This window comes from Cololabis saira, chromosome 19 (assembly GCF_033807715.1).
Source record: "Cololabis saira isolate AMF1-May2022 chromosome 19, fColSai1.1, whole genome shotgun sequence".
In the NCBI taxonomy this organism is placed as follows: Eukaryota; Metazoa; Chordata; class Actinopteri; order Beloniformes; family Belonidae; genus Cololabis; species Cololabis saira.
This window is the reverse complement of record NC_084605.1, coordinates 10,895,049-11,137,345: the sequence shown is the minus strand read 5'-3', so window position 1 is coordinate 11,137,345 and position 242,297 is coordinate 10,895,049. Positions and strand designations below refer to the sequence as shown.

The window sequence follows — 242,297 nt, the reverse complement described above, 5'->3', positions numbered from 1 at the left end:
TTGAATTGAAATCGATTTTTAACACACAATGCTGAATTTGTAACAGGTATAATAATATACTACTAAAAATGTGAAAGTATCTCTACCTGTAGAGGTCCCTCAAACTCTGGAACAGAACAATATCATGGTTTATTTGGGCAGGTAAAAAACCTAGAATTAGGATTGAAACTCTCCAGCTGCCAAAAGAAAGAGGGGGAATGGGTCTACCAAGGCGGAAGGAATACTACTTTGCAGCCCAGCTGAGATACTTACTATGTTGGTGTAAACCAGACTACACAGCAAAGTGGAAAGAAATGGAAAAAGAATTTGGAGGATACCCAATTCAGAATGTGATAGGAGATAAGGAAACATACAATAAAAAATAAAATTGACTCAATTACACTATTCACTCTGGAATTATGGTACAGAATAATTAAATGATATGGGACAGACAAGGATATTCACCTGTTAAAGTGGGTTGCATCTGAAAGGTAATAACAGTGGGAAATTAAGGGAATTGCAGCCTGGTGCACTCTAGAGAAAGATGGGGATTTGGAGAGTTTTCAGAACATGAGAATCAAATATGATCTGGATGTACACGAATTCTACAGATACTTACAGCTAAGAGATTATTACAGGTAGGAAATCAAGACGGATCCCTCTAGGGAAGTGAATGGTGTGATACAAGCAGTGATTAGTATTTACAAGGGCACCAAATTTAGAATTATATCAACACTACCAAAAACTGACAAACAAGAATACGACTGATTATGTAAAAGAAAAGTGGGAGTCTGAGTTTAATATAAAAAATTCCGATGAAGATTGGCTAAATATGTGGAAAATACATCAAACATCCACCAATTAATTGATTTGGAGGGAGTTCTCTTGGAAAAACTTGATCAGATTCTTTATAACGCCCAAGGTCAAGAGTAAATATTTGAACATGAATCTTCCCTGATGGAGAGAGTGCGGAGCAGTAAGCCCAGATCATGCTCATGTATTTTGGAAATGTGATAAGGTACAACTGTTTTGGAAGATGGTACATAACACTGCAAGAGGTGTTAAGATATGAGATCCCTATGTGCTGCGAGGTACTCTATTTGTGTAATTTTACAGAGGAAAATGTGCATGTAGGGGATAGATACCTGGTAAAAATATTATTAAAAGCGCGTAAAAAAGCTATCACAAGGAAATGGGGTAGAGTGGAGTCTCTGAATCTGGAACAATGGATGGAGATAATAGAAGAAATCCATATAATGGAAAAATGGACACATCGTTTAAGACTGCAAGAAGTGCAGCTGGACGACAAATGGGCTGAAATTGACATTTTTCCAAGACCTGGAACAGCGACAAAGACTGTTGAAGGATTATTAGATACAGAGGACGAAACAGAGAACTAACAAATGACCAAGAAGGAATGCAACTCCCAACAGGACTTTAATTTGTTTGTGGGGTTTTTTTTTTTTTTTTTTTTTCCAGTGTGGCTGTTTGGTTTTTGTATTGTGAAGTGATGTTTGCAAAATGTGAAAAATCAATAAAAAACAAAGTTAAAAAAAAATGTGAAAGCATCAAGAAGGTTTCTGGTTTGACTCCCAGCAGGGTCTTTCTGTGTGGGGTGTGCATGTTCTCCCTGTGCATGCGTGGGTTCCCTCCTGGTTGTCCTGCGTCCCTCCACAGTTCCAATACGTATGTCGGGTTGATTGGTGAATCTATATTACCCATAGGAGTTGCTGTGTGGGGTCGCTTGCCTGTGTGTTGACCTATGCGAGGTATTTCATTCATTCATTCATTCATATTTTATTTCGAGCAATACAACATAACATAAGTGACCTGCGTGCAACATAAAATTAACCAAATACCTTTATCAGGTTTATCAGGTGCAGGTTCAAAATACAAATTAACTTGTTAACACTCGAAAGGGAGTGGGAAGAAGAAAACTTATTTAATCCCACCCCTGTTTCTCATTAACAACTTGATAGATTTTTTTTTTCTTTTTTTTTTTAAGGCTTCCTCCTGTCTCAACATTTGAACCAAAACAATGAACAAAAGATCTATATCAAATTATAATAAAATTTATTCTACAGTTCACCTCACCTAAATTTACACACATTGTGGTTGTGAAATGCAGATGCATTTCACAACCACAATGCGCGCACAATGCGAGGTACACCCCTCCCTTTCAGCTGAGGAGAGCATGGATAAGCTCCAGCAGACCTTTGTGACCCTAACTTACAATAAACAGGTATAGATAATAGATGGATGGGAAATTACTTTAGTAAACCATGTTCCTCTCTAACCCAGATGGAGAGGGAGAGAGGACCCAGCTCTGTTTTGTTGAAGCTTTATTTAAAATATCAGCAGATGTAATATCCAGAAATGGCTCACCCCTATTCCCTGCAATAACTGCCAAATTCTTCACCGACAAAATCCAAAATATTAAACAAGCAGTTGGTACATCAGCAGCAGGTTCAGGGTATGTACTGTATGTGTCCCCTGAAAACCGGGTCAAACACCATGACAGTTCCATCCCATTAAAGGCAAAGACCTGGGGGGCATCTTAGGTCAACTGAGCTCCTCCTCTCACAGTTTACTTTAGACATCCTGCCAACGTGTTTTTTCAAAAAGGTATCAAAGATTTTGGAGTCAGACCTGTTACTGATTGTGAATTTGTTTCTCAGAGCCACTAAAAACATGTGTAATTAAGCTTCTGCTCACAAATGAACTACAGGCTGATCACAAATCTTCCATTTTTAAGTAAGATCAATTAAAAAGCGGTTTTCAACTGCTTCCAGTCAGGTTTTAGATATATATATATATATATATATATATATATATATATATATATATATATATATATATATATATATATCTATAAAACTTGAGTTGCAAAACCTTATCCCATTTTAACTACTGTTTTTATCAATTGTTCTTTTTGTTTTACATTTTAAATCCCGATTTTTATTTTTCTTATTTTCTTCTGTCTGGTGATGTTTGAATGTCTCTGTAAAGCCCTTTGAATCACCTTGCAGTTGAATTGTGCTATACAAATAAACTTACCTTGCCTTACCCTACCTTTAGAGCTCTGTACGCCAAAACCTCCAGACTCAGAGACAGTTTCTTCCCCCAAGCTGTTGCTCTGATGAACTCTCATCACTCAGAGTCTCAGAGTAATCGATCACTGTGCAATAATAATAATAATAATAATAATAATAATAACCACAATCATATGCTGTAACAATGCTCCTTTCAATAACCATGTATACCTCATATTGCTGCACCTTTCAATTTTTTTTAAAATTGTATATATGTTAATAAAAGCCATTTGTCTATCTACTCAGAATCAGAATCAGAATCAGAAAAGGGTTTATTGCCAAGTTTGTTAACACACACAAGGAATTTGTTGTGGTGATTGGTGCAATACAATAAAAATAAAAATATAAAAACAAACAAATATATAAGAGATAAAATAAGAGATAGAATAAAATAAAATGTATAAACAGAAATGTACAATATGAGGTTTTAAAGTGCCGGATATGAATCTTTACGAAAAGTGACGTAGGATGACTTAGGACAGATAAAATAAAATGTATAAACAGAAATGTACAATATGGGGTTTTTAAAGTTTTTACTGTTTAGTGAGCGAAACAACCGGAGTCAAATTCCCTGCCTGGCATGTTCAAACTTGGCCAATAAAGCTTATTCTGATTCTGATTACCTGTCAAGGTAGCAGAAGGAACAGAAGAAACTTTTGTTATTATATTGATCACCGTGCAATAATAATAATAAAAATAATAATAATAATAATAAAAACCACAATCACATGCTATAACAATGCACCTTTCAATAACCATATCTACCTCATACTGCTGCACCTTTTTTTAAATTGTATGTTAATAAGAGGTGCCCTTTGTCTAATTACTGTACAGTGAGCGAAAATAACCGGAGTCAAATTCCCTGTCTTGGCCAAACCTGATTCTGATTTAAGAAAAGAAGTTTCAAAAAAATAATAATTACAAAAAATTACAAAAACGCAATAAAACATGAAAAATACTGTATTTTCTTCTTAAGGATCTTGCAGCTGCCCCAACTCCCCATATTTCCTGTTTGCAATAAATAAGAAAGGATAATGGAGACCTCTTTAAAATGACGTGGCGGTTTTTATTGTTTGCAGACATATGGGCTGCTGACGGGTTTTCTAATCTGTTTTTGTGTACGTGTGTGTGTCCTGAGCTGCCATTCGTGCGCGCTGTAACTGACTCTGGGATCATTATTATGGGCTGACGGGGAGGATCTGTGCGCACTGCCCTTTAACGGCTGATTCATGGTTCCGCGTTACATCAACGCAGAGCCTACGGCGTAGGGTACCGCGGCGACGCACACCGTACGTAGCGCGTCACCGCGTAACCCTACCCCGTAACCCTACGGCGTAGGCTCTGCGTCGATTTAACGCGGAACCATAATTTAGGCTTATGCCGCGTTCCATTTGTCCTCGGAAGTGGAGATTTCCCAGTTCCCAGTTGGATTTTTCAACTGGAACGCCCCTTGAAGTGGGATTTCCCACTGGGAAAGTGGGAGAGTCTTCACCACTCCCGAGTTCACATTCCAAGATGGCTGCCCCGGTTGTAAACAGTAGAAGAGAGCTTCGTAGCACTTCATTCTAGTTTTGGTCACACTAAATCAGTCGTGTACAAGTATTGTTCGGCATATATATGCTGCTATAGTGTAATTTACAATTTTCATGTGGTATATGCGAACTACAAACTGGTTTACCTACTTTGTAACTGGAACGCTGATAACTCGGCTGTGACGTCATTCCCAGTTCCGCGTTCCGACTTCCGAGGTAAATGGAACGCAGCATTAAAATGCGTCTGTCATCTCTCCCGTTAATGGAGAGTCATAGTAGCTGCTTACCGCGGTGCAAATCTGCTCAGCGTTTTTTCTTCGACTAGTAGGGAAGGAGCCAAAGAAGAAGAGAGGAAAAAATAAAAAAAAACCACTGGAGTGTATTTTGTGTCGGCCGAATCCCCCAGAAGGGAAGGGGAAACAACAAGCTCCGCCAGACAGACGGAAACGAGGGGGGGTGTCCACATCCCTTTAAGAGCGAGTGGGACATAGCGGTGCGAGAAAAGGAGAGGAGGGGGAGAAGAAAGAGGAATTAAAAAAGAAAAGGAAGAAAGAGACAGGGAGGGAGGAGGGAGAGCGGGCGATAAAAAAAGAAAGATGACATCCTCGCAGCTGAAGGGCCGAGGTGGAGCGAGAGGCTGCGGCCGGGCGGGAGCGCCGCTCGCCGGGGTCACGGCTTGAATCTACACCGAGGCTTCGACTCACACCCGACCGGCCTGGCGGGACTGACCGGGAAAAATAGATTCATAAATTAAAAACAAAGCAGAACCTGCTTTGCTGCCAGATTCGTGTGTTATAACTCATACTTGTTCTCTCGCTTGAAAAAAAAAAATGCATTTATTTCACGTAGGTGGATTTGTGTATTGTTATAGTGTTACACAGTGAGATGCGATATATTTTTAGTTTTTTTTTTGTTTTTTTTTTTAAGTAGTTTTTTTTTTTTTTTTCCTGTGTGATACTGCGTTTTGGTGAGAATAATTAAAGTTAAAACCAAAGTGAAAGAGAAGCGGGTGTTTTCGGGGCCTGCTGCATCACTGCCCGACAGCTGCGAGCATTTTTAATTGACTCCACTCGGCTACCTCAATGACAAAAACACACTCTCGCTGGCGGCTTTATTCACGTTTTTCCGACAGAATCCGAGAGCCAGTCGTCCCTGCTGCAGGACAGGTCCCTGTCCTGCCTCTCAATCCCCGCCGGGCCGGTCCAAACCATGCCAAGGCTGCTCCCCGCGGTCTCAACCAGCAGCTGACTTCATAATCTCCACCGCCGCGCCGCAAAATGGATGCTGCTTGGAGCAATTTCCTCTTCCAGGTAGGCACTGCAAGCAAGGCCTCCCTTGTTTTTCTGCTCTCACTTTACAAAACGCGCATTGTTCTCTCACACAGGCCTTGTCATTGTGCAATATCCAGCCTTTTTCCCACAGCCCTCACCGTCTTGTGTCACTACCTTCAACGAGATAATGCTGTGACTTGTGTTTACATTTGGTGATGGCCTTCTCCTTTGCTTCTCCAGAGTACTCCCACCCAAAACCAAGTGGAGGGGAGCCTCCAATCAGAGCTCATGCAAGTGCATACGAGTTCTCCCCAGACCCCACCCACAGAGCACATAGCACAGCCTCCTTCAACTGTGGACACCACTGCTCTCAGCGAGGAACCCCTGCCCGGTGAGGGACACTGCTCTCTGCACACCTGTCTGTCCGGGAACGTATTACTGAGCTGGATCATCCAGTGAGCGATCTAGAGTCAGCCAGGTGGCTTTTAAAAGCCCCGTAAAGACGAGGGAAGAGACGGGGGTGCAGTGATGCCCCGAAGTGTCCAAACTGGAGGGAAATCATGAGATAGTAGGGATGGGCGGTATGGACTAAAAAATGTATCACGATAATTTCTGGCATTTATCCCGATAATGATAAAAATGACGATAAAAAAAATACCAATTCAAGTCCACCTTTTTAAATATAAATCTATCACCACATTCAGTCTTTGGAGCCAAAACACTGCTCTAAAAGAATAGTAAATGCTACTAAACTACACCTGTACTGCAAAACTGTAATGACTCAGATCCGCCATGTTTGTTACACAAACTTTCTTTCTTTCTTTCTTTCTTTCTTTCTTTCTTTCTTTCTTTCTTTCTTTCTTTCTTTCTTTCTTTTTTTCTTTCTTTCTTTCTTTCAGGCTCATTTCTTTCTTTCTTTCAGGCTCATTTCTCTTTCTTTCTGGCTCATTTCCTTCCTTCCTTTCCTTCCTTCCTTCCTTCCTTCCTTCACGTTGTGCGTGGATTTAACACAGAACCATAAATCAGCTTTACACAAAAACGTCATCAACAGGAATTTATCGTTTTTACCGTGAGATGACAAATTCTTACCGTGGGGAATTTTTTTGACGGTATATCGTGAACGGTAAAATATCGCCCATTCCTATGAGATAGTTTAGTTTAGTTTAGTTTATTGTTTTGCACAGTTTTTTAAAACATATACAGGACCTATCAATGATAAACACTATAGCTGCAGGAAGAGGCAAAAAACCCAATGGGCTTATTTGAAGCCTCCACCGAAGATATTCAAATTTCATGTCAAGATTAACATACAAAAAAACAGAAAGTAAAACTACACAAAAGTGATGGCAAACTAATAATGCAATATATAAATAATAAAGAATAAAGACAAATAATAAGTGTGTGTGAGTGTGCATGGGATATTGTTTTTACAACTTATATTATATTGACTCCTGAGCAAATAAGACTGTACATGTCACTATGAGTAAAACACAAAAAAAAAAACAAAAAGAACATGGATACATAAACAACAATACATTGGGAAAACAGTTACAAAACAGCAGTCAAGTGGTCCTTCAAACGTCTTTTGTAATATTTCAGAGAGGACGAGCTCTTTGCCAAGTGGGAAAAATCATTCCACAATTTAGTCCCTAAATCTCACCGAAAATTGACGTCTGCAAGTGAGAAATTTAGGAGGATGAAGATCTGAGGATTGTCGAGTTGAATAAGAATGAATCTCTGAGTTTAATTTAGAGTAAGTCTTGAACTGTCCAGGAATATTACCTTCACTTGAATTTAGCTTATAAATAAAAACGCATATCTGAAAAATATTGATATCATAAATAGTAAGAATCTGGAGTTTTTGAAATAAAGGAGTAGATGAAGCGAGTGACTCTGATCGAGTTGCAATCCTAACAAAACGTTTCTGTAGGACCAGAATTTTGATGAAGATGAAATCTTCATGTAGTGACTATCTTTAGACTTTAGACTCTTTCTTCTTTTGACCAAACATCTTACTCACTTCATGAATGGTAATGACGACAGGAGATTTTTTACGCGCAGAACCGTCAACAGAACGGTAAAACGCTGTGTTGCTCCACCCTAAACGTCACTCGTTTATTCTTTTAACTGACATAAAACACACAGTCCCCAACTTCCTCCCGCTACGGAAGCCCCACTGGCCCAAACTACCGAAACTGTTAAGGCAAGTAGTGAAATTTAGGTCTTAATCACTAAAGTATAAAATAATAACTCTCAAAACTTAAACTGAAATATATTCCTTCTCTGTAAACAACAAGGCATATTATGCAATAAAAGAGTTAACTAGTCTATAAAGTAAACTTTAAGCTACACATGGCGCTTACACTTCACATGTCAAGCGGTTGCCTGCTTCGTCTGAAATTCTCTGCCATGAAAACATCATCTGCTGATTAACTGATTTAAAAATGTCTTCAATACTTTCAGCTTTTCAAAAAGAAAAGAAAAAATATAATATGTTTAATCTTTTTTTGTTATCAAGAGTTATTCAAAGTAAAAGTGGCCATTCTTATCAAGACCCTAACATCAGTTTTTCTTCAGAGTCAGAAAGAAGTTTATTGCCAAGTAGTTTAACACACACACACAAGGAATTTCTTGTGGTGATTGGTGTAATACAAAAGAGCAAATAATATTAAAGGAAAAAATGTACAACAAGTTGGTTCTAAAGTGCCGGAGTAATGAGTCTGTAGGGAAAAAAATGTACATGAGGGGATGTGGGATGTGCGCTAATGTGACGCATAAGGTCAGAAGTGGAGTCTTTACGTTAATGTAACGTAGAGTCTTTGGTACCATTTTTAAAGGGGACCTTTAAAGCATTCATTCAAGTTAAGATGTGATACATTTCCTGAATCCTTATGCTCCTATGAGTATTTCAATTTTTGTATTTTGTGTCTCTGTTGTTCCTAGATGACACAGGGATAAAATATACTATATAATTTAGGCGAAAATTGTGTAAAAATGAGCTGCAGTGACCTCTATGTTGGTCAGAAAGATTCACATCTTAGCTTGAATGAATGCTTAAAATGATACCAAAGACAATATTGTGAAACATTGACAGATATCCTGTACATGAGTCTAAACCAGGATATGCAGCAGCATCTAAAATGTAATTTTCTGAACTTAATGAGCTGATAACTATGATCCAGCTGTCACTCAGGAAGGGTTATCATACCAAAATATCATCTACAGACATGGATATTTTCAAAAATCACAAGTAAGTTTGGTCACCTTGAGTGGTACTGATATCTGATCTGGCCCATGGACTATTACTCGAGTCACCAGTTACCCAAAGTCCTGTCAGTTTTCAGCATTTACCCGAATATTGTAGCTGTTTGATCATTGGTTGTGCTTTTTGTGTTACTGTTTGGCTGTTAAGGGTGAAAGGTTCAGGTAAATTACTGAGTACAAAACGTGACAGTCTTTAAAAATCAACACCCTCCTTTCTTCTTTCTCTTCTGTCCCGGCTCTCTCGGCTCCAGTGAAACCAGTGTCTCGGCCAGCCCGGGTGCAACACATCTGTGCCATCTGTAACAAGCAGTTCAAGAACAACTACAACCTGCGGCGGCACCAGTCAGTCCACACTGGGGTACGCATGAAGGACAGGGCCAGAGAGCAGGCGGAGGGAGCAAAGGAGGGAGCAGCTGGCCAGGTGGTGGTGGCGGCAGCGGTCCCGCCGGCGATGGCGGTTGGGGCCGGAGGGAGGGCGGAGAGGCCCACTGTTCCCCTCTCCCTGCTGCACCTCTCCGTGCCTCCCCCTCTCGCCCCTCCCGGTGTGCTGGCGGGTGCCCACCAGCCTCCCCTGGGTGTTCAGGATGGTGAAGGGGTTGCCATGCCAAACATAATGGCTAGCGTTAACCCTCATGCTCCGCCTCCTGCTGCTGTCGTCATGGCCACAGGGGCGACAGTACAGGTGGGTCAGGGCCTTGTGGAGACGGCTGTCGTCAACTCCAGACCTTCAAGCATGTTGTTTCTTAAGCTGCCTGACCACCAGGACGGCCAAACCCCCGTCAACTGCTTGACTAAAATTCTCCTGTTTGTTAAATTTCACGAGAAGACAAAAAAGCTCTTATCAGTTCAGGGACCAGTGAACTCCATCCTGCTGTGTGGTACTGGTCCCCAGTTTAAGAAACACTTTGCTAGAAGCCCCCCCATGCTCCCCTGCATGTTCTCTGTAACACCAGCTGTGTGAAGACTTAAAGCCTGGCAGGAATTAATTCATCTAACATGAGTTGTTAGGAAGGTTGCTCAAGTCATGCGTTGCAGCTTTGGTCATCTAAATCAGATATAATTGGCAAACTGTATATATGTATTTGCATGGTTTCAAAAAGACAATACGTATTAGGGATGGGTGATATTTTACCGTTCACGATAAACCGTCAATAAAATTCCCCACGGTAAGAATTTGCCATCTCACGGTAAAAACGATAAATTGAGGAAATAAGAAAGAAAGAAAGAAAGAAACGACTATCGTTATTGGGATAAATGCCAAGAAAGAAAGAAAGAAAGAAAGAAAGAAAGAAAGAAAGAAAGAAAGAAAGAAAGAAAGAAAGAAAGAAAGAAAGAAAGAAAGAAAGAAAGAAAGAAAGAAAGAAAGAAAGAAAGAAAGAAACGACTATTGTTATTGGGATAAATGCCCGAAAGAAAGGAAGAAAAGAAAGAAAGAAAGAAACGACTATCGTTATTGGGATAAATGCCAAAAAGAAAGAAAGAAAGAAAGAAACGACTATCGTTATTGGGATAAATGCCAAAAAGAAAGAAAGAAAGAAAGAAAGAAACGACTATCGTTATTTGGATAAATGCCAGAAAGAAAGAAAGAAAGAAAGAAAGAAAGAAAGAAAGAAAGAAAGAAAGAAACGACTATCGTTATTTGGATAAATGCCAGAAAGAAAGAAAGATTCCCGTTGATGACACTTTTTGTATTGGTATTTTTTTTATCGTTATTGGGATAAATGCCAGAAATTATAATAATTATTTTTTTGTCCATACCGCCCATCCCTAATACGTATGTTAAAGTCGTTGGCGGAGAATATCTCTAATAGCGAGATGAACATTAATTCTGCACAGGAGATACTTCAGATCTAAACTCTGTAGCGTGTTTATATGCTCGTTTGTTTCGCCTCAGCGGCCCTCAAACCCTAACCCAAACCCCGTGAGGAAGAACCACGCCTGCGAGACATGTGGGAAGGCCTTCCGAGATGTTTACCATCTCAACCGCCACCGCCTGTCCCACTCGGACGAGAAGCCTTTCTCCTGTCCCATCTGCCAGCAGCGCTTCAAGAGGAAGGACCGCATGAGCCACCACGTGCGCTCGCATCAGGGTGGTGTGGAGAAACCCTACATCTGCCCTCACTGTGGCAAGGCCTTCTCCAGGTGACTCTGGAACACTCACACAATGTATGGATGTGTAATTAAGGCAAACGTGTTGCTTCTATTCTAATGTGTCCTCCTGTCTGTTTTTTTTCCAAAGGCCCGACCACCTCAACAGTCATGTCAGACAGGTCCACTCCTCAGAGCGACCTTTTAAATGCCCTGTACGTCACATCTGCTTGTTGTGTTATCAACAATAATAATACTTGTATACTGATAGAGTAGAGCTGGGCGATATGGACCAAAAGTCATATCTCGATATTTTCTAGCTGAATGGCGATACTCGATATATATCGATATTTTTTCTGTGCCATAATTGGGGTTTCCCCCAAAGCATTATAGCATAGCATCTCTGTTAGCTTCATTTTTTTCTGAGGCAAACCCTTAAAAAAACAGTCAGTTTTAATACAAAGCCTCGTGCCAAATGTCACACAGGTTCCTTTATTAACAGAGGTCTGCACAATATCAAAATGTATAAAACAAATGAAATAAAAATAAACTGCCTGCATATATAGAATAAAAATGCTTCTTGAATAAAATAAAACAAATATCCCTTTCCTGCATAACAATTAAATTAAAATACGCTGTGCAATTAATACAATGTAGACAGTAACAGGCAGACTTTTCCACTGAGGTTGACAGTTGTGCAAATAACAAAACATTTGTGCAAATCTCAAATAAAACATTCAAGTCAATTTGTCACAAAATAAGCTATATAAAAATAAAAAAAAAAATGTAAAAAAAAAAATTCATTTTTTTTTTTTAAATCGATATAAACGATATTGTCTCGTACCATATCGCGTTTGAAAATATATCGATATATATTAAAATCTCGATATATCGCCCAGCCCTATGATAAAGTAAAGGATGTGATCGATGCTAAATGTTTGAATCAGATGAGCCGACTGTCCTTGAGTTCTGGTTGACTGATTGCTCCTGCATCGTTGCTCCGTTTTGCATCTGTCTTCAGACTTGTGAGTCCAGCTTTGCCACGAAGGATCGTTTGCGTGCGCATATGATTCGTCACGAGGAGAAGGTGCCGTGCCACATCTGTGGGAAGCTCCTGTCGGCCGCTTACATCACAGATCACATGAGGGTGCACAACCAGTCGCAGCACCACGCCTGCCATCTCTGTAACCGCAGTAAGTGCTTGGATTGTTTTACAGTCAGTACATGTATATGAAGTAAGTGGTTAAAGATGTTTGGGGAGGCATTGTGTCTTAAGATTTGGGATTATTCACCAATACCTAACCCTAAAACCCTTTAAAATTCACAGGTGACCTGGTTGGTTGTTGCTGTTTCTTGGCTGAGTGTCGTGTGTTCTTATTGTCAAAGCTTCTTCCAGCTTGATAGCAATAAATCCGACTCAATTCATGTGGAAGCATCATTTATTTATTTAAGACTTCAGTGTATGCTTTGGTTGGATCTGTGGCTGCATACTAGGGGTGTAACAATATATCGTGCCAAGAAATTTCGCGATACAAAAACGTCACGAAAACGTGTCGTGGAGGTGACAAACATGTATCGCGATATTGGGTTATTAATATTAATCTATTGTGTTTACTAGCAACGCGCATCCGACCGCGCCTCGACCCGCGGACTAAAATCTTACTCCGCTCAGAAGAAACTAGTTCCGTTTTGCGGTCCTGTTTTGAGCTCTGAACTTTTACTTATGTAAGTCTGATGTAGAGTTAAGCCTTGCCTTATTAAATTAAACCTTTTTGGGGTCGTGAGTAGGATAAACACGGGGACAACTTCTGCTGAGTTCGAGTGTACTTTAATGTCCCTCAACTGTGTAGGATTTTAGAACATCAACACAGCACCTAGTGCCGTACTGTGGCGTATCACTCCGCCCAATCTAAAACAGACTAATCACTACAGATAAACTGACTAGTGTCATTATAGTCCCTGATTTACATCAGAATATAAAGAATATATTTATAAAATAATGAACCCTGAATTACCAAAATAACCTTCTTAACAAAAATAAATCTCCTCTTACACTTATATGGTTAGCATGAATCAATCTTTTTTATGATGTAAAATTGTATGTATGTATGTATTTACTTTTATTTATTTAATTTTAGTTGTTAAATTTCTGGAAAACTATTCAGTTTGTGGCAAAATATTTTTACTTGTATGAAACTGAAGATGCATAATGCAAACCTGACATTTACTTTTAGTTCAGTTTGTGGAAAATGGTTGGCCTGGCTTTCTCTTTAAAACTTAAACAGTTATAAAACATTACAAACTGTAACAATAGGGCAAACGCACAGTATTGTTTTGTATTTTGTGTCTTTCAAATAAAAGACCATTTTTTCCAGTCATATGTTCCTCATTCAAGGTTGTTAAAAAAATACTGCTATAATATCGTATCGTTATCGTGACCTCAATATCGTGTATCGTTACACCCCTACTGCCTACATATTATTTAAAAATAAAGTAAAACAGGAGTGAGATAAGAAATGAATGAACCGTCATCAACTGCACTGAAATTTTGAGATTTGATTATTCCACTTCGATAAGTTGTTGGTTCTGTTTTTCATCAATCGAATCAGTTGCATTGGTTCTCACTTATTGATCATACTTTCTGTTTGAGCGCTGATTTAACTCGTGGCTCTCCTGTCATCCATCAGGCTTCACCACGCTGACATACCTTCGTGTCCACGCCCAGAAGCACCACGGCCAGGAGTGGAAGGAGAGTCCAGGGGGCTTTGGTGGAACGGCATCCGGTGGCGTCCTCGTCTGCCACTTGTGTGGCGTCCACTGCAAGACGCCCACCCAGCTCCAGGGCCACATGGGCACCCACAGCAACAGCCAAGTTGCCCCGAGCCCCATCACCTCTAACGTGGCTGCCAGCAGCTCTGTCTCCCTTAGCAACATGGTGTCAACACCCACCGTTTATGTCACCGGCAACACGGTCGTGGACCTGCTTGTTACAGACTGCTCGAGCATCGCAGTTCCACAGTCCCAGAGTTAGCGGCGGACCGCTAACCTGAATCTCTGAGCGGAGGGTAAGGTTAGAGAAGGCCGAAGTTAATTGTAGATGCTGATCTAGTTTCAGTTTTTTCTCATCCCCACTTATAGGTAGGTTTAAGTGTGGGGAAGACTACCACCTGTCCACATCCAAGGGCAGTTTCACCTCAGAGCTCCAGAGAAAAGAATATAAGCAGAGCTTCATTAATGGACCGAAGTAATGACGAGCACGACCTTTGTGGCTGCGGCAGGTTCACTAACACTAACGACAAATGTGGATGTGATGTCCAGATATTTCTGAATGCTCCTTCGCATTTAAAACTCCAATGAAAGTGTGGTTTTGTGAGCATCTACTGTATTACTCTCCCCTCTCTGTCCTCTCCCTCTCTCTCTCTGTCTGTCCTCCCCTCAACCTTCCTAGCATTGGCTGCTCTCTGCAAGTGCACCAAGTACTGTATATCTCACACCAGCTCTGATCTTACCTCCATTTTTGCAGCTCACTTATTAAAAATACAAATGGCTTGCGTTAAAAAGTTTGCAGGGGGAGAGTAGCTCTCGAAAAGAAAAGAAAAAGAGGGAGGAAAAAAGACAAGCATTTGAAGGGAAGTTGTGTGTTTGGGTGTTCGCAAGTCTGGACTCCTTGTGCATGTTTTTTTTTTTTTTCTTCTTTCTTTCCTTGTTTATTTTTTTTCTCAAAACAGAACATTTGATTTAAAGATGTAAGGCTAGTTTCCCAAGTCTTTGCTTGCGGGGTGTCACTTGATCAGGACAGACAACCACACCGACGTGTCAGAGATGGTATGGAACTGTGGGATGTACGTGTTTGTTTCCTAAAGGTACAGAAATAAAAGCAGAGTTGTGTTCAGGAGCGTCAAGCACCTTAAACTGTAGTTGGATTCAGTAGGGATTAAGGTTTGAGTTTTCTGGGAATGTCTTCCTCTCTGGGTCTGACCTTTTTAAAAAAAATAAATAAATAAATAAATAAATAAAATAAAACAACAAAAAAAGAAAGGAAAAAAAAAAATAAAAGGAACAACTGCTAATCAACACTTTCAGCTTCTGACATGGCAATTCTTGCACCTGAGTACTTCCTTCTGCATGAAAACAAGCTAGCTCGGTCATGCTTATTGTTAGGGGACTGTCATGACAAAAGAAAAATTTAGCAGTTCCACTAAGTTAGTTAGCTGTAAACAATAATATTTATGAAGGTGTTGATTTTATTCAGAAATTTTTCAAAATTTCTTGTCATTTATTTGACTGTAACTGTCATTGCCATAGTCCTTTCCCCCCCTCTACATACCAGTCCAATGAGTGAAACTTATGCATTAGATTTAGTCATTTTAACTCTGTACAGCACGTTTCAGCATCGTCGTTCCACGTCAATACATCAATCATGTAACAAACAGTCACTTGTCCATTGGACATTTTAGTTGCTTTGAGTTATATTGTGAGTGCTGTGTGTTTCATTGAAAGGGCTTAAAAAGTCACAAGTCAGGTAAAGAAGTTTTGAAAGAGTTGGCAATGCCACTTAGTATGCTGTAAACAAAACCTGGTTTTGTACTGGAGTGCTTTTTCAGTTTTGTGTTGATATGTTTCCTTGAAATTTGTAGAGTTGTTTCTTTCTTCCTTCTCTTTCTTTGGAAATGTGTTCTTCATGTTGAAAAAAATTGTGATTTATTACAAGTTAATTTTAGTTGTATTTTTCTTAGGTTTTCTATACATGACACTAAAAAGATAATAATACCTCTACTCTAGGATTCTGTACAGCTCTTATGATACATCTTAATGCCTTATCGTACTCAACTGCATTTTAATTCTTTTATGACAAAATATTTCAAATCTTAGTCTTGGATTCATTAAGAATATTAATGGGATGTATTTATATTTATATTTTTATATTTCTCAGCAGTATGCATGTCTAAAATGTTGTTAGGGCAAAAAAAAAATCAATGATGCTTACTACAGTCATATGTTTTTTTCTTTTTTTTTTAGATGAAGTAGAAATCATGTTATTATTTTGTAATTTGGAAAATTTAAAGTAAAAAGCATAAACAGGAAGTGTTTTGTGTGCTGATCCTTTTATCACCTTTCATAGCTCAACAATAAGGGGTGCCAAAACAAATCCACTATGAGAATATTGAAACACAAAAAAAAAACACAATGTTACATTGGCACGTTTGATTTTAGTTAAGTTTTTTTGTTGTTTTTTTTTGCTGCCAAAGTCACGGCCCCATGCCTACGCCTGAAATCACCACCTCCTCCCTATATAGTTCATTACATACAGTACTGTCCAAACATGTAGCGAGAATTATTACCCCCTATATAGTGCACTCAGTGTATCCCACAATGCATCATGGAAACTAATAAGTCTGCAGCAATCGTTTAGGTTTTACTGGTGCGACAGCAATTACCCCCAAATGTTTGACAATTTTTTGCTGTTAAGTTTGCTTCATAGCTCCCTTCACAGTGAACGTGGAGTAGCCGCTTCTCTACACGCAGCACATGTGATTGGCTTGGGCATCTGCTCACACTCGGGTATTGCTTCTGGTCTAGCTTTGTTCAGACTGCTTTATCTGCAGTCTACAGAGCCAGTCTTGGTTTCATGGAAGCCACATTGATATCTGAGGATCTAAGTTATTGCTAAAATGATATAAGGATATGCTATGAACACTTACTGCATAAGAGATTAGATAATATATGTGGTGATTAGTGATGACATATTAATCTACACATTGCTTAATTTAAACTAATGATGTTTTGTGCCTAGTCAAAAAAGGAAAGTTACCAAAATGTATGAAATCTAAAAGAAATTGAATCAGTGAGAGAACTCAGCAACAATTAATCAGAAAAATATGAGCATTTTCAAATACACAATGTAGAGGGAACTCAAACTACTCAGAGTACACACCTGTATCACCTTAGAAAATAAAAGAAGTCCCTCTCAGCGAGGATAATAGGAGAAAAAAAGGCTTAAATTTATAAAGGCTGGACTCTGGAGCAAAGGAAAAACATGTTGTGGTCTGACAAGGATCCACTGAGCCAAGATTCAACAGGATCAAAGTGTGATCGACTGTCTGAGGGATCATAAAACGTGATTGTCACTCCCGTATTAGCTACCACAGAGTCCAGACTTTAATCCCACAACAACATAATACAAGATGTTGGTTTAAAATTAAATAATTTATATTCTAACGCCTCATTAACCCATCAAAAAGATGGCATGGCAAAAGTGATGTAAGCTAAAGGTGGTCCGACAAAATATTAGTGTTTGACCTTAATTTATCTATTTATTTACTTACGGCCAGGCAATGCCTATGCAACTATAATAGTTGGAATTCAAACCTGCAAGTGTTTGAACAACTCTCAGATAGCATAAAATAAACTCTTCCATGAAATGTGAAGTTACATGTAATGAACAGTTAATTCCAATGATAACTGTTGATATACGTTGTATTAAGCATACCTGTTCACCACCGCAACTTTTTTGATTTTAGTGCACCATACTTTTATTTGCCACTATGTTGCCACACCCTAGTTTGTCTGATGAATAAACTAATACTGCCAGGACAGACACCAATAGTTAGATGTCGTATTTAAGCATATCAGGTAAGTGTATTTGTGTAAAAAAGGGAGGGTGTGTCCTAAGCAGCTCAACACCCCATATGAAGGTGCACATAATTATTAGATATCTGCTTCTGTTCCTCAGGAAAACTGTGCTAAAAAAAGAGATTTAACTGACCGAAAAGTCAAAAATTGTAGGAAGTTGTGCCCATAAATACTCCTAAGAAAGCCAAAACCTCTCTTTTACTTTGATATCCAGGTTTGAGGTTTATTAACATTTTGGTTTGGCCCTAGACTAGAGCACTGTAGCTGTTCAATGATCAAATGAATCCTCAATATAATTTGCCTTATTTTGCACACAGTGTACAGCATATAAGTTTACTTTAAAATTCAAAGAGATTAAATAATCCAACATTTATTTGATTGCTTATTTTTTTATCAAATGTAAACAAATACTTTTTTTTTCTCTACTGAAATAAGTCTTTGCACAAATTTATTGCAACATATTAGCATTTGTTTCAGTTAAACCAATATGGTAGTTGTAGCCTGGATTGTCCAGGCTGAGCATATTAAGAATTGAAAATATTTGAGGACCCCTAATGTGATATTATTTCAGGCCGCAAGTGTGCAGCTGACTCGTCTGTTGCACAAGCTGAAGGTATGGTGAAGCTCCGTGACATTATTGGAACACCATGCACAGGAAGACAGGGTCTCGGAACTTCCCACGTCCAGCAATGGGGGAAGGCAGGAACCAAGGACCGAAGGGCCATGATCCAGGTGGAAGTAAGAAGCCTGGAGGAGGAAGGTCGGAGGGCAAAAGCAGTGGAGCTAGCATCCCAGGGAGCATGGACCAAATGGGACCTACCCAAAAGAAAGATCACATGGGGAGATCTGTGGAGATTGGAGCCTTTCCGCATCTCTTTCCTGCTAAGATCAGTATATGACACACTGCCAACACCAACAAACTTGCACAAGTAGGGCTTGAGGGAGGACCCATTGTGCAAGCTGTGCGGGGAGAGGGGTACCACGGCGTACATCCTGTCGGGCTGTAAGACGGCACTCGCCCAAGGGAGATACAGGTGGCGCCACGACAAGGTGCTCATGACGCTCGCTAACACTCTGGAGCAGGAGAGATGTAAAAAACGACAACCACAGGGGAAAACAATACCATCTATTAAGTTTGTTCGGGAGGGACAAAAGCCACCAACCACAGTAACATCAAGAAGCAATCTGCTACAAAAGGCGCCATCATGGGAAATGAAGGTAGACCTGGGGGGAAGACTGCAATTCCCCCCGGTTGTCCAGACAACCCTGAGGCCAGATGTGGTAATGTGGTCTGAAGATAGGGTTGCCACCTTTCAGAAATAGAAATAAGGGACGCCCCGATTTCAGCAGCACAGGCGCCAAAAAAAAGCCCCAAAACTTCTAAACTGCATAAAAATCTGTTTATTTTATATGAAAAAACAAAACGCTTTGATTTAAAGTTTAAAGTGCTTTAATAGCATTGAACTTGCATGACTGTATAGACAGACAACCTTACTAGTAACTGAAATATCCTCCTATGCTGTGTATGTCCACATCAGCCCAGATGTATAATATAGCTACAGGTGAAGAATATGGTGTAAAAGTTAATTTAGTTCAATAATTCAACAAGAATATGGTGTAAAAGTTAATTTAGTTCAATAATTCAACTAGAATATGGTGTAAAAGTTAATTTAGTTCAATAATTCAACTAGAATATGGTGTAAAAGTTAATTTATTTCAATAATTCAACTAGAATATGGTGTAAAAGTTAACTTATTTCAATAATTCAACTAGAATATGGTGTATAAGTTAATTTAGTTCAATAATTCAACTAGAATATGGTGTAAAAGTTAATTTATTTCAGTAATTCAACTTGAAAATGGTGTAAAAGTTCATTTATTTCAATAATTCAACTAGAATATGGTGTAAAAGTTCATTTATTTCAATAATTATACTAGAATATGGTGTATAAGTTAATTTATTTCAATAATTCAACTAAAATATGGTGTAAAAGTTCATTTACACAATCAAAGATTTTGCTGGCCTTAATGTTTTCTGTGTTTTATTTTGTTCATTATTGTTAAATTTAGTATTGATGTGTTCGTGACAGACGTGTGTAGCCTATACGCGTTAATGAAAATACGGGACAAATCTTTTTTCTCAAATAAAGGACAATTCCGTATTTTACGGGACGGGTGGCAACCCTATCTGAAGATGCAAAGAAGATCATCCTCCTAGAACTAACAGTCCCATGGGAAGAAGGTTGTGAGCAGGCGTTTGAGAGGAAGAGCGCCAAATACCAGGATCTCTTGCATGACTGCAGGGGGAAAGGATGGCAGGCATGGCTGTTCCCAGTCGAGGTCGGCTGTAGAGGATTCCCTGCCCAGTCGGTGTGGAGGATGCTCACAGCCATTGGAATGACAGGGAGAGAGAGAAAGACAGCAGCTCGCAGGATGGGGGAGGCAGCAGAGAGAGCCTCTTGTTGGTTATGGAGCAGGAGAGAGGAGCTTAGCTGGAAGCCAGGAGGAGGAGATGGGCAGTGATTTGGCCACCACTGCCGGCCCGCCAATGGGAGGGTGTTGTGGTCGAGGGTCGAAACATCCGATGAACTTGGTTACCACTTGATGACATCAAGTCCTCCCGGCCAAGGCTACACTCACTAAAAGTGAGTGAAGGAGAAGCATCTCGGGATGTAATAATAATCATTCTTATTGTGTATTTATTTTATGTCTGAATTTATTTTATTTACTTATTTATGTTGATTATAATTCTCAATATTATGTTTATCTTCTATGTGCCTTGTGTAATTAAGTTCATTGTAATGGTTTCTTAGATTGTCCTTTATTCCTCCCTCAATGGGGAAATTCTCTTTGTGCAGCAGCAGTACACTCAACACACACAGGGAAGGGTAAAAAAAAAGGAAAACATATATAATTACAAAATATAAACAGTATATACATTGGAATGAAAATAAAAAAAAATAAAATTCTATGCCTTATTGTATGTAAATGATACATTTTCAATAATAAAAAAAAAAGTTGTAGCCTAGCCATCATATTTTGAGAATGGAGAGTTTAAATGGCACTGGGCAGCTCATCCTATACATTTAGAAAGAATTTGGTACATTTTACTTCTATAATGGGGGTGACCTGTGCCAGATCAGGCTTAGAATAGAATAGAATACTGTATTGTCAATGTACCTGGGTACAGTGAGATTGAAAGCAGCATCACCTCTCCAGTGCAAGACAAATAAGAAACAATAGTGCAAACAATAAGAAATATAAGAATATAAGAAATATAAATAATATAAAAAATATAAAAAAGGTTAAGGTGCATTTGAATAGTGAAGACCTGAGATTATATTTACAGATGATAGTATTTAGTTACACATGTAGTGGAATATTGCACAGATAGAAGTATTGCACGGTAAAAAACAGTAATGAAGACATTCACATGTTGTTCAGGGCGATTATGGCTTTGGGGAAAAAGCTGTTTTTAAGTCTGTTAGTTTTTGACCTGATGACTCTGTAGTGGTGTCTGTGTATACGCAGAGGTGGGTAGTAACGAGTTACATTTACTCCGTTACATTTACTTGAGTAAGTTTTGGGAAATGTTTTACTTTTAGGAGTAGTTTTGAATCACTATACTTTTTACTTTTACTTGAGTAGATTTGTGAAGAAGAAACTGTTTCTCTTACTCTGCTACATTAGGCTACGTTGAGCTGTTATTTTTCTTTTATCCCTTTTATCCGCCTACGCGTCAATTTCATGACATCACTGGGTGATTCTTTGGGAAAAATGTTTGTTTTTGCATGTTTTGTCACATTTACACAGACTCAAACACAGAGTTCATGGGCTTGTTCTAGTTCTGCAAGTACAAGGCTTGACATTGTGTGCTACTTGTGCTTAATTTATTTTTTTATTCTGTTATTTTATTTATTTATTAAAGTACTTGAATTTAGTTTAAGATTATTTTAATTTAAGCTATTTTTTTTATTTTTTATTCATTTTAATTTATTTTATTATTTTATTGATTTAATTTGTCTGAAGATTTGAATTGTGTTAAAAAAATAAATCAGACGTTACTCAACAGTTACTCAGTACTTGAGTAGTTTTTTCACCAAGTACTTTTTTACTTTTACTCAAGTCATTATTTGGATGACTACTTTTTACTTCTACTTGAGTCATATTATTCTGAAGTAACAGTACTTTTACTTGAGTACAATTTTTATGCTCCTCTACCCACCTCTGTGTGTTTCAGAGGATAAATTGAATGATGCATAGGCCAAATACAACTGCAATAAACCTTGGATCTGTTCAGAATTTTCCTTCATGTAAAAAATGAAAGAGATTTAAAAAAAAAAAAAAAAGTGTAGCGCTGTGACTGGTGCATGTGTCGTCATGAGGCTGCAGCTCGGACCTGTAAAGGCTGATTTATGGTCCCGCGTTACACCAACGCAGAGCCTACGGCGTCGGGTACGCCGTAACCCTACGCCGTAGGCTCTGCGTCAATTTAACGGGGAACCATAATTCAGGCTTTTAACCTGCAGCTGGCGCAGCAGCCGTTCAGTCAACGTTGCATCTGCAAAGCTGAAGCGGCGGCAGATCACCATCATCCAAACCATAGATTGACATCCAGAGCGGAGGATTGCGTCCTTGTCTCCTCGTCAGTTTGAGTGATTCCAGTGATTTCCGCTGCTCGTTACTGCCCGGGTTCGGCTCGCTGCTGCTGCTGCTGCCCTGGCCACATAAACATGCGGATCATCGAGGCCGAGACCCCCGGGATATCTCTACACGCTTCCTGCAGGACCCGGCTCTCCACCGCCCGCTGACTGGACCCGCAGAGCCCGCAGAGCCGCCGCTGTAAATGCTGCTTTTCTCTCTCAGGACATGTGCGACCCCGACCTGCTAGCCGCTAACGCTAAGTGCTACAAATACAAATACAAATGACAAGCAGCAACGAGGCAGATTCACTTAAAAATGTGGTCTTAGTACCAAAAAACATTGGGGTGTATGTCTTTCTTTTTTGGGTGTCATCAAACCCTTTAATCTGCAGTCATGAGCGTTTATTCTTAACAAAACTAGAAGCTAAGTAAGCCGGGCGATGCTAATGCCGCGTTCCATTTGTCCTCGGAAGTGGGGATTTCCCAGTTCCCAGTTGAATTTTTCAACTGGAACGCCCCTCGAAGTGGGGATTTCCCAGTTCCCAGTTGGATTTTTCAACTGGAACGCCCCTCGAAGTGGGATTTCCCACTGGGAAAGTGGGAGAGTCTTCACCACCCCCGAGTTCACATTCCGAGATGGCTGCCCCGGTTGTAAACAGTAGAAGAGAGCTTCGTAGCACTTCATTCTAGTTTTGGTCACACTAAATCAGTCGTATACAAGTATTGTTCGGCATATACATGCTGCTATAGTGTAATTTACATTTTTCATGTGGTATATGCGAACTACAAACTGGTTTACCTACTTTGTAACTGGAACGCTGATAACTCTACTGTGACGTCATTCCCAGTTCCTAGTTCCGACGAGGTAAATGGAACGCAGCATTAGCTCAACTAGCAGGTGTATTTGGTAGAAAATCCTCCCGTATATCATAAATTGGCGCTAAGTCGTGACCAAATGTGATTGATATGTGTATTTGGAGTGCAGTAGACTAAAGTTGCTCAGGCTAACGTTAATATTAAGGCTGATTTAGTGTCAATCATGCAGTGATCTCCTCAGTGACCCGCAGCTGCACAAAGATGCCTTTCATTGAAACAGGTGAATTTGGTTGGTGGAGCCAACAAGAACCTCCAGCTCTTGCTGCCCGTGCAATGTCGATATTTTCACGTTCAAGATTTTAAAATAGCGCATTGCGTCTTTCGCCAATGGACTTGGAACTTGTGAATGAGTCAGCTAGTCTAATGTAAAGCAAACTGCAAAATCGCATGGCAGCGCCACATGGTTGCCCTCGGAGAAGACATGGATAAAGCCTGATTTATGGTTCCGCGTTAAATCGACGCAGAGCCGACGGCGTAAGGTACGCGGCGACGCGCACCCTACGCCGTAGGCTCTGCGTTGGTGTAACGCGGAACCATAAATCAGCCTTAAGGCGTCATAACATGTTGTCATCAGTTGAATGGAGCAGCAGGATCATGGACAAAGCACCGTCTTATATGATGGTTTACTTTGATTTGATTTTGATTTATTTTATTTTTGTACATGTAAAAAAAAAAAAAAAAAAAAGAAACACTTCATGAGAAGTTTAAGAACAAAACAAAACAAGGAATTTCATCCTTTAAAACTTGCTAACTTGATTTACATGTGCCAAAAAAGGAGTAGGAAGAAGTGTAAACGTATTTAGTCCTACCCCCATTCACTGATCATTTAACCTGTATTCATAAATATTCACACATTGTACTCACACTAGGGATGGGCGGTATGGACTAAAAAATTGATCACAATAATTTCTGACATTTATCCCGATAATGATAAAAATGACGATAAAAAAATACCAATTCAACTCCACCTTTGTAACTATAAATAAATTACACCACTTACATTGAATTAATAAAAACCAATTAAATGAGTCCACCTGTACTGCAAAACTGGAATGACTCAGATACAAACACGTCATCAACAGGAATTCTTTCTTTCTTTCTTTCTTTCTTTCTTTCTGGCTCATATCTTTCCTTCCTTCACATACGCTTTACACAAAAACGTCATCAACGGGAATTTATCGTTTTTACCGCGAGATGACAAATTCTTACCGTGGGGAATTTTTTTGACGGTTTATCGTGAATGGTAAAATATCACCCATTCCTAACTCACACTAAGTAACAGTATTGTTGTTATTATTATTATTACTATGATATACTGTAATTATACTCACACATACTTATACATACACATAGTTGAATTTTTCTATATATTTGTACACATATGCCCATATAGATATTTATATAAATATACTTATTTACACTATGTGTGTGTGTGTATATGTATGTATATATATATATATATATATATATATATACATACATACACATATATAATTTGCTGCCCATTTCTGTACACAAATATACACAGATCTACCCATTCACCCAATAGTTTTAATACTTTTACCCCAGTTCAAAACGAATACTGTGCATTTGGAAAGTTATCAAACCCTTTAAACATTTTTCTTTATACTTAAGAGATAATTATTTTTTTACGTTTGTTTTTTTGTAAACGGATTACACAATATGTCATGACCTTTTGAGAGTTATGTGCATGTTTCAAAGTAAAAGGATAAAAAGTCATATAAGCACAAATTCAGGGTTGGGCATTCCTGGTCCTTGGGGGGCCGGTTTCCTGCATGTTCTAAGATAAGATATCCTTTATTTTCTCCCTCAGTGGGGAAACTTATTTTTGTTGTCAGCAGTACACTTAGCACACACATGCAGGGGAGGGGTAAAAAGACTGAAAAGTCAGAAATAAAAAATATATAAAAAATACAAAAAATTTATACAAAATATGTATAATCACAGAATATGAACAGTATATACAGTTGGATCAGGGGTTTTCAATTCCGGTCCTCGGGCCTCCCTGCCCTTTGTGTTTTAGATGTTGCCTTGCATCAACACACCTGATTCTAATTAATGGTCCTCATTAGCTTGTCATCAAGCTCTGTTGATGACGCAGCTCATTGTATCACGGTGTGCTGAAGCAGCGTAGCGTCTCAAACATGCAGGACAGGGGGGCCTGAAGACTGGAATTGAAAACCCCTGTTTTAGATGTTTCCCACACCTGATTCTAATTAATCATCGTCATCAAGGTTTGCACAATTCTGTTAACGACACAGTCACTTGTATCATGGTGCAATGAAGCAGGGAAACATCTAAAACCTGTAGGACACCGGCCCTCCAGGACCAGGAGTAGTACCGCTTGAATTGTGCTGCTGGGACTTTTCTATTACTTGCTGTAAAGCATTTTGGCACACCAAAAGGCTGTTGTAAAGTTCTATATAAATAAAGTACATTACATTTACATTACTTTAGATATTTCATCAACTTGAGGTTTGTTTAGCTCTTCCGAACTGAATTAATTGGAAATTTCTATGAGCGAGACAAGATATGAGAATGAGAGAATTCTCTGCTGAGCAGCAAGACAGGATTACGTCTCAGCACAGATCTGGGATGGATAAGAGAAGACTTTGACAGTATTTAAAGTGCTAGAGTTTTATAGACTCATCATTTTCAAGTGAAGTTTAAAACCAACAATATTCCTAGATCTGGCTCAGGAAAGAAGGGCCTTTGCCAGATGAGCGTGACCGTGAGGTAGATGCGTGTTCCTTTCTGACTTTGGAGAACGACAACCATCATTGCAGCATAAATCAGTCTCAAGGCCTTTATGGCAAATGTGCAAGACACAAAGAGACACTGACTGAATTTGGTAAACAGCAGTTGAAAGGCTCTTTTATCACAATGGGGGGAAAAACATAAGATTATGCCGTTGGACTGCAGTCTCCACCAGCATATTTAACCACTTGATCAAAATACTTAGGTATTTTCGCACAAAACCAGACAATGAGGCATTGACCTCACCCCTTCCTTGCTGTCAAACATGGTGATGGCGAGGATATTTTCTATAAAAAGGGCTATGAGACTAGTTATGAATAGGGAGATGCGTGGATTTAAGAAAGTATAGTAGTTCTGACTGAGTGAAAGCAGATTTGATTGAATGTTTACTTTTAACAGCAATTTAACAACTCCAAGATAATACCAAGAAAACTGAGGATTGGCTTCAAAAAATGAGGACTTGAACCTAGACCAGAGCCTCTGGGGAGACCTCTAAATGGCTGTGCTCTGATCCGCACCATCCCATCCGTTTGAGCTTGAATGTTTTTGGCAACAAGAATGAGGTAAAACTTCCAATGGAAAAGTGTGAGAAACTTGTAGAACAATAAGTGTTGAGGTTGTCATTACTACCAAGGTGTTTTCACCAAGCACCAAGATTTCTGATTACCGGTAATTGTATAATGTATAAATTTGATATTTTGGTATTTTTATTTTCAGTAAAGTTACAAAACACTCAACAAAAAACTTTCTGCCTCATAGCCTTTGATAATTATGTAAAAGTTAATAAAAACCAAAAAAAAGTTAATCTGTCAAATGTCCTTTGCACAAGTCAGAAACACGTATGCAGGCTTCATGTTTCAATCTAGCAAACAATTCTCTTTCATTTCAGAATCAGAATCAGAATCAGAAAGGGGGTTTATTGCCAAGTTTGTTAACACGCACAAGGAATTTGTTCTGGTGATTGGTGCAATACAATAAAAGTAAAAATATAAAAACAAACACATATATAGAGATAAAATAAGAGATAGAATAAAATGTATAAACAGAAATGTTCAATATGAGGTTTTAAAGTGCCGGATAAGAGTCTTTACAAAAAGTGACGTAGGATGACAGATGACAGATAAAATGTATAAACAGAAATGTACAATATGGGGTTTTTAAAGTGAATATGGGGTTTTTAAAGTGTAAATTTAGATTTAAACTCATTTTTTACATGTGCCTGAAAGTGAGTTCAGGAATTATTCTTTTCAGACATTATTCATTCTTCATTCTATTCTAGCTTGGCATCACGAATGACACCAGAGTAGTATACAGCCGTGTATGTTGGATGCTGATAGTGTGCTTTTTTTGGTTATCTTCGTGAGCACAGCTGAAAGCATACAGGGGGGAGTTGCCAGTGGTGAGATGAATGTGAGCTCTTGTTCACTCTGTGATGGTTTGTGTTTTTCAGAGAGGACAGAGAGGGACTCATCTCAAAGACCTGATTGCCTGCTGAACTTTTTTGCCTCCCAGTCAGTTCGCCAGGGACCATGCTGACCATCTTGGCTGCTGGGTCTGTATTCTTCCCAGGCCTTTTCCTTCTGTCCAAACAATGCCTGAAGTCCTTCCCATCACTGAGATGGAGCGAAGGAGATGCAGTCATTGTATCAGCCAGGTCAGCCCCCCTGAAAGCTTTTTACTTCATGTTGTGCAGGTTCTTGACACAAATGCAGTTGTTTGCTCGATTATTTAATTTGGTAGATCGTTCTGGCTACAGTTGTGTTATTTTAGGCAATTATTTGTAACTTGTGTGTGTGTGTGTTGATGCATAGGATTTGTGCTTTATTTTTGATCCCACTCTTAGGTTGGTTTCATCAGTTCAGGCAGTCATGGCTTCTTCAGCTGGCTATATCATTGCTTCTTCCTGCAAGGACATCATCGAGGATCAGTAAGTCATTCTGTTTCCTTTGGCAAGCTTTCAGTTTTAGTGGCAAACAAGTGAGCAGATATGAATTGTAATGTGCAGGTTTTAAAGAGGATCATGTAAAAGCCTCACTAATAAACTTCAAAATGAAACTTATGACCTTGTCTTTTAACAACTAGCATCCTTTTCTTTCTACACAGGCACTGGCTTACGAGTACATACATCATGTTTGCTGTACCCTACTTTGTGTATGACATCTACGCAATGTTCATGTGCTATTGGTACAAGCTGCGGGTCAAAGGGCACGAGGAGGCCTCGGCGGCACCCAAGCACATGAGCTCAGCGATGACCAGCTATTTGCGCCGCGAGTTCCTCATGGTGCTGCACCACGTTGTCATGGTCACCGTCTGCTTCCCTGTCTCTGTGGTAACTGTCACATGTTGCTCTTTTTGTTTAGTCAAAATTGTAGCACTGAAATGTGCATTAATATGTACTGTACATCTCTTAGTTTAAAAATTACAACCATACTAAAAAGGCCAAAAAGGAACAATGTAGGGCTGGGCGATATATCGAGATTTTAATATATATCGATATATTTTCAAACGCGATATGGTACGAGACAATATCGTTTATATCGATATAGCTTTTTTTTTTTTTTGATTTTGATCTAGCTTATTTTGTGACAAATTGACTTGAATGTTTTATTTGAGATTTGCACAAATGTTTTGTTATTTGCACAACTGTCAACCTCAGTGGAAAAGTCTGCCTGTTACTGTCTACATTGTATTAATTGCACAGTGTATTTTAATTTAATTGTTATGCAGGAAAGGGATATTTGTTTTATTTTATTCAAGAAGCATTTTTATTCTATATATATTTTTATTTCATTTGTTTTATACATTTTGATATTGTGCAGACCTCTGTTAACAAAGGTACCTGTGTGACATTTGGCACGAGGCTTTGTATTAAAACTGACTGTTTTTTTAAGGGTTTGCCTCAGAAAAAAATGAAGCTAACAGAGATGCTATGCTATAATGCTTTGGGGGAAACCCCAATTATGGCACAGAAAAAATATCGAGATATATATCGAGTATCGCCATTCAGCTAGAAAATATCGAGATATGACTTTTGGTCCATATCGCCCAGCCCTAGCTCAGGTTTAAGTGAGTCAAAATTGTAGCACTGAAATGTGCATCAATATGTACTGTACATCTCTTAGTTTAAAAATTACAACCATACTAAAAAGGAACAAAGCCATAATTGAAGTCATTGGTATTAAACCTCTTTTTTTTTTTTGTCTCTCTCCCTCTCTCTCTCACTTTCCAGTTTTGGCGACAAGGAAAAGGAGATTATTTCCAGGGTATAATGTTCATGGCTGAGCTCAGCACTCCATCAGTCTGTTTAGGAAAAATACTCATCCAGGTAAGTTTCTCAGTTCAGCCTCAGAGAACATGTCAGTGGATTATTGCATGCCCATGCTGCTTACTAAAGTTCTTCTGCACTCTCCACTTTTCTTTTCACTTTTAATACACTGGAGTGCGTGTTTCCGGTCATCCCCAGCAGGCAGCTCGTTCATGTCCACGGGTTCCTGTCATTTGTGTTTTACATGAACATCAGTGTCAAACATCACTCTTTAAGTGGTAACACAGTTTGCTTGAATACACATTGTAGGAAATGCACCCCCCGTATTTGTTTTAGGTTTGTGTAGATCAGGGGTCGGCAACCCGCGGCTCTAGAGCCGCATGCGGCTCTTTAGCGCCGCCCTAGTGGCTCCTGGAGCTTTTTCAAAAATGTTTGACCTTTTTTTTCCTTTTTTTCTTCTTTTTTTTCCTTTTTTTTCTTTTTTTCTTCCTTTTTCCCTTCTTTTTTAATCTCGACATTTCAACTTTTTTCTTGAAATTGTACTTCAACATTAATCTCGACATTTGGACTTTTTTCTCGACATTTCAACATTAATCTCGACATTTCGACTTTTTTCTCAACATTTCGACTTTTTTTCTCGATATTTTTACTTTTTTCTCAACATTTAAACTTTTTTCTCAATATTTCAACTTTTTTCTCGAGATTGTACTTCAACATTATTCTCGACATTTCGACTTTTTTCTTGAAATTTTGACTTTTTTCTCAACATTTCGACTTTTTTCTCAAGGTTGTACTCCAACATTAATCTCAACATTTCGACTTTTTTCTCGACATTTTGACTTTTTTCTCGACATTTCGACTTTTTTCTCAACATTGCGACTTTTTTCTCGAAGTGCATAATGAAAAAAAAAATCTTCCCCCAGTTCTAACTAATATAGATACATGCAGCATGTGTTGCCTTCATTCTAAGGCTTATACAAGACTTTTCATTTTTTGCGGCTCCAGACATATTTGTTTTTTGTGTTTTTGGTCCAATATGACTCTTTCAACATTTTGGGTTGCCGACCCCTGGTCTAGATGTATGTGCAATGTTTCCGTACCTGGGTAAAAGTCGCCCTTCATTGCTTTCTTGTGCTTCAACTGGTGCAGCTGTTTCTCTTTGAGTGCAGTCCCCAGTATTAAGATAATATTCAGCAGATAAAATATCAGCTTGTTCTTCTTCCCTGTATCAGTTAGCACCCTGCCCTTCCTCAGCAGCGCGTTTGATAAACAGCAGACGCTGTAGCCTCACCGAGCTCCCTTATAGAATGAAAAGCCACTAACATGAGACAAAAAGAGTATTATTGCTATAATATAATATGTGTTTGCATGTGCTTAGTGTTATGTCACTGTTGCAAGTTGACTTTTCAAGATGCTTATGACTGAAACAAATGAGAATGTATTAAAAGTAAAAGGCTGCTGCAGTGACACTGTCCTGCTGCCTCATTCAGAAATCCTCCAGGGTCCCAGCAGCAATATGTTTCTCTGTGTTCCCCTGTTCAGTCCGTGCAGACAGTATTAACACATGTAGCAGTTCTAAAATTAACTATTTGACATTAGTAAAGAAGATTAACATTCTTGGCTTTCACCAAACTGTTCCACTTGCTTTTCTTTGTGCTTCTTGTCTGTTTTTCCCCCACTCTTAGTACAAACAGCAACACACTCTGCTGCACAAAGTGAATGGGGCTCTTATGCTGATCACTTTTTTCATCTTTCGAGTCCTACTCTTCCCTTACCTCTACTACGAGTATGGAAGGTATGTCTTTCTTTTCCATCTTTGTTCTTCTGTCTGGCTGAGCTGGGGTCAGTTGATGATGATTATAGATGCAGAGCACAAAAAATGCATTTTAAGTTATTTTATCCCTTTTGACTTCAGGTACGCATCCATCCCCTTCCATATGGTTCCCCTGTCAGTGCCCTGGCACTGTAATCTGGGTGCTGCTCTGCTCATGGCACCGCAGCTCTACTGGTTCTCCCTAATATGCAGGGGCGCCCTGCGGCTATTCAAGGGCACCTTCCGCTCTCAGAGACCACGCTCGCCCACAGCCCCCGCCAAGGAACTCCAGACGGATGGCAGCACGCTGCCACAGCCCGCTAACGGCTACAACACGCGCTCCGCCGAGCCCGAGCTGACCACTCACTGAGGGGGGTGGAGGGGGAGGGTGGGGGCGGGGGGAGGAAAGAAAGAAGGAGAATGTACCAATGAGTTTGTAAATTGAAGGGAAGCAATGAGTGAAAAAGCAAGACTTGAAGCAAGTCGAGATGATGGCCACAAATCATGCTGAAGTGTTTTTGCAGCCAGAAAACAGTTAGATGAGTTTGTGGCTGGCCTCAAATACTCCAGCTTCTTAGTTTTTAGGAAACAGGAGGATTCTTTGGGCACTCAGTATTCAAGATGTCATCAGGCACTGTGACAGATAGTAACATGCACTGACCTGAGAGGAATTTGCCTGGATGTATAGCAAGCATAGGTGGATATTTCCCTCATGTAGATCAATTACAGTCCTCTCTGCCTCACGGTATAGGGAGAGGAGGAACATAGGAATGTATTATATTGTATGTTAGTATGTTTGCTGTAGATGAAAGGTCTATTCAGTTTATTAATGGAGAAGACCTTCAAAAAAAAAAATCCCTGGCTAAGCAGTATTTTGACTTGTTAGTGTTTATTATCTGTATCCTCAATGTAGTCACTGTCACTCTAACAAAATGTAACCAACCTGCAGACTGACTTATCTTTAGAAGGGAGACAATGTCGTTATGCTGTATTCTGCTGCCTTACCCCCCCCTCCCCCTTCGTTGTAGTTTCTTTACGTTTTTATTTGTTTTTATCCTAAAAGAAGGACAAGACTTTCCTCAGACAGGAAAATGTGAAGGATGTACATAGATGTTCAGTTGTCCTATCCATGTCAGTATTATGTCATAACTTCATTTGGTTTTGATCAACTTTGTATAAGGGCCATTGTAGATTTTTTTTTTTAAATGGAAGCGAGTGTCAGAAAATATTTAAAAGTTATACATTTAATATGCCAAAAAAAAAAAACAATTTGACTAATCTCTGAGAAAAATTGATGCATTTGTGTCAAATTGTTATTAGTAGATGCATGGAGTTATAAGTCACTCATTTAAGAGGACATTTATATCATTCTTTTTAAATCCCACATTGCTAATCTTGGTGAGGTTGCATTATCCAACAACGCTGGAAAACATTAAATCCAAACTAAAATAAGAAAAGTGGTGGAACAATAACATTTGTTGTATCATACGCAGCTGTACTACAAATCCCATCATCATTGCTCAACCCAGTGGTATTATAGTCCATTTTATCTTAAAACTACTGGTTCTGTGGTGTAATAAGGACAGTCCAGTCTTGCAAAATAAAGTAGTCTCCCCGTATCCTCCAAAGAGAAATCTCAGAAATGTTTTCTGGCTCTTAGCTGAGAATTTTTTTTTTTTTATTACCTCACAAATTCACGTCATTTAATTTCTTTAAACTCAGACATTCTTCTAAGCTTTATCATATTACACCTCCCCCATCCAGCAGAGGTTAAGTAATGCTCTCTTCCTTTTTTTTTTTTTTAAAGCTGCAATGGGCCTAATACGCTGTCATTCATGTCATCTGATGATAATCCAGACATTCTGAACAATAACAGTTGAACATTGAGAGGAAAAAACAAGTCCCAGTTTTACAGTCAAGTTTATGCAAAACATCTCCAAAGGCTATGGCGGTGGTTTCTTTGTAGATGCAACTTTATTCCCTTCACCGTTATCACTCCTTCCATTTTACATACAAGGAAGTGCTGCACCGAGGCACTCGCTTCAACTTAACTCTTCTTGTGTTTAGCTTGGTGCTGATGTAAAATTTCAGAATATCCATTTGCTTGATGAGAACATTTGACAAAGGGATCTGATATTTGAGTATTTTAGCTTTGCTAAGGGACCTGTGACGTGGATGTCTGTAGGGAAGCAAAGTGGAAAAATGTCTTGCAGAGAAGAAATTCCCTTCTGACTGACAAGCAGCACATTTGTTCAACGTATTTTGTTTTCTTTGTTGTTTTACTTTCTAATTGTGGAGTCCATGAGTTTAGCTTCGTAGTATTGTATGAAATCCCCCCCCAATCATTGAGCTGTTTATTTGAGCCTCTGGTTCCATGAACCTACAAACAGACAGGCTCATGTTATCATTTTATGTTTGTTTGATGCAGTTACAGTTTCCTGAAAACATTAGGTCAAGGAAGAAAAAAAAAACAAAAAAAAAAACAAAACCGGACACAGAAACAGGGTAGCAAGGGCCGAAGCATCTGGCAAACCGTGGGCATGTTGACAGAATATTCATTCCCCTGGTTCATGAACTCACAAGGTACCGCTTCTTGACAATACTGAAACATTCTAACTGATGTACTGTATATTCCACAAAATGCTTGTTATTTATTTGTAAGTATTTATTTATTTATTTATTTGGTTTGTGGTTTTGAAGGCATATTTATGCATACATATTATACTCTATGCTTCTGAGCCTTATGTGAAGGCTGTATTGTTACTCAAACTTAGCTAAAATATACTTCTCTGTCCTCAGTCTGTCTTACTACTTATTTTTATTTTTGCATATGTCCTGCTTTATCATTATGGGCTTTGAGATCGTGGTTTCTCAGCCATCTGCTAGTCAAACTGCATCGAGTCGAACACCAAGCGGCCACTAGAGGGCGCTGGAGTCCACGATTTAAACTATTGATTGACACAATCTGAACTTTGGGTTTCTGATGATAGAAGTTTCACGTGTACAGTATTAAGAATATGTGCTGTAGATGGAAACAAAGTACTATATTAAGCTTCTTCACCTCCAAATTTGAAGAAAGTCTCTCCAGTGGCGTCAATTCAGTGGAAGCTAAGGTATGGCAAGGTTACGAGTCACAGAACTTAACTTAGAGTATCAATCAACACGTCCAGCAAATACTCGTCACAGAAGTCTATGTAGCTTATCTGTAAATGCAGTCTCGCCCACTGCAAAAACTAAAAAAAAAAAAGGAATATTTGTCTTATTTCTAGTTAAAATGTCAAATTTTTAGTCAAAAAATCTCATTACACTTAAAACAAGAGTCATCACCAGAAAAATAACTTGTTATTTTACCATGTTCACCTGTTTCAAGTAAATTTTCACTTGAAATAAGTAGAAAAATCTGCCAGTGGGACAAGATTTATCTTCTCGTTACAAGCAAAGCAATCTTGTTCTACTGGCAGATTTTTCCACTTATTTTAAGTGAAAATCTACTTGAAACAGGTGAAAATGGTTGTTTTTGAGTCTTGTCTTAAATGTAATGAGATTTTTTTTGACTAAAAATTAGACATTTTAACTAGAAATAAGATAAATATTCTTGTTAAGATTTTCAGTTTTTGCAGTGTATAATAACTAGTGAAATCGATCATGTTGTTCTGATTTGCATTTGTAGTTATTCTATATGTATTAAGTAATAGAATAATCAATACAAATAGACACAGAGTAATTCCATAAATGTATTAAAAAAACAAACATTTACATTTTCCCTTGAAGCCAAGGTTTAGTTTAGTTTAGTTTAGTTTAGTTTATTTAGGATCCCCATTAGCTGTTACACTTGGCAACAGCTATTCTTCCTGGGGTCCTCAAAATATCATACAAAATACATACAAAAACATTGAATTAAAAAATAAAAATACAAATATTACAAGAGAGAACAATTCATTACAGCATAAAAAAGTTAAAAGTTAAATTACAATATTTTCATTGTGTATAAGAAAGTCCTTCAGTCGCTTCTTAAACTGCCTTTTATGGTTAGATTCTGTAATACATGCTGGCAAAGAGTTCCAGAAAGTCATTGCCCTGTACATGACTGTGTTCCTCATTGCCTCAGTTCTCGGCTTAGGCATTGTGAATCGACCCATTGCAACATGTCTAGTGTTATGTCTGTGTCTATCACTAGTGTAATTAATATTTCTGTATAAGCATTCTGGCTTTTTATTTGAACAAATGTTCCTAAAAAATCCAGCCAAACTAGAAGCTAATCTCTGCTCCACAAACAGCCATGACAGCTTCCGGTGATTTAACAGTGTATTAGATCTAGTAGTGGATTTAAGAGCAAGGCGAGCTGCTTTATTCTGGACTATTTGCAATTTACGCAAGTCCTTTTTAGCTGCACTGGACCACACAGCTGGACAGTAGTCAAGGTGGGATATCACTAGTGCCTGTATGACCTGGACAGCTGATGCTGGAGTTAAAAATTCAGCACATCTCCTAATCATCGATAATCCCCCTCCCATTTTCTTAGTTATGTTTTCAATATGAGTAGACCATGTTAATTGACTGTCTAGTGTGACCCCAAGTAATTTTGTTTCATCTACCTGCTCAATTTCCAGGTACGGCAGGTGTGGCGGCTGCCGTACCTTGCCATACCCAATTGACGCCCCTGAGTCTCTCGCCCTACAGGTAGATAATATGTATAATTATTTTTTCCAGTGAACAGATAATTTTGTATTTATTTATTTTTGTCAGTTAATGAGGATAAAAATCTGGATTTGATTCCAAGTGCAGCTTTGATGTTTGAAAAGTCAACATTAGAGGACTGGATTACACAGACGACAACAGTGGTAGGTGGTAATGAAGGAAAACAACTGATCACAGCCATCCAGCTGATGTTCAGTCAGAGGAAGCTATGTAGTCCAAGAGAAGAATTGAGATATTTAAAATGCTGTATAAAACATGAGAAACACTGTGAGGTGATAGAATGACATTTGTGCTTCTCAGTGGCACTGGCTGGTGTATTTATTAATAATGGCTGGTGTATATTAATGATGCAACAGGAGACAGAATCTACCAGATTCATTTTGAAGTCTGTGAAGATATAGTAGCTGTGGACATTCAAGATTATATGGAGCTTTCGCTGAAATGCACTGCAGAAACCTTTCTGAAGGTAAAAACGAGGAATATTATACCAAGTTATTGTGAAATCCCAACTGGATTGAGCTGAAACAGTAGAGAAGTAGCAGCTAAAGAAGGCTGCAGGCTGCTGAAGGCTTGATAAAGAGGGAAGCCTATACTTTATTAATGTCTACATGTCCCAGATTTCTGGTAGATATTACATTAAAAGATTCTCCACATATGGATTAAGCTCCTGTTAATGTTTATGTAAATATGCCTTTTCTATCAGTAATTTTCTGATGGTCATATGAGCCATCCTTGCTTGGAAAGACCAAAACCATTTTCCACAGGAGGCTGATTTTAAAAGGGGGATAACGGGATTTCTAAATGTTAATATATATTAAGCACCAGGTAGGTGGTGGTCACTGAAGACCCTTTTATATTACTTTGTAACTATTAAGGAAAAGTTAAAATGCACAAACAAATCAAAGCGAGAAGCCTGCACCTTAAACCTATGTTGATTATATAAGTTTAACTTCAATATGGAAACATAATTATCATCAAAATATTGCAAATAATGAGGAGATGCGTCTTAACGTGCTTGTTATTACATACTTATGCCAAACGTAGCCATCACCACCCAGCCTCACCACATACTGATCACAATAAATCAGTTTTCTTTTCTTTAGTATTAACATGCTTTTTCTGGAGGGGATGAGAGGGAGAAGATGGAGGAAAAGTTTGCTCTGTTGCATGTAGAAATCTTGCTGTTCGAAGAGCTGTAACTTCAAACACAAAACTAATAAACACATAGAAAAAAAAAATCAGTTAACATTTCACCAAGGTTAAAATTTTTATTGCCGTTATACAAAAAACACATAAAACATACAAAACTAGTTACATTAAAAAAATTCAAGTTTTGTGAAAGCTTTAAGAAGCTCTCTGCCTCATTTGCCTGCGGGCAAGTCCTCGTCTCTAAATACTTTAGTATCTCCTCTGCCTTGGGGAGAAGATGGTGTTCGGATTACTGTCTCTTTCCCTCTCCTTCTCCCGCTCCTTCTGGCTGTTTGGGGAAAGGGCCTCCTCCACCTTCTTCTCAGTCTTGAAGAGATCTCGCCCTGTGCGCATTATCTGCTCCTCAATTTTTCGATGGCGCTTCATGTCAGACAATACTTTGTCCAGACGTGCTTCTCTTTTCACAGAAGAGCGAGCAGAAGATCCTGTCAGACAAAGAAATTAGATTAGATTAGATACTTTATTAATCCTTTGCAGGAAATTAAGGTGTCACAGCAGCATCAGTGCATTTTTCATACTTGCATTCAACACACTTAATTAACAGCAACTAAAATAAAAACAGATCCAATAAAAAACAGATCACTTAAAATTAAATTTAACTGATGATTGAAATGGTTCACTCCGGTCAACAAGTCGACAGCCAAGAGATAACAGTGGAACAACATTAACTGCTTTGTGTTATCGGTCTCACCTGGTGTTCTGCGTCTGTTGATGAAGGCATTTTTTGGAGTGGATTGCATTTGCTCCTCATCAAAGTCAAACTCAGTCGGACTTAGAGGCCTGAAAAATAAACATGACTCATTATTTTTTCCCCAGCAAGCATAAATAACTCACATAAAAAGCTCAAGAGGAGGATCAATACTGACTTGCGATCTTTATCCTGCCTTTCTCTTTCCTTCACAGCATCTTCCTCTTCGTCTCTCTCTGGCGAAGGGGTGCGTTCAGGTGTGGGGGGTCTTCTTGGGAGGGGAACAAAGTTCAATTGCAACATCTCTCCTTTAGCCAGGAGCTCATAGAGTCTTTTGATCTCAGAAGTAGGAGGCATCCAGTTTTTGGGTTCTTCTATTTCCTCGTCGCTGTATGGAAGCTCCCATTCACCGTCTGCTTCTGCAGTCTGCTTCCCCGCTTCAGCACCAGCTCCTGTGTCTGCCTGAGGTTTATCCGCTTGTCTATTTCCTTCCACTTCATCCATGTTTCCATCTGAGAAGGAGAAGAAAGAACAAGTGAATATCGTCTGTTTTGATTGCAATAAAGAACCCCCCCCCCAGTTTCTGAAACTTCAACTGCAGGTAAGATTATATCACCTAAGTCACCACTTAAGTAGAAATTTTGGTTATCTATACTTCACTGGAGTAATTATTTTTCCGACGAGTTTTTACTTTTACTCCTTACATTTTCACGCAATTATCTGTACTTTTTACTCCTTACATTTTAAAAACAGCCTCGTTACTCTATTTCATTTCGGCCTTTTAAAAAAAACTATCCAGTTAAATTGCTCCATCCGGATAGAGTGAATTTGGTTGTGGTTGTTTCAGATGTTCTTGTCCAGTTTTGTTCTTACATCCGTTCCCTCAGATTCCTGCAACTAAACTTGGATGTACATTCCAATAAAGGTTAGGATAAATGATAACATGCCCCTGAAGTTTGACTTTTTGCACCATTACAATACTTATAAGCAACTAGTCATCAAATCCTCCTTGAAGAACCAGTCCTCCTTGAAATGTATTTGATCTGTGTGTTGTGATTTCTATGCCTTGTAATTGTTGTAATTTTTTGTTGTGTGACTTGTGTGTCTGCAATTGTAATTTCTTTTATGATGCTGTCTTGGCCAGGCTTCCCTTGAAAAAGAGGTCATTGTGTCTCAACGGGACCGACCTGGTTAAATGAAGGCAAAATAAAAAAAATAAAGAAATATCTTCTCTCTGAAAAACATGTTAATGCTCAATAGTACACATCTATGGTTCTTTAATATATTTGCATTATACTAAGATGCATTCATTTTCAATGGCTTTTGTCCTTAATGGCTTTTTTCCCCCTTACATTATTTTTACTTTTATACTTTAAATAGTTTTGAAACCAGTACTTTTATACTTTTACTTGAGTAAAAAACTTGAGTTGATACTTCAACTTCTACAGGAGTATTTTTAAACTCTAGTATCTATACTTCTACCTGAGTAATGAATGTGAATACTTCTGACACCTCTGATCACCTGTTTCATCTTTAGCTGCAGTGTCGCGCTCCTCTGCCGTAGCTGTGCCCTCAGTGTCCCGTTGCTTCGAGATGAACTGTTCCTCTTTGTCTGCTGCAGCTTTCTCTGAGTCCTGCACGTCCAGAGCCTCCAAGCCCTCTCTCAGTGAAGAGTCCGAGGCTTCAGCCTGCATCCTTCTGGCTCCTGGTGGACCGTACTGCCACAGATCTACTAAACAGACGTACATGTTATTATGACAATAGTTATTTCAGTGGGACCAAACCTAAATGGAGATAAGAGACAAAGGGGAGCATTGTAGGATTGCCATGAATAACGTTTGGTGAATAACAGACAGTAGGGGTGTCAATTGGGTATGGCAAGGTACGGCAGCCGCCACACCTCGGCTTCAAGGGAAAATGTAAATGTTTGTTTTTTTAATACATTTATGGAATTACTCTGTGTCTATTTGTATTGATTATTCTATTACTTCAATTCATATTTATTTCGAGCAATAAACATAACATAAATGACCTGTGTGCAACATAAAATTAAACAAATACCTTTTATCAGGTTTATCAGGTGCAGGTTCAAAATACAAATTAATTTGTCAACACTCGAAAGGGAGTGGGAAGAAGAAAACTTATTTAATCCCACCCCTGTTTCTCATTAACAACTTGATGGATTTTTTTTTTTTAAGGCTTCCTCCTGTCTCAACATTTGAACCAAAAAAATGAAAAAAAAGACCTATATCAAATTATAATAAAACATTTTTTCTACAGTTCACCTCACCTAAATTCACACACATTGTGGCTGCGAAATGCAGAATACTATACTTAATACATATAGAATAACTACAAATGCAAATCAGAACAACATGATCGATTTCACTAGTTATTATACACTGCAAAAACTCAAAATCTTAACAACAATATTTATCTTATTTCTAGTGAAAATGTCTAATTTTTAGTCAAAAAAAATCTCATTACATTTAAGACAAGACTCAAAAACAACCATTTTCACCTGTTTCAAGTAGATTTTCACTTAAAATAAGTGGAAGAATCTGCCAGTGGAACAAGATTTTTTTTACTTGTAATGAGAAGATAAATCTTGTCCCACTGGCAGATTTTTCTACTTATTTCAAGTGAAAATGTACTTGAAACAGGTGAACATGGTCAAATAACAAGTTATTTTTCTGGTGATGACTCTTGTTTTAAGTGTAATGAGATTTTTTTGACTAAAAATTAGACATTTTACTAGAAATAAGACAAATATTCCTTTTTTTTTTAGTTTTTGTAGTGAGCGAGACTGCATAAGCTACATAGCAGACTTCTGTGATGAGTATTTGCTGGACGTGTTGATTGATACTGACTCGTAACCTTGCCATACCTTAGCTTTGACTGAATTGACGCCACTGACAGACAGCCTCACTTCAGCTCCTAAATCTATAGAAAACAGTTTTGTCCTAGACTTTCCAAGCTAGCTAAGGTCAGGCCCAACCGCCAAATATCGTGGAAAACACCAGTTAGTTAATAAATGAACGATCTTTAAAATGCATTTACCTGTTTTTCGCGAATGCTTACTGCTGTGGTCAAATGTTCGGCAAAATTATCTCCCAAGCTTTGTAATCACGGAAACATAATACACGATTATGCAGGGACGTAAACATAGCGCCATTTTGGCTGCAGGGACACTTGTGACGACCTGCCGCTTGATCCGCGGAACTCCGCTGTCCCGCTGATTAAAATAACATACGGATGAGCGACCCACTACAGGTTTATCCATAAACTTGTCAAGGTGGATGTTATTGAGATCTACGCTTAAGCGCAGCACTTCCCGTGTTGTGCGCAGGCGCGCAGCGGGCGCGGGTAATATTGCTGCGTTCCATTTGTCCTCGGAAGTCGGAATTTCCTAGTTCCTAGTCGTAATTTTCAACTGGAACGCCCCTCTAAGTGGGATTTCCTACTGGGAAAGTGGGAGAAGCTTCACCACCCCCGAGTTACCATTCCAAGATGGCTGCTATTCCCAGTTCCCACTTCCGAATAGGGTGGCATTGTTTTCTTTTTTTTTTACGCAGATTTAACCTTTTTAACTCCACTATACGTCTTTATAACACAATCTTACAAAATAAAAAATAAATTAGAGAATATTTTATGAAATCAATAAACAATTCCATCATCAAAATTATAACAAATAAAGGTTTAACATATCTTGCTTTGCATGTAATAAGACTAGGTAATATATTACTTTTCACCTTTTAAGTTGAAATATTGAAATAAATTAACTTTTACACCATATTCTAGTTGAATTATTGAAATAAATTAACTTTTACACGATATTCTAGTTGAATTATTGAAATAAGTTAACTTTTACACCATATTCTAGTTGAATTATTGAAATAAATTAACTTTTACACCTTATTCTAGTTGAATTATTGAAATAAATTAACTTTTACACCTTATTCTAGTTGAATTATTGAAATAAATTAACTTTTACACCATATTCTAATTTTCCGACCTTCACCTGTGGTTAATAAAATAGGGTGGCATTGTTTTCTTGTTTTTACTCAGATTTAACCTTTTTAACTCCACTATACGTCTTTATAACACAATCTTACAACTATATTTATTGCATAAATAATTCTTATAAATATTGCACATGACGTCATTCTGGCGCCAGCCTGTGATTGGTTAACGGTCGTTTCCGGTCGTTTTCAAACTTTTCCGTTGAGAAAGTTGAGCTCTCGACCGCCATTGTTAAAAGGAGACCGCTGCAATGTTGTTAAAAGCTGTGTTTCGGTCATAAAAAAAGGCTTATCTCAAGACCTTCGTACCTTATATAAGTAAGTAACTAACAAACGTAGATATTGGTCTGATTAAAAGATTAATGCTAAAGTTCTTCTGATGTTTTAGCTTTAGTCTTGACGGGTTATTATGTGATATTAGAGTGTGTACGGTTTTAGTCAAGTTGGGTATTGTTAATACAGAGTACACTATGGATACTTTAGTCGACCTTTTCTAAACGTGTGCCTAACATACTGGGCTAATTTGGCCGACTTGTTGTGTACAGTTGTCGGTGAAAGCTCCAACATGGCTCAGCGTGTGGCGTCAGATGGAAACAAGAAGACGTCCAGGATCCGAGTGGCGGTCCGTATGAGACCGTACACGGACAAGGAGGACGAGAAGGGCGAGGGGCCGTGTGTGCGAGGCTTGGACTCGCAGAACCTGGAGATAATCAACTGGAGAAATGCAATGGAAAGTGTCAAATACCGGTCAGTAACATCACCCTGTAACCCTGTCACCATGTTGCTAAAATGCATGACAGTCTCTGTTGGCTAGACGTAAGAAATAGATTTTTGTACTTGTTGATGGTGTTTAAGAAATGTTATTATTACAAAAATGCCAAGACTTTTGTATGGAAAATTAACCTTCAGTTCAGAAACACATAACTATTCAACAAGACATAAGATAAGATATCATATCCTTTATTTTCTCCCTCAGTGGGGAAACTTATTTTGTTGTCAGCAGTACACTTAGCACACACATGCAGGGGAGGGGTAAAAAGACTGAAAAAGTCAGAAATAAAAAAAAAATACAAAAAGATACGTATAAAATATGTATAACCACAGAATATGAACAGTATATACAGTTGGTTGAAAGAAGAAACAGTGCAGAAAAAGCAGGTGGAGTGTTGTGAGGCAGATTGGCAGATATTGCACATCTTATATTATTGCACATATTATATTATTGCACATATTATTGTCCACTGGCTACTGAGAGCAGGCCTGGTTATACAGTCAGGTGGAACCATCCTGGTGTGGGGGATACTCTGCGGTTTTAGGATAATAAGTTGAATAGCCTACTCCTGAAGATAAAATTAATTTTATGAATTTAGACTTATATTTTCCTCAATTATTATGAAATATTTATTTTTAAAGGATTTTTGCATGGATGCTACTTTTTAAATATATGTATATTTTAAAATCTCACGTACCCCCTGAAGTGCCTTCACGTACCCCCAGGGGTACGCGTACCCCCATTTGAGAGCCACTGTTTTAGATGTTTCCCTGCTTCAGCACACCGTGATAAAAGTACATGCGTCATCAACAGAGTTGTGCAGACCTTGGTGACAAGCTAATTAGGACCATTAATTAGAATCAGGTGTGTTGGTGCAGGGAAACATCTAAAACATGCAGGATAGGGGGGGCTCGAGGACCAAGGTTGGGGAAAGACTGGGCTAGACGTAAGAAATAGATTTTTGTACTTGTTGATGGTCCTATAAGAAATGTTGTTATTATAACAAAAATGCCAAGCCTTTTGTATAGAAAATTAACCTTCAGTTCAGAAGCGCATAACTATTCAACAAGACATGCTGCTAGAGGTTGCTTTACCTTACCAAAATCTAACACATCTGCTGGCACAGTGATACACAGAGCAATGAAGGAGTGGAACTCACTTCCTCATTATGTAACGCAACAGAAAAATGTGCTAAGTTTTAAAAGGAAACTAAAAGATTATTATTCAACACAAAATTTTAAGGATTAATATTTCATAATTAATTAATTTAATATTTAACTCATATTGTTGAGTCATGGCATCTTTGCAATGTAACAAAAGTATTTGTGATGATTCAATGTAGGAGCTTGTGTTGTATGTTTTGTTGTTTATATGTTTTGTATGTGTGAATTTTTGTGTTTCTGTATATATTTGTGAATGAGTATTTTTTCTCTTTGGTTTGTATTGTGTGTACATTGTATTGTCACTTATGAGAATATGAAGACCCCAGGAAGAATAGCTGCTGCTTTGCAAAAGCTAATGGGGTACTAAAGCTGCTTTGGTGATGTTTCAGCTTTGACGTCTACCACGGAGAGCAAACGACCCAGCAAGAGGTTTTCCTCTCATCCGTGAAGCCCGTTCTCCCTCATATACTGATCGGACAAAATGCCAGTGTGTTTGCTTATGGGCCGACAGGGGCTGGTATGTTGAGGCATCGTCTCTATTATCTTAATATCTTATTGTATCACTGCACTTACTGTAGGATTTTTAATGTGTATGGGAGGTGAAAACTATTAATCAGAATAAGAAATGTTTTTTCAAGAAGATGTTTTGGTTAAAAACAAGACTTTGCTACACATGCAACGAAATGGTAAAAAAAGTAAAAAATATATATAATTACAAAATATCAACAGTATATACAGTGGAATGTAGGCCTGTGTTGAAAAAAATCGATTTTCCGATTCTAAATCGATTCTCATATTAATTCCTAAAAATTGATTCTTATGTCTAAAGGTCGATTTTTATTTTATTTTTTTCTTTCTTTCTTCTCTCTCTTCCTATCATTACAACTTTTGGTAATTTATTTTGTTTATGCCCAAAAAAGGAATGTTTTGTTGGACACAAGAATATCTAGTGCCATGTTTTTGCCTTTTTAAATATGTTTAAAGGTATGAAAACATTAACGTTTTCAGTTATAATTGTATAAATTGTCTATATTTCATTACTATATATACTGTCTTGGTGTTACATTTGCATAAAATGCTAAAAACCGAAATAGGCCGAAAATGGAAAAAATTAAAACGGAATGTGGGAGAAAATAAAACCGATTTCATACGGCCTCTGTTTGCTGCCCTGGATCTGTTTGGTAATTCTGCCCCACAATGTTTCTGAAAGCAGTTCTATCAGCATTCTGGGAGGTGATTGGTCCTTACAGCATCATTAGCTGCCAATACTTGCTGTTGAATCTCAATATAATACTAGTATTAATATGTTGCATAACTACACAGTCATATAATTCATGCAACAGCTCACAAACGGTTTTCCTTAACTTTGTAACTTCTTTCCTAGGTAAGACCCACACGATGTTGGGCACCTCAGAACAGCCAGGTGTGATCCCCCGAGCTGTTCGTGAGGTCTTCAATCTGGTTCATGCCAAGGAGGAGGATGAGGATGAAGGATGGGACTACGGCATTAGCATGTCGTATTTGGAAATTTACAATGAGAAGGTATTTATGGTTTAACCTGCATTCAGAGCCATATTCTACTTCTTTTTTTCCCCCTTCACAAATTGAAACCATTTGACATGGTCTTGATGTCGGCTGAATTCTTTGGTTGAAATATCACAGGGATACATTGCATCTATTCATTGCCTGAACTCCATTTCACTGCTCATGCCGTGTGCCTCCTGAAGCTAGTTTGTAAGTTTGCACAAAGGTGGTTTTTAGTGCAAACTCCACCCAGTAAACCTTAAAGCATGCTGGTAGTATCATCAGAAAATGAGTCTCTCGCTATCGGACATTAATTTGACTGATGAATTCTTCTATGGCATCTTCATTCTCAAATGTTTTTTCCAAGGGCGTAGGTTTGGTCTCAACATTGGTAGGAACGATATAACAGCATAACCTGCATGTACACTTTTTGCTGGGGACGGGACATTAATAAGACCAAACAGATTGGGTGAACGGGGGTCAGGGCTACATTTGTCACAAATATGAACCTAATTTATTGATAGGCTAAATGAGCAATGCAAAATAAATCTGTATTGACTTATACTAACTTTCATGTGTATTGGTTCACCTGATACACGGTTCGATTCAAACCTTTGTTTTCAAAAACTAGAAACATTTTGAAAACTTCCAGAATATTCCAGGATTTTATTAGCAATTTGAATTGCAATATTTGAACATAACTTAAATTATATTAACATACACAATAAATGTATTAATTGTACTTATTAATAATCTCAACTATCCAGAATGCAAAAAATAAACATTTGTCTAAGACCATCAGCCAATCAAACGTGCGTTTGAGGGAAAAAACATTTCCAATTCAGCAAGTGAAAAGGGGTAAATATAAGTCTGAACATAATGAAAATAATTCACTTAATAATGGTAGGGTCAATTCTATCCTTACTACATTTGGGAAGACAATCTCAATTACCTTTTATATCTGAACTCATTATATAATGCAAATAAGGTTGCTTAAAAGTTGGTGGGGACAATTTGAGCCCCCTGAAAAGTTGGTAATGTTATGTCCCTACCGTCCCTATGCAAACCTACGCCCTTGGTTTTTTCTTTATCTGTAGTTTGGGCACTGGCAGTTGGTACTGCAAGTCATGTCTTGTATTGGTTCAGTTTGGTGCTGAAGAAACATAATAGTTGAGGGTTCTGTACTGAGTTGTTTTTTTGCACCATGACACTGTGTATTTATACACATGGTGACGATGCCTTTTTTTTCCCTCCTCGGTCCCAGTGTCATCCTCTTTTGGAAAAATGGCACCTTATAACAACAATGGTGCCAACGGTGTGAACCCAAGTCAAATTCCCTGTTTGATATGTTCAATCTTTGTCATTAAAGCTGATTCTGTTGAGGGTAGATGGTCAATAGATCATAATGTCTTCAATTGCATATAGGTTAGATTGAACTCTAGGCTTCACTGTTGATCCCTATTTTATTTTTAGAGGTTATTGTGACGTGTTACGAGTGATTACGATTCAGGTATGTTGCCTTTGCATGATGTCCCTGCTCTTTTGGGTGAAAACAAGGAGACATCCACTTTGATTGTTGGTCAAAAAAACTGTTTTAGTTTGCAGTGTAGCTGGTTTGTGCTCTGTTAATGCCTGTAGGGTTAAAAAAAAAAAAAACTGGACGTTGTTGTTGCCAAGCTACGCTCACCACCTTTGTAGAGAAAAATAACTAACCCATTTTAAGGATTATTATATATGTATTTATTTAACAGTATCAATAACCATTTTAAATAAAATTTCTGCCAGGTTTAAATTGTATTTATTTTTTTTACTTTGTACACAAGACCATAGATGTGACACAAAACTTGATAGCTGAATGAGCTGGCTTTTAATTTGGTAATTCAAATCTATTTACATCACTCTGATTTCATTAGATTATTGTAGTTGCATATTTTTGAAATGCCTTAAAATCTAAGTTGGCGGTTTACCTTGGAGTTGATTGTTTGTGGGCCGCAAATAGCTGTTGCACCTTAGATGTCACCCATCAATCAGCCGCCAGTTACAACAATGAAAAACATATATATTTTTTTTTTTTTAAGTAAAAAGAGTTATACCGTATTTTCACGACCATACGGCGCAGTCTCAGTTATGTGTGTCATTACTGTATTTAACACACACACACGGCGCACCGTACGAAAAGGCGCCGTCTACACGCACAAATGGCGCACCGCCTTACAACAACACACACACAAGCATACAAGTGTGCGTATTTAAAAATAGAGCGGGAGCAAAACTGAGTTTGATTGTGCTTTATTTAAGTCTTTATTACAAAGTACTAACATTTTTTAAATCACCAATGAATAATCAAAAATTAAAACAAGCGTCATTAATCAAACCCATCGAAATTCCTCATCCTCCGTTTCTGAATTAAACAGCTGCGCTAAATCAAATATGCAACAGTTGTCAGGACTCAGCCCGCCGGGCTTCATTCGGAGCCCGATCGCGCTGAGACCGGGAGAACTGCTCAGCGCTGCGACGGGCCCGAGCCGGGCGCGCAGCTCTCTGGACACGCTGAGCATTTCTCCCGGTCTCAGCGCGATCGGGCTGCGGATGAAGCCCGACGGGCTGAGTCCTGACAACAGTTCCACTTTCTTCGCTGTCAGTCACTTTCCGTGCCGTGCGGCCCCTCGAAAATGATGCCGGCTTTTACGAAAGCTCGAACAACAGTCCCAGCAGACACGTTAGCCCACGCATCTACAATCCATCCGCAAACTGGCGTAACTTGCCCGGCGCTGCCTTCCACTCTTGGTGAAACTGTGGTCTCCATCGGTCATCCATCGCTCCCACGCCACTCGCAGGCAGTTTCTGTCCATTAGCGTGGCAGCCAAGCACAACAGTAAACGACGGAGCCCGCTGCCGGGCAGGCCGACCTCCCCGCCCGTGGGGACGCGTCTGCTGCCGCTCGGGCGGCGTTTCCTCCGGGAATGCACGGTGTTTCTCAAAGCGCTCCCGCGAGGGAGCCGCGGTGAGACCCCCCGACAACACACATTCGGCACACTGCGCTTTTGGGCGCGCCGCACATTTAGGAAAAAAATATAAGGCGTTTATATGTGCCTTTATGGTCGTGAAAATACGGTATACTTAGTTTATAATTGGATGATGTACCAAAATGGGAGTTTTGTTAAAGGGAAATGCACAAGAAGACAGGGAAGACAAGGAAGACATCAAGGCGTCGCAACAAAAACTCAAACAATATGCCTTGAAAATTTGATGCTCACTGTAAGACATTATTGCTGGTGTATGTGATTCTGTGACTTATTTCAAAATGAAACTGTGAGGGTCTATCAGGCGCCATATTTCACAACTGCAGACTGAGAACTGGAAATACCAGTCATTTCTGAAGTCCTTTGGCCTGGGACAGAATACATACCGGTACTCTAGCCAGATGTATAAGGAAACTTCATTCCTTAAATTTACTCTCCCCCCCCCTGTGTTTTCTAAACCTTATAAACTAGCTTGTTTTTTTTTGTAAAAAAAATGTATATATAATAATCATTGTTGTATGATGGTATTTTGTAAACCAACCTACCACAACTTCTCTTTCAGGTTCTCGATCTTCTGTCACCGAACTCCCAGGATTTGCCCATCAGAGAGAACAGGGACAAGAACATTTTCATCCCAGGCCTCACCCAAACCACCATCTCCTCCTTCTCAGATTTTGACAAACACTTTGTCCCTGCCACTCTCAATCGAACCACAGCTTCTACAAAACTAAACCAGCGTTCCAGTCGTAGCCATGCTATTCTGCTCATCAAGGTTTGAAAAATGAGACTAACATTCTGTTTAATTCATGAAGCTGCTCCCTTTAAAAAACAAAAACAAGTTGACAGTCAGAAAGCATCTTAAACAGATCGTGGTCGCCAATCTGTAGACCAGGATTTGGTAGCTGGTGCCAAATCAATTCTCTCTTGCAACACTCCCACTGGCAAACTCTGGGCCTTCTGGGACTACTATAAGAGAGATACACTGTACGCTGTCCTTTCTAGTTTGATTTGTACCTCTTAATACACAGTGTACACTTTTATTGTCACCATTTCCTTATCCAACTTGCATTTTTACTTCCATTTGTATCATCTCACCTGGGTAATTTTTCAAATCTTTGCTTTTTCAAAATGATACAGGTTGTACGGACTCAGCGTTCATTACCACACCGACAACAGACCGGCAAACTGTATCTGGTGGACTTGGCTGGATCCGAGGACAATCGGCGCACCGGGAACCAGGGCATTCGTCTGAAGGAGAGCGGCGCCATCAACCTGTCTCTCTTCACACTCAGCAAAGTGGTGGACTCTCTCAATTCTGGCACGGCTGTCCGTGTGCCGTACAGAGACAGTAAACTGACACGGCTGCTTCAGGATTCGCTCGGTGGATCTGCTCACTCTGTCATGATCACCAACATTGCACCAGAGTACAAATATTATTTTGACACCTTCAGTGCACTGAACTTTGCAGCGAAATCCAAGCTCATCGTGAACAAGCCCTTTACACGTGAGATTGTGACTGTGCCCGTGCTGCCAGGTGAGTGACCCTGAGTGAACAAAACAATTGCTTTGCTTGCAAGTCCATGTGAAATTGAACAGAGGATTCTCTGATGTAATTTGAATGCAAAAACCGTTTTTGGGCATCCATGTTACGTCCCAAGGTATAATAACAGACTCTGAGGTACATGCATGTAGATCTAAGATTTTTTACACTGTTTTCTCATATCTACATTTCTTTCTTCTTACTGCTCTGTTTTGGAAACATTTTACTGTCCCTCTCTTGCCTTCATTCAGGCACTGCTGCATTGACTGATGCCGTTATCTTCTTCCAAGTTGCTTCCTGCCAGAGAATCCCACAGACACTTACAGCTACAGTGCACTGAATCCTAAACTGTTGTTTAAAAAAAAAAAAATGTATTTATTTTCTTCTTCTCCATCTGCTTTCATCTCCAGTGAAGCGGGGCAGAGAGGAGCACGAGGCAGGGGGATCTGGCACAGAGCCACACAAGAAGAAGCAGAAAGAGGAGAAGAAACCCGAACAGGATGGTTCCTCACCTTCAGCACATTATCACAGGTTAGACTACACGGATGCAGACTTATTGATCGTTTGTCAGAGCAGTGACTGCTGAACGGAAATATAATGCCTTTGTCCAATGTTTGCACGTCAAATAAAATTTCTTATGCTGCATCTCATCCAGTCAGTAGCAGATAAAACAGGCTATGGCCTCGCTGCAGAGCAAGCCAATATTTTATTGGTCATGATGATGGCTAATTCTCACGGTGTTCCCACTGGCTACAGTTGCTGTGGGTACTGGTGGAGAAGAGCGCTGCTGTCTTTACAATGTGTTAACAGGTGTCCAAGCCTGTTCGAGCTGGATACATAACCTTTGGAGTTAATTGTTTTAAAACCTGTGCCCAGGCTGTCTCTTCACTTTTACCTGCCTTCAATCTGCCTGGACTTCTCTTTCAGTTTTTCTGAACCATCAGTGATGGAGAGACTAATCGCTTTGGAGAAGATGATGATGAGCTGCCAGGAAAAAGATAGACAGACAGTACTGAAAGATGTGGCCCAGTCTCGCAAAGAGATCCAGGTGATGACACGACCACGTCAGAACTATAGTTTCTTCACCTGAGCAGCTAATTATAGCACCATGTTGTTTTGCATGACGGAGGTTTTTGAAAATTAATCTGGTCACTTATCTGTTATAACTCTGGTTTGTATACAAAATACTAGGGGTGTAACAATATATCGTGGCACGAAATTTCGCGATACAAAAACGTCACAATACGTGTCGTGGAGGTGACAAACTGTATCGCGATATTGGATTATTAATATTAATCTAACGCGCATCTGACCGCGTGTGCTGACCGCGCCTCGACCCGCGCACCAAAATCTTACTCCGCTCAGAAGAAACTAGTCCCGTTTTGAGCTCTGAACTTTTACTTATGTAAGGCTGGTGTAGAGTTAAGCCTTACCTTATTAAATTAAACTTTTTTCGGGTCGTGAGTAGGATAAACACGGGGACAACTTCTGCTGAGTTCCAGTGTACTTTAATGTTCTCAACAGTGTAGGATTTTAGAACATCAACACAGCACCTAGTGCCGTACTGTGGCGTATCACTCCGCCCAATCTAAAACAGACTAATCACTACAGATAAGCTGACTAGTGTAATTATAGTCCCTGATTTACATCAGAATATAAAGAATATATTTATAAAATAATGAACCCTGAATTAACAAAAATAAATCTCCTCTTACACTTATAAGGTGAGCATGAATCAATCTTTTTTATGATGTAAAATTGTATGTATTTATTTACTTTTATTTATTTATTTGATTTTAGTTGTTAAATTTCTGGACAAGTCAAATCCTACATGAGAGAAACTATTCAAATAAAATATAATAAATTTGTACTTGTATGAAACTGAAGATGCATAATGCAAACCTGACATTTACTTTTAGTTCAGTTTGTGGAAAATGGTTGGCCTGGCTTTCTCTTTAAAACTTAAACAGTTATAAAGCATTACAAACTGTAACAATAGGGCAAACGCACAGTATTGTTTTGTATTTTGTGTCTTTCAAATAAAAGACCATTTTTTCCAGTCATATATGTTCCTCATTCAAGGTTGTTAAAAAAATACTGCTATAATATCGTATCGTGTACCGTATCGTGAGATTAGTGTATCGTTACACCCCTACAAAATAGTAGATGGTGATGTTTAGTCTGTTTGTGTATATTTAATAACAGGAGCTCAAAGAGAAGCAGAGGGAGTTTGAAAGCAAGGCCATGCTTCTGAGTCGGATGGGAGGAGAGAAATCCAACTCAAAAGAACCGGCATTCAGGAACCGCCCAGCCCCCCTTCAGAGAAAACAACCGACTTCCACAAAATCCACGAAGCAGCATGCTGTGGTTCAACCCTTGCAAGGTCAGCCAGAAATCATAGATGCTGCTGTAAATAATTGATCTTTCTTATTTTATCAGGAAGTACAGGAATGTTTGAATGGAAAATAAAGCAAAAATGTACCACATCAATACTATTCATGTGTAATATACTTAGGTCCTTCAATTGAACAAGATTAATTAAGAAAATGACATTGAGGGTTTTCTCGAGTCATGTTTGTCTACTCTTTAAGCTTTCTTAAAGAATTGTAACAACATTTCTGTTTTGTCGAATCACGAGAGGTATTGATGAAATGCAATTTGATAAGAGCTCAAGCTGCAGCACTGGTTCCAGCAAATGTATCAAAGGTCGATGACGGAGAATTATTTTTACACCTCTCAGCAACATACTTTAAGCCATATAACTCAATTTTCCAACTTATACTTTTGACTTTGAAAAGATGGTTATTTCAACCCTTTTTTTTTTCTTTTTAAATCATTCTGAACAAAAAATGAATAGGTTAATAGACGATATGTAACAATAAACGATTGATAATTGCCCATGTTGTTTTCTCCCCCTCAGTGTCCCAGCTCCAGCCTCTTCAGCATCTTGCCATCACAAAAAAGCAGTCTGTCTGTGTCAAGAAGAAAGAGAAGCTCGCAGACCTGGTTGAGGTCAGCATCCGAGCCTTGACTGCACTTTGCTTAGCTTGACACTTCTGCAGAGTTGCAAGCATCACATACAGGCTGACGCAGGGTAGTTTTTTGTTTTGTTAGGCTTTTTTTTGACCTAGCAGAGACTTAAATTTACGTCAGAACTTTGACTTAACCTTTCTTGGATGATAAAGACTAATTCATGTTGACAGTTAAAACTGGATTGTCCATGTTGGACTTGATCTAATTGTTGAAAGTACTTTTCTGTTTGTTTGTTTGTTAGCCCCCAGATGGCAAAGAGAACATCAAGGAGAACTCCTGGGAGTCACAACTTGACACATCTGTGCTGGAACAGTCCAGGCACAAAATCTTGCAGATTCTTAATACTGGCTCTCTGAAAGAGTTGAAAGGTCTGCAGCAGATCGGTGACAAGAAGTCAAAGCTTATTCTGGGATGGAGGGAGATCAATGGCCATTTCACAAAGGTTTGTTTATAAAAAAGATCTGGCATATGTCGTTATAAATTACTTAACACGAAAGTGATATTAATTGTTTCATGTGCAATTGCTATTTTACAGTTGGAAGATCTGATAAAAGTTGAGGGTATGACGGAAAAGAGGTTTTCTTCTTTCATGAAGGTAAGGCACATTTTTTTTCTCTTTTGTATTTGTTTTGTTTACCCCCTTGGGTGTATTTTTACGACGCAACCATCGTATGCATGTCTTAGTAACTCCTGAAACCTAGAGTTTTGCATTTAGCTGAAAGCTTTTTGAAATTTGCAGCCAGAAATGATGTGTGAAAACTGGACTGCGAGAGCACAACGCATGTCTGTTGTTTCACATGTCACTCAAAAGGACCACTTGCATATGTCGGATTTAATTCAAATAGAAGGTATTTAAGAAGAATTGCCTTTTATGGCTTCATTATTAGATGGCAAGGAGTGCAAACTTGGAATATATACCATTTTCAAGTTAGGAATATGTTTGCAGCAAAATATCAATGTCAACACAGGGAGGCAACTGAGCTCCATCAAAATAAATGACTGTTCTCAGCCTCTGACAGGCCTGAAAAGGTCCCTCCACTTCAGCGATAGTGTGTTTAAGGTCCCTACAGACAAACCCAGGTATTTTTAACTTGGTATGTGTACAAAAGTGACCTGTTTGTCTCAGTGCAATCACCTCACTCGTGGTTTAACCGTTTAAAGGGCAGTCAATAAAATACTTGAAACTTCAAAATGTCAACTCTAGGGAGTCATTGGAGATGATTAATTTTCAAAGTATGCAAGTCTGCTGAAGTTGCCAGATATGACCAAATAACTACTGTCAACAGACACAGAAAGGGGTGTTTCCTGCCCTCAATTTCCACACAACCGAGTCAGTAAACACTGAAGATATGTGAGAAAATGGGTAAGTGTTGGAAGCAGAGGGCATAAACTCCTGCTTTTGTATTTGACAGCAGTCAGTTTTCGGCTTGTACAGAGTTATGACGAGATGGCACCCACCATCCTTTTTTATACAGGTTTTGCACTCACACAAAGTTAAATTACTGCATTTTGTCTGTAGGGACTGTGTAGGCACGTTTCCACTGAGCGACTCGGTAGAGTTTAGAATGGTCCAGTCAATTAAGGTGAGCGTTTCCACTAGGCCCGTGTTGAAAAAATCGATTTCCCAATTCTAAATTGATTCTCATATTAATTCCTAAAAATGTATTCATATGTCTAAAGATCGATTTTTTTTTTTTTATATATATATTTTTTTTTTACAACTTTTACATTACAACTTTTGGTTATTTTTTTGTTTATCCCCAAAAAAGGAATGTTTTGTTGGACACGAGAATAACTGGTGCCATGTTTTTGCCTTTAAATATGTTTAAAGGTATGAAAACATTAAAGTGTTAGGTTATAATTGCATAAATGGTCTATATTGCATTAATTTATATACTGTTTTGGGGTTACATTTGCAAAAAATACTAAAAACCAAAATAGACAAAATGGAACAAATAAAAACGGAATGTGGGAAAAAATAAAACCGATTTCATCCATCTCTGTTTGCTGCCCTGGATCTGTTTGGTAATTCTGACCCACATGTTTCTGAAAGCAGTTCTATCAGCATTCTGGGAGCAGATTGGTCCTTACAGCATCATTAGCTGCCAATACTTGCTGTTGAATCTCAATATAATACTAGTAGTAATATTTTGCATAACTACAGTCATATAATTCATGCAACAGCTCAAAACACAGTTTTAATAACACTAACTCAAATCAATATTGGAATCGAATCAAATCTTGATAAGCGATTCTGAATCTTAAGAATCGGAATCGAATCGATTCTTGACATTTGAATCGATCCCCAGCCCTAGTTTCCACTGCTAATTCGACTGCCATGGCGCATGCGAGGTGTAGACAGCAAAGATGGAGGTCATCCAGCAGCTCGCTTTTCTTATGCTTAATTTTTGGTACTTCATCTGTACAATCCATGTCACGTTGTTTGAGAGAAGATCGCAAACAGTGAAGATTGTTTACAAACTCTCATGCTGGTTTCCCCATTGCTTTTGTTGTGTGTAGTGGCATTTTCTGCTTGCTAATCAACGGATTGTATCGTGTGATGCTAGTAACTCTGCCCGTACCGTGCCTTTTTTTTTTTTTTTTTTTTTTTTTATGGACCTACAAACAACGGGGCCCAAAAATTGTATGGTTTGGTTTAATGGGACCATTTTATAATGGAAATACAAAAAAATACCATACCTAACCTCTCAGTGGAAACTGGCCATATGTGCAAAGTCATTAAAGTAGAATGACTTTTTTTTTCTTAGTCTAGTCTCTGGCAATTTCCCTGCAAACATGCATGCTTAGACTAGACGCTATAGATTAGACGCTATATAAATAAAATTGAATTGAAATTGAAATGCTGCTCAACTCCTGACTAATGTGATGCATGTTGTGTTGCTGCCTAATGAAAGTTTACACTCTAAGACACTCGGGGTTGGTTTAATATCGTCATGTTCCATTTAAAAACACCTGCAGTTGTTTTTCTGTTTTTAATACTGTACATCTAAGAAAAACACACACACACACACCCAAGAGAGAGATTCCTGTGGACTTCATATGTGTTTTTAATTTTATTTTCGTTTTTTGTAAAGTTAAATGATGAATCGAACCTGCTCACACACTAAACGTTTATTTTGTTAAATGTCTGCAGCTCAGTGTATCTGCAGATTTATCTGTACTGTGTTGGAAATGTACAGTCTAGTTTTGTTCTGCTTTGGTTTTACTTGTTTTTTTTCTCTCTTGCAGACAAACCTCCTGAGTGCCATGGGAAAGTGATTTTTTTTTTCCTTTTTATATCAATTTTTATCCCAAATGTACATATCTTTCAGTCGTTTTTGTGCTTTTTGTTTTTGTAATGACAGCTTTTTGCCGCTGGTGGCACACTTGTGCTCTTAAATAAACCCCACATGCATTGAATGTTTGTATGTGTGTATTTATTGAACGTCAATAAACCTAATCGTCACTTTTGCACCTGGCTTCAATGTTCCCTGAACGGTGACCATTCATCCCATAAAGTAGTTTGATGCTTTAGTCTGATGATCTTATTGAGCTGCAGCGAAGTGTGAACTGATGCAGCGTCGGTGTAAATGTGGATGGTCGTGAGAAGGATGGGGGCGGATGAGAGGATGAGAGGACGGTGTTCAGGTCCAGCCCCTTTCCTCCCCGAGCACGTAGCCTGGATTTCACTTTTCATTTACACACTCCTCCTCCCTGATCCACCCTGCCGTCCAGGGGACTCCGACCATCCATCCATCCATCCCTCCATCCCAACACTGCGCCTCAGGATACACCCGCAGTTTCCATGCAATACTAATTGTGTTTGGAAGTAGGCGGGGATTTGCAAAGGAGCTCTTCAGCCGCATGTAATCTATTATTATTATTTCATGTTATTTTTTTTTTTTTTTACTTCTACGCCCGACTATTGCATTCCCACGATGCCAAAACCGGTGGAAACCCTGCTGTGAAAAAAGAGACGTTGCAATAATAAAATAAAAAGGTCAGTATGATTTATCTCGAGTCTTGTTTATGCATTCTGGTGAACGTGCACGAGATCTGCATGTGTTTCCTTTGCTTTTCGCAGTAATTTCGCAGCCGCTCACACTGAATACAAATGTATTGGCAGCCCCCCTCCCTGCTCCATCTCCATCCATGCCACTATTATTCCTTTGTTCCGTCCTTGCTGCTGTCCTGCTGCTTTTGTGAGCGGCTCCATATGGCACTTCATAGCTGAATACACACGATGAAATAAATCTGTATGTACACACCTGCATTCCCTCCATCTGCCGAGCCTTTGTACTCCCTGTCATTGTGACCTGCTTTCCCCACCCCGTATTAGATGGCTAGTTTGCTGCTTGCCTTTTCTTTTTCTTTTTTTTTTTTTTTTTTTTGTTTAATGAAGCCTAAGCAAATTTGAAATGTGAAGCGAGTCACGATCATATTCTAATCTGTTTACAATTCGGCACGATAAGTGATTAAAAATTAGGATTTATGTCGTCTGATGTCAAAGGGGATTATAATGACACTGAGCTTGCATCAAAGGTTAAAATATCCCACAACAGAATGTATTCATGGACTTTAAGAGAGAGACTAAAAGACTGTTTCAACAAGATGGGGAGGGGGAGAGCTGATGGTGGAGAAAGTGTTGTTTTTCTTGCACTGAGGAAATGCAACACCACTAGTCCTAGTGCTGGGAAGCCCCCCATCATCTGTAGCCAGGACTGGACCAAGTTCCTCTGTTATGTACCTGAAACTGCACCATTTAAGTTGTTTTTTTTTTATGCACATGGCTGGTAACCAAGAGCTGCCAAGGCTGACACATTTTTATTAAACCTTGCTTAGACCACCAGCTCACACCAGTCCCCTTTTCCTAGATCAGATTAAAAACAAATGAAGACAGGGTCTGAAAGTGACTGCAGTCTGGTTTCTCCAGATGTGTGTGCCCTTTGTGTCACTTTCACCCTGACCCAGAATGACAATATGAATGCAGGGTGACGGCAGTGCTGAGTGGAATCAATCCTAATACTAGCGGAGGGCAAAAGGACTTGGGTAGATGCCAAAATTAATTGTTTGTGGCCTGGGGTGAGGCCAAGTGAAGCCTGGAAGATATCTGCTGTTGACAAGGCATGTCATGTCATCTGCCCACGTAGTAGCTCAGCTTGACCTCGCCATCAGTCAACCCTTTGTAATGTTTGGAGTCTGCTGAAAGATAAGTGCTTTAGAGTGTCAGATCACATAAAAAATCTGCTGACCACAACGCCACACAGAAAAATTGCCACGTAAAGGTGTTTCTTGTTATTTTCAGTCTAAGAGCATCTGGCTCAGCTTCACTGTATATGGGTACAACTTAAAAAAATAAATAAAAGAAGGTGAATTTATTCCAGTCACCTAAATAAGAACATTGACGTACGTCACCATGAACCACTTAAGTCTTACATTTTTGCAGTTTGGTGTCTCCGTTTTGCAAGTTCATGTTGACATTTTTCTATTTTTCTCTTGCAAATTTCTGAGTTTACGAATGCAGAATTTCAGTTTTTTTTTTTTCATGCAAATTTTTTTGTTTATAGAGTCTACTGTAAATATGACATTGAACTTTAGATTCACAAATGTATCCTGTTTTGTCCTTAAAGTGCATCAGGTGAATGCACCAGCATCCTAAACCCATACTGTGATACTGCTGAGCTGTTGCCTGGTGTGGGCATGCTAAAGAGGGAGCAAGTCAATATGGTGATCTGCAGTCGCAGCAGTGCAGCCCTTAATCCCAGTTGTCTCTGGAGAAATTCTTGACTACCAGGTGAAAAATGGGGTGCGTGTTGGCAGTGATCCTCCGCTCTTTTTCCCTCTAACCCTCTAACCTCCACAAAGTGATGCTGGCTCTTCACAAAACGAATCCACGATGTATGATGACTGTAACTACATGCACACACTGTCCCCTAAAGTTTTAGTTTTGTTTAGTTAACAACCACCAAGGAAGATTGGTAATTGCCTCTGAACTCCACCAAGCATAAAACCGACCCTCTTAGCTGGTTTGTTCTGGACATCTGCCCTGTAGCATTTCAGCTTCAGCCTTCACCACATTAGTCCAGCTCTGGTTCATATTGTCATTCCTGTAGAGTTTAATTTAGCAGTGCACTAAATGATAGGATGGACTTCTTGGTCAGTAAACATATGCACATTCCCCGAGCTCTTTTTTTTTTGTTTGTTTTTTCTTTCTGGTAAGGTGGGAAGGGTAGAGGCCATAAATGATCATTTTTTAGTTAAGATCAGAAACAAATCTGGAGTTTTTAAATGGTACTTTTTTTCATGCAATTATACTACATTTCCTTCATTTTTTTTCTCCATCTTTCAATAATTCAGTAGTGTTTTTCTTTTTCATGTTAAATTGTCTTTTTCTGTCTTATATTATCTATTTCTATATTGTGTTTTTGCTTTTGCTGCTGTTATTGTTGTTTATGATTGTTTTATAAAGGGGAGGCATTTTCATAAGCCTTTTTGGCTTCCACCTCTCCTGCACAATGCTTCATTTGACCTTTGTTTTTTACTGTTATGTTTTATGTGCAAATTAAACTAAACTAAAAAAAAAAATGCATCACTTTAGAAGCCTAACTACTGAGAAAAAAATGATTAAAACTTGCAAATAAAATAGCATTTTGTACATCTCCTTAAGTAGATGGCCTGACTTCTACAAGGTCTCGCATCCTTGAAAGATGCATTTCTGTTAGCAGTTAGTCATTTGTCTAGTTTGAGGCTACTGCATTATATCGTATAACATACAGGCTCATGTTTGGCATGTTTCCATGCAGATCTCAGATGCTTCTTTTTTTGACACTCTGACTTTGAGATTGGATTTTTCTACAGTCTGAAAATAGCCCTTGTTTTAATCTCCTATGAGCAGGATGGTAGAGCCACACAGGGAAGGCAGGCTCCACCGAGGCCAGTTTCTCATTTCTCAAATTTAAAGAAACCAGTTTTGTAAGAGATATAAATCTTTGTTTATTCTAATTCATGTATTTGCATGACAGACCTTGATGACAGAGAAGCTACATTGACTGAAGATGCCTTGAATTAGCAGAGGATTCAACTGTGATTTAAAAAAAACCCATTGCAGTACCAACGAGCAGTCTGTGTTTCTTTAACTGCAACTCCGTTCTCACCCCCCAGGTGTAACCGGAGGCAGCACTAAGAGAACCGGACCAGAAAAAGCGGCGTAATTCTGCCGTCAGCATGGCTGCCAACATGATGCAATCCCCCAGCATTTGGCCGGGGGAAGAGCAACCCTCACTTCTGGACCAGGAAGGCTCTCTGTCGGGTCAAGCCTCCGTCTCCGTCTCCCTGCCGTGCCCACCAGTCGTGGGCGAGGAAATTCACAACAGCAGCCCGGTTTGTACGAGGCCCCCGCGCAGCAGATCCAAAGGGGAACTGGTCATAGTCATCAACGAGAACCTGAAGAACAGTAAGAGCAGAGTTTGACCTCACGTAGATGCAGTGGGAGGTGTGGGCTGGGTCATGCAGCTGCTTAGTCAGCTCGTTCAGGGGAAAGTCAAATCCCACTGCATGGATGAACTCCAGGGGGAGAAGCTCACACGCACACACACACTTACATTTTGCCCGTCCTTCACGTGCAGGTAACGGGATCCACCCGGCGCCTGCAGAGAGCACCTCTCCCGTCATCTCCTCCCCTCCCAGAAGACAGCACTCCCTCTCCTACCCTCATCACGCCAAAACCAGAAAGGGGAGCAGGGCGAGCTCCATCGGTTACACCGCCTTCTCTCCCAGGCCGTCCATCTCTCGCCACTCCAGCATCGCCACCGAGCCACCCTTGGACCGCACCAAGGTCAAGGACTACCTCCTCCTGTCAGTGCTGGCCTGCTTCTGTCCCGTCTGGCCCATCAACATCGTCGGATTCGTCTACTCCATCATGGTAAGAACAGGATTTAATTTTTTTTTTTGTAATTTACTTTTTATTCATTTTTCTTTTGAAACAAAACAACATACATGCGCCAACTGGGCACAACACATATAACATGGGTGAGATCTGGGTGTTAATAAGACATCAGAATCAGCATAAATACAGTATACACACACATAGACACATGTACCCACACCCTTACTTATCTTGACAGCTCAGTCAGTTTCCACATCTTACTCGCATATAGACACATATTCACATAGATACACACCATACCCACTCCTACTTGAACAGCATGTGTCTTTATATACCACATCTTTGTTTATGCATGGGCACCAACATCCAAACTTAAAAAAACATAAAGATTATGCACTTGGGAAGCGGGGAAAAAAAAAAAAAAACGTCTAAATTTGGAAGATATGACCTTACTAATGGTTTGCCGATTATACAAAATCAGGTCTTAAACTTGACACATAACAGAGCCACTTTGACCAATTTCCTTCAAAAATCTCAATTTGTTGTCTCAGCCTAAATGTGATCCTCTCCATCACGTATATATTATATATTATATCAATCCATTCATTTATTATTGGACAGGATTTAATTTTAATGTCATTTTCTAGCGGTGCATCCGTCGTAAGCCGAAGCTGACCATTTTTTTTGAAACTCTCCTTCAGGCCAGGAACAGTCTGGAGCAGGGAAACCTGGATGGCGCCGTGCGTCTGGGACGTGTGGCTAAGATGCTCGCCATAGTGTCACTAGTAGGAGGGATGGTCATTATCATCGCCTGCGTTGTCAACCTGGCCAGTGAGTGTCCCAAATCTGACCTTTAACCCCTAGCCCCATCTGTTTGTGTAACTAAACACACCTGATCTTCCCCTCTGAACTCACCTCTCCTGTGATCCTCCTGGCTCAAAAATACGTTTTCCCCTTTTTTAGATTCTAGTATGAAGCACCGTTAGCACTATTTGACCAAAATCAGTGTTCTTCCTTTCATCCGTGGTTGCTTATTATCGCTCCAGCCTCAGTTCCTGCACGAGGCTTAATACACTGCGGCACTTTAGCCCTTACAGGCAGATCAGAAGCGTATTAAGCCCTTCTGCATTTTTATGGACATATTTGCAGCTGTAGTCGACTGCATGTCTCGGATTGCCTGCCGAGTGATTTAATGTGTACTCCACTGTCTGTTTGACGCCTTGCCCTGTTTACGTGTACCAAATGTGAAGTCTTGTTCCTGTACCACATGTATACGCTGTATGTCACTGTGTGAGTTGTTGACAGGCTCACGAGCTGAATAAATGTGCACTTATTGTTCAAATAAAGGGATTCTGATAAAAGATCAGTGATTATTTCAGTGACTTGCATAGCAGGGATTAGTATTTGTCTTGAAAAGTATTTAAACGTAAGGTCTAACAGATATTTGCACGTAGCTCTGACTGCACACATTTGCAGCCTGTTGGGTCTCATTAAGTCAAGAGATGCTCTAATTAGCTCAGTGATTGGAAGAGCAACTGCAGACGCAACTTGAGTTTGAGAGCTGTGGGACTCGACAGCCCTTGTTTTTCTCATTATGTAACTGTCCTGTGTGATCTGTGAAAGTTTATACATCCATATTAAGTTGCAGAATATATAGCTCTAACTAATACGCTTCCTCTTCTTTTTTTAGTAAATGTGAAAACCTGAGTTTCATCCCAGGATGAAACTGGATAAGGCAACTGACCACCTGGCCCACACCTGCACCACCATCTTTACCGCCTAGTCATTACCTGGATGTGTGACAAATGTGCACCTGAAATGCAGTGCTTATACTTATATTTCTGTAATATATCTATATATACACCCCCTTTTGCTAATGGATAAATCTTAAATATGCAAATGCTGTCAGTGTAGGGTGGAGAGGGACTGGTGTGTCTGATGTTTAATGGAGAGGGGAGCTGACAGACTCATCAGTCCCTTTCAATCCCGACCAGCACACCTTCACAACAGTTTTTACCAATGACACAACCCCCTTTGAGAACACCAAGCAGAAGCAGAAGGCCAGTGGTGATGGTTTCAGCCTCCCAGCTTCATCTCTACACCCAAGACCACCCTTCACCGCACCAACAACAGGACGTACCGACTTGCTGTTACATCCCTTCACACACGAGGCTGCAGGATCTGTGTTGCGCTGGAGTCAAACAGCGGAAATTCATCCATGTTCCCCCTCGCAGCGAAGAAACGCTGTGAACCACTCTCTAGTTTAAAACTGTCCTCTGTGACTTTCACGACTCCGAGAAGCCCCACATCTTGTGCTGTAGAGCGAGTGCACGGGTGGCAGAAGAGGATGAAAGAGAGGCTTACCAAGGACTAGCTATTGGTGCTAAACTGGAAGGGATTATGGAAAGTCTCGCGCAGACGGCACAGTCATCACTGCAAGCTAAAATATGTGCCAAACAGAAGAATCTGGAGGGAAAGTTTATTCCTCTGTTAACTCTCGTTAGAGGAACATGAAATGTACTTTTGCTGTCCTCAAATGTTACTGTATATCTGCTCTGCACCACTGACCACTGTGACCTGGGAAAGGGTTGACTGACGAAAACCAACCGTAGCAAAAACACATCGACTTTACAGCAGAAACCAGTTTAGCTGTATCCGCTATAACCTGTCTTTTGATAATGTTTGTAACAAATCCTTTTAAAACAGAGTTTTTTTCCTCACGCAATGTTCTTGAAGGTAGAATTGTGTGCAGTGTGTGTGCGCGCGTGTGTGTGCGTGTGCATGTGCGTATGCGTGCGTGTAGGGAGGCATCACTATTTGCTTAACAAATTCAATAGCTTGTTATTGCCACCAGAGAAGTGTATATATCCTCCGTTTCCATCCACAGGTGCTTTCAAACCAGACTTATTGGGGCGTTCTTGCCCCTTGAAGAAGCCCATGATCAATGGTTTTTCTCCTGGTTGTGAAAGCACCTTTAAATTTGCTCATTTTTCTGTGAAAATGAGGAGATCTGTGGGGAGGATAATTAAGTAACAGTATGGCAGCAATAGTTTGGAGAAGTCCGTTTGTTATTCCTGTTATGGTATCTGCTGTGTATCCCTAAGTAACCTCTAATCTTTATCTACCTGTGTTTTTCACTGTGATCTGAAACGACTGGGTTTCGTCGAGACCAGATGAAAAGCTTCTTATTTACTGTGTCCTCGATTTTCAATCATCTAAAGACAATTTTGACATTTGTTTTTCTTTCTAACAAGGTAAATGTAATTGTAATCAACAAATTGTATGTATTCTGCAAATAGAAATCTCAATATTGTGATATTTCTCTAGTTGACATGAGTTATGTAGTGATTATCTAATGTAGGCACAGAAACTGTCCCCTAGCTTCCTGAAAGCCTTTATATTCCCAGCGGGTTTCTATAATCTTTGTTTATTGGCATGCTGTGGATTTTTATTTATGTATGATGGTAGTAAACTGCAAAGATAAAGTGGCACATGGAATATTATACTTCTGTGGCGCATTCATAATAAAGACACAATGCATGTAACGTGTTTTTCGGTGTTGTTTTGATGAGCGAAAGAGCAGCAGCCACAAGTCAGAGACAGGAGTGTTAAAAGGGAGAGCTGTCCAGAGAGCTCAACCGGCCTAGCAGAGCTTGTGTTTTGCAATTAAGTACATGAAAGAAAATAAAAGGAGGAGGAGGGGGGTTATTAGTGGGTGCATTTCTCAGCACTGTGACAGGGTTTTAAGCTGCAGTGATGCAAAGCGCCTGCTGTTGGCAGGTGATGGAGCAGAGACTGCAGGAGGAGGAAGAAGCTGAAAGCAGCTCCGAGCTGAACACAGGGAATACTCTGATGGGCTGTAATAAAAGCTTCAGCCACAAATTAAAATCATAGGAAAATAGCCTTCATTATTTTCTCTGATGTTTTGTGTTAGTGTGTTTTTTTTGTTTGTTTTTTTGTTTTGTTTTTATGAAAAAACCCTCAAAGAAGCCATTACTGGAAGTTTCTTGAATTTAAAAGAAAATTGTTTTATAATTATAACATTTAGACCACAGAAGAGCAGCACTTTTAATCTAGCTTTAACAACTTTTAAAAAATAAGCTGGGATAGGCTCCAGCAGACCCCTGTGACCCTGTACAGGATTAGGACGGTATAGAAAATGGATGGATGGATGGATGGAGGCAGGTCAGTCTGGAGAAACGTAATCCAGTGTGCAGCTAGGACTGCAAATGCTAAATTTAAATTTGCTGTTGTAACCATTAGCTGCTTTTCCTTGAGTTGTTTTAGTGCAGGGACACCGAGCCTGGTTGGATCACAACATGCGTTTATACATCATTAATATCCAGGCCATTAAAGGGCACTGCCACAAGATTTTTAATCTAAAATGACTCTTCTTGACTAGACCAAGCCAGATCATTCACTTTATCAGGGAACAACTTTTTTCAATCTTCTTTGTGTCTGAAATGAAAAAGCATATTCTTCTACTAATACACGTAGACTAAGTAATATCATAAATCATTCGAATATCAATAATCTGGAAACTACAATTATATCTCTAGATGCAGAAAAAGCATTTGATCGGGTAAACTGCAAATTTCTATTGGCAACTTTGCATAAATTTGGATTCGGCAAATCTTTTATTGATTGGATAAAGATATTATATAGCTCTCCCAAGGCATGTGTAAGGACAAACGATCAAATTTCAACAAGCTTTAACTTGCAAAGAGGTACCAGACAGGGTTGTCCTCTTTCTCCTTCACTATTTGCAATACTTATTGAGCCTTTAGCAGATAATATTAGGCAAAACCAAAATATTAAAGGCATACAATGTAAAACTTTAGATCGCAAGATAAGTCTTTATGCTGATGATGTATTACTCTTCCTCCAGAACTCACGATCCTCACTGTCACAGACAATTGCACTCATAGATGGATTTTCATCTCTATCTGACTATTCAACTGGTCCAAATCCACAGTTTTGTGCATCAACTGCAATTTCCAGAATGCAGCCACTACTAAATTACAATCAGGAAACATCTAGGCTGTCAGGGCTAACAAAACTAAATTATGTTCCGCTCTTAAACAAAATAGAGGATGATCTTACCCGATGGAACTCTTTTCCCATTTCACCCAGCCATCAAAATGATGGTTTTACCAAAAATAAATGATCTTTTTTATGATCTTTTATTTTTCTCTTGGTTTAAGTCACTGGGCTCATACGTATAAAAATGTATATGGAAAAATAAAACACCACGTATTAGCTTAAAAACATTACAAAAAAACAGACTGTGGGGGTTTAGACTTACCCAACTTCCAGTACTATTTCTTAGTTAATAAGTTACAGTATATCTTAAAATGGTGCAAAAATCTCTCACTAGTCAATGGCTGGATTCAGAAAGTGTTTTGCAATGATATGGAAATCTCAGATTTACCATTTATCAGTCAAACCATCAAGCATCATAAATGCTTTAAAAGTATTAATATTAGCTCCTCTCTTACAGCCTGGTGGGACCTTCTGAAAATGACCAAAGTATCCGAAATGAAAAAGCACCCCCCTGCTTTCTGGTGTTGTCATAAATACGGATGTGCAAAACATTTCATGTGCTATTGATAAAGATTTAAATGAGCTTTATTTTCAAATTCATTATACACTTCTAACTCTTCAGTCTAGAAAGGTGTCCCAGTGTTGGTGGGGTTGGTCAACACACACGTACCAATGTGTAATATGTTTTAAATTCATGATGCATTATTGTTCTATATATCTTTATTATCACTGAATGTGAATTTGCATTTGGAAACCTCCCTAATCTTTTTCTCTTCTTTCTTTTATTTTTTCAAAGACTCCGTGTAGCACCCTATAATATAATAATTTCCTGAAAATGTAATAACGCCTGAAAATGTAATAAAATTTGCACTTACTCATTCGAAAATGTAATAAAATCCAATAAGGTAATAACTTCACAAATAATGTAATAAAATATCCTGACTGATATTGTAATAACATTTTTACCAATAATGAAATACCTTATTACATTATTGGAAATGTATTACATTTTTAGGTAGGTTTTTTAAAAAAAAATTTATAATGTAATACTTGACAGATAATGTAACATGTTCATTTTCAGTCCAGAGTTCTACATTTTGTGTTTTAAGTATCTAAGAATGTTATTTACACTGGATTTGAAACACCAGAATGACTGTTGGGTTAAATTTCAGACTTTGAGTACCATGTAATAAATTCCCAATAATGTAATAAGGTATTACATTATCGGTAAAAATGTTATTACAATGTCAGTATATTTTACTACATTATTGGCGAAGTTATTACATTATTGTGTTTTATTACATTTTCGATTGAGTTAAGTGCACATTTTATTACATTTTCAGGCATTATTACATTTTCAGGAAATTATTACATTATAGGATGCTACACTCCAGCTGAGATGGGGGTAGAGGCAGCGAGACAGGTGAAGAACCTGGAGAGTAGTCATGTTAGGAGAACAGCACAGGACTTTTAAATAATTTTGAATATCCTCAGCCAGGGTGAGATTCATGGTTAGAGGTCCTGACTGGCTCATTCTTAAAACTCTTTTCTTTTAATAAGAAAGCCAGAGACCATGAGCATTGCCTGAGCAGCAGCAGCCTTCAACTGCAATAATGTTGGCGCCTCCTCTAGGTGTGTAGAAGCAGTGATGATGAGGTGCAGGTTTCTTCCATGATCTGAATCTGGATCATGGATGAGACAGGTGTCACCACTGTGCAGACGCCACGCAGGGCTCCTGCCGGGTGGAGACATAAGCGGGTCGGCTCAGTGATCTCTACTGAGCAGGGATCTCTCGTCCCCCTTGCTTGTGTTGTCTTAGTCACAGGGAACAGACTTCCTCAAGCATTTTGTGGAAAACATAAAATATGTTAGAGCGCCTGCCTCCTTGTACTGGATAATCAGGACTCTCACCTTGCAGTCTTAAGGTAAAATATTCAAAATAAAACGGCAGTATTATCTTTTCCACCACACTGGTCACACATGTTGCAACCTGTTGATGGTTCAGCGTTTGGACGTTTAAAAAAATACAAGCAAACATCGCTTAGTCTGTGATGACTAGATGCTAAACAACCCAAGTAAAGTGATGTATATTTATGACATGATGACACTGCTTCTGCACATCCCTTGGCAGCAACTCTGTCGAACATCCAGTCTGGATTTGGTTCAACTGGAATTTGTCCCTTTAACAGAGGTCTGTTTGATGATTTTTAAGGCCCAAAACAGCCAGTCATTGGTTCCTATTCCACTGCAAGTCCTTTTGCAGGTCTTTGTTTGATGCTAGTCTGGTTGTCAAATGATTTTTTCTTTGATTGGTTGTATGTTTGTCCAATTATGTCCAGAGGCAGTTTCTTCTGAGTCCAAAATCAGAATTGCCTTTGCAATTGCAAATACGAGGAACATAAAATAAATCAAGTTGGAAGGAAAGTTGGTGTGAACATGGTCAGAAAGATAAGCAGGGGTAACCCTATAAAAACTATTTAAAAAGATAATAGTATGTACAAGAACATGAGGAATAAGAATAAAATCAGTAAGGGATTCTTTTTTTTTTTTTAAAGGCACAAAGATAAGATAAGGTTTTCTGGAGAAACATGGTGGATACCAATGCTGATGTAATGCAGGAGCAGCAAGGTTTTATTTTATTAGCATGAGGCCCAACATGGTGCCTGTGGTGGGACTTGACCTTATTGAGGAGGGAAAATGCTGATGTGGTAGTTTGAGGTCTTGGTCCTGATGGACTGCAACCTCCTGCCAGAGGGGAGGATTCAGGATACTGTGGCCAGGTTGGGAAGAAGTGGTCTTGGCTGCATGCTTCCTGGTCTTGGAGAGGTGCGTTCCCAGAGGAATGAGGCTAATACTTTGTATTGATGAGGAAAAGGCTTAGGAAGGCTGGCCAGGCTCCAAACAACCAGGGGAAAAAACAAAACAAACAAAAAACAGATTACCAAGACCAAAAACAATCGAGAGGGGATGCTAAAAAGGATCATATACTAAATGACCAAATGGAACTCATAAGCCCCGGAAAGATTAGTTCATAAAGCAATCAAAATCAGGCACAAAATAACCTGGTCATGCAAAAGCATGACCATCGGGAGGAAAGCGGGAGGAGCTCGGAGTCGAGCCGCTGCTCCTTCACATTGAGAGGAGTCAGCTGAGGTGACTTGGGCATCTGTACCGGATCCTCCTGGACGCCTCCCTAGGGAGGTGTTCCAGGCATGTCCCTCCTAACTAGGGAGGTGTTCCAGGCATGTCCCTCCTCCCTAGGGAGGTGTTCCAGGCATGTCCCTCCTCCCTAGGGAGGTGTTCCAGGTAGGGTTGCCACCTTTCAGAAATAGAAATAAGGGATGCCCTGATTTCAGCAGCGCAGGAGCCAAAAAAAAGCCCCAAAACTTCTAAACTGAATAAAAATGTGTTTAATTTATATGAAAAAACAAAATGCTTTGATTTAAAGTTTAAAGTGCTTTAATAGCATTGAACTTGCATGACTGTACAGACAGCCAACCATATAGCAGCTGAAATAGCCTCCTATGCTACGTATGTCCACATCAGCCCAGATGTAATATAGCCTACAGGTGAAGAATATGGTGTAAAAGTTAATTTATTTCAATAATTCAACTAGAATATGGTGTAAAAGTTAATTTATTTCAATAATTCAACTAGAATATGGTGTAAAGGTTAATTTATTTCAATAATTCAACTAGAATATGGTGTAAAAGTTAATTTATTTCAATAATTCAACTAGAATGTGGTGTAAAGGTTAATTTATTTCAATAATTCAACTAGAATATGGTGTAAAAGTTAATTTATTTCAATAATTCAACTAGAATATGGTGTAAAAGTTAATTTATTTCAATAATTCAACTAGAATTTGGTGTAAAAGTTAATTTATTTCAATAATTCAACTAGAATATGGTGTAAAGGTTAATTTATTTCAAGAATTCAACTAGAATATGGTGTAAAGGTTAATTTATTTCAATAATTCAACTAGAATATGGTGTAAAAGTTAATGAAAATACGGTACAAATCGTGTCCCGTATTAGTTCAATACGGGACGCAACATTTTTTTCTCAAATAAAGGACAATTCCGTATTTTACGGGACGGGTGGCAGCCCTAGTTCCAGGCATGTCCCACCTCCCTAGGGAGGTGTTCCAGGCATGTCCCTCCTCCCTAGGGAAGAGTTCCAGGCATGTCCCTCCTCCCTAGGGAGGTGTTCCAGGCATGTCCCTCCGGGAGGAGACCCTGGGGAAGACCCAGGACACGCTGGAGAGACTATGTCTCTCGGCTGGCCTGGGAACGTCTCGGAACGTCTCGGACTCCCCTCGGAAGAGCTGGATGAAGAGCTGGAGGAAGAGATGGAGGAAAAGATGGAGGAAGTGTCTGGGGTGAAGGAAGTCTGGGCATCTCTGTTGATGCTGCTGCCCCTGCGACCCGGGAACGGATAAGCGGAAGAAAATGGATGGATAGATGGATGGGTCATGCAAAAGCGACCAAAACTGAGATATGTGACATGATGAGGATATTTAAAATGATCACAATGAAAAATGACATTTTACAATATTATCATTCATGAAACACAAAACAATAACAACAACAACAGAGTAAAAATCCCAGACAGTGACTGCAAAGAAATGTGACAAAGGAGAGAGAAACTAAAATCAGATGGAAATAGAACACAAAAGCAAAACAGCAATAACTTGTCGGCATATAGACTACAAAGAACTCAAAGTCACACTCAGAATGATCAAATGTTATAAAATTAAAAGATTCAAGATAAACAGATTAAAAAAAAGGAAAAGTGACTTAAATGACACCTAAAACGTGACAAATGAATACAGTTAAAGTTAAAGAATTAAAAGTAGGCCACAGTAGGCCACAAAGAAATCCAAATAGAAGACAAATTAAGGGAAATGGGATATAAGAATAACCACAGAGATGCAAAATGATGCAAAGCGTCAGCAACATAAAAGGTCTGGGAAACAAACCACCGGTCCTCACTTGTGCATGATTTGTGGTCGTGTCTCTTGCAGAGCGAGTTCAGTGTGCAGATCTCATTAGTCTAAACGCCAGATGTCTCATAACACAAGAACATGGTACTGTAACAGCTCCAGTAAAATATGATCAACACATCTGATGATATTTCATTAATCCTGGATAACAAGTTGTGGAAGTTTGGTGTTATAATGAACCCAAAAAGAAACATTATTTTCAGTTTGCTTATGAAGAAAATAGGAAACCTGTGCTCACAAAAAGGACAAAAATTCAACAGCGCTGACAAAAATATAGCAGCAACCCTGACATCAGCAAATCCCCCGTCACCAGTGTTAACATTTTGACAGCTAGAGGCATTTTTTCTTTGTGCTCAGCTAATTTAACGGTATGTATACAGTACAGCGCTGCTCACTAAACCCGACGCACACACATCCAGATGCAGTAATTGGGTCAGAGATTATCCAGCTGGGTCACGTAAACATGGAGTCAGTGAGTCCGTTTGGATGCATCGCCATGATCAGTGGTGGACAGTAATGGAGTAAATTTACTTGAGTACTGTACTTAAGTATATATCCAGAGGATTTGTACTTTACTTGAGTATTAGATTTCTTTGGTACTTATTACTCTTACTTGAATACGTTTCCTAGACAAATATTTTTACTTTTACTCGAGTAAATTTCTAGGAAGGCTGAAAAGTACTCGTTACTTTCAGGTCTGCTCTTTTTTCTTCTTCCCTAAAATCCTATTGGACACAAGCTGTTTTTGTCAAAGGAGGAGACCTATCACAGTGCACGCTCTCCACTGGGATGTACGTAAAGCGGAAATACGTCAAGCCTCCTCAAAACGATACCGCCAAAGTAGCCTGCGTTTGTCAAGACAGAGCCGCAACAAGTCAAGACATAGCTGCAACAAGTCAAGACAGAGCTGCAACAAGTCAAGACAGAGCTGCAACAAGTCAAGACAGAGCTGCAACAAGTGGCCGTATCTTAACTCAATGTTTGAGTTCGACCGAGTAAAAAACGAGGGCACAGACAAACCACAGACATTTATTTTCAAATGTTTATTGTGTCTGCTGAAGCAGAACTACCTCTCTGCATTCAACAACTCAACATCGAATTCTCAGAAAAAAGAGTTAAAAGATCCTTAAATTAATTTAGAAAAAATATAGTAATTTACTGATGTGGAAAATAAGAAATTTACTCTTACTCTTACTTTTACTTAAAGTACATTTAAAAGCATTTACTTTTGGATACTTAAGTACCTTTAAAAGCAAGTACTTTTCTACTCTTACTCGAGTAATATTTTGACTGAGCTACTTTTACTTGTAACGGAGTAAATTTTGACCAGTAGTATTTGTACTCTTACTCAAGTACTGGGGTCGAGTACTCTGTCCACCTCTGGCCATGATCCTGTTTGCTCTTCTTAGGTTTCATTATTACTACAGGTTGAATCTTTGCTTAGGTAGATTTGTAATAGATGCTTTGGTAGGTTTCCTTCAGGTACAAATGGGGAAGAAGAAGTAGGTATAATTAGAAGTAACAAACTTTATTCATAATACATTTAGGCAGCCAGTTTCAACCCTGTAGGGCAGGGATATTCAACTTGAGCCCGCGGGCCACTTGCGGCCCGCCAGGAGCTTTTATGTGGCCCCTGGTCGTATTTTAAAAAAGGGGGGGGGGAAGTAGTGTCGTCCTGATCGATCAGCCGCCCGATCGCCGGAAGTGACTAACATGGTTTACATATCGCATTTTGTTAATTAATAAAAGTTTAAGATGCTTGGTAGCCTTTTCAGTTGGTTAATTATTCATTGGACAGTGTTTATGTTAATCTCTGCTAGAGATGTTTTTTACTACTTTGGATTTTTTGCCAGTGTTGCACAGTGATAATGTTTGTCACATTATTTGTTAATAACCTCCGTTGTATAGAGTACTTGTTTACATCATTAGGCTTCTAGGATTGGCCTGAAATGTTTTTCATTTGAATCTCTAAATGAGGACTTTGTATTTCAGATGGAATTCTAAGCCTCCTATAATTTCATGCGATTGTTTTGTTTTGCTGATATAATGCACAGATGTGTCATAAATAAAGGAGCTTATGGTTAATATTTTGGTTCCTTATTTATAACATCAAACTGGCTACTATGGACTGAAATTCTTGTGCTCAACGCTTAATATAATATTCAAATAAGGAAATCTTGGTGGAAAGTGGTGCTTTGTCATTATGGCGTGTTTTATTAAAAGTATTAAGTTTGCACAATGCATGGTTTCAAAATAAACTTGCATTTAAAATAAAATTTCTTTATCTAAATATTATATTTAACATTCACAATGACTAAATCTGGAGACAATTAATACATAATTAATATGTAAACTAGACAGATATATTCTCCTGCTCATTCCTGAGCACAAATGTATTATATATACATAAATGTTCATCTTTGAGTGCAAAATACATTTTGAAAACCCCCAAATTTTTCGTCTGCACGCTTTGTGTGCGAAGGCAGTTTGGCCCTCTGAATAATCTAGTTGAAGACCCCTGCTGTAGGGGCTTGAGACCGGTCTCAAGCCCACTTTTTTGTGGTCTTGGTCTTGTCACGGCCTTGGGTCTCTCGGCCTCGCCATGTCTGGGACTCGGATAGTTGAGATGCCGTTGCACACCACGGTGACAGAATCTGGTGACCACCAGTTCTTCCTCTTGTTAATGTACAGTTTTGTAAACTATTTGTATTTTACATTTGATTTAATGTTTTGGTGCATCTGCATGTGTGTCTGTATTTAATTACAGTATTGTGTTTATAACAGCCTTGTTTGAATAAATATATGGCATCATTGGCCTTTGAATAATATTTGCGTATCGTTGTGATTGATTAAGCATTAGGTCTATGCCCTTTCAGTGATGCTGATATACAGTGTCATTTGGCTACTATAATGGTAAATAATGCAATTTCAACTGGATAATTGTGTGTATCTTTAATATTTAAAATTCACGTTTCATCTACAAATTACAGTAACTACAATTTAAATCAGTAACATTTACTATTCATTAGACTTTTCTGAGGTGGAGGGTGCTAGTTAGTAGTCGAGTCAATCCTCAAATAGTGTAGAAATAGCGGTAGTGCAATCACCACATATATTTGACCTCAGCTAATTGATGAAAACATAGTTCACACATAAGACATCCACTGTCTGTTTTCTTGTGCCTGCAGTTGAATACAACTTCAAACTAAGCAGCTGAACCAGGATGGTGCTGATGTTCTACAACTCACACAAGATGACAAAATAACTAGGTTTTTTTGGTCCCGGTCTTGAGCTGAACTAGTCTTGGTCTTGTCTTGGTCTTGTCTTGGTCTTGTCTTGGTCTTGATACTCTCTGGTCTTGGTAGTGTCTTGGTCTTGGTTTTGGCGATCTTGACTACAAGTCTACGGCAAGCTCTGACACTGCAGGCTAGGACAATCCCCACGACCCCAGGTGTCACTATTGGTGCTTTGCCACTAGTACCTACTCAGCGCGCCTCTACTCGCCACGCCCCCGTTTTGTGCTTTTACACTACGGGTCAAGGCGGGTGGAGGCTGGCCGAGTAGATACTTTTTCTGTATCTATTCTGCCGAGGTCATCACACGTCACCGATTGGTCGGGGGGCCGTCAGACGTTTGAATCAGGAAGTGGGAGTCAGCGCGAGAGCAGCTCGCGGCTTCCTCATTTTATCCGACAGGCAATGGCAGCGCAAAAGTCTGTTTTGTGATTCAACTCTGAGGTGCAGATATTCCTAAACCTGGTGGCTGAGGAGAGAATTAAAAAGGGATCTAAACGGGCGATAAGGAACGACCAGATCTACCAGGAGCTCTGTCACTTCATAGCTGCTCACAGCTCCAGCTGACTTTTCAGCAGCACCGAGACAAACTAAATTAATAAAAAGCGTCGCCGCTTGAAGCTTGTTTCACTCTCATTTTCTAACTTGATATCGAACACAAGTCACAAACCAAGCAGCACATATACATCATCTCCTCCAGGTTCTACATCTTTAGTGTTGTTGTTTTCTCCGTTTTAATCAACAATCAAATGCGTCACAGCAGCTTCGCTCCAACCCTCCTACTTCTCATCTGGGTGTTTAAAAACAAACGAGGACGAGGCGTGCCGAGTCGAGTCCTGCTGAGTCGTGCGAGTTTAAAAGCGCCATAAGACAAGCAGTGGGCAGCATCACACTTCCAGTCTACTTGGTATTCCCTTTAGCCCCTCAACAGGATCCCCCTCTGGCTGTAATTCAAATTCTAAAACAAACACACACAAGGTTAATACCAGTTTAAAAGTCACTTAAAGGAGCTTGAGGCCGGATTGTGGCAAGATTTATGAAAAAAATCCGTATACGTTTTAAGTTTTCTAGTAATAATGTCAGGTGAAGCGTTCCAAACCCAAAAGAATGAGCCCTCTAGTGTATCTCTCCTTTGCCTTGAACAGGCTGTGTGCTGCAAAATGTGCTGCAATTCGGTCCCGAATTTCCCGCGCTGTCCTGCGGATGTGACGTCACATGACGCTGCATGTGCGTTCTCCCCGTTCTCCCGTGCCGGCTTCACTGTTGGCTGCAGTACCCCCGACGGCCGTCGTGGTGAAGGGTGGCGCTAGAGAGTCTCATTTCTTAAAAGGAGCCTCAAGCTCCTTTAAAGGGGACCTATTATGGCATCTAATACCTATTTTAAACAGGCCTTGAATGTCTTAAAAACAAGCTTTTGGTTGTTTTTGCTAAATAAATTAGAAATTCAGCCTCTGAGCCATGTCTTTATCATCCCATTCTCTAACCTCATTATCTATGCGGGATTCTGAGTGGGCGGGGCTATGATAATGAGGCTCTGTGCTGATTGGCTGCCTGAATGACGTGATACACCGCTACGAAAAAATGGCGGAAGCTCCGGCCAGCGGAGTTAGTTGTGGGCGTGGTTTCACGCATGGGAGGCCAACCGATGTAAATCGCGCTCGTCGTTACGTAACGACGGGAGCAGAATCTGAACGGCTCGTAGATCCACATCACACTGGACGATCATCCGGGCGGCTGCACAGACACTGCAGAATTTGGTTGCTTTCCTCCTTCTCTGAGTTGGCAGGCTGAGGGGAGACCACTTTATATATGTTAAAGCAAGAGAAAACATGTTTTTCATAATAGGTTCCCTTTAACTTTCCTGGGGGTCAAGACCCTCCCCCGGGGTCTGAGCTCCAGCACTGGTCCGGCACAATAAGGATTCTGTCCAGGGCACCGGCCCAGTGCAGCGAGGTCTCCGGTAGTGGCTGGAAAACCTCTTCCACGGCTGGAGAGTGGACACCGTGCTCGTGGACGGCCCCACTTGGGCCCACTGGCAGTCACCAAGCTCCTCTCCGCAAGACGCCCCATCACACGACTTACAAGTGTTGCCACTCAGGTAACACACCTCTGCTCCAGTGCTGCTCCTCCCTACTCTCTCTCACTAAAACCACCCAAACTTCACTACCATTGTTGTGGATATTGGTGGTTATTCTCCTCTGAGTCTTTAGGTTCAGCAGCCAAATGCTGAGAGAGTTGATCATTTATACGGATGGTGTCTTACCTGAGAGATGTTGACTGACATGAATATAAACACTCACTGTAACTAAACACACGTCAGAAATCTGTGGATGTGTAATAAAGGGGTGCATCATTAATATCCTGTTACATTTATAACTTTTGACACACAAAATGAAAGATATAAACTCAGTTAAAAATGATTGTTGCATCACAGTGAGAAAGCCAAAGTCACTCACACCCAGTTCAATCACAACTTCTGCAACGCTAAAGAACATTTCATCACATTTATGTTTCAATGTTTTCTCACTCTGAAGACATGGCCAACATTTAATGCAACACAATCAAAGCATTACTGAATAATCTTTCATTTATTCTTGCTTCTCGACGACCTTATTCATTAATTCTCACATACAGCGGGGAAAATAAGTATTGAACACGTCAACATTTCTCTCAAAAAACACATTTCTAATCGAGCTATTGACATGAAATTTTCACCAGATGTCGTCATCAACCCAAGTAAGGCACACATACAAAGAAATCCAAACATTTATGTCCATAAATTAAGTTATATGTAATAAAGTGAAATGGCACAGGGAATAAGCATTGAACACGCTTACTGAAATGTATTTAATACTTAGTGCAAAAACCTTTGTTGGTGATTACAGCCTCAAGACGCCTCCTGTATGGAGAAACCAGTGGAATACATTGCTCAGGTGTGATTCATCCACACAAACTGCCATCAAATCTTCAATGTTCTGGGGGTCTCTTCTGTGAACCCGGATCTTCAGTTCTTTCCAAAGATTTTCAATTGGATTCAAGTCTGGTGATTGACTGGGCCATTCTAGCAGCTTTATTTTCTTTTTCTTCAACCAGTTGAGTGTTACCTTGGCTGTGTGCTTGGGATCATTGTCTTGCTGAAAGATCCACCCTCTTTTCATCTTCAGCAGCCTGGCAGATGACAGCAGATTCTGATCAAGAATGTCTCGATACTTTTCTCCAGTCATTACTCCTTCAATGATATGAAGTCTACCAGTACACATGCTGAAAAACAGCCCCACACCATGATGCTCATAACACATAACTCAATTTATGGACATAATGTTTGGATTTCTTTGTATGTGTGCATTACTTGGGTTGATGCCGACATCTGGTGAAAATTTCATGTCAATAGCTCGATTAGAAATATGTTTTTTGAGAGAAATGTTGACGTGTTCAATACTTATTTTCCTCGCTGTATGTATGTATGCATTTGTATCTTCCAGCTAATGTACGTTTCCCACTTGTAACTGTCATACCTAAAACTGGCCAACAGAGGGCAGCACGAGCTGGGGTCCGTCTACACGTCAGTTTATCAGGGGTTTGGATGAGCAGAGGGCTCTGAGGATGAGACAATCAGTGAATGAGTATTGATCTCAGTTCAGTGGAGTCCAGCATGACGAGAGCGATCATGAGGCATGCCCATGTACCTGAACAACATCACAGAAGAAAATCATCCCTTTTATTTTGGAAGTCTAAAATAAAAGGGATTAAAAAAAGACCTTGCCATATTAGGAAAATAGGTTTGTTTAAAGATTGATATGATATATCTGTGTATTATATATACATTTTCTGGGTGTGATAGGAAGCCTTTGAGGTGTGGGATGAATGGTTCGCTGCCTGGAGCCAGTGTTGCAGGATGGGAGGGGAGCAGTAATCCAGTCGTCAGAGGATCACAGTTATCCAGGAAACAGGCCGTGTGTCGCCATTCGCCAAGGTGCTGATCCAGATCCACTCAAACTGAGCCAAAAAGCTGTGTGTACACACACACATATGTATATATATATAAAGGACTGTCTCCGAAAATTTGAATATTGTGATAAAGTTCTTTATTTTCTGTAATGCAATTAAAAAAACACAAATGTCATACATTCTGGATTCATTACAAATCAACTGAAATACTGCAAGCCTTTTATTATTTTAATATAGCTGATTGTGGCTTACAATTTAAGATTAAGATTCCCAGAATATTCTAATTTTTTGAGATAGGATATTTGACTTTTCTTAAGCTGTAAACCATGATCAGCAATATTAAAATAATAAAAGGCTTGCAATATTTCAGTTGATGATTTGTAATGAATCCAGAATGTATGACATTTTTGTTTTTGTAATTGCATTACAGTAAATCACAATATTCTAATTCCAGTTCCAATACTCTAAATCTGAGACAGTCCTGTATATATATATATATATATATATATATATATATATATATATATATATATATATATATATATATATATATATATATATATATATATATAGGGTATAATCATAGGACCAGGGGGTTGAATTAACTATGAACCATCTGCTCTGTTCATCTGTCAGGTTTCAGTGTGGCTTTGTATCGTTTGGTGTGATGGCAGTGCTTCAAAATGTCTTTTAAATTATTCAGAATCCTGGATTTATATTATGAAAAACAGCCCTAGAGCAAAGTTGACTGTCTGGTCTTAACAGCCAGCAAAGTTTTCAAGTTGCAGTAGGAGAACTCATTGAAATCCATGCACATCTGCTTATGAAATGGGTTTTAAGTGAATGCCATGTGAAGGAGCTTCAGGCTGTTTGGTCCATTGTTACTGAACAGACCAACGTCAACACTCAAGCATCCTTTCACCAACAAACCTTGGCTAGGTGGCCCTGAAGCACCCGCTGTGGTTCCGTAATGACAACTTCTCATTGAGGGAAGTGAATTCATTGCACTGCACTCTTTGCTGAATTATCACTGTAAAACGAACCCCTCAGGTTTTAGAATGTCTAGGAATATCCATGAATGGCTTCATGTCGTCACATCTTCAGTGCTGTTTTGATCTCCTCTCAGAATGGTTTGTTTATGATACAAGTATCTCCTGATCCTGTTGCCTGTAGGGAGAGCAGAGTTTAGGATTTAGATAAATATGTATGGGCTGTCAGTAACTGACTAAGCCACCAGATGTAAGATCAATCCACCCTCCAAAGACGCGCCTGCTGATATAAATTCATGGCAACATTGTAGTCATGTTTTTATGTTTCTGTGGCCTATTTCAAGGTCTTTTCTGTTTAGTTTAGCTCAGATTGCAATCCATGTTTAGTACATCTCCCTGGAGTGTTTGCTTATGATAACTTTTATGTTTCTGAGTTTCTGAGATCGTTATTTTTTAAAACCTTCAAAAACCTTTTGGGAATGTTCCTTTAAGGCTTTATGCAATCTTTGGTGGCACATGTAATGACTTTTTCCTGGAATTTCCCTGATAGTTATTTTCTGAAACCTTCAAATGCCTTCCAGGGAATCTTTCAGGAAAACGTTTTTTTGTGGGGTTTGAAGCCGGTTTAGCTGTCTCCCTGGGTTTGTGCAGATATTGAACTCAGCTTTGATCACAAAGTGACAAACTCTGGCCCTGCAAAGGCTTGAAACAAGGCAACTGGATTTTCCTTTTCTTGAAGGTTCTCAAAGACGATTGTATTGGATATTTTAGAGTGTAATATGTGGTTATCTTGCTTCAATTGTGCAGTTTTTACAAGATTAAACAACATGATAATGATTCTCAAGGTGCCAAACGAAAAGATGGAGTCAATGTGTTGTTTTCCAAACTCTTCTTGATGTTGTGTCTCAAACTTAAAAAAAACACCCCTCCTGGAATAAAATATTACAAAATAACTTTATCTAAACTTTATATGAAAGAAACGTATCTTTAAAGGTTTTAAAGAAGAGTGATTTTGAGTGGTCACTCCACCCTGTTCATTAGCTGCCTGCCTGTTTCAGACAAAAATGTCTCGTAATCATGAGCTCATAAATTATGAAAGACTCAGTGGGATATCTTTTTCTTAATAAAGTTGCTCAGGGGGAGCTCTCGTCACTTTGATCATGCAGGTGCTATGACTCCATGTGGTATAAAACCTCCAACGTGTTATGAAAGTCAGTGTTTACACCGTGTTTAGAGCTTGTAGCAGATCTGGGATCAAACTGACAGAAAAAGGAACAATTAAAAATCTATGACATACTTGAGCCCCACAGATTCATGAAAGGAGACATAGTCCACAATCAAATCATCTTCTGATCTACATGAACCATGCAGTATATACATCATAGGCCAGGGGTGTCAAACTCATTTTGCTTGGCGGGCCGGATTTGACCAATTTTTTTCTCGCGGGCCGCACGCTCAAAATAACAAAAACGGTGCAAATTTTTCTTTTCTAATTCTTTTTTTTTACTATTGTTATCTAATCCAATATTAGTTTAGTTAATTTTAAAGGAAATATGCACTTTGTTTACACTCTAATTATGTAAAATATATTTCTTCAGGATCTTTTCTTGAAATTTCTTGTTTTTTTTTTCAAATTATGTAAGATACTTTTAATATCATTTTACAAAGATAAACAGAAACAAGTTTTTTTTATATTTCGCTTTTCTATAGGATATTTAATTAAAAGCTAAATCTTTCTTATTACATCCAAGAGTGTTTCTTTGTGATTTAGAGATTTTTCCAGTACAATTAAGTGTATTTATTTTTAAAAATTTGGCGCGGATATTTACGCCAGTGTGCCGAAAAAGTCAGTACTTCTCTTTTAACTGTTTTACTTTGTCACTATCCTCGTATTCAAAACTGAAATACTCAGAATAAATATCTTCTATCATCTTTTTTAGCAGTGATATTTTTCCTGCGAAAACATATAATAGTAGTCAGTTAATAAAAATAAACGACCGTCTACAAAGAAATAAAATCGGCAAATGCATTCTAGAAAACTAAAAGAATGTCGAAAACTGCTCTCTTTGTGGAATAACGATGGATTTGTAGAAGAAATATATCATCGTATATGCTGCGATTCATGGCAATTATTTATGCCTTCCTTTTTAGTAAATCAACATTTCGTTTTTTTGCGTTGGAAACTTCTCACGGGCCGCATGAAAATCTCTCTCGGGCCGCATGTGGCCCGCGGGCCGCACATTTGACACCCCTGTCATAGGCAGTATTATCATTCTTTCACTTGTATGTCTGTGATGGACACTTGTGGATCGCTTCTGTTCATCTTAAGGTCAGAGAAGAGGCTGCAGCTGCAGCTCCAGGAGACTAGGTGGCAGTATCGTCTTTATTGAGTCGTCACTGGGCTGTGCATAAACATCAGTGATTCGCAGAGGCAACTTTGGAACCAAGTTGCAATCATTAATAGAAATTTTGAGAGCATACAACATAACTCAATATGAATGTTTTATGAAAACAAAAACAAATACAAAACCCATACAAACAAACGATCATGCACACTCGTCAAACTATTTGTAACAAGTGAATCACTATATATATTTACATATGAACACGATTGGTAGCCTATTGTCAACATGCCCAGTTCACCACGAGACCACCCACGGATAAATCCTGCAGCTTGGTTAATGCAGTCCACAGCAAAGCAGCAGCAGACACCGAGAATTACCAGACAACACTATTCTCGCAACACATTCATTTGTGATGAACAAAACCCGAAGGTATAATTTACTGCATCAGACTACACCTCTCCACAAAACACAACAGCTGTAAAACTTCTCTGTTAATTACATCACTGTCCTCTTCTTTACTAATTGGTCATTGTGGAACAAAATTAGGTCAACATCAACATATCAACGAGCAACTGATACAGTTTTATCAGAGTGGACACATCAAACATCTGTGAACAACGTAAAAACTGTCCAGTAGAATAAACTTTTCTTGGGTTAATCGGAGCGACGCAGCTCTAGAGAAACGAGAACACGGTGATGAGCGGCTCGTCCTGCTCCATCAACACTAAACATGCAAACAACTTGCACAAAACCACCAACATGAAAGAGCCAATTATCTTATCAGGCTTGGCTGTCTGCAGGCAATCCAACGACAGTCAGATCAATGGATGCAAAACATCAGATGGTGTTAAGACCCCTTGGAAATCTCCGGAAGCATCAGGGAAAACATTATTGCAAGGGAGAGGTATGTGTGCTGATGGTCATTACTGTGGAGTTTTCATGTCAGCTGTTCGTGGATGTAACTGACTACATTTCATAAAAGCAGGGGCTTCTGACATGAAGGGTGACGTGGAAGTCAAACTGCACAATAATTGAACTTTCTCCTTCGTCTAAGATTTCAGTTTGTTAAATAAGATCTGTCAAGTTTGAAGGAGCGCGGGGGCGTATCATTTCTGACATTAAACTCCCATGACGGAAACGGAGGCCTATGAATATTTAATATCAGATTCTCTCACTTCATTTAAAATAGATTTGAATTATCTCCATCCGAGATTACAGCACTGATCAGCGCGTGCCCTTTGAGTATGTTGCTATGAATCATGATGCCAATTAATGAGACAAAGTAACATGAATCCATCATAGTCGTGCAGCAAATGTTCAGTGCATGCGATGAAACGTGTCCCATCTCGAGTCTTCTGGCAGTCCCTCCAGCTTCATCACCGAGGACGAGGCTCGGCTCATTCCTGCAGCGTAGATCCGGGCAGCTCGTTGGTCAGAGTGTGCCAACGCTCCACCTTCGTCCCCTTGTTCTTCAGACAGTCTATCCAGTGCTGCAGAGTTTCTCCTTGTGAGTGACATCCTAAGGACACCCCCCCTAATCAGGGCAGAAAAGACAAAAAAAAAACACTTGTGAGCATGTATAATTCAGAAGATTAACACAGATAACCACAAAGTCTCTATTCTGTTACTTCTCGACCTTAGTGCAGCTTTTGATACTGTGGACCATGTCATTCTACTTCAGCGCCTTGAACAGTGTTTGGGCCTCAGAGGCCTCAGTTCTTAACTGGTTTTCATCATATCTAAGTGGTAGATCTTTCTCTGTTTCGGTTGGCAGCTATGAATCTGATAATGTCCGCATTCAATATGGAGTCCCACAAGGGTCAATTCTAGATCCCCTACTTTTCAATTTGTATATGTTACCACTTGGGTCCATCATTCGGCATCATAATATTCAATATCATTCATACACAATTATATGTATCTGTTACTGCCAATCACTTGAGCCCAGTCAATGACCTCATTCAATGCATTACAGATATCAAGTATTGGATGGCAACAACAACCCCTCCTTGAACCGCCACCTTACTGTGGTGGAGGGGTTTGTGTGCCCGAGTGATCCTAGGAGCTATGTTGTCGGGGGCACTTTCGCCCCTGGTAGGGACTCCCATGGCAAACAGGTCCTGGGTGACGGGCCAGACTAAGAGCGGTTCACAAAGCCTATCATGAAGAGGAGACATCAAAGGACCGCTACGTCGCCCGGATCGGCGTCACCGGGGCCCCGCCCTGGAGCCAGGCCTGGGGTCGGGGCTCGTAGGCGAGTGCCTGGTGGCCGGGTCTTTGCCCATGGGACCCGGCCGGGCTCAGCCCGAAACGGCGACGTGGGTCCGCCTTCCAGTAGGCCCACCACCCGCAGGAAGGATCATGGCAGGCCGGTGCAATGTGGGTTGGGTAGCAGTCGTGGCGGGGTGCCTCGACGACCCAATCCCTGGACCAAAACCCTCACAGTGGGGACATGGAATGTCACCTCGCTGGGGGGGAAGGAGCCGGAGCTTGTGCGTGAGGTTGAGAGATACCGGCTAGAGATAGTCGGGCTCACCTCCACACATAGCTTGGGCTCTGGAACCCAGCTCCTTGAAGGGGGCTGGACCCTCCACTACTCTGGAGTTGCCCAGGGTGAGAGGCGGCGGGCTGGTGTGGGCTTGGTTATAGCCCCTCAGCTCAGTCGCCATGTGTTGGAGTTTACCCCGGTGAACGAGAGGGTCGCTTCCCTGCGCCTTCGGGTCGGGAAAAGGTCTCTCACTGTTGTTTGTGCCTACGGGCCGAACAGCAGTGGGGAGTACCCGGCCTTCTTGGGGTCCCTGGGAGGAGTACTTGATAGTGCTCCAACTGGGGACTCCATTGTTCTACTGGGGGACTTCAACGCTCACGTGGGCAATGACAGTGATACCTGGAGAGGCGTGATTGGGAGGAACGGCCTCCCCGATCTGAACCCGAGCGGTGTTTTGTTGTTGGACTTCTGTGCGAGTCACAGTTTGTCCATCACGAACACCATGTTCAGGCATAAGGGTGTCCATCAGTGCACGTGGCACCAGGACACCCTAGGCCGGAGGTCAATGATCGACTTTGTTGTCGTTTCATCTGACCTTCGGCCGCATGTCTTGGACACTCGGGTGAAGAGAGGGGCTGAGCTGTCAACTGATCACCACCTGGTGGTGAGTTGGGTGCGCTGGCGGAGGGAGAGGTTGGACAGACCGGGCAGACCCAAACGGATTGTGAGGGTCTGTTGGGAACGTCTGGCCGAGCCCTCTGTCAGGGACATCTTCAACTCCCACCTCCGGGAGAGCTTCTCTCGGATCTCTCGGGGGACATCGAGTCCGAGTGGACCATGTTCTCTGCCTCCATTGTCAACGCGGCGGCTCGAAGCTGTGGACGCAAGGTCTCCGGTGCCTGTCGTGGCGGCAATCCTAGAACCCGGTGGTGGACACCGGAAGTACAGGATGCCGTCAGACTGAAGAAGGAGTCCTACCGGGCTATGTTGGCCGGTGGGACTCCTGACACAGTAGATAGGTACCGGCAGGCCAAGCGGGCCGCGGCTCGGGCAGTCTTGGAGGCAAAAACTCGGGTCTGGGAGGAGTTCGGGGAGGCCATGGAGGAGGACTTTCGGTCGGCCTCGAGGAAATTCTGGAGGACCGTTCGGCGCCTCAGAAGGGGGAAGCAGTACTCTGCCGGCACCGTTTATGGTGCTGGTGGGGAGCTGTTGACCTCGACTGGGGACATTGTCGGACGGTGGAAGGAATACTTTGAGGATCTCCTTAACCCGACTGACATGCCTTCCACTGAGGAAGCAGAGGGTTGGGGCTCGGAGGCGTGCTCATCCATCACCCAAGCCGAGGTCACCGAGGTGGTTCATAAGCTCCTTGGTGGCAGGGCACCGGGGGTGGATGAGATTCGCCCTGAGTACCTCAAGTCTCTGGATGTCGTATGGCTGTCTTGATTGACACGCCTCTGCGACATTGCATGGAGGAAGGGGACAGTACCGCTGGGGTGGCAAACCGGGGTGGTGGTCCCTCTGTTTAAAAAGGGGGACCGGAGAGTGTGTTCCAACTATAGGGGGATCACACTTCTCAGCCTCCCGGGGAAAGTCTACGCCAGGGTACTGGAGAGGAGATTACGGCCGATAGTTGAACCTCGGATTCAGGAGGAACAATGCGGTTTTCGTCCCGGTCGTGGAACACTGGACCAGCTCTATACCCTCCGCAGGGTGCTCGAGGGTTCATGGGAATTTGCCCAACCAGTCGACATGTGCTTTGTGGATCTGGAGAAGGCATTTGACCGTGTCCCTCGTGCCATTCTGTGGGGGGTGCTGAGTGAGTATGGAGTCCGGGGCCCTCTACTAAGGGCTGTCCGGTCTCTGTATGATCGAAGCAGGAGTCTGGTTCGCATTGCCGGCAGTAAGTCAGACTTGTTCCCAGTGCATGTTGGACTCCGGCAGGGCTGCCCTTTGTCACCGGTCCTGTTCATAATTTTTATGGACAGGATTTCTAGGCGCAGCCAGGGGCCGGAGGGGATCCGGTTTGGGAACCTCAGGATTTCATCTCTGCTTTTTGCAGATGATGTTGTCCTGTTGGCTTCATCAGACCGGGACCTCCAGCATGTGCTGGGGCGGTTTGCGGCCGAGTGCGACGCGGCAGGGATGAGAATCAGCACCTCCAAGACCGAGGCCATGGTTCTCGACCGGAAAAGGGTGGCATGCCTTCTCCGGGTGGGTGGAGAAGTCCTGCCTCAGGTGGAGGAGTTCAAGTATCTCGGGATCTTGTTCACGAGTGAGGGAACAATGGAGCGTGAGATTGACAGACGGATCGGTGCAGCGTCCGCAGTAATGCGGTCGATGTACTGGACCGTCGTCGTGGTGACCGAATGAATGAATGAATTAATTAATCTTTTAACTCTGGAGGAACTAAGGTCTGCTCCAACTGTGCCCTCTTTCAAAAGCAGACTAAAAATCTACCTTTTTGCACAGGCATTTGAGTAAACTCTACATGGTTGGCTGGGTGATCGCACTTTTGTTCAAATGGAATTATGGTTGTTATTGTTGTTTTTCTCTTGTCATACTTTTGTCTGTTTCTGTTATTGTAAACTTGTAATTTTGTTTGTTTGTTTGTTTATGTATTTGAGCACATTTAGTCCATGCTCATTATGTGAAATGTGCTTTATAAATACATTTGCCTTGCCTTGCCTTTAAAGGCAGGGTAAGCAATTTCTGAATGACACCACTGGGTTTTCATCCACAGTGGCCGGAGAGGCAGAGACTGGCAGAACTGGCCCCATAAGAGCTTTTTTCACTTAACTTGGGGCAGTAGCTACTCAGCGAACCCTGTTACTGTGCTTAGCAACCTGGAGGAGTCTCCAGCAGCTGAAGCTTCGTCAGCGTCTTACTGCAACCAGGGTAGGATCTCAAACATAGGCAGCAGCTAGGAGACTCAGCCCAGCACCACTGTATGTGCCCCCCGGGAACAAGAAACCTTGTTTATTACTATTGTTGGTTCAGAACCTACTAAATAAAGCAGCCCGTGACCAGAAACACCGGGGACTTGCTGGCGACTGTGGACCACAAAGTAAAGAGTAAAGGAACTGTGTTCAGATTGCTGATCGCAGCAGTTCTTTCTGAAAGCACACAAAGGGAAGGAATATAGCGCCTTTATAGGATTGCTGTGAATGCACAGCTGGAGATCAGGATCTCCAGCGGGTCTTTATACCGCCGTCATTGTGCAATAGTGATTTTTAAAGATCAGTTCTTTCCTGACAGCGTACTCCAGAGACTTGCAGATGGAGAGGAGATATTCTCTAAACGCAACAAAAAAGTGATAGAAAAGTGTTAGAAATCAAGTGGGCTTGCTTGCCTTAGTCAAAGTGAAAATATGCCCATAATAAAAGTCTTACTTTAATTTGAGATTTACAGCTTCAAAAGTAGATGACCTGGATTAGTTTAAGCTGACAGAGTGGAATATACTAATTAGAAATTAACAACTCAGGTTGCCCTTTTACCTTCCTTGAAAGACTGAACGTGGTGAGAGGCTCTCTAGTGGGCACCTTTAAATCTTTCCCGTGCAAACGCAGTTTCGTTTTTATAATAAATAACTGAAATTGTGATGAGGAAAGTGCTTGAGCATGATAACATTACTTTATTTTGAGTAGATTTAACTTAATCTGCTGGAAAAGATATTCTGCACACTGGTGTACATCTGTAAATAAATACATACCGTTTGCCTACTTGTTTCATGAAACTACTCAACGCTAAAAATATAACATTTTGAAACAGAAATAAGTGAGTAAAATAAAACAAAACACCTCATCGGCAGATTTCATGTGAAAAAAGAAACATTACATTGACATTGAACGATCCCAAAGGAGTTTCCAATAGTTACTGAAGTAGAATAAAAGGAATAAATGTTGTGACCTGCTTTTATTCAAGCGCATGTACAGTACTGTTTACGGAAATGATGATTCTTTTCAAATCATTCAAAGTGCTGCACTGTATCGTGGCAGCAGCTTATCTAAAACATCCCTTTGAAAACATCTGGCGCATTAGGCTCAGAGTAAAGAAGTAAACTAATGGATCATCTAAAGATCCCCAACAGTGAATGTTTAGCTTGCAGCATCGTGACGTCAACTCACCTATGAAGTCATTGGACTTTCCCAGGTCGTAGTCCCACACCGTGACCTCCAGCGTCTTGGTGGCCAACTCTGAGAAGGAGATTTCATAGAAGAACTCCTGATTGAAAACAAAGAGTTCAGATGATCAGAAGATCACAGCAAACATACAAGTTGCTCTTCTTCTTTGCCCTTCATGTATATTCTCCAACAGGAGGCCAATAAAAATACAAATTAAAGTTGCAAGCAGCCATGAACGGGCCCTCGCACTCATGGCCACCGCCCCTCATAAGCATATCAGAAATGACACCACCCACGACTCTCTATGTCAAACCATTCAAAATTTATAGCAGAAAATAGGGACAACCAATCAGAAGAAGGGGCGGGGCTAATTAAGGCCAATGAAGCTCAAGGACTCCGAATACCGAGTCTGATGACACCACCCAAGAGTCTTTATGTCAAACCATTCAAAAGTTATGGCAGAGAAAAGTATTCTAGGGGGCGCTGTTGAGCCATTTTGCCACGCCCATTAATGCAAACCATGAAATATCAAATTTATCGCCAGGCCTGGCTTGCGTGCAAAATTTGGTGAGTTTTGGGGAACTATCAAATATGGACCAATCAGATGAAGGGGGGGCATGCGCTTTTTGGTGTCTAGCGTCGCCACGGTAACGCTTTTGAAAGAGAAAAGTAATGCGCATAGTCGCAGGATGGAGACGCACATTTTGATGTATAACACACCTGGGTGCACGTTACGGTTCGGGCCGTATTAACTGCCGAAGGAATGGCATAAATTGCGGCAAAATTACACAATTAATTCAAAATGGCCGACTTCCTGTTCGGCCATGGCGCCAAGAGACTTTTCTTTAAGTTGCGACATGATACAGGTGTGTACCGATTTTCGTGCATGTACGTCAAACCGTATCGTGGGGCTTGAGGCACAAAGTTTTCAAGGGGGCACTTTTGCCACGCCCATTAATGCAAACCATCAAATATCTAATTTTTCGCCAGGCCTGGCTTGCGTTCAAAATTTGGTGACTTTTTGGGCATGTTTAGGGGGGCAAAAAGGCCCTCCTTTCGTCAGAAGAAAGAAAGAATAAAGAAAAAATTCCTACAGATACAATAGGGCCTTCGCACTGTCAGTGCTCGGGCCCTTATAATAATAAGCAAACTGTAGTTTTCTGTGTCTTGAAGGGAAGTGCCTCAGTGAACTATGTGGTTTAAACGAGCTGTCTTGTTACACTCAGTGATCACAAAGTAAATCTTAAATCACAGTACACACACACACACACACACAAACATAAACACCACCTCATTAAATTCTGGGTTGAGAGTCTTTTTTATCACCGCTGTTTTATGCTTGGATTTCTTCTGAACATCTGGCTTCAGGTACCTGAGACATAGGAAAGAGAGACTGTCATTTAAGAGTTCAGACTTTACAATGCATATGACAGGCCTGGCAGAAAAGTGGCGGGTAATAGCGCAAGCCGTGGAAAAAGGTCAGAGTGTGGTCTTACCTGGACAAAGTCATTATCTAGGAATTACTATAAATGACAGTTTCCGAGCTCTTCCTACTCTCTTTACTGAAGAACAAGCATTCAAAAAAGCATTAATCCCTCAAGGGATATGAAATAGATATAAACGTCAATTCAATTAAGTTCCAAAAGACTGTATTTATCCCAGAAGGGAAATTAATTAAATAGGGGGGTCTATAATTACACTTTAATCAGTGGAAGCTATAACAGCTGACATGTACAACTATAGCAATTGATATGCACTTCCAGTTTAATTTTGCACAGTTCACGTTTATAGTAGAATTGGTATAAAAATTGGAAGAAAAAAATAGTAGTAGAAAAATGAAGGCTGTTACATACTCTACAAGAACAGAGGAATTTGTTCTGGCATCCGCCCCGATGCCTCTTCACTCTTGCAGAAATGTTTGAAACTGCACTGATACATATTGACCCATACTCTTTTCGTGATATATAACCACAAGATTTCACCACACTGTGTGGGTTTGCACTTGTCTTTTCATCATTCAAGTGACTTATTTTCACTTATTCTTCTCTGACCTGGCAACCCGGAACGTGTGCTGCAGTGGGAGAGCCTGGTGAGGTCTTCCAGGAGTTCTGTACTTGAGTTTCTTGTCAAGTGTGATTGAATTTTGTTCTTGTTCTTGCTTCTCCAGAAAAAAGTGCACATTTCTCTGTTCTTGCGGAGGATGTATCAGCCCTTAAAGGGGACCTGTTCACAGGACACCTCCAGCTGTAATCCCCGGCAATTACTAATCTTTGTATTCTATATTTTTAAGTCATGGACTTTATATCCGTCAAAATATTTTTATAACGGCCAGAAAAGTAAAAGAAAAGTCTCTTTCTGGGCGTGACGTCACGGCTGACGTCACAGCCGTGTCCGTGCATTCCACGGATGTTTTATATTAATATATATTATATAATTATATTATATTAATACATTAATAATATATGTAATGCTATACATGTAATAATATACATTAATTAATATATTATATTAATACATATTATATTAATATTCGCGTCATTGCCCCGGGGCATGATGGGAGGCCCCAGAGCATCATGGGAGGTGACTCAACTGCGCATGCTCTATGGGCCGCTGTATGCGGAAGTAAACCCGGAAGTCAGAGATTTTTTCGGCGGATGCGCTGGCTGAGCAGAATGCATTGAAATGAATGGGCGGCCATTTTTGACGTCCGATCCAGTTATTATTATAGATCCATGGATACACAGCTACGAAAAAATGGCGGAAACTCCGGCCGGCAGAGTTAATCCGTGTCCTAACTGCAGCGATGCGAGCGAGCGATGCGAGCGAGCGTCAGCGACAAAATCAATTCCATTGCTTTATTTTCAATTGGACTGTCCTAACTGGATGCAGCGACGCAGCAACGCAGCGCAACGTGACGTGGCGCCCCGTTTTGAGCTGAACATTTGTCGGACGTCCTGCTTCTATTTTCTTCCTGTCGCTCTCGTTGAAAGCCGATTGAAGCGCTGTAGGAAACAGTCATGGATGAGGAACGGCTGATCCAGTTACCGTAGTTGAAATCTATCTCTATGATACCTCCTCATTTCACAACAAAAACCTCAATAAAGTGGCAGCTGGCTGGAGGGAGATGGACAGAGAGCGTCCGATGTCACGCAGTGCGACGCGACAGTCGGACACTCGCATGCAGTTAGGACACGGTGTTTAGTTGTGGGTGTGGTTTGCATTTTGGTTACTGCAGAATTTGGTTGCTTTCCTCCTTCTCTGAGTTGGCAGGCTGAGGGGAGACCACTTTATATATGTTAAAGCAAGAAAAAACGTGTTTTTCATAATAGGTCCCCTTTAACTTGTAAGTGTGAAAGTTACTCCTTTTGGAACATGGCCCAGATCTTTCTCCCATCCTTTCAGCTTTGTGCTGAGCAAAGTTAACTGGAGTTAGCTTCCTATTTACTATGCAGAAAAGGCAAAATTATCATCTCGCTCTTAGATAAAAGTCAATAAGCATTTCTTGGTCCATGGGAGAGAGTGGGCATATTAAAGTCGTGTAGATCCTCTCTAGTTCCCTCGAGCTTCATTGTATCAAATATGAAACTGACTGTGTACAGAGACTGATCAGCACCGAAGCACAGATTTAAAATTCTCAGCATCCCTTCGAAGGCTTTCATTAAATTCTCTGGATATTTTTAAGCCAGCTAGAAGGAGTGTGGAAAAATCTATTCACATTTGCTTTCCACCCACCACCCACAGCTCGTGGTGCGTATGTTCCCCCACACACTCAGACACAACAAAGCATCTGGGAAGAAGCTGTTGCCAAAGGGTAAAGATACAAGCACACATCCAAAATGACAAGACGGTGATGTCGAGTATATTACTGTGGATGTGTGGGTTTAGTTGATGTTAAGGTTGGTGGAGATAGAAAGAAATTCGAGGCACGACTATCTGTATGTGTCCTCTGTAAGGTATAACGTTTAGATCGACATTAATATCACGGTTTGGAGTCTTGTTCATGTTTTGGTCGTATTCTGGATAAAATATGAGAAAACTGGATTTTTATATGATCATAGGAGTTGAATTGTGTCCAACATTATCATTATTTGGTATTTATATTTAAGCAGAGGACAAAAGTAATGAACCTGCACAAGATTTTACTTCGTCTCAGTGTCCAGGCTTTTCTGAACACACACAAAATAAAAAAAGGTAATAATTAAGATACTAAAACACATGCAAATGCAGCCATGTGGTGACGTTATTTTAACTTCTTCTTGAGACTTGAAAATGTCTATCTTTAACTTAAAGGGGACCTATTATGAAAAACATGTTTTTTCTTGCTTTAACATATATAAAGTGGTCTCCCTTCAGCCTGCCAACTCAGAGAAGGAGGAAAGCAACCAAATTCTGCAGTGTCTGTACAGCCGCCCGGATGAGCCGTCCAGTGTGATGTGGATCTACGAGCCGTTCAGATTCTGCTCCCGTCGTTACGTAACCAAAATGCAATTTGCATCGGTTGGCCTCCGATGCGTGAAACCACGCCCACAATTAACTCTGGCTGGAACAACAACAACTAACTCCGCCGGCCGGAGCTTCTGCCATTTTTTCGTAGTGGTGTATCGCGTCATTCAGGCAGCCAATCAGCACAGAGCCTCATTATCATAGCCCCGCCCACTCAGAATCCCACATAGATAATGGGAGCGTCGCTGCGTTGCTGCGTTGCTGCATCCAGTTAGGACAGTCCAATAGAAAATAAAGCAATGGAATTGATTTTGTCGCTGACGCTCGCTCGCATCGCTTGCAGTTAGGACACGGATTAACTCCGCCGGCCGGAGTTTCCGCCTATTTTTCGTAGCGGTGTATCGCGTCATTCAGGCAGCCAATCAGCACAGTGCCTCATTATCATAGCCCCGCCCACTCAGAATCCCGCATAGATAATGAGGTTAGAGACTGGAAGATAAAGACATGGTTTAGAGGCTGAATTTCTAATTTATTTAGCAAAAACAATCAAAAGCTTGTTTTTAAGACATTCAAGGCCTGTTTAAAATAGGTATTAGATGCCATAATAGGTCCCCTTTAAGAGTGTATTGAAATTTGTTCATTAGAGACATAAGATGCACATAAACTGCTTAGAATTTTTGGAGAGTTGAGACTCCAGTTTATTCTGTAGTTTGTAGACAATTAATAAGATGAAAACTTGCTGTGTCTCTTCTAACAATGAAAGGAAATCTAACGATGATGAAGACGGGTACTGATTTTAATTTACATCACCGTTGCCGTGAGCAGACTAACAGGTCACATTTGTACAACGTGACTGCACAAAGCAAGATGTTTCTTCAGCCAGGTTAATCATCAACATCAAACATCAACATAAATGCAGCTAACCCAACATTTTCATCCACCCTTGGTTGCAAGCGTTTGAGCATATAAATTACTCTTTGCAGTATCCCATGGGCTTTTGTTTAATATTTTACCCGTTCCAGATATAACCTTGCGACCTCAACCACGACTCACTGACGAGTCGACGCAGAGAGATTTTACAGCTCCTACGTCCACTCTCTGTCAGGTTGAAACTTTTATCCCAGTGACCCTCCTGCCCTCCCTGCTGTACGAACTGACACAGACTGTATTGCTTTTCTATCATCAGTGAGTAATGAGACCCAAGAGACCTTATGGCACTAACAATGCCACCGTGACCTGACTTCTCTCAGTCTTGCACTACGTGATACAATGAATTCATAACATTTTATCAGTCCATTTGAAAGGCCGGCGATGCCAAAGCTGTGCTGCTTATCTTGACAAATGAGTTATTTCTCAAAGCCTTCCATTTGTATGAAAAGCTGCCCTCATCTGTCATCATTATCTCCTGGGGAATGAACTCAACTAATCTATCACTTATGAGTGATAAATGAAGGTGGCACCCTGAGTCAATATGAACCACGGCCCCACAAGACTGGATACAGCTATTAAGGTGTTAAAGTGAGGGAGACTGATGAGGTCATCCTGAAATGATGAGTTTTGTTTTGTTGTGTTCAAGTCCCAAACTACGACGGAGTATTAGGGCCAAACTAAGACAAAAAAAAAAAAATGGAAATTATGAAAATAAAGTAATAATAATATGAGAATAAAGTGGTAAAATTACCAGAATAAAGTCATAATGTTGTGAGAATAAAGTCGTAATATTACGAGAATAAAGTCGTAATATTACGAGAATAAAGTCGTAATATTAAATATATTATACATATATAAATATAACTTCACAAGATGCTCAATATTCCTCATTTTAACACAGGGAGAAGATGCTCTTCCTGTTAGAGTTCTCATAAATTAACACTTTATTCTCGTAATATTACGACTTTATTCTCATAAATTAACACTTTATTCTCATAAATTACCACTTTATTCTTGTAATATTACGACTTTATTCTCATAAATTAACACTTTATTCTCGTAATATTACGACTTTATTCTCATAAATTAACACTTTATTCTCATAAATTACCACTTTATTCTTGTAATATTACGACTTTATTCTCATAAATTACCACTTTATTCTCATAAATTACCACTTTATTCTTGTAATGTTACGACTTTATTCTCGTAATATTACGACTTTATTCTCATAAATTAACACTTTATTCTCATAAATGACCACTTTATTCTTGTAATATTACGACTTTATTCTCATAAATTAACACTTTATTCTCATAAATGACCACTTTATTCTCGTAATGTTACGACTTTATTCTTACAACTTTTTTCTCGTAATATTACGACTTTATTCTATTACGACTTTATTCTCGCACCATTATGACTTTATTCTCGTAATTTTACGACTTTATTCTCGTAATTTCCAATTTTCTTTTGTCTTAGTTTGGCCCTAATACTCCATCGTACCAAACAGCCAATACGAAAATAAAGTCATAATAATATGAGAATAAAGTCGTAATATTACGAGAATAAAGTCGTAATATTAAATATATTATAAATATATAAATATAACTTCACAAGATGCTCAATATTCCTCATTTTAACACAGGGAGAAGATGCTCTTCCTGTTAGAGCTCTCATAAATTAACACTTTATTCTCGTAATATTACGACTTTATTCTCATAAATTAACACTTTATTCTCATAAATTACCACTTTATTCTTGTAATATTACGACTTTATTCTCATAAATTAACACTTTATTCTCATAAATTACCACTTTATTCTTGTAATATTACGACTTTATTCTCATAAATGACCACTTTATTCTTGTAATATTACGACTTTATTCTCGTAATGTTACGACTTTATTCTTACAACTTTTTTCTCGTAATATTACGACTTTATTCTATTACGACTTTATTCTCGCACCATTATGACTTTATTCTCATAATTTTACGACTTTATTCTCGTAATTTCCAATTTTCTTTTGTCTTAGTTTGGCCCTAATACTCCGTCGTACCAAACAGCCAAAACAGTTTGGCCACAAAAGGACAGAGATTCTTTCCCCCTCAAGAAAGATGTCAAGGACATCTCAGACTTGGACCAAGCACACAAGCTGGAGTCTGGCTGCTGGAGCTGGAACTAATCCCCGAAACCGAGCCAGATCCAGCAGCAAGTACTAGTTCCAGAGCTGGCTTAGTTTAGTGAGACGCTGCCAGAACAGCTCCAAGCGTACCGACACTTAGCCTCAGTCATACTGATTCAGCTGGATACCTCGCATCTGTGTGGATGTCGGGAAGAAATAAACGTCACCAAACCTTTTGACCACTAATAGGGGAAGTGAATTACAGATGCTGAGCAGCAGCAGCACCAAATAAACAGCCGGTTCCTGACATGTTGGAGGATGTAAGCAGTACTCGAGTTGAAATAAAAACGGTCCAAATCATCCCCCCCTGTAAAACTGCCATCCCCCCTTTCCATCCCTTATGTCATTTCATCAATGAATGTGGTTTTACTTTTTTTACTATTTCAACATTTAGAGTCATCCCCAGAAAAATAACACCAGAAAAATAACTTATTTGACAATTCTCACCTTTTTCAAGTAAATTTTCACTTGAAATAAGTAGGAAAAATCTGCCAATGGGACAAGATTTATCTTCTCATTACAAGCAATAAAATCTTGTTCCACTGGCAGATTTTTCTACCTATTTTAAGTGAAAATCTACTTGAAACAGGTGAAAATTGTTGTTTTTTCCAGTGATGAGTCTTGTTTTAAGTGTAATGAGATTTTTTTACTAAAATGAGACATTTTCACTAGAAATAAGACAAATATTCTTGTTAAGATTTTGAGTTTTTGCAGTGATCCATTTTACTTATCCTGTGAAGGACAGAGTCATATTGATAAGTTCAGAAAAATGTTTTTTATTGTTGTGTTTTGATGTATTTGATGTAAGCCCAGTGGATATTTAAAGCTTACAGAAGGCTGCATTTAACTGCTGCTATGTCATTCCTGCAGTATTTCTGCAGGTGTTTTGGTCAGTGCCATTATTTGTAATATATTATATTATTTGTAATCAGCACAAATTATCTGTCCCCATATGATAAAATCCACCATCCACCCTGATTTTTATTTACAACTCGAGTACTGGATATAAGCAGGTGTAAAGTCCTGGGAAACAGTGAGGATGGACAACACATGAACTGGCAAGGTAAGGTTTGGAGACGGGCTACAACAAGCTACACCTAGAAACAGGGATGATGATTATTCTGATGCTTATAAATCTAAACAAGCCTCAATGGAGACTGTTTTGAGGTCATTTACAGGACCTACCGTGAAACAATTAAATAAATAAATACAGCCAGAGGTTGCTGTGATGGATTGTCTCGTCAAACTTGTTGCACTCGGTCGGTTATTGATTTGATTGATCCTCACGTTTTCACATAGGGGTCAGAGAAACCATTGACATCCATGGCTGCCAGGTGGGCGCAGCGCTTGACGCCCACACACAGCCCCCCACGAGCTCTCTCCTTGGCCTCGCCCTTCACGTCGCCGTCGCTGTTTGGGGGGAGGTACTGGAGGCAGAGCAGCAGGCGGCCTCTCTCCTCCAGACTTCTGTGCTGCTCAGTCTCCCACTGGGGGATACAAGCAGAGACAAACACGTGAGATGACAGGGAGCGTGTTCGCGCTGCATCTGTTGCTCGTAGAGTGAAAAATGTAGTTGTACAATCAGCTCACTGCACCGTCCTCATCTGCTCTCTTCTCTCTCACTGAGCTTTTCTATTGACTTCCAGCTTACTGATCTGTTTGTCTCTGACTACTTTGTTGGTTTTTATATCCTTATATCTTATCAACACTGTTTCCAGACACGGCAGTCAGCTGTTACCATAGTAAAGTTCTACAATAAGCCAAGTCTATGCTCCCCTGGGCACTCATTGGCATTTATCCCAATGACGATAAAAATGACGATAAAAAAAATACCAATTCAACTCCACCTTTTTAACTATAAATCTATCACCACATTCAGTCTTTGGAGCCCCCAAAACAAGTTTTCTTAGCTTATAAAATCACAAAGTAGAAAAAAATACAACTTGATAAATAAAGAAACAGGACAAATAAATAAAAGTTCACTGAAAAACATTTTTAAAACATGTTTCTTTATTGGGTAATCCATGTAAATTATATTACACAATAAACATTTCTTTTAAAGGGTTCGACAGAATACCCCGTTTTATATTTTACCATACACACAAAAAAAATAAAAAAAATAAAATATATATAAAAAAATAATAATAATAATAAAATAAATAAGGACACAAAACATAACAAACACCCCAAAACACACACACTGCAAAATACGTAATTATAAACAGGTCCCAAAGTAAGTACCGATTACCAATCAAACTCTGACTGAAGACAATAATAATAGGAAAAATAAAGTAATAAACTAAAATACAGGACACGCAAAACAGCTGCAACAAAAAAAATAAAAAATAAAAATAAATTAAGAAAACAAAATAAGATAAATAAATACAAATTAAAATAAACTGACATAAGAGGAACCCTAAAAAAAATTAGACATGGTTAGCAATATCATATGTGATGACCTGTGATGACCTCTTCTAATATAAATAAAATGTGCAAATTAACCTGTGGTTGGAACATGCCACAAATGAGATACTATTGCAATTTTTTTTTCGTAATAGTCAAACGTTATATAAAAATGTAACAACCATTTCCTTCTGTTTTTGCAGACTGCATATAATAGATGATGTTTGCTCCTCGGTACTGTTTTTAAATCCAGACCAGTTCCAGATAACGGAGCTGGGGCCTCGTTTAACGACGAGCTCCTCGCTCTCAGATCCGCCTTCCGCCATGTTTGTTACACAAAAACATCAACAACAGGAATGTATCGTTTTTACCGCGAGATGACAAATTCTTACCGTGGGGAATTTTTTTGACGGTATATCGTGAACGGTAAAATATCGCCCATTCCTAGTGGTGAAGTAAACAAAGATGAAATGACTGATGCATTAGTGAGTCTGCAACCTTTCTCAGAAACTTTTTCCAACTTTTTCCAGCCTCAGTGCATCCAGGATGTGTTGATGATACTTAGGTTGCATTTACCAGCTCCAGGGACCAAATTACAATTTTTTCCCTGCATGTAGCAAGTATCAGATAACCCCAGTGGATGTGTGAGAAATGAATAAAGAGCATTAGATTCAAATATTCTCAGATTGGTTTCAGGGCTCTGTGATATGTGGAAATAAATCCGACATGAATTGATTGGTTGTGTTCAGATGTTTCCCATTACGTGACTAACATTTCATTGAAAATGTGACGATGGTGAGTGACTTAAAGGGGACCTATTATGGCAACTAATACCTATTTTAAACAGGCCATGAATGTCTTAAAAACAAGCTTTTGATTGTTTTTGCTAAATAAATTAGAAATTCAGCCTCTGAGCCATGTCTTTATCTTCCCAGTCTCTAACCTCATTATCTATGTGGGATTCTGAGTGGGCGGGGCTATGATAATGAGGCTCTGTGCTGATTGGCTGCCTGAATGACGCGATACACCGCTACGAAAAAATGGTGGAAGCTCCGGCCGACGGAGTTAGTTGTGGGCGTGGTTTCACGCATCGGAGGCCAACCTATCGCGCTCGTCGTTACGTAACGACGGGAGCAGAATCTGAACGGTTCCTAGAAGCCACATCACACTGGACGGCTCATCCGGGCGGCTGTAAGGACACTGCAGAATCTGTTTGCTTTCCTCCTTCTCTGAGTTGGCAGGCTGAGGGGAGACCACTTTATATATGTTAAAGCAAGAAAAAACATGTTTTTCATAATAGGTCCCCTTTAACCAGGTGGATGAGCTCTTACCTTTCTTTGCTGCTGGAAATATACTTATCGCTTTGCTGATTTCTATTTTTTCCTGAATGCAATAGTTTAGATAATATCTGCTGACCTGTCTTTTTCATCTTCAAGAATAACGAGGTGGACTTTTATCGCCTGCATAAATACAAGTACAAGGAGCACTGAGGAGGCATGTCACTACGCTAGAGGAAAAAAGGTAGAACTGTTACAGTTTTTATTTCAGCTGCAACAATTTCACTGAGTTGCATTCATTGAAATTGAAAATACTGTAGCATTATTGTCTAACTTTGTCCAGGTCAGTAGCCAAGCTCGCCTAGCTTGAGAGTTGTTTCCCAGCTGCTTACAAAAGCAAATGCTGATATCGTATCTGGGTTGCTTTTAAAAGAGGATTTGAACAGCTCATAAAAATGGATATAGGTATTAAATCAGAACTTGTCATCAAGATCTGCAATGTAAAGGCAGCCAGGGAGCTGACAGTCCTGCCGGGGCCCGGGACAAAATAATCTAAGATGGGCCCCCCTGCGCATGGATCTCTCCTTCTCCCTCTTCCTCTCCTCTCCCTCTGCTCTTGAGGTTTTTATACAAGCTAATGGACGTTAACATTAGAGCTAGCCAGTTAGGTTAAGTTACAAGGTTGGTAAACGTTGGCTGCGCTGTTTCCTACCTTACTCTACGCTGACTTTATTAATTCCAGCTTCACCGTCACCCCCTTTTTAAAATATTTGTGTAGAGAATCTATGAGGCCTCTATTTTCTTCTTCTCTTCTTCTCTTTTCTCTTCTTTTCTGAGCACCGGACTTGTGCTGACCGGACATTTTGACCATTCTAATGGTTGAATTAAATGATAACGTCAAATTTTGATCAGCAGCCAAACCATTTTTGTGTTGGGGGTTCTTGACCACAAGGACCATTAGGAAGAAAACAAATAACAAGATTTTATGTAACTCAAATACTACATATTTTTTTCCACAAATAGGCATATTTTGAAACATTTTGAAAAATGATTCCATAATTTAATGAGAATTAAATTTTTTTTTTTTTTTCAATTCTGGCCCCCCCCCCCACTACCCTGGGCCCGGGACAACAGACCCGTTTGTCCCCCCCTATCGGCGGCCGTGAAGGCAGCCATTAATATCCGATCATTCAAACCACATCTGGAGGCGGTCTGGACAGCGTGTGGCTGGCCACATTCTTTCAGCACTTAAGGTATTATTATTGTATTATTGATGTTTGCGGTATACATGTAGGTGGAAGGACGGACTCATTTATATGACAGCAGCAGCGTATCTCAGTCAGAACAATCAACACATCACCATGTGTTGCTTTGACTACTGATGTTAATACCAGGTGTAACTAGATACAAACATGGATTAAAAACAAGTGTAAATGATTCCTACTGGTGTCCTTTAACCAATGTTGTTTAAATAGTCATCTGATGGAGTTTTAACTAATCACCCAATCGTCAAGTGTCAAATATTTTTTAAACAATGACATGCAGAAAGTAAATTAACCAGGATTCCAAGGTGGGGGATCAGTGAGCCTCAAAAAAGCCTGGAGGTAAATGACTGCTTTTATTCTTCTTCATATTCAAGGTTGTTTAATTTGTCTGCTAATTATCACGCTTGTTCTCTCATCTCACACACCCACCCACAAATTTTCCTCCTTCCCATTTGTCTGTCGTGGTGTGTAGCTGGCTCCACACCGATGCCTATTTATTTTCCACCTCCCTAATGAGTTGCTCGCTATCGATCTGTGAAGGTCTGTTGTATCACCAGATACCTGAATTATTCTCACTAATTGAGAGTTTTAAAGTCTCCAACTCACTGAGGACAGATGGTGAGGTGGCAGTTGCCTGTAAATGTTGTTTTTCTTAGAAAAAGACAAGCAATAACGGAAAGGAAAGAGAACATTGTGAGGGAATGGGGGAAGCTGTTGAGACAATTGATGCAGGACGGGGCATGGAGGAGCATGTGGCTATTGATCGCCAATGTGTCCACTTCATGCCTGAAGATAAGACTTAATGAGAGATGGAGAGATACGAAGAAGAGGAATGTTAGCTGTTGCAAAATAAAGGTTTTACCGTGTTTTGTGTAGGAACAGCACAGACAGCTTGTTAAAACCCTCAAAAATCATTAAAAAAAGCGAACATGCATCCACCCTATAAATAACATACATGTTTTTGTGCTAGGGGCTACGAGGGTGAGTCACAGGCCGGGGAGAACATCCTCGTCCCCCTTTTCACCCTCTGCTGCCGCTTCTTTGCTTTCTTTCATCTGTCACTTTGAATTTTCTCTGTTGTTCCACATGTTGTCAAACGCTTTGGTAACAGTTTTGATGTTATCCATAGAAAATCCTGAAGCCAACGGCAAGAGTGCTTTAACACAACATAAAGGTTGAAGCTTCAGTTTGTCAAAGACATGTTTTGCCTTTGGAGTGACTGCACTCCTGTTTCCCTAAAATAGGAAGTAAAAGGAGGTAAAAGGCTTTCTAAGTTCATTTGCTGTATTTTTAAGCCTGTTAGGATTGTTATGACACGGATGACTGAGTGTACACCAGCATGTCCCCTCCTCTTTCTCTCTTTTTTATTTATTGATTTATTTATTTTAACAAAATAGTTATAGTTTAAACCTAAGCTGGGGCCAATCAGCTCAGTGTGAGATGGAATTCAATAACTTTTTTAGATTTATGTAAAAAAAAAACACAACAAAGAAAGACTATTAAAGAAAAAAAAGACACTGTAGATTCCTCTAGACCAGGGGTCGGCAACCCGCGGCTCTTTAGCGCCGCCCTGGTGGCTCCCTGGAGCTTTTTCAAAAATGTTTGACCTTTTTTTCCCCTTTTTTCTTCTTTTTTTCCTTTTTTCTCTTTTTTTCTTCTTTTTTTTCTTTTTTTCCTTTTTTTCTTTTTTCTTTTTTTTTCCTTTTTTCTCTTTTTTCTTTCTTTTTCCTTTCCTTTTCAATCTTGATATTTAGACTTTTTTCTCACCATTTCGACTTTTTTCTCAACATTCTGACTTTTTTCTCGAGATTGTACTTCAACATTAATCTCGACATTTCAACTTTTTTCTCGAAATTTTGACTTCTTTCGTGACATTTCGACTTTTTCACGAAATTTTGTCTATTTCCTCGACATTTCGACTTTTTTCTCAACATTCCGATTTTTTTCTCGAAATTTTGACTTTTTCCTCGACATTTCGACTTTTTTTTTCGAAGTGCATAAGGAAAAAAAAATCTTCCCCAGTTATAACTAATATAGATACATGCAGCATGTGTTGCCTTCATTCTAAGGCTTATTCAAGACTTTTCATGTTTGCGGCTCCAGACATATTTGTTTTTTGTGTTTTTGGTCCAATATGACTCTTTCAACATTTTGGGTTGCCAACCCCTGCTCTAGACTTTTTTGTGGTCTTGGTCTTGGCTCGGTTTTGCCAAGTCTCGGACTCGTAGAATTCAGATGCCATTGCACACACCGAGGTGACAGAATCTTGTGATCACCAGTTTTTCCTCTTGTTAATGTACAGTCTGTAAATATTTGTATTTTGCATTTGATTTAATGCATGTTTTGGTGCATGTGTGTCTGTATTTAATTACAGTATTGTGTTTATAATGGCCTTGTTTGAATAAATACATGGCATCATTGGCTTTTGAATAATATTTGCATATTGTGATTGATTAAGCATTAGGTCTATGCCATTTCAGTGATGCTGATATACGGTGTAATTTGGCTACTATAATGGTAAATAATGAGAGTTCAAGTAGGTAATTTTGTGTATCTTTAATATTTAAAATTCATGTCTCATAAATGCAATTTAAATCAGTAACATTTACTATTCATTAGACTTTTCTGAGGTGGAGGGGGGTGTTGGAGGCTTGTTATTTTGCTAGGTGACTTTGGGACTAGTTAGTAGTCGTGTCAATCCTTGAAAGCACTAGAGTCAATAGTGCAGAAATAGCGGTAGTGCAGTCGCCACACATATTTGATCTCAGCTAATTGATGAAAACATGTATAGTGAGTTTAATTTAATTTTATTTATTTTATTTAATAGGGACAATGCAGGTTTACATGTGATCACATTCACTCATTACAAACAAGCCAATGTGACTGATGTTCTGCATACAGAGATTATAGCCATTGCTAGTTTCCATCTCCTGTCCCTAGTTAGGCTTTTAGTAAAAGAAAACGAAAGAAAGGAGAAAAAGAATACAAAAATACATTCAATTTTCAACATGCAAAGCTATATCCTATTTACAATTCTCAGCTTGCAAGAGAGCACCCTATTAGCGGTTACAGGTGATTAAAAATGCGTACATTTCTGATTTTGCTTCAACCAGTCTTTGACATTTTTAGTAAAAACCTTAAAATCTTGAGTTGTTTTTATCTCAGTTGGCAGTGTGTTCCACATTTGAGAGCCCTTTATAGAGAACGCTGACTGCCCAAAGGAGGTCTTACGGCGTTCAACCTTACAGTTACCACTTGTTGTTCCCCTGGTGATCCTACCACTATTCTGCCTGCTAACTAACTTACATAAAACATCTGGTGCTAGGTTCTGTAGACACTTAAAAACCAGTTTGAGTGTAGAAAACTTTAAGAAATTATCAAAACTAAGCATGTTGTACTGTTTCAATATGTGACAGTGATGCCATCTCATCGGTTTTTTATCCATTATTTTTAAGGCTTGATTATATAGAGATGAGATAGGCTTAATCACAGTTCACACATAAGACATCCACTGTCTGTTTTATTGTGTTGCAGTTGAATACAACCTCATATGGAAACTAAGCAGCTGAACCAGGATGGTGCTGATGTTGTACAACTCACGCAAGATGACAAAATAACTATTTTTTTTTGGTCTCTTGAGCTGAACTAGTCTTGGTCTTGTCTTGGTCTTGGTCTTGATACTCTCTGGTCTTGGTAATGTCTTGGTCTCGGTTAAGGCGGTCTTGACTACAAGTCTAGATTCCTCCTTTTCTTGTTTTCCACTTTTGATGGGATGTTTACTCTTTTTTTTGGGGTGGGGGGGTCATTTTCAGGCATCAACCTCAGAAGATAAAAAAAAAAGAGTCATGATGCTCACCTCTCTCAGGTAGCAGGAGATTCCTCTCAGGGCGGTGTTCATCGCAGTTGGTGAAGGCAGCTTGAGGCCGGGCAGACAACAAGAAGATAAAGATAAATAATAAGTGCTGATGCGAGAGAGAAAACCCTGAAAGAAAGTAGGTTAGATGACCAATGGATTAGGGGACAGATATATCAATCTGGCGGTAAAGCCACTTTGAAAATTGCAGGTCTGACACAACGTTTGGTTTGCAGGATGATAGAGGGGCTTTAGTCTTTGATTGCAGAGCGGCCACCAGGCACAGAGGGACAATCTAATACCAGCAGCCCTTTATAACCCATGAAGAACAAAACCCCGGCATCCACCCACCCCTTTTTACACACATCACTCACCTACCCCTGCTTTTATTTTTTAATCCATTTGATTTTCATCTCTCTCGCTGCCTATTGATACTCTGCCAGCCAGCGTCTGCTTTCAGTCTCTCTTTTTGCATTTCATTTTTGTGCACCCCTTATGCACGTGTGGCCGACTGACATTAAGGCTGCCAAACAAAAAACATACTCTGGAGGTAAGAGTCGATTTGATTCTAACCTTGGCTTTTAAATAGAAGATGTTGCAAATCATAAAAAAGTGGAGGAACATGATGTTTAGTTAAATTGAAAGATTTCTTAATCCTAACGCCAAGACAAACCCAGGTGGTTTACCTGAGCAGTGATTGAAAACAGAAGTGCTGTTTGAAACGAAGTCTGACGTAGGACGATAGGAGGATGTTTTGTTCTTCCCTCTTAAAACTAGTAATACGAAGTGACAATGTCAAAACATGCTCTTAGACTATTCTCCCAAAGGTAAAAGAGCCAGAACCAGTTGCATCCAACATCCAAAGTTCATTGAGGATGTTTTGTGACAGTTACACCGTGTGCACCGAGTGTGTTGGGAGTTGGGAGTAAAACCTGACTCCTGTGGCTCCAGCTGAGTAATATAGATTTTCTCAAGACTGTGAAATAAATAAATAAATTGAACAGCTTCTTTATCTTGTTCTGGTTTTTGTCTTCAGTTGTCCTCATTTAAAAGTTTATAATAATTCATTTGAAGGTCTCTTTTCAATTAAATGATGTGCTATCTTAAAATTTAACTGTGAAATGTTTGTTTTGTTGACACGTCTACGTTCCCATACGTATAGATCAGGGGTCGGCCACCCGAAATGTTGAAAGAGCCATATTGGACCAAAAACACAAAAAACAAATATGTCTGGAGCCGCAAAAAATGAAAAGTCTTGTAGCCTTAGAATGAAGGCAGCACATGCTGCATGTATCTATATTAGTTATAACTTTTTTCATTATGCACTTCGAAAAAAAAGTTGAAATGTCGAGAAAAAAGTCGAAATGTTAAGAAAAAAATCGAAATGTCGAGGAAATAGACAAAATTTCGTGAAAAAAGTCGAAATGTCGAGAAAAAAGTCAAAATTTCGAGAAAAAAGTTGAAATGTCGAGATTAATGTTGAAGTACAATCTTGAAAAAAAAGTCAAAATGTTGAGAAAAAAGTCGAAATGGTGAGAAAAAAGTCTAAATATCAAGATTGAAAAGGAAAGGAAAAAGGAAGAAAAAAAGAGAAAAAAGGAAAAAAAGAAGAAAAAAGAAAAAAAGAAAAAAAAGAAGAAAAAAAAGAGAAAAAAAGAAGAAAAAAGGGAAAAAAAAGGTCAAACATTTTTGAAAAAGCTCCAGGAGCCACCAGCGCTAAAGGGTTGCCGACCCCTGGTATAGATAAACATATTAAAGGCATGCATGCTTTCATGTGTTTCCATATTGTATCAAGAAAAGCTTTCTGTTTGCTCTCAAATAACAACACACCAGCTTCAGTCGCCTTTTAAACTCCAGTAGAGAAGAGATTAAAGTCCAGCTGGTTTCAGGGTGCAGTTTCTCAGCTAAATATGCAGCAAGTTCTTCTCTAAAAACATTTGCTGATTTATATGTGATGAGACACCGGTGTGCTGTCAGCGCTGCAGGTTGACACGTCCAGAAATGATGGCTATTGTGATACCTCCCTGGTGGCATGTAAACAAGTTCCTCATTTGTCCATCTTCACCCTCCTCCTGCCTTTTGCTGCATCTTTAGTCAAATAGCTGCACTCATGAATCACACATAGAGCGTTACTCTGCTACACTGCTTCCTAGTTATTTATCTCTCAGACGCAACCCTCCAATGCCCTTTTCCTCACCGGAGGTGGGTGCTCCAGACAGATGTTGAAGTGTTTGGTCTGGTCAGGCTTCACACGGCGCAGGGCCACCCGCGACTCCCCGATGAACTCATTATGTGTCAGTTTGTCTTCGTCACAGACTGACACCCTGGGAAATAAGGAGAGAGGGAAGGAAGGGGGAGGCGGATAATAATGGCAGTGACTTGAGCATGAATAAAAAATAGGAGAAGCTGATTAATGAGTTAGATGGTGAAAATGTAAACACATCATATGTTATGTTTTGTATACATGTCATATTGTGTGGAGGTTTGGGGGAATACGTATAGAACTTATATAGACCCTATAGTTAAACTCCAGAAAAGAGCTGTAAGAATAATAAATAAAGTTTCTTATCGTGACACTACTAATAAATTATTTGTAGAGTCATGCATATTAAAATTCATAGATATTGTATATTTAAAAACATTAGAAATTTTGTTTCGAGTTAAGAATAATAGCCTTCCTGCTTGTTTTCAGCATTTCTTTAAATTAAGAGAAACAAATTATAATTTAAGAAGGCTGTGGGTCTTTGAAAGATGTCGTGTGAGGACTAATGTTAAATATAGATGTGTTTCATTTTTGGGAGTCAAATTATGGAATCAACTTAGTGATGAAGTGAAACTGTGTAAATCTTTGTTGAATTTTAAAAAAATATTGAAAAGTAAAATAATTAAGGATTACAATGCTAAATGATTGGAGAATAATTTGGTTAAGCTGAACAATTTAAAGGGAAATTTCTCTTTTGTTTCTTTTCATATTGCAGATAATCTGGGTTTTCTGTTGGAAAGTACAGGGTAGGCAAATATAAGCTTTGGCTTCAGCCTATTCCTTTTTCGGTTACAGAGTTTATTATTATTTTTTGTGTGAAACTGATGAGTGTAAACTTGTATGAAAGTGTTTTGTCATTTACACACACACACACACAGTTTGAATAGCAAATAATGTAATGTAACCGAAATAAACAATTCATTCATTCATGTTTTGGCGGCAATATAACAAGAGATAAAAATAACAAATCTGAGATTAATTTAAAAAAAGCATACAGTCAGAAATCACACGTTGCTGAAGCAATCCATACGTCTATGCACATGGAAATAGCACTTTACTTCCATAGGGAATTTAGAAAGCATGAAAGAGGATTGTGATGGGTTAAATCGATCCATATTTATAGTTCTGACAAACACTTACACCTACCACCAAGTCAGCTGAAATGCATTAGTGGGTGGGAGCGGCAGAAAGAAGTGAAGGAGATGCAGGAAGCTGTGGACGAGGAATCATGAGATGCCACGCAAGACTGGAGTGACACGTGTGAGACAGAGAGGTTGAACAAAGATGAATTTATTGAAATGTGCGCGTGAATCACGAGGCTGCAGGCTAACTGCAATACAAAGAAGGTATTTATTTCTCATGGAAATGTCAAGGAAAGAGAACTGGCATTGAAGAAAATACTGATGCGAGCGAGCTGCTTCTTAGTCTGCTGTTTTATTTAGCCTCTAATGAATTAATGACTGCAGGAACCAAACGTTGCAGTCACCTGCTGTTTTCATTTTCCCGTAATAAGAGACAGCGTTGCAGAAATGCAGCAGGTGCAACAGGCGGGTTCCCTGGAGGTGAAATCCCCCAGAGGAGTTTTCTAGTCTGATATCTGAAACACACTTAGACAGAAAAAATAAATGAATAAAAAAAAAACTATCACCCGGCAGCTAAAAGAAGAGGGTGGGGAGAGAAAAGATAGGTAAGTGAAGAAAAGATGAATGCAGAAGAGAACAAAGAGAGATCATCCGGCACTGAGAGGTGAAAGATGGTGAAAGATGTTCTGGGAAACGGCAGCTGTGATGATAAGTGCTTGTGGATGCAGCGCTGAGTGAAAGTACAACAGGTCAAAGCCTCCAGAGTCAGGGATGAGGTGTTGTTGTGTAAACTTATGCAGCATGAAGAAACGTAAACACTCAGCTGCCACTCTGACAGCCCTCATTCACTCCTAACTGATTTTTTTCATGTCAGAACACCAGCTTGATAAGTCACGATGTTACCAACTCACAAAACCACGCCAGATCTACAAATAAAACGCATCCTGACACTACGAGCGGCTCAGAGGTCTATTCATAGACTTGTTCTGCTGCAAGCCAGATATATGTGGTCTCATTGTATATCATATTAGGTTTACCATGAATACAGTCCACAATGACCCCCTTTTTGTTATTTTAACCTCAAGGGTTTCTTACATGACCTGCTTACCTCATTTCTGTTGGATTGAGGTCAGTTTGTCCATTCAAACATTGACAGGGGCATCAGGCGGCCATTTCCAGATATTTTTGTATTTTTTTGTATGCTACTTTATAATTATTTTCTTTGGAATAATAAATAAATCTACAATACAATATACAATAAATAAAAATATCAGTAATGCTTAGTATGTTGTCGTTAGTGTTTTTTTATCAGTCAAATTTCCATTAGCCCAGGGGTCGGCAACCCCGCATGCAGCTCTTTAGCGCCGCCCTGGTGGCTCCCTGGAGCTTTTTCAAAAATGTTTGACCTTTTTTTCCCCTTTTTTCTTATTTTTTTCCTTTTTTCTCTTTTTTCCCCTTTTTTCTTATTTTTTTCCTTTTTTCTCTTTTTTTCCCCTTTTTTCTTATTTTTTTCCTTTTTTCTCTTTTTTTTCTTCTTTTTTTCTTTTTCTTTTTTTTTCTTTTTTCTTCTTTTTTTTCTTTTTTTCTCTTTTTTTCTTCCTTTTTCCTTTCCTTTTCAATCTTGATATTTAGACTTTTTTTCTTGAAATTTTGACTTTTTTCTCACCATTTCGACTTTTTTCTCAACCTTTTGACTTTTTTCTCGAGATTGTACTTCAACATTAATCTCGACATTTCAACCTTTTTCTCGAAATTTTGACTTTTTTCTCGACATTTCGACTTTTTTCACGAAATTTTGTCTATTTCCTCGACATTTCGACTTTTTTCTCAACATTCCAACTTTTTTCTCGAAATTTTGAAATTTTAGAAATTTCGACTTTTTTTTCCGAAGTGCATAATGAAAAAAAAATCTTCCCCCAGTTATAACTAATATAGATACATGCAGCATGTGTTGCCTTCATTCTAAGGCTTATACAAGACTTTTCATTTTTTGCGGCTCCAGACATATTTGTTTTTTGTGTTTTTGGTCCAATATGGCTCTTTCAACATTTTGGTTTGCCGACCCCTGCATTAGCCTAATTTCACTGGCCTACTGTGATTTTTGTGTGTGTGTTTTCTTTACTTAAAAAATGCAGAGGTAACGGGTTGTTAGGGGATGTTAATTAATGTTGCAAATGCTCTGCATGCCAGAAACTGATGAGCTCTAACTTGTAACTTACGTTAACTCTGTGATCAACCAACACTCTGTACATACAAAGCCAATGAAATTGTTGTGTATTTACTTAAAACAATTTTGATCAGTGTAAAATCATTGTGTAAAGATGTGACATTTTGATGCCTAAGACATCTCATCAGACCAGCAGGAGAGTCTACGCTCAGCAGGAACTCCCCTCCCGTTTAGAGAAGTGGACGCTTCAGAACCTCCAGACATCTGACCTATTGGAAAATACTCATGAAAATATCATCTTGTTCAAGGAAGGAGTTTTACTTGTGATATTTTTGTCAATCTAAAGAAGAAGTGGATGTAGAACTAAATAAGACATGTTTCGCCAGAATCAGATATAAGGTAAGTTGTCCACCGTAGGAACTGCAACAACGAAGATTTCTTCTGACTTCACCATTGGGGACGACTGTAAAAGGCAGTCCGGTTAAAGCTAGAACATTTTTCCTGTATCCTCAAAACCGAATATACATTTCTTCCAAGACAAAAGCAAAATCGTTTTTATAAAGCAGAAACCGCTCAATCCTCCCTCGGTGTACAGTTTACAATAAGTCACTATCACCAGCTCCCACGGCCCGGGCCGCTGACACCCACACAGCTGACGGCTGTCCTCATGAACGCCTGCGGTTCCTTCATTGTCTGGTAGAACCCTACCAGTCAACATAACTTCCACCTTTTTTTTAGGCTCAAAATGACATCTAAGATAATAATTATTTTTTGTGACACTTTAAGTCCCCGAAACCAAGAAAGACATGCCATGTTCACGTTGTCCAACTATGGGCCAAATCCACAAAAGGATTGCGCGGCTTTTGCGGCCGCTAAACCGGTGCAAATGAGACAAAAAGAGAGCGTCTAATTCACAAAGCACCCGCAAAGGGCGAATTGCACCACAAACTGCGCTGCCAAGCAAATAGTGTCATGGTGCGCCTGTGCCATTTGCATGCATGTAAATTAGGTAATATTCATACATTCGGCGCAAAATTGCCCCCTTTCTATGCAAATAAGCCTCATTGCAAAAACCGTCTAATTCACAAAGGCCAGCGCTATTTGTCACACGCAAAAATAGTGGAGCAAATACCGTCTTTTCGAAGCGTGTATTAACTGCGTGCAAACTCACTCCTCACTCCCCGTCTGTCCTGTTTCTCTCTCTCTTCAATATCATTCAAGCCTGTGTGATACTGAATGATGGGTGAAATCTACAGTCAGACATGACTGTAGACAGTCAGATCAAGTGGGGCTGTGGACTTATCTCGGATTTAAAAATAAAAATAACAGGACGGAGCTCAGGATTCATCCATACAGTAAAGGGCTGCTTTATTACAAACAATTCCACCATATAAACATGTAAATCTAGAATGTGTGTGTTTAACAGCTGACCTGTAGGTGTGTGTAGCAAAACACAGAACATGAATTACCGTCAGATCCTGATCTGATCCCGATCTGGTGTTAATTAAGTTACCGGTGCTGTGCCTTGTGCGTAAATGCGCACAGCCTCTTAACATTTGACATTTCATTAGCTTATGTCATACATGCGAAATACTAGAGAAGTACAAATACGTGAAAGTTGAGGCTGTTGTGCTCTCTGCAGTTTTCATTATGGACCAATCTGTGTGCTGAAATATGGAGAACACTGGAAACAGCTCCGCTCACTTACTCAGACAAGGGAAAATTGCACTCAGCTGCAAAACTTTATGGGCGTGTTTGCGCCGGCATATCATTAGAGCAAAATCTTTTGTGAATAGGACCTTAAAGCGGGGCAAATTGCGGGCGCAAATGCGACGCAATTCACAGCGCTATTTGCGGGCGCAATCTGTTCTTTGTGGATTTGGCCTTATATGTAGAACCATTAAAGCACCGTGGGCCTGCCCTCATAAAGGACCCACTCTCTGCTGCACTTCACGGACACATGTCCTGACATTTTCCTTTAGACTTTGCAGGTAAACACAGAAGTCATTGTTCCATCTACGACGACGAGCCATGCAGCCCCAGATGTAGCTCAACAGCCCTCACAATATCTCTGCAGAGCACAGCAGGTCAGCTATGTCATTTCTTTCAGAACCGTAAGTGTTTTCTTCAACCAAAGAGCCATTTAAGGACGTCTATGTACCTCCCTTGGAGGAGAGAGTACTGCTCAGTTTGCTGCCAGCAGTGTTTTCTGTCTCTGTGTGCGGCCCGTGTCAATGTTCGGTTGAACGATGCTCCGGTGGAGAAATTCAAAATCTCCTTTCTCAGGGAGGGATTTTTTTCCCCTTACATCTGAGGATGGGACAAAAAAACCTTATTGCTTTGCCGATTTGAAAATATTGAAGCTGTTTAGCTGGACATAGACGGGCAAATAGCAAAACACACTACACGACTAAATGGCTAAAAAAAGAAAGCGCGTTCACAGAGGCTATTCTGGGGAGGACGGATGGTTTAAATGTCACTCTGATGGCAGTCTGATTACATCTATTACCGTGTACTCTTCAGCATTTATGTCGGATAGGTTTTTCTTTAAGACTAAAAACACCAAATGACCCCACCCTCATCTGAGATGATCAGTCCACCTGCATCAAGATGATTTATGTTATAAGAAAAGGAAGGTCCCAGATAAAAATGCCCTTTTAGAAGACACACATCATTGCATTGCATGGAGTCATGTCAACTTGCTTCCTCGAGTCAAACGTCCAGTATCCTGATATTTAATGCGTCCGCTGAATTAACTCTGTCATGGGTCGGCAGTAAAGCCAGTTTCTAATCTCCCTAAAGAGATCCCCCGTCGATGCTGCTTAAATCCCACTCCCACGTGCGCCGGGGCAAAGTTGTAGACAATTCACAGCTTTCGTCACCTACAGAGGGGGGTCAATGAAATTAAAACACCCTGCAGTGTTCAGTCTGGCCTCAATCTGTCACTGCAACTTGGAATGAGAGAAAGCAAGGAGATGGCAAATGGCAAGAAACACAAAGAGATTGTTTAGAAAAGACGAAGGGGCGGATCGCTTCTTGATACCAGCGGACAGGAAAAATGTGAGGGTAGGGAGGAACGGCGAAGAGGTGTGACAGGAGAATCTCCAGATCAGTCGGGATAGAGGGGACGTAGTGACAGCGAGGAAGATCTTTTACCCGAGTGCAAAAAGGCTCTGATTGAGACAAATGATAAGAAATCACTCATGGGCACACAGCAGATCTGATGGGGGAGGGAAGGAAACAGAGGGGCGGGCGACATGAAGTGGACACAAGTCAACTGGTATGCAGCAAAGGTTTACCTGAGAGTTTTGCGGTACATGTCTTCCACGGTGATCCCATAGTAGGTGAGCGTCTCATGCCACACAGGATTCAGTGTGTTACGAACAGTCTTGGTTTTCAATTTATTGGCCTGCGGGCAGCCCGAGAAAATATTATCAGCAAGCTTTATTGTCAGACGTGCAAACACCAAACCACCGCAGCAGGGAAACAAATGACTTTCTCCAGTTGTTTTGGCCTCACTAAAACAAGAACAAGATTGAAAAGTGCACACAAACAGCCGCGGCGACTAGGAACTCAAGGTCTGTTTGAATACAGAAAGAAAAAGATAAATAAAGGGAGAATACTGTTCTGATGATAAAACCAGACCTTGCAGGCTCCCGGCAGAAGGTGCAGCTTGACATAGGGATCAGCCAAGCCGTTGAAATCCATGGGTTTAAGACCCTTAAAGAGAAGATTTAAGATATTAAAGCATAAAAACTGAACAGTGTAGGAAATTGTGCAGACTTCCATCACTAGAAATGAGCTAATACAAGGGAACACACATTACTTAATTCAACAAATACATACCGGGATTAACAGCCCGTGACATCTGCTCACAGTGCACCATGGCTGTCAGAGATAATTACCTTCTAGCACTCTGGGCCTTTCAACCCGTTAACACCATTCTGGTGTCAGTCAAATAAAAACTATCAGCTATTTATAGCTGAAAAATATCCAGAATATCAGCACACCTTTGTAAGAGAGACCTCACAGCAAATAAATATACCGGTACATGTGCACATTCATTAGGAGTCTGCTGGTTTCTCCAGCTATTGCCAAGATGAAATAATTTAAAAGAAACCCGCTCAGAATTAATCAGCGGACCAGTTGATTCATCAGTCACGCATCAATGTCAGAAATAACTTTGCATAAAAATGGCATGTTGCACTTTGAGGAAAACTGGGAATCATTTCAGAACTATAACAAGGTTAAGTACTTATTGATGCAACACACAATCTTTTGAGTTTATTCCCAAATCAAATAAACGCTATTGGATGTCAAACATTTCCATAGAGGGCCGTCGCTCAATGAAACAAATTCATAATGCGTGAATACTATTGGGAGCTTTTTGACTTGAGGATTTTTGTGTTTTTTTTCTTATGAGCACATTCATATGTATTAATATCATTAATATTATCATTACAACAGTTTTAGTTATGAACGGATGTATTGTGGTGAAGGAGTTGGTAGGGTATCTCCTGGAGGACTGGTTCAGGGGGATGGGCCAGACAAAGAGCGATCCACAAAGAGTCATATGAAGAAGAAAAATCTACGTAGGAGCATAGTGTCCCTGAGTGACGGGCAGGTTACATTTATGGAGATCTAGAAATTAGGTAGGTATGAGGCTTTCCTCCTGTTTTCAAGTGGCCAGGCATTCCCCTATAGGCAGAGGTGGACAGAGTACTCGACCCCAGTACTTGAGTAAGAGTACAAATACTACTGGTCAAAATTTACTCCGTTACAAGTAAAAGTAGCTCAGTCAAAATATTACTCGAGTAAGAGTAGAAAAGTACTTGCTTTTAAAGGTACTTAAGTATCCAAAAGTAAATGCTTTTAAATTTACTTTAAGTAAAAGTAACAGTAAGAGTAAGAGTAAATTTCTTATTTTCCACATCAGTAAATTACTATATTTTTTCTAAATTAATTTAAGGATCTTTTAACTCTTGTTTCTGAGAATTCGATGTTGAGTTGTTGAAAGCAGAGAGGTAGTTCTGCTTCGGCAGACACAATAAACATTTGAAAATAAATGTCTGTGGTTTGTCTGTGCTCTCGTTTTTTACTCGGTCGAACTCAAACATTGAGTTAAGATACGGCCAAGGATTTTGTGAAAGTCCCTGCTCCGAGTCCGGCTCATTATCAGACTCAGACGACTCAGCGGATTGTAATTTCTTCTCCTGACGCAGGCGTAGCCATTGTTGCGGCTCTGTCTTGACAAACGCAGGCTACTTTGGCGGTATCGTTTTGAGGAGGCTTGACGTATTTCCGCTTTACGTACATCCCAGTGGAGAGCGTGCACTGTGATAGGTCTCCTCCTTTGACAAAAACAGCTTGTGTCCAATAGGATTTTAGGGAAGAAAAAAAAAGTTCAGACCTGAAAGTAACGAGTACTTTTCAGCCTTCCTAGAAATTTACTCGATTAAAAGTAAAAATATTTGTCTTGGAAATGTATTCAAGTAAGAGTAATAAGTACCAAAGAAATCTAATACTCAAGTAAAGTACAAATCCTCTGGATATGTACTTAAGTACAGTACTCAAGTAAATTTACTCCCTTACTGTCCACCACTGCCTATAGGGCCGTGCTTGGTGTTGTCTAAACGAATGGCATGGGTTCACCCTCCTTTGGGCCGACCGCCTGCAGCGATGGTAAGGGAAGGGTCATATTTGAAGGCATGGACCTTTGCCTTCCAACCCTCAGTCGATCTACGATTTGAGGCTCACCTCTGGTCATCAACTGTTGCTAGCGACGGATATGAAACTGTGGATGGAAATGCTCTTAAGCAGATAGGCGGAGAAGCTCTGCCATTCACGAAGAATTTAGAGTCGAGTCAACGGGAGCCAGCTGAGGGGGTTTGGGCATCTGATTAAGATGCCACCTGGATGCCTCTTTAGAGGCATGTCCACCTGGGGGGAGGCCCCTGCAGAACCCGGTCATGCTAGAGAGATGGAGCCTCTCAGCTGGTTTGGAAATGCGTCGTTATTCCCTCAGAGGAGCTGGATTTGGTGAACGGGGGGAGGGAGGTCTAGGCCTCGCTGCTGGGGCTGCTGTCCCAGCAGCCCAAACTTGAGTATGTTGTCAAGTATGTTATATTAGCATTTTATCATGTTATTATTTCCAGATGTGTCAAAAGTATTCACATTCATTAATTACTCAGGTAGAAGTATAGATACTAGAGTTTAAAAATACTCCTGTAGAAGTTGAAGTATCAACTCAAGTTTTTTACTCAAGTAAAAGTATAAAAGTACTGGTTTCAAAACTACTTAAAGTATAAAAGTAAAAGTAATGTAAGGGGGAAAAAAGCCATTAAGGACAAAAGCCATTGAAAATGAATGTATCTTAGTATAATGCAAATATATTAAAGAACCATATATGTGTACTATTGAGCATTAACATGTGTTTCAGAGAGCAGGAGATATGATGACTAGTTGCCTATAAGTATTTTAATGGTGCAAAAAGTCAAACTTCAGAGGCATGTTATCATTTATCCTAACCTTTATTGGAATGTACATCCAAGTTTAGTTGCAGGAATCTGAGGGAACGGATGTAAGAACAAAACTGGACAAGAACATCTGAAACAACCACAACCAAATTCACTCTATCCGGATGGAGCAATTTAACTGGATAGTTTTTTTTAAAGGCCGAAATGAAATAGAGTAACGAGGCTGTTTTTAAAATGTAAGGAGTAAAAAGTACAGATAATTGCGTTAAAATGTAAGCAGTAGAAGTAAAAAGTCGTTACTCCAGTGAAGTATAGATAACCAAAATTTCTACTTAAGTAAGGTAACGAAGTATTTGTAGTTCGTTACTTGACACCTCTGATTATTTCTTATATTTATTTATTCAATAAGAAAATAAAGATAGTAGCGCCAGCATGGCCTGCAGGTGACTGGGCTGAAGCGTTGAGTGCTTTTGTGCTGAGGTGAAAGTCTTGCCCTGCATCCATGCATCAATTTTTTAAATGTTTGGTTTAAGCTCAACTCTGACAATAAAGAAATAATTTACAAAGCACAACATGCTGGTGGTGGAGGGTGTTGGCGGTGCAGGGATTTACCTTTGCTCTGAGGACGGTGCAGTGCAAGGAGCTTGTGGCTTTTTCATACAGTAGGTCAAACTCTAGTGTCCCCAAGGAAGCTGGAAGGAAGTTCATGAAAAGGCAAAAATGTGTGCTGGTTACTTCTTAAATGCTTTTTTTGCTCATTACTTTATTATGTGGTTTTAAATAAAAATGTTAAAAAGTTGCAGGGAGAACTATAAAAAAGTTAACGAGCACTAAGCGCTGAATATATTTGAATGCATTACAGTATATTAGTAAAATAGTGTTTACAAGCCGAAATAAAGATTCATTCATTCATTAGCTTAAATTTTCTCTTCCGAGGTGCTGCATAGCTCAGTCCTCCTTGCACATGATCCAGGATTGAGACCCGACCTGGGATGCTTTGCTGTGTGACATCCTCCTCTCTCTGTCCCTTTACTGTCTAATGAAGGCCACTATTTATTCAGGTCTCCTCTCTTATAGAGATCAACACAGCAGATTATCCATTTCCATCATATCCTATCATCTGCACCATCGTTTATCCCATCAATTAACTGCATATCCTCTTTCTCCACATCCAGAAATCCCCTTTTGGCCTTCCCCCTTTCTCTCCCGCCTAGCAGCTCCATCTCCAGCATCCTTTCACCAATTTATTCACTTCATTTATTCACATAATATTAGCTTAGGTGGATCATTTAAATTAATTTCCTCACTGGTGCTTTTCATTAACAAAACTTTCTCTTAGGAAACAAAGGGCAACTCCAAATCTCTTATTAAATCCCATCAGCAGGATGCTAAATTATTCTACTACAGCTGAATTAATCTGCATGTGGCAACTGAGAGTCATTTTGTGTCAGCTACAGATGACAAACCTGCTTAAGTGAACTTAAATAACAACTGTTTCCAGATATAAAACACTAAAACTACACATTTTGTGTTCAACCTGATCTCTGTTAACCAAATTTCACTTTCTTTCCTCATTGAAAACTGATAAATACTTTCAGGTGACTCACTGTTGTCATCACTGTCACCGCTGTCAATCTCGATGGATGTGTCCATGCTGCTCATGGCGCTCAGTGACCCCCCTCCACCTCCAGCTCCTGGTAACCGCGGAGACAGCAGGCCACTGCTTGCTCCCTCTCCTCCTCCTCCTCCTCCTCTTCCCACTCCGATGGCCGCTCCATCTTGACCTGCACTGCCTGGAACGAGTGCAGCAGGAGCTGTCAGCTGATTGGGCGAGAGTGGCTCAGAAAAGGAGGAAGTGGGCGAGAGGCGAGGGAAGTAAGCAGAAATTTGCCGGATGGGGCGGATGGGGCCTGGGCAGACATTGATGGCCATGTGCTCCTGGATGGAGATGCCTAAACGGTTTCCTTTTCGCACAGTCATAGGGCTGGGAGGGAAAAGATTTAGAGTGTTAGTTGCCATTTGTTTTGCATTCAGCCAATGCAAAACCAAGCGGTCAAACTGGATGAACGGCATCTCTATCCGTGTGTTTTTATGTTACTTAATCTGTTCAGGAAGTGGTTCTGGCTGTAACGTTTTGTTTTTTTTTGTTTTTTTTTTACATTATGGGAATTGTTTTAAAGACATTTCTCATAATGTGACAAAAACATCAGCAGATATGCACACATTTGCATTTCAAATGAACAAATCTGAATAAACCCAAGCCTATCAGGGAGGATAAAAGATAACTGTTTAAAAGGGTCTTCTCTGAAAGCTAATCACCCTCCACGAAATTACAGTGTGTGATTGTGTGTGTGTGTGTGTGTGTGTGTGTGTGTGTGTGTGTGTGTGTGTGTGTGTGTGTGTGTGTGTGTGTGTGTGTGTGTGTGTGTGTGTGTGTGTGTGTGTGCATGTGAGACTCTGATATCTAAAATGCCTAAAAATCCTGCAAAGACAAGTCATAATAGAGGGTAGGGCTGGGCGATATATCGAGATTTTAATATATATCGATATATTTTCAAACACGATATGGTACGAGACAATATCGTTTATATCGATTTAAAATTTTTTTTTTTTTTTTTTTTTACATTTTTTTTTTAATGATTTTGATATAGCTTATTTTGTGACAAATTGAATTGAATGTTTTATTTGAGATTTGCACAAATGTTTTGTTATTTGCACAACTGTCAACCTCAGTGGAAAAGTCTGCCTGTTACTGTCTACATTGTATTAATTGCACAGTGTATTTTAATTTAATTGTTATGCAGGAAAGGGATATTTGTTTTATTTTTTTCAAGAAGCATTTTTATTCTATATATGCAGGCAGTTTATTTTTATTTCATTTGTTTTATACATTTTGATATTGTGCAGATCTCTGTTAATAAAGGAACCTGTGTGACATTTGGCACGAGGCTTTGTATTAAAACTGAGAAACTTCAGAAAAAAATGAAGCTAACAGAGATGCTATGCTATAATGCTTTGGGGGAAACCCCAATTAAGGCACAGAAAAAATATCGAGATATATATCGAGTATCGCCATTCAGCTAGAAAATATCGAGATATGACTTTTGGTCCATATCGCCCAGCCCTAATAGAGGGAAGTGGTTAGAGTCTGACATGATCTTGGGTTCCCGCAGACACAGTCCTGCTGCTTATATACAGTTCTGGTTACAGGGAGTTGTGTTGACCACAAGGCTGGTGTGTCTGCTCCTTTCCCAAAATAAAAAAGAGGGGGTGGATTACGAGTATCTCACAGCTTTTGTTGAAAAGACAGCAGGGCTTTAGGGGGTGTTGTGTCATCAGTACTGACAAAAAACCAGTGCTTGGACAACCTTCTTCTCTCCCTGTGTTAATCAAAGCAAAGTGAATATTTGTTCTTCCTCTGTATAATCTGTAAATTGAGTTGTGTAAGTTTCAGAGCTCAGACAAAGAGATTTAAGAGGATTTGGACTGATGGCTAGATATTGTTTGGACAGTCCTTTACAGTCAATAGAGGACCGGATGATCTAAAGGCTGCATATTTAAGATGTGATGTGATGTCATTTGGATATTAACAATAAAAGTAGTTGTGAAATAATTGTCAATTGGCTTCTTTTTTTTTTTTTTTTTAAACTTCCTCAGTTTCTTTAACAGGTTTTTAATGAGTAGTTGATACATTTCTTGGCAGAACAATGTTGGCTTGGTTCAGTTCGCTTTAACACATCTCTCTTGCTCCCTTAAGCTCCAGCCGTCTGTGACACAAATGGACTTTCTCTTAAAAACACGTAAAAACAGCTCCCAGCAGAAGACAGAGCTCGTCACAGACTTTAGGTAAAAGATTAAAAGGTTTTCTCCACTGAAGACCATCCCTCTTACCAGCAGTCTGTAGGAGGCCAGGAAACGAGTAAAAAGGAAAAAAGCTTTGTATTTGATTCTTGAAGAGACTTCAGTTTTCACCTTTATAACCAGCTCCATTCGGGAGCTGCTTTCAACCAAACTATGGGCTAGTGGATACAGAGCGCTGTTCACTTGTAAGAGATGCCTTTTCTGACAAAGATCTTTTTGAGTTATTTTTAGAACTTCGAAAGACATATATCTAAAGGATTGATTTCATTCTTGGTCACAGTTTGGCTGCAGTCTGAATTCTGTGTGTTAAATATGCAGCGAGACAGGCAGACTGGAATGCAGAAAACATCATTTTACAGGGGTGTAAACTGGAATCAATAGGAATTGAAACCTAATTGTAATGGTAAAGATGCAAGTCCTTCACCATGAGCCCGTCCGGCTGCTTTAAGAGAACATTCTTTCTGATGAAACCAAGGTAGCTGCAGAATTTCTGATGATAATATATTGTTGCACTGCCTACATCCCATGCTTAATTTATCCGATTGGTTGTGTTACTATCCAGTGGTGTCTAGCGACAGTTTATTCTGCACGCTGGAAGTAAAACGTCTAATCTAGAGGAACCAAACAAATTCTTTGTATTGAAGAGGAAAGAATAGTGTTGGGATGGCTGGGCAGGCTAATGCAGACCCCTGCGTTTTAAGCATGAACACTGTCCAGTTCTATATTTAAAGTGCATTTTCATTGCAGATCCTGCACAAAGTCAAAATGTGACTAGTGCACAGTGGTGATGCACTGAGAGAGCACCTTCTTTCTAGTTGAATATTTGTTATGTTATGTTTATTAATGTTCATGTTTATGTTTATGAGCCAAATTCCTTGTGTGTTCACATAGCCTACTCGGCCGATAAAGCTGATTCTGATTACAGTGTGAATGGAAAACACTGAATTTGACCATAGATTTCTTGCGAGGTCTAAAAAACCAACACTAACATGCATTACCATGTACCATAATGTCTAACACCTTATGATGGTTTTAATTTTATTAAAGTAGCAGGGAAGGCAGGGAAATGGAGCAAAGTTTTGGGCAGCAGCCCCTGTGGCTGAAATTATCTTGAGATATTTTGGATATTTTACAGTAAGGTTAAGATTGGCAGCTTTTATGACATAATACAAACATGAGAGATGTTTTAAAAGATACAAATCTGAAACTATTTCATAGACAATTTGTGCCAGAATTTATTTTAAAGTGAAGAAGTAAAGAAGTAGTGAAAGTGATTCATTGCTTTTTTTTTTTAAAGCTATTCTATGGAGTGATACCACTTCTGACCAACTGTGGCAGCGTAAGAAGGTTTTTGTGTCAGCTCCTGGTGCAAGTCAGTATAAAGTGCACCTCTAGTGGGACAAAGTGGTATTAAAAGAAGTCCCGGATCATCCCCACTCATTTGCACCGTATTCCCAGAGCACCTGGCTGCAGACTGTGTAAGTATAGGTCTTTACGGAACTCAGAAGTGTCATTGCTGCATCAACTGCCTTTGTATGTATCTATAAGTAAGCAACAAATCTCCTCAAGATTATTGCTTTAAATCTTTCATTAACATCAGAAAATGAATAACTACATAAAAAAATATGTAAAAACGTCTTTTAGACAGCCTTGAAATGAATTGCTTTGTTTCAATATAGATGAGTATCAAATTGTCCTATAAGAGAGATACACAGCCCACACACCACCTAAAGGCAAAAATACCAACCAACCAACCAACCAACAGTATTAGAGTCTTATTTAACTTTTATATTTTTGTAGAGTACATGCAGCTGCCCAGAACATAAGATGTCCAGAAATAATCCTTTTTTACTGCTGTTTTGCATTTACTGTTTAAACATTTCTCACTCAAAATTTGAATTTTCATTGTTAATGTTGCATGATATTTTGGAAAGAAACAATAACAACAAAGTCAGGAATCTCGTTCAGAAATGCTGATATTGAATGCTGTGCTTTTATTATCATACTAATTGTCATTGCAGTCATACCTCTGTTAATTTGCATTGGAGTGCCTTTTTAAAAAAATAAATAAATATAGGGACAAAGTGTTCTGTAAAGACGAACACAACAGGGTTTCTGCACCCTGCCAAAAAGCAGCCCCACATATAGATAAATAACGCATTTATGCACCTTCTTTTTGTGTGAAATAAACAGAAAATAGCCAGCAGGAGATTTGTGTTTTGTTTGCAGTGTGCACTCACTCGCCTCAACTAATTCTATTAAATAATCTAGAGTGTGACTGTTTATTTAGCACGTACATTTCAGACCACCAACTCCAATAATTACTTTATTTTTATTTTCATTTCCATCTTGGATCGAGTAAACAGATTAATTTCAGAGCCTTTACTGTCTGGATCAGGTTAAATTGACCAGCGATGGCAGAATGTGAGTCTGACACAGTTTCCTCTGACTGCTGACCTTCAGCAGAACTACAGGCAGTTCATCATGTGTGGCCAAGGCTATCCTTTTATGATCCCATCAGTGGCTGAGATGCTCCACAGCTCATCCAGTTTTAGAGTCTGCTGATGAAACAAGTGTCTGAAATTGTAGGCTTTCATCGTGCTCTCACACAAACTCCCTTCGCTCATTTCGCTGAGAGGACTTTGAGAGACTTTGGGGGAGGGCACCTGACGGACGCCTTGTCTCTTTTGAAACCAACGGCAATCATTTTTGTATCAAAACTGCACAATTCACGACTTCAACAAGTCGTCTGCTCCCTGTTAGAGCTCAATTAAGCAGGGCAGATAACCTTCTGCCATGAAAGGCTTTCCAAACCTGTGGGAAGAGGATGAATCAGTGCTTATCAGGGTTACACTAAATTATTTCAGCTTGCTACAACAATAAAACAGAACTTAAGCAGCTCTGGAAAGGAAGTTATCTAAAGTGGAAGATTGCCAGATATTTAGCTGAAGATGCAAACGAGTAAATGAAGCTCCCTGTGATGATGAAAATGGTTATAGGTAGACCTGATGTAAATGCCAATAAACATGGAGAAGATGGGAATGACTATCATAATAGGAAATGTACGATCCCTCAAAGCACAAGCATACAAATAAATAACAGACACATACAATAACACAATAACACATATGCAAACACATATTTAGATCCAATTCTGCTAAACCTTTAAGTCATGCCTCCCACACACACACACACACACACACACTAAGCAGCTTTGAGAGCAGGCGTCTGTTGACATAATATGCGCAGTCATTGGGCTTGCAGCTCTGGCAGATGTGGCCGTAAGCTGGAGCAGCTTGAAGACCAACCAGACCAGACCAGCATCAGCATCAGCATCAGCAGCAGCAGCAGCATCAGCACCAGCATCAGCACCAGCATCAGGGGACGCACACGTACAACTGTGAGACCCGGGGGCTTGTGGCTCTCACGGGCTTTGTGAGCAGAAGCTCATGGGCAGTCCATGATTGATCGTTCTCATGCAGCCAGCTGGAATCCCTCTCATCCCCTCTTTTCATCATCCTCTTGTTGTGAGAAGTCTGGCAGTGCACATGCATAAAAATAAGGTGCAGATTTCACCCTCACACTTACTGTGTGTGGAATTTAAATGGTAATTCTTATATTCATTTTTTTTTTACTTTAAGCTTTGAAGCACAACAACTTGATAATACGCTGTGAGATGATAGCTTGGCTGGTCCCCCGACACCATAAACAGGATCCCTCCGACTATTAGATATACACCAGATGCACGGCCCCCCTTCCACTTGTTGTGAGATGACCAGTACTGGAGTTGAGGGGGGATGAGGGGGGATGGCATCCCCCCCTGAAATAAAAACGGTCCAAATCATCCCCCTCTGTAAAATTGCCATCCCCCCTTTCCATCCCTTATGTCATTTCATCAATGAATGTGGTTTTACTGCTATTTCAACATTTAGAGTCATCACCAGAAAAATAACACCAGAAAAATAACTTCTGCCAGTGGGACAAGATTTATCTTCTCATTACAAGCAAAAAAATCGTGTTCCACTGGCAGATTTTTCAACTAATTTTAAGTGAAAATCTACTTGAAACAGGTGAAAATTGTTGTTTTTTCCAGTGATGAGTCTTGTTTTAAGTGTAATGAGATTTTTTTACTAAAATGAGACATTTTAACTAGAAATAAGACAAATATTCTTGTTAAGATTTAGAGTTTTTGCAGTGATCCGTGTTACTTATCCTGTGAAGGACAGAGTCATATTGATAAGTTCAGAAAACTGTTTTAATTGTTGTGTTTTGATGTATTTGATGTAAGCCCAGTGGATATTTAAAGCTTACAGAAGGCTGCATTTAACTGCTGCTATGTCATTCCTGCAGTTTTTCTGCAGGTGTTTTGGTCAGTGCCATTATTTGTAATACATAATATTATTTGTAATCAGCACAAATTATCTGCGCCCATATGATAAAATCCACCATCCCCCCTGATTTCTTTTTACAACTCGAGTACTGGAGATGACGTAGGTTTCCTACCTGGATAGAGGAATGAAGCTCGGAAAATCTGACAGCCAGGAATATATTTGTGCAACAAGCGACCTCCCCTCCTCCTCTTTCAGCTCCTTCACTTTAAATTAGGGTCAGATGACATGCATGGGCGCTCTCTTCCTCATACTCATAAATCACCCCTCTTCTTTATCGCTCTAAATATCTATCCATCAGTCGCTCCTAGAAGCTTACACTCCACCTGTAGCTGTGTGAGGATCTCTCTTCTCCTTCTTTTTTTCCTCAGCTGGATTTTCCCATCCTCCTGCCCTTGTGTCCTACATACAATGGGCCCCTGCGGCGGGGTCCATTCACTTTTAAATAACAAGCCTCCAGATGACAGGCAGACAGTATGGAACGGTGCTGCGCAGTGTAGCTGCTCGTTGGACCTTAACAGGCGCATCATTTATAGCTTAGCGCAGTGACAGTGAGGACTTGTCAATTAGAGCCAAGTTATTTCCAGACAGGCGGAGATGTGTAAACTCCGATGTGTGTAGGTGTGTTGGATTGTGTGTGGGGGTGGAAAAAGTGAAAGAGCTGATAAAAAAAGACACTAAAACAGACATTTGGCACATGTTGCACCTGTCTGCAGTGGTAGACTGGTGCAGAATATATCAGTGTCTCTTTGTCTGGTTTTTACTCTGATTGAAACAAGAACAAACCCACAAATATGCAAACCAGAAACAGCCAAAGTAAGAATACATTGCTCATAATAGAAAAAGAGGACTATAATTATGAAAAAAGAGGGTTATAGTGGGGTCATGCAAGAAAATTAGAACAGAATAAACATTCCCAGCCTCTGTAACTGATCCAACCTGTTTGCATTTCAAGATAAAGTAATAAAATGCTGCCTTACCTCAGTGAAAGAACGAGATTGAAACTCCTCATAAAAAAAGGAAAGAAAAAGGGGATTCCAGAGCGGAGAAGAGAGGGAAACTAACAGGTGCTGAGCAGGGGCGCAGGGAGCAGGAGGAGGAGGAGGCAGGGGGAGAGAAACTGAGCGGGGGCTACGACTATCATTAAAAATTGAACGCGCGGATACTTCAAGTTGAGATTAAAATGAGAAGAGGGGAGAGAAGAGAGAAGAACGGCATGCTGGAGGAGGAGGAAGAGGAGGAGGAGGAAGATGGAGGGAATCAAGAGGCAGAGAGCGAGAGAGAGAGAGAGAGAGAGAGAGAGAGAGAGAGAGCGAGAGAGAGAGAGAGAGAGAGAGAGAGAGAGAGAGAGAGCGAGAGAGAGAGAGAGAGAGAGAGAGAGAGAGAGAGAGAGAGAGAGAGAGAGAGTGTGATGGTTGTGCTTCACTCCTTCTTCCCCCACTATCATCCCACACACACACACACACACACACGCACACGCACACGCACACGCACACACACACGCATGCATGCATGCACACACACACACACACACACACGCATGCATGCACACACACACACACACACACACACACACACACACACACACACACACACGCATGCATGCACGCACGCATGCACACACACACACACACACGCACACACGCATGCATGCATGCACACACACACACACACACACACACACACACACACACACACACACACACACACACACACACACACACACATTCTCTCTGGAGATGGTTAAACTTTTTGTTCAACATGATACATAACAATGATTCAATTTCAATTCAATTCAATTCTATCTATATAGCGTCTAATACAACAGATGTCGTCTCTAGAGACGCTTTCCAGAGATCCAGAACATAAACATAAACCCCCGAGCAATTATTACATAAGCAATGCCAGGTAAATTATACTATTGAAGTGAATGCATTGAATAGACTAGATAGAGAAACTGTTTGATAGTTGGTGTGAACGTTGATGTGTCACCTGGAACTGCAGTGATGACGTCTCCTGCAGCATCGGCAGATAAACCAGGTGAGATCTCAGTAAACTGCGTACACTAAGCAGTTGAACATCTGAGGTGCAGAGCTGCTCCTTCATAGTCACATGTCCAGCACTCTTTCTGAAGTCTTTGGTCCACCTGTATCATTCAAAACCCATGTCCAGATGCAGGAACGTGGAGTCCAGAAGATGCTCCTGCAGCCAACTGTTCAAACATGCAATACTCCTCCTGTCTCTTATCAGTGGTGCAAGCTCAGGATCATGATAATCAAGGACCAAAATAAGAAGTCTAACCTCTTTCGTTTTGGTTTCCATTTTCTCCTGCTTTGGCTCCTTGACCACTTTAACTCATCTGCATTTCAGAAATGAATGATCAATTTACTGAATTTAGTGGACCATAGGTTTCCTCACACACTTTTATTTAGTTTGAAAATATTTAACAAATCATTATTCCTGGATATAAATTACCCAAAGTGCATCTTGAAAATTGCTCATAGAAATTATTAGAAAAAATAACAGGCACTATCAACAACTGATGCTCGGTAATAATTATGATAATAATAATACAATTTATTTATTAGGTGCCTTTCAAGATACTCAAGATCACTGTACAAGCAGTAAAGAAAATGACACAACAAATACCAAAAAAGTGAATAATGGTGGACACATTTGAAACAGGTCTACTAAAGAGAGTATGCCTGTCTGAATAAACGAGTTTTGAGCTACGATTTGAAGAAAGAAAGCGGATCCGAGTTTCTGATGTGTTGTTGGTGGTTGGTCCATACATGCTCTCATGGTTTTGGTGTTTAGTTCCTGTTTTATTTTGAAACCCGTGTCTTTGTTTCAGTTCTGTCTTGATTTCCCTTGTTCCCATCGGCCCTGATCGTCTGCACCTGTGTCTCATTTAGCCTTTTGTGTATATATTGCCTTGTCTTTCCCTTAGTCCCTGCTGGCCCGTACGGTTTCCTCCCTCCATCTGTCAAGTCAGGTTATTTTTGGGTTTTGTCGTGTTCATGTTCTGATCATGGCAAAGAGGGCGAAGAAGAGGAATTTCTCCGACACAGAGATCGAGGTACTGGTAGGAGAAGTTGAGACTAACCAGAAAATACTGTTTGGAACACTGAATGCAGGAGTGACCAACAAAAGAAAAAGTGCTGCGTGGGAGAAGGTCACTGTTGCTCTTAATTCTGTTGGGTCAGAGGAAAGATCACTCTCCGAAATAAAAAAAGAAATGGTTTAACATCAAACTCGGTGCCAAAAAACGCGTCACAGCCCACAGACAAGAAACATCTGCAACTGGAGGAGGACAGGCAACAACCCAGCTTTCACCCATGGATACCCGTATTGCCAGCATCATCGGGGACACAGCACTGTGTGGCATCATTCCTGCAGGAGACACAGACACACTCCCAACAGAACCAGCAGCTGTACCATCCACCAGTCACACTGCAGGTAAAATACAGTAAAAAGCTGAGCTGAGGTGTTTCACAAACATTTATTTAGACAGTTTAATTTGTGAATTTGAATGAAAATAAACGTGACAATAATGTGATGTTTCTTTAATAACTCAGAAACTCAAGCCAGTCCAGCCTGCTCTCAGGAGCCGGGGGAGTTGGAGGAACAGGAGCAGCCAGGGCCGTCCAGAACCCGTTCGGTGTGCCCTGAGGGGGCGAGGGTGCTGACGGAGGCAGTGATGCAAAATCAACAAGACACCACCAAATCCATGAATGAAATAAGGGATCAACTGACCAACATCGCAAATACCTTACTGCAGATGAACGAGTCACTTAGACGGATTGCTGCATGCGCATCACAGATGTTAAATAAATAAACCTTAAAATGTTGATTGATGTTGACATTATTTTCCCACGCACACTTTCGATCTGAAATTTCTCACTTTTCAAAGATCGGCTACAAAAACAAATCAATCAATAGAAAAAAAAGAAAAGGTAAAGTTTCTTTTACCCAAAACACAAACACACAAACAAAAAATATCCATAAAATGGCAATTTCATTTCAATTAGAATAGCCTATCAAAACCACTAGATTTTGTGTGGTCAGAGTTGTGCTTAAAATTAGTCGGAGGTTAAAAGAGAGAAACTGGATACCGGTAATCCTGCTGCGATCTAAATCTGTAACGTCAGAGCAGCCTGAAGTATTCTTTTTAGACTTTGGAGGCCCGAAGGAAGTGAAAAGGTTAGGGTTAAGTTTTTTAGTTGGTTGTTACTTCAGATGCCCAAACAGAAAAATATTTATAGTTTTATATGTTCCTTTAACTCACATCAGTTCACTTCCGTTTCCGGCTTTAATTTGGACAAAACCATCACAGTGAACTGCTCTAGCTGACTAATTACATCCTTAACTGACGAGGCGTGAGATTCAGTAATACCAGGAGCAGCAAGGCGCCGCTGAGCAAGTGCCAGTGCCTCTATAAACGTTTGTTTCTCACTGATCTGGAGAACAAGATTTTTATGACCATTTTCAAACAATATAGAGTCCAACGAGAAAGATTATTAAAATTAACAAACACATTCAAGCCCCTTATTGTTCAAAAGAGCTTGGGAGCACATCTGGAGTTTGCAAAGTTGTCAAGACATCACAATTCCAATGTTCAAGTACAATGTTCTTGAAAGAGATGAACCCAACGGAGAGCTGTTTGACCACACGACACACCACAGCAGCAACATAGCAGCAGCACAAATAGCACCTACCAACTGTGAGGTACGACAGTGAAGTGTGAGGACTTGTTTTTGTTTTTTCTGGTAAGGGCGGGAGCCTTGTCCAACGTGCAATCAGTAAGTTGATGCTCCATTAGTTTGAGGTGTTACTCAGGCCTCAACCTAATCTATTAAATGTGTGTATATATATATATATATATAACCCCATCAAATTAAAGTGAATTAAGCAAAATTAAAGTGAAATAAATTCACTTTTATGAATTCAAATTCAAGTTTTAAATACATTTACCCATAAGATGCTGAAGTGCAGTCGTTTGAAAAAGAGTGCGCACACACACACACACACACACACACACACACACACACACACACACACACAGCCTGTTCAGCATCAGTTCCTCCATGTAATTAAGCTAATAGTTCTTGAGTCAGTGGTAGACAAAGGGAAGCTATTTCCCCTTTGCTTTGACCGAAAAGAGACAAAATTGATGTTCTGTCTTTTTTTATCTGACTTGCCCATTTCTGTTTGTCTGTTCCTTAAAAAAAAAACAAAAAAAAGCCATGAAACTTATACTTCTTTCTTTCTTTCTTTCTTTCTTTCTTTCTTTCGTTTAATTTTCTTTAAATTGCAAGGTATCATTGGGGGGGTATCTCTTTCATTATGGCAGAGACCCCTTCTCTCTGTTTGATGGATAATTATAAATTATTCCCTGCTAATGGCTTAGTTGGACATAATGATTACCCAAGTGAGAGACACATAATCCCTACACGCACACAGACGCATAATCTCTCACTTGCGCTCTCGTACCATAAAATTGATGTCATGGCACATGCATGCATGAATGCATAAACAAGAAAAAAATAATGCACTCAAGCCTCCAGAGAGTGATGACTCTCGCTCCTTCACCCACACTGCTAGTGCCACACATCTACGCACAAACACGCACAAACTCACATTGCAATTTAGAGCTTATGCTCCACCACGGTTGAAAGAAGACCCTGGGATCTTTGTGCCATCTTTCTGGGCTTTATTTCACTTCCCTTTCTCTTTCCTCTTTCCTCCTCCTTTTCAATTATAATTCCTCTCTCTCGCCTCCTGATTATTAGAACAGAAGACCCCCTCATTATAAATTCATAGTCCTTACGTGCGCTCTCCACACCAATTATGCCAGGGACGGGTGCTGGTGCTTCAGCGTGAACAGCTGACCATTACAGAGTCCACAATGGCTCCGATGAGAACAAATTACATCAGCGAGCCGGTTGGCCTTGTCACAAACAGATGACTAACACTAACACAAAGGTTTCTCCAACCAATGTGGGAGCCTCTCAATTGTCAGTACAAACTGACAATTTAGTGTCTGATTTTAAGTCAGTCCATGATTTCATTCAAAGGAAAAATGGATACTCATTTCAGTGTTGGCAAGCAGCCTTTTGAAAGGAAGCTGTTTATGTAGCTGACACATACAGTACCAGAATAGTCACACAGCATGTTTAAGGTACACTGTAAGAAAAGCCTGTAGAAATTATCGTAAAAAACTGTGAAATAGCAATGGTGAAGGACCGTAAATGTTACAAATGAAAATCTTTGTTGACATTGTGTCAGAGTTTGTCTGTCTAACTTGTAATAACTCATTTAATTAAGACATTACTCAAAGAATTCAATGATAGTATGTAGATCTTTATTTCACAACAAAACGCCGCCATTAATACTACAAAATATATTACACAACACACAATCTTTCAATAAAACAAGCAGAAAAATTCAGTCAAATTACTGTCTTATAATGAGGCTTTTACCGATTAATAATGCCTTTTATTTTGATGTTTTCCAGTGAAATGTAATGGGATTAGATGTAAAATAAGCAATGGCTGCACGTAAATTGTACAAGAGAAAATAGCTTTAATGAAGGCATAGTCATGCTAATTTGGCTGAAAATGGATGTTGAATTTACCAGTTTTGTACGTAAATTGTATGATGTTATTTTGTAAAGGATTACAGTTTAAAATTGTAAAATTTGCAGGTTGTTCTGTAATATGTTATACAATCCGCTGTATCTTTTACATTATTATTCTGGCAACCACAGCTGCCAGTTTATTTCCGTAAAAACAGTGTTTTTTTTCTTACAGTGTAGTGCTCCAGATCTTTCGGAGCAGCAGGACGCAGCGAAGATATTGATGCAATAAAATCTATTTCTGTGTAACTATGAAAGCCTAATGTCAGAAAAATATAGAGATAATAGTCTGAACCTGGTAGCAGAGATGTTCTGCTCAAAATTATAGTCAAAAGGGATTAACCTCTTCACTCTGCTCTTGTGCGGTTATGACTCATCATAATTATTAATTCTCTGTGTATTAAACACTTTATTACAAGCCATCTGTTTTCTCTACCAAATTGAATGTTTTCGGGGTCACTGGGGAGCAGAGACGATCCCAGCAGTCATGTGGTGAGAGGCGTGATGGATCCTGGGAAGGTTGCCAGACCATCAGGGGCTCACAGACACCAAACAACCTCCCACTCCCACAGTCACACCCACAGACCATTTAAGATCACCGGTCTATGCAGGACTCGAGTTGTAAAAACAAATCCGGGGGGGATGGTGGATTTTATCATATGGGGACAGATAATTTGTGCTGATTACAAATAATATAATATATTACAAATAATAGCACTACAAAAAAAAGAAAAAAAAAAAAAAAAAAAAAAAAAAAGAAAGAAAAAAAAGAAGAAAAAAAGGAAAAAAAAGAGAAAAGAAAGAGAAAAAAGAAAGAAGAAAAAAAAATAATAGCACTGACCAAAACACCTGCAGAAATACTGCAGGAATTACATAGCAGCAGTTAAATGCAGCCTTCTGTAAGCTTTAAATATCCACTGGGCTTACATCAAATACATCAAAACACAACAATAAAAAACAGTTTTCTGAACTTATCAATATGCCTCCGTCCTTCACAGGATAAGTAAAATGGATCACTGCAAAAACTCAAAATCTTAACAAGAATATTTGTCTTATTTCTAGTTAAAATGTCTCATTTTAGTAAAAAAATCTCATTTCACTTAAAACAAGAGTCATCACTGGAAAAAACAACAATTTTCACCTGTTTCAAGTAGATTTCAAGTAGAAAAATCTGCCAGTGGAACAAGATTTTTTTGCTTGTAATGACTACTTATTTCAAGATTCTTTTCCTCTTCTCTTTTCAAGATTTCTTGAAAGATGTGAAAATTGTCAAATAAGTTATTTTTCTGGTGATGACTCTAAATGTTGAAATAGCAGTAATACCACATTCATTGATGAAATGGCATAAGGGATGGAAAGGGGGGATGGCAGTTTTACAGGGGGGATGATTTTGACCGTTTTTATTTCCCTCATCCCCCCTCAACTCCAGTACTGGGTCTATGTAACATCCACGTTTTTGGACTGTGGGAGGAAAGCAGAGTATCAGGGTAACGCCGCTTCAGGCGGGTGGAGAATTTGAAAAGTTCACGCTGTGAAACAACACACGACCTTGCTGTTTCAACAAACAAAGCCTCAGAATATTTTCAACACTTTAAATCCTCACCGTAATAACTCCCTCCTCCAGGCCTTGGGTTTTGTGGGCTTCATTATCCTGCCAAGGATACTTTGACACGATGGCCGTGAAAAAAAAAAGAAGAAGAAGAAAGACACCTATGAATGAATTCTGAGGCCACTTTATCTAAAGCAAATTACTGTTTCCTCAGTTGTAGTTAGGAGGGTTCACTGTGGGTGATAACAATTGTCTGTACTTATATAGCATCTTATGTTTACCCTTATTGTTCGTTAAATGTGGTAATTGTGGCTCACTAATAGGGTTGCCACCTTTCAGAAATAGAAATAAGGGACGCCCTGATTTCAGCAGCGCAGGAGCCAAAAAAAAGCCCCAAAACTTCTAAACTGAATAAAAATGTGTTTATTTTATATGAAAAAACAAAATGCTTTGATTTAAAGTTTAAAGTGCTTTAATAGCTTTGAACTTGCATGACTGTACAGACAGACAACCATACTAGCAACTGAAATATCCTCCTATGCTACGTATGTCCACATCAGCCCAGATGTATAATATAGCTACAGGTGAAGAATATGGTGTAAAAGTTAATTTATTTCAATAATTCAACTAGAATATGGTGTAAAAGTTAATTTATTTCAATAATTCAACTAGAATATGGTGTAAAAGTTAATTTATTTCAATAATTCAACTAGAATATGGTGTAAAAGTTAACTTATTTCAATAATTCAACTAGAATATGGTGTAAAAGTTCACTTATTTCAATAATTCAACTAGAATATGGTGTAAAAGTTAATTTATTTCAATAATTCAACTAGAATATGGTGTAAAAGTTAATTTATTTCAATAATTCAACTAGAATATGGTGTAAAAGTTAATGAAAATACGGTACAAATCGCGTCCCGTATTAGTTCAATACTGGACGCAACATTTTTTTCTCAAATAAAGGACAATTCCGTATTTTACGGGACGGGTGGCAACCCTACTCACTAAGGATCTTACATAATTGTTTGCCTCACACATTTGCCTCTGATTTATGCCGCGTTCCATTTCTCCTCGGAAGTCGGAATTTCCCAGTTACCAGTCGGAATTTTCAACTGGAACGCCCCTCGAAGTGGGATTTCCTACTGGGAAAATGGGAGAAGCTTCACCACCCCCGAGTTACCATTCCAAGATGGCTGCCATTCCCAGTTCCCAGTTCCGATTTCCGAGGTAAATGGAACGCGCCATTAGGCACCAAATAGTTACAAGCCAACACCAAACTCTTATCAAACACCTTTATATGAGCAAACATGTCAAATTTGCATCACAAAGAACCACACGACTTCTTTAACAGCATATGTAAAAAAGTGGAGAGATTTGTCCGTCAGTTCCTGTAACATACTCTCTTTTTACTATTATTATTTAATCTACAGAAACTGTGGAAACATTTAGTTTAATGGACTCTTGAGCTGAAAACCAAAAAAAGGAAAATACAGTGATTCACCGTGCATGTACCCCTGCAGATGGCAGAAAAGGAAAGGTTAGCTTTGGCAACGACTTTTCCAATCAGGGAACTGCTGCTACTGTCGTGTTGGCGTTTCTTCAAACTTCAAAGCACAAGACAGTCCAATGTCATTCAAGAGTCACTATTTGAGCGGGTGAGGGTTGAGATGATTAAATCTGAAATCAATGATGAAATCATACCAAACACTGTGTCTGCAGTACCTGCTGAAATGGAGATGAGCTGCTGATTCTCTCGCTCATAAACGAGTGAAATGGAAATGACACTGCTTTAAAATCCCCTTTGCGCTCCAAATAAAATGGGGAGCAAGGGCGTAGGTTTGCATAGGGACGGTAGGGACATAACATTACCAACTTTTCAGGGGGCTCAAATTGTCCCCACCAACTTTTAAGCAACCTTATTTGCATTATATAATGAGTTCAGATATAAAGGTAATTTAGATTGTCTTCCCAAATGTTGTAAGGATAGAATTGACCCAACCATTATTAAGTGAATTATTTTCATTATGTTCAGACTTACATTTACCCCTTTTCACTTGCTGAATTGCCGGTCCATTTTTTTTTTTCCTCAAACGCACATTTGATTGGCTGATGACTTTATTTATTTTTGTTTTTTCAGTTATATTTAATTTATTTATTTAGACAGACAGTGTTGAGTGGTCTTAAGACAAATGTTTATTTTTTTTTTTACATTCTGGATAGTTAAAAGATTATTAATACATTTGTATTTATTGTGTATGTTAATATACTTTAAGTTATGTTCAAATATTGCAATTTAAATTGCTAATAAAATCCTGGAATATTCTGTAATTTTTCAAAATGTTTCTTTAGTAGTTTTTGAAAACAAAGGTTTGAATCAAACCGTGTATCAGGTGAACCAATACACATGAAAGTTAGTATAAGTCAATACAGATTTATTTTGCATTGATCATTTAGCCTATCAATTAATTAGGTTCATATTCGTGACAAATGTAGCCCTGACCCCCGTTCACCCAATCTGTTTGGTCTTATTAATGTCCCGTCCCCAGCAAAAAGTACATGCAGTTTACGCTGTTATATCATCCCTACCAATGTTGAGACCAAACCTACGCCCTTGATGGGGAGGGTCTGACAGCAACATTGACGAGAGAAATAAAGCAGCAGACCCAATTGCAGGTCCACCAACCAAACAGAGCGACAGACAGGACAAGAAATAATATTTTCAGCAACAAAGATTAAAGTGGATGTTGAAGAGCAAAAGAAATGCACAGAATAGATGGGTTGTCGAGAACTCATTGATGAAAAAAACAGATTGGAAAATTCACTTTAATTATTGATTTTCTTTGCAGAAGCAGCAACTGCAGAAGATAATAATATGCCTTGCAAAAATTTTGGATTTCCCAAGAGGAGACCTGTCAGGAGATAGAGTGCATTTTCTTAATAAACTCATACATTCTACCAAACTCTGCATGTTTTCATCAAAATATCTCACTCCCAAAGGAGTTTTGTCTCTTTTTTCTTTAAGAGTTTTGTCTCTGTCCAGTCAAGAATGTGAGACAATAAATGGTGTGAGGACAAGTTTGAAGTCTCAGCCATGTACTCCCCTGAGCTGAACATTTAGACGAGCTTCATATCATAGCGGTGCACATGGAGTATACCTTTACACTCGCAAATGATCCTGAGTGTTGTCCCAGTTACCTTTTGTATTTTTCCAACTCATCCCCCACAGAGCTTGACATCAAGAAACTGTGAGACATTATTAGAAACTCTCTCATCTTAATACAGATTGCTCTTCTTTTTTGTGACTAACAGTAGTTGTTGAATGAGGAAGACTTCTGCCTAGAAAAAATGATGGGGGGGCGGAAAAAAAGCTTAAAATAATGAATGCATGACTAAGTGTGACGTGTGAAATGTACAGCTGCTGTCGAGCCCTGCAGACAAACATGTTCATCAACAAGACAGGTATGCTTGTGTGTCTGAGGGCTTCACGTCTCCTTACAGTAAAGGTATGTGGACTTGTGTACGTCAGAGGTTTCCTGTCTATTGATGTAAATATGCCCCTGAGACTCAGAGATGGGAACAGAGCAGACAGTTACGGGTCAGTGAGGACCATCTCTCAGTTTTACAATGTATTCAAAATGTATTTTCCAGGTTGCCGGTTGTGAAATAAATGTGAAGATGACCTTGCAGTTGAAAAAATAAATGAATCTATTACTCAGTTTTTGAACACAGTAAAAGCGTCATCTTTTCTCCAGTTAAAGGCACTCTATGTAGCGATACAACTACTGACCAAAAGAGGGCAGCATATCACAATAAAGTTAATGCTTCAGCAAATCAGTGCTTCACTAGCAAGATGAAGTGCTATTCCCCCTAAACTGTAGACCTGTTTGGCCCAGTAGATAAAGCCAACCACCACTAGTGTTGGAGTTAAAAGGACTTTGACGTTTAACTTGAGAATATGATTCTTCCAACTGAGACGACTGGCTAAGGAAAGGCGTCACTGGGTCCTTCATCTCTGTATGGTACAGATGTGGCTGCACATCTTTTAACAGGCACAGGTCAGCAGGAACATTCCCCATTTTGCCTTATTACACTGGCCGCCCTTTAAATTTTAGAAACCTTTTCAAAATTATTTTATTTGCTTTTAAATCGCTCAACAGCCTTGCGCATATTTTACTTCTTTACTTGCATTTTATATCTTATTCAGCAAGGTTTTTTTAATTTATCTTTTTTATTTCTTCTTCTTTACACTTTGGTCTAGTGCAGGGGTCGGCCACCCAAAATGTTTTAGAGCCATATTGGACCAAAAACACAAAAAACAAATATGTCTGGAGCCGCAAAAAATGAAAAGTCTTGTATAAGCCTTAGAATGAAGACAACACATGCTGCATGTTTCTATATTAGTTATAACTGGGGGAAGATTTATTTTTTTTTATTATGCACTTCGAGAAAAAAGTCGAAATGTCGAGAAAAAAGTCGAAATGTCAAGATTAAAGTTGAAGTACAATCTTGAGAAAAAAGTCGAAATATCGAGAAAAAAGTCGAAATGTTGAGAAAAAAGTCAAAATTTCGAGAAAAAAGTCGAAATGTTGAGAAAAAAGTCGAAATGTCGAGAAAAAGGTTGAAATGTCAAGATTAACGTTGAAGTCAAAATTACGAGAAAAAAGTCGAAATGTTGACAAAAAAGTCGAAATGTCGAGGAAATAGTCAAAATTTCATGAAAAAAGTCAAAATGTAAAGAAAAGGTCGAAATGTTGAGAAAAAAGTCAAAATTTCGACAAAAAAGTCAAAATTTCGACAAAAAAGTCTAAATGTTGAGAAAAAAATCGAAATGTCAATATTAAAAAGGAAAGCAAAAAGGAAGAAAAAAAGAGGAAAAAAAGGAAAAAAAGAAGAAAAAAAAGAAAAAAGAAAAAAAGAGAAAAAAAAGGAAAAAAGAGAAGAAAGAAAGGAAAAAAACGGTCAAACATTTTTGAAAAAGCTCCAGGAGCCACTAGGGCGGCGCTAAAGAGCCGCATGCGGCTCTAGTGTGTTTGGTGTTTTACAAATAAAGTTTGTATGTGATGGGATGGGTAGTACATGATAACAGATCATCCTCACTCATCAGTACAGTTTAATCGGTAGCTTCTTTTACACTGGTGGATATCCAGCGTTTAACACTGAAATCCAGCGTATCGCCTGTCCTTTTTACATTAACTGACACGAGATGGCGTGTTGAGCTGGCCCCGTGAATAACTCTGAGGGTACACTTAATCGCAGGTCAGGACTAATGTAAACAGAAGTGACTCAGGGTGGCGGGTCGTGGGCAGGATTTGTTGGTGACAAGATGAGGATGTCCACGAGCTCCTCATCCTCAGAGACATGGATATCATAAATCAATATATTACAGAACCGTAATCTGGAACTTGCTACTAAAATGCAAATGCAAAGACTGCGGCTTTGCAAGAAACGAAACCTAGGTCATTAACCAACTGAAGAGCCTCAGAAAGAAGTTAACTGTGTTCATATTTGCTAGTCATATTCGTGCAACACGATGCAAATGCTGCTGTTATTCAGAATGGATCCGCCACCGGCTCCATCTCCTGCATCAGTCAACTTTTCTGATGTTGGGGAGGCCATAGAGGCCAAACTAAACAGACCCGTCATGCTACGTAGTTGCACTGGATAACACCTCCCCACTCGTCTTTCCTCCCCTCAACTCGGCTTCGGGCACCAAAGAGCCAATATAACACAACTTGCACTTACTGTACACTGACCAGCACTCGTTAAACACGTGTTCATCATCCAGGGTCTCCTCTAAAAACGCCTAATGGCTCTTTGGCAACAAAACACACCTGTATGCCCTCAAAGGTCACAAATGGTTTTGCAAACAAGAATAGCTTTAAGTTCATCATTTAATAAGGCACTAAAATTTTAATTTTCCGTCACTATTTGTGTGTGAAGGTGTGTAAAATACTTCATGGATTTTAGATGTATCACCCAGTTTTTCACATTATTTTTTCAGATACTATCTCACCACATTGAAACAAAGTGTAATTTTTGACCTTTTATAAGCATATGGTGTAATTCCATGATATAAATCAGTACTTATTAAATACTAGCTATTTGCTCTTGAAAGTAGGAGAAATGAATTGTACTGTAAGCATATTTTGTCAGTAGTGGGTACCTTTTTTTTCATTATTGGACAGTTTGAACATCTAGATATTCAGCTAGTGGATACAGAATGTAGACAGCTAGGAAATTATTAACAACAGTATCAGTAAAAGATGAAAAATGACATCTCAATTTTTCCATTTCTACACAAACTTATAAAGGGCAGGCTGGTGCAGAAAACTAAATTACTTTCTGCAAGAGTGCAGATCTGAGAGGCTTGTACTGTCATAATCACACTGTCAGTAACAGAAAAACACTATTACTTGTGAGTGAACCAAACAGATAACCCAAAAAGTGAAAGATTTTCTGGGGCATGCTGGAAAACATGCATTTAACTATGCCCAACATAGTACAATATTACAGCTTTTGGACGTTTAAGTGAGGACGCTCTAGTGGCAGTAGGTTGATCAAGAAATTAAACCTACTTTCACTCCCGGTATTACACAGTGTTACGCATTAGTGTTTACTAATAATGCATGCACACATGTAGATGATAGATGCTTCCCAGCTGGACTTGACCAGCGCCTCTTCTGGGTTCCTCTGAGCTCAGAGATATCAAAGACCCCTGCTGGACAAGTCGGGTAAAAAAAAAGTCTATTTTGCACAGCGAAGTTTCAGATTGTATATTTTGAAAGTAAATCAGTATGGCATTTCTTGATAAAGGTTATGCATGTATAGGACTATATTAATATTCATTTAGAGTAGTGACCTATCAGAGATCCCACGTAATCAGCTTATACTTCTGATTTTATGAAATGAAATTCCTCCACGTTCTTTGACTAATGTAGTCGCATTTTACACTCTTTTGACACCATGATCACAACAACCTGTTTATGTCAACTGGTTGAAATAACATCTCTCGCATACCTTTAATTATAGGACCTAGATCAGCTCAAACCTTTTGAACATGTCACAGGTGTGAAATGTATGCATGGATGTTTTTTTTTTTATCTTATGACCCCACAGTCACCTTGTTTTAACTTGCCTTCTATCAGTCTGTATGAAACATGGATTGTGCCCCCTGGTGTTCAACAGAGGAAAGTACAGTTGTTTGTGGCTCCTGTGGCTCAACCGAGCGGCAAACATCTAACTTCCAGGTTTAGTCTCATGTTGAACTAAGATTGGTTGCAGTTGCTCGACTGGCCGCTAGAGGCAGCCTCCAAAAACAATGTTAAATGTCAATATCTAGAGCAGAAATAAACATGTTTACAGCTTGGTTCAGAAAACCATTTTTGTCTCAATCGTTTGATTTGACATCCACAATGGGAGTGAATTTTTTTCTCTATTATGATTGATTGACAGTCGGCTCAGCCAATGGCTAGCTGTCATCACTTCCTCATCTGTAATTGTCATGCTACCGCGCTTAGCAACCAGCAGTTAGTCTTAACTTAGCATTGGCTAAATGTAGGTCATTTTTTATTTCACCATCGCGTCGACATGTAAAACAATACATTACGTTGGTTAGCAGCGTAGATATTTTCCTAATTTTTTAAAATCTTTTTGCTTCTTCTTTGTTGATCATTTTATCCTAATTCACATTATTTATTTTTTTCATTTTATTTTTTTTTATTTTATTAGTTTGCACACAATAAAATTAACACTTGCAATCAAAATAGTTACAAATGTGACAGGAGAGGTCAAAAAGCCAACAGGCTTATGCAGCGAAACCTCCCCTCAATTTAGGAAGTAAAACAGTAATTACAAAAAATCAAAAAACAAAAACATAAGACGAAGACTATAAACAAAAACAAAGAAGGTTTGACTACATAGTTACAGGTCATCAACACACAAAAAATAAACAAAAAACAAACAAAAAAAAACAAACAAACAAAAAAAACAAAGAAAACTTGTGACATTTTTTAAATGTGAATTAAATGAGATGATAAATTTCTTTTAAAAATCTCTAGAGAAGCAGAGCTTTTGATAATGTGAGATTTGGAGTTCCATATCTGTACACCGCGATATCTGAGGGAAAACTGGCCGTGTTTAGTTTTATAAAAAAGGAAGATGAAAATGATTAACCTGTCTAGTATTATATGAATGTATTTGAGAATTATAATTGAAAAAATTACTAAACGATAGTTTAGTAATTATACACGAGTGTGAGGTGAAAATGGAAATCTTTGAAATGTCAAACTGGATCTTTAATGATAAGTTCAGGACAGAGTTCTCTAAAGCATTTCCAACATATTTTGAGTCCTTTAAATATTCCCACTTTCTCCAGATTTTACTCTTTGGATGTGCAAAGGGCAGCTGAAGGTTCAAGGATTCATCACGGGGAGACTTTACAGGACTGCTGGGTTCCAGCGCTGCCGATGTTGACAACAAATGCATGAGGAGACTATGGTGGTTTCTTCTTTTCTTTTAAAGAGAAATATTTACTGTCTTCTTATCTGTTTATAGTGACATAAACAGCTGCTTGGTCTAGATATGGTTTGTGACACAGGGCTGCAACACCGTCACACTTTTTCCATGAGAAAAATATTCAAACACAAACAGTATCTGTTGTGCACAGACCCCCAGTTTTTCAGAGAAAAAAATAACACTTTAGGCCTCTGGTTGGATGTTGATGCATCACAGTGGCTGACTGACATTAGAGAGCCAGGAGACATGTCATAAATGTCGTGGTGCGCTACCAAGCAAAACACATCATCGCTGACAGGAATTATGAACGAGATATATATTATGGAAAAATAACCTTCTCCTTGAACTTCAATATGGGTAAATTTAATACTTACTGGTGGAAGTGGTCATCTTATTTTGATGGGTGAAGAAGAGGGTGTGGAGTTGTGTGTACATCTTTGTGAGAATGTGAGGCTGATGTTTTTACAATGATGTTACAATCTGTGCACTTTTGTTATTTTTCTTTCTTTTATTTTGCTTTGCTTTTCATTTTATGTCATTGTTACATTTTACTTGTAATGTCAAAAATTTAAAAATCTTTAAAAATAAAGTTTAAAAAAAAAACACATCATCGCTGATCTTTTTTAGTCCTATTCATGTTGATTATCGAGCAACAGAGTTGTACAAGTTCCTGATGAAGAGCAAAAGGTCACCAAAACCTTTCTTAACCTTTCTCAAACAGAAGAAACTGTCTTGATAGCGATGTTCGTAAATGAATGATATATGTTTGATGATAATTAGAATTTGTACGTTTGCACTTTTTTTGGGCTAAGAAACATGGAGTGGTAATAAATGACTCTTGAAAGTATTTTGCTTCTTTTTGAAGATGGGTTTGGTGAAAAATGAATTTAGTTTCTTGTGGTGTCACACTTATGTCAGATGTACAGACTGTAATTAAACATATTCACCAGCAATTTAATAAATGAAACACGCTCAACTGCAGTTGGCAGCAGTTTGTTTAGTTTTATTTAGAAAATTGAGGAGCTTTCCTAACGGATGAGCCAAATTCATCACTGCTCAAAAGAGGGATGACAGAAAAGCTCATTTTTGTTAGTTTTTAATTCTAAAACAACTAAAGTCTCAAAAATCCCCGAGAAAACTATGTTTTACTTGATCCACCATGAGGATGCACTTTCTTTCTCTCTTGCAAGCAACATTTGCAGACCATCATTTAGAGAATATCCTTAATATTTTAGAGTGCAAATTGTTGAACAACAATTTTTGAATGAATATATAAGTAAAGAGTCAAAACAAAAAAACCCATGACATTGTAGACTTGTAGTTCTTTTTTGTGGTCTTGGTCTTGTCTCGGTCTCGCCATGACAGAATCTTGTGATCACCAGTTCTTCAGTGTAATTTGGCTACTATAATGGTAAATAATGCAATTTCAAATCGATAATTGTGTGTATCTTTAATATTTAAGATTCACATTTCATCTACAAATTAAGTACAATTTAAATCATTAGACTTTTCTGAGGTGAGGTGGAGGGGGGTGTTGGAGGCTGGTTACTGGGTTAGATGACTTTGGGACTAGTTAATAGTCGTGTCAATCCTTAAAAGAACTCGAGTCAATCATCAAATAGTGCAGAAATAGCGGTAGTGCAGTTGCCACACATATTTGATCTCAGCTAATTGATGAAAACATGTATAGTGAGTTCACACATAAGACATCCACTGTCTCTGTGTTATTGTGCTGCAGTTGAATACAACTTCATATGTAAACTAAGCAGCTGAACCAGGATGGTGCTGATGTTCTACAACTCACGCAAGATGACAAAATAACTAGGTTTTCTTTTGCTGTCGGCCTCAGTCTCGGTCTTGAGCTGAACTAGTCCTTGATTCTCTCTGGTCTTGGTAGTGTCTTGGTCTCGGTTTAGGGGGTCTTAAGTACAAGTCTATGACATTGTAATCCAAGTTTTGTAATTCACTCTATCAGGCCTTACTAAGGTGGCTCTTTAGAAACAATACTTCTAAGTCTGTCAGATAACAATGAGATAACAATCAAATCCATGTTAACTTTGAGAACGCTTTTTTTATTTTTTTATTTTTTTAAAATCTTTTTATTGGTATTTTTGGGCAATAACAAAATGGTAAAAACAGATATCAAAACCAACCTTATCAAATATGCCATTTTTTAAACCCCAACCCACCCACAATTGCATGGCTGTAAAAAATAATATATAGATGTGCAGAGAAAAAAAAAAAGAAAGAAAAACCTACAGGACAATAATACAAAAAAATATATATATATATATATATATTGGGTAGTAATAAATAATAAAGTAGAAAGGACATTAGAGGCACAGGTTTTTATTTCCCAGTAGTGCACTTATGCTTTCTTAATACGGGATAAATCTGGATGACACAAATGCTCTTAAAAAAATGAGAATTTTAGCAAAAAAAGATGTTGGAAAATGTTGAATCTTTAGACTAAAGATTGGATGCCGTCAGCCTGACTGCCAGAAGAGAACAACATCTCTAAATCTAGACAGCCAGTTCTGGACAGGTCTGACACTTCAACTGCGGAGGATTATTGAGGTGAGGAAAAGCTGGATTGATTTTGTTGAAAAGCAAAGCTTAAAAGCAGCACAACAGATTTTGCTTTCAGAGTCACATTTCTAGTAGGTGACTCGATGTGTTACACACGCTGGATTACTGTGGTGAGGAGCCAGAGCTGCACAGCAGAGGTTACAGGGCGGTGTGCCCAGTAGAGTGTCTGTGGTCAGTAGATTGATTTTGGTCAGAGACACAGACGACAGAGAGCTGGGGATCAGTGCAGAGAGGCCACTTGTTATTTGACTTGGTAGATTTCCAGCTCTGAAAAATGACATCTAAAATCGGCAGATGTGTCACTGTGACTGCTGATTTTAGCTAATGTTTTCACCGTGCCAGTTCCTAAACTGCATCAATGCCACATCAGCGGGACAGCTTAACAATGTTATCAACTTCATCCACAGCTGGAAGATAACCACATGAATGTTATATCTGCTGTGTGAGTTTGTGACTGCACATCTAAGCAGTTTGGTTTGATTAAATTGATTGCAGAGCTGACCTGTTGAACAACATACTCAACTACTCAGCAGACACAGCTGCTGCTCATTTTCTCATACGTTTGAAACCTTATATACTTGGCCATTGTGTTTACCATGTTTGTTTGGCTGAGTGGCTAATAAAATACAGCTCTGTGTTGTTACTAACTCAAAATCTGTATTTATACAGTACGTGCTTATGGGCTTCAAACCTAAACAACTACAAAACTGAGTTACAACCAGTACTCGAGTTGTAAAAATAAATCAGGGGGGATGGTGGATTTTATCATATGGGGACAGATAATTTGTGCTGATTATAAATAATATAATATATTACAAATAATAGCAGTGACCAAAACACCTGCAGAAATACTGCAGGAATGACATAGCAGCAGTTAAATGCAGCCTTCTGTAAGCTTTAAATATCCACTGGGCTTACATCAAATACATCAAAACACAACAATAAAAAACAGTTTTCTGAACTTATCAATATGACTCTGTCCTTCCCACGATAAGTAAAATGGATCACTGCAAAAACTCAAAATCTTAACAAGAATATTTGTCTTATTTCTAGTTAAAATGTCTCATTTTAGTAAAAAAAATCTCATTACACTTAAAACAAGACGCATCACTGGAAAAAACAAGAATTTTCACCTGTTTCAAGTAGATTTTCACTTGAAATAAGTAGGTGAAAAGGTGAAAATGGTCAAATAAGTTATTTTTCTGGTGTTATTTTTCTGGTGATGACTCTAAATGTTGAAATAGCAGTAAAACCACATTCATTGATGAAATGACATAAGGGATGGAAAGGGGGGAAGGCAGTTTTACAGGGGGGATGATTTGGGCCGTTTTTATTTCAGGGGGGATGCCGTCCCCCCTCATCCCCCCTCAACTCCAGTACTGGTTACAACCCTGAAAAAAAGCTGAAGATATTAAGATGAGTAACTGCATAATTTGAGATAAAAGTTACCCCAGACATGTGACAACTCTAGAATGTTTCTGTAAATATACACAAAAATGTATAAAGTATAACCCAAAACAGGAAGTTTGGGTGTATATTTCAATAAGATGCTAGTAAATGACCCCACGCAAACGCAGGGACAAATTACTCTCGTTCCAGCTACAGATTCCTGATCCACATCCAAGCGCACACACATGACCAACGATGCCCCAATAAACAGTTATAAATCTCCACCAGCCAGTTGCTAGGCAACACAGGCACCTCTAACATCAATTGGGTATTGTGGGCCACTGCGAGCGGGGTGGGGGTGGGTGTGCAAACAGGGGGGGTTTCCAGACAGGAGGGCTTTTATTTGCGCGGAAACCTCTGGGGGGAAGCGGGCAACTGTTAATCTGCCAATGTTCTGTCATCTCTGTAACCGTTATGGGACCCCGACAGTCACCGTTAGGGCCGTTTCTGACAGGAGCAGGCCAACACGTGGTAGTGGGGTGTCGGATGAAAGCAACAGAGACAGAGTTCAAAGTATCTCCTCTTTTATTCCCTTTTCCTGTATTTTCTAACAGGAAAAAATAGTAATGTTGGGAGATGGGATGGGTAATGGTTAAAAGTTAACCACTAAAGCCTGAGAGAAATGGATGAACTTAGTTAAAATTTCGACTCAAGTAAGATCCAACTATACTGTACTTTGGGCCGTGATTAAGAGACATTTGGAAAAAAATCTCCTTTTCCTGTTCTTTTTTTAAAACTCTTTTTTTATTTAGGCAACAAAGAACCTGAGGGCATCATGGGTGTTACAAAGTCAAGGCAATACAATTTCTTCCATACATCGTGTTACAGTGTCATATCTTTGTTAGTGTGCATACATAATCCATTTTTCCCAGTACCTGTCACATTTCTGCAGTTCAAGTTTCAATACAAAAGTGAGTCTCTCCATACAATAAACACCTTCTACAATCTTCAGCCACTGATCTTTTGTTGGAGGGTCAGCCTGCAACCAACTACGAGTTATCGCTTTCCTGCTGCTTGCCAGAAGTATCTTCAGCAAATATTTATCTTTAAGAGAAACAGTTTCTGGCATCTTTCCTAAATATAGTGTGATGAATGAGCAATCCTTTTCCTGTTCTTGATGATTCAGAAAAGCTAGAAAAAAAAACGTTTTAATTTGTCTGATCCAAATCACAATTTAGAGAGTAAAAAACAACTCTCTAAATTATTTACAACCTACACCGTAAAAAAAAAAACTGTGAAATTTACGGTAAAATACTGGCAGCTGTGGTTGCCAGAATTTCACCGTAAAAAAACGTTAACAATGTAATATGACATTACGGTACGCTTTTCAGGCAACCATAAATGTAATAGTTGAGAACTGTTTACTGTTTGTACCGTTTACGGTAAATTACTATGAAAAACAGACATATTGTAAACCTGTTTATGTAGAAAATACAGTATGTTTTTGCATAATGTTTAACAGTTTTATACTGTAAATTTAAATGTAAACATCAGTTAAATCTGTAATTTAGACAGAATAATACCGTTCATTTTAGGGTAATTATATGCTTGTGATATTACGGTATTTTCACATTTTTTACCAAAAAATTATATTTTTACAGTAAAATTGTGTGATTTCTACATATTATTACAGTAAAAAGTATAGTTATGTACTCTTTCTTGATTTAGGGTAATATAATCTATCTACTACAGTGATAAACTATTTTGGATTTTACATTCTTTTACTGTTGCTATTTTACAGTTTTTCACTGTAATTTTTACAAACATTTCTTACAGTGTACAGTATATGCATCTGCACAGTAGAAATTGTAGCACCGGTATAAAAAATGCATTGAACATGAATTGAAGCAAATAAGAAACATATTAAAGAAAACCAACCTGAACTGTTATTATTATTAGCTAGTTAATTGTAATCCATAAAAATGCAAATATGACCAAGTCTAACCAGGAAAATGGAATACTGTAGTATGAAAGCAGCCAAGGATTGGCAGATAGAAAAGGTTTTGTTGCAAATGAAAGGTCAGCAATTCAGTGTGCTGCTCATCTAAATACCAAAGAGTGCTGTTATATATTCATGAATTGTTGAATTCATTTGAGGAGGACACCACATATCCTGAAGTAAACATACTCCAAACAATAACAATAACCAATTATTTGAATATATTTCCCAGAGGGTTGATGGACATAAAGAAATTTGTCTTTTAAATTTCCAAAGCTGCGTCTCCCGTCGTCCTCTTACGTAACCTGACGCTGCCAACAGTCTGAGGCCCCTGGGACCCCCACCACCCTCCATCACTCATCCCTATAAGCCAACCTGGGAGCCGCTTTGTCAGGCTCCGTCAAGCTGATTGTACCTTCTTCCTGTTGGCAAGCAGAACTAAACCAACCACGACCCGTGTGAGGAGGCAGAGCTGCTCGTTGATGCTCAACTGTGCCAGAGGGGCAATTTAGAAAAGAAAATAACAAAAAAAACAACATTATAATCACATGGGAGAAATGTCTCTGGCTTGTTAATTAACAGTGGAGAGCAGAGGATATCTTTGATGTTTGGTTTGGCCATAGTGCAACAGTATAATGGGCTTCCTCATTATCCATTCCCAGCTGTGTCTAATGCTCTTTCAATAGTAAAAGTACTCGTTCTAAAAAAAAATGTTTTTCACTTTTTAATCAAGAACAGTTCGCATTAAACCAGCATCCGTGTAAATATAAATGAGTAACAGTCTGCCGTTGTCTAATATTAAAATTGTCTTTATGAAAACTAAAACACATAAAACATTATCACTTAAAGCCAAATCAGAGCATGGTGGGGCCAGAACTGGTTTCAGTACTGGGCCAGAACTGCACCAGTACTGGGCCAGAACTGCACCAGTACTGGGCCAGAACTGCACCAGTACTGGGCCAGAACTGGGCCAGAACTGGGCCAGAACTGGACCAGAACTGCACCAGTACTGGGCCAGAACTGCACCAGTACTGGGCCAGAACTGGGCCAGAACTGGGCCAGAACTGGACCAGAACTGCACCAGTACTGGGCCAGAACTGGGCCAGAACTGGGCCAGTACTGGGCCAGAACTGGGCCAGAACTGGACCAGAACTGCACCAGTACTGGGCCAGAACTGGGCCAGAACTGGGCCAGTACTGGGCCAGAACTGGGCCAGAACTGGGCCAGAACTGGGCCAGAACTGGGCCAGAACTGGACCAGAACTGGACCAGAACTGGACCAGAACTGCACCAGTACTGGACCAGAACTGGGCCAGTACTGGACCAGAACTGGGCCAGAACTGGACCAGAACTGGTTTCAGAACTGCACCAGTACTGGACCAGAACTGGGCCAGAACTGGGCCAGAACTGGGCAAGAACTGGACCAGAACTGCACCAGTACTGGGCCAGAACTGCACCAGTACTGGCCCAGAACTGGGCCAGAACTGGGCCAGTACTGGGCCAGAACTGGGCCAGAACTGGGCCAGAACTGGACCACAACTGGACCAGAACTGGACCAGAACTGCACCAGAACTGGGCCAGAACTGGACCAGAACTGGACCAGAATGGGACCAGAACTGGACCACAACTGGACCAGAACTGGACCAGAACTGCACCAGAACTGGGCCAGAACTGGACCAGAACTGGGCCAGAACTGCACCAGTACTGGGCCAGAACTGGGCCAGAACTGGACCAGAACTGGGCCAGAACTGGACCAGAACTGGACCAGAACTGCACCAGAACTGCACCAGAACTGGTTTCAGAACTGGACCAGAACTGGACCAGTACTGGGCCAGAACTGGACCAGAACTGGACCAGAACTGGACCAGAACTGGACCAGAACTGGACCAGAACTGGACCAGAACTGGGCCAGAACTGGACCAGAACTGGGCCAGAACTGGGCCAGAACTGCACCAGTACTTGGCCAGAACTGGACCAGAACTGGGCCTAAGGCTGTGAAATAAAAAGTAAATTGTAAAGTTAGAATTGTATATTTGAGTTTATATTTCTGAATTAAGCACAACGGTTAAATACTTTGGGCTAACCTTTCAAAAACAGAGAAACCTTTGTTGTTTTGATTTTTTAAGAAAGAAAGAAGAAACTTTAAGTTGACCTTTAAAGGAGCATGAGCTCCTTTTAAGAAATGAGACTCATTAGCGCCACCCTTCACCACGACGGCCGTCGGGGGTACTGCAGCCAACAGTGAAGCCGGCACGGGAGAACGGGGAGAACGTGCATGCAGCGTCATGTGACGTCACATCCACAGCCCAGCGCGGGAAATTCGGGACCGAATTGCAGCACATTTTGCAGCACACAGCCTGTTCAAGGCAAAGGAGAGATACACTAGAGGGCTCATTCTTTTGGGTTTGGAACGCTTCATCTGACATTATTACTAGAAAACTTAAAATGTATACAGATTTTTTTCATAAATCCTGCCACAATCCGGCCTCAAGCTCCTTTAAACCTAAATTGAGTGTTGCTTTATGATATCTTATAAATATCTGAGTTGTAAGAAATATGATTTGATTGCTGGACAGTAATTCAGCGGCCCTTGATGTTTCCTTTTATGTAAGAGCACTCTTACTTTTGTGTCATTGGAAAGACTTTGAAAAACAAATAAAGATATTGTTGGAAAACAAATTGTAAAGTTAAGCATAATGGAACAAAAACACAAATGTATCATTTTTGCATTTTTTTCTTTCTTTGTTTAGTACGTGTATGTTATTTCTGACTATACTACAAATATTTTAATCATGATCATGAATCATGAAAAATATATAAAATGATTTGATTGTGGTTCTGATCCAAATCTGCATCAAAGAGACGTTAGTAACTAGTTCTCTTATGTGGTATATAGAGATAGTCAGAAGAGCTTTGGTGTGTTTTAGGTTCAAACTGTCGTCTTCTGCGTTTATCCGCTCAAACACACTCAGAGTCACAGCTCAGTGCAGCATGAGTCCCTTTACAATACTAGAGTGACTGTAGGTACATTCACTCAACCAAGTATGCACATGGACCATTAGCTCTTATGTCCCCATCGTGGCTCTCTCTGGCACTACTCTTCCCTATTTATTTTTTTTACGACCTCTGACAATTCATGTGGCAAATAGCTTTCGGGCCGTTTCCCTCTCGATACCTCTCGTCTTCAGTCCACACTTCCTTTTCGATGATAGTGGTCTGGTAGTGAGGACAAGACCACGTGGACCAGCCACAGGGAATGTCTGCTGTGATTATCCACCAGCTGTCACAGTCAAACATCAGGACTGATACGGAGCTAATGTTTCTTAATGTCAGTGAAACCGTGCCACCCTGTGGCCGGAAAAGCTTCTGGGGAGATCAGAGGCTTTGGTGAGCTTCAGCTGACGTCTAGAGGGCAGGACTTGAAAGAGGAAAAAAAGGGATTTTAACATGATGTAATGTGTTATTGATCCCTGGAGAAGAATCCTCTCATCGCTTTTCTCCCCCTCGCCTTTAGATGTGAAGAATAGGTCAAATACTAAAGAGCAGTGTATTGCTCATGTACAGATACCGCTTATCTGTACATGAGCAATACACGGTCCTCCGTGGGCAGAGGTGTCAAAAGTATTCACATTCATTACTCAGGTAGAAGTATAGATACTAGAGTTTAAAAATACTCCTGTAGAAGTTGAAGTATCAACTCAAGTTTTTTACTCAAGTAAAAGTATAAAAGTACTGGTTTCAAAACTACTTAAAGTATAAAAGTAAAAGTAATGTAAGGGGGGGAAAGCCATTAAGGACAAAAGCCATTGAAAATGAATGCAAATATATTAAAGAACCATATATGTGTACTATTGAGCATTAACATGTGTTTCAGAGAGCAGAAGATATGATGACTAGTTGCCTATAAGTATTGTAATGGTACAAAAAGTCAAACTTCAGAGGCGTGTTATCATTTATCCTAACCTTTATTGGAATGCACATCCAAGTTTAGTTGCAGGAATCTGAGGGAACGGATGTAAGAACAAAACTGGACAAGAACATCTGAAACAACCACAACCAAATTCACTCTATCCGGATGGAACAATTTAACTGGATAGTTTTTTTTTAAAGGCCGAAATGAAATAGAGTAACGAGGCTGTTTTTAAAATGTAAGGAGTAAAAGTAAAAAGTCGTCTGAGAAATAATTACTCCAGTGAAGTATAGATGTCAAAGGGGTGGTTCTTAGCGGTTTGGTACTACAAGAACCAAAGTCCCCCAGGAAATACTTTAGTTACGTTCTTCGAGGGTGAACAGCGCTTAGTAACCCACAAACAAAACAGGGGTGCAGCAACAAACATTTATTGCGCAAAGACTGTTATAAAATCAAGGGTGGGGAAAATGTCACTTAAAATGGGAGAACTGTTTCTTAAAATGGCCAATCCTTAAAAGGTTAAAAGGTTAAAAAATTAACAGTCACAGTCATTCCCATTCCGGGCTCACTGTCCTCTAGCGCCCCCTCTGGAAACATCGGCAGTCAAGCCCACGCCAACAGGGATCCCTGGTCCGGTCCGAGTCCGCCGGAGGCTCCCCAACCACCTGGGCCCCCGTGGGCATCAGTCCATCCTCCTCAGTCCATTCTCTGTCCATTCTCTGTCCATGCCCTGTGCATTCTCTGTTGAATATCTAGGGGGAAGGGAACCCTCCCCTGGTCCACCATTGGTCTGGGGGGGCCAGCCTGCAGTGGTTCATTGGCCACTGCAGCTGTCAGTCAGAATCCGGTCATCATCTGAACAGGTTCATCCTACATATGATAAACAGTTCATTGTAGGCCTTTCATATGTTAATAGAAGTTGGCAGACAGTTTTTCTTGTGTTTCATTTACAATTTGATTCAATAAAAGTCCTATGAAAATACGGTGACAAGGACATAAGCAGAAAACTATTCTGAGGTTTCAGGATTCAGCAGTTCATATAATTTTAGTAAATAACAGACACTCAATCCTCCAGCGTAGAGACAAGAGAGAGCATCTGTTTCATGTCAGTTCAAAGAACATCTCTCTGCAAAACATATGCTGCCATCCAGACCAGACGTTTTTTGAAGGAGTTTGTTTATTTTGGCAAAACATTGCAAGACCCACATTATGCATAAAGTACAACAGTATGCCTGTGTAGATGGAGGAGTCCTGGGGCTTAACTGGACTGCCTGCTGAGAGCACCTGCCACGCACTGAAAACATGTGGAGTATTATGAAATGTAAAATATTAGCAGACTATACAATGTGACACAGTGGTCAACATTTCTCTGCTCCCACTGGTAACATGTTACTGTTATCAAATTTGCAGCGTGCAGCGAAACCACTGCCCATAATCTGAAAACGCCACTGACTGATGAAAGAGAAGAGATGGACTCATGAAGTTACACACGTAGGTGAAACTGTAATATGAGCAAATTCAATGGTGGGACATTTCCTCCATTCATAGGTGTATATGGTGTCACGGCTCAAAAGGCAGGGAACCTAAAAGCACAACACCAAACAGAATAACAGAGTCCAAAAGGCTTTAATCAGGTCGAACGTAGGCAGGAGTCAAAAACCGGGCAGACAAATCCAAAGGGGGCAGGCAAAAATCCAAAAACCGGGAATCAGGCAAAGTAGCAAGCAGGCAGAAACAGACAGACTCAGGAACGCTGGAAAGCTAGGCATGAACACTAGACAATCTGGCAGCCGGCATGTGGAAGTGGGCCGGTATATAGAAAGAAACTTAACTTCACCTTTAACGGAGCATGAGCTCCTTTTAAGAAATGAGACTCATTAGCGCCACCCTTCGCCACGACGGCCGTCCTGGGTACTGCAGCCAACAGCGAAGCCGGCATGGGAGAACGGGGAGAATTTGACGTCAAATCCGCAGGACAGCGCAGGAAATTCGGCCCCACAATTGCAGCACATTTTGCAGCACACAGCCTGTTCAAGGCAACGGAGAGATACACTAGAGGGCTCATTCATTTTGGTTTGGAACGCTTCATCTGACATTATTACTAGAAAACTTAAAACGTATACAAATTTTTTTCATAAATCCTGCCTCCATCCTGCCTCATGCTCCTTTAATATGATTACAGCACAGGCCTAGCTTCGTTCACAGACCAGTTGTGTCTTTGAAAGTCTGCCGTTTTAATAAGATGTCATCTCTCCTGAAGGAAAGGTGGGGGAGGATCTCCTGCATGAGGTGGCTGCTCGTTACGTGGAGGGAATGAAAGACATGGACGGGAGGAAACCAGGGCCCTCTAGCATTCTGGGTGAGTTTTTATTTCCTAATTCATATCATATCTGCTCGGTGCAACAGTAGCAATGTAAATAATTGACACTTTTAGGTGTTTCCCTGCTGAAGCCTGGAGAGGAAGAGGGCTACAGAGTCCCATATAACCCTGAGGGGACGGGCTGTGGGGCAGCCATGAGGTAAAACACACATAATAACTAACCAACTCACAATTCTTACTTAAACTCCATTCACGGAGAGAAGCTCTGCTAAGTATCTTCAATAATAAATAGATAGATATACTTTATCAACCCCGTTAGGGAAATTCAGGAAATACAGATAAAAACCTCAATATTTCCTCTATAACAGGTATCCTAGGCCAGACCAGGGGTCCGTTTCACAAAGCAGGTTTAGTGAAAACTCTGAGTCTGTTAACCCTGAAATGAGGGAAACTCTGAGTTTTCCGTTTCACAAAGGGAGGTAACTCAAACCAAAGAAAGAGAGGTAACTCTAGCCTGTTTCACAAAGAGAGGTAACTTAAGCTCTCGGTCAGTTACCGTAGTAACAGACGCTCTGAAACTAACCTGGTCGGGACCAGGTTTATCTCAATGCACATTTGATTTCCTCATTCATTCAGTCAGCAAGTTCTGCCGCCTGTCATTAAAAACAGAGTCATTATATATATTAGAAGTCCATTGTCACGAACATGGCATGTCCTTTTGATGAAGACCCAATTGATGAAGGTGCAGCATTAATGCGCAGAGAATTAAATATTCGACGGGAGATGGTTATCAGACCACGTAATACATGTACATTATACATAGTCTCATTACAGGCAAAGCAATATATGTTAATCCTTTATTTGTTATAATTTTGATGATTGAATTGTGTAATAATTTCATAATATATTCAAATTTTTTGAGATTTTTTATTTAGGGTTTTCATGAACTGTGAGCCATAATCATCAAAATTATAACAAATAAATACTTGAAATATCTCACTTTGCATGTAGTGGGAAATAATATTTGTTTCACCTTAAGTTGAATTTACTACGAATGAAGTTTTGCAATATATTCATATTTTCCGACCTCCACCTGTATATTATTACATAAATAAATAGGAGCATGATATATATGTCTGTATTGGTTCAATACGGAACGCAACTTTTAATTCCCAATTACGGAACAATTCCGTATTTCAAGGGACGGGTGGCAAGCCTACATAAACCTGTCCAAGCCATCAAGGAGTTCCACAGGATTGCAGGTGAATGATGTAGAGATCTGTTAAATTAATTTGATATTATATTCTGTGCTGCGGTGTTACTCTTTTTTTCGAAAAACATGTTCAAATTCGCCGTATGCACGCATTAGAATCTCTAATTCCATTCGGGTGAAAAAGTTTGTGGATCTTCAGATGCAAACTAACGTTTCCCCAAAGGGATTTTGTAAATTGAAATGATAAATAAAGTTTAAAATAAAAAAAAGAAAAAGTATGTGGATCTTTTGTTGTCGCCGGTTGCCATGGTGAATCGTTGTATCAGGGCTCCATTGATACTGGCTTTTTATAGCTGTAGTGCATGCGCTTAACTCCAGGTGAAACTACTTAGAGTTGAGTAAATTAACTCAAATCCGCTGTTCTGGAACCGAAAACTCAGAGTTTCCGATCTCAGAGTAGATCAACTAAGAGTTCAGCATTAGACACAGAGTTTGTTGAACCTGCTTTGTGAAACGGACCCCAGGTGTTTTCATTGGTGGCTGTTGCCGTGGAGACGGGCAGGATGACCCATCCTCACCCCACCGGCTTCCTGGGGGCCGTGGCGTCAGCCCTTTTCACCGCGTATGCCGTCCAGCGCAAGCCAATCAACACTTGGGGTCTAGGCCTGCTTAATGAAGCGTGTCCTATCGCGAAGATGATTGTTAAGGGCCGAGGCTACGCCGTGGAGGAGACGGAGAGGGACTGGAATTACTTCTGTGACAAGTGGCTTTGGTACGAGTTGTTGAAATCAGGCGTTGCTGGTCTGTGATGTGCCATCAATTGTAGGTTTGCATCATCAGCAGCTTCAAATAACCTGTTGTAGCTTTGGGACCAACACATAACTCTCTTAAATGACCCTGGTGAAGATCAGCCCAGCAGCATGAGCCTCATTTGTATTCTACTTTACAGATTCTGATAGAAAGATAAGAACGATGGACTCATTGATTACTTGCCAATCTACAAGCCATCTGTACTCTGGTGGCATCCGAGTACATCCGGTTAATGTCATTCTTGATGTGGCTGATAACACGTTGCTATCTGAACTGGTTGGGGAAGAAACGAGAGCTTGAAAAGTCTCAAAAATATGTTTACTCTCAAACACAGAGGAAACATCTTTACAAATAATTAGTGCGACTGAAAAATAATGTATGTTTTTCCTTGGATGGCTAGAAAACCCCCACCTTTGTCTACAGGTACCTGGATGTGAGAGGCATCTCCAACGGAGCGGGGCCTGTGATCTGGCCTTCTGCCTTCGGTCCAGCTGAGCGAGATGAGGAGTACAAGAGCTTCAGCCTGTCGGGCTGGGCAGGGCGGAGCGGCCACGACGCTCCCATGATCGCACTGGACGCCTTGCTGGGAGCGGGATCGGACTGGGAGGAGCTGATGAGCAGAGCGGGCTTCCATGGAGGTCAGTCGTTCAATCAAGACACTGTCCTGGAGTGGAGCGCCGCTTTCACTTTATTCCCACCACAGCGTTCATTTAAACACCTTTTAAACCAGCAGTCACATGAAAAAGAAGGTACACGCTCTCAGTTGTACGATGTTATGTATCAGGACAAAAAATAAAATCACTTGGATTAAACAGTCTTCAAAATAGGTTAATTAAACCGCCAAAGAAAGAAAACAAAGCCCAAATGCAAAATCTGTGTCCACCTGATGATAATATAGTTCTGAGAACCGGGAGTAATCAATCTCTGATTGATGGTCTCCATCTCTAATTGTTGTGGAAGAATTTTAGCACCCTTTTCTTCACATTATTGCCACAGTTTGTTGACATTGCCAAATGAAATTACTTTTCTTTATATGCACAGCTCTCTCACGTCCAGCTTGTAATCAGGGTTACTGTCTTGATTTTGTCGGGGTGTGAGAACACCTCGAGACTTTCAACGCATCTGTTCTAGATAAGCTTCGGGGCCTGGCACCATTATCCTGTTGCACGACCCGGTGTCCGGCCAGCTGTCGGACAGATGGGCTCACATCCCACTTTGGTCTACTTTGTTACACAGAGGAGTTCATGCTGGACTCGGTGACTGTCAGGAAGCCAAACACCTCCATCATTGGACCCGACAGCTTGCATGAGTTTGTGCTGATTAGCAGTGTTTGGATTTCACCAAAGGGGGCGTCGTGCGTAATGACCGAACATTGTCCCTTTAGTTCTTTTGTCTGTCCAAATAACATCACCACCTACGTTTGGTGGTTTGTTCAGACGCATCTTTGCAAACCTAAGCTGTGCTGCCACAGTCGTTTTGGATCAGAGGCTTCCTCCCGGCAGCCATCCCAAACAAGCCATACTTCTGCACTTTTTAAACACACCGTCATGATTTGTAACATTTGACACACTGAGTCTGTAAAATAGCACTTTTTTTCTTTCACCCTCATTTTCTCTGGACATTGCACACTGACCCAAGTTTGAACTTGCAGCTCTGATGTTTTTCATCTTTATTATTATTTTGTGGCTCCTACTTTTCTTAACTCCTATTGAAGCAGTAGGATTGTACTTGTTTAGTTTTTTCCCCCATATTACACGTTTTATGAAATAATTCAAATGTAGGAAAAGAATAAAGAGCAGAAAAACATATCCACACGTGAGGATTATTATTTTAGTTAGTAGAACTGGTGTACTGTATTTTCTTTTTTTTTATGACTGTAAATGTCTTCCTCCTGAGCCTCGTTCCTTCTCTAGTATTAAGCTGTAACATTTCTCTAGACAGTCCACTTGATTTGAGTAGATTTTTTTTTTTTTCTTTTTAACATCCAGCTCATCTGCAGACATTTTAAGCCGCATGGAGTAAAGGTCAAAATTCTGAGGGTCCAATTATACCCAGTTGTAGAGACAGCTGCAAGCACACTATATATAAAGGCCACGAGGTCACAACAAATTGGCAGTTATGGAGATGAGAGCCCAGTGTACACTTCATAAATTGTAATTTAAACATGGTCTCGACCAGACAAGGAATTCTTTCCTTGGTTGAAGACAAACCTCTGCAAACACAGCAAAAATGTAATGCAAAATGAGAAAAAAAATGGTATGGATTTACTTAGTTTCACTATTGACAGCATAATTAGGTCAGTTTGACACAATTGGCAGTCCTGCCACAGTGGGTGAATTAAGGGCTGCAAAATGTACCTCCATTTGCTCCATTTGCCATTTCTTCACGTTCTCGCCTTCCATTAATGAAGAAGGCGACGAGGAATCGTGTTAAGTACTGGTGGTGGGTCAGTGGCTTTGGCTCTGTTTTCTAATGTGTTTCCATGTTCTGGAATGTACTTGAAACAGTTGAAAGTATTTTGTTATATTTAAGTGTTTACAGAAGGTCCTTGACTATAGGCTACCTGTCTCATTCAATGTGCATACTGCATATATTTAATTTACTGCACTTTATAGCAAATTGCACTGATTTGTTCTTGGTGAAGCACCACCTTGATAAAAATAAACTGTTTCAAAAATTGAACATGTGTTTTCACTAGTCAATCATTCACTCGTATACAAAAATCCATTTGAAACAAACAAAAAAAGGAAATCTCATTGTTCTCAAGTCTAAAATTGATATGCGATCAAATTGCGATTAATTGCGATTAGTTAATTACAAAGCCTGTAATTAATTCAATTAATTTTTTTAATCGAGTCCCAGCCCTAGATTAAAGTAAAACTAACCTCCAGGCTGTCCATCGCCATGGTAGCCAAGTAGTTGGGGTCCTGCTTGTTCCAGCAGAGTGGAAGCAGTGGGTGTTGCTGCGGGTCTTCGTTGATGATGGTGCTGTGTTCCAGGTGACGGAGGTCAAACATGCCAAATGAGCCGTCTGGTCCCACCAAGGTAAACATAGCCCTGCCCCCTCCCGCTCTGCTGAAAGAGATGTCATACACCTGCAACGCAAGCAATCGGAGGAGAACGTGAGTATGTCATTCAAATTTTACTCCATCAATATCACTTCACGAGACGCAGGGATTTAAAACATAACATTAACCTCTTTGTCATGAGCAATGACTTGTGTCTTGACATGACCAGACACTAAGTTCACCCTGACAATCAGCTGTCCCGTCTCTAGCTCCCAGTTTGTACAAGTGGTGTCTATACTACAAGAACCTACAATTAAAAGAAACAAATACGTACACATTTAAAATGGGTTTGTCAATTAAGGATGATATTAACTAAATCACTAATAGTACACAAGTTAAGATTTTACCTAGTAAGTTTGGGTTCACGTTATTCCAATCAAAGGACGTTAGTGGTTGCTCAGAAATTCTTGTTAATTCTTGTTATTGTTTTATTGTTGGGGAGAACAAGATACATGCTGGATTATAAATCATTGCACATTCTGTATTCATCACTAGTATTACCATATCTGGATTATTGTGTGTTTGGGGCAACACATATATAAGCAATTTACAACCGCTATTCAGACTGCAAAAAAAAGCAATCAGGATACTACACAATGTGGGTTATAAGGATCACACAAACACACTGTTTTTAAAGTCGCATGTGTTGAAATTCTGGGACATTGTCAAACTAAAAACTCTACAAATCATATTCAAAGCGAGAACTGATTCACTTCCAGGCAATTTACAGAACATGTTTTGTGACAGGGAGGGGGGTTATAATTTAAGAGGAAAATATAATTTCAAAAAACAATGTGTTCATTCTAAAAGGAAAAGCATGTGTATCTCAGTTGTTGGAGTGGATTTATGGAATGGGTTGGGTGATGGGTTGAAGCAATGTACAAATATAAATCAATTTAAAAAACGGAACAAAAAGGAAGTTCTGGGAAGTTATTTGGTTGAGGAGTTATGTTAAGGCAATATGGTGTTTATTACCTGGTTAGGTGCAAAGACACAACCAATGGGAAAATCTGTAGCCTATTAGGTAATTGCAGTTGTAAAACTTCCATCCCCCCTTTCCATCCCTTATGTCAGTGATTCTTAACCATAGGGCCGCGGCCCAACGTTGGGCCGCGAGCGCCCTCTAGTGGGCCGCAAAAAAAAATCAGTTTTGTAAGTGTGGGCCGCGAGGGCCGCGGGACTGCATAGCAACTCCCAACCAAATGGGAGCTGAGCTAGCTGTACGTGTAATAGTAAGAGAAATGTTGTGTATTTACAGAAAAAATCATTTATTTTGCACAGAGTACGTTTAGATCCACCAGGATCAGGGATTCTACGGCGTAGGCTCTGCGTCGATTTACGCGGAACCATATTTCAGGCTTAAGGCGGACGTAATTGAAGCCACCATGCCCGGCGGCGGCTCCGCGGGGCGGACGGCGAGACCTGGGGCTCGCATCCGAGAAGGAGACTCCCGGGGGAGCTGCCCCGCAGAGGCGGGCCGGAGAGCGGGAGGAACCGCCCGAGCGGCAGCGGGCTCCGTCGTTACTGCTGAAGGATGGTAGATGCGTGGGCTGAAGAAGTGTCTGCTGGACTGGACTGTTGTTGCAAAAGCATCGGAAAGTGACTGGGCTGCAGCGCGGAGAGCTGCGGGCTCGTGCCCGTTGCAGGTGATCAGGCTCGGATGAAACCCGACACGCTGAGTCCTGACAACTGATTAATTTAATATCTTAAATAAATAAAATCTTAAAACACCCATGTTTGAGTCCAGATACAGTTGTGAGGCAGCTTTCTCCACAATGAACATAATTAAAACTAAATATGAGCACCTTCTCATGTGTATGAGAACCTGACACCATCCAGACCAGATTTAAAGTCCTGACAGGAGAAATTAGAGCTCAGTTCTCTCACTGAACAACAGAAAGTGGGGGCATAAGATTAAGGGGAAGAAAGACAAACTGCAAAACTGTTCAATTGTTAAGATGTGTTTATATTCATTTATTATAAAAATGTGTTGAGACAATTAACAACACTTCCAAGTACTTTCAAAGATTTTTTTTAAGACCAATTCGCAAATTCATAACTATAATACCAGACAATTTGAGGATCTCCATTCTTCATTCAGTCGTACCAATAGCAGTCAGTTCTCCATCAAAGACAGAGGTGCCTCACTCTGGAACTCTCATATACTTATCGCAAAATCTTCACTGTCTATTAATAGTTTTAAACAGAGATTGAAGACCAGCCTTATTGACCAAGCGTCTAGAAGTGCTTCCACTTAATGTGGACTCACTTCTGCACGTGCACACCGAGAAATTGTCTGTTTATATCCATCTTTTTTGAACGCTGTTTTTTTTTGTTTTTTTGTTTTTTTGTTCTTGCTATTATTTCAATACAATGCATTTTTCCTGGTGAGAACTTTGAATAAGCCCATTTAGGGCTTCCTTTCTCACCTGCACATATTTTCATGTTTTTTTATGTTTATTTAAACTTTTGTACCGTTTTTTTATGTTGTGCAAATAAACAAACAAAGAAAAGGGGAAATTCAAACTGCTGGTAAAGAAATAAAATAAGATAGCATTTGAAAAATAAAATAAAATCAATTTTATTTTTAAGAGAAAAAAATATGTGTAATTCAAGTTACACATGTTAAGTGGCAAATATTTTTGAAATGTACTTTTTTTAAACAGTCAGATGCAGATGTTGATACAACTATGAGGCTACTTGAATATACACACAGACACATAATATATATATATATATATATATATATATATATATATATATATATATATATATATATATTTATATTATGATGTTCTGGACCATCGCTTGAGTAAATCTTCTCTAAATGGACCTCTTAAAGTTTTAGTTGAATACCCCTGCAATTTTAATATTTAATGGGCCCCGGGTCACTCTGTACTGAAAAAATTGGGCCCCAAGGTCAGAAAGGTTAAGAACCCCTGCCTTATGTCATTTCATCAATGAATGTGGTATTACTGCTATTTCAACATTTAGTCATCGCCAGAAAAATAACACCAGAAAAATAACACCAGAAAAATAAAACCAGAAAAATGCGACAATTTTCACCTGTTTCAGGTAAATTTTGACTTTAAATAAGTAGGAAAATCTGCCAGTGGGACAAGATTTATCTTCTTATTACAAGCAAAAAAATCTTGTTCCACTGCAGTTGCATTAATATTTACGGTATGTTTAATTTATGATATAGGTAACAAAGGGGCAGGGTTAAATAAGATTTACTTCTACCTGCTCCTTTTCGGACACTGTTTTTTTTTCTTCCCCTGTTTGTATTACGTTTTTGTTGTTGTTGCTTTTTTTTCTGTATGTTTTGAATTTGTTTTAAAATCTTATTTTTTTCCTTATGTGTTCGAAATAAACAATTCAATCAATCAATCAATCAATCAATCAATCAATCAATCAATCAATCAATCAATCAATCAATCAATCAATCAATCAATCAATCAATTGTTTTAAAGAGCATACAGACAGGGTGAACCATATTTGATTCACATGTGACGATATGGGACTGATGGTAGTAAAGATGCCTTCATAGCACTGGTGTAGTTTGAAATATTTCATATTAGTTACTGGGAGAACATGAGCACCTCAGTTCAGGTCAAACTGGACTCAGAGTTTTTCTCCCCCTCCTGGTTCTCAGATAGTCTCCACTGGTGGCCAGCAGGTCAGGGACACCCCTCTGGTGTCGGGAATCCACATGACGGGCACCCGTGGTGGGGTAGGGATGACCGAAGGTGTTTCGACACACAAACTCGGAGCTTTCCTCCTCCAGACCGACTACCTGAACCTGTAAACACACAGCTACAACTCACCTTGAGTGAGCCAGTGTAGCGTTACTAATCTGGGGCCGGATTCACCAATATGTTCTTAAGAAAGATCTTAAGAAATGTCTTAAGATCTAAAATTAAGAAGTTCATAAGAAAGTTCTTAAGTGCAATTCCTCAATATTTTCTTAAGAACTGTCATTTCTTACGAATTTCTTATTTTTCCTACTTAAGAACTTCTTAAAATATGTCATTGCATTGCACGCGCCAACAAACAACATTTATACAGGTAGTTTGCGTCTTAACCATCAGTCACTCACTAACAGTGTTGGGCAAGTTACATCCAAAATATAATACATTATATATTACTAGTTACTGTCATTTGAAAGTAATTAGTTACATTACAATATTACTATATCTGAATTGTAATGCGTTACACTACTTGTGTATTACTTTTGAGTTACTTTCAACAAAATAGCAAAAAAAGATAAATCTTGTCCCACTGGCAGATTTTTCTACTTATTTCAAGTGAAAATTTACGTGAAACAGGTGAAAATTGTCAAATAAGTTATTTTTCTGGTGTTATTTTTCTGATGATGACTCTAAATGTTGAAATAGCAGTAAAACCACATTCATTGATGAAATGACATAAGGGATGGAAAGGAGGGATGGCAGTTTTACAGGGGGGATGATTTGGACCGTTTTTATTTCAGGGGGGGATGATTTGGACCGTTTTTATTTCAGGGGGGATGATTTGGACCGTTTTTATTTCAAGGGGGATGATTTGGACCGTTTTTATTTCAGGGGGTGTGGTGGATATACACACACAGGACAATTGTTAATTCTCAGAGTTATAATTCACGGCGACCTCGCCCATGTTACAATGCCTTGTTGTTCCTTTTACAAGGGATATTCTTCCCTGTAATTATACGTGCTACTTTAAGAGTAGAGACACACCTCGGAGGTGTTCACGTCTTTACCTGCGCGAGAGTTTGCTGTTTGGTGGTTTTTGATTATTCACTGTGTTAATTGAATAAAATGGAGTGCTCTCCAAAGAGGAATTAATCTCCGTCGTTTCTCTGCCTACATCCACCGCACTCCTATATTGGTGACCCCGTTTTTCTCTCGGACGTTTCCAGGGATTACTACTGAACATGTCTGCTTCACTGAAGTTGCCCGAATTTTGGGAACAAAACGCGAGCGCATGGTTTGCACAGGCTGAGGCTCAATTCGCCATTAAGGACATTACAGCGGATGACATAAAGTTTTATCATGTCGTGGCATCACTCACCAGCGCAACTGCAGGGAGAGTGGTGAGTCTGCTAGAACGTCCTCCGACGCGGAACAAATACACCACTCTGAAGGCACATTTACTGGACACTTTTGGACTCTCTGAATCCGAGCGTGCGCGCCAGCTCCTCTCTCTCCCCGCTCTCGGCGACAGCAAGCCTTCTGAGCGGATGGATCACATGCTGGCTCTGCTGGGAGACCACCAGCCCTGTTTCATTTTCCAGGAGATATTCCTGCAGCAGCTGCCTGACCAGGTTCGTTTGGCTCTGGCTAACTCTTCTATTACTGATTTTCGCCAGTTGGCCAGGGAGGCTGATAAATTTTTCTCCGCTGGGAAAAAGTGTTTTGCGGCCACGCCCCCTTCTACCTCAGGTGCCGCCAGTGATGCAATTATGCAGCAGCCTTTCTCCATCTCTGCAACTACAGCTGTGCCCCGACGTGCAAAGCAGTCAGGTGGATTATGTTTTTACCATGCCAAGTTTGGCAACAAAGCCAGAAAGTGCCTGGCCCCCTGTACTTTCAATGCATCGGGAAACGCCCCGGCCGCCACCTTTTAGCAGCCATGGGTGTCGGCCATATCAGCGGCTTGCTGTTTATCACTGACTCTCTCTCTGGTCGTCGTTTTCTCTGTGACACGGGCGCCCACATTAGTGCACTGCCAGCATCTGCCACGGACATTAGCGCAGGGCCACACGGTACCCCCCTGGTGGCCGCCAACGGCAGCACGATTCATACCTTTGGCACACGCACTGTGACGGTGTGTTTGGCAGGTCAGCGTTTCACCTGGGATTTTGTGTCAGCTAAGGTGTCCACCCCCCTCTTGGGTGCTGATTTCTTTTTGGCCAATAAACTTTTGGTAGATGTGAGCAACCGCCGCCTCGTCCACGCTGAGACTTTCAGCTCCCTGCCCTGCGAACACAGTGACACCGCCCCTACAAGGCTGTCCAGTGCCCTCTCACCGGCTGATGTTTTCTCGCACCTCCTCGAGGAGTTCCCGGAGATCACCGCACCTACTTTCTCGTCCGCCTCCACCAAACACGGCGTGCTGCATTACATCTCCACTGATGGCCCGCCTGTGCACGCCAAGTCCCGCCGTCTGGACGCACACAAACTCGCTATAGCTAAGGCGGAGTTTGACTCCATGGAGCGGCTTGGCATCATCCGCCGGTCCAACAGCCCCTGGGCCTCTCCTCTGCACTTGGTGGCTAAGTCCAATGGTGGTTGGCGCCCGTGTGGCGACTACCGGCGCCTTAACGCAGTCACCACGCCGGACCGCTACCCTATTCCTCACATCCACGACTTCTCAGCCCACCTGGCAGGTGCGTCCATTTTTTCGAAGGTGGACCTTGTCCGGGGTTATCACCAGGTCCCCGTCCAGCCTCAGGACATTCCTAAGACGGCCGTGATCACCCCATTCGGGCTTTTTGAGTTTCTGAGGATGCCGTTTGGCCTGAAAAATGCTGCTCAGACCTTTCAGCGTTTGATGGACACTGTGTTGCGTGACTTGTCATTCGTTTTTGTCTACCTGGACGACATCCTCGTAGCCAGCAGGTCCAAGGCTGAACATTTGTCACACCTGCGTCTACTCTTCAATCGCCTTCAGCAGCACGGCTTGATCATCAACCCAGCGAAATGCCAGTTTGGACTGTCATCACTGGATTTCCTGGGCCACCACATCACCATCGCTGGGGCGATTCCACTGGCGTCGAAGGTGGAAGCAGTCCTGAAGCTCCCGCGGCCTCCCACTGTCCAGGCTCTGCAAGAGTTCTGTGGCATGGTCAATTTTTACCACCGTTTCGTGCCTCGGGCTGCCAACCTCATGCGCCCCCTGTACAGCGCTCTAAAAGGAAAAAAATCGGCAAAGCATGACATTTCTTGGTCGACGGAAATGTTGGAGGCTTTCTCTGCCACAAAGGATGCCCTTGCTGGTGCGACCATGCTGGCTCACCCCGTGCCTGGCGCTCCAGTTGCCCTGACCACGGACGCCTCGGATTATGCTGTCGGTGCGGTTCTCCAGCAGTCTGTTCATGGTGTTTGGCAACCACTTGCTTTTTTCAGCCGCCAACTGCGTTCCAGCGAGCAGAATTACAGCACTTTTGACAGAGAACTCCTCGCGCTTTATCTGGCCATCAGGCATTTCCGTTTCCTGCTGGAGGCTCGCCCGTTCACTGCCTTTGTGGACCACAAGCCTTTGATTTTTGCCATGGCCAAGGTGTCGGAACCATGGTCTGCCAGGCAGCAGCGCCACCTGGCTTTCATCTCAGAATTCACCACGGACATCCAACACCTGTCAGGCAAGGACAATGTTGTGGCCGACTGCCTCTCCCGGGTGCTCATTGGCGCTGTCCACCTGGGAATAGACTATGCCCGCATGGCTGTGGACCAGGCTTCCGACCCCGACGTTCAGTCATACAGGACAGCAGTCACTGGCCTCCGGCTGGCGGACGTCCCGTTCGGTGAGGATGCAACGCTGCTCTGTGACATCTCTCTGGCCCTCCCCCGTCCTGTGGTGCCACATATTTGGAGACGACAAGTTTTCGACGCCATACATGGCCTCTCGCACCCAGGCAGTAAGCCGTCTCAACGTCTTGTAGCTGCGAAGTTTGTCTGGCACGGCCTGAAAAAGGACATTCGCGACTGGGTCAGGACCTGTGTGGCATGCCAGCGCGCTAAGATCCATCGCCATGTTAAGGCCCCAGTGGAGCATTTTGCGGTTCCTGAAAGGCGGTTTGATCATGTCAATGTTGACTTGGTGGGACCCCTTCCTCCCTCCAGGGGATTTACTCACCTGCTAACAATGGTGGACAGGACCACCCGTTGGCCAGAAGTTGTACCGCTGTCTGCGACGACTTCAGCTGATGTAGCCAGGGCCTTTATTGGTTCCTGGGTCGCCCGGTTCGGGGTCCCCTCTGACCTCTCTTCAGATCGTGGCCCTCAGTTCACCTCCGACCTCTGGACTTCTGTTGCTCGTCAGTTGGGTGTCATTCTCCACCGCACTACGGCATACCACCCGCAGGCCAACGGCATGTGTGAGCGCTTTCACAGGGACATGAAGGCCGCCCTCAAGGCTTCTCTCACGGACGACGGCTGGGTGGATAGACTGCCTTGGGTGATGCTGGGGATTAGAACTGCGCCTAAAGAGGACCTCCTCTCTTCCTCGGCGGAGTTGGTTTATGGCCAAACCCTCAGGGTCCCAGGTGATTTTGTCCCCCACCCCACGGTCCCCTGGTCTGCATCTGACCAACGCCGTACTTTGTTGGACTCTGCTCGAGCGTTCCGGCCCGTTCCAACCTCACACCACTGCCTGCCTCGGGTGCACATTCCCCCCGACCTGCGTGCTGCGGAGTATGTTTTCGTCCGCCACGATGCCCATCGGGGACCCCTGCAACTGCCTTACGATGGACCATATCGGGTTGTGGAGGCTGGTGATAAGACTTTTGTCATCGACGTCGGGGGCAGGATGGATTGCGTCTCAGTGGACCGTCTGAAACCGGCCCACCTCGATTTGGGCCGCCCGGTGGAAGTGGCTCAGGCACCACGGCGCGGCCGCCCCCCGGGTAAGCCTCCCTTGGAGCTGGTCCCGCCCCCTTTGGCCTCCCCACACTGCCACCCGGCACCTGCTCGCCGTCAGCAGCCTGCTGCTGCCACCCCCCCGCCTCGACCCCCTCCGCCTGCTCAGGAGCTTCGGAATAGCTTTGGGAGGGTCATACGGGTCCCTGGTCGTTTCACTGGGCCTGTTCTTGTGAATTCTGGGGGGACGTGTGTGGTGGATATACACACACAGGACAATTGTTAATTCTCAGAGTTATAATTCACGGCGACCTCGCCCATGTTACAATGCCTTGTTGTTCCTTTTACAAGGGATATTCTTCCCTGTAATTATACGTGCTACTTTAAGAGTAGAGACACACCTCGGAGGTGTTCACGTCTTTACCTGCGCGAGAGTTTGCTGTTTGGTGGTTTTTGATTATTCACTGTGTTAATTGAATAAAATGGAGTGCTCTCCAAAGAGGAATTAATCTCCGTCGTTTCTCTGCCTACATCCACCGCACTCCTATAGGGGGATGATTTGGACCGTTTTTATTTCAGGGGAGATGATTTGGACCGTTTTTATTTTAGGGGGGATGATTTGGACCGTTTTTATTTTAGGGGGGATGATTTGGACCGTTTTTATTTTAGGGGAGATGATTTGGACTGTTTTTATTTCAGGGGGGATGATTTGGACCGTTTTTATTTCAGGGGAGATGATTTGGACTGTTTTTATTTCAGGGGGGGGGTGATTTGGACCGTTTTAATTTCAGGGGGGGTGCCATCACCCCTCATCCCCCCTCAACTCGAATACTGCTCACACGGAACTCAGAACTTCTTCATAAATAACTCCCAGAGAGAAAAAAACACCAGCAAGCTAACAAACAAACCAATAAAGCTCTCAGAGTTAACAAAACGAACCAGAAATCAACAATTCGCAGCTGTTTTAACCTCTCCTCCTGATGGGCTGCAGGTGTGGTTTAAGGCTGATTTATGGTTCCGCGTTACACCAACGCAGGCCATACGCCGTGGGTTACGCGAACTACTGCGTACCCTACGGCGAAAGCTCTGCGTCGATTTAACGCGGAACCATAAATCCGCTCTCACAGCGCGACTGACTGTGAGCCCGGCTCGTGCAGCTCCTCGCCGACTCCGCGCTCATATATATTTAATAAATGTATAAAGCCCATATATTAATAAAGCCTCACTTGGCCGAGCCCTAACGCTGAGACCATGGTAGATTTAAGTTACACGCGGACACGCCGCACTGTTGACTTTTCCCTGCCGGCTCTGCTCCCTGAACAGTCCCCACACAAACAGTGTCCAGCGGCGCTACGTTCCGCCGCGCCGCGTTCCCAACGCTTTTTTCTGTTGTCGGGATGTCTCGCGGACGCGGTGTTGGTGAATTCTTTAAAAAACAACAGCTAAACGGGTTAAAATGCGTTGTAACGCGCGTTACTTAGATTGTAACGAGTAAAATATTACCGAAAATTTATTAGTAATGCGTTATATTACTGCGTTACAGCAAATAGTAATACATTACTGTAATTGCGTTACTTTTGTAACGCGTTACCCCCAACACTGCTCACTAAACATGGAGAAGGAGAAAAAGAGATGCAGGAACTTTCCAAGGCAGGAGCTTGAGGTTATGGTGGATGAGATTAATGTGCGAAAAAAAAAATACTATTGGGGAAAATTAATAATAATTAACTACCACGCTAACTAACATGCTAACATACAGTTAACAGGCTCTTTATGTAATTAATTACAAAGTATATCCTCAAACTATGACCTACTAGTCTAAACTTGTCTAAAATGTGTTTAAAAAGGTGATATTAGAGTCTTACCTTTTCACAGAAGACATTTTAAGACAGGTCAAGGTTGTCTTAAAGTTAAGAAAAAAGTCAAGAACAAATTTGAGAACTTTTATTTCAAGAATACCATTTATTCTTAAGTTTTTTCTCAAAAAGAAACTTAAGAAGAAAGTTGAGAAAATACTTAAGAACTTTTTTGGAGAATATGACTTCTTGTCTTTTTTCTTCTTAAGACTGAACTTAAGAAAAAAATTACACTTAAGAAGATTTTTTTTCTTAAGAATGTTCTGTGAATCCGGCCCCTGAACGGGAAGCAGTCGTGACAAGTGGTGAGGACTGTAGGGCAAACATATTTTTATTACATCCTAATATTCAAACTGGAAATTCGTATCAAGTTGTTATATTATTTTGTGCTCTGTAGTATCTTCATAAAGGACTAATGATGATGGAAGCTAAGTCCATTAATCAAAATAGCCATTTCCAACTTCATTTCAACATAAAATTGTTAAATTTGCACTTGTAAGAGCCATTACTCTATCAAATGTGTCTATCTTGTGTTTATGGTTAGCCTTCCGACCACTAGGGGGAGTAGTGATACCATCAATTGGGCACAGTCTACTTAATCAAGGTGCAATCACACACAAGTGGCTGTGTGGAGGCAAAAGTCATCACCACCGCCCAGAAGATCATGGGCTGTCCTCTCTCCACACTGGAACACCTCCATAACATAATAAATACACTTCACACCCTGACACTCACTGCTTGAACTGCTGCCATCTGGGAAACGATACAGACTCATGAAAACAAGGACAAACAGACTTAAACACAGCTTTTATCCAACAGCAATAACCACTCTTAACAAAAACAGGAGCCAATGTACAACAAGAAAAATGATTGTATGTTGATGAAAGTTCTTGTAATGTCCGTGTGTTGATGTATGTGTGGAGGGGTGAATGTGTCTAGATATATATATATTTATTTTATTTGTTTTTATTTCATTCTATTGATTTATTTTTCAGTTATTTTATTTTTATATGACGCACTGACTGGAATGACTTATTTATCTATTTATTTATTTTAAGTTGTAGCCTATACAGTAGTTCCTACAAAATGCCATGTGGAGCTGTGAGCCTTTATTTAGAAAAATATTCCAAACATAGTGTCCCTACAATCAGTACTGGAGTTGAGGGGGGATGAGGGGGGATGGCATCCCCCCCTGAAATAAAAAATCAAAATCATCTCCCCTGTAAAACCTCCATCCCCCTTTCCATCCCTTATGTCATTTCATCAATGAATGTGGTTTTACTGCTATTTCAACATTTAGTCAATCGCCAGAAAAATAACACCAGAAAAATACGACAATTTTCACCTGTTTCAGGTAAATTTTGACTTTAAATAAGTAGGAAAATCTGCCAGTGGGACAAGATTTTTCTTATTACATGCAAAAAAATCTTGTTCCACTGGCAGATTTTTCTACTTATTTCAAGTGAAAATCTACCTGAAACAGGTGAAAATTGTTGTTTTTTCCAGTGATGAGTCTTGTTTTAAGTCCAATGCGATTTTTTTTTTACCAAAATAAGACATTTTAACTAGAAATAAGACAAATATTCTCGTTAAGATTTTGAGTTTTTGCAGTGATCCATTTTACTTATCCTGTGAAGGACAGAGTCATATTGATAAGTTCAGAAAACTGTTTTTTATTGTTGTGTTTTGATGTATTTGATGTAAGCCCAGTGGATATTTAAAGCTTACAGAAGGCTGCATTTAACTGCTGCTATGTCATTCCTGCAGTATTTCTGCAGGTGTTTTGGTCAGTGCTATTATTTGTAATATATTATATTATTTGTAATCAACACAAATTATCTGTCCCTGTAATAATGTGAAGTACATTTGGGAAGTTACTCTGCCCGGCCTCAAGGTGGCAGCAGTGTTCCTTGCAGGTGAAGCTGCCGACAAGGCAGAGTGAGAGTCAGTTCAGTGTTACTTGGAGTTCGAAACAAGCTGTGATGCTGTTATTGTTCTGAAGTTGGAATAAAGGTTATAATGTGAAATAACCAAAGAGTCCCTGAAGTTACTACATAAATGGCGACGAGGATAAAGCTGGCCAACTGATGGAAGACTACAACGACGATTAAATAGACGTTTTAATCGCGGAAGACGTGACGGTAATATGGCGGGTCTTGTGGGACACACCGCTCCATTCAACAGTCAGACCCAGTCCTGGGAGGAATACTGCGAAGTGCTGGGTTATTTTTTTGAAGCAAATGACATTGATGATGCTGATAAGATGAAGGCAATCTTGCTGAGTTCTGTGGGAAGTCAAACTTACAGCCTTATGAGAAATCTTGTGAGTCCCGAGAAGCCGGGGGACAAGACGTTTGACCAACTTGTTGCTCTCTTGAAGGAACATTATAATCCTAAACCGAGCGAGATTGTGCAACGGTTCATGTTTTATTCCAGGACCAGGAAACCTGAGGAGACTGTGTTGGATTTTGTGGCTGGACTGAGGAAGTTAGCACAAGATTGTAATTTTGGTGACAAACTGAAGGAGCAGTTGCGGGATAGACTGGTCTGCGGGGTTGCTGATGATCGCATTCAACGCAGACTGTTATCGGAGATGGATTTGACCTTCGACAAAGCATTGAAAATTGCACAGGCCATCGAGACGGCAAATAGGGATGCAAAAGTTTTGCAATCCCAACTTGGGGAGCTTCCCCAGGCAGTGCATAAAATGGCGGTGCAGCAGAGCCAACATGCAGTGAGTGTCCAACGGCGAGCATGCTACAGATGTGGCAGTGAGCAGCATAGAGCAAACGAGTGCCGTTTCGCGCAGGAGACATGCCATGGCTGCGGAAAAAGAGGGCATATTCAAAAAGTGTGCCGTTCGAGAAGTGCAACTGCAGTGGCTGAAAAGTTTAAAGGGGGAGGAGCGCGAAAGACGGAGAGGCAAGGGAGAACACAAGCAGCACATCATGTTACTCTAGAAGAGGAAAAAGAAGAGGAAAATGATGAGGAAGTGTTTTTCACAATGTATAACATGGAGGAGACTGAGCTCACCAAGGAAGAGCCTTTTCGCGAAACATTGACTGTGAATGGAGGAGCAAAGACATTTGAACTTGACACAGGCTGTGGAGTGACGGTGATGAACAGCGAGGAGTTTGCAGATCTGTGGGAAGAAGGTAAAATCCCCCCACTGAAACCATGGCCTTTTAAGCTAAAAACATACACAGGTCAACCAGTAGAGACACTGGGTACTGTAAATGTCACTGCAAAGTACAGAAATACTGTTAAGACACTACCACTAGTTGTAGTCCCAGGGAATGGACCCAGCCTTTTAGGAAGGCACTGGATTAGGAAACTGGACATAGTCTGGAGGCCAGTAAATCACATACAGGAGGGCAAATGGTCATTACAAGGGGTGCTCAGTCAGTACGACAGGGTCTTCAAGGAGGAATTGGGGAGACTGAATGAGGCCCCAGCCAAAATATATGTGGACAAAGAGGCAGCCCCCAGGTTCTTCAAACCCAGAACAGTCCCGTATGCAATGAGAGCCAAAGTGGAGGCCGAGATTGAGCGTTTGGTGCAACAGAAAATAATGCAGCCTGTTAAATATGCGGAGTGGGCCGCTCCAATTGTACCAGTGTTAAAACCTGACAACAGTGTGAGAATCTGTGGGGATTATAAACTGACAGTAAACAGAGTGTCCAAATTGGAGAAATATCCTATACCAAAAGTCGAAGATTTATTCGCTAGTCTATCAGGGGGGCAGAAGTTCACCAAGCTAGACATGAGCCACGCATACCACCAGATCCCTTTGGAGGAGGAGTCAAAAAAAAAATATGTGACCATAAACACCCACAAGGGGTTGTTCACGTATAATGTGTTGCCTTTCGGGGTCTCATCGAGCCCGGCTATATTTCAACGCACTATGGAGGGGGTACTGCAGGGCATACCAAAGGTGGCAGTTTTTTTGGATGACATCCTCCTGACGGGACGAAATGACCAAGAGCACCTTCAGACCCTGGAGGAAGTGCTGAAAAGATTGGACCAGGCTGGGTTGCGCTTGAGGAGGAACAAGTGCATGTTCATGAGCAGGGAAGTTATTTTCCTAGGTCACAAAGTGGACTCCACAGGGTTGCACCCGGTACATGATAAGGTGGCAGCAATCCAGGACGCTCCTGCCCCGACTTCCGTGACGGAATTAAAAGCCTATTTAGGTTTATTGAACTACTATAACCTATCTACAATTCTGGCCCCAGTCCACAAGCTACTCAGGAAGGACACCAAGTGGCAGTGGGGAAAGGAACAGGTAGATTCTTTCCAACATTCAAAGCAATTAATGCAGTCAGCAGAGGTGTTGGTCCACTATGACCCAGAGAAAGACCTTGTCCTATCTTGTGATGCTTCCCCACACGGGGTGGGTGCCGTGCTTTCTCACCGGATGCCAAATGGGACTGAGAGGCCTATAGGGTTTGTGTCTCGCACGCTAAACTCAGCTGAGAGGAACTACTCGCAACTTGACAAAGAAGGTTTGGCTGTCATTTTTGGGGTAAACAGGTTCCATAAGTACATTTTTGGCCGGCCGTTCACTATTGTGACAGATCACAAACCCCTGTTGTCACTTTTTGATGAGTTAAAAGCAGTCCCACAGATCGTGTCCCCCCGTATTCAACGTTGGGCTGTGACATTAATGGCTTATGAATATCACATCATCTACAAGGCTGGAAAATATCATGGAAATGCAGATGCATTGAGCCGTCTGCCTCTGCCGGGGAACCTGGGTCCCAGTGTACCAAAGGAGAGAGTGCTCATGTTGGAGACGTCAGACATCACACTTGTGACCGCAGAGCAGGTGCGTACGTGGACCACAAAGGACCCTGTGCTCTCAAGAGTGAGAGAGATGGTACAGAGAGGTTGGCTGCCGGAACAAGAGGGGGCTGATTTTGCACCTTTCACCGCTCAAAAGAATGAACTGAGTGTGGAAAATGGATGTGTAATGTGGGGTGCCAGAGTGGTTGTTCCAAAGAAGGGACAGGCAGATCTACTGAGACAGCTGCATCAAAGCCATCCAGGTATTTCTAGAATGAAGTCATTAGCACGGAGCTACGTGTGGTGGCCTAAGATGGATCAAGATGTGGAGAACACTGTTAAAGCCTGCAGTGTTTGTCAGGAATACAGAAATGTTCCAGCGGTGGCCCCATTGCACCCCTGGGAATGGCCAGACAGACCCTGGCAGAGAGTACATGTGGATTACGCGGGGCCCTTCATGGGAAGAATGTTTTTCATTCTGATCGATGCCCATTCTAAATGGATGGAAGTATATCCAGTGAACTCTTCTACATCCACGGTGACGATTGAGTGCCTTCGAAAATGTTTCAGTACTCATGGTTTGCCAGAGATTTTGATTTCGGACAATGCAACAAGCTTTGTTAGCACCGAGTTTAAAGAGTTCATGATAAAAAATGGCATTTCACATGTGACCTCAGCACCTTATCATGCTTCCACTAATGGTCTGGCAGAGCGCGCAGTACAGATTTTCAAGCGCCTAATGAACATGAGTGCAGAGGGAAGCCTGGAGACTAGGGTGTCTAGAGCTGTATTTAGTTACAGAGTGACACCGCAGACCACAACGGGCTTGTCGCCTGCTGAAATGTTGTTGGGAAGGAAGCTGCGATGCACTCTTGATTTGATCCATCCAGATATGGCACTCAGGGTGATGAATAAACAAGAGAAGCAGAAAAACGTACATGACAGAAGAGCTAAAGAAAGAGGCTTTAAAGTGGGTGATTCAGTGCAGGTCAGAAATTACAGTCATGGACCAAAATGGGTCCCCGGATTCATAGAGACAGTGACTGGCCCAGTGTCATATACAGTGATGCTGGGGGATGGAAGAGTGGTCCGGAGACATGTGGACCAGATCTGTTCCAGACAGGAGGCATCTGCTAAGTGCACGGGGGACGTCTTACCAGCACCTCTCTGTGCAGGTGAGCCTGCTGTGCTGGGAAGCAGGGCCCTGGACGACCGGGTCATGGAGAGTGTCGGTCCCGATGGTGTGGAGGAAGGAACTGCTGCTGCTGCGGGGCAACCAGGGACTGCCGCTGAACCCGCAGAGACTGAGGCACTTGGGGTCTCGCAATCTGGCCCGGAAAACACAGGGGTAGGCCTGAGGAGGTCACAGAGACGAATTAACTTGCCCGGTCGGCTAAAGGACTTTGTGGTTTCCTAGGGGACTTTGGGGTTTTGGGTTTAAGAAAGAAAGAAAAAAAAAAAAATGCGAAATTGCATTGTGCTTTTGTGTGTTTTTTGTTTTGTTTTTTGGGTTTATTTTCAAGCAGGTTGATACAGCCAGTGAGGTTGAGGATGGTTCCACTTGTGTATTTTGATTTTGATTTCTCCTGTGGTTACATTTGGGAGGGGAGATGTTTAACTACTTAAGGGGGAAAGGGTGTAATAATGTGAAGTACATTTGGGAAGTTACTCTGCCCGGCCTCAAGGTGGCAGCAGTGTTCCTTGCAGGTGAAGCTGCCGACAAGGCAGAGTGAGAGTCAGTTCAGTGTTACTTGGAGTTCGAAACAAGCTGTGATGCTGTTATTGTTCTGAAGTTGGAATAAAGGTTATAATGTGAAATAACCAAAGAGTCCCTGAAGTTACTACAGTCCCCATATGATAAAATCCACCATCACCCCTGATTATTTTTTTTACAACTCGAGTACTGCCTACAATCACCACACAACATTAAAATATGCAGTCAATTTAAACAAAAATGTTAGAATATGAACATACACACGCCATCAACCTCAATTTCAGTTAGTTTCGCCAGGAATTTTAACCAATTAGAGGTCCAATTAGACGGTCCAGTCCAGTTCATGGCGTAAACTGTCCACGGAGCCTCGTACTTGTAGATTTTTTTTGCGCTTTCTGTGTAAAAACATCTCCACAGCTACTACAAATAACCAGTGGGTAACAACCAATTACGAGCACTAATTGAGAACCTTGAACGCTTCGCCACAACCGCCGCGTACTTTATTTACAAAACATATATATCGGACGGGATGTAAATCCTACAAAAATAAGAAATTGGTTGAATCCGCGGTGTCTGGTTCCATAAAAGCGTCAACTCGTGTAAAAATAACTTAAAATGTTTTAAACTGAAGGCACAGTGGCCGGCGATGCCTGCTACAATGGCGGCGACCGGAGGACGAAAATAGTATGATGGTCGTCTGCTGGTGTTGCCTTCAGGACACAACAGGATTATCGAAATTACATAGCATTTACTAGGCACTTTCATTCATCATGGATTTATGAGCAACCTATTTTAGGTTTATATATGTGAGGCAGGTTTTGGGAGATGCCCCTGAAGTGATCATCCCAGAGAGAGAGAGGTCACACCTGAGAAGCTGTATGAAAAGCTCAACAAAGACCTACCGTACTTTTGTTTTGACAAAAATATTCAGTGCTACCCTATATTTTTAAGATACATGAGGCAAGTATATTTAGGGCCCGAGCACTTACAATGCGAAGGCCCTATTGTATCTGTAGGAATTTTTTTTTTTTTCCTTCTGACGAAAGGAGGGCCTTTTTGCCCCCCTAAACGTGCCCCAAAAGTCACCAAATTTTGCAAGCAAGCCAGGCCTGGCGAAAAATAAAATTAAAGAAAAGTCTCTTGGCGCCATGGCCGAAACCGAACAGGAAGTCGGCCATTTTCAATTAATCGTGTAATTTTGGTGCAATTAATGCCATTCCTTCGGCAGTTAATATGGCCCGAACCGTAACGTGCACCCAGGTGTGTTATACATCAAAATGTGCTTCTCCATCCTGCGAATATGCGCATTACTTTTCTCAGTCAAAAGCGTTACCGTGGCGACGCTAGACGCCAAAAAGCGCGCCCACCCTTCATCTGATTTGTCCAGACAGAAAAAACTTTGTGCCTCAAGCCCCACAATACGGTTTGACGTACATGCACGAAAATCGGTACACACCTGTATCATGTCGCAACTTAAAGAAAAGTCTCTTGGCGCCATGGCTGAAACTGGACAGGAAGTCGGCCTTTTGGAATTAATCGTGTAATTTTGGCGCAATTTATGCCATTCCTTCGGCAGTTAATACGGCCCGAACGGAAACGTGCACCCAGGTGTGTTATACATCAAAATGTGCGTCTCCATCCTGCGAATAAGCGCATTACTTTTCTCAGTCAAAAGCGTTAACGTGGCGACGCTAGACGCCAAAAAGCGTGCCCCCCTCTTCATCTGGTTGGTCCATATTTGATAGTTCGTACTTTCTGCCATAACTTTTGAATGGTGTGATATAAAGACTCGTGGGTGGTATCATCGGACTCGGTTTTGAGTCCTTGAACATAATTGGTGCAAATTAGCCCCGCCCCTTCATCTGATTGGTCGATATCTGATAGTTCCTACTTTCTGCCATAACTTTTGAATGGTTTGATATAGAGAGTTGTGGGTGGTGTCATCCGCTAAATGTCCAGGCCTGAAGAATCTACATGCAAGTCATACAAGCGCTTCCACTGCAGCACACCTGAACGTGCACAAGGGTGCGAGGGCCCGTTCATCGCTGCTTGCAGCTTTAATTTATGATTGTAACATAAATAGGAGAATTAAAAAAAATGACTATAGTGTATGTATGTACTGAGCAGGTACTGGCCACATTATTAGGCATACCAGATATAGCTAATAAAGTGCACACGACTTCAGTGTACATCTGAGTACATTGTACTTTTGACGGCTCATTTAAAGTGACTTCAGTGTTCCAGCTGGATAGTGGCAGCTCATTTGATTTTCCCGCATCAGCTGTCACCTAACAAAAACATTTATTTGTTTAGTCATTACACAGGCTTTAGTAAATAGCTCTCCACACCACACCATTTGCATCACTTCTAAATAAATTCACACTTTCCACCTTTTGTAAGCCTAATATTCTATCAAAGCGTTGTGGTAGGGCTACAGTTTTGATATTTGGCTCTTTTACGATGTAGCTGTTACAGTGTGGTTTATTCACTTTTCAGCTATGCAACTGAATGACTTAAAATAACTTCTTACTCAGAATTGTGAAAGCAAAAACATTGAACTAGAATACTACAATAACAGCATGGGAAATTCAATTAGATAAGAAAAAATATGAAATTTAACCTAATAAGACACAGAATGGTTGACTGAGACCCAAAATAGTCATAGCGAGTTCCTACATATTATAAAAGACACATAATGACTGCACACAAATGTCAAAAAAACAAAATAAAGAAAACTTGGGACACTAAATGAAGGAAGAAGCACAATAAATTGCCACAAGAAAATGGTCAACAGGAAACAAACAAGACAAAAGATGCAAAGAACAATGAAGAAAAGCAAAGATAAAAAAGTACATATTACTGAAAACATTCGCAACATTAAAGTGCAAATATCTGTATGTTTTGAGGGGATTCTACATCTCTTGGTTGGTCATCAGTTTTGGTAATAATAATGATTGTTCTGACTTTGATGATCCTCTGATTTTGGGTCCATCACTTAGACTTGTCTTCTACATTATAAGTTGATTAACAAACACTGCATGAGCAACTAAACAGCTTTTAATCGGGCCGCTGGTGGAACAAAGACAGGAAGGACCCGGGCAGATAGTGTTCATTTACATGTGACTTATGCTCACTGTCACTCATTATTCACTCATCTACTGTCACGTCCGAGGTACAAACACAAAGCACTGGTGTACATAATGTATAGTGTTCTTTGTTGACTTTCTGCACTCTGTGGGTCTGCTCTTTTTCATGAATAATATGATTTGCAAAACTGCCCCTGGTGTGGCAAAGCGTGAATTTGATGGATGTGTGAACGCAACACATTTGCAGCTGTTCTCTGCAGACGCTGAACACTTTTCTCGAGGTCCCACAGCAGCAGGACCTCAGCACAAACAGCTTCACAAAAACTCATTAAAAGGTACGGTATGTGTCCACGTTTTTACTTACCAATATATTTACCAGTGGAAAAACATATAGATGCAACAAAGACACCAATTGTTTTCATGAATTATAGAAAACGTGTGTGTCTGTTTCAGACAGAGCTGTCAAAAGTATTCACATTCATTACTCAGGTAGAAGTATAGATACTAGAGTTTAAAAATACTCCTGTAGAAGTTGAAGTATCAACTCAAGTTTTTTAATCAATAAAAGTAAAGAAGTACTGGTTTCAAAACTACTTAAAGTATAAAAGTAAAAGTAATGTAAGGGGGAAAAAAGCCATTAAGGACAAAAGCCATTGAAAATGAATGCATCTTAGTATAATGCAAATATATTAAAGAACCATATATGTGTACTATTGAGCATTAACATGTGTTTCAGAGAGCAGCAGATATGATGACTAGTTGCCTATAAGCAGTACTCGAGTTGTGAAAAAAAATCAGGGGGGATGGTGGATTTTATCATATGGGGACAGATAATTTGTGCTGATTACAAATAATATAATATATTACAAATAATAGCACTGACCAAAACACCTGCAGAAATACTGCAGGAATGTCATAGCAGCAGATAAATGCAGCCTTCTGTAAGCTTTAAATATCCACTGGGCTAGTGGGTTTACATCAAATACATCCAAACACAAAAATAACAGATTTTCTGAACTTATCAATATGCCTCTGTCCTTCACAGGATAAGTAAAATGGATCACTGCAAAAACTCAAAATCTTAACAAGAATATTTGTCTTATTTCTAGTTAAAATGTCTCATTTTAGTAAAAAAAATCTCATTACACTTAAAACAAGACTCATCACTGTAAAAAACAACAATTTTCACCTGTTTCAAGTAGATTTTCACTTAAAATAAGTAGAAAAATCTGCCAGTGGAACAAGATTTTATTGCTTGTAATGAGAAGATAAATCTTGTCCCACTGGCAGATTTTTCCTACTTATTTCAAGTGAAAATTGACTTGAAACAGGTGAAAATTGTCAAATAAGTTATTTTTCTGGTGTTATTTTTCTGGTGATGACTCTAAATGTTGAAATAGCAGTAAAACCACATAAATTGATGACATGACATAAGGGGTGGATGGCAGTTTTACAGGGGGGATGATTTTTACCGTTTTTATTTCAGGGGGGATGCCATCCCCCCTCATCCCCCCTCAACTCCAGTACTGCCTATAAGTATTGTAATGGTGCAAAAAGTCAAATTTCAGAGGCATGTTATCATTTATCCTAACCTTTATTGGAATGTACATCCAAGTTTAGTTGCAGGAATCTGAGGGATGTAAGAACAAAACTGGACAAGAACATCTGAAACAACCACAACCAAATTCACTCTATCTGGATGGAGCAATTTAACTGGATAGTTTTTGTTTAAAGGCCGAAATGAAATAGAGTAACAAGGCTGTTTTTAAAATTTAAGGAGTAAAAAGTACAGATAATTGTGTTAAAATGTAAGGAGTAAAAGTAAAAAGTCGTCTGAAAAATAATTACTCCAGTGAAGTATAGATAACCAAAATTTCTACTTAAGTAAGGTAACAAAGTATTTGTACTTCGTTACTTGACACCTCTGGTTTCAGATGACCAGATTCTTTGTAGATTGGCTTTGTGTTTTACTCTGGAGACTTAATCTGTCCATATATGTGTTTCTCAGGTGAGTGTGGAGCCACGATGTTGGTTCAGGTGCAGAGCTGCTCTAAGCACCAGGCCAACTGGTCTGGATTTGTCTGGGAACCATTTGACTTCCACATCTGTGATGGCCATGCAGGGGGAATGTATACTTGGGCTTTTTTTTCAGTGCTGTCCTTCGTGGTTGGTTTTCCCGCCTCTGTTGTCATCCTGTGGGAGATGTGGAAGACACACCGTAGAGGAATTCCCCTCACACCTAATGATTTTTTCATCCTGAACCTCTCCATCATGGATGTTGTCTTTATGACATTCATTCCAGCTGGAATTTTTAATCATTTAATCTGGAACATTTGGGCATTTGAAGCTTTTTGGAACGCTGTTTATGCCTTGAACACGAGTGGAAGACCCCTCATGATGGCTTGTATCTGTCTCGACTGCTACGTGGCTGTAGTTCATCCAGTTGCTTACCACAAGAGGAAAAGTCTGGCTCCCAGGGTTGTGATGGCGAGTGTTGTTTGGATTGTCACTGCGGTCTCTTCGCTTGTATACTTACTCTTCTACAGGATGTTTTTCAGCTTTTTACCTGTTATAGCATATGTAGTTACTATTGTAATCATTGGAATCTGTGACGGTTTTATCGTCTACACACTGGTAAAGTCTGATCCCGGCAGAAAGAACATTCATCCTCAGAAGAAAAGAGCGCTTCAGACCCTCATCTACAGCTTGGCCATGACTGCCTTCTCCTACCTCCCTCCAGTCATTCTTTATGCAGTCGGGCTATCTCAGCGTAGCAGCTTTGAAACGTTTGCCTGTACTATTGTCATTCCAGTAACAGTTACTTCTACCATGGGCTCTGCCGTTATGCCTGTGCTCCGCCTGTATAATGTTGGGAAACTGGATTGCCTCAAACTTGGACTGGTTAAATTCTCATTCAAGTAACTGGTATCAACCCCGAAAAAGACCAACATGCAAAAGAAGAACAAGTACCGTATTTTCTGGACTATAAGCCGCTACTTTTTTCATAGGTTTTGAACCGTGCGGCTTATACAAAGGTGCGGCTATTCTGTGGATTTTTCTTCCACCGCTAGGGGGAGCACTAACCGCAATTAGAATCAAAACTAAGACAAAATAAATGCAAAGAAGAATACGCTACTAGATTCTTTAGCAGAGATAGAAGTAGGTAGAAGCAGATTTCAAACAGATAAATAAATACCGGTTATTTTCTCTTGGTTCTGTCCCGTTTTAATCAGCAAAGTTGCTGCCGTGTTAAAAGACACTTAGGAAAGGATCTATTTAGGTACAAACGTGTACATCATTTACAGTTCAAAATTCTTCTGTACATGTAGTAAATATCTAATCTAACAACATAAATATCTGCAGCTTGCATATCTTTTTTTTTAAATAGAGCAGATGCGGCTTATATACAGGTTGTATATCTTTTTTTTATAATTTTTTTAAAAATAGAGCGGATGCGCCTTATATACATGTGCGGCTTATAGTCCAGAAAATACGGCAATTGCTATTCTGTTTTGTGTTTTGAAACCACGCTAAGAAAAACTGTGTTCTGTTATATATTATTTGGTACTTAATTGAACTGTTGTTTTCCCCCCAGTCACTGACAACAGGCCAGTTTATTGAGGTGCCTCCCAAGATCCTGGGAATGCTGATGAAAATGGAAATAAGATCTTGTAAATAGAATATTTGCGCTGAAGCTTTAGATGAAGACTAGGAATTTTAAGAAATAGAAGCAGAGGTTGAAATAAGACATTATAAAAAAGCTCAGTCTTCTGCATCTTCCTCTTTCTTTGCTCTTCCCCCTTTGTCCTCCTGCCTGGCAGCTCCGTCTGCAGCATCCTTTTATCAGGCTCTCCTCAGTGTGAGCCTTCTGCGTTGGGGTCGTCAGCTGGCTCTGGCTGCGTTGGAACTTCATGGGGGTCCACCGTGCCCTGGCACGGGGGAGGTCCGGCTCGCTTCCAGTGGGAGGATGATGCTGGAACTCTTTGTCCCGCCTGTGGTGGAGGCTTGCCACCCGTCCCTTGAAATACGGAATTGCTCCGTAATCGGGAATTAAAAGTTGCGTTCCGTATTGAACCCATACGGACATATATTATGCTCTTATTTATTGATGTCATCATATACAGGTGAAGGTCGGAAAATGTGAATATATTGCAAAACTTCATTCGTAATAAATTCCACTAAAGGTGAAACAAATATATTATTTCCCACTACAAACTACTACCCCAAATAAAACATCTAAAAAAAAGAACATTTTATCAATAAACCATTCAATCATCAAAATTATAACAAATAAAGGTTTAACATATCTTGCTTTGCATGTAATGAGACTAAGTAATATATTAGTTTCACCTTTTAAGTTGAATTAACAAAATAAATGAACTTTTACACCATATTCTTCACCTGTAGGCTATATTCTACATCTTGGCTGATGTGGACATACATAGCATTTCAGTTGCTAGTATGGTTGTCTGTCTGTACAGTCATGCAAGTTCAATGCTATTATCAGCACTTTAAACTTTAAATCAAAGCATTTAGTTTTTTTATATAAAATAAATACATTTTTATGCAGTTTAGAAGTTTTGGGGATGTCCCTTTTTTTTGGCTCCTGCGCTGCTGAAATTGGGACGTCCTTTATTTCTATTTCTGAAAGGTGGCAACCCTAGGTGGAGGCGACCCCTGTTGACGGGTGGGAGGGGTGGGAGGGGTGGGATTGCTGAGTTGCCATCTGATGGTTTCCCGATGCAGATGGCTCAGTAAGGTGGTGTTTCCTCTCTGGTCCCTCCGTGCACATCCTTTTTTTTTACATTTTAATTATTATGATGTGTCTGTAGTGTGTATGCGGGGGAGTGGGGTTTGTGTGAGGGGTGGGTAGTGGGATTGGAGCCTGTTTTTAATTTTTAAATTGTACGATTTTTAAACATGTAAAGCACTTTGTGCTACATATATGTAGGAAAAGTGCTTTATAAATAAAGTTTGATTGATTAATTGATTGATTGAATGATCAGTGTATTCACTATTCCTTACCTTTGTGTGTCCAAACCATCTCAATCTAACCTTTTACTATTTCTCCAAGATGTCCAACCCCGGCTGTTCCTCTGATGCCCTTGTTCTTAATCCTGAAAATCTTTACATTTTCAACTCTGCCATCACCATCTCTGTCTCCGGTCTCCTTCACCTTCTTCACCTCCGCACTCTAGATTCAATCTAGATTCAAGTTCTAGTTAAAACCCCTTCTTTTGATAGTTTGCACAAGTAAAAGGTGGTTATTGCAGTTTTGACCCACTTAGACAATTAATATGAAGTAATGGTATATTTCTTTTTTTTGTGAATAGACATTATATAGAATCTGATTTGGATATAGTTCACATTTGTTTATGTTAATAAAATGTAAAAAGGTTTGAATTAAATATTCCTCCCGTACCTCTGGTCTTGAGGATGCGTTGCAGAACTTGATACAATTAAAGTCTTTCTTACAAAGTCAGTGACTAGTAAGATATTCATGTCAACAAGACATGAATAAACGTAAAAATAATAAATTAAAATTAAATTAAAAGAATAAAAAATTAAAAGAATACATTTATGAATAAATTGATGACTATATGAGCCACATTAAAAAAGGATGTAAATAATCAAGCTTTGGATAACTTTATCTGACATAAACAGAGGCCCCGCCAAGCTTTGGTGCCCAGAAAAGGCTTGATGGATTTTGAATATATATTATAATACATATAAGAAGAAAAAACCCAACAGCATAGCATTACAAAGTAGAAAACACTGTACTTCTTTATTTCACTTGAATTTATTAACATCACCTGAAACTTTACAATTAAAAGTGATTAAAAGTCCAACAATCTGTTCAGAAAAAGTCTTTCTTACTCGTATTCACCAGCTTCTCTAAAGCATAGCTCCAAAAGCGATTTAAAGCAGATTTGCATGGGGTTCCTTTGTGTGCATTGCAATGATCATGTTACAAATGGAAATGAAGGGAGAGCAACCATTTAAATGACGAATGCACCCACGGACGTGCACGGGTATAAACAAACATCATAGTTGACTGTACATGTGGTACCACTGATGCTTGTTGGAAAAGGGATGTGTTTTGGAAAAGGACAGAAATTCTACACATGGCTCAAGTGAGGTTAACAAAAACAGATATAATCCGTCTAAAGAAGCCTCATTCAAGAAAATAAAAGAAGCCTAGCTTAAACAAGACAGGCCTTTCAGGACAGGAATTGAAATTTCTCACTTCTCTTTAGTTTCATATTTTAAGCAGATAAAATTAAAGCTTTTATGGTTTTCGATTATCATTAAAAAAAAACAATCCCACTGTGTCACGCCATGACTTTTAGACTCCAGACACACTGGAACTAACTCAACCAGAGGAGAGAAAAAAAACAGGGAGACAGGCATTTCCAAAAAAGAAATCAAGAGCCATAAGGTCGTGGGATTGAAGTACTGAACATGTATAACCAAGATCCCTAGCGGTGAAGAGGAAACACAGTAGCTGCAACCCCCAGAACCCACCAGTGGGTGGCAGGAGCACGTTTGTTGAGAAAAGTAACCTGCAATTGACTTTTTACTTGGCTGGAACAAATGTGTATAAAATCAGATGAACTAAGACTCTAAATGTGTGTTGTGTCGACTCAACTGATAATAGTTTGCAGTGAATATACTTGCAAGAGAATGAACTGGATTATTCTCATGTCCAGCCGCTGATGTGCCTGAGTAGATGTGATAATGTGGGTCAGCTTCGTTGAATGAAGGGAAATTAAAATATCCGCTTTTCACATCAAAACGTTTTTTTTGGCACAATGTATGCAGAAAGTCCCATATTACAAACTTATTTTCATCCCATATTTGATGCACGCCTCCTTTCCCTCTACAGTAGACCAACCAGTCACAAATATATATTTACATACGTGTGTATTGTATGAGTATATATACAAATTCCCAATGAACCACTAATGTTCATGTCTTGTCACAGTCAAAACAACAATATGGAGAGAAAGACTTTGCAAGAAAAGTACAAAACATAGTTGTTTTTCTTTTACAAAATGTAAATCACAGATTTGTAGAGTTGCGACACCGTGCACAGATGCTTAAACACATGAAAAAATCACTGGGTTTATTTTCACTTGTTTCCTCTCCTGAACGTCGTTGTGAGATACTTTAAAATGACCAAACATTCATTTACGTCGTCATCGTCAGCACCACTTTCAGGAGACGTGACACTGAGCATCTCAGGAGAGGACACAGACTGGCTTTAGGGGCACGGCGTGCATCGATTATTCCTCATCATTGTGCATGTTGCAACTTAAAGACATATACATTTCACGATTCACAAAAATCAAACAGTTTAAACAAGAGAGCATTATTTCTGATTGCATAATGTTTTATATGATTTCACAACAACCAGAAATGAACAATGAACTTTCTTTAGCTGTAATTGAAACCGGTCACAGTCTGGATTAAAAGATGTATTCTTGGGAATCCTCAAAAAACTGAATTAAATGGTTATGGATACGGAGAAGAATATGGTGTTCTTACTGAGAGCTGTACAACTAGGAAAATACAATGTGATCAATGTAAAAATGCATTTTTGGTCAATCTGAACTTAGCTTTCCCACTAATAGCTCGTGTTTGTGGAGCTCTGCGGAGACAGCAATAATATTTGTGAAGGGTTTCAATTGAAAGCACTGCACTGTATATGTATTATCATATAAATATGGAAGAAAAAAAACCCTGCGGCAAAAACTTCAATAAGGTAGGTAATTACGACGGAGTATTAGGGCCAAACTAAGACAAAAAAATTTTGGAAATTACGAGAATAAAGTCATAATATAATGAGAATAAAGTCGTAAAATTACGAGAATAAAGTCGTAATGTTGTGAGAATAAAGTCGCAATAGAATAAAGTCGTAATATTATGAGAATAAAGTCGTAATATTACGAGAATAAAGTCGTAAAATTACGAGAATAAAGTCGTAAAATTACGAGAATAAAGTCGTAACATTACGAGAATAAAGTCGTAACATTACGAGAATAAAGTCGTAATGTTGCGAGAATAAAGTCGTAATATTATGAGAATAAAGTCGTAATATTACGAGAATAAAGTCGTAAAATTCCGAGAATAAAGTTGTGACATTACGAGAATAAAGTCGTAATGAATAAAGTGGTAATTTATGAGAATAAAGTCATAATATTATGAAAATAAAGTGGTAATTTATGAGAACTCTAACAGGAAGAGCAGTCTTCTCCCTGTGTTAAAATGAAGAATATTGAGCATCTTGTGAAGTTATATTTATATATTTATAATATATTACAACTTTATTCTAGTAATATTACGACTTTATTCTCGTAATTTTACGACTTTATTCTCATAATTTTACGACTTTATTCTCATTACATTATGACTTTATTCTCGTAATTTCCTTTTTTTGTTTTTTTGTTTGGCCCTAATACTCCGTCTTAGGTAATACCTTAAAAAGGTATTAAAACAAAATTCCCATGTTATATAAAAAAAAAAAAAAAAAAAAAAAAAGATATTTTAAACTAAACTACCTTCAACATTTTTTTTAAAGAATTTGTATCCTGGAACAAAAAAAAACTATTGGAAACCCGTATAAAACGTCACAATACTTTGACATGAATGAGGCGATTGTACACACTTAAAAAACAACATCTCAGCCCTTCCACTGATGACACACTCCAGTCATTATGGTGGAATATTCATGTTTCTTAAAGGAGGTTTCAAAATGCTAAGTTTTAGTAGTTGTCGTCGTATCCTGCTGGATAATAAGCAGTTGGTCAAGTACCCATGACCCTTTCTGGGTTCACAAATCCAGTGCAGCATGCTGGGAGGAACTCTGCAGACGGCATCATCGTTTGGGGACGTGTGAGTCGGGAGATCGCCGACAACAAGGACATGGGGGTTACACAATGACTCCTTTGAATGGGTTTCGACCTCCCCCAGTCCAACAGCAGTTAACATAAAAAAGAAAGAAATGCTGTTGATTATTAACTGCAAAGCCAGCGAGTTCTCATAGAAAGGAATTTGAGTCATGCATTGATTATCCAGATGGAGCAGAGCAATGTTTTTGCCTCGTCTGAATCACATTCAGAAAACTGCCGCTTTTTTTTTTTCTTCAGTAATGGCACCACTTGCACAAATACAAACAAATTCTTTAAGAATAGACTTACTAATAGCTTGAAGAGCAAATCTTGCTCAGTAAAAAGCCACCAAACCCAGGCGGCTCACTGCGGCAACACAAGCTTGGGAGGCGTGCAGGCAGCATCCTTAAGTGTAGTGCATTTTGCTCGATTTAGAGGCAAATAATTCTTCCTACCTCATCAAAATACTTAAAATTCCTGAAAGGTTTGCTTTAACTCCTTTATTCACTACGTCTTAACATCAAAAATATAATTTAGTCCACTTATACAACTGATTTCTTGTACCAGAGAGCAGCTCCAGCAGCAGAAACCGCATCAGTGCAGCACAAAGCCGCTGTCTTCTTGGGACAGCGTGCCTTTCTCTAAGGGAGCGCGTCCACAGGCCAGATGGGTTGCAGGGCCTTCTCTGTCCAACACTAAATGGCTTTGAGACTTTTGAAGACCCCCATCAGGTCTGGGAGAAAGTGATCGGAATACTAAACATCATCCTCAATGCATATCATGGTTCACTTTGTCAGAGTTTGTTATGTGTAGGAGCTGAGAGAAATACAACAACCAAACAGTAATACAACCGAACAAATTAAAAGAAAATTGTGTATAAAAAAAATAAAAATGTTGAAAAAAAAGAATTCAGCATTCCTTAATCCAGTCAAGTGATTCAGTATTGTTTTTCCACAAATATGAACTTTGCTTATTGAGTTATTTACAGAAAAAGTAAACTTATTTTTGGCACTAAACAGTCACAGATTGTTAAAGGAGCAACAGAAATATACACGACGCCAGAGACATCATAATAATGCTACATTATTCTGAGTAAATTGTGATTTTTGATGGATAGTCTTTTTGACACCAGTGTAACCGAGCTGTGCTCAGTTTCAAACATGCACCCAGCTCACTTTTGTCTTTACTCTTCCTTTTCACTTGTTTTTCCTCAGCAGGACAGTGTGTGGTTCCTTCTTGCCGTCAGGTCCCCCCTCCCCTCAAGTGTGCCCGCTCCAGGTGTCCGCTAGTCCCAGATACTCTGGGTTTTCTGCAGTGGGAGTCACAAACCCGTTCACGTGCCTGGGAGCTCCGCCATCGCTCTCCAGGGCTGCAGCACCGTCCGCCGCGGCAGACTCGGGTGCAGCTGTGGCTTTGGCCACGAGGTCCAGGTAGTACGGGTTGTCAAAGGCAGGAGAGGTGGAGTTAACGGGGATCAGGTAACCCTGGTTTTCCACACTGTGACCTGAACTGAGACCGTTGGGGAGACGTCTGTCCACTCTGCAGCCCTTACGGGGAAGCGTGGTGGGTCGTTCAGGGACCGCCGGCCTGAGATCTTCAATCTCCTGGTTCACGTACTCTGAGAGGATGGACAGCGGAATAAAAGTTAGAAAACTCCTAAATACCTGTTGTTACCCGACATCTGCACCATGTCTCTATGTTCCTACTAGGGCTGGGGATCCATTCAAATGTCAAGAATCGATTCGATTCCGATTCTTAAGATTCAGAATCGATTATCAAGATTTGATTCGATTAGATTCCGATATTGATTTGGGTTAGTGTTATTAAAACAGTTTTTTGAGCTGTTGCATGAATTATATGACTGTAAGTTGTGCAAAATATTACTACTAGTATTATATTGAGATTAAACAGCAAGTATTGGCAGCTAATGATGCTGTAAGGACCAATCAGCTCCCAGAATGCTGATAGAACTGCTTTCAGAAACATCATGTGGGTCAGAATTACCAAACAGATCCAGGGAGGAAACAGAGACGGATGAAATCGGTTTTATTTTTTCCCACATTCCGTTTTTATTTGTTCCATTTTCGGTCTATTTTGGTTTTAAATTTTTGAGCATTTGGTTTTTAGCATTTTTTGCAAATGTAACCCCAAGACAGTATATAAAGTAATGAAATATAGACAATTTATGCAATTATAACCTAACACTTTAATGTTTTCATACCTTTAAACATATTTAAAGGCAAAAACATGGCACCAGTTATTCTCGTGTCCAACAAAACATTCCTTTTTTGGGGATAAACAAAAAAATAACCAAAAGTTGTAATGTAATGATGAAAAAAAAAAATACATAGGAATCGATTTTTAGGAATTAATATGAGAATCGATTTAGAATTGGGAAATCGATTTTTTCAACACAGGCCTAGTTCCTACAGTGGAAGAAATCATCCACTCACCTGGTAAGGCGTGATTGTGATTATGGCCGTGACTCCGTCTGGGCAGCGAGTGATGAAGGTGATGAGGATGATGAGGATGATGAAAGCCATTTGGCCCGTCAGTCTCTAGGTCATCCTGGCTCCCGTCGGGGTAGGTGGGATCTTTGCAGTAGCGTCCAGGGCTGGCTGGGGAGACAGAGTCTGGAACTGGATCCAGGAAGACGGAGTCGGACTGGCCTGACATGCTGCGAGCCAGCGTCGGGTACTGCGGCAAAAAGCCATTAGCGGTGGTGACTCCAAAAGATGAGGTAGGGTACTGGCTGCGGCCGAGAGTACTCATGGATGAGTGCGTGCTCCGAGCGCCACCAGTGATGAAGGGCTCCACATCTAGGCTATGATCTCTGCTCTGCTGCAGGGATTAAGCACAAGAAATCAATTATTGTCATACACCGACAACAGAGGTGATCGCTTTCTGTTTTTCAGGCTCAGAGTGGGTTACTTTTATTGCTTCATTAAGCACATATAGAAAAGGATTAACATTGCAGCAAAGTAATCATCTCCTGCTGAAGAAGAAAACATCTTCAGAATCAGGTTTATTGGCCAAGTCAGGTCAAACAAGACAGGGAATTTGACTCGGTTATTTTCGTTTACTGTACAGTAAATAGACAAAGGACAGCTCTTATTAACATATACAGTATACAATTTTAAAAAAAGTGTATGGTGCAGCAGTATGAGGTAGACACAGTTATAGAGGGTATGCATTGACGTCACTTTCCCACTGGACCACCCCCTTACTCGCACTGTGGCAAAAATGGCTGCAACTAGTGGGGGAAACTGTGGAGAAGACGGGATAACAGCAGATTATCGGCTTAAATTAAAGGCAGTTTGACTTGACAGTGACCCGTACAGTTACCTCAAGAACCAGTGGTCCATGGACATTAATATTTGGCCACGAATTGAGTTTCCTGATATTTATATGTACTTAATTTTTACGCCGGGGAAATACACGAAGCAAAGCTTGAAGGCTTATAAAAGTCTTGACGCTTGGTCCGACTTCAAGGCAGGATTTGTTGTAGAAATTAAAGTAATGAGGACACGGAACTTTATGATTTGACCGTTTAACGTTAGCTACCCAAAAATCCAACATTACCTGATACAAAATGGGAACCGCAAATCCACGTTTCGGTGCCTGGAATCCAGTTGTTTCTGCGAATTGTAGCGATCCATTTATCTCTCTTAAGCTTATTTTTCGGCAGTCTGTAAAACGATAACGATTTCTTGCTAAATCTATGAGTGCAGTCGATCCCACAACAGCTCTTTCCCATTTTAGATGTTTTCAAGTGTGCTCAAACTGAAAGTTTACGCTGCCACTCAGTCTTTCTGCCACTCGTTGGGCGTAACCCGCTGTGAAGTCGCATATGTGACGTCATGTGCATTCCCTCTATAGAAAGGTGCATTGTTACAGCATATGATTGTGGTTATCTTGTTATTCTAGTGTACTCAAATTCATAATCTATTATAGAAATGCCAATTTAATTCAATACATGAACACATACTGACAAGGCAGTGACTACGATTTTCACATTTTCCTGAATGTTCTTTTTCCTGGTCTGCAGATTTTCACTCTCGCCTATACGCTGCTTTTTACTCTGTCTTCTGTTCAGGGGATCGTCATTACAGATATACTAGTAGCCTCGTTTGCCATCCTCAATGGCTTTAAACAACATACTTGAATTTCAGCAGAAGCTTTTTTTCCTCCACCATGTCCTGCCTTCTGTGATCTACTAATTCACCATGACTTCTTCCAGTCACAATACTTTACGTGTGGACAAACTCCTTTCTTTACTAGAACTAGGGCTGTTCCGATTTTGCCCAAAAATAAAATCTCGATTTTTTTTCTCTCAAAATCCGATTTTCGATTACGATTATTTTGTGAATTGACAAAAGGCAAAGAAATGATTTCAAATATGCTGTTTTTTTATTGTACATTTGCCCCAAAATGAATGAATAAAGTGCAAAACTCTGTAAAATAAGTTGAAAAAAAGTTTTGAAAAATATAATAAAATATAAAGTTTTATCTCTGAAAAAAAAAATCAGCAAATCAGCACTTGCAAACATACAGTAAGTTATATTTCCAATTTAAAAAAAAATAAAAAAATAAAATAAAAAAAAGTGAAAAATCGATTTTACGAGTTTCACGTTTTAACATCGTTCTAATTACATAATCGCGATTACGATTTAAAATCGATTAATCGAACAGCCCTAACTAGAACATTAACGAAAAGAAAACCACAGACCTTGATCCTTGAATACTGTTGAGAGATCTTGTTTTCAAACAGAGACATGTCCCACAGACATTATAAAGTCATAGTAAATAAAATGTAGAAGGACTGAACTTGAAAACAAAGACAAACAGCGGCTCCTGCACTGACCCTGTACGAGTGGTGCCTGGACGGCCCGTTGGCCTGAGGCTCCGTCCTTGGGAAGAGGTTTGGCTGCGGCACCAGATACTCCTCAGCATCCATCATCTCCCCCATGTTGTCCCCGTCCTCAAGAAGCATCCGGTAGAAGGTGCTGTCCACCGGGCTGCATGTGCTCATCTGCTCGTCGTTCTGCGGGACAGGGAAAGGACAGCCGAGATGAACAAACAGTAAAAATGTAAGAACTAGGCCTGTGTTGAAAAAAATCGATTTCCCAATTCTAAATCGATTCTCATATTAATTCCTAAAAATCGATTCATATGTCTAAAGATTGATTTTTTTTTTGATTTTTTTTTTATTTTTTTTTGTTTTTGTTTTTTTCTTTTATTTATTTATGTTTTTTTGGTTTTTTTTCATCATTACATTACAACTTTTGGTTATTTTTTTTTTTTTTGTCATGTTTTTGCCTTTAAATATGTTTAAAGGTATGAAAACATTAACGTTTTCAGTTATAATTGCATAAATTGTCTATATTTCATTACTTTATATACTGTCTTGGGGTTACATTTGCAAAAAATGCTAAAAAAACAAATTCTCAAAAATTAAAAACCAAAATAGACCGAAAATGGAACAAATAAAAACGGAATGTGGGAAAAAATAAAACCGGTTCTATCAGCATTCTGGGAGCTGATTGGTCCTTACAGCATCATTAGCTGCCAATACTTGCTGTTTAATCTCAATATAATACTAGTATTAATATGTTGCATAACTACAGTCATATAATTCATGCAACAGCTCAAAAAACAGTTTTAATAACACTAACCCAAATCAATATCGGAATCGAATCGGATCGAATCAAATCTTGATAATCGATTCTGAATCTTAAGAATCGGAATCGAATCGATTCTTGATATTTTAATCGATCCCCAGCCCTAGTAAGAACGACTAAATATATGAAACAACTAGGAACATATTTGCAGTGTGAACCACATACAGTATGCAAATACCTTAATGACTAAGTAGCGCGGTGGATCTCTGGCCATGGCACTGAAGTCGAGGACCAGATCTTTGAACTTCGGCCTGCTGTCCGGATTAATCATCCAGCCTACCATGTAAATATAAAATCAAAACGTTCATCACAAATATATTTTGTCAAATTAAATAATCTGTAAAAACAGAGAAAGCATTCATCAAGCCCAGGTTTATGAGCAGTTTAGTAGTGACTTGAAGCTTGGGGATAAAAAGTCCAATCAGAGGTGCAGTACTGACATTTGACCATTATCATGTAGATGTCGATGGTGCAGATGGGGGGCTGGGGGAGCCGCTCTCCCCCCTCTAAAACATCTGGGATGTCTCTCGCTGGGATTGTGTCGTAGGGCTTAGATCCAAATGTCATCAGCTCCCAAACAGTCACTCCTGATAGGAAACAACGACGCAGCATTTACTGGATTACTGGAGACTGATGATACATGTGAACATTACTGGTACAAATATAGAGTATCATTTGAATTTAAATCATAACAACTACCGGTACCTATAAAGCCGGGCATACACTGTGCGATTATCGGCTCATTTTGAGCCGATTTTCCAGTCATGCGATTTTTTTTTCGATCGGGCTGGATTTCGACCCAATCGTTGAACGTGCCTCGTGCAGTAAACGTGGGGTAACGACGAGAGATTAACACCTCACGACGAGCTCCCGATCACAAATCGTGTGCTCGCAAGAAAATCAAGCGTGTTTGAAATCCTGGTCGCTCCTCTTGAAGGAATCGCACAGTTGAAGCAGCTACGACCCGATTTGCCTCATCCTTTCGCAGAGAGCATGCACAATCTCTGATGTCACGTCAAAAACTATTATTTGTAGTTTAAAGTGTTGCAAATTTGCATTACAAATCATGTTTTAATAGCAGAAAAAAAGACTGCATGTCCCACGTCTGCCCAGCCAATTCCTTGTCCAATCACGGCGTTGTCTAATCTTTTTTCATTTATCGCCACACAGAACGGCACAAATTGCTAAAGGCTGATTTATGGTTCCGCGTTACACCAATGCAGCGTACGGCGCGCGTCGCCGAGTACCCTAAGCCGTAGGCTCTGCGTTGGTGTAACGCGGGACCATAAATCAGCCTTTAGTGTGCGCTGTTCTGAACACAAAGAAGTGTTCATTTTGCTGGGACGTCGGGTCCCTCAGCCGAGACACAACTTTTGCGGTATGCGTTCATTGTTGTGTAGGGCTGTTCGATTTTGCCCAAAAATAAAATCTCGATTTTTTTCTCTCAAAATCCGATTTTCGATTACGATTACGATTATTTTGTGAATTGACAAAAGGCAAAGAAATTATTTCAAATATGCAGTTTTTTTATTAAACATTTGCCCCATTGGGCTTTAAGTGCAAACTTTGCTCTTATTAAACCAAAAATGAATGAATAAAGTGCCAAACTCTGTAAAATAAGTTGAAAAGTTTTAAAAAATATAATAAAATATAAAGTTTTATCTCTGAAAAAAAAAAATCAGCAAATCAGCACTTGCAAACATACAGTAAGTTATATTTCCAATTAAATAAAACAAGACATTTTCTAATTAAACTAAACTGGGTCTTTGCATGCTAAATAATAATGCAACCCATGAAGGAGGTAGAGGTGTGTAATGTCAGTCATTACATTTGATATTCACATTTGCAAGTTTTTTGCAAGGAACACGAGCCGGTCTACCGCGTCTACAACGCCCCCTCCTACACTAAAGAGCCTCTCCGATGGGGCACTTGTCGCAGGTATTGAGAGGTATGTGAAAAATGAAAGTGAAAAATCGATTTTACGAGTTTCACGTTTTAACATCGTTCTAATTACATAATCGCGATTACAATTTAAAATCGATTAATCGAAGAGCCCTATTGTTGTGTCTAAAAATGATGCACAGTGCCCACCCAATCAGAAACGGTACAGATATTTTGTGATTTTTTTTTATATATATATATAAAAAATTAAATTATAAAAAAATAAAGGATCCCCATAACTTTGATCGGGTGGGCAGGACGCACGTTTGGGTGGACACAGCCCATCCCTGCCCAAAAACCGGCCCCGAGTTCCAGTACACAGAAGTCCGACGGGAGGATTATGATCGTATAGTGTGAGCAGACGGGTCGCATCAGAGCATCGGGACGTACAGTGTGAGACCATAAATCTTAGGCTGTGAATTTTTGAACTCAGCGATCTAGTCGTGCAGTGTGAGATGGGGCTGAATCAAACGATTTAAAATATCGCACAGTGTATGCCCAGCTTAACTCAGTAGTTCAAGTTAAATTCTAACCACGTATAAAATCTGCTATAAATATTTGCGCTGAGCGACACTGACCATAGCTCCAGACGTCACTCTGATGAGTAAATTTCCTGTGCAAAATAGACTCTAAAGCCATCCATTTAATTGGCACCTAGAAACAGAGAAACACTAGTTAAAAACAAATAAAAGAAAATACCTGGAGTTGACAACCACATACGCACGGCCACATCCTACCTTCCCTCCGTCAGCGTGGTACTCGGTCTCGTCTATATCGAGCAGGCGGGCCAGACCAAAGTCTGTAATCTTCACGTGGTTCGGGTTCTTCACCAAAACATTGCGGGCAGCCAGATCTCTGTGCACCAACCGGATGTCTTCCAAATAACTCATTCCCTGCATCGACACACACAGATGCATCAGCCACCCGAGAGAAACAAATAACAACAAAACCCTCCTTCATATCTTCATCTTGTTTTTGTACCTTGGCGATCTGGACACACCAGTTGAGGAGAAACTGTGAACCAATGCGGTCCTTATTCTCCCTGACATAGTCGAGGAGGCAGCCGTACGGCATCAGCTGGGTGACCAGCTGCACCGTGGAGGTCAGGCAGATCCCCAGGAGGCGACACACATAGGGGCTGGTGACCCCTGCCATCACATATGCTTCCTGTAAGGAGACAGTAGAGACGTTGAGGGATCATGACAGTGATATTAGTGCTCTGTGATCGTGTAGGTATAAATACTGTACAGGACTGTCTCAGGACATTAGAATATTGTGATAAAGTTCTTTATTTTCTGTAATGCAATTAAAAAAACTAAAATATCATACATTCTGGATTCATTACAAATCAACTGAAATATTGCAAGCCTTTTATTATTTTAATATTGCTGATTATGGCTTACAGTTTAAGGCCACGTTTACACGTAGCCGGGTATTTACAAAAACGGATATTTTCCCCTCTCCGTTTTCAAAAATATCCTCGTTTACACGGACCCACATGAAAACGCTGTTAACGTCATGCCAGCCAATCAGAAAATCACAAAAAACATCAACAAATGACACGTGTAACTTCCAGTTAAGGCTGATTTATGGTTCCGCGTTACACCAACGCAGAGCTTACGGCGAAGGGTACGGGCGACGCACACCGTACGGCGCACATCGCCGCGTACCTTACGCCGTAGGCTCTGCGTCGATTTAACGCGGGACCATAATTCAGGCTTTACTTCCAAGACAGAGAGTCTGAGAGAATTTAAAACAGCTAAAATAAAAGAAAATATTGACGGTGGCCAAACAAATTGTAAACACAGGTCACACTCATGACGCTGCTGGTGACGTTTCTGTCGCATAATGTGACGTAAATCTCCGTTTTCCTCCGTTTTCTCTGTTTAGACGCAAACGTGAAAACAGAGTTTTTGAAAATCTCCACTTTGGCCGGAGATTTCAGAAATTATCGTTTTTGGGGGCTTTGAGCTCCGTTTTCGTGTAAACGAACGGCCAAAACGCATGAAAACGGCTCCGTTTTTCCCCCGTGTAAACGGGGCCTAAGATTAAGATTCCCAGAATATTCTAATTTTTTGAGATAGGATATTTGAGTTTTCTTAAACTGTAAGCCATGATCAGCAATATTAAATTAATAAAAGGCTTGCAATATTTCAGTTGATTTGTAATGAATCCAGAATGTATGACATTTTTGTTTTTGTAATTGCATTACAGAAAATCACAATATTCTAATTTTCTGAGACAGTCCTGTATTTGGTTTGTACTCACGTCCAGGATTTCTTTATTGGCCTTTGGTGAGGTGTTCTCCCGCAACACCTTAATGGCCACTGGTATTTTCACATTTTCCCCTTCAGGAGCCCACACCCCCTAAAACAGTGATGAAAACACTATGTTACTTCTAAAAATCAATGTACAAACAATTACCTGAATTGTGAATAAACCCAACATACCTTGTGAACAGTCCCAAAGGCCCCTGCACCCAGAACCCGGAGTTTTTTCAGCTCAGTCTCTTTTAGGATACGCATCTGAGCTTTATTCGGAGAGGCACCACTCGGTGTTAAAGGCTCCACCAGCTGCACACATGAGGGACCCAGATGGCACATTACTTCATCATAGTCTCCAACGCACATCCACAAACAGCCAAAACTGCAAACTGGGGGCGGGGATCCTGTTTTTCCTGGCGCTCACCTCTTGTTCCTGCAGGTACCTCCTCATGGTCGCCTTCCTCTTCAGTGTCCTCTGTCTCCTCAAGTAAAAGATCAGCAGAGCCACCAGGATGAAGAAGAGCACTACTCCACCCACAGCAGCAGCAATAGTTGTACCAGGTCTAAACCAAAGAGCATAATTTAAAGTGGATATAAATAAAAAATATAACAAAAAAAAACATCAGAGAAGCTGAAGTTGCTGAAGTTGCTCACCCTGTCCTGGTATCAATGGGGCAGCCTCTCTCATCCATCACAGTGCAGCTGCAAAAGAGAACAAACTCAGAGTGAATCTCTTTCGTTGCGTGTGCAGCGTTTGCTCGTGTCTTGGAGTTTGGATGTTCACTCACGATAGTGAGCAGTTACTGTTGCAGGGCAGACAGTGTCCTGTAGCGTTGCTGTACTTCCACACAGTGTGATGGTCTTCTTTCACACCGCTGGGACAGTGATCCACGCAGAAATTTCCATCTTGGAAGTTTCTGCACTCAGTGCAATCTTCTGCACCCTGATAACACGAAGATTCATTTGTGTCAGAATTTTAGTTTGGGGGTTAACCTGAAGAGTTTGAATGTTTCAAAGTTAAAATCAAACGTAATTCTTATATATATACAGCCTATGGTTTAGATGTGTCTTTTTGCCATTTGGGGACAGGTTCAGAAATTTGTGGGGGAAAAAATCTAAGGTGTTGGCTACTCTTGCATGTGTTCAGGTGCCATTGCTGCAGCTTCATTTTGTTCTGCTGTGGAAGTTGATGGACCAGTAGTAATCAAAGGCTCTGCCCACATCGCTGTTTTCCTTTCATTAGTGTAATCAGTGTTTCAATCATTGTTTCCAAATTCTTGTGGTTTTCTCCATCCACGTTAGACTGAAACAGCTGCATGGGCAAACTGAAAATGAAATCTTTTTTTTTTGTCTGGAGAGTTTGGGCACCAGATTCAACCACAATAACTCAACCACCGAGCTGAACCGGCATGTACGGTATGTATTAAGTGGGAGGTGACTTATTCCCAACGAGCTGTCGCTGAGCTCGAGCAGAGACAACAGCTTGTAGTTTGTAAGCACAAACCGATACAGCGCAGACTAGGAATGGGCCATATTTTACCGTTCACGATATACCGTCAAAACAATTCCCCACGGTAAGAATTTGTCATCTCGTGGTAAAAATGATAAATTCCCATTGATGATGTTTTTGTGTAAAGCTTTTTATGCTTTTATATAATTTTATAAGCTTTTAAAGATTTATGATTCTGCGTTAAATCCACACAACGTACTTGAAGGAAGGTAGGAAGGAAGGTAGGAAGGAAGGAAGGAAGGAAGGAAGGAAGGAAGGAAAGAAGGAGAGAGCAGGAGGAAAGAAGGAAGGAAGGGAAAAAGGAAGGAAGGAAGGAAGGAAGGAAGGAAGGAAGGAAGGAAGGAAGGAAGGAAGGAAGGAAGGAAGGAAACAAGGAAACAAGGAAAGGAGAAAGGGAGAAAACAAGGAAAGAAGGAAGGAGAGAGCAGGAGGAAAGAAGGAAGGAAGGGAAAAAGGAAGGAAGGAAGGAAACAAGGAAAGGAGGAAGGAGAGAGCAGGAGGAAATAAGGAAAGAAGGGAAAAAGGAAGGAAGGAAGGAAGGAAGGAAGGGAGAAAACAAGGAAAGAAGGAAGGAGAGAGCAGGAGGAAAGAAGGAAGGAAGGGAAAAAGGAAGGAAGGAAGGAAGGAAGGAAGGAAGGAAGGAAGGAAGGAAGGAAGGAAGGAAGGAAAGGAGAAAGGGAGAAAACAAGGAAAGGAGGAAGGAGAGAGCAGGAGGAAAGAAGGAAGGAAGGGAAAAAGGAAGGAAGGAAGGAAGGAAGGAAACAAGGAAAGGAGGAAGGAGAGAGCAGGAGGAAATAAGGAAAGAAGGGAAAAAGGAAGGAAGGAAGGAAGGAAGGAAGGAAGGAAGGAAGGAAGGAAGGAAGGAAGCAAGGAAAGGAGAAAGGGAGAAAACAAGGAAAGGAGGAAGGAGAGAGCAGGAGGAAAGAAGGAAGGAAGGGAAAAAGGAAGGAAGGAAGGAAGGAAGGAAACAAGGAAAGGAGGAAGGAGAGAGCAGGAGGAAATAAGGAAAGAAGGGAAAAAGGAAGGAAGGAAGGAAGGAAGGAAGGAAGGAAGGAAGGAAGGAAGGAAGAAAACAAGGAAAGAAAGAAGGAGAGAGCAGGAGGAAAGAAGGAAGGAAGGAAACAAGGAAAGGAGGAAGGGAAGAAGGAAGGAGAGAGCAGGAGGAAAGAAGGAGAGAGCAGGAGGAAGGAAGGAAGGAAGGAAGGAAGGAAGGAAGGAAGGAAGGAAGGAAGGAAGGAAGGAAGGAAGGAAGGAAGAAAAGAGGAAGGGAAGAAGGAAGGAGAGAGCAGGAGGAAAGAAGGAAGGAAGGGAAAAAAGAAGGAAGGAAGGAAGGAAGGAAGGAAGGAAGGAAATGAGCCTGAAAGAAGAGAAGAGAAGAGAAGAGGAAAGAAAGAAAGAAAGAAAGAAAGAAAGAAAGAAAGAAAGAAAGAAAGAAAGAAAGAAAGAAAGAAAGAAAGAAAGAAAGAAAGAAAGAAAGAAAGAAAGAAAGAAAGAAAGAAAAATTACCGTTGATGACGTTTTTATGTAACAAACATGGCGGATCTGAGAGTGAGATAGATTTATAGTTGAAAAGGTGGAGTTAAATTGGTATTTTTTTTATCGTCATTTTTATTGTTATCGGGATAAATGCCAGAAATGATCGTGATACATTTTTTTGTCCATCCCTAGCGCAGAGCTGCCAAAGTTAGGTCTGTATGAATAACCAAATGGGACCAGCAGCAGCACACGCGCTGTGAGTAAAGTGCTTGTGCTTAGAAAGCGCCAGAACGAACACAATGCAGGCATTTTACAAATGTCTTTCCCATTTATATAAAGAAGTCTGAGATGATAAGAACGGAAAAAATAATGTTTGTAAGCAGTTCAGGAGAAGCATCTACTCTGGTAGAAAATAGCTCCCTTTGGTGTGGACATAAGCGTTATAACTCTGATGAGCTACACATGAAAAACGCATGGAAACATGGAATGATAGAAAGTGACAAAAAGAAAGACCTCTCAATAGAGTTACTTAAAGGACAATTATTGTAGCAAAATAAAAATAAAAAACAGACTGTGGAGGTCACCAGTATCTGGAACGTGGCAATGGAAGCGTGTGATGTTTGTCTTAACACAAACAAATAGTTGAAGCCTTGTGGACGGCTGACAGACAGTCTATAGAAGCTGGGCCATTTGTTGTGTCTATGATATGAGCTCTTTTTAAGGGTGCAAAAGATTTTAGCACACATCGGCTTGGGTTTAATGAGGGGAGTTTCTTCAAATGACCTTTTGATCCTTGTTGATAGTTATTTAATTTCAACGGCAGATAAAAGTCTTGCCAGATAAATTCACAAATATGTATTTATCTTGAACTACAATAGTCAGGTGCAGATCAGAAATACCTCAGGCTAGACCTCAGAGTAACACAACATTTGATGAGTAGCGTGGCATGTCTCAGCAGATCTCCCCTGCAGTCTAAACATATCACGCCTGCTCCATATTAGATAAGTGGTTGATATTTTCTTGGTTTGAAAAGGGAAACATGGTAATTATCCCTAAAAGGATGAGAGTGAGACACAACCTTCCACAGCAATTCAGTTTTTGAATATTTGGCTATGTGACAACGAACTACTGTCCCAGAACGGAGACATCCATGGCTTTTTATCACCAACATCTTCTCTGCAGAGGAACTACCAAACACCACAAACAAGCTTACATTTTAGCAGTTTTGCAGGATATTTTTCTATTAGTGTGTTGTCTACTTTGTACAACTGCAAAAATGTAAATACTGACTTTGTAGTTTGGTTGAATTCACAGAGGTTTCAGTTTAACTACTGTATATAGAACAGACAAATTTAGGAGCTGAATAATTCCTCTTCTATAAATAAAACAAAAAACATCCAGACCATGGGGAAAAAAGGCTTTCCCATGTAATTATATTTTTAAAATACAACTGATAAGTGAAGATGTCATCCCTCAGATTGTACTCAAAACAAAATTCACCAAGTAGCTCTGAGGCAATCTGATCTGCCAGCATCTCTTACCGCGCCGTGACAGGAGGCTGAACCATTGAGAGGCCGACACTCCGCATGACAGGCAAGGCAAGTAGATCCATCTACGTATTCACGCACAGACCTGCAACACAAGCACAGTGTAACATAACATCCTGTAACACAATCCAACATTTGCTGCATGCTTTCATCTGAAGCACCAGGAACTTTATAGGGAGACACATTTTTAGAAAGGCAGCTTCTGCTGCAAATAACCTCCAGAGCTTCACAGGAGGACTCGGTGGCTGCACAATGCCAAATATGTGAGAAGATTATGAAGGTACGATGTTAACGCAATACGCTTTCATTCTTGAGAAATTGCTTTGTAAATACCCTCATGCTTGCTGAGAGTTTGATGTCATAACTAGTGGGCTAACTAACCATGTTCTCTCCTCACTTTCAGCAAGAAAGAATATATGGATATTGTCCAAATCATTATGGACTAATGACATATGCAGAATAACATCATTGAAACATTTGCTTTTAATAGTGAGCTGATATTTTCACATTTATCTTTTAAACCAACATCACAACCTGTTCAAGAACTGTGCAAAATAGAACATTTAAGAAATTTCTCTAATTCAGTTGGTCGTCTTGTAAAAACGCTGCCTACATAAATGCACATACTTCCAAACATTGCTATTGCTAAAGGGCAGAGTTAAGTTAAAAGCTTGAACATTGATTTACTGTGTGGTGACCAGTCTGACAGTAACAGTGCATCTAGACCAGGGGTGTCAAATGTGCGGCCCGAGAGAGGTTTTCATGCGGCCCGAGAGAAATTTCCAACGCAAAAAAACGAAATGTTAATTTACTAAAAAGGAAGGCATAAATAATTGCCATGAATCGCAGCATATCCGATGATTTTTTCGTTTTCTAGAATGCATTTGCCGATATTATTTCTTCGTAGACGGTCGTTTATTTTTATTAACTGACTAGTATTATATATTTTCGCAGGAAAAATATCACTGCTAAAAAAGATGATAGAAGAGATTTATTCGGAGAATTTCAGTTTTGAATACGAGGATAGTGACAAAGTAAAACAGTTAAAAGAGAGGTGCTGACTTTTTCGGCACACTGGCGTAAATATCCGCGCCAATTTTTAAAAATAAATACACTTAATTGTACTGGAAAAATCTCTAAATCACAAAGAAACACTCTCGGATGTAATAAGAAAGATTTTGCTTTTAATTAAATTTCTTATAAAAAGGCGAAATATAAAAAAAACATACTTGTTTCTGTTGATCTTTGTAAAATGATATTAAAAGTATCTTACATAATTTTAAAAAAAACGAGAAATTTCAAGAAAAGATTCTGAAGAAATTTGACATAATTAGAGTGTAAACAAAGTGCATATTTCCTTTAAAATTAACTAAACTGATAACTGATAACAATAGTGAAAAAAAAAATTTTGCACCATTTTTGTTATTTTGAGCGCGCGGCCCACAAGAAAAAAATTGGTCAAATCCGGCCCGCCAAGCAAAATGAGTTTGACACCCCTGATCTAGACTGTTCAGTCTAGAATCGTTCAGTCCAAATTTGTTTTAGACTATCTTACACAATTTACCGTATCCTGAAGAAAACTACCAGCTGTCTTTTTTTTGAGCCATTGCAAAACGGACCACACAAACATTCTTACCCCTGATAGATGTCACATTGCTCTACACACTCAGAGCCACGCTGGTAAGACTTGCAGGACACACACTGGCTGGGCCCTGGACCCCAACAGCCTCCCTGGCACAGTGAGTGACAAACATGCCCCTCTCTCTCTGAAAACACACAAATATACAGAGCATGATGCATCCCAAACCTTCATATAACCTTTTCCTCTTCAAACAGTCAAACGGAATAATCTTCACTGCATTGCAAATGAGCTTTTGCCTAATTTTTCCATGTCAGCTTTGGTTTAAATGTATTTTACAAATGGATCACAAAAACACAAGGAAATCCTACAGACACAACCATGGCACCTGCTGCAGGCGTTTAAAATGCAACAGCATAGATTTGTGTTGCACAAAATGCAACTGTTGAAATTGTATTTTTCTGGGGGCACAGTGGGGCAGCTGGTAGTGCCGCCGTCTCACAGCAAGAAGGTCCTGGGTTCAATTCCTGCCGGGGATGCTGAGTGCGTGTTAAGTTCCCCCATGACTACAGCGCCCACACCCTGGGTGGGGTTGGCCTTTCTGTGTGGAGTTTGCATGTTCTGTTGCATTGTATTTTTCTGCACAGCTGGGTTTCAAAGCAGTAAATGAAAACTAACTTTTATCTTCAGGTTGGATATAGGCAGAGGTGTCAAGTAACAAAGTACAAATACTTCGTTACCTTACTTAAGTAGAAATTTTGGTTATCTATATTTCACTGGAGTAATTATTTTTCAGACGACTTTTTACTTTTACTCCTTACATTTTCACGCAATTATCTGTACTTTTTACTCCTTACATTTTAAAAACAGCCTTGTTACTCTATTTCATTTCGGCCTTTAAAAAAAAAAACTATCCAGTTAAATTGCTCCATCCGGATAGAGTGAATTTGGTTGTGGTTGTTTCAGATGTTCTTGTCCAGTTTTGTTCTTACATCCGTTGCCCTCAGATTCCTGCAACTAAACTTGGATGTACATTCCAATAAAGGTTAGGATAAATCAGTGCTTTAAGTGGGCCGGTACGGAGCGGTACGCAGTACCGGCACTTCTAAATTTTACCCATCAGCGTACCGGAAATTATTTACTGTGTGCGGCGCGTACCGGTACTGTTCTTCCCAAATTCCCCATCAGTCAGTAACTCCCCCCGATCTCCCCAAAGTCTACAGGTTGGATTTGTTGATTAAGGTGTTTTGATGCTCAAAGCTTGCCGTACAGACGTAAAGGCGCGCTTGGCCAACCCGCGGCTCGCGAGCCGCATGCGGCTCTTTGGCCGGTGTCATGCGGCTCTTGCAACTTTATTTGATAGGTGCAGTGAAAGACAGACTCGCAGGAAGTGGGTGCAAAATATGCCGCGCCTGGAATCGAACCCGCATTCGCTGTACGCAAGTCGCCTGCTCATCCCGTTGAAATATGAAGGTAAACACAGGAGGTTTTTAACAGAGTGGGAGAGTTTAATATATATATATATATATATATATATATATATATATATATACTTATTTTTTCCCACTTAAAGCACTGGGATAAATGATAACATGCCTCTGAAGTTTGACTTTTTGCACCATTACAATACTTATAGGCAACTAGTCATCATATCTCCTGCTCTCTGAAACACATGTTAATGCTCAATAGTACACATATATGGTTCTTTAATATATTTGCATTATACTAAGATGCATTCATTTTCAATGGCTTTTGACCTTAATGGCTTTTTTCCCCCTTACATTACTTTTACTTTTATACTTTAAGTAGTTTTGAAACCAGTACTTTTATATTTTTACTTGAGTAAAAAACTTGAGTTGATACTTCAACAGGAGTATTTTTAAACTCTAGTATCTATACTTCTACCTGAGTAATGAATGTGAATACTTTTGACACCTCTGGATATAGGGAGTTGCCAAGTGGCAATTGCTGGACTGAAGTCCAACTTCAATGTGCCTTGGAACTGCTGTGCTCACTGTTCTGCATAAGTTATTCAGGGCATGAATTTCAGTGCAGGAATGGAAACGATCAAACTGTTTCCATTAAATTCAGCATTTACAACATAGGGAAGTCTCTCACAGATTTACAGTGATTTAATTCAATAATGTTCATCAAGCTTTAGAAGTGGTGCACAATGTGCAGAAACACTGCAGAACTGACATATATCTGTTGTGAAGAGCATACTTGGCATGCTGGCTCTTTAATTTAAGACAACAATCTCCTGTTACTGTTGCAATACATCTTTGTAACATATCCTAGGTTTGATCGATATAAATGTCCTGAACTGAAGTCTCGTAGTAAAAAGGCAACAGTTCATTTTTTCCCCAATAGCATTTCTTTCTTTCTTTTTTCTTTAAAATTAGCTTTTCACTACCTAGGACCGTAGACATCCTACACGTCATGCTCCATTGAGTGTTAGCTCAGCTCTACCGCTGATATAAAAGGTAAAGAGACGCACGAGTGGCTTGGAGTAGAGGACCACTTGTCTCTTGTTGCTGTAGCAACAGATCAGACTTAATAGGACTGCTGATTCATCTACGAGCTCAAGAGGGAAAGAATCCTCCCAAGCCAACTGCTCCGACTCTCTGCTTCTTAAATAGTTTATTTTTGTTACACAGTTTTAACTGTGCCTGGGAAATCCTTATGTTTCAGTTGACAAATAGATATGTAAACAACAATTAACTGGGAAAAAAATATATACAAATAAATGAAATAAAATAAAATACAGAAGACAAAAATAAATAAATAAATAAATAAAGGTTAAATATTGTGGAAACAGTATAAATCATGAATAACAAGTTTTATCTCAAGCTGCAGCTGCAGTTTAAATAAATGATGCCATAACAATCAACAAAAGAGCTGCCAGTTGAAAACACTAATTCATTAATACAGTTCCAAGAAAAAAACCCACAATGACTTACAACCATGTATATTATTCTTAGGAACCGTTAAATTAGAAGAAAGCAAGTAAATACACCTAATGTAAAACTGTCCAGCATCAGAGTTGGAGTTCAGGTCACACAGGAATCTCAGCATGATTATGCGTGTTCACTTACCACAGACTTCAGAGTTTTGGTTGCGGCTGACGATACGATGGGGGCCCTGGGTGGGATGGAGAAGATTCCCCCAGGGCAGCGAATCAGTGTAACACAACTGTGAATTGTTGTACAACAACACTAAACCTCCACTGACGCTGCGTAGCGAACGCATTCCAAGAGAATGGATGTGTAGTTTCTGGACGGCCAGCGAAAACACTCCCCTAGACAGAAGAGAATAGACTGTGTTTCAAAGTAAGCTTTATAAAAAAAAAAAAACGAAAAAGCCATAAAACTACACATGAAAGCAAAGGAGCAGTGGTGAAAGTGAAACTGCAAAGGAGACACTTTGATTACACCGAATAAGCCAGACTGCAATGATAAACAATTATTCTAGACTTTGGTGTAAATGACGCACTTCGCCTAGTTTGAGTATGCCATACAGTCTAAAGAGTATCCCAAAGACTCTGGCTGGCACGCACAGTAAGTCAAAGCAGTAAAACTGGCTAACAATTAGCATTTATTACCATGAAAGTGAGCAGACTGGTGGAACAGAGGATGGAAAAAAGAAGGAGAAAAGAAAAGACAAGCACAAACAAAGACGCACAACTCAAACACAACTCAACACAAAAGAATGACCCCATGTTTACGGGGTTGTTCAACATTTATGTTTTAGCTTGCTCTGTCTGAGTAATTATTTCTGAATTTGTTGCTCGAAGTCTAATGTTTGCTTTCAGCTAGTTTGTAGGTTTATTTAGGAATTGTTTAAAGAGGCGGTGTAAAAGACTTACATGTAGAGCATCCTGCCCCTGATCACCTTCAGGTTTTCAAAGACAGTAATGTTAGTCCACTCTTCTGGCCAGGCATCAATGTACAAATAACCTGCAAGTCACAAAAAATGTTACGCATTTTCATTCCATCTTTATCAAATATCAACAAGATTGTGTGTTTTTTTTTTTTGTAAATGCAACACTTTGATACCTGTTATTTCTTCAAGTTTCTGGAAAGCCTTCAGCTGCTCCAAAGTCAGGCCAGATGTGTTGGTCGCAGGGTTCCTAGACAACCATAACACGCCACAAAAAGTCAATCTGATATCTTGGATATGTCCATCTTTGGTCTCCCAAATAAGCCATGGGCACAATCTTTCAACACAATCTTGTGTGTGCTACTTTACACTTGGTGGTTTACTGTAATACTTTTTTTCCCCTCATTCTTCTTGCAAGCTTATCCCTTTAAAAGTAAACAAATGTTCAGATTTCATATTATGGAGTTTACTGATTTGTACCTCCTAGTCAATTAGCATAATAATCTCTCTTCACTCTCCAGCAATGCAGGTTAGCCCACATTTTTGTACATTTCACAATACACAGACTCACACGTTAACTAAGAACACTTAGCATACACTGTAGGCAATGGTTTATCAAGATTGTGCACCTACACTTTGTAAGTAGTGTCATCAACAGTGTTAACAATCTTCAGACAACATGCAGACGAGTTTGACATACAGAATACATTAATATTTCAAACATAAGTAGAAAATGTATACAGTCCTGAGTGTTATTTTCACTATGATGAGAAAGAGAACAGACATGAAAGCAGTTCCTCCTCTTTGGCCACAAAAACTGTAAACATGAAAACAATCTTAAAATACTAGCTGTAGGTTCAAAACATATGGGGGATTTGGATAGTGTGGGAGTTTCTGGCTGACCAGTGCATTATGAGTTGTGCACAAACTCAAATATCTACTGAAGGGATGCGATGTGGCTCTGGGGCAGATTAAAGTCCTGTTATCAAGCTGCCCTTTATGTTTACTGAAGTGCATTTGATTTTTAGTTTTGAATAAAGTTTAACTATTTGAGTTAACAGAAGTATTTTTGAGGGTAAAACTTATAAACTCATAGATTTCACTTCAGTTTCTTACAATGAGATTTGTGTTAATGATGATGACGTGGTCAATAGTGAATAGTGAGTGAGCGCTCCACTGTCATTAATAATGTCTGTAACAGATCTACCTGCTCCGAGTGAGTAAGACATTTGATGGAGTTTAATTAACTTTTGGTTGGCTGAGGTTGAATCTCAATATCCACTGCAGTGTCCGGTCTGCTGTGACCAGTCAGACCAGCTTCTGGTCAGTAGGGTCAAATCCCACAACCACACAAAGGTTCCTCTTAGAGCTGGGGATCGATTCAAATGTCAAGAATCGATTCGATTCCGATTCTTAAGATTCAGAATCGATTATCACCATTTGATTCGATCCGATTCGATATTGATTTGGGTTAGTGTTGCCTGGATTATATGACTGTAAAATAACTAGTGAAATAATAATTTCACAATAATTATTGTGAAATAACTAAGAAATAAATAACTCAAATAGGCATTTCAATATCCATTTAAAGTGCAAAAAAAGAAAGAAATTGCAACAGCTCAAGCAGTAAACAAATTATTTTAGCTTGTCTGATTTATTCTGTCACCAGACACACAGCTGCCATAAAGCACCCGCCAATTTTCAGGTATTTCATGACAAACCGTGTCCGATAACAGAGAAACCAAACAAGCTATAGTAAATATAGATAATATGAACTTCATTGAACTAATATAACATTTAGAAATTTAAGCTGAAATGTCCAGCATTTTCTCTAAAGAAAAGTTCATTTAGTTCAGGAGTTTTCAAAACTACTGGGATTAAAGTTCACCAGGCAAAAATGTAATGATGAAAAAAAAAAAAAAAAAAAAATTGATAAAAAATAAATAAAAAAAATTGATCTTTAGACATACAAATCGATTTTTAGGAATTAATATGAGAATCGATTTAGAATCAGAAAATCGATTTTTTTCAACACAGGCCTAGTTCCTCTATTGTTCTTCCAACCACAGGTCTGTTGTACCTTTCCACAGCGGACGCAAGAAACAAGGATTATGTTGTAGGTACTCGGTGGACGGCATTTGAGATGGCTGGTTTCTCCAACTTGATGTCTAGATTTGAGCATTTGTAACCCACGGTTGCTTTAAATAATCCATGCCAATATGTGTCTATTTTCTATATCCATCATCCTGTCAGACATTTGGAAAACAAAAGGGGGGTCTATTTTTGAATTACATGAGTAGAAGTGTGAGTTATAGATTCGGCCTCCGTGTGTCTCACCTTGCAAAGCTCTGTGGGCGGAAAGCAAGACTCCCAAAAATCTTCTTACACTTGTTGAACTGCTCCACGTTAGAAGATGTTACCATGGTAACGCCATGATTGTCCATGACGCCGAGGTTGTCCATACCCAGACCATAACACACTACGATAAACCCAACAAAGAAATAGACTTTAACCTGTGTATCCTGAATCATTAACATTATCTTATGAGAGAAATCAAACACAGCAAGACGCTGGGATTAAGATCTGAACCGCTGGAAATTAAACCCAGTGTCTCATTGCATTAAATGTCGAACAAAAGAAAAACAAAACAACAATTATTTCTTGCCTTACTTTTTTAGTTTCCTCAATTGTCACTAAAACAAGAACCAGCTTGTAAATATTCAAGTTGTTTCACATTCCTTCACCATTAATCCAAATTCAGCAGCCTATCAGTGCTTCCAGTCAAAACTGTAAAAGCCTGTGAGTTCAGTCTTGTGTGCTGACACCACTTCACACATGAAGGTTTTAATTTAAATATTATCTAAAAACAGAATATTAGCATTATGCATTTAACATTCATATTGCTAAAACATGTTTTTTCCCTATTCAGGGCGCTACAGGTTTTAACATATCAAATTTAAAACTTGTAAAAAGATCAATTTAAGACCATTATGAGTGAAATTTAAAACAAATTTCAGTTCCACAGAAAAAGGTAAAAAAAAGATTTTCACTTGTGTTAATAGTGAGCCGCTTTCTGTCTCATGCACTGGACCCCAACGAACCCGAAGTGAACTTTCTCTCCTTCCCCGAAGCATACGTGCAAGTCCTATCGCTTTGATTTGTTTCATTTACAATTTCTTAGAACACTAATATAAATTATCTTATCACTTTAAAGATAATCTCTTTCTCTACAAAATCAGCTAATCTAAATCATGCAATTTAAGATGTCTCGTCTTAACCACATTTGGATGTTTTTGTACAGACAGCGCTGCCTGAAAAGTTTATCTGTACCCTAGTTAGCAATGTACGACCGATGATTTGTGACCGAATAAAGACTCTCTTCTTTCATGGTCTCTGTCGACTCAAATGATACACAACATTTGGAGGTTAAAAGGCAAGACTTTAAAGCATCATGACAAACCACTGCAGACTGGGTCAAGCTGGAGAGATGATCAAAGAATAACTGGAGGATGTTTAGCATCCAGTGAAGAATCCTGACCACATCTGCATGCTTGTCACATGTTTTGTGGACCTCTTATACTAAGTATTCCCAATTTTAGAGTCTCCTTGCACAAAGAACACAATGCTTTGAACAGCTTTGAACCCGACTGGCGATAATCAGGCTTGCCAAGCCTAGACTGATTGAAATCGCATTTAACCGTGGCAAAAAAAAGCTAAAAATCACAGACCGAATGAAACAACTACTGAAACATTTCAGTGTCGCATATTGACACAACTTTGTAATGTTATTTTGGTCTTTGAAATACTTCTGCTGAACGACTCGATTGAAACCCAAAGAACTAAAACATTAGTTACTCAATCTGAAATGAGACAGAAACATTTAAGTACGTTTTACGGCAATGGAAAAATGATAATCAGTGAATAATGATAAACTTAAAACCTCACTACATTTATTTAAGATCTGGCACACAGTTCTGTTATATGTATGTATAAGAGATACCTTATTAGAAGAAATGTTGTAATGATGGGTGGAAATGATGTTGGCATAAGCAAGGGCCTAATAGCTCAAGAATTGAATTCAACAAAGTGCTGAGGACACTTGCTGATTATTATGGAATCACATTGTTGCTGGAGATCACTTTCCTGATTATTCATGCTACAAGTCTCTTGTATCAAAGGTCTTTTACTTCTGAGCCCACTGACATTAAGATTTAGTCACTGTCCTGTCAGCTGGAACCTGTTTGTTCACTTCCTCTTACCTCAGGGTGTCTCAACAAAAACTATCAAACTTAATGGCCAACTCTGGATACGATTTCAGCAACCAGCTTGATTATATATTTGTATTAAAAAGCAGGTGCAAATCTAATCTCAATAAAGCTGACAATGAGTTTATGCAAGCAGTGTATTTGACCAAACATGCAAGACACCTCCACCACTCACCTTTTGGACAGTCTCCTTCACACTTTTCACATTTCTGTGTCTCAGTTCCATCAGGCTGGGTGATAATAACTTCCTGGTTGGCTCGTGGACATACCAAAGTACAGGCCACTTCCATAGCAAGATAGTTATCTGAAAAGAGGGAGACACAGTGTTCAAAGTACATTCACGATTCAGGAAAAATTAATCAAGTGTACTAAACACTTTGAATCAGAATCAGAATCAGAAAGGGGGTTTATTGCCAAGTTTGTCAACACACACAAGGAATTTGTTGTGGTGATTGGTGCAATACAGTAAAAATAAAAATAAAAATAAAAAATAAAAATATAAAAGCAAACAAATATATATGGAGATAAACTAAGAGATAGAATAAAGTAAAATGTATAACAGAAATAAACAGAAATGTACAATATGAGGATTAAAAAGTGCCGGATCTGAATCTTTACAAAAACATACCTTGATACCTTTTTGCATAAACCTATTGATCATTTTAGCCATTTATATGTTTTGAGCACTCACAGGGGCACGTCTTGACGCACGTGGCTCCAAAGTTGAACTTTTTGTTTGGGTTGGGTTTGGTCTGAAAAGTGACAGGGTCATAAATGGTAGGAGGAGGACAGTTCTCCTTACAAACACCACTGTCGTTGAAGTGACGGCAGGCCTGGGGAAAGGAGGAAGGAGGAAACATCCAATAATGACAACAGACTCTCTTGACGATAGGGCTGGGCGATATGGACCAAAAGTCATATCTCGATATTTTCTAGCTAAATGGCGATACTCAATATATATCTCGATATTTTTTCTGTGATTGGGGTTTCCCCCAAAGCATTATAGCATAGCATCTCTGTTAGCTTCATTTTTTCTGAGGCAAACCCTTAAAAAACAGTCAGTTTTAATACAAAGCCTCGTGCCAAATGTCACACAGGTTCCTTTATTAACAGAGGTCTGCACAATATCAAAATGTATAAAACAAATGAAATAAAAATAAACTGCCTGCATATATAGAATAAAAATGCTTCTTGAATAAAATAAAACAAATATCCCTTTCCTGCATAACAATTAAATTAAAATACACTGTAATTAATACAATGTAGACAGTAACAGGCAGACTTTTCCACTGAGGTTGACAGTTGTGCAAATAACAAAACATTTGTGCAAATCTCAAATAAAACATTCAAGTCAATTTGTCACAAAATAAGCTATATCAAAATCATAAAAAAAAAAAAATGTGTAAAAAAAAAAAACATTTTTTTTTTTTTTTTTTTTTAATCGATATAAACGATATTGTCTCGTACCATATCGTGTTTGAAAATATATCGATATATATTAAAATCTCGATATATCGCCCAGCCCTACTTGACGACAACATAAAGAGATTAGAATGTGGATAAAATGGTCTGTATCGTTTACCAGGCAGTCTGAGTCTTTGGGTCCGGTGCAGCCAGCAGCACACTGCCGGTGGCAGCAGTCGTTGGGCAGAGGACCTTTACACCGCTGACAGCCCGACGTGCAGTTACTTCGGGTCACTTTAAACAAAGAACGCACAAGTCAAAGAGTTTTAATGGGATGTAGACTTTCTACAATAAAAACCAAATCATTTCATACTATCATAGTCATACTGTGTGACTTAAACTCACATGTCTGGCAGTCTAGTTCAGTTTCTCCCCAGCAGCTTTTCCCACATAAAGGGTGACAAGTTGGACCTGTATCAGAAGAAAACAACCAAATGGCAAAAAAAGAAGACTAAGGACACAATTTAACCAGAGAAAAACAAGATTTCACTATTTAAGAAACAACACTGAGGAGTTTTTTCTTGGGAATGAGGCTTTATCCAGCATTTAACATCAAACCTGTGTGCCAAGTTTATCCAGTGATGTGTGGATCAGTGAAAAAGTAATCAGGCCTTAAATTCACCCCCAGCATATAATCATCTACATCTATATAGCTACACATTTCTCCTAAGACTGTGTGTGTAAATAATCAAGTAAAACATTAACAGCTCCTTTGTCCGCTTATCGGTGTCTCCCAATGGTTCCCTGAGTACGGTACATCTAAAAACTCAAACTTCTACACCCTAAATGATGTTACTTCTCATATCCTCTTTGAAAGACAGCTTTCAATCTTTTATTTTTTTTCCATTCTCATACTTACTGTGCTTAACATATATTTGGGGGTCTGAAGTGAGTATTACAGTTTTTCACAATTGTTTAAACACATTTCCTGATAGACTACCTCACTTTCTCAAAACTCTAAACACAAATTACAAAACTCACACACAAAATGCAAAATCCTACACTTCTCTTGCAAAAGCACACTCTACCCTCAAATCAGTGTTAACTCTTCACTAAATGGTATTTCCTTCTCAAATGCCAAACACATACATCATTTGAGTAGACATTTCTAAGCACCCACTGAACACTGATGTGCAGAATGGAAGACACTATAGTATGAATGGAAAACACTAGATGAATGTCTCAGTAGAATCATGCTTTTGTATGTTCAGTGTTACACCTTCAGATGTTGGATGTAATATATCACCATATAGTATTCATATGTATAGGCTACTCAAATAGAAAACAACACACAATTCTTTACTGTAACAACAAATATGTAAACTATTGCAACATTTATTTATTTTTCTTATTTATTTACTTTGTTTCTTCCTATCTCTCATATATATACACCGGTATATATATATATATATACCGGTATATATATATATATATATATATACACACACCGGTATATATATATATATATATATATATATATATATATATATATATATATATATATATATATATATATATATATATATATATATATATATATATATATTTTTTTTTTTTTTTTCTTCTTATGTAGTTATTTTGTTTTGTTTTTTTCAAATCTTGCACTATAGTGGTTACATTGTGTTACTGTAAAAGGGACAAAGACAAAATAAGCTTTGGCTTCAGTCTACACCTTTTGGTCCTTGTTTGATATACAAAAAAAACAACTTTGTATTGATTACCGACTTCTATAACATGACCAAATAAACATATCAAATCAAATCAATCAAATTGATGGCAGCACACATTGTTATGTTCCCTCCACGTTGGCCAGGGACCTCTGTGATGGCACGCTGGCCAATGATATTCCTCCCTCAGCACCTTCTTTTTACAAGGTTGAACCCCGCTTCATCAATGAATATGAATTCAATGGCAAATTGCTGATTGCATATTGCACAACAGCCTTTGGAGTTTAGAAATGTGATGGACTGTGTGTTCTGTGTGATCAGCAAGAGAGGGAATTCAGGAAGAGTGTGCAGGATACTGGAAATTGTGTGTAGTGTTGTGAGAAATGTGTGGTATGGAATGGGAATTTGAGTCTAGAGCAGCAAATGTGCTTGGAGTTCAGCAGGATTGGTTCAGCCACCTGAAACATGAGTTTCAGGTTGTGCACATTGTGTCTGATGTTCCAATAAATGTGTTTAAACAATTGTGGAAAAACTGTAAGTAAAGAATGCCAATCCAACACATCCCTTAGGCATATTTGGGGATGCTTAAGGCTGAAAATATCCAGTTTAGTGAGTTGTTCAGATTTGTAGGGTCATGTTATACCAAACAGTCAGCCCCCACATTTTTAGGCAAGGCTGGTTTATTTGCATACAACAATTCAACAACAATGTGATTCAAAGTGCTTTACAAAGACATTAAAACATCACATAGTAGGCATGATTTGAAATTAAAATAAAAAAGAAAGAAAGAAGAATAGATAAAATCAGTAGTTAAAATATGATTAAGTTTTGAAACTCAAGCTTACAAGTATCAGTGGAGATTTGGAGCTTTATTCAAATGCAGTTGAGAACAGGTGCGTCTTCAACATGGATTTGAATATAATGAGTGTTTCAGCTGATCTGAGGTTTTCTGGGAGTTTGTTCCAGACATGTGGAGCATAGAAGCTGAACGCAGCTTCTCCATGTCTGGTTCTGACTCTGGGAACTGATAAAAAAAATAAGAAGATGTGATGACCTGAGGGGGCTGGAAGGTTCAATCTGGCTCAGGAGGTCACTGGTGTATTTTGGTCCTAAACCATTCAGAGCTTTATAGACCAGCATCAGAATGTTAGAGTCTATCCAGAGCTGGACTGATTGTGGTACTCTTTTTAAATAAAATTTCCCAATGAGAGAAATTTAAACATTTGACAATAAAGTGACAGTGAAATATATTTATATTAGTTTGGTGTGTGCTGGTACTACTTCAGTGTGCTGTGTGAGCTCTCAGGCCAGGTACTGGTGCTGTCTCCCCGGCCCCTCCCCGGCATGTACGCTTTCTCATCAAAGCCATGGAAATATGATAAGGTGTTTGCAGCCTGTGCATTCGCAACATTGCAAAGTATAAATCAATTCCACACAAATGCAACTATTGTGTTTGGATGCATATTGATACACATGACACAGAAAGACGCCACCAACAGCTTTGCACATTGCCAAATCTAGATCCAGCATGACTCTGATTTACAGTTTGACAAACAGAGGTGTCAAGTAACGAAGTACAAATACTTTGTTACCTTACTCAAGTAGAAATTTTAGTTATCTATACTTCACTGGAGTAATTATTTTTCAGACGACTTTTTACTTTTACTCCTTACATTTTCACGCAATTATCTACTTTTTACTCCTTACATTTTAAAAACAGCCTCGTTACTCTATTTCATTTCAGCCTTTAAAAAAAAACTATCCAGTTAAATTGCTCCATCCAGATAGAGTGAATTTGGTTGTGGTTGTTTCAGATGTTCTTGTCCAGTTTTGTTCTTACATCCGTTCTCTCAGATTCCTGCAACTAAACTTGGATGTACATTCCAATAAAGGTTAGGATAAATGATAACATGCCTCTGAAGTTTGACTTTTTGCACCATTACAATACTTATAGGCAACTAGTCATCATATCTCCTGCTCTCTGAAACACATGTTAATGCTCAATAGTACACATATATGGTTCTTTAATAGATTTACATTATACTAAGATACATTCATTTTCAATGGCTTTTGTCCTTAATGGCTTTTTTCCCCTTTACATTACTTTTACTTTTATACTTTAAGTAGTTTTGAAACCAGTACTTTTATACTTTTACTTGAGTAAAAAACTTGAGTTGATACTTCAACTTCTACAGGAGTATTTTTAAACTCTAGTATCTATACTTCTACCTGAGTAATGAATGTGAATACCTTTGACACCTCTGTTGACAAATCATGTCAGTGTTTGTCGTCTATGTGCAGACATTGTGTTGCAAAGGTGACTAGGTGCAATGTAGTTTCCAACTTTACTGATGAAAGCGTAAAGCTGTGGTAGAGATGACAAAAAAAGGCTGAGCCTATACAATAAACCTCTTAAACCAGGTACTATGAACAGAAGTGTAAAGATCTGATGAACAAAAAGGGATCTGTGATTTTGTGTTATTGTGACAAACGTTGCTACAGACATTTCACTAAAACGTCAAAAAATTGTTTGTTTGTGAATAAACTACATAATATGTCTCCATTTAAAGAATATGGAGCTGCCTGAGCTAATGCGGAAGTGTCTTGAGCTGCAATTCGAGTCCCATTCAAAAGCTTTCACTGCTGTCATAAAAGCAATCATTTTATACGAGTCTCAATTATGTTATCCTTAGACTGATATTAGTCAGGCTTCAAAGAGAGGTGTGTTTGGAGGTAGGAATGGGCGATATTTTACCGTTCACGATATACCGTCCAAAAAATTCCCCACGGTAAGAATTTGTCATCTCTAAAAACGATAAATTCCCGTTAATGACGTTTTTGTGTAAAGCTGATTTATGGTTCTGCGTTAAATCCACGCACAACGTACGTGAAGGAAGGAAGGAAGGAAGGAAGGAAGGAAGGAAGGAAGGAAGGAAGGAAGGAAGGAAGGAAGGAAGGAAGGAAGGAAGGAAGGAAGGAAGGAAGGAAGGAAGGAAGATATGAGCCAGAAAGAAAGAAAGAAAGAAAGAAGAAAGAAAGATATGAGCGAGAAAGAAAGAAAGAAAGAAAGAAAGAAAGAAAGAAAGAAAGAAAGAAATGAGCCAGAAAGAAAGAAAGAAAGAAATGAGCCAGAAAGAAAGAAAGAAAGAAATGAGCCAGAAAGAAAGAAAGAAAGAAAGAAATGAGCCAGAAAGAAAGAAAGAAAGAAAGAAGAAAGAAAGATATGAGCGAGAAAGAAAGAAAGAAAGAAAGAAAGAAAGAAAGAAAGAAAGAAAGAAAGAAAGATATGAGCCAGAAAGAAAGAAAGAAAGAAAGAAAGAAAGAAATGAGCCAGAAAGAAAGAAAGAAAGAAATGAGCCAGAAAGAAAGAAAGAAAGAAAGAAATGAGCCAGAAAGAAAGAAAGAAAGAAAGAAATGAGCCAGAAAGAAAGAAAGAAAGAAAGAAATGAGCCAGAAAGAAAGAAAGAAAGAAAGAAATGAGCCAGAAAGAAATGAGCCAGAAAGAAAGAAAGAAAGAAAGAAAGAAAGAAAGAAAGAAAGAAAGAAAGAAAGAAAGAAAGAAAGAAAGAAAGAAAGAAAGAAAGAAAGAAAGAAAGAAAGAAAGAAAGAAAGAAAGAAAGAAAGAAAGAAAGAAAGAAAGAAAGAAAGAAAGAAAGAAAGAAAAATTCCCATTGGTGTAGTTTAGTAGCATTTAGTATCTTTTAGAGCAGTGTTTTGGCTCCAAAGACTGAATGTGGTGATAGATTTATATTTAAAAAGGTGGAGTAATTGGTATTTTTCTATCGTCATTTTTATCGTTATCGGGATAAATGTCAGAAATTATGGTGATAATTTCTTTAGTCCATACCGCCCATCCCTATTTGGAGGTGTGATTGGCTTTATGGCCAGTCTCGGGAAATGGATTTTAAACATTTGTGGGAAACAGGTCAAAGAAGCTCAGTGAACTCATGGATCCCTCATCAGCCAGCTGTGGACACTTTGTTCAGATGAAAGTTAAATACAGTAACAGTAATCAATGAGGCTAAAATAGTTCCTAAGCTCCCCCTGGGGTTTTCCAAATAGAAATGTGTGCAAGTCAGTTTTCTTTTAACACAGATGATGCAGAGCTTTCTTGATCTGACCCTGTGGAAAGTTCAGTATTTCAATCACACATACTCACAATTAGTGGCCCGAGGCTGCAGGTGCAGCTGACTGGAGTGGATATTCTGCTCGTCTAATGTGTCCATCCAAGCTATTTTCCCAGGATCCGGGAAGCACAACTGGGGGTTCCCCTGAATATACACCCCACCCAACAGGATCTCTGCAGGATAACAATACATAACAAGAGCGATTAAAAAAGAACTTTAATTAACAAACAAGTCATAAATACAGTTGCAAACAAAAGCCTCTCCAAGCAAGTCTTGCTGGGCTTTAGTAAAAGCTGTTAATCTATGAACTGACCTGTGAGGCTCCTCAGCCGGAGGGTCCGTAGTCCTTTATTGGCCAAAGTGTTATCCAGCACAGCCAGCGCATAGCTGGAGTTGTACAGCTGGCTGCCTCTTATGATCCGAAGGTTGTCCAGAGGCACCACACTCACCGAGACATGTGCAACAAGTACGTAACCCTGAACCTCCACAATTTCCTGGTGAGGAAGAGGTGACGACACAAAATAAGTCCAAGAAACAGGAGAATTAACTGTAAACATTTGAGCCAAGTAACCCAAGTCAAAACCTCTTCCTCCTTTATTTAACAATAATAATAATAATAATAATAATAATAACAATAATAATAATAATAATAATAACAATAATAATAATAATAATAAAATACTTCATATGTATGGAGGATTTTTTGTGCCAAAATTAAATAAATAAATACATCATTAATTAATTAAATTGGGAATTAAATATATCATTAATTAATTAAATGTGTCATTAATTAATTAAAATTAGAATGAAATATGTCATTAATTAATTAAAATACAATTAATTTTAAGTAAAAATATATATTTATTATTTCAACATTTAATTAATTAATGACACATTTAATTAATGATTTCGTGTTGCGTGTGAATCATGAAATGTAAAACTGCATTTAATTAATTAATGACACATTTAATTAATGATTTCATGTTGCTGAATCATGAAATGAGTTTGACGAGTGAAACTGACAGTTTTACATTTACATTTCATGATTCAGCAACACAAAATTATTAATTAAATGTGTCATTAATTAATTAAATGCAGTTTTACATTTCATGATTCACACGCAACACGAAATCAATAATTCAATGTGTCATTAATTAATTAAATGCTGAAATAATAAATATATATTTTTACTTAAAATGAATTGTATTTTAATTAATTAATGACATATTTCATTCTAATTTTAATTAATTAATGACACATTTAATTAATGATATATTTCATTCCCATTTTAATTAATTAATGATGTATTTATTTATTTAATTTTGGCACAAAAAATCCTCCATACATATGTACAAACACATCTAGTTGATCTATACCTGTAGGAAAGAGAGGTCAGGGCTTCCATGGAGATGCGTAATCTCCAGGTTGCCATGGACAACCTGGCAGCCGGTGTAGAGTAGCTTCAGCGTCTCATAGTGATTTTCCAGACTGGAGGGCAGAACCAGTTTCATGTCCGTACCCAGGCAGACTGCAACACAGATAACATGCACCTAACTTAATCTAAGCGTGAAGTACAGTACATGTTTTAGTTCCATTGCATGAAAAAGGAAGACAAAACTGCATCTTATTAAGAACGGACAGTCCCATGTGGCCTTGTTGAGCAATGAATGTTTAACCTCTAAAAGATTAGGATATAAAAAGTTATAAATAAGGAATAGTGTTATGCTTCAGGCACATAACACAAGGATGAATATTTAGATCTAGACTGCACATTACATGACTGTGTAACTGTTTGCATGCAGCCTTGAATAGATACTTTGAAGGCCGACCCACGTGCACTGGCCCCGTTTCGGTCTCTTAGCGTATATATTTTGCACTGGCACCCGAGAGCACATTTTCCCCACAGTGGGTCACACACAGCATTACATTCAGGGTCATGCAGCAGTGCAATGCATGGGGGTTCTTGTAGATGCATAGCTCCCATGCCTTAGCAGGCGGTCACACAGTGGACAGTCCCTCCTCTTTGGAGGTTATAAATGACTTCCTTTGGCTTCCTTCCAACAGCCCTTCAATAGTCAACCCACTCTTCTTGATAGAGCCCCTCAACCCCCACTGCTGCGCTATCTCCGTCTCCCCTTTTGGAGAAGACAGCTGGATGGACTCACATCACTAGAGGAGCAGAACGTTCTGGCGTTCAGGAAAAAGGAGGGTGATTTTATGTGGTTTCTATCCAATATGAATGATAGCCACGAGTAACGTTTTCTTGCGATTGCAGAATACAAGCATATTAAAAGCTATTTCAACTTAGCCATAGAGTATTGTTAAATATAAGGTAGGGGTGGGCGATATGACCTAAAATTAATATCACGGTATTTTTCATCTTTTGAACGGTGACGGTATAATATCACAGTATTTTTTGGTACGTTTTGGGAGGAGTAGCCTGTCCTGTCCCTTTATGTGAATAAGGTTAATATTTTTATAATATAATAAGTAAATGGTAGGTATCCTTATCAAAAAGAGACATGGGAGAGTATTATGCATTCTCAACATATTTATTTGGCAAAAAACCTAAAGATCTTACTTAACAGTGTACAACAAAACAAAAATTAGCAGTTTAGTAACACAAGAACAGTGTAATAATGTGTGCTTTTACTCCGTATAAGGCATAAAATAAGAGCCACATTAAAAGCTGTCAGCAGGCTACGGCAGCAAATGGTCTATGATTAACACTGAGGCTGCCAAAAATACACACCCAGTAGTCCAAGCCTGTGTCAAATGTCAAATTAAACGACTATTCACTGCATTCTTTGATGATGTCATCATGGAAAATAGTATTTCATGTCAAACCAGGAAGGGGGCTCTGCTTTTACTCTGATCATTTTTAATGAAACATAAACACGGACAGAAGCTGAGTCTGTGGAAGACACACACACACTCTCACACACACACTTCTCAGGATTAGGTAAATGTACCGTACCAAAAGGCACGGCAGAGCAGATTTTCCATTTCTAAAAAGTCTTCTCCACGTCCCCTCCTTTTATCCCCTTATTGTTTGCTCTCCAAAAGTGTCACAGCAACGCCTGTGTATATGCGTTGCCTTGTGAGGTGCTGCCCACCCCCCTCCGTCCCCACAGCTTAAAATACTTGCTCTTTTATCACTCACTCGGCTGTCTGCATACTGCCATGCCACTATCCCTGCCTTTGTCTTCAATATTTACACAATAGTTTCAGTATATAAGTTGCAGTCTTTTACAACTTTTCCCCCTCATCTTCCCCCTCTGTCCAGTTCATACTAACAAAATCCCTGACAGGCTGCAAGTCGCTGGCCAACTCTGGAAAGTATCATCTCATAGAGATGAGTGTCATTGCATATCTAAAAGATGACACACTGCTGCAGATGATACCGAGGGGAGCACAGACCGGGCCGCAGACCCACGTCTTGTTTCAAAGACGCGTCACTGACCTGTGATCTTTCAGTTCATGAGACGAACCCAGTGTCAGACGTCAGACGAATAATCCTCAAACTTTAACGACAGCTAACGTTCACCCAAGCACATGCAGTTAAATGCATTATTGTCGATTTCTCCACAGCTGGCAACGTTGCTCTGGAAACTTCCCCTCTTCAGGTGTTTTTGTCGTTAGCAAGAGACTGTTCTTTGAGTTTTGACTGTCTAAAGTTGAAGAGTTTAAAATGTAAAGCTTTCACAGAGGATCATGTTATTCTTGAAAAAAATGACAAAATATGAGACACTTTGCTCTTTAATCTATCTTTCTTAACCTAGCTAATTTTCCCCTTTATTATGGGTTGTGTTTTTAATTTAAAATGATGCATGTTTTCAGGTACAGAATTGTCACATTCACCTTATAATAGATATTTTCAAATTTTTCTCCTTTTAGGAAATTTACATTTAAAAAAACTGAACATTTGTCCACTGAGCGCGTCAACCAGTTTCCTGGTCCCCTTTACCTCTTCAAGTCCATGACTCTGGAAAACAGGACAATGAACACATATAAAAAAAAGAAAAGGGTGCTCTCATTTTTACTGAAGCATTTAAATAAAGATGCCACTGTGGAAAGTTATGTAAAGTCTGTATTTTTCGTACAGGAACTATAAAGTCAAACCATTTTTTTCAAATTTGGTCAGATTTCAGTTTCAGAATCCTTAAACAATATTAGCTTTTTTTTTCTATATTGTATAATTCCATAATTATTTCATGAAAATCATGAGGTATTAGATGTAACCATTTTTGAGCGATTTATTTATCTATTTTTGTACTTGCTGCCAATAGGACCTGCAGCAACTAATTATCCTACCTCTGATTCAAAAATGCACAAAACACATCCAAAATAAAGAGTTCACATGTTGAGCGGTGCTTCTGTTTCAAATACTGATCCCAATGTTTTACAAACACGCTCTGATTTTGGGACAATCCAAGAAAATATGAAATAATTTGACTGTTTTGACTCACATTTCCTCCAGCAGTCGACTTGTATCTAGAGATACACCGATCGATCGGCAACCGATCGGTACCGGCCCGATAGGGCTGGGCGATATGGACCAAAAGTTATATCTCAATATTTTCTAGCTGAATGGCGATACTCGATATATATCGATATTTTTTTCTGTGCCATAATTGGGGTTTCCCCCAAAGCATTATAGCATAGCATCTCTGTTAGCTTCATTTTTTTCTGAGGCAAACCCTTAAAAAAACAGTCAGTTTTAATACAAAGCCTCGTGCCAAATGTCGCACAGGTTCCTTTATTAACAGAGGTCTGCACAATATCAAAATGTATAAAACAAATGAAATAAAAATAAACTGCCTGCATATATAGAATAAAAATGCTTCTTGAATAAAATAAAACAAATATCCCTTTCCTGCATAACAATTAAATTAAAATACCCTGTGCAATTAATACAATGTAGACAGTAACAGGCAGACTTTTCCACTGAGGTTGACAGTTGTGCAAATGACAAAACATTTGTGTAAATCTCAAATTAAACATTCAAGTCAATTTGTCCCAAAATAAGCTATATCAAAATCGTAATTTTTTTTTTTTTTTTTTTTTTTTTTTTTTTTTTTTTAATAATCGATATAAACGATATTGTCTCGTACCATATCGCGTTTGAAAATATATCGATATATATTAAAATCTCGATATATCGCCCAGCCCTACGGCCCGATAATGGCCCCATCGGTTTTGATCGGAGATCGGAAAATAATAGATCAAAGCAGGCTGGTCCGATGACGTTTACAACACCAAACCGCCGCCCGCGCATGCATTCCCACACCTCAGACCCAGGTGTCCCTAGGAGGCGCGGCCGTCTCTACACAACATCAACACTGAAAATGGCCTCGCTGGTGCGGGAGTTTTACAATGTCCGAATAGGACAACAAATTTGCAGTTTGCAAGGTGTGTCCAAAGAAGATACCCCGAGGAGGAATGTTACAAAAGAATTTCAGCACAACGAAGCTGATAAGACATTTTAAAGGAGTATATTGAGTTGCCAAAGTTGGCTGCCGCTAAGGCAGAGAAAGAAAAGGAGCAACGCCGGTAACTCTGTTGTAACAGAGACTTATAAATGACAGCAAGAAAAATAAAGAACTACATCGTAAGGTAATGAATTCATATGCTTTGCTCATCAGCCGCTTTCTGTTGTAGAAGAGATCGGGTTTAAATACATCGTTAGCAGCTTGGATCTGTGATACGCGCTGCCGTGTCGTAAATATTTCCAGACTGTTTCAAAACATTCCAGACTATATACAGTCCAAAACCTCATGCAGGACGACAGTCGTGCCAGTCGCTTCACGAGTGACATTTGGAGTTCTAGTGTGAAGAGTTTTCTTCACTCACAAGAGTTTCCTCACACACGGCGGATGCTATCGCTAAAGCTTTTACAAAGCTTAATAATTCATAATAATTTTTTATTTTAAGATTTAATTCCTCTTTCCACAGGAAAACTAAGGTTTATAGTTTACAACTTGTATCAACTTTTAGAGAGTGACATGTCTGCTGTTGTCTGTGTTGCTGAACATGTTGTACATAATTATTACCACAGGAAAGATGAAGCTAGTAAGCTACACTTACTCTTTGTAAGCTGAGTCTAAGTCGTCTCTAAGAGTCTCTAGAGTGTGAAATATTGCATATTGCCTCAGCCTGCAATAAAAACAGACAATTCATGATACTTTCTCATCTCCTAATTTTTATACTTAATAATACAATGTCTGTGTTGTGTACATGAGACAACACTATTGACGAATTTATGGATTTCACGCTGTGATCGGTGATCGGCAATATCGGGATCGGCAGATTCTGATTTTGGAGATCGGTGATCGGCCCTCAAAATCCCGATCGGTGCATCTCTACTTGTATCCTCATATTTGTCTTGCCAAAGGGTCGATTTTGCTGTTTTTAAAAAGCCAGGTGCATTATTCTTTACTCAGGGGTTACATAACCTTAGGTCTCTAGAAGTAAATGATTGCAGGCTTTGAGTTAAATCTTAAATACGTTAATCTCTACCAGTAGTAGAACACAAGGATGATTAAAAAGACCATGTAAAAGAGTCTGTACTCCAAATCAAAGTACTTGTCAAATGCACCAAAGTTACCAAAATTACAAAACGATGGCAACTGATGTTGAAATTACTAATAAATGTTTTTAGCTCGTCCCTGGACTGATTTGGAAATGGTTTAAGACAATTGTGGAATCAAAAACAGTGATGATTCTGATATTTGTAAAACTTTATCAGGCACACTTTAGCACTTAATGTATCCATGTTTTATCTAGAGATGGACCTATGGATCAGCTAGTGATCAGAATCTATGCCAATATTGGTATCATATAAGATTATTTCTTTAAATTGAGTTTAATTGTATTCATTTAAATAAAACGGATGCATTTACTGTAAACTTGGAAGCTTAAAATAGTGATTACATCGTGATTACACAGTCACTGAGGAACATGTTGTGGATGTTTTGCAGCAAGTACGGAAGAAAAAATAAATTAATTTATACAGCCCATAAGGAAAAAAGTAGCTTGTGGATTAACAACAACCAAAACATCTGAGACAAATTTAATCCAACACTTAAAAACAGACTCACTCCGCTAAGCATGCTCAATGTTTTGAAGCTTAAAAATGTTGAGAAGCTAAAAACAAAGTAGAGCCAGTAGATCACATGTCCCGCAGCCTCTGCTATCTTTAATTGTTGGTTAAGTTAAGCATAAGAAAGAAAGCTGAAATAATCCCAAAATCAGTACTGATAGCCCAGCCCTACGAAAAAAAAAATTACAATCGGACTAGGCAAATCAAATTACAATAGGTGCATTACTGGCTTTATCTAATTTGTTAGATAAGGAAGTGATTTTTGTTGTTATGTTTGTTTTTTAAACAATCCTGACATGACACAATGGATAACACTGCTGTTTTGTCTTTTACTGAATAAAAAGGGAAAAATTGTCAACAATAAAGATCCTTGAATGTTTAAAAAATGAATAAGCTATTAAAAACAATGAGTGCTTTAATTATCCTATAATCATATGAATGATTAACATTATTTAGCTTCTGAGCTTTATTTTTACTTTAGTTTAGTTTAGTTTATTTTCGGTCATGACACACAAAAAAATAAATAAAAAACCAAGAATAAAACTGACAACAAGAAAAAGTTCAATTGTTCAAAGAAAACATAACAAAAAAGTTTCCAGTATACAAATAAACAAATAACATCTAGACCGAAAAAGGGGTAGGCTGAAGCAAAGCTTATTATTTGCCTACCCTCAAAAAGATTAATTAAATTAATAAAATAAAAGCAAAAAGTAAGAGAAACTGCCCATAAAACAAATTGCCTCTGTAGGGATAACAAACATTCCTCAAAAAATAAAAGATTTTTTAAAATAAAGGTGCAGTCTACATGTTACCTTCATCCTTAAAAAATCAAAGCAAATCACCAATTAAATAAATAAATACCCAAATCAACATCAAGCCACTCATTAATTTAATATAAGGAAATCATCCTTCTTTTCAATGTTTTTTTAAATAAAGTTAAAGTTCTACATAATTTCAAATCTATATCTAATTTATTCCATACATCCACCACTGCCACTGTAATGCATCTCAGTAAATTAAAACACCGACAGATTTCAAAGTAATCTCGCTTCAGGAGACAATGTGACATTTAAAAACTGACGGTGTTGATCTAATGAATTGCTTAAGACTGCAGACTGAAAAATTGGAGGCCAACTTGAAGCCACACCTGCACATGGCAGCGCTCCAGTCAGCACAGAGGGTGTGTGTCCGTGTCCTGTGTTTAGAAGCACGTGTACGCTGAATGACACAAACACAGTGCTACTGCAGGATTTAGACCGTACCACGGTGGAAGAGTCTGCTTGTACAGCACAGCAGTACAGTCAAGCAGAACCTCTAGCCAACACTCCTCTGACATCCTTTCAAGGCTCAACACAAACAGAGCAGGCTAATCCAACAGCACTTTGTGTCTCACTTTATTATCCCTCTAATTTAAAACTGCAGTCCAGATTCTGCAAAAGTCCTGATCCTTTAAAACTTTTCTTACACAAACTCCATATTTCCCCCAACACATTCTTTCTTCCTCTTCACGCCGTAGCCACAAAAACAGGTATTGCTCAACAGACAAGCAGAACAGGCTTTGTACTGTGCTTTCTGAAGAAACGCAGATACAAGCTCCTCACCTATTCACGCTGTTGTGCACAGACTACGATCACAACAACAAACTCAAAAACATGCAGCACCAGAGCATTAGGCACCTCCTGTACTGCTGCCCATCTATGAACAACAGCTTGAGTGATGTGTAGCTGGATTCACATGAGGATGCTGTTTTCAAGAAGAAGGGCCGCAAGCAGAGAGCAGAGCAGACAAAAATAATCTAGATGAGAGTGTAATTAGGAAAAAAAAGATGTATAGCCGTTTCAGTATAACTTAACATGATAGATGACACTTGCAGACCAAAGCTGGATGATTACCATTTGTATTGAAGTTTATATTGTCTAAGAGCCTAGTTTTAGTTTAGTTTTAGTTTATTGTTTTGCAGTTTTTAAAAATATACAGGAAATATCAAATATAAATACTATAGGTGCAGGAAGAGGCAAAAAACCCAATGGACTTATTTGAAGCCTCCACTGAAGATATTAAAATTTCATGTGTTATAAAGAACACAAGATTAGCATACAAAAACAAAAAGTATAACTACACAAAAGTGATGACAAACTAATAATGCAATATATAAATAATAAAGAATAAAGAAAAAAAATAAGTGTGTGTGAGTGTGCATGGGATATTGTTTTTACAACTTATATTGACTCCTGAGCAAATAAGACAGTACATGTCACTATGAGTGAAACACAAAAAAGCTACAAAAAGAACATGGATAGTATGTACAACATTACATTGGGAAAACAGTTACAAAACAGCAGTCAAGTGGTCCTTCAAACGTCTTTTGTAACATTTCAAAGAGGAAGAGCTCTTTGCGATGTGGGAAAAATCATTCCACAATTTAGTGCCCTAAATGTGCCCTAAATGTGCCTAAATATATCATAAGTGTAGCACAGGATAACTTTTAATTAGAATGAATTTTATGATAATAGCATATAGGGCAGTTCGATTAATCGATTTTAAATCGTAATCGCGATTATGTAATTAGAACGATGTTAAAACGTGAAAATCGTAAAATCGATTTTTCACTTTTTTTTTTTTTTTTTTTTTTAACCTTGTCTGCACACATATTAATGATTGATACCATATTAATGATTGATGGAAATACCTCTCAATACCTGCGACAAGTGCCCCATCGGAGAGGCTCTTTAGTGTAGGAGGGGGCGTTGTAACATGCCACCGGGCATCCCTCAAGCCAGATGTGGTAGACCGGCTCGTGTTCCTTGCAAAAAACTTGCAAATGTGAATAGCAAATGTAATGACTGACATTACACACCTCTACCTCCTTCATGGGTTGCATTATTATTTAGCATGCAAAGACCCAGTTTAGTTTAATTAGAAAATGTCTTGTTTTATTTAATTGGAAATATAACTTACTGTATGTTTGCTGATTTGCTGATTTTTTTTTCAGAGATAAAACTTTATATTTCATTATATTTTTTAAAACTTTTTTCAACTTATTTTACAGAGTTTTGCACTTTATTCATTCATTTTTGGTTTAATAAGAGCAACGTTGTGCACTTAAAGTCCAATGGGGCAAATGTTCAATAAAAAAACAGCATATTTGAAATAATTTCTTTGCCTTTTGTCAATTCACAAAATAATCGTAATCGTAATCGAAAATCGGATTTTGAGAGAAAAAAAATCGAGATTTTATTTTTGGGCAAAATCGAACAGCCCTAATAGCATATACATGTATAATTATGAGTATTTTAAAATAATTACTCCTAAATTGGTGTTTAATAATTTCCATGTGGCTCTGTATTGATCTTACAAGTTCTTGGAACTGAACTCTTTCACCAAATTAGAGTCGGACATTTAATGTTTTGATGGTGGCGGTGGAGAGGGCTGCTTTACACGTAAAAGTTCCCATGCCATTTCAAACGAGTGAGATGCAGTGACTGTGAAGGTCACGGCACATGATTAATCTTTTTTTTCATACACGTCAAATCATTCATTGCGCTATCATACTCTGTAGAAGTGGACAATGTGATATCTAGGAAGAGAAAACCCTGATGAGGATCGAGATGTTTCAAGGGATCCAAGAGATCACTCAAAGCAACTTTGTGTTGATTTGCATTATTACTCAAACTCTACCAACAAAGGCCTCAACCTCCCCAACAAACCCTGTGGGGGTCACTGGTCCAAACAGGTCATTTAATCGATGTTTTTGTTTGTTTTTTTAAACCACTCAGCTGTCAAGTGTGCATTCATGAACGTTCATGCAGTGCAACTCGGTATCATATGGTTCAGATATAAATTTAGATCAACGTTGTTGTTTTTTTTAAGTTTTTTTTCCCACTGACACTCTAATCAAGTCCTGACCTTTTAATGATCAGTCCCAGAAGAAGAGACGCCTCCCTCAAATCACACCAAGAGACAATCATCCAGGTTTTGTCAACCTTCTGCAACTCAGTAACTGGTTTTAAATATTGGATAAAAATTGAATTGGTGAAAATCTTTATAATAAATGACTTAATTAATAAGGCTAATATATGATTGAACCAAGAAGGTGAGCCTATCTGCTCTTTAAAGCCCATGTTTAGTTTTCTGTGTTAATACTCTAAGGGTGCGTCCCAATACTCCCCCTCGCCCTCCTTTTCTTCCCTAACCCTAACTTTTGCGCGTTCCCGTGAAGGTAGTGGTGTCCCAATTCCTCTTTTCACCTAGGGGGAGGGGGCATAACGAGGGCTAGGGGCTGAGAATAGCCCCTTCAAATCGAGGGATTTCAGATGCTGACTTGGCGAGCGAGGGGGTATGAAAAAAAGAGGCTCTGCGTCGATTTGACTCGCCGACCGAAGGCAAACAGGCAGACTGGTCGCAGAGAAATAGAGAGAAATAATCCTGTGACTCGTCAGATTTGTTTTGGATGTTTCTGATATAATAGTCTTCAGAAACCACAAAGTAATCCAGCTGTTATCTGGGTAATTTACACACTTTCAGATAAAGTTGCGGAAGATCACGCCAGAATAAAGGGATTTATGGTACCGCGTTACACCAACGCAGATCCTACGGCGGAGGTTACGCAACCTACGCCGTAGGCTCTGCGTCGATTTAACGCGGACCCAAGCTCCGGACCCGGCAGACAGAAATCTCTAAATTTCGGAGCAAATTTCTTAACAGGCGTAGCTACAACTGTTAGATTTCATCTATTAAACCAACATATTCCTAAATGATTTATTTCAGCCGGCGTGATTCTCAACAGAGCTGCGTCCCGGGAGAGAGTGTCTCTCCCGGGGCGACGGAGCAGCCTGACCCGGCGGACACGTCTCTTCTCGGGCTGTGAGCTGCTGCAGCGCCCCGGGGCCGGCGGCTCTTCTCATCTCCGAAAACATCGGGTCAAATTTCTTAACAGGCGTTATTTGGATAAACTGAGCCCCGGTTGGGGATCTTAAGGTTACCATTATACCTGAAAAAATATTAAAACTTAATAAAGTGCCATATTAACAGCGCTACAGCTGAAATTAAAACAGCTTTTGGCTCTCAGCTTCCTGATCAGGTTAGGGATGAAAACGAGGGGTAGGGGGAGAAATGGGACAGGCACCTGGGCCAAGTGCCCTAGATCTCAAGTGCCCTAAAATCTCCCCCTTCTTTTTTAGGGCTTAGGGAAGAAAAGAAGTGCGAGTGGAGAAAAGAAGGGCGAGTGAAGGAGAATTGGGATTGGGCCTAATTGTCCTTGAGTTTGGGACAGCTGGATGGACAAAACAAGAAGTTTGAAAACAGGAGATTTGTGAGACCTGTTATTATAAATTGGTATTCTACTGATATGATAAATAAAAATACTGATATTCACCTTAAGTGAAAATAAGTGACAGTATGAAGAAACATGCTGGAAGTAGGGCTGGGCAATTTTGGACAAAAATAAAATCCAGATTTTTTTTCTCTGAAAACCCGATTTTCGATTTCGATTTTTTTGGTAAAACTACAAAAGACAATGGAATAAATTGTTTCAAATATTTTATCTTTATTTTTAAAGAAAAATAAACAAATTTCCCTATTGGGAATGAAGTGCGTACTGTAAATCCTCCTTGAGTTTAGTAAAGTGACAACATTTACAATTTTCTTGACCAAACAAAGATGACTAGACGAGCTCTGTCTGTAATGCAGCCAGCTGCAAAAAAGGAAAATCGATTTTCCTTTTTTTAACATCGATTGTGATTAATAAATCCGATTTAGATTTAAAATCGATTAATCGCACAGCCCTAGCTGGAAGTGTTCCATGCAGCAAAAAAGTAATGAAAAGATATGACATTTCTATTACTTTGTTTCTCACTCAACACACAAGAGTAGAAATATAATCATGATCAACAGGAGTTTCAATGATGAAATAGTTTGTCTGTGTATTAAACATTTATCATTATTTTAGCGCCCTAATCTCATTACGGTTCCAGCACACGGAAAAGATCCAGGTTGAAAGTTTCCAGCTCAAACACAAAGAGAGCAAACAAGAAGGATTAATGATGGCAACGAGCATCGGTGTGCGAGTTAGATCACTAACCCACAGTCCAGTCTAGACCGGTGAGTCACGGCCGGCCAGGTTAACCTGCAACCAAGGCCCATCCAGTAGGACTTAATCACTGCTCACTGAGTTCAGATCAATGGGCGCAATGAAGTGGGACAAGGACACGAACGCGATGGATACTGAGGCCATTGATACACACAGACGCACAAGCAGGGGAGGCTACAAAGTTTGTGTTTGTCTGTGTACAAGTGTGTAAGTCAGAAAATGTTATATAACAAAACATGACAGTACCTAGAGATGAATGCTGCTGTGCTGTGACTCTGGGAACCAGTCAGAGCACTCGCGCTGATCTGATGCCTCACAGTTTGACACCGTGGACTAAAGTGTACCAACCAGTTCCCGCCAAACAATGCAGTCGTATTTGGAAATGACTTCATCTGTGACTATCGGGTTTGTTTGTGTAGGAATAGACGTGGTGTTGGTTGGGGTAGCTAATAAAATGGATGGTTGTTTGTGCTCTTATAATTCAATTTAGCAACGAAGAGAAGGATTTGATAGATAAGATTTCTGTAAAAATGTTTAAACTAAAGCTAAGACATCATACTGTTTAGCATGATGGAAACTGACAAGCACAAGACAGTCAATGAATAATTGCAACCAAAAAAAAGTCACTTATTGATTTGACAATTGTTTTGCCATATGCTATTGCCAGTGCAAAGGCTTTTAAAATCATCTGACCATGTTTATTGATATTTCAGATGCACAAACAGCAATATGCACTAAAATGCTGCATCAAACTATGATTTTATTGATTTCTACTCACTGGCTGCTCAATAAAATCTCCCAGCAGAGACAGTAATGACTTCAAAGTGATTTAACCCAAAAGCCAAACGCAGTTCTCATAGATTTAGACCAGGAAGTAAGAAGTGCATTTCAGGAGCTGTGTTGCTCAAGAGTGTCTTTAACTGTAATTATCTTTATGAATGTGAAAACTACAGTTGAATGAATTCAGGAGAAATGTGTGTGTAAAGGGGGGGGTTACACAACTTCCTGCAGATGCATTATAAACACACGTGCAGTTAGGGTATTTACTATAACCTGTAAAAACAAACCACAACAACATAAAGGGGGGGTCGTCAGATTTGTATTTCGCAGATCTGCAGCTTCAGTTAGATCCTGTTTTACTGGCATCTTGTCAAGCTCCAAGTGTGACAAGTGGCCCTCTATCAGACAATGTCCCCTTTGCAGCCAGAAGTGAATAATTGACATCGTCATGATCCTTGGCACACAATGCACTCCCTGTTGTTCCTGTTGGCTTGTTTTTGTTTACCACAAGAAGAAAAAAAAAAGAAAATTCAGCGTTAAATCCGCCGGCAACACACAACTATGCGAGTTGCGAGGCGGGTTCTCACTTTTCTTACCTGTTAATAGGGCTGGGCGATTTTGGACAAAAATAAAATCCCGATTTTTTTCTCTGAAAACGTGATTTTCGATTTCGATTTTTTTGGTAAAACTACAAAAGACAATGGAATAAATTGTTTCAAATATTTTATCTTTATTTTTAAAGAAAAATAGCAAACAAATTTCCCTATTGGGAATGAAGTGCAATTGAAAGATACTGTAAATCTTCCTTGAGTTTAGTAAAGTGACAACATTTACAATTTTCTTGACCAAACTAAGATGACTAGACGTGCTTTGTCTGTAATGCAGCCAGCTGCAAAAAAGGAAAATCGATTTTCCGATTTTCCTTTTTTAACATCGATCGTGATTAATAAATCCGATTTAGATTTAAAATCGATTAATCGCACAGCCCTACCTGTTAATACTGTTTCTAAAGCCCTTTTTTTTAGCATTATTAGTTCTTGCATTATCATAACGTGCTTCAAACTTCTGGATGGGACTTTCTGACATAAACAATGAAGTTTATTGCAGGGCTGCTGCCTGACAGGTGGGATTGTAGTTCTTATCAGCGCTCCATAAATCCCACCAGTCCCGGCAGAGACGGACGAGTCACGGAGGAGGAATGTACTCGTCCTCTTGAGCACGAAAAACCCGGAATAAATCCCGAAAACATAACCACCGGGGTAAAATAACAAATAACAAAATAACCCACACTCCCCTTAAAAAAAGTTAGGTCCTTTTTGGCCTGCAGAGAGGCGAAGTAAAGGCGAGAAAAGTGACCCACCTTCTCTGGCCGCGGCGGCTCCGAGCAGCGCGGCTCCCAGGAACACCAAACTCCTCACCGCCTCCATCTGCTCACACCCGGCTCCCCTGCTCCATATTCACACCTTAATCACCAACAAAACCAGACGTTTCCGTGTCCTTCCACGCTACAGGGGTTAGTTCTCGCTTTCTTCGGCACTTTTTAAGGGGTTGCGTGCCTCCCAATCCCGGAAAACTTCTTCCAGTGGAGTCTCCGTGAGTGTCGGGAGTGAGAGTGTGACAGCGAGCAGGAGTTGGTGCGCGCTCCCGCGAAGGCCTGAGCGGGGAGTGGTTGGTTCACTTAACCCGCCCTCCCCGTAAACTATCTACTATACAGATATTGTTAGCCTTTGGCTTCCAAGGTTTTGCTCCTGCAGAGCTGTCAAAAGTATTCACATTCATTACTCAGGTAGAAGTGTAGATACTAGAGTTTAAAAATACTCCTGTAGAAGTTGAAGTATCATCTCAAGTTTTTTACTCAAGTAAAAGTTTAGTTTAGTGTAGTTTATTGTTTTGCACAATTTTTTAAAAATATACAGGAAATATCAATGATAAACACTATAGGTGCCGGAAGAGGCAAAAAACCCAATGGGCTTATTTGAAGCCTCCACAGAAGATATTAAAATTTCATGTCAAGATTGATGGCAAACTAATAATGCAATATATAAATAATAAAGAATAAAGACAAAAAATAAGTGTGTGTGAGTGTGCATGGGATATTGTTTCTACAACTTATATTATATTGACTCCTGAGCAAATAAGATGGTACATGTAACTATGAGTGAAACACAAAAAAAAACAAAAAAACAAAAGGAACATGGATACATGAACAACAATACATTGGGAAAACAGTTACAAAACAGCAGTCAAGTGGTCCTTCAAACGTCTTTTGTAATATTTCAGAGAGGACGAGCTCTTTGCCAAGTGGGAAAAATCATTCCACAATTTAGTGCCCCTAAATCTCACCGAAAATTGACCTCTGCAAGTGAGAAATTTAGGAGGATGAAGATCTGAGGATTGTCGAGTTGAATAAGAATGAATCTCTGAGTTTAATTTAAAGTAAGTCTTGAACTGTCCAGGAATATTACCTTCACTTGAATTTAGCTTATAAATAAAAACGCATATCTGAAAAATATTGATATCATAAATAGTAAGAATCTGGAGTTTGTGAAATAAAGGAGTAGATGAAGCGTGTGACTCTGATCGAGTATAAAAAGTATAAAAGTACTGGTTTCAAAACTACTTAAAGTATAAAAGTAAAAGTAATGTAAGGGGGAAAAAAGCCATTAAGGACAAAAGCCATTGAAAATGAATGCATCTTAGTATAATGCAAATATATTAAAGAACCATATATGTGTACTATTGAGCATTAACATGTGTTTCAGAGAGCAGAAAAAATGATGACTAGTTGCCTATAAGTATTGTAATGGTGCAAAAAGTCAAACTTCAGAGGCATGTTATCTTTTATCCTAACCTTTATTAGAATGTGCATCCAAGTTTAGTTGCAGGAATCTGAGGGAACGGATGTAAGAACAAAACTGGACAAGAACATCTGAAACAACCACAACCAAATTCACTCTATCCGGATGGAGCAATTTAACTGGATAGTTTTTTTTTAAAGGCCGAAATGAAATAGAGTAACGAAGCTGTTTTTAAAATGTAAGGAGTAAAAAGTACAGATAATTGTGTGAAAATGTAAGGAGAAAAGTAAAAAGTCGACAGAAAAATAATTACTCCAGTGAAGTATAGATAACCAAAATTTCTACTTAAGTAAGGTAACAAAGTATTTGTACTTCGTTACTTGACACCTCTGCTTACCCGAAACCTTTTAGTCCAACAACCAGTACTCGAGTACCTCCCCGTAAACTATCTACTATACAGATATTGTTAGCCTTTGGCTTCCAAGGTTTTGCTCTTGCAGAGGTGTCAAAAGTATTCACATTCATTACTCAGGTAGAAGTATAGATACTAGAGTTTAAAAATACTCCTGTAGAAGTTGAAGTATCATCTCAAGTTTTTTACTCGAGTAAAAGTATAAAAGTACTGGTTTCAAAACTACTTAAAGTATAAAAGTAAAAGTAATGTAAGGGGGGGAAAACCATTAAGGACAAAAGCCATTGAAATGAATGTATCTTAGTATAATGCAAATATATGAAAGAACCATATATGTGTACTATTGAGCATTAACATGTGTTTCAGAGAGCAGGAGATATGATGACTAGTTGCTTATAAATATTGTAATGGTGCAAAAAGTCAAACTTCAGAGGCATGTTATCATTTATCCTAACCTTTATTGGAATGCACATCCAAGTTTAGTTGCAGGAATCTGAGGGAACGGATGTAAGAACAAAACTGGACAAGAACATCTGAAACAACCACAACCAAATTCACTCTATCCGGATGGAGCAATTTAACTGGATAGTTTTTTTTTAAAGGCCGAAATGAAATAGAGCTGTTTTTAAAATGTAAGGAGTAAAAAGTACAGATAATTGGGTGAAAATGTAAGGAGTAAAAGTAAAAAGTCGTCTCAAAAATAATTACTCCAGTGAAGTATAGATAACCAAAATTTCTACTTAAGTAAGGTAACGAAGTATTTGTACTTCGTTACTTGACACCTCTGCTTGTCAGTACCACTCAAGGTGACCAAACTTGCTTATAATTTTTGAAAAGATCCATGTCTATAGATAATATTTTGGTATGATAACCCTCCCTGAGTGGCAGCTGGATCATAGTTATCAGCTCATGAAGTTACCCAGCCCCTTCAGAACATTACATTTTAGATGCTGGTGCATATCCTGGTTTAGACTCTTGTACACAGTACTCGAGTTGTAAAAAAAAATCAGGGGGGATGGTGGATTTTATCATATGGGGACAGATAATTTGTGCTGATTACAAATAATATAATATATTACAAATAATAGCACTGACCAAAACACCTGCAGAAATACTGCAGGAATGACAAAGCAGCAGTTAAATGCAGCCTTCTGTAAGCTTTAAATATCCACTGGGCTTACATCAAATACATCAAAACACAACAATAAAAACTGTTTTCTGAACGTATCAATATGCCTCTGTCCTTCACAGGATAAGTAAAATGGATCACTGCAAAAACTCAAAATCTTAACAAGAATATTTGTCTTATTTCTAGTTAAAATGTCTCATTTTAGTAAAAAAAATCTCATTACACTTAAAACAAGACTCATCACTGGAAAAAACAACAATTTTCACCTGTTTCAAGTAGATTTTCACTTAAAATAAGTAGAAAAATCTGCCAGTGGAACAAGATTTTTGTGCTTGTAATAAGAAGATAATTTTGTCCCACTGGCAGATTTTCCTACTTATTTCAAGTGAAAGTTTACCTGAAACAGGTGAAAATTGTCACATTTTTCTGGTGTTATTTTTCTGGTAATGACTCTCAATGTTGAAATAGCAGTAAAACCACATTCATTGATGAAATGACATAAGAGATGGAAAGGGGGGATGGCAGTTTTACAGCGGGGATGATTTTGACCGTTTTTATTTCAGGGGGGGATGCCACCCCCCCTCATCCCCCCTCAACTCCAGTACTGCTAACAACATCACAACAAATAACTCAAATGACCCTACTTCATTTAAAAATCATGGGAACTCAATGTGTTACATCAGAATCAGAATCAGAAATAAGTTTATTGCCATGTTTGTTGAACACACACAAGGAATTTGTTGTGGTGATTGGTGCAGTACAAAGAGCAAAAATATAATGAAAAGAGAGAATGTACAACATGAGAGAAAATGTACAACATGAGATTTTAAACTGCCGGATATGAGTCTGTGCAAAAGTGACCTAGGATGTGCGTTAATGTAACGCATAAGGTCAGGATTGGAGTCTTTACGTTAATGTAACGTAGAGAGGGATGGGGGGGCAGTCTGTGGTAGACGGGGGAGAGACGGGGGGCCGGGGCCTTTTTGATGAGGACAATTGCAGTTGGGAAAATACTGTTGGAGCAATCTCCAGAATCAGAATCAGAATCAGGTTTATTTGGCCAAGTCAGGTCAAACAAGACGGGGAATTTGACTCCAGTTGTTTCGCTCACTGTACAGTAAATAGACAAATGACAGCTCTAACATATATACAATTTTAAAAAAAAAAGTGAAAGGTGCAGCAGTATTAGGTAGACATGGTTATTGAAAGGAGCATTGTTACAGCATTTGATTGTGGTTATTATTATTATTATTGCACAGTGATTGATTACTCTGAGACTATGAGTGATGAGAGTTCATCAGAGCAACAGCTTGGGGGAAGAAACTGTCTCCGTGTCTGGAGGTTTGCAGGAATGGAGGACACATTATTTCCAATGTCTTGGAAGCTGCTCATATGAGTTATTTAATAAGACCAGAGAGATGGTGGTGGGCTTTAAGAGGCCCATGCCTCACTCTGAGCCTGTGAGAGTGAGGCGTGATGGGCCGTGGTAGTCTAGTGGCTACAGAGCTGGGCTTGGGTCTGGTTCAAGCCCCCGAATGGCAAACAAGACAAACTACCTTGGGCCATATGGAGGATTTTTCGTGTTGCGTGAGAATCATGAAATGTAAAACTGCATTTAATTAACCCGTGCGACCCGCACCGTACGTGGAAATGCGGTATTTTTTCTGCTATTAAAACATGATTTGTTATGTGAATTTGCAACACTTAAACTACAAATAATAGTTTTTGACGTGACATGAGAGATTGTACATAGCCTACAAAATGTCAAAATCCTGCCCAGAGCTCCTGAGAGAAGCAGCAAGTTTAATTGAAGAAGCTCTGAGCAGAACTCCTCCGGCTCCAGCAGCTCCGTCACAGCAGATACCTGCTGCTGCATCACGCAACTCTCTACAACACGCAACTCACAGCTGTCATGTTTAGAAAGGCTCCTCTTCTACCTCCAGTTTCAGACCAAAGCAGTGGATTCCACTAGATTTGCGTTAGCTCCGCCCACTGAGTTTGACGAGTGAAACTGACAGTTTTACATTTACATTTCATGATTCAGCAACACGAAATCATTAATTAAATGTGTCATTAATTAATTAAATGCAGTTTTACATTTCATGATTCAGCAACACGAAATCATTAATTAAATGTGTCATTAATTAATTAAATGCTGAAATAATAAATATATATTTTTACTTAAAATGAATTGTATTTTAATTAATTAATGACATATTTCATTTTAATTTTAATAATTAATGATGTATTTATTTATTTAATTTTGGCACAAAAAATCCTCCATAGGGCCAAGGCCCTTAACCTTAATTGAAATTGTCAGAGTCCAGCCTCCTGCAGAAAACGACAAAAAGGTCACTTACACACTGAGAACATGATTCCCAGACTTTTTACAAGATGAAGTGGTTCTTGTCAAGCTAAAACTTTTGGCTTCCACAAAAAAGTAATTTGTGAAACAGATCAAATTCAGCTTTGTGGTAAAAAAAAAAAAGCGTATTTGCTTTGGTGAACTTCTTTCAAATCTGTCAATTCAGATTGCTTTCCCTGTATTCAAATAAAAATGGAAATAATGGCCTGCATTTAGAAGCCGAACCATGCAAACATTTGATTTGGCAACTGTCAGATTTTTTTTAAATCAAACAATGAAAATAACTAGAAAATGCATTAAAAGCATAAGATTCTTGATTTATAACAAAATATTTTTTTTGTAACTATGTGAGCACCACTATGGCAGTTATTATGAAACATTAAAGGAGCTGTATGTAAGAGCAATAATAAAACGAATCATAAAATGACCCCGATATGTCAACAGACATTTAAAAATCATGTTCATTTCGAATACTTATGTCACTGACAACAGCACTCAAGCCAGGATATTCCAGTTTAAAAAGAGGAGTTGCAGCCCTCGGGCCTGTACTACGAAGCGGGATTTGGGGTTAGCGAGGTAACTTCAGGTTTAACCCTGGGTTTTCAGGACTACGACGGTGGTTCACTTCTTACCGGGGTACATCGCCATGGTAACTTATGCTGAACAGCTAACCTGCTCCGGAGCAGGTTATGTTCGAGATACAGATCGCCGGGTATAAAAGCACCGCCCACTGACCAATCAGCTCTCTTGGAAAATGGCATGCCCTTTCGAAGAGAATCCAGTGGAGCTCGGTGCGCGGATCGTGAGAGGATCCCTCCGATCTTCTTCTTGTCATTTTTTTTTCTGTTTGCTGCAAGTAATGTCAATGCTATTTCATTGTGCTTTTGTATACTGATATCATCCTAAAACAGAGAGTGATAGAAACACTAAAGCCTTGTACTTGTTGTACTTCTAAGATATGAAAGTGAGCCTACTTACCGCTTTGAATTATGTTTTTATATTTATTTTTTATTTGCTCCCATGTGCGTTTCACTCCGCTGGGGTTGCAGCTGAAGGAATGAGGCTACAATTGTCATACACGCCATACGAATATATCTAAGCAACACATGCATTTAACAGAATAGACAACTGTAATTATAGTCAGATCTACTTATGCCCTAATGATGGGGCAGTGATGTTTATATCCCTATGAACTTACGCATTTATACAGTCAGCGATCTTTTGCCAGCTGTCTTTCCTGCATTTTGCAGCTGCAACTGTGTTGCTTTTTGCCTGTATTATATGCCTATACTCATCATATTTCCGTAAAATTATTGTTTGCTCTTCGCTACTGAAATAAGTGGCTCTGACAGCGGACTTCTCCATGCTTGCGATTGGTCATGCGCTGAAAACACCGCCCCTTTTATGTGCACGCGCTCATATCCAGATTGGAGAAACCTGGGTTGATATACCGAGTTGATAACCACCGTCGTGTGACCGCTTAGCGTGATTGCAATTGTCCGGGTTAGTGAATCTGGATAAGGAAAAGATATCCTGGGTATGTTGAACTTGCTTCGTAGTACAGGCCCCTCAACTGATGTTTATGTTTTCATTTTTTGTTTTGGCCTGAAGCTCCACCCTCCACCTATCTCCCAATCACCAAGTCAGTATTGTTTCTGAAGCTCTACCCTCCACCTATCTCCCAATCACCAAGTCAGTATTGTTTCAGCATCCGGGTTGCCAGCTCGGCTCTAATTATCGCAGCCATGGCAGCCTACGTTCCTGCTGCATTCTGCAGCCTACCTGGCAACCTCTGGTCGGGGGGAGGAGGGGGAGGGTACACGCCGCTCAACAATATTTTGAAAGTGACTGCAGTACCAGTTTTGGCCATTTCTTACAGACGGCTCCTTTAATCTTAGTTGGAGGTTGCATGGCGTAAGAAGTGAGGAGGTCAGCAAAAGCAGAAATGTAAATACTTGAAGTTCTTGTCAATAAAAAAAGCTTAATTGCTCCACAAATGGTGTGTGTGTGTTAAGTGTGTGTTCTCTCAGAAAGGACAGGCTTGGGTCCTTTAACATTTGAAAAAAAAGATGCTGCAGATGTTCTACCTGAATGTTGTAGAGAGGGCCCTCTTCTCTGCAGCTGTGTGCTGGGGAGGCAGCATCAAATCTAGGGGCGCCTCACATCTGTCAGACTCTCCAGTTCAGACTGAGCAAGTTCCTGTCTATCAGGGACAATTCCCATCATCCACAGCACAGAATCATTTCAGGGCAGAGGAGCTGCCTCACTATCAGGGTGCTGTCATTGTCCTGCTCCACGGAGAGAATGAGAAGGTCATTTCTCCCTCACGCTATACGTCTCTTCAACTCCACCTGAGGGAGGGGAAACGATAGCACTAACAGGTGTGACATGTGCCCTTTGGGGTTGATTAAAGATCAGATGCGCCACAGTGTTTTAGACCTTTTGTAGAGATTTTATCGAGCATGCTATTAGGCGGCATTGTAATAGAGGAGGGGGGATATAACCACAGCCTGTACCAAAAGTTGAGGGGGGAATTGAAACAGGTATGGCTCGATTTTTCATAAATAGTAAATTGCAAATTGACACAACTGGGAGACAGAGGTGATGTGGTCAGAGAAAAATCACTGGTCATAAGTGAAGACACGCATGCCCCTATGAGCAACTTAGGGCCAGTCCCAATACTCCCCCTCGCC

The 242,297-nt window shown here is 39.7% G+C and overlaps 10 protein-coding genes across 12 annotated transcripts; 6 read left to right on the top strand and 4 right to left on the bottom strand.

Annotated features, from left to right (window-relative positions):
- The first annotated feature begins 4,903 nt into the window (after positions 1–4,903).
- Positions 4,904–15,361, top strand: mazb (MYC-associated zinc finger protein b (purine-binding transcription factor)). The gene is made up of 7 exons (XM_061709011.1): positions 4,904–5,913; positions 6,115–6,265; positions 9,390–9,820; positions 11,033–11,280; positions 11,378–11,441; positions 12,248–12,419; positions 13,914–15,361. Exons 1-7 carry the CDS (start codon positions 5,881–5,883, stop codon positions 14,255–14,257), a joined length of 1,443 nt encoding a protein of 480 aa, XP_061564995.1. The 5' UTR covers positions 4,904–5,880; the 3' UTR covers positions 14,258–15,361.
- Positions 15,362–22,367: 7,006 nt separating this feature from the next.
- tlcd3bb (TLC domain containing 3Bb) lies at positions 22,368–34,031 on the top strand. The gene is made up of 7 exons (XM_061709012.1): positions 22,368–22,700; positions 27,606–27,809; positions 27,999–28,082; positions 28,259–28,484; positions 29,385–29,480; positions 31,106–31,215; positions 31,336–34,031. The coding sequence occupies exons 2-7, from the start codon at positions 27,685–27,687 to the stop codon at positions 31,601–31,603; spliced, it is 909 nt and encodes a 302-aa protein (XP_061564996.1). The 5' UTR covers positions 22,368–22,700; positions 27,606–27,684; the 3' UTR covers positions 31,604–34,031.
- Positions 34,032–37,185: 3,154 nt separating this feature from the next.
- Positions 37,186–41,156, bottom strand: pagr1 (PAXIP1 associated glutamate-rich protein 1). 2 transcript variants are annotated; one of them, XM_061709013.1, is made up of 5 exons: positions 40,889–41,156; positions 39,351–39,560; positions 38,007–38,340; positions 37,832–37,920; positions 37,186–37,565 (listed from the first exon to the last, which is right to left on the bottom strand). In XM_061709013.1, exons 2-5 carry the CDS (start codon positions 39,520–39,522, stop codon positions 37,330–37,332), a joined length of 831 nt encoding a protein of 276 aa, XP_061564997.1. In that variant the 5' UTR covers positions 39,523–39,560; positions 40,889–41,156; the 3' UTR covers positions 37,186–37,329. The 2 variants fall into 2 exon arrangements, with proteins under 2 accessions (XP_061564997.1, XP_061564999.1); XM_061709015.1 differs by having other exon boundaries at positions 39,351–39,557.
- Positions 41,157–42,376: 1,220 nt separating this feature from the next.
- On the top strand, positions 42,377–56,325 carry kif22 (kinesin family member 22). The gene is made up of 12 exons (XM_061709009.1): positions 42,377–42,597; positions 44,175–44,302; positions 45,170–45,327; positions 48,895–49,104; positions 49,470–49,866; positions 50,283–50,403; positions 50,800–50,920; positions 52,078–52,255; positions 52,793–52,884; positions 53,147–53,347; positions 53,441–53,500; positions 56,155–56,325. The coding sequence occupies exons 1-12, from the start codon at positions 42,416–42,418 to the stop codon at positions 56,182–56,184; spliced, it is 1,878 nt and encodes a 625-aa protein (XP_061564993.1). The 5' UTR covers positions 42,377–42,415; the 3' UTR covers positions 56,185–56,325.
- Positions 56,326–56,531: 206 nt separating this feature from the next.
- LOC133419668 (trafficking regulator of GLUT4 1-like) lies at positions 56,532–64,325 on the top strand. The gene is made up of 5 exons (XM_061709016.1): positions 56,532–56,905; positions 60,067–60,358; positions 60,531–60,826; positions 61,492–61,621; positions 62,481–64,325. The coding sequence occupies exons 2-5, from the start codon at positions 60,130–60,132 to the stop codon at positions 62,495–62,497; spliced, it is 672 nt and encodes a 223-aa protein (XP_061565000.1). The 5' UTR covers positions 56,532–56,905; positions 60,067–60,129; the 3' UTR covers positions 62,498–64,325.
- A 17,121-nt stretch (positions 64,326–81,446) lies between these two features.
- Positions 81,447–125,830, bottom strand: LOC133419348 (double C2-like domain-containing protein alpha). The gene is made up of 11 exons (XM_061708466.1): positions 125,600–125,830; positions 117,978–118,354; positions 116,983–117,062; positions 113,540–113,614; positions 113,194–113,303; positions 106,580–106,706; positions 104,386–104,445; positions 96,872–97,071; positions 89,315–89,396; positions 88,028–88,124; positions 81,447–82,946 (listed from the first exon to the last, which is right to left on the bottom strand). Exons 1-11 carry the CDS (start codon positions 125,629–125,631, stop codon positions 82,810–82,812), a joined length of 1,377 nt encoding a protein of 458 aa, XP_061564450.1. The 5' UTR covers positions 125,632–125,830; the 3' UTR covers positions 81,447–82,809.
- Positions 125,831–153,446: 27,616 nt separating this feature from the next.
- Positions 153,447–156,347, top strand: LOC133419079 (ADP-ribosylhydrolase ARH1-like). Its single transcript, XM_061708095.1, has 5 exons — positions 153,447–153,567; positions 153,643–153,727; positions 154,165–154,171; positions 155,266–155,513; positions 155,975–156,347. The coding sequence occupies exons 1-5, from the start codon at positions 153,522–153,524 to the stop codon at positions 156,345–156,347; spliced, it is 759 nt and encodes a 252-aa protein (XP_061564079.1). The 5' UTR covers positions 153,447–153,521.
- A 1,362-nt stretch (positions 156,348–157,709) lies between these two features.
- LOC133419077 (DDB1- and CUL4-associated factor 7-like) lies at positions 157,710–164,100 on the bottom strand. Its single transcript, XM_061708094.1, has 6 exons — positions 164,056–164,100; positions 162,286–162,421; positions 158,967–159,035; positions 158,748–158,866; positions 158,437–158,646; positions 157,710–157,763 (listed from the first exon to the last, which is right to left on the bottom strand). The coding sequence occupies exons 1-6, from the start codon at positions 164,098–164,100 to the stop codon at positions 157,710–157,712; spliced, it is 633 nt and encodes a 210-aa protein (XP_061564078.1).
- Positions 164,101–171,200: 7,100 nt separating this feature from the next.
- Positions 171,201–175,256, top strand: LOC133419076 (uncharacterized protein K02A2.6-like). The gene has a single exon (XM_061708093.1). It carries the CDS (start codon positions 171,201–171,203, stop codon positions 175,254–175,256), a length of 4,056 nt encoding a protein of 1,351 aa, XP_061564077.1.
- A 12,759-nt stretch (positions 175,257–188,015) lies between these two features.
- On the bottom strand, positions 188,016–234,500 carry erbb2 (erb-b2 receptor tyrosine kinase 2). Of its 2 annotated transcripts, none has more exons than XM_061709186.1 (27): positions 234,261–234,500; positions 220,307–220,458; positions 219,244–219,424; positions 218,963–219,103; positions 213,482–213,547; positions 213,255–213,370; positions 212,364–212,505; positions 211,848–211,976; positions 209,745–209,886; positions 207,584–207,657; positions 207,394–207,484; positions 206,624–206,826; positions 203,586–203,715; positions 201,944–202,034; positions 198,205–198,359; positions 198,071–198,118; positions 197,841–197,979; positions 197,603–197,725; positions 197,421–197,519; positions 196,134–196,319; positions 195,890–196,045; positions 195,731–195,806; positions 193,652–193,798; positions 193,390–193,487; positions 192,395–192,574; positions 189,984–190,371; positions 188,016–189,148 (listed from the first exon to the last, which is right to left on the bottom strand). In XM_061709186.1, exons 1-27 carry the CDS (start codon positions 234,325–234,327, stop codon positions 188,790–188,792), a joined length of 3,879 nt encoding a protein of 1,292 aa, XP_061565170.1. In that variant the 5' UTR covers positions 234,328–234,500; the 3' UTR covers positions 188,016–188,789. The 2 variants fall into 2 exon arrangements, with proteins under 2 accessions (XP_061565170.1, XP_061565171.1); XM_061709187.1 differs by having other exon boundaries at positions 189,984–190,368.
- Positions 234,501–242,297: the final 7,797 nt, after the last annotated feature.

Bases quoted from the DNA above. Each gene is read 5' to 3' on its own strand.
- LOC133419077 (XM_061708094.1), bottom strand. From the start codon at position 164,100: ATGGAGAAAGGCTGCTGCATAATTGCATCACTGGCGGCACCTGAG. The intron at 158,647-158,747 runs GTTAATGTTATG...CTTGCGTTGCAG, and splicing joins TCATTGCTCATGACAAAGAG to GTGTATGACATCTCTTTCAG. The intron at 157,764-158,436 runs GTTAGTTTTACT...CTGTGTTTGCAG, and splicing joins TGGCGATGGACAGCCTGGAG to AGGTTTGTCTTCAACCAAGG.
- tlcd3bb (XM_061709012.1), top strand. From the start codon at position 27,685: ATGCTGACCATCTTGGCTGCTGGGTCTGTATTCTTCCCAGGCCTTTTC. The intron at 28,083-28,258 runs GTAAGTCATTCT...CTTTCTACACAG, and splicing joins AAGGACATCATCGAGGATCA to GCACTGGCTTACGAGTACAT. The intron at 28,485-29,384 runs GTAACTGTCACA...CTCACTTTCCAG, and splicing joins TCTGCTTCCCTGTCTCTGTG to TTTTGGCGACAAGGAAAAGG.
- mazb (XM_061709011.1), top strand. From the start codon at position 5,881: ATGGATGCTGCTTGGAGCAATTTCCTCTTCCAG. The intron at 5,914-6,114 runs GTAGGCACTGCA...TTGCTTCTCCAG, and splicing joins GGAGCAATTTCCTCTTCCAG to AGTACTCCCACCCAAAACCA. The intron at 12,420-13,913 runs GTAAGTGCTTGG...GTCATCCATCAG, and splicing joins CTGCCATCTCTGTAACCGCA to GCTTCACCACGCTGACATAC.
- LOC133419076 (XM_061708093.1), top strand. From the start codon at position 171,201: ATGGCGGGTCTTGTGGGACACACCGCTCCATTCAACAGTCAGACCCAG.
- pagr1 (XM_061709013.1), bottom strand. From the start codon at position 39,522: ATGCAGGCTGAAGCCTCGGACTCTTCACTGAGAGAGGGCTTGGAGGCT. The intron at 38,341-39,350 runs GTGATCAGAGGT...TCTCCTTCTCAG, and splicing joins TGCAGCTAAAGATGAAACAG to ATGGAAACATGGATGAAGTG. The intron at 37,921-38,006 runs GTCAGTATTGAT...TTTATTTTTCAG, and splicing joins AGGCAGGATAAAGATCGCAA to GCCTCTAAGTCCGACTGAGT.
- LOC133419079 (XM_061708095.1), top strand. From the start codon at position 153,522: ATGAAAGACATGGACGGGAGGAAACCAGGGCCCTCTAGCATTCTGG. The intron at 153,568-153,642 runs GTGAGTTTTTAT...TGACACTTTTAG, and splicing joins AGGGCCCTCTAGCATTCTGG to GTGTTTCCCTGCTGAAGCCT. The intron at 155,514-155,974 runs GTACGAGTTGTT...CTTTGTCTACAG, and splicing joins TTCTGTGACAAGTGGCTTTG to GTACCTGGATGTGAGAGGCA.
- kif22 (XM_061709009.1), top strand. From the start codon at position 42,416: ATGGCTCAGCGTGTGGCGTCAGATGGAAACAAGAAGACGTCCAGGATC. The intron at 52,256-52,792 runs GTCAGCCAGAAA...TCTCCCCCTCAG, and splicing joins TGTGGTTCAACCCTTGCAAG to TGTCCCAGCTCCAGCCTCTT. The intron at 53,348-53,440 runs GTTTGTTTATAA...GCTATTTTACAG, and splicing joins TCAATGGCCATTTCACAAAG to TTGGAAGATCTGATAAAAGT.
- LOC133419348 (XM_061708466.1), bottom strand. From the start codon at position 125,631: ATGAGGAGTTTCAATCTCGTTCTTTCACTGAG. The intron at 106,707-113,193 runs GTAAACCTTTGC...CTTATTTCCCAG, and splicing joins ATGTACCGCAAAACTCTCAG to GGTGTCAGTCTGTGACGAAG. The intron at 82,947-88,027 runs GTGAGTTGACGT...TGCCCTGATTAG, and splicing joins AAAGTCCAATGACTTCATAG to GGGGGGTGTCCTTAGGATGT.
- erbb2 (XM_061709186.1), bottom strand. From the start codon at position 234,327: ATGGAGGCGGTGAGGAGTTTGGTGTTCCTGGGAGCCGCGCTGCTCGGA. The intron at 203,716-206,623 runs GTAAGTGAACAC...GTGTGTTTTCAG, and splicing joins CCAAAACTCTGAAGTCTGTG to AGAGAGAGGGGCATGTTTGT. The intron at 189,149-189,983 runs GTGAGTGGATGA...CCATCCTCTCAG, and splicing joins TCACAATCACGCCTTACCAG to AGTACGTGAACCAGGAGATT.
- LOC133419668 (XM_061709016.1), top strand. From the start codon at position 60,130: ATGGCTGCCAACATGATGCAATCCCCCAGCATTTGGCCGGGGGAAGAG. The intron at 60,359-60,530 runs GTAAGAGCAGAG...CTTCACGTGCAG, and splicing joins CAACGAGAACCTGAAGAACA to GTAACGGGATCCACCCGGCG. The intron at 60,827-61,491 runs GTAAGAACAGGA...ACTCTCCTTCAG, and splicing joins GATTCGTCTACTCCATCATG to GCCAGGAACAGTCTGGAGCA.